The sequence below is a fragment of the Lissotriton helveticus genome, chromosome 4_2 (genome assembly GCF_964261635.1).
Source record: "Lissotriton helveticus chromosome 4_2, aLisHel1.1, whole genome shotgun sequence".
NCBI classification, from domain to species: Eukaryota; Metazoa; Chordata; class Amphibia; order Caudata; family Salamandridae; genus Lissotriton; species Lissotriton helveticus.
This window is the reverse complement of record NC_136064.1, coordinates 88,680,680-88,969,037: the sequence shown is the minus strand read 5'-3', so window position 1 is coordinate 88,969,037 and position 288,358 is coordinate 88,680,680. Positions and strand designations below refer to the sequence as shown.

Below are 288,358 nucleotides of genomic sequence, written 5' to 3'. Positions count from 1 at the left end.
ATTTCTGTAACTTGTCTTTTAGGGTTTTCTTGTTATTTGAGCTTCTATAAGCCTTATGGTTCTTGTTTCCTCTTCATATTATGTACAAGGTATTGCTGTACTTAGGGAAATTTTTCTTCCATTGATTATTCCTGACCGATTATTTCATTCTTTAGCTTTCTGCAGTTTTATTATATAGAGTTTTTCTCGCTCTGCTGTGCAGTAATACCTTTATGTTATAATTCACAATCTGGATCCATTTATTTTAAGGGTGACATGTGGATCTCTATTCACTTTCCCGAAAGAATAGTTATTTGTGTTGATATTTTCTTATCACAAACTCGATGATATAGTTGTTTGGACACCCTCGTGTAATCTCCTGGGCAAAATAACTACAGCAGCTGTTTTCTCTTTGGCAGGTACCTGCTTGTCTCGTTGAAGTCACAGGCTATTGGCGATTGACAACATCATTTTATTTCTTGAAAAAAAATCCTCACTTGTGAGAAAGTCTATGGATCTATTGTGTGGGTGTTAGTATGCAGAGGTACATCATCCGAATTGGTGGTGCAGTCTGACCTTTTCTAACCTTCCTCTTCCTGGTGTGTGAGTGCAGGCAGTCATTGAGGTTGATTGACAGATGTATGCTGTATGCCCCCTTCTGCCATCTGAAAGGCTCCAAATGACAGCTTGCCATCTCTCAGTCCTGCATGACATGAGGAACACACACGCAGTTGTTGGCCAGGTACAGTGAACCATTTCTCAACTTTTATTTTCTTCCCCCAAATAAGACTTACCACACACAAACATTGAATCCAAGTCCGCATTGCACCTCGTCCACTTGTGCTTTACTTCACCATCTGGAAAGATCATGCATAAGCTTTGACCAATCAAATTCATTTTGTTCCCAGAACATAATGCTGAGTAAATAAACACTCACCGGACTTTCGCGTAGCGCCGCCCTGCCACTTCTGGGTCCATACTTTATCTACATTTGGGTTCGCCGGTGTACATATTTTCTATCACCCCTTTTTTTCCAGCGCCTCTCAATCTGAGACAGTTGTGATGCTTGGCATTTAATATTAACAATGGATTCAGAACACATTGACCTACATGCATAGTTTTAAGGCTCCCAGCTTAAGGAACCCATTTCTGTAAAAAAAAAAAATAATAATAATGATGATAATGATAATAATATATATATATATATATATTTTTTTTCCCCTGGGAATTGAGCAGGCGCCTCAATATCACAGGTGAGGTTTATATAATTAATTGCGACCTTTTTGTCAATACCCTAACACAGCCGCCGTTTTTTCACTCCTGCTCAATGTCACCAAAAAAACATCTTGTGAGAATTCACAGAGCACCGGGCATAGCGACCTGCTCAATATCACAGAAATACACCGAGCACGACTCATAGTTAGTTTTTATGAAATGTATCATTATACACTATAATTCTTTTACGTTTACCTCGTGTACTAAAGGCAAAATTCTGTTCTAGATATATTCCCCGATGAAGGCTTGGACAAAAGCCGAAATGCATTGGAATGAAAGAAATATTTGTGAAGGAAAGAAGCATGTTTACTAATGAAAATAAAACAGATAAAGAAAAAAGTATCGAGCTAATTGTGTAACCAACATTACCAAAACTGGAAACCCTAGAACAGGGACAAAGGCATTGACTAGAGGGCGTCGCCCCAGTTCAGGGGAACACAGCCAGTATTGTTTCTAAGTGTATGACGGAATACACACTCTGGAGGACGCTACAACCAACACATAGGTAGTGCAAGTGTAATCTGATATTGATCTGCATAGTTATAACACGTGAGGTCAAATTCATTCATCACTGCCAGGAACTACTTCATGTAGATGTTGAAAAGCATGGGTGAGATGATAGAACCTTGAGGGCCCCCTGCTTTTGTGAAGTACGGTTTGGATGAGCAAGGGGGTAGAATGGATGACATTTGTGCTGTTGTGAAGGTAGGATGTGATCCAATTGACAGCAGATCCCTCTATGTCAGCTTCGTAGAGTCTTTGTATTAGTGTCATGGTCAACTGTGTCAATGCCAGCTGAGATGTGCAAAAGAAGTAGTATAGCAACCCCGTTCCGGTCAACTGTGCTTTTAACACCTTCGCTGCGGTGGCTATTCCACCGCAGCACTAAGGGGGAGGGGGGGGGGGCGCACGGCGCTCACACGCTGGTGACGGAACCGCTCCGTCACCAGCCTCGGGTGAGCTGTGCTGATGACGGAGCGGTTACGTCATGGCCCCGCCCGCTCAATTGAACGCGCCGCGCAGGCGCGTCAGGCAGACCATGACGGAACTGCTCCGTCATCAGCACAGCGCCACCACGGCTGATGACGGTGCGGTTCCATCATCAGCATCGAAGAGGTTAAAGTCATCCCAGATGGTGATGAGGGCAAATTCTGTGCCTCTTCCTGGGCGGAATCAAGTTTGATTGTCTGAAAATATGGTGTTATCAATGAATTGTGACATCTGGGCAAATGATGCTCTTTCTATCAGTTTGCTCAGGAAAGGTTCATTTGTAATTAGTCTGTAGTTGTCGGAGTAATGTGGGTCCGGGTAAGTTATCTTTAATAATGGGCTCATGTATGCCTGACTTTTAGGTGTTCTTCAAAGATTCCAGTAGTTCGAGAATTATTGATGATCCTTCTCACTGGTGTGACAGCAGAAGTATTTAAAAGAATGTTCTTGAAGATTAGTGGTGGGCAAGGGTCAGAAGAACCGCTGGCTGCCCTGCTTGCTTATACTAGATTCATAAATTCACTATGAAGGAATGCAGAGGCTGTGTTAGCCTAATTTTAGAGGGGATATTTGGAAATGGGTTGGTGCTGGTGGTTTTCCTTTGTTTTAAATAAGAGTCCAATGTGTCTGCTTTGGTTATGTAATGATTTGTTAGTTTGTCAGTGAATTCTTGAGTAATGGGATGAGCTGCTTTTGTGCATTTAGGTTTACAAAATTCAGTGATAATTTTATAAAATTCTTTATTCCTCCATTTAGCATTTTGAATTCTGTCCGAATAGTACCTTTTTTTAGCTTGATTGTAGACTTGTATATTCTGATATGTTTGCATGGGCGAAGTTTGTTTTGATTGCAGTTTGTTTTGAGCCAGGTGCGTTGCACTTTAATTTGTTTTATCTTTTTTAGTTCTGTATGTCTCCAAGGCGCTAGTTTTCTTTTGTCCTGTTTTGTTGTTCTTAGTGGTATTAGAGTATCAAAAGCTTACTGTAGCCACTCACATACATTTGTTAACTGAATTTATTGTGTCCAGATCTGTGTTGGATGTTAGTTGTGTTTCCAAGTATTTAAAATTTAGTTTGTTCCACGGTCGATAGGTAATGTAAGGTGGTCATAGGTGTGTTGATTTGTGGTATTTAATGTCGGAAAGCTACTAAATGGTGGTCTGACCATGTGACTGGAGTGATCGTTCGAAAGGTAACTAGTTGAGGATTTCCAAAAATGACATCAAGGATGTGTCCAGTGATGTGTGGGGGTTTGTGTACGATCTGATGTAGGTTCAGTGTGGCTAGGCCAGTAATGGAACATTTTGTGTTTGTCAAACCAAATGTTTAAATCACCAAGAATGCATTGGTTGGAGCGCAGTGTTATAAGGTTTTAAACTGTCTAGAAACGTGTCTGGGAATGTTTCATTGCTAGGTGGCGGTCTGTAAAGGAGGAGGAAGTTGGTGTAGAGTTGCATCTGGTGATAAATCTGACAACCTTGTATGGAAATGTCAGCTTTGGTGAGATGTATTGTTTGATTGAATATAATAGTTAACCAACCTCCTCTTTTGCCTATACGATTTTGTGTGATAGTTTAATAGCCTGGGGCAACGGCTTCATGCAACACTGGAGCCATGTCATCTCCCAACCATGAATCTGTTCTGCAGAGTAAGTCAGGTTGTGTCAGTGAGTAGGTCGTAGATGCTGTGCTTGTTTTTAAAGAGTGATCAAGCATTTACTAGTAAGGGGTTTAGAGATCGTGATTTGGTGGTGTGGCTTTGTAGACTATAAGAGCAGTATTTTTTTTTTAATTTGTAGCAGGTGCATTAGTGCTGGTTAGTGAAGCTGTTCTGTATCGTATTCCTCATCCAGCATGCTTAGAAGGCATTTTGATGGGTTTGCGTGTGTAGGTGGTGGAGATGGTGGTTTGGAGTGAGCTGGAGAGCTGTGTTGTTTTTGTAGAGTAGCCTTGTTGTGTAATACACATGGAGATGCGAAGGTGCGTCCATTTAGGGTGGAAGGTGTATGGGTTAGAGGTGGTGGTGCAGCATGTGAGTCATGATTAAAGGCTCTAAATTGTGCAATGGATGATGGATGGGCGAATGAGAGTTGTATCGGAGTATTTGTGGTAGGTGTTGGTGAAGATTGAGAATTTGGGAGTAAAAGTGGTTTAGGGTGTGCATTATTTGTGTAGTCGTAAGGGTGGGTGTATGTTTCGGATTTGTTACAGAATGTCTTGTGGGTTTTCCAGTGGAAAACCCATAGATGTTATGTTATGTTATGCCTTTCGGTGGATCTCGTCCTCCCCGAAGGACCGGTCACAGATGGTACGGCTAGGTGGCTATGTGTCTAGAGAAAGAGTACTCCTGTGTGGGGTTCCCAAGGGATCTGTTCTGTCCCCACTTTTATCTTCAGTCTTTGGTGGCGGCACAAGCACAGCTGGACTGCCAACTGTTTAATTATGCAGATGACACCCAGCTCATCCTGCAGATTGATAACTCTAAGCAAGCGCAGTTGAACACACAGCATATCCTTTGGTTTACGATGAACTGGATGACTGCTATCTCGCTCCAAGTAAACCCAGAGAAGACCGAGGTCTTGGCAATCACCACCAATGGTAATACTTGGATAGATGATTTTTGGCCCCAGGAGTTAGGTGTTATCCCGACATCTGTGCCTGTTGTTAAGAGCCTGGGTATTAAGTTGGATAAGAAGTAGTCAATGTTAGGGCAGGCGACAAAACTGGTGGGAAGCTGTGTGAGCCTAATTAGGCAGCTTCAGGAACGGGTGCCTCTTCTATCTTTGTCAATTATGCAAATAGTAGTGGCAGCACTGACTGTGCCGCGGCTGGACTATGGCAATGCGTTAAACATTGGACACGCTGCTGGGTAAGCTCCAAGTAGTTATGAACGACACTGCAAGATTAATATATAATCTACAGAGACGGACGCATGCTTCGCCGTTGTGGCAACAATTTCACTGGCTTCCAGTAAAGCAGAGGGCCAGGTTCAAGGTGCATTGCGCATTGCACCCAGCCGGCCCTAGGCCCAGACTCTATGCCCAAACTCCCCAGCGATCGCTATAGCTACACCCATGGAAACCTCCTCTCACTCAACCCCATGAAAAACGCAAACTGCACCTATACCTATAAAGGGGAGAAAACCTTTTCCAACTGCGATATTTTCCACCCAGCCCACACCACGGTAGGACGTCATGCCCTGCAACTTGGCCTCCTGAACTGTAGGTCCCTCCCAAAACACTCCCTAGAGATAAACCTCCTTATACAGGATCATACGATTGACATTCTGTTCCTCACGGAAACATGGCTAACCCCCAACTCAGAATCCAACATAGTCAATGCCCTTCCCCAAGGCTACCTAATCCACACTCAGAACAGACCCCTCGGCAGAGGAGGTGGCCTGGCAATAATATATAGGGAGCACTTCGCTTGCAGAGCAAACAACGGAACCATCGTTGACTGCGAGAGCTGCCACTTCGCCTTACAAATCTCACCCACAGTCTCCCTATCCCGCTTACTCATATACCGCCCACCGGGTGCCCCGACTAAGTTCTCCAGCGCCTTTATTGAAACCGTTACCTCAATAGCATCGTCATCCCCCCAACTTCATAATTTAGGGAGATCTCAATCTCCACTTTCGAGACCCCCAGGACCTGACAGCGTCCGATCTCCTACTTGACCTCACCTCATATGATCTAAGACTAGTGAACTCAGAGGCTACGCATGACAAAGGTCACCTTTTTGACCCCATTTTTACCAACATCAACGACCTCAAAACCACTACCCCCCTCCCACTCCTGCGGACAGACCACTCCCTGGTCCCTATCGTTTGGTATTCCTACGTCCCGCCACCTCAACGCCTCAAAACTCGGGTCACGGATAGACCCTGGTCCAAACTCTCGACTGAAGACTGGTCCGCCAGACTCACGCAGTCTCTCCCCCTCCCCACCCCCTAGCACTAGCACTAGATCCAGTAACCGCAGATCCGCTATTCAATACCTGGCTTACCCACTCACTCGAATCTCTCCTTCCAAAAAAAAACCACTCTGAAAGTAGCCAAAAGAGCGAACCCCGCCCCTTGGTACACTCCAGAGCTAAAACAACTACGAAAAGAATGTAAAAAATTGGAGCGCAACTGGAGGAAAGACGGAACCAAATCCAGAAAAGAAGCATTTCGCTCCTCCATGAGAACCTATAAAACCGCTTTGCGTAACGCCAATACTTCGATGAGAGAATAAAAAAGTCCTCTAGCTCTGCTAGAGAAACTTTTATCATTATGAAAGAACTGCTCAAAGTCCCCGGCCCTCCCCCAGCTCCTGACACCTCTGAGGACAAATGCCATAATCTGGCAAAATATTTCGATGAAAAAATCCACAACATCCTCGCTACACTGCCCCAAAGTCAAGCCAAGAGCTGACGCTAACGGTCTACTCAAGTCTGGAACAGACGCCAATCCTCAGCCGGCCAAACTAGGCACTCACCTAGACACATTTGGTCCGGTAACTGGAGAAGAGGTCCTCAATACGCTGGCCACGATAAAAAGTGGTTCTCCCAGCGATCCAGTTCCCATTCGCATCCTTAAAACGGTGGCATCCACAATCGCCAACCCCCTAACTGACCTCATTAATTCCTCTTTGTGTCAGGGAACGGTCCCGCCAGGCTGGAAGGCTGCCGTCGTGAAAGCCCTTCTCAAAAAACCACTACTGGATCCTTTGGACCTAGCCAACTACAGGCCAATCTCCCTTCTCCCCGGAATTAGCAAGATCACGGAAAAATGAGTTAACAAAAAACTCTCCCATTTCTTAGAGTCGAACAACCTTCTCCGGAACTCTCAGACTGGATTCCGCCCTGGACAGGGCACGGACACCGCCCTCCTGGCGGTGGTGGTGGAGGCTAGATGCATTCTGGATGCAGGAGGATCAGTGGCAGTGATCCTCCTGAACCTCAGTGCGGCCTTCGACACTGTCAACCACCAGGTCCTCATCCAACGACTTAATGACATCGGGGTGGTGGGAACTGCTCTATCATGGCTCACGTCATTCCTAAGCAACTGCACCTTCCAGGTCTGGGACAATAACACCCGCTCTACGGCAATTCCCCTCCAGTGCGGAGTACCGCAAGGCTCATCCATTAGCCCAACTTTATTTAATGTCTACATGTCCCCACTGGAGGAGGTGGTCGCCCCGTTTGCAGTAAAAATCATTAGCTACGCCGATGACACCCAATTGGTAGTCTCACTATCCCAACCTGACCAAGGACCGTCCAACCTTCACACTTGCCTCTCCGAAATCTCTATCTGGATGAATGAATCAGCCCTAAAACTTAATGGGTCCAAGACTGAGATCATGCTTCTTGGAAATAAAGGGCCCACCCTTCCCCCGAACCTCTGGCCCACATGCCTGGGAGAGCCCCCCGCTCCCAAACAAGAGATTAAGAGGCTAGGGATCTGGATAGAAAAGGACCTGTCCTTTAAAACTCAAGCTAAAAAGACAGCTGGGACCTGCTTCGGCCTTCTTAGATCAGTCCGAAAAATTCTGCCACTCCTCCCACAAACCTCCCGGAAGCTGCTCATCCAAGGACTGATCCTCTCCAGATTGGATCATAGCAACGCCATCTTCCTGGGAGCTCCCGAATCCTCCCTCAACAAACTACAACAAATTCAGAACGCCGCAGCCCGGCTTCTCACGAACACCCCGGCCAGAACATCTGCCAAACCAGCTCTGAAACTCCTGCACTGGCTCCCAATAAGAGAAAGGATAACATTTAAATCCCTTTGTCTGGCACATAAACTTCTACAGGACAAGGGCCCCCCCCCCATCCTTAAAAACCTAATCACGCCCTACAAAGCCTTAAGGCCTCTCCGTTCGGATCATGAACATCTTATCACAGTGCACGGAGTAAAAAGGCACGAACAGGAGGTCGGCGATTCTCTGTGAACACGGCTAGACTGTGGAACGCCCTACCTCTCAAACTCAGGAGCGAATCCTGTCATCTCCGCTTCAGAAAACTCTTGAAAACCCACCTCTTCCCTTGAGCCTTTTTTCCTGGTCAACCCCTTCTGTTTCGGCTGTCTTGGTTTAGCGCTGGGATGCTTCCGGGTTACTATGCGCTCTATAAAACCCACATTCATTCATTCATTCATAAGACCCTGTATGGGACGGTACCAGTTTACATTAAGGACCGTCTAAGGCAATATGTACTGGGACGCCGTCTTTGCTCTTTAGTGGCAACTTTGCTGACCTGTCCATGTTTTAACAACATCTACCATGGGCCTTCTCAGACCTAATGCCTCAGCTGTGGACGGACTCCTGGAAAGTCTGCGTAGAGAAAATGGTCTCCTATTTTGGAAGAGATTGAAAACCTTTTTGTATGAACAGGCCTTTGGTCGAGTCTGATCGAATGTATCTGTCAACATTTTGGTGTAAGGTGGCTAACCCTTTGACAAGCGCTAAGAGAACTAAGGTAATGCGGTGTTATATATGTGTTACTAACCGAACAGATTATGAAAATGTGTGTGAGAGTTTGTTGTGCTGGTTTGTTTGTTTTATGTTTTGTGGATTAGTTAGAGGAGATATTGATGTAGTAGTTTTCTGAGGGTTTGTATATATAGTACTGTTGGTGAGTGGAAGTTGAATAGTTAAGGGGTGGTAATGTGTTTTGGAAGAGTGTACGTGGTGTGTGATAGGGGATGGACAAGAGGTATGAGTGTTTATGTTTGATTTGATAGATGGAAGAGGCAATATAATTGGTTGTGTGTTTTTGGTAAAAAGGAGGACGGTGTTAGTGGAGGAGATGATGTAGAGCGGAGTATAGGTTTAGTTGCGACAGAAAGGTCTCCGTTAGGAGCAAGTTGAGGGTAGAGCTGTTTGGTAAAAACAGGCAGTGTGTCTGGACAGATTAAAGTTATATGTAGTGTGGCTTTGTGCTGTGTTGGTGATGTGTGAATTTGATATAGGTAAAGTCAGAGTGGTGTTCTGTGTGAAATTGAAGGTGACATTGTGTGGTAGTGGAGGAAGAAGGATGTACAAGTGTGGTTTGTGGGGGTTTTTAGTGGTTGCTGAGACATTGAAATGTGCATAGGGTTTGTTTGTAGTAAATGAGTAGAGTGCATTTGCGGCAAGTGTGTTAATATGTTTGATGGCTTAAGTTGCTTGATGGTGATTGGGAAAAAGGCCAGCATTCCTGGCCCCTGGCTGAATTGTCCCAAACAGGCAATTGCCCTGGTCCTCTCCACCCTTAGCTCAGAAGCCCTAACCTTAAATAGCACTAGGTCAGGTGACATTTGGCCAATGGGAGCCATAACCAATCAGAACCCTAGCACCCATAAGGAGACCAGTCCCTTTCAACCAATCACAACCCTATCTACCAATCAAAAACTAAACCCCAAGTCCAACAGATATCCTAGCCATTGGAGCCAAACAGAACCCCAGACCTATCAGCCAGTCAGAACTCTAACCCGAAGTCCAATAGAAACTCTAGATATAGGAACCAATCTGAGCACAGATGTAAAAACCATCAGGAAACTTATATAAGAGGAATGTGACCTAAAGCATAGCATGATGGCCAGGGAGGTGCTCCTGAAGTCAGAATCTCCTTGGAGGGTGACAGGCTCAATCCACATTCTGTAGTTCCTGTTCAACTCTGCAGGTAAGGCCCAGATCTAAAGTCACTAAAAATACTTTTTTTGCACACTTAAACAAATCACTCTTCTAGCCAGAAAAAAAAGAGTGCTACATACACATTCCATACACAGTTCAAACCCTAAAAGCAGATTAAGCAGTCTCTTAAACACACTGATTAGCCTCTGAGCTGTATTTCGCCTGTTTACCTTGTTAAAACAAAAGGGAGGTGGAGGTCGATTGCCGTCAGCAGCTCATAGAGTGTAGGGAAAGCTAGGAAGGCTATTTAAACAGTCACGGGCAGTTAAAACACAGCAATTTTAAAGTGCAAAGCATAGAAACTGAGAGGTAAATTTAAACAGTCACAGGTAGAGGAAAAAGCACTATAAAGCGTTTCAAGAATACACAGCACAAACTCAGGGTGCTTACTACCTTCTTTTGTCTTTTGCTCACAGGGCTGTTGGGGTACAGGGAGCTGGGGCTGCAGTATGGAGCTACTAAACTCTGCGCCATCCCTTCTGAGGTGCTATGGAGTCCACACAGAGCGTCATGGTGCCACCTAGCAGAACACTGCTACAAAAATCTCTGCATCCTGACTGGCACCTTAAGAGGTTTTCCTAGGTGTGGAATACACAGTTAGAAATAATAATCAGAAACCAGATATTGGTTAAGTTCCAAGAAAGGAATCTAAACCCGGGTCTTTGATAGAACCAGGACGCCCAATTTTAAAGTTCAACTACCATACCATAGCTCACTAATGCTTATGCCACGTCTTTCACATTTGTGTCTTTGTTGTCCCACCTTCTTTATACTGAAGGACTTTGTGTCTCAACTCTACGCCCTCTTATATCTCTTAACTTCAATTCCCTTTTATTAATTTCTTGACATTGAGGTATGTACCATGCTTGTATGTTTGGGAAGCCGATTTGTTGGCCTCTATGGCATGCAACTTTGTGGATACCGTCTAACCTCTGTACACCTAATCTCTTCTTCAGAAGTCTTTTATACTCTCGCCTCCGTATAAGACTCTTTCCGCACCGATCTCCTAAAGTGCATTTCTTCCACACTCCTTTTTGCCCTTCCCACTTTAAGGGGCCAAACTATTCAATTACAGAGTTATTAATAATCACAGTGAATATTGTATGCCTAGAATATGCAGTCGGGTGAGATGCGTCACTGAAGAAGAAAAAAACCAATATATATATATATATATATATATATATATATATATATATATATATATATATATATATATACACATATACACACACACACACACACACACACACACACAGAAAAATATTTAAAACTAAGATGTCACAGGCAGTGCGTTCGGATGAGAAGAGACAAAAACTAGTCACACGTACAGAAAACCCTGCAGCCAAAAGTGCAGAAAATGATTATGTGCTGGACTGTCCCATACATAAACAACTATTCTACTGGATACCTCTTAAATAAGTGAGAAAAGGAATAAGGACATTGCGTCCTGTGATCAAAGCAAAACTAAGCAGGGAACACAAGACAGAAAGATACAGACAAGGGCACTGGTTGATTGGGATTAGTAGGGAAATCCTTGGAACACCAATTTCTGGCCACGCTCTCTGGGCTGTCCACCATTCCCGGTCAACTCTGTAAAGAGCCTCGGAGTCACCATCAGCAATGATCTCTCTATTTATTTATTTATTTTTATTTATTTATTTTTGCTACTTCTAAAGCGCGAACGAATACCCGTAGGCGTCTCAGCGCTAAACAATTTGCATCACTTCAGCTCAGTGTTAGTTGCTCCAGGATGTTTAAGGGTGCTACTGATTAAAAAGCCATGTCTTCAGTCTCTTGCGAAATTGGAGGAGTGAGGGGCTTAGCCTGATGTGTTGTGGCAGTGTTCCATAATTTGGGTGCTGCAACTAAAAAGCGGCGGTCACCCCAGGATACTGTTTTCGAACGGGGAATCACTAGCTGGTTAAGCGTGGTGGAGCGAAGCTGTCTGGGAGGGTTGTAGGGAGTCAGCTGGTCTTTGAGAAAGAATGGTCCTTGATCGTTAAGTGCCTTGTACACTATACAGAGTGATTTAAACTTAATCCTGTTCCGGATTGTCAACCAATGGTATTGTTAATGGTGTCTGAAGTGGCTGAGAATTTGGGTGATTTCGAGAGCAGACGTGCGGCGGCATTCTGTATCGTCTGTATATTCTTCGTGACCCTAACCTGAGCATTTAAAAATAGACCGTTACAGTAATCGAGGGACGCTAGAACTAAAGAACTGACCAGTGTTTTAATAGCTGCCTCTGGCAGAAACTGGCTAATTTTCCTGATCATTCTTAATTTATGATGGGCAGTGGCTGCTACTTTATTCGCATGTTCCGCAAAATTGAGGCCCTCATCGAACGTAACTCCCAGGTCCTGACCTTAGATGCCGGGCTTGGGAGTACTCCAAAGGCTGGCGGCCCCCAGGATGCTGACCAACCTGGTGAGAGGGTTCCAAAAATACCTACCTCGGTTTTTTCCGAGTTAAGTTTAAGGCAACTAGTTGCCATCCACTCTCCTATTTCTTGCATTCCAGTTTGAAAGCGTTTTGCAACCTCATCCCCGTCGCCCTTGATAGCCAATACCAGTTGCGTATCGTCGGCGTAGGAGGGCCCAAATTAATCTATGAGGGCCCAAATTAAATCAGTGGCTTCGGCCTGCTTTTTCCACCTACGTCGTATTAGGAAAATTAGCAGATTTCTTTCTCATGACGCCCTAGTCCAAGTCACTCTGGGATTGGTCATATCCCGGATTGACTATGCAAACGCGCTGTACGCTGGAATACCTGCTTACCAATCTCACCAACTTCAACTTATTCAGAATGAAGCAGCTAGACTCATCCATGGCCAACCAAAGTCTAGTCATAACAAACCTCTCCTGAAGAGCCTCCATTGGCTCCCTGTGGCTCAGCGCAGCCTCTTTAAACTGGGTTGCTTGACTCACAAGGCCCTCTCCCTCCAAGGCCCGGCCTTTATTGCCTCTCATATTCACTGCTATGCTCCTTCTCGGGTCTTCATGTTCAAACCTCTTGTCTACATGCACCTTTAGACGTAAGAAACATGGTGGCCTGAGATTTTCCTCACAAGCCCCACTCCTTTGGAATTCACTCCCTCTAGACCTCCGTCTAATCTCTTCTTATCCCCAATTCAGGAGGGCGCTTAAGACCTGGCTCTTCTCTCAAGCATACAATTAACTTTCTTCACCACGCTGCTGTTTCTCAGTCCGTCCTTGGAAGCGCCAAGAAACCGTTGGTGTACGTGCGCTATATAAATAATTTTTATATCATATCATCATATCAATGAAGAAACTTGGGCCAGGACCCCATCTTCACTAGAACCTAGAAAGCAAGCTTCAAATATTCATATCCCTCACCCAACATCCCACCTTTCCCAGCCTCACAATCACACCCATACAAACTACACAAACACGCTCACACAATGTCCCCACAATTGATACCTCATACACACCCACTAATCGCCACATACCTTCAAACTAACACACTTCACTCTCTTCAACGCACATGCTTCAGTACCCCATGCTCCAAATATCTCAGACCTATTTGCCAATCACAACATTAATGAGCTTTTCATCACAAACATGGTTCAGTTAAATCATGCAACAACAACACTGTATCCCTCAGGACTGCCACCCCTGCTCCAATTCACAAGAGTTGAGGATGCACATCTTTAAAGAGCACTACATTATGATGCAGTACACTTCTGCTCCCAAAACCAAACTACCTCTTCAAGCACTGGTTAACTGTGTTCTTGACTTTGACACTGTACAGCAGTAGGCTGTCTTTTGGTAAGATGTGCTCTATTCAAATAGATACATGAAATGGAAGAAAGCGCAACCAGCACTTTATTTTTTTAAAAATGAAGCCCAAACGAAAGAAATAAATAAGAAGTAGATGTAATGTTAACATGTTGGTTTACATTGAAGTTCAAGTTGATCAGGTCTGTATGCCATATCTGTGGATGCCTGTCGTTGGAGTATCCATCACGCTCTCTTGTGGCCGGCCTGGGGATACTGATTCACACAGTCTGAATCCACAATGGCACAGCCCTCATCTAGCCTACCACACTCAAAGCGTAAACCATGGCACATTCCAGTAGCCACATAAGACTACGTGAGACAGCAGCTTGCCAAAACAGGCCTACTCCATAACCTGTTTGACAGTATCTGTCAGTACATCTTGTGGAAAACTAAACACCCCGGCCACGGTCGCTCCTGGAACAGATCAGCCCATGTTCTTTCTGTTGCCATATCCACGGCGGTGATCATCCTTCCAGTCATCCCATGCACGAGCTTTGAGGACAGCCTCATCATCGTCCTGTTTCTCCTCCTTTGCTTGCTCCTCTTCCTCCCTAGTGGATTCAACTAGAGGCAAGGAAAACAGCCAGAGGTTAAACACAGTCTCCAAGAAATGAGTCAGACTAATAGAAGTTGAGTACTGCAGATTGACTATACAATGAAAAAGAATTAAAGGGAATACTTAACGTCTTTATTGTGAAAATCTCAGAGCCAAAAGGCTTATAAACAAACACTTCCTTTTTACCCAAAGAATATTCTTTCCTACACAGAAAAGTTTTATTTACAATGCAGCTTGGAAAGCAGAATATAGAAAAGTGGCAATTGTGATGGCCTGTATCAGAATGGAGAATGAAAGGGACAGGAATGCACCCTGGGATCTTTCAGAAGGCACTACAAGCCACACACTCACACCACCCTCATAAATAAAGAGGTTGTAAAACAGAGAGGTAGGCTTCATAGCGACAAGCCAAGCTTTTGTAAACTAGTTAAAGGCCAAAACTGTCACAAGCATTCAAACTTTGAAGACAACTTTGTATCCTGAAAACCTGCCATTGCTCCTCATGCGCCCAATTCCAAGGGGGTTGACGTTATGATCATCTGGACAGTATAACAGTGCTTTCTTAATAAGGGGCCATTTTTGACACAGTGCTGGGAATTCCTTCGTTCAATACTGTATACTGATTGGCACCATTTGGTCATGTGAGATTAGTTCGGAGTTCAACGATTCTTACACTATATTTGTCAAACATAACCTCAGCATTTCTTGATCTTACTATCAAACCCACACGCAGAGCTACAGTTTCAAGTCAGAAAAAAGGGCAGCAAAACAATGAAGACTTTCTGGTGGTTCGTATTCCAGGTTGGGAAGAGGCCAGCTGGCACACTAAATTTGAATCAATTAGAAAGAACATAGCGTACGTTTTAAAACAAATTTGAGACTTGTTTATTCTGAAAAATCCAATAAAAATAGAAAGTAATGGGACAAAATAAACACTAAAGCAACATACAGCCTTTGCCAAAAAGTTAAAAGCATGGGCTTATTCCAAGAACTAGATCATCATTAACAAGTAACTGCCACAACACTTCAGACCCCAGCAGCAGAAAGATGACCGGACCCTACTAATAAAACTGCCAGTGTATCCATTGAGAAAACCAGAGAATGAAGTCCTCCAGGATATCCTCACTTCAAGATCACTCTAATCTACAAGCTGTAACTACAACACTAACACTTCACACCCTAACAGAACAAGTGGGTTCATCAATGTTCAATTAAGAACAGTCTAACCATTCACAATCTGAATAAAGACTCATAAAACAATTAACTGGTAATCACTGAAACCAGGTAAGGAGACCATGTACCCAGGGGTGCGTAGGAGTGAGATTTCATCAAATCACCAAGCCAGACTTCCATGTCGACAATACCTACAATTTCAACACAATGTACTTTATATCTGTAAATCTTCTTTTGTGGTGCTGAGTTTGCATTGAGATACTGCAGTTAATATAGGAATTCAATGTGTGAGAAGTTCCCAACTTCAGAGCCGATTAATGGCAACAAACAGCAGCAGCATCAAAGCCCACCATCTGCAATGTAGCAGTTGAAAAAGGTCGACATCGCATTGGGATAGTAGGTATTGTATACATGGAGTCTTTATTTAAGAGATGGTCATTGTGTACAGATATAGTCCTGCAGATGGCGTCATAGGTGTTTACCTTTTAGAGACCGAAATATCAGCAATTTACACACATCAACCCTTATAAAGTTGAACTATTTTTATTAAAATGTTTTGTATTCTTACTCTTAAGATTTTTGTTGTTGGGCTGAGTGGTAAGGTTCACTACATAGGACTTTTTATGAATTCAAATATATTAGATACTTATAAGTTTGATATGGTAGATTTTTGCATATATGTGACTTTTATTTATTTGTACTTCCAAGAGTTGCGACGTCCTGGATAAACGGTACTGCTGGACAGAAATTGAGTTTCCACACTACTGCAGGACCGGAGACTAGAGAAATGTGGCATACAAGGAAAGATTCATCATTCATAGGCACAAGAAGTGACATCTTTGAATATCCCATCATCAATCTGCATAGGAAGTGACATCACTTGACTTACCATTACCCATCAATCCTTCCCCCTCCTTTTTTTGTTTAAATATCTTTACTGGCATTTTCTTTATTTTTTTATTTTTTGACATGACTATCATTATAACTTAGTATAAAACATTCAGATGCGGGAGAGCAGAGATAGAGAACACATATGCAGAATGGCATTTTCCAGTGCAACAATAGAACAATGACAATAATGTGCTACCCTCAAATACAGTGTCCTGCATCATGCGAGCATATGTTCTAGAGTCACTGCGTGCTATTTCCCACATCGTGTATAACATGTTACAAGCATAATTTCCGTATCTTACTTATGACATATCCAGACTGGACAGTTATGGTAGGATCTTAGTGTTATACATCTTGTATATACAATGCTTACCAGTCGGAACTGGTCATCATTTTACCGCAAGAGAATAAAATACGATTCCCATGGCGACAGGACGCAGATAGTAATCACTGGTACGTATGGTCGAACGATATGATATTCTGCTGCACGCAAACAGAAGTATATAGCGACCTGCTCCCTCCGAGGAATCGTCCTAAAAATTACTGGGCGCGGTATCTGGAGAGGAGATCGGCACAGAGTGTGGATGGCCGAAGTGATACGCAGGCAACGGCTGAGCCGGGGGGGGACACAAGAGGGTCAGACGACCCACGACACAAGAGACTACAGTTAATTAACACTCAGATTACAGTTACTGCTGCTGTGCCTGGAGCCGTAGAGGGCGGGGGAACAACTTAAGTACGAATGGAAGGAAACATTGTTTGTGCACACGGTGACGTTGATGCTGGTCTTGAAGAACTTTATTATGACTCTTAAATTGCTGTGTAATTGCTACAGACTGCTAATGATCTCATTGCAATGCATGTGATTATTTCTTTTCTTTTTGTCCCTTATTTGTGAATTTTATTTGAAATACCAATAACATTTCTTTAAAAAAAATCACTAGTACGTACCAATAAGACATAATTCCTCCGCCCTCCTTGGACCTATTTAAAGATGGATGAAACTCTGACATGCCACTGGCCCACCAAAGGCAAGCCCTTCTGCTTACGTCCGCGTCTGGACCACGTCCTGTGCCAGGAACCCATGTCCTCTGGGTCCCATCCCGCCACCAATCCGCTGAGACTATGCACGCCCTCAACTCCGGCCACTGCTCCCTAAGCTGCTGCTTCGCCGCCCCACACAGACGGGCAATTTTCCTGCTCTTTTTGAGCGTATTTATGCACTTAACACCCAACACTCACTGCACCTGCATCGAAAGTAATAAAACCCCACTCTCTCACACTCACAGTTCTAAAACCACCCACACAACACAATATCATCAGGCAGGGCAGACTTCACAAGCCCAGAGGTAGAATCGCCACCATCCACAAGAACACCACAAGTTGCACCATCTCCACGGACATGTGATCCTCCAATCTCACACATCTGTTGTTAAAGTCCTACGTCACAGCCAACTTCACCCTGAGTGGCTTACTCATCTACTGACCACCTGGACTACGCTCCAACTTCACTGACATTATCACAGACTTAGTTGCACCACTCGCCCTTCACGCTAGCCATGACATCCTACTTGCACACCTTAACTTCCACCTGGAAGACCATGCCAACCCAAACTCAAAAGCACTTATCGAAGAACTTGGAAGCCTCTACCTCACCCAATGAGTAAACAGGACCTATCCATGTTCCTGGACACCACCTAGACCCAAATTTCACCACCTTCGGAAGCTGACTTTAAGAGGACCACCGCCAGACCGGACCGCAGAAAGTGGAGCAGCATCACTATAAAGGACTGGAACACTGCTATCAACACCCTCCCACCGAACACAGCAACAGCCTCTCCGAAGCCGCCATGGCCCCCCTCAAACTCAGCAATATAACAAGATCTAGACCCTATGCCAGTTCGTACACGCAGGAACTCGGACTGATGAAACACCACTGCAAACAATTGGAGCGCAAATGAGAATGAGCCAGGACAATGCAGACAGGAGCACTTTCAAATCCGCCTTGGGACGCTACCACCAAATGATCCGGAACAACATACGTACCACTCTGGCAGACCATATCACTTCCCGCACCAACAGAAGCAAAGAAATCTTTGACACTGTGAAAGATTTCAGATCACCAGTGGCTGCCTCCAACTCAATCACCCTCTTGCAGGACCTCGCCAAAAATCTCCCTCAATTCTAAAGGAACAAAATCACCTCCATTTACTTCAACTTCAATCCGCAACTGGACCTGACAGACCTTGCCAAACACCTCCCGATCTTACTCAAAGAACCAATGCTAATCACATGGCCCATCATCACCCCAAATGAAAACGCTGCCTTTTTGAAGTCCATCCATTCAGGGTCTCCATAGGATGGTTGCACCCAACACGCCTCTGCCAGAGGACTGCAACCAATCAAGACTATGCTCACAACCACTCTGAATGCCTCAACCTCTTCCATGGCCTTCCCAGATGTTAGGAAATATGCAAATATCCTCCATTAGTTAAGAAGTCCTGTATGGACCCTTCACGCTCACCAACTACAGACCTATCTTCTTGCTACCACTCAAGGCCAAGGTTTAGAGAAAGTCATCAGCAGACGCCTGAGCGAATACCTCAATGTCCTCCAACTCCTCGGCACCACTCAGTCTGAATTCAGAACCAATCATAGCATGGAAACTGCCCTCTTCGCCACCACAAATCATATTTGCAGGGCTGGATGGAGGAGACACTGCAGCCCTCATCCTCCCAAACCTCTGCAGTGTTTGACACGGTCTCTGACCCCATCCTCATGCAACACCTACAAAACCCCGGAATCCAAGGATAAGCACTCTGATGTATCTGCTCCTTCCGGACTGGAAGGACCCAGTCAGTTAGCCTGGCACCATACATCTCGGACACTTGCGGCCTCATCTACAGAGTTACGCAAGAATACTCCCTGAGCCAGACATTCCACAACGCATACATGATCATCCTGCCAAGAATGCAGATGATCCAGATTGGTTATTAGTACAGATTTAATTCTATATTTCGGGTTGAACCCTTCTTGACCCTAATCTTGAGGAGTCCATTCATCAAGATGATTGTCTAGCCAACCTGCTAAGTGTTTCACTATGACGTTCAGGGACATTGGGGAGTTGCGTAATAAGGCAATAATTTATTGACTAGAAAGAATTCCAATACAATTTTTTCAATATGGGAGTTAAAAAATTACCTTAGGGAGAACACAGACAACACCACACCAACACATGAGCTAATCAACATAGAAAGAGAGAAGAATAATCATGCATTAATGCATACGTTCAATATCCTGTCAAAAAAGATTCTCTCGAGATTATAATTGCAACCAGACAATCAGGTTCACCTACAAACCCAGCACCGCCAAAAATCTTGAAAGAAATCCTTTGCTCACCCTGTGCCGGGGAGGTAGCTAGATGCTTACTCAACAAGTCCATGGAACTAGGTTAATTCCCAATATTTGACCTCTCCTCAACAAGAAAAGATGTGACCCATCCAACCCAGCCAACTACAGACCCATACCGAATGAACCATTCTTATGAAGATTTGTGAAAGCAGTATTTACTCAGCGCTCTAACTTTTACAGAACATAATGACTTAAAGTCTGACCAACAGTCCGGCTCCAGATGAGACAGAGGCACAGACTCAGCCATCATATCCATCTGGGATGGACAAGAATGGAGTAGTTGCCTTGTTGCTTCCAGATTTATTAACTGCATCGGACACGGTCCACTACCACACTCCACTACAAAGAAAGACTTCACGATCTCCGAGTTCATGACAGTGCTCTAAAATGGATTGCTTTTTGCCTCACAGAAAAAATGTAATTTATCTACCACCTTTCACATCACCTCACACAACACTGTGGTGTTTGTCAGGGGTTAACATTACTAAACCTAATAAATCATTCAACCTAACCTGTACTTTGTAGGTGACACTCAAATAATTTAAAAACTTGATAGCCTCAAAGACAGCTAGAATTCAAACCTTGATGGCTGCTTTCTCTTCACAAACCCTTGGGTGATGAATAATGATCTGAAGCTCAATACCGTGACAGAGATACCAGACTACAGAAATATGGTGTACAGAACTTGAGGTCCCTCCAACAGAAACCTTGGGGTAACCACAGATTCAGACCTATCTTTGATACCCCTATGTTAACAACCACAGAGTGCCTTCTGCAAAATCAAAACACTAGGTTTTATATTCCCATACCTTGCATAACTGCAAGTCATCTTCACACTCATAATAACCAAACTTGACTATGACAACAGATTATACCTTGCCACACGACCATTTATCATATGCAAAATACAACTTATGAAAATGCAGCTGCAAGGCTTCTTCTCTGCCTTCACCCAAGAAAACACAGGACTCCAGTCCTGCAATCGCTCTACTGGCAAATAATAGCCAACAGGGCAATGTACAAGGCCCGGTGCAATGTGCAGGGAGCCTCCCAAGGAAAAAGGATCATTAGACCTACAAGTTAATTGTGAGCGATAAAAAAAAAAAAAAAGAGAACATTGCGCTGCAGTATCAACATACCACCTTACCATAAGAAGTCTGTAGAAGGCACTGTTTTCTCAGTAAAAGCCACTTAACTCTGGAACTCACTACGAGTCAGAATTATAAGCACCCAAGATCATACACAGCGCCGAAGGCAGTTGGAAACATGGCTATTTCCTAGATAACTGCACCACCTCACATCCCAACAACAGAGCCCAAAAAGACAGTTGCATTCTAGGCTTACACCCCACAGATTGGCATCAACTCAGCCAGCAAACTGATTTCGATATGCAGGTAGGTTAAGAAGGGCTTATTTATGGTTTGCCATGGCATCATATAGTTATGTATTTGCATATCTAACAGTGTTTTGGCCCATAACAATATGTAAATGTAAATGTATTTCGATTTATATAGCGCACGAATCACCCAGGGGTCTCAAGGCGCTTGCTTAGGGAACACGTCCTGGTATTCCCCTGTGAGATACCCCGGCAGGGTATTCACAAGGTGAAAGCCAGGCATCCCGCCGCAAGGGGCCGTAGTGGAGATTAAGCAAGCTATTGCCCAGAGTCGCAGAGTGTGACCCCGTGAGTCGAGTAGGCACCGGAGCGAGAATTGTCGAGTCCGTGGAATTTTTGAGCCCGAGACCCGCCGAGGCAGGGAATCGAACCCTGGTCCACGGCTGATCTCAGCTTCCGGGTCTGCCGCCTCTAACCACTGAGCCACACTTCTAAGACTAAGAGCATAATACGCTTCAGTCAGCAGAACATTGTAACATATCTATTAAATTCAAAGAACACAAATCTGCTATGAGGATTGTCTATCACCAGTACTGTACGGCCAAAAAAAAGGTCTCACTAAATGAACAGGCACAGAATAACTGAAGAGGTCTGTCAAACACTGCTGGACAATTCAGAGGACCATCACTGCAGATCTCAAACACCTATACACTGGGATAGCCTCGCTCCACCGCGCAATGACAGTCAGGTATGGGACAATGATAACTACCTTGCTGGTCATCATGAAAACTCATCCCACATAGGATCACAATAAAGATAACATCCTTCTAACCATGCACCCTACATGGTGCAGTGAGCTACCCTTGTAGACTAGAGCTTCAGCGCCTCACATAGGACTAGTAAGCGCTACATAAATGCTGTAATACAATACATATGAAATTCCAAGAAACCTTGCTTTTATTTCACTAGTTGAATTCTTTAAACCAAACAGGTGTCCTCATATTGTAACACATAGCAACAAGAGACTACATTAAATTGCACTCAAATATGTAACTGATGATGAATTTGAGGATAAAGGGATACTGTAATGGACGCATACTGCCTTTTGAATGGACTTTTAAAATGGTTTCTTGATGGCTTGGGCAGGCTTAAGACTCAATGTCAGTGATTAGCAGAGCTTCATGTTGGACTTCAGAGCAGACAGCAAGGTCTGCATTCCATATGAGAAGGCACAGTAAGGGGAGCAGCTACTCTCTATAGACCCCCCTCTACCCTCAGTTTTTGCAGCTCATATTTTTGTCAGTTTTCAGGCTCCGCCAAGTTTCATGTGCTCCCGAAGCCCTGCGCTCATGGATTTAGCAAACGTAATCTTGCCCTTCGATCTCCACATCATGATCTGCTTGCATACCTTGTGCTCGCAGTGTCAGAAGTCTCTGCATTCAGCTTCAGTCTCTGTACTTTAAGTGACTTAGCTTCGGTAATGCTCTTTCTGGGAGACACTCCACCGAACCACAGATTCCTCACCTTTTGATTACTCCTCCAGGTGTCAGACTGGATCCTGAAAACCTTCAGCAATACCTCTGCTTGCCAGCAGTTGACACAAATGGCTACATTCTGACGCCACAAGATGTGATGTGCCCAGGCCTCTATAGGTGCCATCAATACACACAGGCATCAGTTACTTTCTTGATGCTGCAGCACACCTAGAAGCGGAGCTAATCCATAATTGGGACCTTTATAAGTAAAGAGATCGGTTCACGTAACAGGTATTTGCAGTCAGTGAGGTATCTGCAGTTTGATGAGGCTCCTTCTGGAAGAGACTTTATCTAAGGTAAGTAACTAGTTCTTCTGATAGAGACTTCTAACCGAGGATTCCTCACCTTCTGAATAGATACTCAAGCAATACCTACTAGATGGTGGGTCCATGAACTGGATCAGACCGAAAGTTCCTAAAGGACCAAGCAGGCAAAGTGCCCTTCTAAGCAGACCTGGCTGTCCAGACAGTAATATTTTGTGAATGTATGGAGGGACGTCCACGTCGCTGCCTGTGGCCGACGTCCAGAACTTGCACCTCATGAGGCAACGCAGTGGTACCAGCCTTGGCTCTGGTAGAGCGAGCAGTCAAGACATCAGGGGGCTGCTATTTGGCCTCTATATAGCAGAACTTAAAGCAGCGAAAGAATCGGGTCCTTTTGTACTCTCCTTTGATCGTGTGAAGCCAATAAAGCGAAGATTGTACACGTGGTGGTCTCGGGTACAATCGATAGAGATCCCGAGTGCTCTTTCCAGATCCAACTGGTGAAGCCTTTCCTTCTCCTTAGAGGTTTTTAGGTGCAGCAAGCTAAATTGAAGATGAAGTCCTGCCCAACATGAAAGGGAGTCACTACCTTCAGATGGAGCATGCTTAAGTCCATAGAAGCAGATTGTCAGGGTGTAGATGGTGCTGTAAGGCGGACTGACAGAGAGCCTCTGTACTTTGCTCAGCCGCAGTGTCAAAGTTATGACAACAATTAATATTGTCTTGAAAGTAAGGAGCCAAAGAGAACTACTGCGCGGAGGCTCGAATGATACAAATACTTGGGGAAAATGAGGACTAAATTTAAGTCCCACTGGGGCAAAACAAACCGAGAAGAAGGAAACATATGTTGTAACCCTTTGAAGAAATGAATTACAAAATGTTATTTATATTTTATTTATTGTACTTGAAAAACACAAATTATGTTATGTAGCCTCACCTTTGTATGTACTGCGTGCTGGTTTTATGGATGCTTGCTGCCTCCGAATAAAGTTTTTGAATTGAGTGATTGCATCACAATATGTGATTCAAATAATGACAGCTGATCAGGCAGCCATAAAAAGGCAGAAAGACTTGACAAATTATTCTAACAGTGCCCCAAGCAAGGCCTTGCTGGGCAAGGGACAACAAAAACAATAGACCTTCAGATAATTTATTGTGGAATGGGTCAATCTGCTTTACAGCACACAAGGCCACAAACTTAGCCCAACGAAAGGTGTATACTGATTTGGCTGAGACTCTTTGCTTGCTGTGGTGGAGAGGGAGGGGAAGGTGGAAGTATGTAGAAAGGAATAGTACCCACATTTTTCCTCTCAAACGGAATCTTATGAGAGCTGTCGTCATCAGGAAGCTTGTGTTTGGTTGGCGGTTAAGCGTGAATATACCGTGTGTCAGGATTACTATAGAGTTTTTTCTGTTTCAGATTCAATTCAGTTGGTACAACTTCCATTTTTGGATCTGGTTGAGGTGCGGCCAGCTCTTTGGCTTTTGGTACCAAAGTATTCGGTGCCGAGCTGGAATATCCTTTCAGCGCTGAAAATTTGAGCCCCTGAGGAATGTTTCTTTGGTTTTGGTGTGTAAGGTTTCAGCTCTGAGCTTATTTTGTGCTTAGTACCCGAAGGTTTCGGCTCGGAAGTGGGTTTTGGTCAGCACGGTCCGGAGCCAGAAGGCTTGTCAGAGTGTTTCGGTACCAGGCCGGAAGGCGGAGCATTAGAAACCTCTTCTCGTGCTGAACTTGACCTGAAGGCAGAGGTGGTGCCGAAGAATTCGATTTTTTTAGGGACAGTGGGTGGGGGGAGAAGGGGTCTTCTGTACTCGCGTCCCATTGTCCCTGCAGCACATAGTCATCCTTGAGGACAATCTGCAACTCTGATTTGGAGTCAAACTCCGCTAAAGCCTATTCTTATTCAGCCACTGAGAGCTCCTCTTCCGAAGAAATACGGGGTGAAATATAACTCTGCCGCTACTTCTCTCGACGTCGAGCCCGACTATCGCAGAGAGTTTTCTTCGATCTGAAGGATGGGCATGCGTCTCAGTCTTGCGCTTTGGGGACAAGCACAAGTTACACACCTGATTTAAGATTTCTAGGAAAAGTGGGGATTCCACTTTGTGTTGGTGTGCACACACATACTTCGACCTGGTGGTCTTCTTCAGTTAATTATATTCAATGAATAATTCAAACGAAAAAGTCTTTATCCAAATAGATTCAAATCTTTTTATTTCATGATTTCCTTAATCTTCATAAATGCAAATTGATTCTTTGCAGATCCATATCACTTTTTAGTTCCACATAAACCCTATGCATTTCGGGTCATTTTCGACCCTTCCTCAGGGGTCGTAAATTTCATCTTGCGCCCCCATGAGACATTTCTTCAAAACTTCAAAAGTTAGAGTGGATTGCGCACGGACCGATTCTGAAACGGAGCACAGCAATACACATCCGAATCAGATGGCGGAATAAACCAATCTAACCATGGAGTTGATGCCCATGCGCACTATCACTGAAAGGAAGAGTCACCTTACCTCCGGAGTGGAAAGACTTCTTTGAAGAAAAACAACTTGCAAACATCCAGACCCAACACTAGATGGCAGGAGTATGCAAAGCATGTGATCTACAGCTCACATGCCTCGAACATATGATTTTCTATATCCACCATGTTTTTGTTTTCAAAACCACTCAATTCAAACTTTGAAAGACACACTTTGGTCTTACCATCTCCTCCTCGAGGGATCCCTTGGTCAGGCAGGGCACAATGCATCCGTTGCTGGTCGTACCATTCGTCCACAGTCATGGTAGGAAGGCTTGGATACCCGGCACCAAGGACCCTGTCAGGGAAGTACATGCAGTGAACAAAAAAAGATCTGCAAGAAACACTTAAGCAGCTCCGGTCCACCACAACATAGTCATGTATAAAGCTGGTACTCGCGTATGAGTTGAGTTAGGCCACATGAATTGTTTAACAGACATTGTTTAGGTTTTTTTCTAGATCATCCCCCACTTCCCACCAGCCCTGCTTCCCTCTGTTGCCTCACATCTCTGACAAATAATAATTCACTACATTATATTGCATACCTTTGAGAAACTAGATTACAGGCATAACAATGAAAGCATTCTGAGAGAGATTTACTAAAGCATTAGTCTTATAGGACCATTATTTGTAAATAAGATACCCAAGGTTTTTACGACAAGCTAGGGGCTGCAGTATAGATGCAGGAAGCACATCTGTAGCTGCAACAGATTAACTTACTCTGATAATTGATGAAGGTCTGGACTTTCATTCCAGTGTAGGTCCATACTCAAGCAGCTGATGCATTTACCTAGTTTTAGTTTCATGTTCAGAACCTTTCACTTAAAGTTACAAAGCTCTGAATATAAACATCACTAAACAACTGTTTTGATCACTACACAAAAAACTTGCATGGGGCCACCAAAGTTGGGGATTTGAGGTGGTGGTTTTGCAAGCTGAGAGGATATCAATTCAGTATCTATAAAGTAGAATTAGCCTAAGGCTCAAAGGCAAGACCAAAGTCTATTGGGAATGGTAGAGTTATTAGCCTCTCTCGTCTTTAGAATAAAGTCTATCTTTAACTGATAACAAGACTATAAGCCTGCTTTGTGTAGTCAACTTAGTGTTTGCACTCGAGCTATAAAGCTTGGATATTACCTTTTTTTAAACAAAATACAGCAATCTTATTAAATTCTAGTAAGCCGAATCTATAGTCCTACTGAAGGAATATCATCCAACAAATGCGGAAAAACATATGCACATATACTCAAAGCGAAAAAGTCATTTTCAAAAACATGCCGCAAATAGTTACAAAGGTCATTCAGCTTTGAAACAGGAACGTCTTAATCGCTTCAATGGTATGGGGGTTAAGACAGATATTCTACTTTCAATGTCCGCTTTTCCAGGGCATTACATTATGCTTTTCCACATGGAAACGCCAATTGAAACTGCAAAATACATTTTACAATAGTCTCAAAATGTAAGTACTTCTTCCTGGGTCCAAGGCTGCAGTCCAAGGCTGCAGTCATTATAACAGCCCATAGGATACTTTCTCATTAAGGCACTTTTAGCATGTGTAATATTCAAGGACCTCTGGATATTTCATTTTGGTTGGAGTCCAAAGTTGGCCTCTCACCACTCGTAATATTTCTGATGGCTAATTGATCTTCTCTAGTGTTCTCATCTTAGAAATCTCTCCTACTGTCAGACTATAAGTGGAAACATTTACTGAAGAGCCTCCAAGCAAGGCCGGAGTTCCTCCAACTAGTCACCCACTGACTAGATGGGTGACTAGTTGGGGGTGAGGGGTTTGTCACTAATGACGCCCGACAAATTCTGAAAGCTGTGTGACCCCAAGAATTAGTCATATGAATACATTAAAGACAGACTGTTTTACTGATTCGATGGCTTGCTAATGAGTAGACACAGCCTAAGCTCTCGCCATATCTGCCCTAGCACTGTGACAGCATCATGGAGTCAATTAATCTAAATGTATTTCATGTGAAACCCTGGCATTAAATCTCGCACTCTTGGGTGGACACCAGCACCCTCCTGTTTAACTTCGCTCCTTATATAGATTGAATCTAGAGTATGTGATTGCGGCATACTTTTTCATCGCATGTTACTAGGTGGCAGCTGATGCTACTGGCAATTTGTGTTTGCTAGAGCGGCTTTTCATATACAATGGGTGGGGATGAGGTTCACTCATGAGGCAAATGCATCGACTTGTGCGCAAGCGGGTTATGTGAAACTAATGCCTGTGGCACAGTGTGGCTAGGACAGAGATGGGAGAAGATATTGCAGAGGTCACTTACTTGGCCTGGGCTGCATCTCTGGTCAGGATAAAAGGCTTCATAGGTGGTCTTGTTCGCCTTGCACCACGGGATGACAAAGCCAACTGGAAAAAAGGAGATCATCAAGAGAGTCAGAGGTCTTGAGCATCACACATAAAGGAGCATGAGGGGAGAAAGGACCTTGAGAACAGGGCTTCAAGTAAGAATGGCAAGGTAAAACAAAATATCCTCATGATGGCAGAGACCATGGACGGAAGAGAGAAATATACAGAGCTTCGTGTAAATATGAACAGAAAAGAGGACAAGGAGATGAAACAAAATAAACCTTCCAATGGATGTTGATCTCCCTGCAGAAGGCGGGGAGCATTGAAGTGGGCCTGCGGCCGAGCAGCGAGTGGCGCCCGGATGTGCTAGTGCCAGTGGAGCTTGGAGGGAAGGTAAGGCAGTCCTGGTGTTGGGATCCCGCCCCCGGAGTGAGGGATACCATGGCCCTCTTGCCCCCGAGGAGTTGTCCCACTCCGGTCAGGGCGCGGACGCGCAGCGGGGAGGCCTGCACCTATGCAGCTTGCGGCACTTGCCTGGCCACAAGTGCAGGAGCTGGCGCGCTGCTGACTGGGCGTCGGGAGGCGGGACAAGGCCGGAGCCTCGCCTTCCTGCGCGTTGGTGCTGCGGGGTCTCCGCGTCTGACCTGGGCAGCCCCCTGGACTGATGGAGCGCCCCCGTAGGCGGCTGGTGGTAAGAACGGCTGGTCAGCGGCGGAAGGTCGCAGTCAGCTGCAGCGAGTGGATTCGATGCTGCTGTGGTTCAATAACCGCCAGCCCAGATTGATAGCGGCATGAATATTGCTGCAGCGGGGTGGAGCAGGAGGGCTTCCACTGGATGCGGCGACATGGCCCATTTTGAGGCACAATTTGTTTTTAATGAAGTAACACCTTTTTTTGAGTCGGTATGTAACTGGGCCAGGTATATAGACGACGTGTTCCTCATCTGGCTTGACAATGAAGACACGCTAGAAGAATATCTACAATGGATAAATTTATGTGATGAGAATATCAGATTCACAAGCCACACCAGTAGAGAAAGAGTAACCTACCTAGATGTGGAGATAAAACATCAAGACCAGTCACTAATAGTAGACCTGTTTATTAAGCCCACTTCAAAAAACACGCTGTTACACTATGACAGCTTTCATCCGACCATTCAAAAGAATAGTGTGCCATTTGGGGAATTCCTTAGGTTAAGGCGCAATTGTACTCAAATACAGGACTATGACACCAGAGCCATAACTATGAAAGAAAAATTCTTGTCCAGAGGGTATCCTAAAAAGCTAATAAGAGACTCATTCAAGAGAGCGCGCTTCTTTGATAGACAAGTATTGTTACAACCCAAAAGAGAGAAAAACAGCCCCCAGTTAGTATTTGTCACCAAACACTCCAGTATCAACGAAAGAATCAGACAAACAGTCAGTGCCAATTGGCACATACTAAATGCAAATATCCCCAAACAAGACAGATTACCCAGGCCCATCTTTGCGTACAAAAGGAATAAGACACTAAAAGATCATATAGTTAGATCAAGAATGGCCACCAAAAGTGAACCAAGACAACAATCACTTTCAAACCTAAAACCTGTAGTGGGTAACTACAAATGCTCGACCTGCAAATCCTGCGCTACAGCCATAGAAGGTACTAGTCTGACCTTCAACAAACAAACTATTGAACCGAAAGATCTTAATAATTGTAGAAGCACTAATGTAGTCTACCTTATCGTTTGCCCGTGTGGCAAGGGCTACGTAGGACAAACAGGAAGAGCTTTTAATGTCAGATTGACTGAGCACAGGTCAGCCATAAGAACAAGAAAAGAGACAGCCCCTATGGTTAGCCATTTTTTGGAAGAAGGACATACACCAGAGGATATAACATGGTATATCCTAGACAAAATACACCCAAGGGTAGGATATGATCAAGAGAAAATACGTAAAATGAGGGAAGTATATTGGATATATATCTTGGGGACAGCCATCAATGGACTCAATGCTGAAATCCCGTGGGATCAAGCTATTATATAATAACTGTGAAATGCATGCAAAACGATAACAAGTGGTAACAATGAGATGGGGAGCTAGTAGTAATTTTTGATAGTCTGTGACTCAATCATACTCAGATCTATAACATCAGATATTATCCATGAGTTGTTGTATGTAATAATTGATATGTTAAGTCTGTGCCTTAACTGTATTTAGATCTTACCCATCAGTCTTTGTTTGTAACAACTTACATGTTAATATTGCATGCAGATGGTAGCGGTTCAATTCAGAGAGTAACATATTGTCTTTGGTTTATTTCCATATAACAATACGAATGGGAATAGATTTCATAATTTTCCGTCACATAATTACACCCTGACTCTAATAAACCCCGGCATTCATGCTCTTAAGAGGTTAGAACAGCCCTAACACACTTTGGGGTAAATTGCCTGTTAGATTTAAACACAGTCCACGGACCACAGGAACTAGGATAAGATGGCGGAGCCACTAGCTAAACACGCCATACCTAAACAGGAAGGGGATGGAATGCCCTTTAGAGTATGTGCAAACCTACTACCTTGCATGTTAAGGGTTTTCACCAACTCTTCTCTAATCTTTCCCATACTGAGAAAGGTTGGAAATATGTTCATGACAATGGCAGTTGGAGGGAAAGTGAACTTGCAAACTCTCAGGTTTTCGCATAAGCAAACCAAGACATGCATATTTGCTTATGCTAAAATGCAGTTCACAAATATTTTATAGAAGTACTATTTCTTGGCCTGCTGCTGTACATTTTTGCAATTTCACAAAAAAAGTATATCTGCACTTAATGCAAGAACATATACCACAAGTGCACTTTTGAGACTTCCTTTAATAACGGAGCCCCTAATTGGATCTGGCGTTAACCATGACCTTTTGCATTCATTAAAATTCTGTCTCTCTCTCTCTTCACCGGCTCTCTATCAGCTGGCTTCACTGTGAGTGACAGCATTTGGCTCTTTCACAAGGAGCATATCAGAACACAAAGTAGTTTTGTTCAGTGCCAGGAACAACTGTGGCAATGCGTGCTTTTTGAGACCAAACAATTTTTGCTTTTGCCAATGTTTGTTATAATGCATTTTGGGAGCATTATACATAGCCTCATATTGCTAAACTTTAAAAACGTGTGTACACATTTTTATACTGGAACCACTGTCAGTAGTGCAGTCAGAGCTTACAACATTTACTTAGAGCGCTCACCCTAATAATAAAGGCTTTAAATTAATGAACCATGAATACAAGTTTGAACAGCATTAACATATGGGCAAAAATATGACCTTAACTGCAGACAGAGCCCTTCCCTGATCCTTATGTAGTATTGCAAACTGACAGCCAAAGGTTTTGTGCTGGAGGGGGTTGGGTCTACTTGTCCCAATGACAAAATACACATGAAAAAATGTTGCCCGTGACCCCAAACAATAGGTCCTGGGCATTCGGCTATAGGAATTCCCCATCCCTGCTCAAGGGAAATGCTATCACACTGGAAAGGGGCTAATCATGCTGGATCAGCTGGAGTTCTACATCATCACTCATATCAAACTGCAAAAAATGTTCTGTTTACCAAAGAGAACTCAGCACATCCATCTGGGAGCCCTCCAATCAGACAAAAACAAGAACTTGTAAATGGCATTTAAAGTGCCGGCGGCATCCGCTCTACCTTCTTTAGCTTTTCACAGTCGTGACTGGCTCAAACAGTAAAGGGCCATATGTACTAAACCTTTTTTGATTTCGCCAACAGCTGGATTCGCAGAATCGGGCCGCTTGCAGCCTCAAAAAAGATTTTTAAATGTACAAGACAAATTGCAATCTGGTAACCGGTTACCAAATCACAATTTGCGTTTTCAAATCGGTATTTGGAAGGGGCATGTTTTGGGCGTCCTTTCACAATACCATTCGGAGTGGTATGTATGAATATTTGGGACAAATTACGGTTGCAAAACATTCATTTTTTACAGACACCTCAGAGGAGGTGGTAGGCATTTGCAAAAGGAAAAGGGTCCCCCATAGGACCCTTTCCCCTTTGTGAATGTTGATTCAACCATTTTTAGATATGGCCTGTACACTATTTTGACTAGCTTAACATCTCAAAATGCCTGTTACATTTATCAAGTGAGCGATCAGCTTCAAATACCAAACTGCTCATATTACTTCCCAAAAAGGGAACTTCCGTGCCAGGAAATTGTATGTGTGAACTTCAATTGTAAAGACTTGGCGCAGACTTCTCCAGAGCAAGAGCGAAAATCTTAAACTCCTTGCTCCTTTACTGTAAGTGCCTTACATTTCAAACTTCTCACTTCACGGAGGTAAGATTGCAAAAAGGCCATCTGAATTCTACAAAATCTTCAGTTGATGCTCTGGTAGAACCTTTCAGTGAGTCACATCCACACAAGGTGACAACACCCACAGACCTAAAATTTCACACAACTGAACCCGGACCACCATGGACCCATGTGTCTGTTAGCCAGATCTCACCAGCATTGACACATGTATAACTAGAAGAGGTTTTAACTGAATTGTCCAACATAAAACAGCCATGTATGTGCACCAAAGATGCAATAGGAATACCTGCTGCATGCCTTCCCTGCCTTTGAGGATCTCCACCTCCTGCTTCAGGCTCTCGAGCTCATCCAGGGAGATGTTGATCCACCTCCGGAGATGCAGCAAATAGTACTCTCGAATCTGCTCTTCGTCAGCTGTGCCGCTCTCCGCCATCTCTCTCATGGATGCTAGTCTGCTCTCTGCCTCCTTCCTCTGGTTGAACCTAGGCAAAGAAAGGGTTTATCAAGTTAACACCCACTACAACTTTTCCTGTGGAAGAATCATCCATTGAGTTTTACCATTCATTGCAAATTCAGCTTTTTTTTAAAGTACCAAGACTAGGCCGCCCATCCAGGTCTGGTTTGGCCCACGATACACAAAAAAAATGCAATTTGACAAAACTGTTGATTGGCTGAAGCAAATGAGTTGAGATGGTAAAAAGCTATGAAGTGAAAACGAGATTAAAGACACTAATAATGCAAACATCTCGGGATTTTTGACTCACTAAATTGAGTTTAAAACCTCAAAACCCTTAGAGTTCTGGTTTGACTGCCACTCTGATAGTGAATGCTAATCTTTATAAAAATATGAAAAGCGGATAGTCAAAGATTAGGCATAAAAATCATTATCATTCTTGAGTTTAACAGCAAACAAACCCATTTCAAACTTAGAGTTAGCCTTTATTGACAAGGATTTTCTTGGATTTATGCCTAAAACTCTTGGGAACAATAATTAAATTAACAGTATTTTGAGGAGCAGCAAGTAATCGATGAAGACTGTCAGAGCTCTGATATAATGTTAAATTGCCTTAGTTTGTCAATTCACTGCAAGGCACCAACTGGGACAAATGGAATTTCATACAGGGCAAGTAGGTTTATAATCATGTTATTCCTTGGACAAATAGATATTCTATTAAATTCCACGCAGTATTCATGAGCAAAAGAAACAGTTGATGGACGGAATGCTGGACAATGCAAACATTCACCACTAGTCACAAGGATCTGGGTTTAATCCATCATTCTTTTTCTCACCACACCATCCCAGTTTGGACCTAGTCATATGCAAATCAGTCTTGACCCTGTTCCTTGTGGGAACAGTTCAGCCTGAACTGCCAAGCCAGGTCCTCCTTGAACCGGAAATAAGCATCCTGGGACGGGTTTTAGGGCATCACCGTTCATCAGCCAGGCTAGCTTGAATCCAGTGGTGTTGTGAGCCTGGGACGCACGTGTGGGCATTCCATTCCCACTTAAGGCGACATATGCAAAAGAAACAATTGATGGACGGAATGCTTGACAATACAAACATTCACCCCCAGTCACTAGGATCTGGGTTTAATCCATCATTCTTTAGCTCACCACACCAAGAAGTGGGTACCGGGCTCACTGTGCCACTGGAATCAAGCTATCCTGGCTGATGAGGGGTGAAACCTGAAACTGGTCCTAGGATGCTTGTTTCCGGTCCAGTTCGGACTGGACTGTTCCCATGAGGCACAGGGTCAAGACTGGTTTGCATATGGCCATGTCTAAACTGGGGTGGCATGGTGAGCAAAAGAATGATAGATTTAACCCAGATCTCTTGAATGGGGTTGAATGTCTTGATATGTTCTGGGTTTGTGGGCGTTTGCCAACTTTTCATGGTAGCTCTATCCTGAAATTCCCACTCTACAGCACTATAAAGAAGTTTCAAGTGTGAAATTGTATGTGTAAGGATTTGAGAGTAAATTCACTTTTAGGGAATGCAAAACACTAACTTGCAGCAATAACAAGTCACTTGGCAATCTAAACTCAATTTATGTGCACAGATGCCCTTCAGAATCGTGCACTTCAGAGGGTCTGTGTGGTTGTAATTGACAGTGAAACAGGCAGTGATGGATTAGAAGATCCCAGGTGAAGGCAATATCTATACAGATTTCAATTTCTCTGTGTCTTCGATGCCACACACTCCACCTACCTCTAATCTACCGGACACAAATATAAACCGCAGAAAAAAAGTACTACTCACCTTTCGATTTTGCTTTGTCTGTGTGTAGCCATGGCTACCATATTAGGGTGTAGGGAAGTGAGAACAGGGGTTCTTTCGCTTTCCTCTGCTGCTGGCTCGCTGGAGCTCTCCATCTTTGGCAGCTCAAACTTGGCAATGTTATACTCCTTGCAGCGCTTCAAGAAGTCCAAAAAGTAGACCTGGGCATTCTGCACATGCTCCAGGCGCTTACTGGGATTCACCTGCTTGAGAGTCAAGGCACCGAGCAATGCGGGCAGGAGGAGGTACTTCAGGTCTGCAGAGGCAAGTTCTTCCAACTCTTCGTTGCGGCTGAAAAGAAATCACACTGTAAGAGAAGTGCAAATAAGGTCCTTATGAACTGGCAGCCCTTGGTGGCCTGTTTTTTGAGTCCCATTAAAGCGGATAACCTCTGAAGGCGCCAAGTTACGTTAACAGCCTTAAATTATAGTACTGTGGCCTCTGCACATCGTTCAAGCATCTCTTCCTTGGAACTGTCCACCATAAACTTTAAATGCAAAGTTAATCGCACATTCACCAGAAAAGCATAACATTTTGAGTTTTCAACAAACTGTGGGTAGATGGTCAGCTTCACTGTGGTAGGAGGTGGGAGCAACAGTACTCTCTTTAGTGCAACATGAATATACAGACTTTCAAACCAACCGCTACCCCAGCACAATTTGTTTGTCGTGACTTTACTTGCGTTTTTATACCTCCTTGCTCCCAGTTCTCTCCAACATTTTCACCACCACGTTCATTAGCTTATGAAGATTTAAAAAAATGTCATCTACAAATTCGTCCCGCATCCGTAGCTTGGACAATGATCACCACCGGCCCAAACTTTAGCTCTCATGCTCAAGTTCAGCTCAGTTTTTAAATCAAAGCCTGTCTGGTTTGCTCAAGACTTCTTGGGCCATTCGGAAAGCTTCCCCGGGAATGCATTACGCCCGCTGCTTCCCACTGCCTTTTTGGTTTGTAACTCAAAGTTTCTTGCTTTCTATTGGCTAACTTCATTTGTTTCAGGTGGTTCAGCTTTGAGTTTGTCCCTTCAAATGCCCAAACCTTATTCTTCCGAGTACTCTCTTTCTGTAAACAGGCCTTTAAACTTGCTCTCATCTGTCACATTTGGTCTGCATTCAATGACAGAGGTCAAATGTCAGACTCATTCCTTCCAGGTAGCTTGGTGTTTACATTTCTTTCTCCTGGACTTCCGAGTGAGAGGATTTATGGAACAATCATGCTGCCTGCTTGGGGTAATTCTGAAGTGTGGTGGAAACAAATATTTTAATACCATAAAAAATGTAAAAAAAGACAATCAATAAACTTGGAGATGACATTTCCACACATTATAGTTTGTGAGCTGTATATACTTTTACAGGTAAAACTATGTCCGTGCAAATGTAATGTCATTTCAATTGAAGATGTGATGTCTAATGGCAGAGCACTGCCACACCATGCATACTCAAATTTACTCCAATCTACTCTGCACCACTCCACACCATTCCAGTCAGCGCCACTTCAGTCTACGCCTCACTACTCTGCAACACTAAGCCACTGCACTCAACCTCACTCTACACCACTGCACTCTACACCATTCCACACAACTTCACTCTATACCACTCAACTCTGTATTGTATGCCACTTCACTCTACTCTGTACCACTCCACTCTAGGTCATCCACTCTAATCTACTCTACACCACTGCACTCTACCCTGCACCAACCCACTCTACTGCGCACCATTCCACTTTCCACTGTGTACCGTCACTTCACTCTACTCTGAAAGAATCTACTCTGCGCCGCTCCACTCTAATCTACTCTAATCTACTCTAAATCACTCTACTCTACTGCACTCTATTCTAACACATGCACTCTACACCACTGCACTCTATACCACTTCACTCAAAACAATGCACTTTAGGCTAATCTACTCTGCACCAATATACTCTACACCACTGCACTCTATGACACTACTCTACACCACTCTACGACACTCCACTCTACATGACTTCACTCTACACCACTGCACTCTATCCTGCATCGCTCCACTCTGATCTACTCTGCACCACTGCACTCTACACCTCTCTACTCGATGCCACTGCGCTCTACGTCGCTTCCCTCTACTCTGAAACAATCTACTCTATGCCACTGTATTCTACTCTGGGCTATTGCACCTCTAGAAGCCAATTCACTCAAAACCAATTAACTACGCCACTATACACTACTCTGCAACACTTTACGACACTGCACTCTACTAGGCACCACTCTATGCCTACTTTACTATGCACCACTTCACTCTACACAATTCCAGTCCACTCTGCATCACTCGACTCCAAGCCACTGTACTGTATACCACTACTCTCTACATATTACTCTCTAAACAATTATCGACCCATCACCAATATCCCCACCCTGGCCAAACTGTTGGAGAAATGTGTCCAACTCCAACTAACAAAACACATTGATAAATTTGACCTCCTCAACCCTCATCAATCAGGTTTCAGAGCGAAACATAGCACGGAAACAGCTATGACACACATAATTGATGACGCCCTCCAAATTCTGGATCGTAATGAGTCCTGCCTCCTCATCCTTCTTGATCTCTCGTCAGCATTTGACACGGTCAAACATGAGAACTTGTTGGAGCTGCTAAGTACTAGAATGGGGCTATCGGGAACTGTTCTCAAATGGTTCTCGTCTTTCCTTCACAACCGGTCTCAGAGGTTCAAGATCGACAATGTACTATCTACACCGGTGCCTGCAGATCTTGGGGTTCCACAAGGATCCACCCTCTCTCCTACACTGTTCAACCTCGTTATGGAACCCCTCGCCACCTTGCTTCAAGCATCCAATGTTCAATTCCATATGTACGCTGATGACACGCAACTCTACCTAAAGTTACAGTCCCCGGAAGATATCAAACAGCTGAATTCCACGCTTATTAACACCCAATCCTGGCTGGCCGATAATCACCTCAAACTAAATGCTCTAAAAACTGAGTTCCTACTCATCTCACCTCCGGCGAAAATCTCCACCACCCAAACCTGGCTCAACAACCTAACAGCACTCAATGTCCAACCTACCATCGTGGACTCGGCGAAATCCCTAGGCATCACACTCGACGCCAAGCTCGACATGCAGCAGCACGTCAGCAAAGCCACAAAAGCAGCTAATTTCCAAATTAACACGCTGAGGAAAATTAAACCCTTCCTCCCTGCCAAAGACTTCCAAACTGCTGTACAAGCTCTAGTCATCCCTCGAATAGACTACGGAATTGCGACCCTCAGCGGTCTCCCGCTATCCACAACAGCACCCTTAAGAGCCTCCCTGAACGCTGCCGCGAGACTCATTACTGGCTCAAGAAAGCACTCGCACATATCCCCAGATCTAAAGTCTCTAAAATGGCTGCCTTTTGAAGCCAGAATACAGCTAAAAATTGCAACTATGACACACGCGGCCGTGCACCACAAGGCACCCTACTACCTCGCTCAAAAGCTGTCTATATCAGGTGGGTCGAGATCCAATAGGAGTACTAAAAATCTACTCCTGAAACCCCGTAGATTTCGGAAAGCGAAAACTTACAAACGCTCCTTCTCAGGAATGGCACCCAGGATCTGGAATGCGCTCCCTCCTGAAACACGGCTAATCACCTCCACTGCACTCTTCAAGAAAGAGGTGAAAACAATGCTTCTGGCCAATATTTCCTGATCGCTACAGATGTTGTGTCAGAGACTCTGCATTGCTTGTATCGCTGCTCTGCCTATCCTCGACTTGTTGGGGGCACTATTACGCTACTCTATTACTACCGACCAAGATATGATACACGTTAGTTTACTGATCCACCTGTACGTCATGGTAGTCGGATCAATGACCTGTGCTGCTATATACTACTCCCTTACCTGATCATATATGGAGTGGTTTTATGTTGTTTTTTTTCATCCATGTTATTACCATGTTACTTACCATGTTATTACCATGTTATTACCATGTTACCATGTTACCTACCTGATCATATATGGATTGGTGTTATGTCTGTTTTTATCATCCATGTTATTACCTTGTCACTGATTACTATATTGTTCCCATTATCTCTGTTTACTCTGTTGCCCCTTCCCTGTCTTTGTGAAGCGCTCTGATATCTGTAAGGATCTTGTTCGCGCTATATAAAACTTTGAATAAATAAATAAATAAATAACTCTACGCTACTGCAGTCTACGCCAATGCACTCACACTACTCCGCAAGACTGCATTCTCGGCCACTGAACTCTACGACACTCTACATCATTGCACTCTACATCATTGCGCTCTACATCATTGCGCTCTACATCATTGCGCTCTACATCACTTTATTCTACTCTGCACCACTGTACGACACTACTTTCCACAGCACTCCGCTGCATTACTCTGCCACTGCAGTCTACACCAATGAACTCTAAGACACTCTACTCTGCAACACTGTACTCTCCGCCACTGAACTTCATGCAACTCTGCACTCTATCCTGCACCACACTACTTCACCAAGCACCACTACTCTCTACTCTGAAGCTATCTGCTCTACACCACTCTAAACCACCCTGCGCTGCTCCACCCTGTGCCACTTCACCCCGTGCCCCTTCACTCAATCCTACACCACTCCACAAAACTCCACTCTGTGCCAATGCATTCAATTACACTCTACTCTGCAGCACTGTACTTTACTCCACCCTGCGCCACTACGATCTATGCTGCACCACTCTACGTTGCACCAATGCACTCTAAACCCCTTTACTCAAAACAGTTCTTTAAGCCACTGCACTCTATGCCAATCTACTCTGCACCACTGAACTTTAAGCCACTTCACTCCAGTCCACTCTACAACACACCACTCTATGCTGCTCAACTCCATAAAATTATATTCCACTCTATGACACCCTACACCATTCAACGCCCTCTAAACCACTCGATGCCACTTTCCTCCACTCTATTCTGACACACTAATCCACGTCACTCCAGTTTCCACGCCACTCCGAAACGCTATGCCATTCCACTACTCCACGACATTCTACTCCTCTCTACACCAGTCTAATCTAAAACACTATGCAACGCCCTCTGTCACGCCACTCTAGACACTACGCCACTCCACTTTACGACACTTGTGAGAAAGTGCCTCTACTGACAAGGATAGCCTCCCACTTTTTGATGGAAAAAATTAAATTGTGTTTTCAATTGCAAATGAACAGGGTCCCAGCCAACCAGGTCTCCTGTGACAGTGCTCCTTCCCTAAAACTGTACCAAGATTGGCACTTTAGACCCCCCTCCAAGTCCCTACCAAATGGTACCCACGGCATTGGGACTGAAGAGGGTCCCCTAGGAACCCCTCACTTAGGTCATGCAAACTGCCACTGCAGGATGTATGCCTTGGTGTAGACAAAAATGACAAACTCGACATGGCACAGTGCCTGTGTGCCATGCCCAGCAGCAAAGCCCAAGGAATAGGTAAGTCACCCCTCTAGCAGGCCGTATAAGTCCTAAGGCAGGGTGCACCGTATCTCAGGTGTGGGCATTCTACATATCCAAGTCTATTCTTAAATATTGAGAGTGCCAGTGACGTCAGAGTACATGGACTGGAAACTCGACAACTTGAGTTCCCCAGCACCATGATGGCTTCAATGTACACAGGAGTGTTTGGTAACAATGATGTCAGTGTGGGATTTATTGAAACATGTACATAGAGGACTCCTCAGAGGTGCCCCCTAGAAACCTACTATGTCTGGTGTGGTCTCCGACTGGCTTTAGGCAGCCTGCCACCATCAGACATGTTTCTGAACCCCTGAGATCCTGCTTCGAGGCCAGAAACAAAGCACATCCTGGGTGGAGGTGTCACCCCTTCCTCCCCCAGGATTAGCACAGTGCTCCAGAGACTAGCTTTAAAGGCCGGGCTTGCCACCTTTGTCATTGACTTCAGCCTCTGCTGCTAGCAGCAGATGGCAGACCCCAGTTAAAACCCCCCACTTTTGGCAGGAGAACTGGCGGGACAACCAAGGAAGAATAGGAAGTATGCCCCCCTTTGCCAACCCCACCCTTCAGGTACTGGAGGCGAAGCTAAGCACCTTTTTCAGTGCCCACCATTTTGAAGATGGTGGGACTTATACAATCAGGGCTAGGGCTATGCCCTCTTCCCACAGGAGTGTGTCATAACAGTGGGTGTAAACAGCCCAGGTAAAGAAACTACTGAATGGTTACTCCCCTGTAACATCCCTAAATCCAGTTTTAGGTGGCTCCCCAGACCCCAAAATCAGAATCCAGAGGACCTAAAAAAAGACAGACTCTACAGCATACCACCAGCAGAGAATAATGCAGACATCAAATGACTTGGCGCCAGCCCTACCGGACTGTCTGCAGCCCTCGATGATCACGAGCCAAAAGACGACCTGTCCTGCAGCCCAGTATCCTCCAAAGCCTGCTTCCGACAAAGATCAATATCTCCTGTGGACAGTGGACCTGTCCAGAAGAAACCAACTTTAAAGAAAAGTAACTCCGCTCTGAGGAACTGCAAAACTTGCCTCTCGACCCACCTTTGCACCAGACGCCCACAGCCTGAGTTGAAATGGTCCACCAATCCTGCAAAGGTTCCCCAGCTCTTCTGAGCCATAGTTCCCTGTGGGATTGACCCTGCCGGACTCATCCTCGATGTCTGCAGCTTGAATCCGAAGACCCAGGGGAGCTTGACCACCAGTGTCCCTACTCCCCTAGAATCAGAAGTTACCTGAGCAGCTGTGGGTTTTCTTCATGCAGCCTCCTAGCAAGCGCATGTACGTAAGACAGCCCCTATACTTAAGATGATCGACCCCTGACTCCACTTTACTCACCTGTGAGCAGCTCATCTTCAATCACCCCCAGTCTCCATTGGTTAACATTGGGCACCTGACCCTGAATTGGACCTCTGCGCCTGTACCGCTGGTGGTGCATTCCTGGTACCTTTTTGAACCTTGCCTGGTGTTGACCCGACACTGGATCTGTAAGTTGTGTACTTACCTGAAAAACTGCATTCTTGTCTTCCCTTATAGGTTAACATTGAACAGCCTGAAAATTGCAATGCGTACACTTTTTAAAGTGTAAAGAATTTTTCTTGCAAAACGTACTTACTTTTTGCGTACATCTTGGTCTTAAAATAAATCTTGAAATAAGCGTATTTTACCAAAATAGTTGTGGCTCTCCTTTTGAGTCGCGTGTCATTTATCAGTCACTGTGTGCATAACAAATGTCTTACACTCCTCTGTGTTAGGCCTAAGGCTGCTCGCGCACCAACCACAAAAAGAGCACTTTGGGTTTACATTGAGCCCTGTACACTACTGGGGGAAATCTCTGGACTCCGTGCACAATATAACCAATTAGTGGTATACCATATACAGAGCTAGCTTCCTATGACTACCCTCAACTCGGCAAACCCTCAACTCGGCAAAACCTCAACTCACATAAATCTTTATTCGGATAAGAAATATCCATGAGCCTTCCATTCTACGACACTCTACTCCTTCCACAACAGTATGAGACTCCACTCTATGCCCCTCTGCGAAACACCACAAACTCTATGCCACTCCATAGCACCCCACTCTATGACACTTCATGCCACTCTCCTTTACGCCACTAACTTTTAGCCATGCTGAACAGCTTCCAAGCTGGTGTATAACATGGATAAAACATATTGGCAAAGCCAATTAGCTATTGCAAAGGCTATATTGGCTTTGCCAATGCTTTTTATGTCTTACAGGGGAGAGGATGACTCTGCAAGAATACAGCTGGACTTGTTCTCACAAACAAAATCTTTCAACATACGAAACCCTCCTCTGTCATTCGGATGTACAGTTAACACCGGCCAATCAAAATTCTGATTTTTTCCTTCAGGCTGGAAATACAACTTTCCTAAAAGAGTGAGTGATCAGAACATACCTTTCAACTCACTGTCTTCTAGGAGGTCTTAGAAACTTTCACACCCTCCAAGCAAGTCAAATGCCTTCCAGTTTGACCATCTCACGCTCCTGGGGAACTACATAGTTAATTTCTTTGTACCTTTAAAAAACAAAATTGTGACCTTGTGTAATGTATGTAACTTGCACTCTAATGCCTTTGGGTCAACTCCGAAATTAACATTGGACAAACATCCAATTCCGATAATGGGAAAGCTCATAACTGCGACATAGTGCCCTGGCAACAAACATACAGTGACCAAGATTTTCAAAACAAAACCGTAGTGGAGCATCAAATAAGCTCCATTTCTAGCAAAGAATATGGGAGAATGGCCATTTTCATAATTTGTGTATTCTCAGTTCGAATATTCGTAGACTTTTATTATTTGTGTCCTACTGCGTGGAATTTGTAAAAAATAAAAAAATTAAAAAATAAATCTTGGATTTGACCAATTATTTCTGGAAGCCAGCTGTAAATCAATTTGCCAGTTGAAACTGCTTTTACTCTGCTACTGAGAATTACTCTTTTTTTTTTTGTCCTCATATATGCCACCAGTAAATGTTAGCTCTAAGCAGACGTCCTTCAGGCCACTAACACAAACCTTCCTTTGCCGCCCTTGTGTTTGTGGATAGCCATTGAAGATCGTCCAGAGGTAAGGTTAGTTCCAGTCCAACTCCCTTTCCCGATGTTACTTGCTATCAAGGGAGGACAAGACCACTTAACCTCTGGCATAATCATTGGACTTTTTGTTATTTTTCACACCAGGCTTTTAGTGCAGACCACACCTCAGCAGACTTAACCCCTCCACATAGTAAGTCAAGACTACTCACCGCCATGATGTTCCTAAGGCAGTCTGCAAATTTTGGGGGGAGGTCTGATTTCCATTCTTTGCAGATCTCTCTTCTCGCGATGACAATTACGTAGAAGATAAACTGATGTGCAGCTATCAACCACATACCTGCCTCCAAAAGATATCTAGTTCAGGGCACTCGGCAAACATGTGAATATCATATGCTGCTGATAACTTACACCTTGGACAGGAGTACTGTACTTCTGATATTTTTGAAAGTTTGGCGGGTGTCCAATAGGCCCTGTACATTGTGAATAGGTGGTTTCTTCTCAGTTTTGATGGTTTGATGACTTTCTGTGATATTATGAAAGAGTCTGACCAGATTTTTATTATATCGTCTGAGGTTTGTATTGGAAGGATATCCCATAATTTAGTTATCTCAGCCTCTAGATTTTCCTTATCCTTACTTCCCGTTATCATTTTGTACCATCCCGCCGTCTCGCCCTTCCATCCCTTCTGCCTGGTTATTAAGTCAAGTGGGAGGCTCTCCTCTTCCGTATTCCAATTTTGACTTCCCCACCATGCTGACAATTGGTAAAATTTAAACCTTGTGATGGTATCCTCTGTTAAGCGTGATAGTGTTTCCCAACTTAATAGGCTTGAGACATCACAGAGGTCCCCCCACTTTATAAGGCCAGCTTTCTTAAGAGGGAGAGCTAGTTGATCCAATAGGCATTCTGGAGTACCAGGGGAATGCCAAATTGGGGCCTGAGCGTGATAGTAGGGGATGCCTGTGATCTTCCGTATCCATCGCCAATTATCTAAGGCTGTTCTTAAAAGCTTTAATCGTATTTTTTTAAAGAATTTTTTGTCGCCAAATTTGAACAGGAAAAAATCTGCACCGTATGGGAGGTCTGCTAACATAGCTTGAAACAGTTTGCCGTGTGAAGTATCATCCAACTTATTGGCTAAAAGTCTAAAGTTCTTAAATTGGAAGGCGTAGCAGTAAGAGAGTAAGTCTGGAAGTGCCAGTCCACCCAGTTTCAATCCTCTTCTGAGCTTCTTCCAAGCTATTCTAGGGGATTTTGTAGCCCAGATAAAAGTACCAATTCTTCCTTGTAGATTAGAAATATATTTTTTATTGAAAATTAAAGGAATAGAGTTGAACAAAAAAGTAACTTTTGGGAGAATTATCATTTTTACTAAATTCACTCTGCCGTAAATGTTTAAAGGAAGATTGCTCCAACTAGTTAGGAGTTTTCTAATCTCTTTTACCACTGTTCCCCAGCTAGTCTTGGAAGTGTCGTCTAAATTTTGTGTGAGATATACCCCCAAGTATCTAATTTTAGATTTTGCTTCAGCAACGGGGGCAGGGTTATTCCAGCTCATTATTTCAGTCTTATCCCTATTGATGCTGTACCCTGATATTGATCCGAAATCTTCAGCCAGTCTAAATAGCCTTGGTATTGCTTCCTCTGGATTGGAGGTGTAAAGAAGTAAATCATCAGCGTACAGAGCTGTCTTCAGTTCGAGATTTCCTATTTTGAATGGTTTTATTTCAGGGTCCTGCCGTAGATAACATATAAAGGGTTCAATATAAATGTCAAAAAGAAGAGGGGATAAAGGGCAGCCCTGCCTTGTCCCGCTAGAAATACTCAACCAATCGGTAAGACTGTTATTAACCAGGATCTTGGCTCTTGGATTTCTATAGTGTTTCGATTCCCTTGATGAATACTTCTGGGAAGCCAAAATTGGTCATTGATTTCCAGAGGAAATGCCAATTCACCTGGTCAAAAGCTTTGGCCGCGTTTATAGCTACAATAGTAAGAGGTGCTTTTGTTTCAATAGCGATATCAATTGCACCAATCACCTGAAAAGTCAATTTGTTCAGTTGACGACCTGGTATGAACCCCCGTTGGTCTGGGTGAATTATTGACTTAATTATTTTTGCCAGCCTCGACGCCAGAATACCAGAATATACTTTCAGATCAGAATTTAAAAGTGAAATAGGCCTGTAAGACTCAATCCTTTCCGGGTCTTTATTTGGTTTGGCTATTAAGGAGATTGTAGCGTCAGACCAGGAGGGAGGTATTTGCTCGCCATGAATAAAGATTTTATTGAGAAGTTTCTGTAATGGGGCCAAGATCTCTTCCACATTATCCTTATAGACCTCTGTCGGAAGTCCATCGGGGCCCGAAGCCTTATTTCTTGCCATTTTTTTTAATTGTGATCTTATCTCGGCCTCCGTTATCTCAGTAGCTAGAAAGGCTTTATCCAGATCGTTTATCTGAGGGAGTTCGATTTGGGCCCACCAGTCCTCCTGTTCACTTTGTAACCCCTTATTCTTCTCCAGATATAATTATTCATAGAACAGTCTGGCTTCTTTTTTTATCTCACTATCAACTAATAGAGACAAACCAGTTCCACGCTGTATTAAAGATTTAATATTATTTCTGCTCTTCTCTGTCCTAGCCTTCCAGGCTAACAGGGACCCACATTTCTCACCGTATTCGAAATTGCGGAGTTTACTAACTTCCCATTTATCTAGGATTATTTTTTCAGCTCTTGTTTTAAAACCTGTTTGGAGATCTAAAATTTCTCTCTCTAAACTTAAGATATTGGGTTTATTTTCCAGGACCGCCAGTTGGAGCTGATGTTCTTTTAGTTTTATTAATTTAAGCTCGAGTGTCTCTATCTTTTTTAAGTTTCTGGTTTAACATCATTTGAGAACTATATATACCTCTTAAATAAGACTTAAATGTGTCCCATACTATATATTCTGAGGCACTGTTCTCGTTAAACCTGAAAAATTCACCTATACTTTCCTTTATTTTATTGCCAACCACAGTATCTAATAGGATCGTTCTATCGAGTGTCCAGCGAGTTTCTAATGTTTTATCTTTTAGTGTGATTTGTAGTTCTACCACAGAATGGTCTGACAGACCCACTGGAATATATGAGACTAAGGTAATTTCTAATTCTAATTTCTAATTTAAAACATTTGTAGAGCGCAACGTCCACCAAGCGGTTTCTTGGCGCTAACAAGGTCCGATTTACTGAGGATTACAGGGGTAAGCGAGTTTATAAAAGGAAGGCCTGTCTAAACAGGAACGTTTTAAGATCCTTTCGAAAAGAGGCATAGTGGGTGGAGAAACGTAGGTGATCAGGCAGAGAGTTCCACAAGGCAGGGGCCAAGGTGGAGAAATTGGCACCACCCCACTTTTTCCGCTTAAAACGGGGGGTTTGGAGGAAAGCTTTAGAGGAGGACCGGAGCTCTCTGGAGGGAACATAATCGCTAATCAGCGAAGAGATGAAGGCCGGGGCAGTGCCTTGCCGGGCCTGGAAGGTCATACAGGCGGTCTTAAAGAGGGAGCGCTCCCTGATAGGCAGCCAGTGGAGCTCCCTAAGAAGGGGGGAGGAGTGATGATAGCGTGGGAGACCGTAGATAAGCCGGGCCGCGTGGTTTTGCACCACCTGGAGCCTCCGTAAGCTGTATGCCGGAATGCCGTTATAAAGGGCATTGGCGTAATCCAGCCGTGAGATTACTAATGCGGCCATAATCAGTTTGAGAGCCTGGGGGGAAAAAAAACGGGAAACAGTGCGGATTGTTCGAAGGGTGAGGAAGCAAGAGGAGACTACGGAACTGATTTGGGAGTGAAGAGTGAGGTGACTGTTCATTTTCACTCCCAGTGTTTTTACTGTGGCTGAAGGAGTAGGGGCGGGACCAAGAGAGGGGGGCCAAAAGTGGGGGTTCCAGGGACTGGATGAACCACCAGTGAGAACCAACTCGGTCTTCTCCGGGTTCAATTTGAGGTGGTTGTGGTTCATCCAATCCCTGATGAAGGTCATAATGGACTGAAAGTTAGAAACAGAGAGAGAAGAAGAAGACAGATCGAAGATGAGCTGGAGGTCATCCGCATAATTAAATACAGTGACCTCCAGCTGCTGAAGAGCAAAAATAAGAGGGGAGATGTAAAGGTTAAAAAGTAAGGGGGAAAGGGAAGAACCCTGGGGGACACCACAAGTGACAGGGAGTGGGGTGGTCGTGAAGGCTCCCAACCGAACCGCCTGGGTACGGTCCCTCAGGAAGGAGGAAAGCCAAACCAGGGCTGTTCCCTGGATTCCGGCCGCCTTGACACGGGACAAAAGGATGTTATGGTCAACCGTGTCAAAAGCGGCGGAGAGGTCCAGGAGCACCAGCGCCTGGTATTGGTTGTGATCCATTCCCTTCCTGAGTTCATCAAGGACCGATACCACGACTGATTCGGTCGAGTGCCTGGGACGAAAGCCAGCCTGGCGGGGAGCCAGCCCCCCATTTGCCTCTACGTGGGCACTGAGTACCGCGGTGACGTGGCGCTCTAGTACCTTGGCTAAATAGGGCAGTAGGGAGATGGGGCGATAATTGGCTGAGATGGTTGGGTCCGCGCCAGGCTTCTTCAGTATGGGCACTATGGTGGCAGATTTGAGTGCGGGTGTCACGACTCCCTGGGCCAAAGAGTTGTTCAGGACAGTGACAGGGGGTTCAGGGCAGCAGGAATAAATTTGCTGCAGAATGCGTGCAGGGCAGACATCTGCAGGGGAGCCCGATTTAACCTTAGGGAGAATCTCCAAGAAGGCTTCCTGGGTAAGGGGGGGAATAGAGGTAAGACAACTTGGGACGGTCGGAGGGGGAAGATCGATAAAGGCAGATGAAGGGGGAGGGATATTAGCCTTGATGGTAATGATCTTGTCTAGGAAATATGAATTGAGTTGGGTACATAAACACTGGGATGGGGGAATTTGGGGTGAGGCTCTGTCAGAGAAGGCTAGATCGTTCACAATGTTGAAGATCTCCCTGGGCTTGTTTTCGGCTGACGTGATTTTGGCGGAAAAATAGGCGGTTTTGGCATCAAGGATTGCCGTTTTATATTTGGCAAGTGCAGAGAGGTAGAGGGTTTTTAATAAAGGACAATATTCCTTCCTCCAGTGTCTCTCTGCTTGACGAACGGTCAATTTAAGTTCTTTTAAGTTGCCATCAAACCATCTATTTGAATCCTTAGGCCGGCGGATGGAAATACGGCGCAAGGGGGCTTCAGAGTCACAGCCTCTGGCTATCCAGGCATTAATTGCCACGGCTTGAGAGTTTGACGAGAGGCCGACAAGGGTTGGAGGGAAATTCCGGAGCAGGGTGGTCAGAGCGGGGAGGTCAACTCTGTTCCAATTTCTAGCCCATGTGTTTTTGGGGCGTGGGATTTTCGGGGCTGGTTCAATTAAGATGAAGAAGGAAATGAGGTCATGATCCGACCAGGGGCAGGGAGAGACAGTCACCGGGGAAATTGAGAGGTTAAGGGACCATACCTGGTCGAGAATGTGGCCGTGAGAATGGGTGGGAACCGAAATATGCGGCACCAAGTTCAGGGAGAGCAGAGAATCTGTGAATTCCTTCGAAGTGGCGCACTCGGAAGGGTCGGAAGGCCAATAATTAAAATCACCGAGGACCAGGATTGAGGCGTAGTTGACCACCAGGGTGGCCAATAGGTCCTGGAACGCAGGAAGGAATAGGGGCGAAGGCTGGGGTGGGCGATATATCAAGAGGCAAGTGATGGGAGGAGAGAAATAAAGGGATCGGGCAACAAGGAATTCAGAGGAGGGGATAGAGGAAGATGGAAGGATCTGAAAATTTAAGTCCGCCCGAGCAATCAATGCCACACCACCGCCTGTCCTGCCCGCCGGGCGGTCAGTGCGTAGGGCAACATAGGTAGGGGGAAGGGTGGCCAGGAGGACGGGGAGGGACGAGTCACAAAACCAGGTCTCGGTCAAGAGCAATAGATCCGGCTTCTCAGAGTCGAGGAGGACGGATAGCTCATGGTGGTGTTTGACCGCCGATCTGGTATTGAGTAAGATAACAGATAACGGAGGAGTAGAGGGGGGGGGATCAGATAAGGAGGGGCAAAGCAACGGTGGGGCCGGCAATGGCGGCAGCAGTATAGGGGTAGAAGAGGGAGTGAGTTTTAGCGATACAATGCGCTTTCCGATGGATTCAGAGAGTGGCCAATGGCTCTGGAGAGAGGTCAGCTCCTCAGAGGAGTAGCACATAAAATTGGCATGGGGACGTGCCCCTAGCCCCGTCCGGCCGCGGACGGGCGCAGACGGGCTTGCCTTAGGCGCGCCCGCTGCGCACGTCCGCTGCGCGTCCTGGGGTTGCACATTGAAAAAGGAGATGGCTAGGGCGAGGAGGGGGCGTGGCCTCAAGGTGGGCGTGGCCGGCGCGAAGGACGCGCGAAGCGCGAAGGTAGGCTTTAGTAAAATACAGTTTATACACACAATTCCAATTTAAAACAACTGCTCCCGGCTGCTTTGCCTCAGGAGTAAGGACCAACTGGGCGCTAGTGAGTCAGCGCTTGAAATAGGGCGAGGAGGGGGCGTGGCCTCAAGGTGGGCGTGGCCGGCGCGAAGGACGCGCGAAGCGCGAAGGTAGGCTTTAGTAAAATACAGATTATACACACAATTCCAATTTAAAACAACTGCTCCCGGCTGCTTTGCCTCAGGAGTAAGGACCAACTGGGCGCTAGTGAGTCAGTGCTTGAAATAGGGCGAGGAGGGGGCGTGGCCTCAAGGTGGGCGTGGCCGGCGCGAAGGACGCGCGAAGCGCGAAGGTAGGCTTTAGTAAAATACAGATTATACACACAATTCCAATTTAAAACAACTGCTCCCGGCTGCTTTGCCTCAGGAGTAAGGACCAACTGGGCGCTAGTGAGTCAGCGCTTGAAATAGGGCGAGGAGGGGGCGTGGCCTCAAGGTGGGCGTGGCCGGCGCGAAGGACGCGCGAAGCGCGAAGGTAGGCTTTAGTAAAATACAGATTATACACACAATTCCAATTTAAAACAACTGCTCCCGGCTGCTTTGCCTCAGGAGTAAGGACCAACTGGGCGCTAGTGAGTCAGCGCTTGAAATAGGGCGAGGAGGGGGCGTGGCCTCAAGGTGGGCGTGGCCGGCGCGAAGGACGCGCGAAGCGCGAAGGTAGGCTTTAGTAAAATACAGATTATACACACAATTCCAATTTAAAACAACTGCTCCCGGCTGCTTTGCCTCAGGAGTAAGGTAGTGCTCAATAAAAGGATTGGTCAATCAAAAAAAAGTCAATTCTAGAAAATTGATGATATTTTTTACTAAAAAAGGAATACTCTCTTCGGTCACTGTATTTGGCTCTCCAAATGTCTCTCAATGTATAATCTTGCATAATGTTTTTTAGGACAAGAAGAGATTTTTTGGGGGGATTATATTTAGCTTTTGAAGTACGGTCCAATTGGGGATCTAATAGAAGGTTAAAATCACCTCCTAATATAACTGGAATTGTGTGCTGCGACATATATTTTTCTAAATTATGCAAAAAACAGACTTTGTCTTCGTTAGGGCCGTAGTATACCCCACACAGTAATTTGATACCCCCAATCAAAACAACAGCAGCCAACCATCTGCCCGATTGGTCTGTGCTCCAATCGCAAACCCTAATCCCCTCGTTGGCTCTCACTATTATTGCGACTCCTCTGGTCACACCAGTTTGTTTGGAACACAAGATATCCTGGACCCAATTATATCTGCCAAACAGATTTTTACATTCTTTTTCTCCCAGGTGAGTCTCCTGTAGAAAAAATATACACGCCCCAGAGTTCTTTAGAAACTCACACACCATCTGTGGTTTCTTGGGGTTCCCCAGGCCATTTAGATTCCAGGAGAGGATTTTACTACTACCACGAGCCATTATCTGGTTTGCTACCCCCTCCAAAAATTAATGGTGACCTGTACCTGAATTTAAACAAGTGTAATTTTACGTCATATGAGGACATTTTCAACTGTTTTTTCCCTATCCCTTCCCCACTGTGAGCCATCCCCTCCCTCCCCCCCGAGGAACCCCTCCCTCCTGATGGGCATCGGTACGCCTTTAGGAGGCCTACACCCTGTCGCACCTGCACCTGTTAAACGAACCGTGGTTTTCCAGCGTTATATATATTTTTTCTTTTTTTTAAACTTTATTTATATATTTTTTTTATATTTTCCCCCATCCTCTCCCCGTCTCCTTCCTAGTGAGTGTATATATATCTATGTGCACTCATTTTTTTTTTTTCACTTCACTTTTCCTCCCAAACCACTTTCCGTTTTTTTTTATTTTAACCTTTCCCCACTGCTTCTCTCCTCCTCCCTCCTCCCTCCACTCTCTCCTCTCCCTGTTATCATGCATATATAAAAGGAAAAGAAAGGCGATGGAAGTTAAATGACTATTCTTTTGTTTTCATTTTAACTAGCAATTCATCAACTTCCTCTGGAAAATGGCAGGAGAACATTTTAATATTCCACATAATTTTTAGGAGAGCCGGGAATTTCATCTGTACCTGGGCCCCCATTGAGCGCAATTCTGGCATTTTAGAACCCAGCTCCCATTGTCTTTGAGCGGTTTTACCTCCTATAGCTGATCGTATTTGATATGGATTTGCACGATAGTGCATTGAGGTACGTGCCAGACACCGACTAAGGATCAACTCTTTCACGCTGTATGTTTGAAAGTATACAAGAATCTTCCTGGGTGTCTTACGATCTGAATGCAACCTAAATGGGTCCCTATGCACCCGCTGGATCTCCGCCTCTAAATTGATGTCTGTTCTGTCTTTCAAGATGTCTTCACGGAGTAGTCTGCATACGAACCCCTTTATGTCTTCTACCTCTTCTCCTTCAGGAATTTTAAAGATCCGGAGGTTGTTGCGCCTAGTTTGTGTCTCCAATCTCTCCATATCCATTGTCAATGTGCGGTTCTGTGCTTTTAATGAATCTATGTCTCTCGAGTTTCCTTTAGAAATCTCCGTCATCGCTGAGACTTTACTTTCCAATGCGGCCGTTCTAATACTAACTCCCTCCAATTTGGCCTCAAGAAGGTTAAATCTGTCGTGCAGACCTCTCTGATTTCTCTCGGAAATCTCGAATTTCCCCATCAAGTCGTCTCTTAATGTATGAAGTAGAGAACCAAGCCTGTCTCCTTCATCTTTTTCCCTGGATAAATCAACTGGCCCATCTCTCTGGGGCATAGGAGCTTGTATGTTAGAGGTAGCAAGAGGTAAAAGATGTGCATTGGCATTGCTAGTTGAAGGGGTCGGACAGCAGTATTTAGAAATTGTGCCTTGTTCTGACGGTGGAAGGCTTAATTGTGGTGAATTAATAGGGGCACCCTGATCATCCCCCATATCTCTATCTTGCCCGGCGGAATTATCAGCCCTTGATTCTACTTCTGCTTCTTGACCTCCCAGGGTTAGATCTAATACGGCATACTTATTCATCAGGGGTAAGAGCAAGGAGGAGTGTTGCGGGGAAACAATAGTTTTATCCGAGCCATCAGGGTCTTTATCCCTCACCCCTTCGGGTTCCTCCGCGCCCTTGGGATCTGCTTGTACCGCTGCCTTTTCCTTAAAGTTAACTGCTGACTCCATGATTTTAAAGAAGCTCTTTAATGAGGGGGTACCTCTGAGTATCTGTGGTTGTTTAACCGCTTTGGTTAACTTAGTTTTCCCTCTTCCACCACCACCTCCAGTCCCAGTCTTCTTTTTCTGCTTGAGGGGGGAAAGAGGAGTTGGGCCGTTTCTGTCCGCTATGCCTGGGAGGTTCCAGACCCCTTGTTTTCTAAGTTCTGACTTTGATCTTAACTGATAGCGATTTTTTGGTTCAGCAACTTTTTCTTTAAGACTAGTAAGCTGCCTGTTGACCTGTTTTACTGGGCAGTCGTCATATGGGCCCCCTTCCGCTATGACAGCAATACTGCTGTTTCCTCTGCCTTTAGGCACACTCACTTTCTCTATCGATGCAGGGGGCTGTAGTAAGTCTCAATTTGTCTGCCCCCATGCAGACGCCCCACTCAAAAGTCACCTTACCGTCTTTCAATGTGTCGACCTCTCGCGCAGCAAACACTTTTTCCCGTTCTGCCGTAAAATAGAAGTGCCCACCTCGAGCGCAACCACAGCCTGGAGCAGCTAACCCTGAGACCTGCCGGTCTTGCTCTTTCTTTTTCGAAGCTGTCAGCGCCGCTTGCCTGCTTCCGCGTCTTACCGCATACAATCGCGTCGCTCTCACGTCCGCAGCCACAGCTGAATACTCTGCACAGCTGACCACGGTCGTCGCTGCAGTACCACCGCTCGAACATTTCCTGCAGGATCTTGGTGCTGGGTCCTATCGCCGGGGATCTCAAACCTCGAGAAACAAACAAGAATTCTTTTCTCGACAACGCACGTAAATTTCAGTGCGAAAATGACAGTGTATCCCTCACCGTATACTCCGATATGCCGTCCTTGGACATTTAGTGCCAGAGAACCGCGTTATAATCCATTTCGGTGCCCAGGGTGTAGAGCCTCGCAGCAGCCGCTAGCCTGCCGCCATGTTCCTCCCCCGTGAACTTGGACTGACAAGAGCGAAAGAATATGGGAGAACGGCCATTTTCATAATTTGTGTATTCTCAGTTCGAATATTCGTAGACTTTTATTATTTGTGTCCTACTGCGTGGAATTTGTAAAAAAAAAAAATCTTGGATTTGACCAATTATTTCTGGAAGCCAGCTGTAAATCAATTTGCCAGTTGAAACTGCTTTTACTCTGCTACTGGGAATTACTCAAACTTGCATAACTTCATTAATGTATGTTCGTAAGTATCCAAATTCCTGCCTAAGCAGATGAGATGTTGCCATTGCAATAATTGTGTTATAGTGAGGGGAGCTTGTACTGCTACTGCACTAACTGTACCAGTTTAGCGCGAGGGGAGCTTGCACTGCTGGTGTCTGCTTTATACCTGTTCTCTGTGTGCGTGTCAAGTGTGGCTTGCAATGTTATGAAACATCTGTTCTATTTGTACAAGGAAAGATGACACTATTGTGGTTCCTGTTCTGGCTATATCCCTCTGAAGCTTGGGGAAAAGAACTCCCTATTCAAAGTGAATCGGAAAGCCTTTGCCAGTACTTATTTACCTTCTACCTATGATAAGTGGATTCATGCCTTCAAAGATCGAGGTCTAAACTACACCAAAAAAATGAATATTTCTTTAAAATCTTGCCAAGATTTCATTACACCAAAGGTTCTTTTTAAATATTTGTTGGCTTTTGAGGGGAGGATGGACTACAACTAGTTTAATCTCAACTCCATGGATGGCAAACCGGGTGAGTAGCTACTAACTGCAGCTCGAGATTTGCTACCATGTACCTGCACTACTTTTAACCTCAAGAGTCACGTGTGGCAGGAACAGGCAGCAACAAGCATATGCAATGCAATCGGTCTCGCCTTTGGGACCTTATATATACTTAGCTATGCAGCACATAAGCCTGCGTGCTGAAACATTACTGTTCTTTAACATGGAGGGAATGGAAGCACCAAACTGCGTGACACGCCAGGTATGGGAACACATGGAGAGAAATATTGCCTTTTAGAAGGAAATGGTATAGTCTAAAGCTCTTGGTGGTCATATCACTGAAAATAAAAGATCTGAAAAAAATATTATTGTCTACAGGTGCTCGTGGAAGACAATTTCTATGGACTGGAATCCAGAGAATGCTAAAGTGATTCTGGTATTTTACTGACCTCTGCTGGTCCTTTTTTATCAAGGAAGGTAAATAGAGGCAGTTGCCAAGAAAAAAAGTCCCTAAGCAGAAGCAGACAAGTCCTAAGGCTGATCTCCAGATGCCACAAAGTACATAAACATATAAGTATATACTATGGTATATATAAGAGGTCTCGAATGCTTGACGTAAAAAACGGCTTCATTTGCACTGCTTAGCCAGCCCTCAGCAGCAATTATGATGCAATTGAGTGAGGGGCTAAAAGCACGGCAAGAGGTTGAACCTAGTAATGGGCAACTGAGCCAAGCACTGCAGCTACATAGGTAAAACGAAGATATGGTTGAATTTGCTTGGTAACTATTGGGGCTGGTCATAGACTTGTGTTTGGATAACACAGGAACTGCGTTTTCAGAATACCAGATTCTGGGTTGTTGAGTCCCTCATCTGCGGACCTGGAGCGAGGGGACCCCCGAGTTTACATCAGCAGTGGGCTCCCCCAAACACATTTCAGCACTGCGCCTAAACATGTGGGTGGCTCGAAAGTAGGTTTGCGCTGGAAGTCACTGGAAATGTGTGTGCGTGTCATTGTGTTTCGCTGCCTTGTGGGGCCACACAACAACCAGGTAAGGAGGTGAGCCTCTCTCACGTTGCTACTCATCTGCTGCTGCCCCACTCCACGGGAGTCGCATCGCAGCCAACATGCTGCCTGCACGGTTGGCCCAACACCATCTTCCTTCCCCAGTGGCTCACTCTATACGTGGCACCCAAGCCGCTCTTCACTTCAGACGCAGCGCACGCCTCCCCACTGCAGAGTCGACGTCTCAGCAAACACAAAGGTGACTTGACTGGTTTGCGCCAACCTGAGCCTCCATTAAACGTACAATGCCTGGTGACTTCAGTATCTGTCTAAACGCAGACGTCCCTAGTAGTTGTATGTGGGTACCACTGCTACGCTTCTGCACAGTTCTGCTGCCACCCATTTGCGGTAACTAACTGCAGGGGTAGAATTCCCAAATCCTCACATCCAGGCTCTGGCAGGACCCTACACAACTTTTGCAGTTTACAACCACGCTCTCCAGCGCTGCTGCCATAATTCAGCTTTTTGACATGTTCACTGTTCCCTCCTCCACAGCCGCACGATTGCAATCCTGTGTTGTAAGGTTTGAGAATTACTTGTGGTACAAAAGAAACTGAATCTTCTGCTAAACAGCCTCTGCCCTTCAACTTCGTTGGTGATGAAGTCTGCAGGATGTTTCACATCCTATCTGACAAAGGCCTAGACAATAACTTTGCTGCTGCACTTAATGAGCAATTCTGCTCTTAAACAAAAATCCATTGCCAGAAAACGAAACAGCCAGGAGAAGGGGGTATGTGTGTGGACATACGGTTGCCTAACAAAGGCATAAAGAAAGAGCGTCACATAAACCTGATTGCAGATGATATTGTGAGTTTTAAAATGAGCAAGGGAAATTAAACTGCTTTAATATTAGACCGATACACAACTTATGAAAATTGAAAAAAGGAGCTGTATCAGCTCCAGTATCAAGTGGATAGCATCTCAAGTGAACACACCAGTCACCCATTGACTACATTTCACTTGCTTACTGGACTCAGACAAGCATCCCCTTTATACTCAATGCAGCAAAACTGATCTCGATCAGGTTGGAGAAGTGTGGCTCACTGGTTAGAGGAGGCAGACCTGGAAGCAGAGGTCAGCCTGGGACCAGGGTTCAATTCCCGGCTCGGCGGGGTCTTGAGTCCTAAAAAAAAAAAAATGTCCATGGACTCGACAATTCTCGCTCCGGTGCCTACTCGATTCACGGGTTCACACTCTGCGACTCTGGGCAATAGCTTGCTTAATCTCCACAACGGCCCCTCGCGGTGGGATGCCTGGCTTTCACCTTGCGGATACCCTGCCAGGGTTATCTCACAGGGGAATACCAGGACGGGTTCCCTAAGCAAGCGCTTAGAGACCGCTTGGTGATTTGCGCTATATAAATTCCTGTACATTTACATTTACATTTACATTTACAGGTTACCACCATATGAAATTTCATAAATTACTTGAGGCAGTACAATATATAACCACCCTTTCCATATGGGTTGAGCTCAGACACTATCAACGTCTCAATGTCTGGATCTCCAGCGCAGCAGGAGTATTTCAGTAGTGCATAAGAGAAGTACTGAATGGGCTCCCTACAATGCTCAATGGGAGTAACGTCCCCCAGCAAATCACCACTGCAGAAGAACACAACCACACCATAAGAGGCCTCATGACTAGTGTCAAAGAAAGGCAGAGTGACCCTGCATAATAGCAAATTTGAGTTTTTGAAGCAAGGCACTAACTTCTTTGGATACCCGTTTGCCGCCGACAGGTTTGTTACGGACATGAAGAAAGTCAAAGAGATCAAGATGACAGCTGCCCCAAAAACATCAATGAAATCCAAACTTTAGAGGTATGGTCATGTACTGTGGAGGTTTCATTCCAAATTGGACAAACACAAATATGTTACAATGCCTCCTAAAATCTAAAACCCAGTGGACCTGGGAGCTCTAATAACAAGAGGCTTTCCAGAACATCAAAGAAGCTCTGTCGGCGAGAATGACGACGAGGTACAATGACCAAAGCATACTCACTGAACTTCTTGTCACCGTCAGTCCCACTGACACAGCTGCAAAAAAACAGGGCAGTGGGGGCCAGTAGTCTACGCAAGCACAGATTTGACTGTAAAGGAGCAGAGATACTCTCATATTGAAAAAAGGTGATTGCTACGCTATGGGGGTGTCAATACTTCCATGTTTATTGGTAAGGCAACCGGATCCGAGTAGAGATGCACTGCAAACACTCATCTCCCTATGCAGAGTAACTGTATTGAAATCACCACCTTGCATCCAAAAGCGAATACTATAACTTCAAGAGTATGCATTCAAGGTTGTGTATCGGCCAGGTCAAAGGAACTCAGCAGACTATTTGTCCATACACCCAAGAGACTTTACCAAAGATAAAGAGAATCGAGCTGAATGAACTGAGAGTATATGTTCATTTGATAATTGTCAAGGTAGGGCAGGGGCTGATAACCCATCAATGGATAGTAACGGCCTGCCAAGAAGATGAGTGTATAGGACTAGTTAGTCAAGCATGGATCTAGGTCCTCATGACCATATTTCTTTACTGTATACCAAATGCCCAGACATGGCTGTGAGTTCTCTACCAGGTGAGAGATGAGCCGTCCCTGGCCAAGGACGGGCTACTCCTCAGAGACAGGCAACTGGTCCTATTAAATATTCCAATTCCACACGTCCTAGACTTGGCACATGGAGACCAATGAATTGTAAAAATAAAGATGTGACTAGACAAAAAGAGTGTGATTCCTCAAAACGGACTGTAAAGTAGATTGGGCTATTACCTCAGGTCTGTCGTTCCAAATAATTGAACACCTTAAGCCCACGCTCCCATCTTTTCAGAAGAGTCACTGAATACTCATGATCAATATAAGGAGAAGGAAATCTTTTGATCCATCCAGTTTCCTTGTGTTAACATTTAATTATCAAGAGGGGGGTGGATCACTTGTCCTGCTGAACCCGGATTAATCGGTATTCGGTGCGTCCCTTGGTAAAAGAACCCTCATGCCCTCGAGTTGATCAACGTAAACAAGCGGTATATCTTGTTTCTCCGCTTTTGGCACTCGGGTGTCTGCATAATCATCGGGTTTTTTTTAGGTATGCAGCCTCCACCCGGAGGTTTTTAGATCCAAGGTTGTGCAGTAGTGTCCAGTGATAGTGGAAGTGGTGATGTTTAAAATAACACAGAGTCCAGAATTTGAACTTTATTGATCTGGGGTCTGGGTTAGCAAAGTTGAAAACTTTTTGGTATGCGTAATGGGAATATTAGGATTCTCTACGCTACCGGTCTTCGTGTTAATAAAATGGTCGACATGTTTCAGCCCTTTCGTCAATCGATCAGTGGGCTTTCTTCAGGACCAGGGTGAGTTAGTGTGAAGAAGATAAATTTATCCCTTCATTTCAAAATTACACATTTCGTGCCTATAGAAAAAGATATTGCCTTGGAGTTAAAGGACGTCTTATTTTGTGTGAATACATTCTAAATGTGAATGGTTTAAAACATTATATACAACATTTGATACTAGTTCGCCCACGTTACCACTTCAGGCAACCACATACTCTTATCTAGCTATTTCAGGTTGGGTTATTCTACTTATTCATTCTATCAGTTTCCTGTTAAATCACATTGGACTGAAGTTCTTGTTCATTTTGCAATTATATTACTCTCAATGTAAATGAGCTCAAAGTATAATTTGTAAGACTACCACTAAACATGAGGGAATTTTAAAACCTCTTCTCTTCACACTTTAGTAGCTATGTTCAACATCTCTTTTGCCACATCTATTTTTCACTCTCTAAAGCGATTTTATTTCTCATCCAGCTGTACAAAAAATGGTCACAACTAGTAATCGTTCAACTTAATATTAAATACACTCTCGTGGGGTTGGGCCATATTATTGAGCGTTCTGCTGCGTATACTCGTTAAAGCAGTTTTGACAGTTCTAGGTATTCCCATCATGGCACCTACCTTCCCACGTTTTATTACGTGCTTCCTCGGGTCCCCATTGAGTCTTATGACGGCCTTTCTCTACATTTCAAGAAGAGAAGGGGTTGTTTAGGGCCAAGTTAGGGGTTGGTACGTTACTTATCTTATTTGGTGCGTCCTCGCCGATGTTTACCTCGTGGTCCGTCTTACGCTACTTGTGCTGACTCTGCCGTTGGAAACCCGGTGTGGTTTCCCGGCCTGACGGCACCTATTTCATTCTCCCAATCTTCATGATAAATGAAGACAGACTTTGTGTTACTGTGATCCAAGGGATGTTGTACGAGGAAAGACTTACCTACTCAATAAATTACGTTTTGATGAAAAATTACGTTTGGGACCATTGTTTATCGGATGATCTTTGTGTTTAATTAATTTGGCAAACACTTAATATTTTGTATTTCGTCATTTGAGTGAGCTCATAGTTATGGAGTAATATAGTGTCTATCGGTGCATACTTGCCCAAGGGACATTATCGTTCAATCCTTGTACATCATAATGCGGAACGCATCCTATTCGAAAAAGAGCAAAGATGGGTACACCGTTTGGGCACAGATGTACAAGGATTGAACGATAATGTCCCTTGGGCAAGTATGCACCGATAGACACTATATTACTCCATAACTATGAGCTCACTCAAATGACCACATAAACATATGAATATCCCCTCGTCAAGATAATGATTATCTAAGCACAGTTTTTAAGGACACATTGCCCTCCCTACTCTTGTGATTAATTTTTTAATTTGTAAAATTCTAACCATTAATTCCCAACTCATAACACATCAATTAATCATACAATCGTATAATTTGACAGGAAAACAATGGTTTAAACTTACGACCGAAATACAAAATATTAAGTGTTTGCCAAATTAATTAAACACAAAGATCATCCGATAAACAATGGTCCCAAACGTAATTTTTCATCAAAACGTAATTTATTGAGTAGGTAAGTCTTTCCTCGTACAACATCCCTTGGATCACAGTAACACGAAGTCTGTCTTCATTTATCATGAAGATTGGGAGAATGAAATAGGTGCCGTCAGGCCGGGAAACCACACCGGGTTTCCAACGGCAGAGTCAGCACAAGTAGCGTAAGACGGACCACGAGGTAAACATCGGCGAGGACGCACCAAATAAGATAAGTAACGTACCAACCCCTAACTTGGCCCTAAACAACCCCTTCTCTTCTTGAAATGTAGAGAAAGGCCGTCATAAGACTCAATGGGGACCCGAGGAAGCACGTAATAAAACGTGGGAAGGTAGGTGCCATGATGGGAATACCTAGAACTGTCAAAACTGCTTTAACGAGTATACGCAGCAGAACGCTCAATAATATGGCCCAACCCCACGAGAGTGTATTTAATATTAAGTTGAACGATTACTAGTTGTGACCATTTTTTGTACAGCTGGATGAGAAATAAAATCGCTTTAGAGAGTGAAAAATAGATGTGGCAAAAGAGATGTTGAACATAGCTACTAAAGTGTGAAGAGAAGAGGTTTTAAAATTCCCTCATGTTTAGTGGTAGTCTTACAAATTATACTTTGAGCTCATTTACATTGAGAGTAATATAATTGCAAAATGAACAAGAACTTCAGTCCAATGTGATTTAACAGGAAACTGATAGAATGAATAAGTAGAATAACCCAACCTGAAATAGCTAGATAAGAGTATGTGGTTGCCTGAAGTGGTAACGTGGGCGAACTAGTATCAAATGTTGTATATAATGTTTTAAACCATTCACATTTAGAATGTATTCACACAAAATAAGACGTCCTTTAACTCCAAGGCAATATCTTTTTCTATAGGCACGAAATGTGTAATTTTGAAATGAAGGGATAAATTTATCTTCTTCACACTAACTCACCCTGGTCCTGAAGAAAGCCCACTGATCGATTGACGAAAGGGCTGAAACATGTCGACCATTTTATTAACACGAAGACCGGTAGCGTAGAGAATCCTAATATTCCCATTACGCATACCAAAAAGTTTTCAACTTTGCTAACCCAGACCCCAGATCAATAAAGTTCAAATTCTGGACTCTGTGTTATTTTAAACATCACCACTTCCACTATCACTGGACACTACTGCAAAACCTTGGATCTAAAAACCTCCGGGTGGAGGCTGCATACCTAAAAAAACCCGATGATTATGCAGACACCCGAGTGCCAAAAGCGGAGAAACAAGATATACCGCTTGTTTACGTTGATCAACTCGAGGGCATGAGGGTTCTTTTACCAAGGGACGCACCGAATACCGATTAATCCGGGTTCAGCAGGACAAGTGATCCACCCCCCTCTTGATAATTAAAAGAGTCACTGAATACTCCATGGATCAGAATCACGTGGATTTTGAGAGCTTGCCCATCTGGTTGCTGTAGACTAACTGTTCCACATCTACAGAGGCGGTAATACCTACAGTGAAGAAAATGTTCGCAACACACGTTTTGCCAAGAAATCTGCACCAACAATGACCGTAATCACTGTAATGAGTTCAGCCAATACCTCACATCACCAAACAAAATGAGGAGCACAATCGAAATGTTTACATGAGTCCAAAAAGATCTTTCATATCATGATGTTCATGACCCAATTGATAACGAAGCTCATGACAGCAAACAATCATATACTACACATCATCCTTCTTGATTCCTTTTCATCAATTTTTATTCATGATCCTCAAGTAAAAGCAAGATGACATATCCAGGCTGAACAGCCTACGCGTTTCGTCCCTATTAGTTTGGGACTTCTTCAGGGCAGCATTCTTTGTTTCTCGAGGCCTTATCCTGTAACACCATTTGTCTGTACAATATTCTTCATACACTCTTTCAGTCCTCATCCAATTCCTCTATTGGTTCAAGATCTGCTGTGCACGCCAATGACGCAACCAATTTTCTTCATAATATCTTGTTTCTTTCAACACTTTTTTATATTTATTGTGCTCCTCTTCTTATAAGCATGTTTTAGTGTTTCGGTCCTCTGTTATTCAGGCCTCACTATTCTCGGCCCTATCCCGCAAAGCTGTTGCTAGCAGAGAGCGTGAAGTCTCCTGGGTTTCCAGCGAATCCTGTTCCGGCAGAGTACGCATTCAAAAAAGAACGAATTATCTTTTTGGACTCTTGTAAACATTTCGGTTGTGCTCCTCATTTCGTTTGGTTATATGTATAGACTTGGGTTTCTGCGGTTGACCCAAAAGAGTGAGCATACCTAACACTAGGGACAAACGGTGTGCAGGCGAAAATATACCATAACGCTTTTGTGATAATACCTCAAATCAATGAATGTTAAGCTTAGAAAAAAAAAACACTTCACTTTGGCCTCAGGCTAGTGGTGAAGCTGAAAAATGTATGTGCATATTTAAAGCAATGAAAATCGAAGAAGAGAAGGACACCCTGGAGTGGGCTTCGTACAAGTTCATTATGGAGTTTCACACAAGGAAAGGAGAAGCAAACCAACCAGTTAATTGCCAAGGATTGGAACATAAAGATGAGCAATTACGTGCTGCAGCAACAAAATTACTGGTAGCAAGTGCAAGCAACTGTTTGACCCCACTCTGTGGACGGTCACTTAGGTAAAGAGGAACACTGTGTCAGTACACCAAGAGAACACTCATCACCTGCGATGTGTCTTCCGAGAAGGGTAGATGGTATCGCCTATGGTTGAAACTACCTCACCGCACCACTCCAGTGGTGACAATTGTGAGGTCATTGAAAGAAAACAGTGCAGGATTGCCCTCAGCTGGAGCCTTTTCAAGAAGTTGCAGACAGCGAGCTGCCTTTCTTATGTTCCACACCATCAAGGAGGCCATCGCTATAGATTCAGACCAATCTCCACTCCCTCTAGAAGCACCAAGACTTTGTAGTCTATCAGTCTGGTACCCGACAGTAAAAGAAAAGAACAATTTGTTTATGTAATGTTCCATGTTTGCCCTCGAGATAAAGTTAGGTTCGTTTTCAAGATTTGGAGGAATGTCGGGTCCATGAAATCACCCATCTGCTGACGTGGTGCGAGAACCCAGCATTTACTTCAGCAGTGGGCTTACCCCAACATGTCAGCATAGGGGATAAATGAAGGAGCAGGCAGCACAAAAGTAGTTGCATGTCAGATGCTGTGAACAACTAGAATGAGGTGTGCACGATACTGTGCACTGTCGCAATGAAGGTCTGATAAGAATTCCAGAAATATCCTCCATAACTGCAAGGGCGGAATCTCAGGACAACAATGCAAGACCTGGGCTTTTATATGAATATGGCCAATAATCTCTTCAAAGCAAATAACGGTTTGAGAAAATATCTCCTTAGTCCAAATTATCCCAGCGTAATGTAAGTAAGCTTAACTACACATATTTAAATTAAAAGGACGGTGCCACGTTGGTCTTGGACATCCATAGGAGGGTGTCATGGTGACAAGTGGACATCCATAGGAGGGTGTCATGGTGACAAGTGCATAATCAAGAGCAATGCTAGCCTACAATGGATAACTCAATTGTAAAGATAATAACAATAACATAAAATGTCCATCTACAATGGAGGAGTCCATGTTTTATCAGCAGTTTACACACAGAAGGTATCTAATACTTTCTAATACAGATATTACTTGAATTGAAAACAAAGAAAAAAAACTCAAGAAAATGGTTTAACTCGAGATTGGAATTATCGTAGCGTTCACAGCAGGGAGAAAACAATAGATCTCCTCTGCCTTCGAATTCTTCATGCCAGCAGCCCTGTGATCTGGAAATGGCTTGGTCTCTTCTGAACCCAGGTTGGGGAATGGGCATTAATATGATGCCTGGTGTGCATAAGCAATACAGGACCATTTATTATTACTAACCTTGCCCACATCATGGGTCAGACTAACGCACATCGCTAATCATTCCTGCACTGGACATTTTGGCACGGAATTTTTCAGAACTCCTCTAAGCTCAGCAGAAGTCGTTTTATGTCTAAAACCAAGTGGAAAACGTTATTTATCAGTACAACTCCTACAAGTGTCTGCAGCCCAGATAGATAATAAAGGGACATGGAAAGGTCAAAACTCTTGTCATGGTCACAACTCCGAATAGTATGCACTGTTTTACGAGGCTGATATTGTGGAGTACCTGTTCTGCAGATAACTTTAAACTCAAGGACAGTCTACTGCCAGTGAGCAGCACGGCTTCAGTGTCAAGTGAGAAAATCTGAACGAAAATAAAGTTGCACGTACTTCTAGAGCATCATGTTGTGCTAATGAGAATACTTTCTTTTATCTTATAATTGTAATGTTATTATAGGGATGTTTCTGTTTGCTTTTAATCAGAATTATGTTTTACATTCACACAGAAAATGCGTTGTGTGTGAAGCTTTCAGTGTCACACAAAACGTATGGGATATCACTCATAAGCACACAATCTTTAATAAGATCACACATCTGCAACCTGAAAACTTGACAGCTATGTATTGCATGGTCATGACTGCTCTTTATTCGCTATGAACTGTCAGTCAAAGTGTCACAAGTAAAAGGCATTGATATGCAAACATAAGAACCCTTAAAAAATGCAAATTACACTCAAATTCAAACCAAAAACTAGGTACTTGTGAAAACGGGAATCTCCACGAACAAAACAAAAACCATGAGATTACTCTGCAACTATAAATCACAGAGCAGTTCAGAAATATACGGAGGAGTAAAGTTAATTCAGAAACTGTGCCTTCCAACACCTTGTATAGCACTCAACTGAATTCATTAAATTAAGCCAATGGTGAACTAAATGTTGTATTTGATTAGCCAATAAGGGATGTTTTTAAAGTTGGAATAACATGATCAACGCCTTTCAGGGAACCTCCAAAAGGCACATTACAGCTCACATGGGTGCCATGGCAATGATGTGGTCAGATAGCAATACACTGAACCTCGGGCTGCAGGTCGGTAGGCTGCTACACTGTACTGCCCAATAATAACTCTCTCTGGCTCAGACTATGGAATAACAAGCCTCCACCTGCTTGTGAGCCGTGTTGGGCTCCGCAAACGGCAAAAAAAGGTACATTACCCTTCTCTCCCATTTCACGAGCACCCCCATCGAGCTTGTGGTGCTGTCCCTGCCCGGAGAAAAGCCCAGCCCAGCCCTACCTGAACAAATCGAGCTCGGAGGCCATGCGCGTCGCCTGCTCCAGCTTGGCCAGGCCCAGTTTCACCTGCTGCTGCAGCGGCTCGGAGCCCGCGGGCTCGTAGCTGCCTTCCACTGCCTCCAGCAGCCGCCAGCCCGACTGCAGCAGCTCGGCCAGCTTCGGGGCCTCCGACTCATCAGCCGAGCCCGGCGGGGGAGAGGACAGCTCCGCCGCCATGTTACAGCGGGCGGAAGGAGAAAGGCGAAAACGGTTTGAATGGGACCAGCGCAGCACCCGTACAGTGTTGCACCAAGGACGCCATATTAGTTAAGGTGATATCGTTCCGAAGGTAATCGACGTCAGTTGCGTCGTCTTAGTTAAGACCTCGCGAACGCGCCATCTTGGTTAAGGCCTGGCGAGCTTCCTGCGGTAGCAATATAACATTAGTCACTCACCGCGCGGCCATCTTCAAACATGACTCTATGTTGCTTTTCCAAAGTAAACGGTAATTTAGAAAATAGCGGTGGCGAGAGGCGAGCCACCGCCAGGCTTGGGACCAGGACACCGGCTCAAAAATATTTGGCATATGAATCAACCAATAAACATAATATTAATATACGAGAAATAGCATTAAAAATAAAAATAAATCTTTAACATGCGAAAGGGTGTCACCTCAATCCATCAGAATATGCACTGCATTAAGAAGTATTTAAAGTGTAGACGCATTTCTGCTCCGCCTAACCCCCGTAACAATGATATTAGAACATCTGTTTCTATATTCTGCAAAAGGCCTGGACCTGATTCTTAAGTAGAACTTCACATGAAATCATTCATCTGTATGCATTTTTAACATGGTCTTTCTGTTTTTTTCACTTTAATTATCACTCCGGAATTTATTAGGGCAGCTGTAGAACACATTTGAAAATGTTTTCCTCTAACATATTGTTATAAATAGAAAGTCCTTGAGCCAGGTGTATAAATAGGATAGCTTTATTTAAGTTGACTTCCAGATTAGGTTCTTAAGATGGAAATGTAAAACCCCACCAGCAGTGACCTCCCTGTCACTCAGCCTGCCTGCCATCAACTGTCAGTTCACACACAGGATAGGCATCCAACATTCCACGATCAGTCCTGTCAAGTATCACGCAATTGGTGTGACACTCACGCATTTCAGTGCGGTGATCCGCATCACCGCACTGAAATGCATTGTCACGCATTTTGCCACCTGCCAGTGCACACCACCAGCGGCGCCTGTGCCCCGGCTCTTTGCTGCTCCAGAGAGAACCAGCCTGCATTGCTGGGCTCAGCTCCTAAATAGTTAAACCATCTGCTCCTCTCAGCTCTGGTGGCTGAGTCAGAGCGGCGCTACAATGCATCAACAATCTCGGCGATATTGGCTGCGGCGCCAGCGTGGCGCGCATTTTACACAGTCGACACTACTGCCAATTGGGGGGGGGGCTGCCCTAGTCTCAGCAATGTGGATGGATGCTACTGCTGTCAGTCACGGGGGCTGGGATTAATCCGGATGTGCGTGAGGCAGGCAGGCGTCTATTTTAATTTAATTAGCCGATCCAGCAATGGGAACCGTCATCTGGCTGCTGAGGAGAGACAATGATTCCGGCGTCCGCTTTCGTGTTTCAGCAGTTCAGGGCGGCGCACCAATGAGCGTCTTTCTGCACCGGTGCTGTTGCTGAGCCTTAGGATTCCTGGCCCGCATTTACCACCACGGCCACGAGACAGACCTTCCTTATGTATTGTCGCATGTCTCCTCAAAGTAAGTTAATTATTACCTTGATAGCACTACCGTCTGCGTCACCTCCAAGGGACACGTGCATAATTTATCAGGGGTGTTGAGGGACGAGCGGTGACTAACGTCAATAAAAATACACATAAAAAAGCTCGTATTCGCTAATCAGGTCACCCGATGGTTAACTTAACCTGACCAGGCGCAGAGAGAGGTGAGCCAGGCGGCTGTGTAGCTGCTCTCTTAAGTGTGCCTACAGTGTGGAGCATGAAACCATTTCCCAGCGCGCTGGCGGTGTAATGCTTTAAATTCCAAAGTGCCTGCTGCACGACACACAACCCGCACTTTCAGCCACAGAAACTTGAGTTGATTTGCACATTTAATCTAGCAGGCACAGACTGCAGTGCTGCTCTAGGTACCGTACGAACCGTTTTACACAGACTTTAAATTCAACACAGTCGACCTCTCCAGGCAGTGACGTACATGATCGGTGATATGTATTCGAGACTGCCGCACGATGAAAGGAGCAGTGGTCAGAGTGAGCCTAATTTGAAACTGAAACAAAACCATACCTTCTTTCAGTGTACCACTGCTGTTTCTGCAGCCAGCACAAGCCACGTGTCTGCAGACCGAGTGCGGCTTTTTATTACACAAAATAATGAGCAGACTAAATGTCAAAAGTGTCAGTGAGACTGTGCCAGCCACGTGTTAACCTGCAAATTTACTTTTTATTGCTTAGTGCGCGATCAGCTGCCTGCTGCTCAGTGTTTTATGACTCGGTATCACTGATATCGGACACGACAATGAGGATGTTTGGTGTAAAATGTCCTAAATACTGTGTGACATTCGGCCTCCCATGCTGCGACACTGGCAATCGCAGCCGTCCGGTAGGAGGCCTGAAACTACCTGATGAAAGCAAAGTCCATATGCTCAGCTCATCAAGTGTTGAAGGGAGGGCAAATCTGAGCCCCACCTGACTAATTAAACATCTACCGGCTAGCGAAGGGGCCGAGGCACACCTGTCTGGTGCTGCCAGGGTCAGTGAGCGCAGTGACTGAACTCCGTTTGGCCAGCAGTCTAACTCCTCTGCCTCGGCCCACAGACCCTCTGCCTGGAGCAGCTCACCTGCTGCAAGAGTGACGCCAGTAAGAGCATGATTTGCGGCGACTTACAACTGTCCTGAGCTCCAAGACAGTAAGAGACAACCTCCAATAGTGTCCCTGCCACCCGCATCGAGGATGCCTGAGCAGCGTAGTAAACCACTCGTAAGTAGGGTTGCCACCTTCTCCAAAGAAATACCCGCCATTTGTTCAACTTGTAAGATTTGAGTCAAAAATGATATACAATGTTATACAAATTGGCCTTAAAAAGTGTATTCGTTTCTATAAATCCCCTTTCAGTCTGTTTACATTAATTAGCAGCCAGTGATCATTAAGTTGGCCGCTCCAGAACATTTCAAAGTACATTCGTCTTGTTTTTAATGTTCAACATATGTAATAATGAGGGAAAAATACCTGCTTTAGGTGCTTTTCACAATTTTTGCAAAGGCAATACAATACTCCTCATGCCAATAAAAAGGCAACCAGGTGTAACCCTATCGGTGAGTGGCCAGTTCAGGAGGACATACCTGTGAACTGCTGCAGTTGGTAAAGGCAATACACCTCAGCGGCCAGCCCAGCCCTGGTCAGACACAGGTGCTTACTGTAGGAGCTTGAATGTGCAGACTGAGAGAACTTGATACAGCATTTGAGCCGGGCCAGGACTGGCTGTCACTTCTTATTATTAAAGCCTTAAGCTATGAGGTGATAGTTGTGTTAGAAGGCGACTTTGAGGGTCACAAGGTACAGGAGGGGGGTACACTGTCTCTCCTAGTTCGTTCTGGGGCTTCTCAGCACAGTTTGTTCAGTTCATACAGAGGGAGGATGAGGCGCTTGATTCTGTTTAAGTCCACCCATGGGAGCTCCATCTGTTTTTGGTGGCTGTGAGGCTCATTAGCAGGCAGTATGGCCTCTCACATCCTGTTTGGTACAGTTGGGCCCCACAGTGCCCTTCAATTTGTGGTGCTGTGCAGCAGTTGTAAGATCTTAGAGTTTCTCATTGCTCAAATGGGTGTAATTTCTGATATTTATATGTTGCTGTCGTCTTGCGAGAAAGTGTCACTCACAGTCGTTGAAATGTCACTCATAATTACACTGAACTTATGAAAATGTCACACATAGCAATCTGAAACCTTGGCAGCTATGCACGATGTCACCAAACATTCCAGCAGTCACACAATGTGAGCCACAGGGAAATCCCAGCCAGGGAAAAGAGACATAGATCAAATTTAACACATATACTATTTAAAGTAGTATGTACTGATAAGGGGGAAACATGTCAGCTTTAGGTGGTTTTTAGGTCTCTGCCTGATCCAGCGCATACGTTGCTCTAGCCGAGACATCTAGTAGGTGCTCTGGGAAATGCTACTATGTGGCGATCAGCTTACTGTCACGCACACAAGCGTGCGTGTGACGTGCACAGCTGCCATCGTAAGCACGCGCGCCACGTTTCTTTTCACTTTCGCGGCGCCGTAAAGGCGTGTGCCGCGATCATAGCAAAATAACATAAATAGTTTTATTTTCCAAATAGTTTTATTTTCTATTTCTTTACTTTGTGCCACGTTTCTTTTCACTTTTGCGGCGCCGTAAAGGCGTGTGCCGCGATCATAGCAAAATAACATAAATAGTTTTATTTTCTATTTCTTTACTTTTGAGTAAAGTTAAAAAGACCAGAACACAGACATCGAAATTAAGGATAAACTACAGTCCTGCACACTCAAAATAGAAAAAGACAATGTGTAAGTAAAATGTTCTGGAGATGAAGAAACCATCCAACGTCGGAGTATATTCTGGAGTATTTGTTCTCCCTTTTAATAGGTCATCAGGTATAGGTTATACACAGCCAGCCGACACGTGTTTCATTGTAGAACAAGCATTTACAATGCAATGGTTTTGCCTTTGTTAAAGTTTGAGCTATTGGCATTGCTCTTGACAATATTTTTATTTATGTTTTTTTTAACATAAATAAATGGCATTGTCATTTACAATGCCACTAGCTTGATCTCTCGCAAATGACACCCACAAACACCCACAGAGAGCCCCCCCAATACACACTCAGAGGCCTCCCCACACACACACCCACACAGAGCCCCCCACACACACACCCACACAGAGCCCCCCCCACACACCCACAGAGCCTCCCTACACACTGCGAGCCCCCCCCACACACTGCGAGCCCCCCCACACACTGCGAGCCCCCCCACACACTGCAAGCCCCCCCACACACTGCAAGCCCCCCCACACACTGCAAGCCCCCAACACACTGCAAGCCCCCCAACACACTGCAAGCCCCCCAACACACTGCAAGCCCCCCAACACACTGCAAGCCCTCACACACTGCGAGCCCCCCCACACACTGCGAGCCCCCCCACACACTGCGAGCCCCCCCACACACTGCGAGCCCCCCAACACACTGCAAGCCCCCCCACACACTGCGAGCCCCCCCACACACTGCGAGCCCCCCCAACACACTGCAAGCCCCCAACACACTGCAAGCCCCCACACACACTGCAAGCCCCCACACACACTGCAAGCCCCCCCACACACTGCAAGCCCCCCCCACACACTGCAAGCCCCCCAACACACTGCAAGCCCCCAACACACTGCGAGCCCCCCAACACACTGCGAGCCCCCCCACACACTTCCAGAATTCCTGTATAATCGTGTCTATTCCTCTTAAATAAAATGCACTGAAACGAAACGCAGTTGTATGAAATACTGAATCGCATTTGTTCATGTCATCTGAGTGTCGTTTGAAGCATTGGATTACATGATGCTAAGAGACGTATTAAAGTTGTCATGTGCTAATCAATACATGCATTCACCCTTATAGCAGCACCTCACCCATCTCTGCCTTTATCTCCAGTTCAAGGATGCGACAACTTGACGCTTCTCAGGTCTCACAGGATCCATTCTATTTCGGACATACGAATAATGCAAAACACACCCAAGCAGTCCCAAAGCACCCAGCACAACTATCATATAGGTGCTGCGGCTAATTCCGCGGCTTCCCAGTTATCTAGGTCAATACTTAACACGGACTCTTCACAATACGCCATGTACCTCAATCCTAAAACAACCCACCACTCACGGCTGATCCACTTTCGCCACTTCTACATCAAAGCCCTTCCCATCCCGCGCTCTTTCCTGCTTTAATTCAGGCACACACAGAAGATATAGACGAGCACGGTGAGGATGAGGAAACAAAACACCCCATAAATCCTTACAATGAAAGCTGTGCATTCCCAGGTGGAGTGAAATACTTGTAACAGCGCAGGTGATTCATCCGGCACTGGGGCTCAAGTGATTGGTCCCGTGGGACTGATGCCAACTCTTCCTCGCTGCTCAGAGTGACTGTCAAGTGCTGTCCGCGGGGAGATGTGCTGCGGAGCGACCAGCCGCGTCCTTTTTGGTCGCCATGGAGACAGACTAACATGCAAGTCCTTCTTCTACTAATGTAGCCTCAAGCTCATATGCTCAGTGTTATTACAACAGCGCCACCATGTTTCACTGCTGCATTGATCGTGGTAGCCAGTTTCTCAATTTTACACAACTAAAGGAGAAAATAAAATGTCAATAAAAAAGCCTTATTCATCAACTACGTTGTTTTCTTTCTACGTGTTTACTTTGAGTACTATCTAAATGTTCTAACCCTTTGAAATATTGTGCTCATAAAAAAGTAGTATAGCTTCCATCCGCTTTAACACTTATTCAGATAGCTTGCTCCTAAAATAAGTATTACAGGAGAGGAGTTATGCAGTCTGTCTCCTTCCTTCCTTTCTTTTTCAGGGCAGAGTGACCAAGTTAAAATGGCCGCTTTTTGCAATCCAAGATACAGTTAATGCAGGGCATTAATTCCCGGTGTTAAAGTCAGGGAGGCAGCTTCAGTGTGCCCCTGACATTTCGAGTGATGCTTTTTATTTTGCCTCACCCGTGTACAAGCATCTATGGGGAAAGCACGCGGGCACACGGGTGTGAGACATGAGAAAACCTATGCGCGTGTGTTTTTAACTCACATCATTGTGGGGACAGGACATGTTTGCACAGCGTGGTGAATCTGATCCAGCCCTGGATAACATCACATAACAAGCGGGAGGGGGCGGGAAAGGGGGGTGGAGAGACGCAGAAGTGCCGGCAATGCCGGACCAGATTCGGGGGCGTTCCCGGCTTTCGGCTGACGTCGCGTGACGTCGGCAAAAGCCAAAGAATCTCGGGAACGCCCCCGAATCTGGTCCGGCATTGACGGACAGGCCCCTCGTCCAATGGCTAGGCTCCATTTATGGAGCCAGCCAATGAATGACGAGGGCCGACCCAAAGCCACACTACAGTTCTCATCAGGTTTTCGCCTGCGCGAAAAAGATGCGCAGAGCGCATCTTTTCGCCAGGCAAAACCTAAAAAGGCAATGTTCTACAACTCCTCAGGGCTTAGTGGCTGAGTCCAAAGTTAGGTAGGCCCAATTCCGGTGATAATTCCAACCCGGAAGGGTAAACGAATTCTTGGTGATCAAAGGTAGGTAGAAGGTCGAGTAAAAGCTATGATGTAGTGTAGCCAGGTGTCAGGAATGGAAAACCGCCTTGGTCCCGGTGAAGCACGGGTACGTGCATCTAATGGCTAGAATCGTAGTTCCGCTCTCTCTATCTGGCGTCCTAACCCCTCCCTGTCAGCACCATTCCTAATACTGGATACTTATCACTGATTGTAACGTTTATAGTACTCGAGCGCCAATACTTCCTGCCCACTAAAACCCGCCTCTTTCTTTAGCACATCGAAATTAAGGAGTTCGCATAAAATGTCATTCTTCTCTGTTCACGCCACAACAGGACACTAGGAAAGCACTTTGTGGTTAGTAAAGATGACTTAGCGGGAAAAACACAGAAACTAACTTTTGTAATGAGTTTGTTATATTTTTTATTTGTGTATTTTCAAGACGCAGGCTTATCGAGCAATTCTCGCTCTCTTCCCTCTATCTTCCTTACCCCTAACCCCCTTTCTTCATCTCTATTCCAAGCTTCCTGCGTCGCGCGGCCAATGCTCGCTTTACTTCATTTGGGTCCTAATCCCGCATTCTCTGCACTACGTCAGAACATTTTTTGCCTCTCTTTAAGGCTTCAACAGGCCGATCCAAAGTTAATGGTGTGCAGTTTTCTGTGCAGACTATTTGATTTCAGAAGACACCGCACTCCTGTGCCATTCTAAGGCATGGACTCGGCAGGCAGGAGAGTTACAAAGCACAGCACCCCTGCGAGCTAGGGTCAATTTGCATGTGAGAGCACCCAGGAGCAGTGAGGAAGGGGTCTTAATTGCTTCAATCAAATGAAATGGGGATGCCATCGCTCCCCTCCCTCCTCCCAGGCCTCAGGCTAAAGAGAACTTCCTCGCCTCTGACAGTTAGGAGACCCCTAAACAACGTATCCTCTCTCAAATGCTGCCCTGTGTCGGAAGTTAACAAATCACATCATTATTTGAACCTTTTACCTTTTACAGGTCAGATCAGAAATGTTTTCACTGTCGAATTATAGGAAGGTTCAATCACGTTGTGCCCTGGCAAAAACAACTCTTAAGTTCATTCGTCTCTTTAGAACAATTGTGAAGCTTTCGGGACAACTGCAGTTTCCCTAGACTGGGGTGAATTACGATTTATGTGTCTGATGATCAGGCTGTTGCTTTGTATTTTAAAACCACAGTTATGATTTCCTAAACTGCAGTCATTTGTAATTGCTATAAATAATAGGCTTAGTGCTACCTAACTTAGTGGTACTCACTTTATCAACCTTGAAAGCGCAGAAGGCTGAGTTGGCCTCGGCAAGATTCAGACTTGAGAACTGCCTGTCACCACAGATTCCGTCAGCTTTTAACTCAAGACATTTTGCCCTCTACGAACTCGGGTTGCACACATATAGAATGTTTAAAATTATGTGTGAGCGAAATTTGTGTAATTTGCTTTTGTGCAATTAAGTGAAATTGCAGCAAATGTTTGCAAAATTGAGAGTAATTATGCAAATCTATAATTTTATACCAAGTTGTAGCACAAAATGCGTACTTGAGTACATTTTTACATTTTATGATAAAGTGCAAAAAAACATCCGAGCAACAGCTGATCGCATTCTGTTGTTCCTTGGCAATCACAATAAACATTTACCACGAAGGGCGCATTCGCAGCAAATTTTTACCATGAATGATGCGTAATTAAGAACAGTGTAATTTCAGGCATAATGTGAAATTCACAAAATTGCCTGAATTACACCTCTGTGATTTTAAATTTCACGGAGGACTACTTAAAGTCAGCAAGCTCAGCAGCTTTAGGTCCACTGTTTTTCAAACGTCATCGATATACAAACAGCGCCCCCTCCTATATCTGTTTCCGTGATCAAATGCGCAGTCGAAAGATTTGATTATACGCGCTTTGGCTTAGATGTATCAAGATTCCATTTTGCGATTCCTAAATAGCGATTTTTAGCGAATCGCTATTTAGAATTCGCAAAATGGAATGTATGTAAAAAATCGCTATTTTTTAGCGATTCCTTAATCTTCGTTATTTGCGAATCCGCATTTTGCGAATTCGCAAATAAGGAATAATTTCCCATGCACATAGGAATGATTGGGAAGTAATTCTCAAATTGCGAATTCGCAATTTGCTAATCGCAATTTGAGAATTAATGCAAGGGTGCAGGGGTGTCTCAAAGACACCCTGCTGCACCCCTGAAATGTACATGTGTGTGCATATGGCGCACATACATGCCCTATGGGCATTGCGTCACATGCCACCCTCAAAAATGACAATTTGTGCATTTTTAAAAGAATTCGCAAATTAACATCAACTACAAGTTGGTGTTAATTTGCGATTTCTTAACCAAAATTCGCAATTTAAAAATGCTACATACATAGCATTTAAGGAATCGCAAAAATTGAGATTCCTTAAATGCTATAGCAAAATAAGGAATCGCTAATTTTTGCGATTCCTTAATTTGCGAAATTTTGTTGCATGCCAAAACATGCAAAAAGACCGTTTGCGATTCGCAAAAGGCTTGATACATCTAGGCCACAGTGTCTTTAAGAAATGAACAACTCACTCTCAAAGGAATTTTCTAAATATAAGATCAACCCCTCTCAAAGACTTGTACACTGCACCTGCAAAACATAATACAAAGCATGGTTCAAAAGCTAGCACCTCAGATAATCTGCATATGTAAAACACCATGCTTATATAATGCCAGCTTTGAGCAGCTTTGCTGACTCCTCAATGTGCCCCAGACTGTGCTGTACAATCCTATGTTGGAGACATGAGTCAGAATTCCTAAGTTTCTCACTTTCATGCATATGTAGCTCAGCCAGTTCAGATGTTGTTGCTATGCAATCAAGGACTTGTAATGTTTATACCATTAGGAAATTCGAATTTAAAGTCCCAGAATGCAGAGAATTTTATTTAACTGAGTGCCCGAGCGACTCCGGCATCAATCTGTGACACTTCAGATCCCTGCATATACATGCAATATGAATTCCACCAACTACTGATTGCAGTCTGTCAACCTAAAAAACAAGCATTGGCATAGCCAATAGGTCTCGCTTTTAGGACCTTATAAGTATTTAGTTATGCAGCACAATATTCTTGGTGCAACCACATCAACTGTTGCATGGCTAAACACTTATAAGGTCCCAAAGGCGAGACCTATTGGCTATGCCAATGCTTGTTCTAATGTTTGTTCCCGGCAGAGACACTAAAATACCGGTCATGCCAGTATAAAACTGGCCAACTGGCAACCCTACGCAGGGTCTGGCTCCTCAGACATCCCAGAAAACAGTGGGAGATAATGTGTGCATAGGAAATGATGGCAATGACATGACATTTATGTAATACAGAAATAAAATAGACAGTTCAGCAGATGAATGGTCTACAGAAAGACTCAATCGAAGTCATTGAAAGTTACAAATAACGGAACATAATCTAACCCACACTGGCAAGGGTTAGCCCTTCTCATGGGGCTTGTTTGGTTTTACCCACAACAATGTCATCATGCTAATAAATATCAGACTGTTGGGCTATGTCTGGCTGTTTCCTAGTTATAATTACTATGCAATTTGTGTGTTCGTGTTCACCCGCATTATAAGCTATAACACAGCAAATGGCGATCAGGCCATGCGCAGTGTGTGTGAGTGACCCTTGACCTTTGCTAGGTAGGTTGCTCCCCCCGCTGCAGCTCCACCAGCGCCTGTGCCCGCAACCAGGTCTGTGCTCTACCCATTCCTGGGTGCTGTTTTTTCCTCCCCCCCCCTGTGCCCACTGCTCATTTCCCGCCGCTGCTGCCCCTGCGGCCCGCCCCCCCCACGCCCATTGGCCGCCCCTGCCTCCCGCCTCCCAGCTGCTCCTCCCTCCCAGCTCCCCTTCAACTGGCGGCAGCTGCGCGGCCGCGTGCAGCGGGCCTGCCGCAGACGCGCCTAAGGCAAGCCCGTCTGCACTCGTTCACGCCTGGACCGCGCCCAGCGCCAGAACCCCGCGAACGCCACGACACCAGACTCCACTACGACGCCAGAAGCCTCCACGCACTCAACGCCGGCCGAAATCACACCTACTTCCAGGCCACCCCGAAACGGTCCCACGGACCCTTCTCCTGCTGCACATGCAGCTTCACCTGAGACAGAACCACCAAACCTCCAAGAGCTGGACCCAACCACCTCCGCTGCCTACTCCTCAACACCCGCTCCGCTCGCAAACACGCCGTCGAGCTCTGGGATCTGCTCGACACCTCCGCCCCAGACGTGGCCTTCCGGACCGAGACCTGGTGGAACGACTCCTCGGCGCCCGACATCGCCATAGCCATCCCGGACGGCTACAAGATCACCCGCAGGGATCGCGCCAATGGAACCGGAGGAGGTATAGCCATCGTCCACAAGTCCAACCTCAAGGTCGCCACCAACGCAGACAACACCCTCCACACCGCCAAACACCTGCACTTCCGGATTTACACCGAACCCAACACCACCCATCTACAGACACCCCGGGCTCAGTTCAGCGACTCCATCGCCGACCTCGCCAGCACCCACGCACTCGCCTCCACGGACTACATCCTCCTCGGAGACCTGAACTTCCACCTCGAGAACAACAACAACGCCAATTCCGCCACCCTGATCTACAACCTTGCCAACCTCTGCCTCAAACAACTCGTCAACGCACCCACCCACACTGCCGGCCACACGCTGGACCCTGTCTTCTCCACAGGCGCCCACGTCACCTTCGACCACACCACCGAACTCCACTGGACCGACCACCGCTGCATTCATTTCACCTTCAAGAAACCAACCACGCATGACCGCACCCAACAGCTGCCACCCGGCTGCTGGAGCAAAGTCACCGAAGACCGGCTGATCACCACCCTCGTCCAGAACCCACCCACCGACCCCACCAACCCAGACGCTGTAGCCCGCAACCTCAGACAGTGGATCGACGACTGCGCCAACACCCTTGCCCCGCTCAAGAAACCCTCCAACAGCCACGCCAGCAAGAGAGCCACCTGGTTCACTGTCGAGCTCCAGACCTCCAAACGGGCATGCCGGAAACTGGAGAAAATATGGCTCCATGAACGCACACCGGACAACCACGCAGCCCACAAGGACGCCACCCGCAGACATCACCACCTCATCAGATTAGCCAAGAGATCCTCCTTCAAAGACTGCTTGGACAACAAAGCACACAACAGCAAAGAGCTCTTCAGCATCGTAAAGGAACTCTCCAACCCCAGCACCAACGAAATCCCGCCCTCACAAGAACTGTGCGACTCACTAGCAATCTTCTTCCACCGCAAGATCGCTGACATCCACGACAGCTTCAACACCGCAACCGCCCCGACTATGCCAGACTCCACCTCCCCTGCGAACACCACCAGCGCCACTCGCCTGACCTCCTGACGATGAGACACGCAAGGTCATGAACTCTATCCACTCAGGATCTCCGTCAGACCCGTGCCCACACCACGCATTCAACAAAGCAGATGCAGCCATCGCACCCCAACTACGGAAGGTCATCAACATCTCCTTCGAAACAGCAACATTCCCGGAAAGCTGGAAGCAAGCCGAAATCAACGCCCTCCTCAAGAACCCCAAGGCTGACCCCTAGGACCTCAAGAACTTCAGGCCCATCTCCCTGCTCCCGTTCCCGGCAAAGGTCATCGAGAAAATCGTCAACAGGCGATTGGCCGCCACCTGGAAGATAACAACATCTTGGACCCATCCCAGTCCAGATTCAGACGAAACCACAGCATCGAGACAGCCCTCATTGCCGCCACAGACTACATCAGGCGCCAACTAGACAACGGCGAAACATCAGCCCTCATCCTCCTGGACCTGTCGGCCGCCTTCGACACAGTCTGCCATCGCACTCTAAAGACACGCCTCCTAGAAGCCGGAATCAAAGAGAAGGCCCTTGACTGGACCACGTCCTTCCTCTCCGGCAGAACCCAGAGCGTCCGCCTCTCACCCTTCCGATCCGAAGCCACCGACATCATCGGCGGCGTCCACCAGCGCTCATCCCTCAGCCCGACGCTGTTCAACATCTACATGGCCCCCTTTGCACAAGTGGCCCGCCAGCACGACCTCAACATCATCTCCTACGCCGACGACAACCAGCTCATCCTCTCCCTCACCAAGGACCCACACACCACCAAAACCAACCTCCACGAGGGAATGACGGCCGTCGCCGACTGGATGAAGAGCAACTGTCTGAAGCTGAACTCGAACAAGACGGAGGTACTCATCCTCGGACCCACCCCCTCAGCCTGAGAAGACTCCTGGTGGCCGACCACACTGGGAACAGCACCAACACCCACCGACCATGCACGCAACCTAGGATTCATCCTCAACTCCTCCCTCTCCATGGCTAAGCAGGTCAACGCCGTCTCCTCCTCCTGCTACAACACCCTCCGCATGCTCCGCAGGATCTACAAGTGGATCCCGACTGAAACAAGAAGAACGGTGACACAGGCCCTCATCAGCAGCAGACTGGACTACGGCAACACACTCTACGTAGGAATCCCAGCCAAACCCCTACGACGACTACAACGCATCCAAAACGCCTCCGCCCGACTGATCGTCAACGTCCCCCGCCGCAGCCACATCACCCCCCACACGAGAGACCTACACTGGCTCCCCGTCGACAAGAGGATCACCTTCAAGCTCCTCACCCACGCACACAAAGCACTCCACAACACCGGACCAGCCTACCTTAACAGCAGACTCAGCTTCTACACCCCCACCCACCAGCTCCGCCCTGCCAGCCTCGCCCTCGCCACTGTCCCCCGCATCCAACGTACGACCTCTGGTGGCAGATCCTTCTCCTACCTCGCCGCCAAGACCTGGAACACCCTCCCCAACCACATACGGCAGACCCAAGACCTACTCGCCTTCAGAAGACTCCTCAAGACCTGGCTCTGCGAGCAGTAGCAGAACCCGCTCCCCCAGCGCCTTGAGACCCTCATGGGTAAGTAGCGCGCTCTACAAGTACTCTGATTGATTGATTGATTGATCGTACCGAGGTGTCCACCATGTGGCGCGAGGTGCCCTGCAAAGTAGCTAGTGAATGATGCATGGTAGCAGGGTGTGGTGGCCCTGAGATGCGGGTGCAGATAATGTGAATCTCACCGCAAGGCATCAGTGGAGTGAGTAGTGCACTGTTTGCATAGCTATGCTTTAATATATTAGTGACTGTGTTAGCACTTTATTATCCGTATTCAGGCAGGTTGGGTCTATTTAAATTGTATTTAGTGCACTGATGATGTCACATGGAGCGAGAGCAGGTCAATTTGGCGCTGCAGTGGCCCTATCTGAGAAACAGGTGATAGCCAGCAATGTGCATGGTGAGGTCGGAGTGAAAGAGGCCACTGAGCACCAAGGTAAGAGAGCAGTGCACATGGGTGACCACCAGAGCAAATATGGATGCATACTAACCACAACAGAATAAGAACAGTGAGAGTGCAGTGCCCAATATCGACAGTCAGATGGAGCAGTAACAATTAGAGAGCTACTCCTTCGTAAATATTTAAGAATACAGGATTACTCTAACTCTACAGGGAAGGGAATAAAGGTCCTGTGTAGGCAGAGGGTGAGTCGCTGGTAATTCCAGAAGTGACACAGTTGTAGTTTAAACTCCTTTTGGACGGTAACATGAAAATCGATAGTGGTGCTTTCCATAGGGAAAGAACCGCACATACACTAGCTCTTTTGAGTTGGATAATAGTACTGGGTTTACAATGTAAAATGAATTCTTCAATTTGAGACGGAGTGCTGCATAGACCACTGTCACTCACTACCAAGAGTGACTACTGCCCGTCAAAGACTGGCAAATATATAACTGCAAGAGGGGTCAAGGAGAGCACAATCCTTAAGAACCAATAAAATTCAATGACTTATTAGTCACAGTACATAAGAACATCAGTCCAATTCCAAGTGTCATGGAGTCTTCGTGTTTAGACAGGATAACAGAGCAGAAAGTTCATATTTTAATTCTCTTTATTTGAGGTTGCGTCTTGAAATAAATGTAAAATCAACAAAACAGCCGACACGTGTTTCGTCATTACCATCAGTCAGAACCATGAGTTTCTCAAGGCTTAGCAAACAAAAGTGACCAAGCTGCGTCGAGGTCTTGTCTATATGGTAAAATATGACTTTAGAGGCAGGAACCGAACATGTGTACAGTTAGGATGAACGCCAGGACATTCGTTTCAAAGGGTAGTCGAAATCCGAAACAATTGTCTTGACAATATAAAGACTTCACCCTAACCGTTGTACCGTGCCACAATGTATATCTGGAATGATGATCATCCACGCAATACAATGTATTTGATGTCAAAATTAGAGTTTGGTATTTTAAACCCAAAATTGATAAGATTAGAACCCCGGCAACAAATAAGAAGGACAGCAGTATCAGGTGAAGAACCGGTGTTGAATCAACAGTTATGAATAAACAGGTCGCAAAGTGTCAGCGAACTGAAGCACTGCCCCAAAGTCTCTAGAAGCTGCAATTAAGCAGAAAGGTCCGCATAATAACGAGACCGAAAAAAATGGACAGTGGCAAATAATTTCAGCTGTCTCCGAGACAACAGTTGTATAGTGTCTGTATGCAGCGAGTGGCAAATTCGTCCAATGTTGGTTCTGCTACTCTAATATGAATGTCAATGTTATTCCATATGGGCGCATGTTTCTATATTCTGCTATTCTCCCCTATAAAATTGCGCTCCCTATGCAAGGCGTGTCGTTGTCGAAAGGACAGGTTTTGATCCTTTCATGCGCCACTTGTTATCAGTACACACAAGCCTTATGCCTCTTTTCTTTTTGAGTAGAGATCTCCCAAGGGTGACCCCCCTAGAAGTATCTTAAGTGGTGTGGATTGGGTAACCATGTTGTGCCAGCTAGAAAGCTAACCAGTCGAATTCTACATGTGGTCAAAACGCTCTCCCCTTTTTCCTACTGCAGTGCGTAGTTTGGGCATCTTGAGACGTTGGTTACGCTCTCCAAGTTTTCAGGAGTTGAGACGCTGCAATGAGCATTGCTGCTGGGATATGTTGTGGAAGCATTGAGATATGTGGTTAAGGTGCAGCATCATAATCATTTTCGTTACTTGTGCTCTGCCCCATAGCGAGGGAGGACCATTGGTCCATATCAAATTTTATCACCCTGATCAGGGGGTTCATATTGTCCTCAACCATTCGTGTGAGGGTTGTGTTAATATTGATTTGTGAAGGCTGTGTTAATATTGATTCCCAGGGATTTTAGGTTAGATGTGTTCCACTGAAAAGGACTTTTCTAAAGCTGCAACAGTAGTGAGGCGTGTGACTGGGAGTGCCTCACGCTTCCCCCAATCCATTCTGTGGCCGGAAAAGGAGGAGAAGTGAGATATTTCCATAATGGCTGTCAGGGAGTCTCTCAGGTTGGCTACGGTTATGAGGATGCAATCTGCATAGGACAGAGCTTTGTATTCACCCGCTGGTGTCTTTATCCTCTTACCAGCAATGGCGAACCTCAGGTCGAGCAGTTCGCCATCCTCCCCACCCAAGAATGGGTAGATTCAGTATTTTTCGTCTTTGACAATAAAATCAAAACCATTTATTCATCCTTCCCCCACTATGACACAGAATATCACCATCAAATTAGTAGCATGTCTATGGCACCCCCACCGTCGGAAATAAATGATGTGCCCCTGCTGTTGGAATTTGAACCCTTAAGCATCACTGAAGGGTCGGAAGGCCCAACTAAGAATAAATCAGGCTTCCCAGTTGACCCCCTTCCTCCCCGCTCAACGATTATGCTCCAACTTGCAAATATAATAACTGTAATCTTTAATATGTCATTTGAGCAAGCTAAAGTCCCAACAAGATGGAAACATGCCCGAGTCAAGCCTAGACTTAAAAAACCGTTGGCTGACCCTAATCTACCAGTTAACTATAGTCCCATCTCACTGTTACCTTACTTTGGGAAGGTGTTAGAGCATCTAGTTAACGAACCCCTCACTGCCCATCTTGAGAACCATGGTGTCCTGGACCCCTCACAATCGGGTTTCCGGGCCGCTCATTGCACGGAAAATGCGGTTCTTGAGATTACTGATAACATCAGGCTCACATTGGATAAAAGAAAATCAGCAATGTTGGTTCTCTTGGACCTATCCGCAGCCTTTGATACCATCTCCAGCAGTATCCTGAAACATCGACTGTGGGAGGTGGGAATCAGATGGAAGGCCCTAGATTGGTTTGAGAGCTATTTGGCTGACCGCTCTTCAACCGTTCTCGTAGACTCAATAGCCTCATGCAGTCGTCCAGTCACTGTAGGTGTCCCACAGGGCTCCATTCTTAGCCCCATGTTGTTTAATCTCTATATAACACCGCTAGCTGGTATCATCAGATCATATGGTTTTGAAACCGTGTCCTATGCCGACAACACTCAATTGCTTGTCACCTTTGGTCCTGATTACGTTGACACACAATCTCGTTTCAAAAACTGTATGGTCCAGGTAAACGATTGGATGGGTAGAAATAAATAACAACTAAATGGTAGCAAGACCGAGATCATCCTGTTTGGTAGAGCAGAGGAATTCTGGGCACAAGAGTGGTGGCCCCTGGAATTGGGCCCATGTCCTTCCCCCATGCTAGCAGTACGCAACCTGGGAGTTACCATCGACAGTTCATTGTGCATCAAAACCCATGTTAACCAGGTTCTTGGTGTCTGCTACGGGATCATGCGTAATCTTCGCAGAATCTTCAAGTGGCTACCCATTGAAGCTAGGAAACCTCTGGTGCAGGGTCTTGTTATCAGCCGACTTGATTATGGGAACGCCTTGCTGGTGGCACTCAATGAGGATCTGATTTCCAAGCTTCAGATTCTTCAAAATACTGCAGCTAAACTCATTCTCAATCTTCCCCCCAGATCCCCTTCAGCCCCAAACCTCAAAAATATCCATTGGCTCCCGGTGCAACAAAGAGGCCATTTTAAAATCTTATGTCTCAGACACAGGACAATGTATAACACCAGCCCAAAATATCTAGCAAAAAAACTTCAATGGTACATGCCGGTAAGATCTTTAAGGTCCGGTACCAAATCGTACCATGTTCAGGCTCGAATTTGAACTTCCCGTAATGGCGGACAATCATTTTCCTACTCGGCCCCTATGCTATGGAATAAACTACCATTACACCTCTCGTCCATAGTCGACCACCGATGCTTACGCAGAGAGCCAAAAACGTGGCTTTTCCCTCAGTAAGCTCGCTTTCATTGTTCTTGTTGCTGTCCGCATTACTGTTTGTTGTTGCCTAGCACCATGAGACGCCCCCAGTGAGATGTGCGCTTACAAGAACATTTGACATTGACAGTGTGACGAATAGCTATTGCTAGGGGTTCCAGCGCCAGAATGAGTCATAATAGGGACAGGACATCCATGACTGGTCCCATCTAATCTTGAATTCTGTGGCTATATGACTGTTGCAGGTGACTGTTACCGTTGGATCACTGTAAAACTATTTTATCTTTGTCTGAAATGTATCCCCTATCCTCATCCTCTCTACGATCTGATAAAGGTACTCCCATTTCACCCTATTAAAGGCTTTATCTGCGTCTAGTGAGACCGCCAACTTTTTGTGAATATCGCCCTTTGTTTGCCAAAGCATGTGTATAGGCAATCTCAAATGGGATGCCGAGATGTAGTGGGGCACAAAGCCTACTTGGTCTTTACCTACAAGGGATGGGATTACCAGTTTCAGCGTCTCAGCTAGCAGCCTCGCCAAGAGTTTAGTTCCAACATTGAGCAGTGACTGCTCAATGGAATGTTTACCAGGTTTTGGGAGGAGAGATATTCTGACTCTGTTATATTGTGTTCTGAGTCTCCCTAAATGAGTCACAAAACCTTGCACAGTCAGGGTGCTAAGAGGTCTTTGTTGAGCTCATGGAATTCTGGGGGATAGCCATACACTCTGGTGCTTTATTGTCAGTAGGGTTCCCTGTTTTTTCTACAGACAGAAAATCATTTATTTTCCTATCTATATTTTTAAATGGGGGATAAAAATGAAAATGTGATTTTTTTAGTGATTTTAACCCGTTTGCTGCTTCGAACGTTCAGCGCCAGTGCTGAACGTTCGTAGAAACGGGTGCGGCCGTGTCGGCCGTTGGACGTGTGCAGCACCAGGGAGGTAGCTCGCGTGACGTCCAACGGCCGACGGCAGCAGCGAAGGGGTTAAATGCTCAGTCATGATTTCCAGGCCAATGGCTGTGCAAAATGACAGGTAAGGGGTAAAAAAAAGGGATTTTAGTAAAGAGGCTTGAACAGCAGTAGATATGCACAACCTTGATACTGAACTGTTCATGTTTTCATATGAGTGCATTGATTTATCATCTGTGGGTGTTTATAATTCAAATCTATCAGGCGTTCAAGCAAGAGTGCACATTACCGGTTACATAAATGTGGTAAGAAACTAGTTTCAACTTCTTCTTTTTTCACAAAACCCAAAATAAAAATGGATAAATACAGATAACATTAGCAAAAATGAAATATGGATAAATACAGAGGAAATGTCCCAAAAATAAATACAATAAAACTGGGAGCCCTAATTATAAGGCACATCATCTGTAACTTTGCTCTCTTCCTGTATAGTAATGTCATAGTCTAGGCCCAGTGATTCATTGGGGGATAGTGTGGGGCTCAGCAGTGTTGCGGAAAAATCCGCTGTTGCTGACATTACTACATTCTGGGAAATAGAGGTCTCCTCAGTAGTCGCTAAATGAAATAAATCGCTAATCGATTGGACTATTTGTAAAGGATGTGTGAATATTTCCTGCCGTTCCTTTTGGATAGCTGGGTTACAATTAAGAGTCTCTTGCATAATTATGACTTTTAATAAATGTCTCTCAAGCAGCTATATAATCTTAATTACTAAGGCGATACTCTTCCACGTGTTACAGAAATACACCTTTTTTGGATGTATGACATTACCACGCATGCCTTTACAACGCAGTTTTTACAACGCATGCCTTTACAACGCATAGCGCTTTGGGGTGCTGGATAGTGAATAGTTTAATTTACTATTCCAACTCCAGTCCCCGTGGATAGTAGGGAAGGTGTTGGATAGTAAATTAAATCTATTCCCTATCCTAGAGCGCCCCCTCAGCGCAATGCGTTGTAATGGTTTGCGTTGTAAAAGTTGCGTCGTAAAGGCACTGCGTGGTAAAAGTAGCGTTGTAAAGGATGTTTCCCACCTTTTTTAGTTTTTAAGTGATTTTAGCATATTTGTACATGATGTTTGTTGCATGCTTTATATGACAAATATTGTCATGCCTCTGATAGTGTAGGGGTCTAGGAGTTAGGCCAATTCCTTGGCTCAGCTCTCCGTGTTAATATATTGGCTTGCCCACCTCTACCCAAAGTGCGGCAACAGTGACTTGATGTCACTGGTCCTGCAGACGGCTGACTTCACTGCTAGGCCATGGCCCAAGTAAGACATTATTAAGGAGGTGTCCCACCCCATACACCCCTTGAAGCTATGTTCCTGCTCCATGTATATGACCGGGGACAGTAAGCTCACACGGGGAGTCAATAAACAGCATTGGCAAGCCTGCCAAAAACCCTGGGGTATATTCATGTACACACATCCCAGAGAACCCATGAACACATCCTATGGAATCCATGCACCTCTACAAGGACCTGTATTCATGCAACGTTTACCACACTTTAGCCGGTCAAGGACATCCCTGGTGGCATCCTGGGACTGTCAGCAGACAACTCCTGGGATGTCTGCACAGCTGCAGGGAGAGCAGCTAAAAGCCCTAGAATATGTTCACACATTATGGGGATTTTGTTGGTGTTCCTCTTTGCTTTCAAATTTTTCCAAACCATTTTATGCCTTTGCTTATAAAAATGATTCACAACATCAATGAAAATAAAAAGTTTATTTCAAACCAGAGATCATCAAAAATGCAAAACTTCCAAGAAACTGAACATCCAGATACAGCTTGCGAATTGTAACGGTCATTACGTAAGGTTTAGAACACTTGCCATGAGCCAAGTTTAGAGGCTAAAAACAACTTAACATGAACTACAAACCTGTTGTATCACATCTCTGACACGTGCCAAAAGTGCCAGGTGGCACCAGTAATGAGGGATAGCCAGGATATTGTTAGGTTATGGGCTCGTCTGTGAGCTGCACCATGCATCTAGTTCCTGGTTTCTAAACTCATCTCCAGGTGTCACTAGCGCTGAGCTCTGGCATGCATACCTCTGGGCCCGGCATCCACCTCGATGCTGCACATGTCGTGCTCTCACTACTGGGCTCCTGTGCAGATGGCATGTGCCCAGAATTAATCCGCAGTACCAGCCGGTGAGCACAAATCCAAAGAGACATTGTATTAAGATGGGGGAAGATGGCTAATCTTGGGCAACTCTTGAAAGGATCTGGGTTGAGGAAGGATATGTGATGGAACAATATGTTCTACAGAGTCACCGGCCTTTCTATGCAACAAGCAACAAAGTGATGGATGCAATGGTTGGATTAATCTCAGCCACTGCCAGCTGCCTGCTCAGGCCCCATTCCAGGCCCCCCTTGCTGTCCACTGTTCAATCCAGGCAGAGACCAGCCACAGGCAAATCAGCCTTGGTGCTACCCCAGTAGGATCAGGCCAGGTCCCCTCTTGATGGGAAGAGTGGCACAGTGGGCAAAATAAACTGGACTGAAATGCAGTATGATTAACTACCAGAGGCTGAGATCAATTAAAGAATTCCACCCATCGCTTTTTTGTATTTCCAAACAAGGTTTTTCTTACTGTTGCGGCTCCTAACCGGGAAAGGAGATCAATAATTCCTAATTTATACTGTCTCTCATTCCAGGTCTTAAGAAAATTGCATCCTAGTCCATAAAATGCCAAGAGCACCCTTTCACTGACTAAGCAAAGGCAGAGCAATCGTCTGTAGGATTATTTCATACATAATCCATCATGCACATCATCGTTAGTGATGGGAACTCTTTTCATTGGTTTTCTCCAGTTAAGGGCCCTAATTATTCTGGGACTCTATTTTCCAGCTCCTTGAAGTGCTTGTGGAGCTGTCCCACCAACCGCATTTCCCAGTACAAGATGTCTTATATATCCCACTTCAACCTTAGCTGAGCAGATGAGTGATTCTGAACTGTAATACAACAAGAGATGTCTGGTCAAAAGAACTGATGTGTGCCGTATTGAAACTAAAGACATAGAGGGACCATATAGCCACAACAAGAAATGACACTGGGCTGAAAAATTCCCATCAGCCCACCCTTATGGCGGAATATCATCACGTGGGATACGAATGGTGGATCCAAGTCTCGCCCAACGCATCTAATGATGATGCAGAGATGGATTACCGAGATACATTTCTAGCCACAGTGTATTTCAAATGGTGCTGATGGTGTGCAGTGCTGGCGAAAATTAAGTGAAAAAAGATAAAGGGTAAAATTGGCTACTAGGGCAAAAAATGTGTTTAATAAGTATTGTCCTAGTGTCAAAATTAAAATAAACGCCTGATAGTTTGAGATTATAACTATACAATGGCGCAGTGCAGTGGGGTCAAGCCAGGCAATCACAAGACACTTGTCTAGGGATGAAATGTTAGCATATATTGTTTTGGTATTGAGTGACCCTTCAGTCTCATCTTTGATAAACAGAGTGCAAACCCCAATGCTGTGAGTAGCGGGGACTTATCCATCTGTTTTTCTTGTTTCCTCCGGAGAGTTGATCCTAACAGTGCAAAATACATTTCTGCTATTCCAGAAACAACTTTCATTCAGCCTATTCCTTTCTTCGTCCATATCTGCCAACATCTATTTGCACATCCTCGTCCCTGGTTCAGTGGCCTTGAAGCTAAAGTTCACCAACATGTGTCATGAAGTAAATATTCACCTGATATAACTATAGAACTGTAGGGAGAGTAAGTATCTCATCAACAAAACCCCTTACTGTCACACTTCAGCAAACCTACAATCAATAACTTACACTCAAAACACCAAACAACATGTGTCACAGACAGTAGCAGTGTTCCCGCGCTTCCTCCACTGTGGAGCGTGGAGACACTTTGATGGAGGATAGTTCTTGGGGCGGGAATAAAACTTCAGTGGGCTCATCCAAAGGCCACCTCAGGATATGAAGCTGGTTTACATCATATGTTCTTGAAGGAAGCTTGTGTCCATCTCTCATCAGGCATAAACTGGTCCATTGTCTAAGGATGTGTGCGCGAAGCAGAGAGGGGCCAAAGACTGGATACCACCCTACAAGGGAGCAGAAGAACCTGGGCACAAGGCTCTTCCTCACTCTGGATGGCTTCATGTAGACAAGCTGACCTTGCCGGTATCCCTTCCATCCCAAGAAGAGATGCCCTGAAGTATGTGCATCTTCCAAGAAAACTTCAAACGCGACTTCCTCCTGAGAATTCAAAGAGCAACCAGGCTCCCCAGAAGGTGTCGCCCAGCAGGTCCTGATGCTCCTGCAACGCAAAGAGAAATATGACACAACTGGTAGTAAAGAACCTTGGGGTCAACCTAGAGACATTCTCTGCCATGGAGGACTTTTCCTAAGAGCATATTCTGCTGCACCCCGCTTAGGGTAGATGCTGTAACAACCTGACTTCCAGCTAATGGCGTATAATGCAGACTGATGCAATGACAAGGTATGCCTGTGTATGCATTGTCTCAGTGACAACACTGTAGATGCTGAAAGAAGGTGATGATGCATGGAGGGGTGTGCTGTGTGAATCCTGGCAAATAAACACAGCAGCCATGTTTCCAGGTCCACGCGTGATGAGCTGCTTCACTTCAAGTTGTTTCTTTGCATTTTGGTACTTGAACTACTAGTTTTGTAATGGAATAACCAAGGCTACCAGTCCCAGAATTCAAAGAAACAAAACCTGGACTGGAGCAGCTAGTCACGCATGGACCTAGGAAACGTGGCTGGGCTGAAAAAAGAACTTACTGCATTAACATAAGTGGTGTGTGAGGACCTGCCTTATTTGACGATGATGATGGGACAACAAGAGCATTCTTACTTCATGCCTTGTCAGAAACCTTTATGGATTTACATTTTGTGCATTACCAACAAGTACATTCTATTTTACGCTTGATTTCAAATATACAGACTGATTTGCTGTCTATCACGTGTAGAAGTGTGTTTTTCAAATGTATGTTAAATAAGCCACATTTTGGTGCTAAACACCATCTTGGCCTAGATGGAAGTCATCTCTGGAACTCATCCAGTGCTCCCCTTGCACACATCCTCTCCTCATAAACTGCGCAGCACGTAGTCAAGCTGAAATGCAATTTCTTTTTTTGTGGAGTTTTATAAAGCGCAAACTAGACCCGAAGGTATCACGGAACTTTACATGAGCACCAGTTACGTTACAAGAGGCACATTACTTTTTTGGGTTAGGCACGAGGAGCTCAAGTGATTTGCGCAAAATCACAGGCTGTTGAGCATCCCTGCCGAGACTTGAACCCAGTTCCCCAGCTCCAAGGTCGACCACATTTATTTCCTCTGTTAATATTTGATGAACCTTCCCCAGTGAAGCTGTAACTTGCACCATGTTGCAATGCCTTCTGCCTTTTCAGCAACACCTATTCATTCACATAACACATTATTGTTACTGTATTTTGTTCTGTTCAACCATCTCCGGGTGATGATAGCCTGATTTTGCTGCTCATTGAGACTTGGAATATTTTCAGATTTTTACACACTTTGTATAACTCTGCATTTGAGAGCCTTCATGGCATTCACTCTGTACCACTTATTTTTTTAGTTTTTTGATAAAACCCTCTAACTTTTCATTGATCTAGAACCAATCTCTCATCTCATTTAATCAATTAATTGTATTTCAGATTTTTGATAAATGGGAGGTGTCTTCACGTGAGGACACTGTGCCTCATGAAATTGAGGTTCAACACCGTCTCCAAACCAGTGAAATGTGGGAAATTTGGCTACAGCAGTCTCACTGAGGTCAACCTTATACACAGCTTCAGTTGTTACACTTTTCATTCCTTCTGGACAAACCAAACCTGCTCAAACATGAATCACCAAACCCCTTCAAATTAGTCAAAGTTCAACAATTTCTCAAACTTTAAGTCTAAGATTCGAGGTGAGGTCTCAGTGTGCAGTCACTTGTTCTGCTGAGCCTGTCTTTCCTTTTTTCTGATCAGGGAACTGTTAAGGCTTCTTGGGTTAACCCTTTCTGTTCGGGCTGAGTGCTGGTGACCGATGCATGCTATCAGATCATGTAGGCTTTACTGACAATAGGCTGACCTGGTAAACTTTGGGGCTCTTTTGTGAAGGCAGTGAGAATGTGTATACATTTTGGCTGTGGGCAGGGAGACACTATCTGGACAGTTATGGATGTGTGTTTTTCCTTCGCACAAGGGGTGCAACATGTATGTTTTGCACTCAGTGTTCGGTTCTAAAAGTGCTTTTACAACCTAACAGGTGAGCGACATTGTTAAACTGTATCATTTATTTGAGGTGTTATTAGTGGATTTCGCACGAGTCTCGTGTTGTCTCATTTAAAGCATCAACAGCGCATAGATCTCTGTTTTGCTTTGCATTCTGGGACTAGCACTCTGGCATTTGTAATGGAAAAAACTGCAAAGGTTATAATTCAAAGACTGAAACAAGCATTGGCATTGCCCGTAGGTCTGGCTTCAACGGAATGTTGCATGGCAATGTGAAGCATTACAAATAGACAGCTGTTTCTGAATATGTATTTGTGTGGAAGGAAGAACTGTAGAATAATATTGGTGTAGGTTAAATGATCAGGTGACGGTTGCACTGTCAAACCAGACCTAAAAATCCATGTAATGACAGCCCTCCTCCCATCTGCGCTGCTGTCAAAGTATAACACCATACATTATCTAGACATCTACAACACTTTATTAGCTTAACCGCATCGCTGCGGCGGCTATTCCGCCGCAGCGCTAAGGGGGCGGGGCGGCCGCATGCTGGTGACGGAACCGCTCCGTCATCAGCCGCGGTTGGGCTGTGCTGATGACAGAGCAGTTCTGTCATGGCCCCGCCCGCTCAATAGAACGCCCAGCCCAGGCGCGGAATCCGCGCCGTGCAGGCGCGGCGACCGGGCCATGACGGAACCGCTCCGTCATCAGCACAGCACCACCGCAGCTGATGACGGAGCGGTTCCGTCATCAGCATCGAAAGGGCTAATGTCATGCATAATGTCGCACACCTACAAAGCCCTACATGATCAAGGACCGCCCTACATCAACCATCGACTGAGCTTCCGTCGGCCCTCTAGACACCTGCGCTCCTCCCCACTCGCCTGCGCACACACCCCGCATCCGTCGCAGCTGCAGCGGGGGCCGCTCTTTCTCCTACAACGCTGTTAAAACCTGGAACGACCTGCCCCTCCACTTCCGAACAGCACCCTCGCTGGTGGACTTCAGAAAGAAACTAAAGACCTGGCTTTTCGACAGAGACATGGCACCCGCAGTGCCCCCGATACCCCTCGGAGGACCAGTGCTGTGCTATACAAATGCTGAATGATTGATTGATTGATTGATGTATGTGCTACTGAAAGTTCAAAATCTGGCAGCTTGATAAATAAACACAAAGATCACAGCTGCGTGGAGGTCAAGAAAGTTTTTGTAGGAGCACAAGGCTTCTACCCAACCAAAACATGTACTTCTGGGTCCCAACATGTGGGCGGGGCCAAAGCCCCTCTCTAGTGCTGCTCGCATAATTGTCTGGCGACAGCTGTGCGGTCAAGGCAGACCATAACGAGTACTAGAAAAACTACACGTGCATGTGTGAAGCTCGCAGACATTAGTGGCTTTGTAGCCAATATCACGAAGCACGCTGGTAATTCAAGACCGGGGGCCCGATGTAGGTCACCAAATACCGGTCGGTAACGGCCGAATTCGGCTTTTAGCGACCGGTATTTGGTGATTGAGATGTAGGGGCCAAATACCAATTCGGTAATTTTACCGATTCGGTAAATCCATATGTAGGTGACACTCCTAAGAGTGCCACAGGCCCTTAAGAGTCTGTATTTTACCACCCAATCCTATTGGGTGGTAAAATACCGAATTCAGGTGTGCATGCACATCTGTGCATGCACACCTGTGCAATGTGACACACAGACATGCCCTTAGGGCATGTATGTGTGCCACATGTCACACGAGCCTGTACTTGGGGTGCTAGAGGGTGTCAAAGTGACACCCCCTGCACCCTTGCAGGATTCAGTATTTACCGATTCGGTCGGTATTGCCCATTGATTCCTATGGGCCTTGAATCAGTATTTACCGATTCGGTAAATACCAAATGTTACCGATTCGGTTATTCAAAAAGAAAAATTACCTACATCTCGATCCTTCATATTTACCGATTCATAAATACCGAATAGGTAAAATTCGGTATTTATGAGTCGGTAAATTGAAGTTACCTACATCTGGCCCTAAATGTCTAATGAGCAAAACTACAAGCCCCACAGTGCAAAGTGGTGTTGCTCAAAAAGTCTGGAGTAACACTTCTGTGGCATGGTAGAAGCAGAGATGTTCAATCACTTAAATGCGTAATGTGAGACTTTTTTCTGACCTGAGACACCAATGACCTTCATTCAAGTGTGTGCCTCTCAAGGTCAGATGTTTACATTGTTGCCCTTTATTACAGCCTCCATTCACCCCAACCATAGCTGCTAAATGCCGAATGGCCTTTGTAGAGCAGAATAAAATGTTTGCTGTTTAAACCTGAATTCTTAGTAAAGTCAAATACGGAATTGCTTAAATGGGATCTCGGCCAATAGGCAAAGCCGTGGGTGTTTAGCACGTAGGATGACATCACTGAGCAGGCACCAAAACCTAACTTGCCATCCTTGCTGGAGAGCTGAGCCCAAATCCAGGCTCCAGAGAGGCTAGTATTTAAAGTATTGGCTCCAGTCAGTGGCTGCTTGTGGTCCCATCTGGAGGGGGCCTGCCAGTCTGGACTGTTCCTATTGAAGCAAGGCAGAGGCTGATTTGTAAATGGCTGGAACCCATCTGGAGTGGCACAGAAACCACAAAATGATGGATTGGAATGACGAAAGTAATTATCCAAGGCAGAGATTAATTGAAGCATTCCCCTCATCAATGTTTTAGTTTTTTGTCTTATCTCAAGTTAGACACATGAAAATTAGAAATCTTTTGTTCACTTCACTATCTTTGGTATATAACAGCAAAGTAGTACCTGTTTGGGGTCACAACTCAATCGCCGTTATCGATAGAGACTCTGCATTTTCTTCCCTTTTCATTGAATATCATTTGTGTGGTAAATTAAGAAAGATATTTCCTTTCCAAAATATAAACAAACCTAAGACTGACCGGATAAATGTATTCATTAAGGTTGAAACATGAGGTTGCAAAGATGTATTGTTGACGTGCTGAAACATCACCTACAAATGCATTCCACCTGTTGTTCACCATTGGCTCTGCCTTTTGTCACTCATATTTGCTTGCTTCCTATTTGCTGGCTTTATTTGGTTTAGGCTGCCCAGCTTGTGTTAGTCCCTCTCTTGAGGCTTAGTCTGTTTACCACCGATCTGATTGGCTCTTTCTGTTCTTCCACGACTGCTCACTTTTTGGGAACTCTTTTATTTTGCTTGTTCCTGAAGCACTTCATGAGTGGATACTTTTCAGCTGTCTCTCCTTACATGTATCTCCAACCACCCACTGCTCTCTGATATCCTCTGTATCCTCACTATGCTTCTCCCCATTTGTGTCTTTTATTAACATAAAATGGGGCATTGTTTCTCAGAGCGATTAGCTATTGTAATTACTTCAAGCTGATCATTAATCTTGGCTTGTCTAAAGCAAATTGGGGATTGTGCAGCCTCTTTTACCAGCGGCTGGTTTGTTTTTTGCCTCAGTTTTTAAGAAACATTTTAGAATTGTTGTGCTTGAAAGTGTGTGTTTAGTTCAGCTACCTGCTCAAACCATGACTAATATTTTAGATGCCTCTTTTGAGAGGGCATGTTTCTCATACGCCAGGAGATGCCATTTGTACAACAGCTAAGATCTGTAGGTCATTTGGCCTGCGCAGACAGCACTGTGTTATCTTTATAGCATGTCAAACAAGCATTTGCAATGCAATAAGTCTCACATTTGCGAGAGAGTTCAAGCTGCTGGCATTGTAAATGACAATGGCTTTTATGGATCTGTTTTGATAACTAACACATAAATAAAAGGCATTGTCATTTACAATGCCGATAGCTCAAACTCTTGTAAATGAGAGACCTACTCAAAGATACGCCCGCCATTGTCCCCGATGCTCGGAAAGAGAAAGCACGCATGGCGTGCTGAAGGAAACATGTTGTGTCTGCAGTAGGAGAAACTCATTAAAGAAAATAGTGCTTACAGACTAAATAAGACATACCGTGTAACAACAGAAATAAAACAGCCAGTCCTCATGGGAGATTTCAAATGAAGACAAGTCGGTACTAAGGAGGGATTAACACGCATATTAACAAATCAGAAGCCAACATTTACGAAGGACAATGACACAAGCCAATGACAAATATGGGTGGAGAGTGGGCCGGGCTTCAAGTCCACAATCGAATACAGCATGCCTGGCAGAGAAGCGCATGGACCTAAATACGAGCCCTGGCACATTTGCTGCGTGCCGAGTGGCCTGAACAGACAGCAAAATATATAAACTGTCCAAATGTTACTTAGGTCTGCTTTTAAAGTTCCTAAAGCTGGTACTGAAATATGTTGCTCTAACACAACAGAAAGCACTTTCTATTTCTTTGTGAAATCTGTTGATACGTTGCAGTGATTAACAGTTCGATTTAGTTTCCTTTTGAGGGTTTCTGTTGGATGCTTCTATACTGTTGGACCAATCCCTCCTTTGATCACTTGTACTATGCTCCCCACTATGTCCACAACTTTAACGTAAGTTGGATAACTCAGTTACTTTTATTTTGTTATTTTGCAACTGAATATGCAAGTGTTGCCCTTCTGCATCTAATACAATAGTTGTGTAAATTCATATTGTTTTATTTCATACTGCTAGCTTCTTTCCCAACGCACACAACGTTGCATGTGAGCTTTTTTGTAAAAAAAAAAACAGAAATACAATATTCTATAATTTCTAGATGGCTTTGGCCCAATCATGTAAGAGAGACCGTGTACTAGTGTTTGGTTGGGAACGATCATGGTGTTCCTAATAAACCCCACATCAATTTATTTGTTAGGAACCCTATATAAAATTATACATATCGTAGGCAGCTGGCAATGGGCCCTGAAGTAAACATCAGTGCAAGGGGCACATTGTTCTCTTGTCGCGGAGCCTGTTTTATATTGCTTTGGCACAGCATTTTTCTGGCACAGATTTGCAGCCTTGACAATATTTTGTAGTAATGGTCACAAAAGTCTATAAATTCAAAATAATGTTTTTGCAGGATTTATTTGGCCGATAAATGCATACTGGGTTAATAGCCTTCAGTTTTGTTTTATCAGAGAGCTTTATTTAGCAATTGTTCTTTAGAAATTGCTTCATCTTTTGATATGTATTTCATTTTGTCAATTGAACTTTATATATATTGCTCTCCACCTAAACTTGAAATTCTTGATATATACACACACACACACATTATATATATATATTTATCTAAACCCCTCAACCACATCTATAGTAACGACTGCTGCTACACCATCTACGGAGCAACATCTTGGCATTGATGCGAGCCAATGCGTCTACCCATCTCCCAGCCCGTTTCCCACTCTCTCGAGAAGCCGTCTGAGAGCATTAACCGCCCTCCATGATCACAAACCACTATCAGCATCTACCAGAGCTCACACATCACTCATAAAGTCAGAAATAGGACCACATCCTCCACAGCGTTCCTCTCCTCTCCGTCATTTAGTAACTTGCGTTCCTCCACTATTTCGCGATTCAGCTACTGGTCTATTCTCACTGATAACCAGCCCTCTCATACAAACATTAAACTCACTCATAGCCAGTGTTTGATGCTGTTCCTTAAGGCGCCTCCTTCTGGGAGGGACCGGGTCACATTGAGCACTCACAGGGCAGACCCAGCCTGGTGACCATTCCCTGAGTCCTACCACTGCATGAACCAGCACACACCGCACCTACCACTGCATGAACCAGCACACACTGCACCTACCACTGCATGAACCAGCACACACTGCACCTACCACTGCATGAACCAGCACACACTGTACCTACCAATTCATGTACCAGCACACACAGCACCTACCACTGCATAAGACAACACACACTGCACCTACTTCTGCACCTACCAATGCATGACCCAGCACACACTGCACCTACCTCTGCATGAACCAGCACACACTGCACCTACCACTGCATGAACCAGCACACACTGCACCTACCACTGCATGAACCAGCACACACAGCACCTACCACTGCATGAACCAGCACACACAGCACCTACCACTGCATGAACCAGCACACACTGCACCTACCAATTCATGAACCAGCACACACTGCACCTACCAACACACACTGCACCTACCACAGCATGAACCAGCACACACTGCACCTACCACTGCATGAACCAGCACACACTGCACCAACCACTGCATGAACCAGCACACACTGCACCTACCTCTGCATGAACCAGCACACACTGCACCAACCACTGCATGAACCAGCACACACTGCACCTACCACTGCATGAACCAGCACACACTGCACCTACCAATTCATGAACCAGCACACACTGCACCTACCCGCACACACTGCACCTAGGTCTGCTTGAACCAGCACACACTGCACCAACCACTGCATGAACCAGCACACACTGCACCTACCACTGCATGAACCAGCACACACTGCACCTACTAATTCATGAACCAGCACACACTGCACCTACCAGCACACACTGCACCTATTTCTGCTTGAACCAGCACACACTGCACCTACCTCTGCATGAACCAGCACACACTGCACCTACAACTGCATGAACCAGCACACACTGCACCTACCACTGCATGAACCAGCACACACTGCACCTACCACTGCATGAACCAGCACACACTGCACCTAACACTGCATGAACCAGCACACACTGCACCTACCAATTCATGAACCAGCACACACTGCACCTACCACTGCATGAACCAGAACACACTGCACCTACCACTGCATGAACCAGCACACACTGCACCTACCACTGCATGAACCAGCACACACTGCACCTACCACTGCATGAACCAGCACACACTGTACCTACCAATTCATGTACCAGCACACACAGCACCTACCACTGCATAAGACAACACACACTGCACCTACTTCTGCACCTACCAATGCATGACCCAGCACACACTGCACCTACCTCTGCATGAACCAGCACACACTGCACCTACCACTGCATGAACCAGCACACACTGCACCTACCACTGCATGAACCAGCACACACAGCACCTACCACTGCATGAACCAGCACACACAGCACCTACCACTGCATGAACCAGCACACACTGCACCTACCAATTCATGAACCAGCACACACTGCACCTACCAGCACACACTGCACCTACCACAGCATGAACCAGCACACACTGCACCTACCACTGCATGAACCAGCACACACTGCACCAACCACTGCATGAACCAGCACACACTGCACCTACCTCTGCATGAACCAGCACACACTGCACCAACCACTGCATGAACCAGCACACAGTGCACCTACCACTGCATGAACCAGCACACACTGCACCTACCAATTCATGAACCAGCACACACTGCACCTACCCGCACACACTGCACCTAGGTCTGCTTGAACCAGCACACACTGCACCAACCACTGCATGAACCAGCACACACTGCACCTACCACTGCATGAACCAGCACACACTGCACCTACTAATTCATGAACCAGCACACACTGCACCTACCAGCACACACTGCACCTATTTCTGCTTGAACCAGCACACACTGCACCTACCTCTGCATGAACCAGCACACACTGCACCTACCACTGCATGAACCAGCACACACTGCACCTACCACTGCATGAACCAGCACACACTGCACCTACCACTGCATGAACCAGCACACACTGCACCTAACACTGCATGAACCAGCACACACTGCACCTACCAATTCATGAACCAGCACACACTGCACCTACCACTGCATGAACCAGAACACACTGCACCTACCACTGCATGAACCAGCACACACTGCACCAACCACTGCATGAACCAGCACACACTGCACCTACCTCTGCATGAACCAGCACACACTGCACCAACCACTGCATGAACCAGCACACACTGCACCTACCACTGCATGAACCAGCACACACTGCACCTACCAATTCATAAACCAGCACACAGTGCACCTACCAGCACACACTGCACCTATCTCTGCTTGAACCAGCACACACTGCACCTACCACTGCATGAACCAGCACACACTGCACCTACCACTGCATGAACCAGCACACACTGCACCTACCACTGCATGAACCAGCACACACTGCACCTACCTCTGCATGAACCAGCACACACTGCACCTACCACTGCATGAACCAGCAGACACTGCACCTGCCTCAGCATGAACCAGCACACTTTGTACCAACCCGTTTACCTACCACTGCATGAACCAGCACACACTGCACCTGCCTCGGTATGAAGCAGCACACACTGTACCTACCCGTTCACCTACCACTGCATGAACCAGCACACACTGCACCTACTTCTGCACCTACCAATGCATGAACCAGCACACACCGTACCTACCAGTTCACCTACAACTGCATGAACCAGCACACACTGCACCTACCTCTGCACCTACCAATGCATGATCCAGCACACACTGCACCTGCCTCGGTATGAAGCAGCACACACTGTACCTACCGGTTCACCTACCACTGCATGAACCAGCACACACTGCACCTACTTCTGCACCTACCAATGCATGAACAAGCACACACCGTACCTACCAGTTCACCTACAACTGCATGAACCAGCACACACTGCACCTACCACTGCATGAACCAGCACACACTGCACCTACCTCTGCATGAACCAGCACACACTGCACCTACCACTGCATGAACCAGCACACACTGCACCTACCACTGCATGAACCCGCAAATACTGCATCTACCACTGCATGAACCAGCACACACTGCACCTACCTCTGCATGAACCAGCACACACTGCACCTACCACTGCATGAACCAGCACAAACTGCACCTACCACTGCATGAACCAGCACACACTGCACCTACCTCTGCATGAACCAGCACACACTGCACCTACCTCTGCTTGAACCAGCACACACTGCACCAACCACTGCATGAACCAGCACACACTGCACCTACCACTGCATGAACCAGCACACACTGCACCTACTAATTCATGAACCAGCACACACTGCACCTACCAGCACACACTGCACCTATTTCTGCTTGAACCAGCACACACTGCACCTACCTCTGCATGAACCAGCACACACTGCACCTACAACTGCATGAACCAGCACACACTGCACCTACCACTGCATGAACCAGCACACACTGCACCTACCACTGCATGAACCAGCACACACTGCACCTAACACTGCATGAACCAGCACACACTGCACCTACCAATTCATGAACCAGCACACACTGCACCTACCACTGCATGAACCAGAACACACTGCACCTACCACTGCATGAACCAGCACACACTGCACCTACCACTGCATGAACCAGCACACACTGCACCTACCACTGCATGAACCAGCACACACTGTACCTACCAATTCATGTACCAGCACACACAGCACCTACCACTGCATAAGACAACACACACTGCACCTACTTCTGCACCTACCAATGCATGACCCAGCACACACTGCACCTACCTCTGCATGAACCAGCACACACTGCACCTACCACTGCATGAACCAGCACACACTGCACCTACCACTGCATGAACCAGCACACACAGCACCTACCACTGCATGAACCAGCACACACAGCACCTACCACTGCATGAACCAGCACACACTGCACCTACCAATTCATGAACCAGCACACACTGCACCTACCAGCACACACTGCACCTACCACAGCATGAACCAGCACACACTGCACCTACCACTGCATGAACCAGCACACACTGCACCAACCACTGCATGAACCAGCACACACTGCACCTACCTCTGCATGAACCAGCACACACTGCACCAACCACTGCATGAACCAGCACACACTGCACCTACCACTGCATGAACCAGCACACACTGCACCTACCAATTCATGAACCAGCACACACTGCACCTACCCGCACACACTGCACCTAGGTCTGCTTGAACCAGCACACACTGCACCAACCACTGCATGAACCAGCACACACTGCACCTACCACTGCATGAACCAGCACACACTGCACCTACTAATTCATGAACCAGCACACACTGCACCTACCAGCACACACTGCACCTATTTCTGCTTGAACCAGCACACACTGCACCTACCTCTGCATGAACCAGCACACACTGCACCTACCACTGCATGAACCAGCACACACTGCACCTACCACTGCATGAACCAGCACACACTGCACCTACCACTGCATGAACCAGCACACACTGCACCTAACACTGCATGAACCAGCACACACTGCACCTACCAATTCATGAACCAGCACACACTGCACCTACCACTGCATGAACCAGAACACACTGCACCTACCACTGCATGAACCAGCACACACTGCACCAACCACTGCATGAACCAGCACACACTGCACCTACCTCTGCATGAACCAGCACACACTGCACCAACCACTGCATGAACCAGCACACACTGCATCTACCACTGCATGAACCAGCACACACTGCACCTACCAATTCATAAACCAGCACACAGTGCACCTACCAGCACACACTGCACCTATCTCTGCTTGAACCAGCACACACTGCACCTACCACTGCATGAACCAGCACACACTGCACCTACCACTGCATGAACCAGCACACACTGCACCTACCACTGCATGAACCAGCACACACTGCACCTACCTCTGCATGAACCAGCACACACTGCACCTACCACTGCATGAACCAGCAGACACTGCACCTGCCTCAGCATGAACCAGCACACTTTGTACCAACCCGTTTACCTACCACTGCATGAACCAGCACACACTGCACCTGCCTCGGTATGAAGCAGCACACACTGTACCTACCCGTTCACCTACCACTGCATGAACCAGCACACACTGCACCTACTTCTGCACCTACCAATGCATGAACCAGCACACACCGTACCTACCAGTTCACCTACAACTGCATGAACCAGCACACACTGCACCTACCTCTGCACCTACCAATGCATGATCCAGCACACACTGCACCTGCCTCGGTATGAAGCAGCACACACTGTACCTACCGGTTCACCTACCACTGCATGAACCAGCACACACTGCACCTACTTCTGCACCTACCAATGCATGAACAAGCACACACCGTACCTACCAGTTCACCTACAACTGCATGAACCAGCACACACTGCACCTACCACTGCATGAACCAGCACACACTGCACCTACCTCTGCATGAACCAGCACACACTGCACCTACCACTGCATGAACCAGCACACACTGCACCTACCACTGCATGAACCCGCAAATACTGCATCTACCACTGCATGAACCAGCACACACTGCACCTACCTCTGCATGAACCAGCACACACTGCACCTACCACTGCATGAACCAGCACAAACTGCACCTACCACTGCATGAACCAGCACACACTGCACCTACCTCTGCATGAACCAGCACACACTGCACCTACCTCTGCAAGAACCAGCACACATTGCACCTACCACTGCATGAACCAGCACACACAGCACCTACCACTGCATGAACCAGCACACACAGCACCTACCTCTGCATGAACCAGCACACACTGCACCTACCACTGCATGAACCAGCACACACAGCACCTACCTCTGCATGAACCAGCACACACTGCACCTACCTCTGCATGAACCAGCACACATTGCACCTACCTCTGCATGAACCAGCACACACTGCACCTACCACTGCATGAACCAGCACGCACTGCACCTACCTCTGCATGAACCAGCACACACTGCACCTACCTCTGCATGAACCAGCACACACTGCACCTACCACTGCATGAACCAGCAAATACTGCACCTACCTCTGTATGCTCCAGAGGCTGGTCCTCTTCAGTAAGAGCTGGCACTGGTAAGCTCTGGAACTGTTCGTCAGCTGGCAGTGACGAGCTGGAAGAGCCGGGAGAGGATATAACGTTAGAGCACAGGGCCTTCTCATAGGTCTGTGAGCCTGACCGTGCGCTAGGGCGCTCCCTGAAGCACAGAAGCGCTCTTAACTCACATTTCCCTATTATCAGGAAGCTTTTTTATTTTAATCACATTTCACATTAGAGATCAGGCATCTGTTCATTGTGATCTATTTTTAGCTAATATCTAGACCTCTGTCGTCTGTTAGGGAAACTGAGACCCCTCTATCCTCTATCTCTAGTCACTGCCTCCTTTTAAAGTGGACTCTTCAGTAGTGCCACTTGGTAAACCAGAACCTTAGTGACTACCTCCAGGTACACCAGAACCCTAGAGACTGCCTCCTAGCATACAACAAACTTAGTGGCTGCCTCTTTATATACCAAAACCCTTGTGACTGCCTCTTGGTATACCAGAACCCTAGAGACTGCCTCTAAGTATACAACAACCTTGGTGACTTTCTTTCGGTATACCAGAACCCTAGTGATTGCCACTTGGTATACATCAACCTTAGTCACTGCCTCCTGGTGCACCTGAACCTTAGTCACTGCCTCCTGGTGCACATGAACCTCAGTCACTGCCTCTTGGTACACATGAACCTCAGTCGCTGCCTCTTGGTGTACATGTACCTTAGTCACTGCCTCCTGGTGCACATGAACCTCAGTCACTGCCTCCTGGTACACATGAACCTCATTCGCTGCCTCCTGGTGAACATGAACCTCTGTCATTTCCTCTTGGTACACATGAACCTTAGTCAATACCTCCTGGTGCACATGAAGCAAGGTCGCTGCCTCCTGCTGCACATGAACCTTAGTCACTGCCTCCTGGTGCACGTGAACTTCAGTCGCTGCCTCCTGGTGCACATGAACCTTAGTCACTGCCTCCTGATGCACATGAACTTCAGTCGCTGCCTCCTGGTGCACATGAACCATAGCCCCTGTCTCCTGTAACACATGAGCCTTAGTCACTGCCTGCTGGTGCACATAAACGTAGTGACTGCCTCCTGGTGCACATTAACCTTAGCCCCTGTCTCCTGCTACACATGAACCTTAGTCACTGCCTCCTGGTGCACATGAACCTTAGTCACTGCCTCCTGGTGCACATGAACCTTAGCCCCTGTCTCCTGCTACACATGAACCTTAGTCACTGCCTCCTGGTACACATGAACCTTAGTCACTGCCTCCTGGTGCACATGAACCTTAGTCACTGCCTCCTGGTGCACATGAACCTTTGTCACTGCCTCCTGGTGCACATGAACCTTAGTCGCTGCCTCCTGGTGCACATGAACCTTAGTCACTGCCTCCTGGTGCACATGTACCTTAGTCACTGCCTCCTGGTGCACATGAACCTCAGTCGCTGCCTCCTGGTGCACATGAACCTTAGTCACTGCCTCCTGGTGCACATGAACCTTAGTCACTGCCTCCTGGTGCACATGAACCTCAGTCGCTGCCTCCTGGTGCACATGAACCTTAGTCACTGCCTCCTGGTGCACATGAACCTTAGTCACTGCCTCCTGGTGCACATGGACCTTAGTCACTGCCTCCTGGTGCACATGAACCTTAGTCACTGCCTCCTGGTGCACATGAACCTTAGTCCCTGCCTCCTGGTGCACATGAACCTTAGCCCCTGTCTCCTGGTACACATGAGCCTTAGTCACTGCCTCCTGGTGCACATGAACCTTATTCACTGCCTCCTGGTGCACATGAACCTTAGTCACTGCCTCTTGGTGCACATGAACCTTAGTCACGGCCTCCTGGTGCACATGAACCTTAGTCACTGCCTCCTGGTGTACATGTACCTTAGTCAATACCTCCTGGTGCACATGAACCTTAGTCACTGCCTCCTAGTGCACATGAACCTCAGTCGCTGCCTCCTGGTGCACATGAAGCATAGCCCCTGTCTCCTGTAACACATGAGCCTTAGTCACTGCCTCCTGGTGCACATGAACTTCAGTCGCTGCCTCCTGGTGCACATGAACCATAGCCCCTGTCTCCTGTAACACATGAGCCTTAGTCACTGCCTCCTGGTGCACATGAACCTTAGTCTCTGCCTCCTGGTGCACATGTACCTTAGTCACTGCCTCCTGGTGCACACGAACCTAAGTCACTGCCTCCTGGTGCACATGAACCTTAGTCCCTGTCTCCTGGTACACATGAACCCTAGTCACTGCCTCCGGGTACACATGAACCTTAGTCACGGCCTCCTGGTGCACATGAACCTTAGTCACTGCCTCTTGGTGCACATGAACCTTAGTCCCTGTCTCCTGGTACACATGAACCTTAGTCAATACCTCCGGGTACACATGAACCTCAGTCACTGCCTCCTGGTGCACATGACCCTCAGTCACTGCCTCCTGGTGCACATGAACCTCAGTCACTGCCTCCTGGTGCACATGAACCTTAGTCACTGCCTCCTGGTGCACATGAACCTCAGTCACTGCCTCCTGGTGCACATGAACCTCAGTCACTGCCTCCTGGTGCACATGAACCTCAGCCCCTGTCTCCTGGTGCACATGAACCTTAGTCACGGCCTCCTGGTGCACATGAACCGTAGTCACTGCCTCTTGGTACACATGAACCTCTGTCACTGCCTTGTGGTACACATGAACCTTAGTCAATACCTCTTGGTACACATGAACCTTAGTCACTGCCTCCTGGTACAAATGAACCTTAGCCCCTGTCTCCTAGTACACATGAACCTTCGCCCCTGTCTCCTGGTACACATGAACCTTAGTCACTGTCACTTAGTCTCCTGGTACACAAGAACCTTAGTCGCTGTCTCTTGGTACACATGAACCTTAGTCGCTGTCTCTTGATACACATTAATCGTAGTCACTGACTCCAGATATACATAACCCTTAGCCCCTGTCTCCTGGTACATATGAACCCTAGTCGCTGCCTCTTGGTACACATGAACCTTTGTCAATACCTCCTGGTACACATGAACCTTAGTCACAGCCTCCTGGTGCACATGAACCTTAGCCCCTGTCTCCTGGTGCACATGAACCTTAGTCACGGCCTCCTAGTGCACATGAACCTTAGCCCCTGTCTCCTGGTGCACACAAACTTTAGTCACGGCCTCCTGGTGCACATGAACCTTAGCCCCTGTCTCCTGGTGCACATGAACTGTAGTCACTGCCTCTTGGTACACATGAACCTCTGTCACTGCCTTGTGGTACACATGAACCGTAGTCAATACCTCCTGGAACACATGAACCTTAGTCACGGCCTCTTGGTGCACATGAACCTTAGTCACTGCCTCCTGGTACACATGAACCTTAGTCACGGCCTCCTGGTGCACATGAACCTTAATCACTGCCTCCTGGTACAAATGAACCTTAGCCCCTGTCTCCTGGTACACATGAACCTTCGCCCCTGTCTCCTGGTACACATTAATCGTAGTCACTGACTCCAGATATACATAACCCTTAGCCCCTGTCTCCTGGTACATATGAACCTTAGTCGCTGCCTTTTGGTACACATGAACCTTAGTCACTGCCTCTTGGTACACATGAACCTTAGTCACGGATCACTGACAAAATATAAAGTGTCAAAATATTATGTTTCCAAAATATTGGGTCATGTTAGACCTGGCACCTTGGTGTGGGTCTCTCTTCCACTTTTTGTTGCTGTGTTTTGTTGGTGTTAGCTGCTCAGAGCACTGTGCCACTGCCAATCAGTGCCACAGTGCAAGTGCTCCCTGTATAAAATGTATGTATTGATTGGATTCCATGATTGGCTTATTTGGTTTACTATCAGTACAGTGCACCAGGAGTGCCCAGGGCTTGTAAATCCAAATGCTGCTAGTGGGCTTGCAGCGCTGGTTGCGCCACCCACAGAAGCAGCCTTGTAAAATGTGTCTAAGGCCTGGTACTGTCATGCTGACTGGGGAAGTGCACCCACTTGCCAGTCCCTAAATCATCCCTTAACTTCATAATAGTCACCCCTACGGTAGGCCAAAGGGCAGGGTGCATTGTAAGTATAAGGTAGGACAAGCCCTGATGTGGGTGGCATGTCCTAATAGTGAATTACAGCCATTTTAGTTTTTCACTATTGCAAGGCTACCTGTTCTCATAGGCCAGAATGGGCTGTTAGAATTGTTACATTCTATAATCCTATCAGACTCAGGGAACATGGTAGATATTCGAGTTTAGTATGCCTGAACACAGAATAATAAAATACATCTTTTAGTAAAGTTTATTTTAAGATTCTGTGTTTGCAAATACCACTTTTAGAAAGTTGGTATTTGCTTGCCTAACCATTTCAGCCCGCCTCTGCTAGGATGTGTATCTGCTGTCTGGTTTCTGTGAGTGACAGGGCTGGGAGATTCCAGAGGGCAGGGCTAGGTAGCCTGGTGGTGAATAGAGAGATTTACATCCAGATGGGTGGGAGGAGTGCACCTGGACTCTGAATAGGACTGTGCCTTTCCACCACAATGCTGGCTCCACCCCCTGTGGAGTATCTGATGTATCTAGCCTACTCCCTGAATGAAAAGTCAGAGTCATGTCAACAAGTGCTCAAGAACTGGTTTTGGCTGGGCACAGGCCCCTCTACCCCAGAGGAACAAAGGATTTAGGGGTATAAGTATTGGGACCCTGCTTCCAAGAAATTAGATCCTGCTTTGACAAGAAGAAACCTCTGCCCGAGGAGAAGGAACTGGGAAAGCTGTAAGGAGGAGTACTGTCCCTGACCTGGGGGATTGGCCTGCAGTGGTTGCCTTGTTGCGGAAGGAGAGGAGAAAGACTTCAAAGACTTTACTTACAAAATTGTGCTTAAAGATCTCCAAGGGCTTGTGGGTGAGCTTGACCCCTGAACGAAATCCCAGGACCAGTGGACTTCACCTGCCTTAAAGAGAGCTGCTGGAAACGCTGATTTCCCCATAGCGCTGAAGCAGGGAGCTGTGTGTGCCACAAAGAATCGACTCGTACTCTGGGAAGCCCCGTGCCCGGCTGTCCGCCTCAAGCAACGCCACTCTGTGCCCCAACGAGCCGTAGCTCGCACCGTGAAAGGAGGACCCCGCACCGCACACTGTTTCGCCCCCCTTCGAGCCGCACTACTCCAACGCGCTCCCTGCCGCTGACAACTGCAAGCGCATAGAGCAGCTGGGTACGCGTCGCACACCTGCATTGTACTGCCGCCTCGCACCGTACTGAACGACGGAAAGGCGCCAGCTCTCAAGGTACGGCTCGTACGCCGCAACGAACATCGATCGCACCCCACAAAGCACCGTCTCCTCGAACAACGCGACTCTGGGCCCCAACGAGCCATAGCTCGCACCCTGAAAGAAGGACATCGCCGTGTGCAACGCTTTTGGTTGTCACCGCATCTTCCGTGACGAACTCTTCAATCCAAGGTACTGTGTACGGCTCGCACTCCGTGTTTGAGCGCATTGGACAGAAGCGTCCGCTGTGCTTGTTAGACTCTTTGGGTTTATTTCATCACCGTAAGGGCCAAACAAAGGAATACGAATCGCACAGGCTTTAACAATACGCATTTAAACAAGAACTCTTTATCCCTGACAAGTTTTGTGGAAATTTTTGGTCGTTATTTGGTCTTGTGCTAAGTCTCTATATAAAAATAATTTTTTTTTACATAAATCTAGTGTGGTGTCCATTTGTGGTGTGTCACTTGATTACTGTATGAGTTCACAAATGCTTAACCTACAACGCCTCTGAAATAAGTGTTGTCTGCTCGCTCCAAGCTACCTAGAGGGTGAGCAGGGGTTATTTTATGAGGGTAACTCCCTTGTCCTGACTAGAGGAGAGGGTCCCTGCTTGTCACAAGTAACTACCTGTGCCAACCAGAGACCCCCAAATCTAACAGAACATAAATATCAATGTCAAAAATATCGACATTCCATCTTCATAATGGTAAGTTCTAAAATATCGAAAGAAAAAATATCGTTGTTAAAAATATCAAAGTACAAAATATAGTTTTTTTGTATAAAAAATAATGTGAAATAAATTAAATACAAGTAACTTAGCCCCTTCCGTGCGGGGGTAATTCCCCCGCTGTGCTGGGGGCGGGGGGCGCGCACAGCGCCCCGGTGCTCATGATGAGCTCAGCTCGTCATGAGGCACGGCGCTCGTGTGCTCATGACGAGCTGAGCTCGTCATGACCACACCCGTTCCCGTGGAACGTTGAGCACAGCAGGGGAATTATCCCCGCATGTGAGCGTTCCACGGCTCAGAGCACCGTGCCTCATGACGAGCTCAGCTCGTCATGAGCATGGAAGAGGTAAAAATAAAATAGAATTAGAAAATGTTAAAAATTATAAGTAATAAATGTAATGTAAAAATAAATTAAACATTCATATATAAAATGTAGTATATATATTTAGTTAATAATAATTAATAAATAATTATTTTAATAATGTGTACAATGTTGGAAATATATAAAAAAATATAAATACATATATATATATATGTGTATATATATATATATGTATACATACACCTGTAACATTAAATATATATTATAAATTAAAATATTAATACATTTTTAAAACTACATTTGACTACATTAAGTGCAACAGAAGGGAAAGTGTTGGATGGTGGAGGTGAATAAACTACTATTCCCACTCCAGCGAGTGCAACAGTAGGGAAAGTGTTGGATAGCGAAGAGGAATAATTTATTATTTCCACTCCAGCGAGTGCAACAGTAGGGAAATTGTTGGATAGTGGAGGGGAATAATTTACAATTCCCACTCCAATTAATGCAACAGTAGGGAAAGTGTTGGATAGCGGAGGGGAATAATTTACTATTCCCACTCCAATGAGTGCAACAGTAGGGAAAGTGTTGGATAGCGAAGGGAAGAAAATACTATTCCCACTCCAGCAAGTGCAACAGTAGGGAAAGTGTTGGATAGATGAGACATAAAAATTACTATTCCCACTCCATCGAGTGTAACAGTAGGGAATGTGTTGGATAGTGTAGGAGTAAAAATTTATATTCCCACTACGGGGAGTGCAACAGTAGGGAAAGTGTTGGATAGGAGAGGGGAATAATTTACTATTACTCCAGCAAGTGCAACAGTAGAGAAAATGTTAGATAGCGGAGGGAAACAAATTACTAATCCCACTCCAGCAAGTGCAACAGTAGGGAAAGAGTTGGATAGCGTAGGGGATAAAATTACTATTCCCACTCCAGGGAGTTCAATAGTAGGGAAAGTGTTGGATAGCGGAGGGGTTAAAAGGAAAATGCTACTTACCAGTATGCATCTGTTCTTGGCATGTAGAGCTGCAGAGTTGTACACACCCACCCTCCTCCCCGGATACCTCTATCTGATCCAGTATTATCTTAACCCCTTCCAGGCTCATGACGAGCTCACCTCGTCATGCAGTACACTGCTCCTGTGCTCATGACAAGCTGAGCTCGTCATGAACAATGGGAATCATGGATCTGCAGCACATCAGAGGAATCGCCTTACCACTGATGTGGTTAAGTAGATACATCACGCATGGACACTTCTCTATTTCTCACTACTCCATCTAACCCTACTGGCAAAACAATCTAACGATGGAGCCGAAACCCAAGCGCACAGTACACCGAAGGAGGAGTCACCGGTCTTGTGACTACAAGACTTCTTGGAAGACAAAAAGAACATGTAATCATCCAAGCTCAACACCAGATGGCGATCTATGCTAAGTGTACAACTTTCCATTCGAGGCATATGAGCTGCAGATTGTACACTTAGCAGTATCCTCCTTAGCGGTGGCTGCCTCTATCTGTTGCAGTAGTTTGAAAAAGTGTTTTTAATACAGCCTGGCCCACACTAGCTTGTTGTTTTGATTGCACATCTACACAATAGTGTTTTGTGAAGGTGTGTGGCCCAAGTTGCTGCTTTGCATATGTCATCTAGAGGAATGTTTCCTAAGAATGCCATAGATGCCCCTAGTTTGTGTGTGGAATGAGCTCTAGGGGGAATGGTTAATGTGTGTTTAGCTTTAAGGTAGCATATTTGTATACATTTTACAATCCACCTTGCAATTCCTGTTTTAGATATAGGATTGCCTTTATGAGGTGGGGAGAAAGCTACGAAAAGTTGTTTGGTTTTCCAAAATAGTTTTGTTCTTTCTAAGTAATAGAGCAATGCTCTTTTGACATCAAGAGTGTGTGGCGCTCTTTCTGCCACTGAGTCTGGTTGAGGAAAGAACACTGGTAGCTCAACTGTCTGGTTTAGATGGAAGGCAGACACTAATGTAGGTAGAAAAGTAGAATTTGTAAGAATGGTTCTTGTATGGTTAATGCCTGGAATTTGCTCACTCTTCTGAGAGATGTGATAGAGACTAAAAATGCTACTTTCCAAGTAAGGTATTGTAATTCACATTTGTGTAGAGGTTCAAATTAAGGGCCCATTAATCTGGTAAGGACTATATTGAGATTCCACACTGGGGAGGATAGAGCTCTCAGTGAAATTATCCATTTAAGTCCTTCCATAAAAGCTTTTATTGGTGGAACTTTGAAAAGCGACAGATGTTGTTGGTTCCGCAAATAGACTGCTATGGCAGCGGATGTACGACGTTACAACGCACACTTTTACAACGCATACCTTTACAACGCATTTTTTACAACGTAACATCCATTACAACGCATTCCATTACAACGCATGCCATTACAACGAAATTTTAAAAACTACATTTACAACGCATTCCATTACAACGCCTAATACCTTTACAACGCATACCATTACAACGCATTACATTACATTGCATGTTTGGAAAGTATTGGATAGTGTAGGGGTAAAAATTACTATTCTAACTCCAGGGGGTGCAACAGTAGGGTAAGTGTTGGATAGTGTAGAGGTAAACATTACTATTCTAACTCCAGGGGGTGCAACAGTAGGGTAAGTGTTGGATCGTGTAGGGGTAACAATTACTATTCTAACTCCAGGGGGTGCAACAGTAGGGTAAGTGTTGGATGGTAATGTTATGCGTTGTAATGGTATGCGTTGTAATGACTGAGTTGTAATGACATGCGTTGTAATGGTGTGCGTTGTAGTGTCATGCGTTGTAGCGGTTGAGTTGTAATTGCATGCGTTGTAATGGATGTTGCGTTGTAAAAGTTTTGTTGTAATGGTAGTGCGTTGTAAAAGTTGCGTTGTAAAGGTTGTTTCCCATGGCAGCTAGGTGCAATCTTATTGATGTATACGCTAGATTACAATGTTGTAGATGCAAAAGGTAACAAATTATGTTTTGAGTGGAAACATCTAGTGGGTCATTATTGTTAGAGCAATAAATGACGAACCTTTTCCATTTTGCAGCGTAGCACGCTCTTGTTGTAGGGCGCCTAGCTTCTTTGATAACGTTCATACATTCTTGTGGAAGATTGAGGTATCCAAACTCTAGGATTTCAGGAGCCAGATCGCCAGGTTGCACTGATTTGTATTAGGATGTCTTATCTCTCCATGGTTTTGAGTGAGAAACTTGAAAGAGAGGTGCAACTTTTGATGTGGCACTACTGAAAGTTGCAACAGAGTTGTGAACCATGGTTGTCTTGCCCATGTTGGAGCAACTAGGATCATTGTCAGGGAGTGCTGTTGGAGCTTCCTCACTAACAAAGGAATGAGTGGGAGAGGCGGAAAAGCGTAAGCAAATTTTCCTGACCAGTTCATCCGTAGCGCATTGCCTTTGGACAATGGGTGTGGATACCTGGATGCAAAGTATTGGCATTTTGTGTTTTTGTGTGTGGCGAACAGATCTATGTTTGGCTGTCCCCGCATGTGAAAGAATGGAAGAAGAACTTGAGGATGAAGTTCCCATTCGTGGATTTGTTGTGTCTGACGACTGAGCAGATCTGCTATTTGATTGTGTACTCCTGGTAGATGTTCTGCTAGGAGATATATGTTTCGCGGAATGGCCCACCTCCAGATGCTCTGTGCTAGACGGGATAACTGGAGAGAGTGTGTCCCCCCCTGTTTTGTATGTAATACATTGCCGTCATGTTGTCTGTGCGTATTAAGACAACTTTGTTGAGGAGTTGCGGTTGAAACGATTCTAGCGCTAGAGAGATTGCTAACAATTCCAGATAGTTGATGTGGAATTGTTTTTGCTGAGCGGTCCATAACCCTTGAGTGGCATGGTTTTTGAGAAGTGCTCCCCATCCGGTGAGCGACACATCTGTTGTTAGTACTAGCTGTGGAAGTGGCTCGAGGAACGACCGCCCTTTGGCAAGGTTTTTTGTGTTCCACCACTGCAGAGATCGCTGGGTGCGGTCTACCAACACCAGATCTGGTAGTTGACCTTGAGCGTGGTTCCACTAATGTGCTAGACATTCTTGTAATGAGCGCATTTGTAGTTTTGCATGAGGGACAAGAAAAATGCATGATGCCATCATTCCTATTAGTTGCATGAACACTCTTGCTGGTAGAGTGTGTTGCGGTTGAAATCTTTGAACTAGTGTTTGTATAGCATTTATCCTGATGAGATTGGGATAAGCTTTGGCTGTGAGAGTGTTTACTGTAGCCCCTAGATATTGTTGCATTGTAGATGGTTGGAGATGGGATTTGACTAGGTTTACTGTGAATCCTAGACTGTGAAGCAACTGTATTGTCTGAAGCGTGTGTTGCACACAGCTGTTTTGGGAGTTTGCTTTTATGAGCCAATCATCTAGGTAGGGGACATGAATTTGTTCTCTTCTGAGATGGGCTGCAACGACTGCGAGGCATTTGGTAAAGACCCTGGGTGCTGTGGTGACTCCGAACAGAAGCACCTTGAACTGGTAGTGTGGACCATCTACCACAAAACTGAGATACTTCCTGTGAGAGGGATGTATCAGAATGTGGAAGTAGGCGTCTTTTAGATCTATAGTGTAGAGAAAGTCGCCTTGCTGCAGTAATGAAAGCACTTGTTGCAGAGTGACCATGTGGAAGTGGTCTGAATGAATGTGACAGTTTAGCGGTCTGAGGTCCAGTATTGGTCTTAGAGAGCCGTCCTTCTTTGGGATAAGGAAGTACAGGGAGTAAACCCCTGTCCCTTGATGAACTAGGGGAACTGGCTTTATTGCATCTTTTTGTAACATTGGCAAGACTTCTTGTTTGAGTAGCGTTAGATGGTCTAATGACATTGGGCGCTGTCTTGGAGGAATGTTGGGGGGTGTAGAAGTGAGTTCCAGGCAATAACCATACTGGATAATTTGTCTTACCCACCTGGCTGTTGTGATGGAATTCCAGACAGGTAGGAACTGTGAGATGTGTCCCTCGACAGGATTGGGATGATCGGGGGGAAGCATAGGGAAGTCACTGTTTATTATTATTTGGGGTGTTGCGGGTGTTGTTACCTCTGCCTCTACCCTTGTTGTTGTTACCTCGGTAATCTCCTCTATTGTATCCCCTAGAAAAGGAGCCTTGGTTGGGGCTCTTATAGGAGGATGTAGGGTGTTCTGATGTGTTAGTTTTGGACCCTGCCCTGTAAAAGGAACGACAAAAGAAACCTCTGGCAGATGGTGATTGTAGGGCCCCCATAGACTTTGCTGTTTCTGTATCTTTTTTATTTTTTCTAAAGATGCATCAACTGCAGCTCCAAAAAGGTGCTGTTGATCAAATGGTTGGTTTAGGATTGCATTTTGCACCTCTTGCTTAAAACCAGACACTCTAAGCCATGCGTGTCTACGTAGTAGCACACTAGTATTTATAGCACGTGACGCAGTGTCTGCTGCATCTAGTGCACATTTTATTCAGGTATTAGTTATTAGTTTCCCTTCTTGTACAAGGTCATTAGCTTTGTCCTTATACTCTGGTGGAAGATGTTGAATGAGCTTCTCGAGCTCGTCATAGTGAGCCCTGTCATATCTTGCTATCAGTGCTTGTGTGTTTGCAATTTTCCATGAACTAGCAGCCTGAGATGCCATACATTTACCTGACACGTCTGACAACTAAGATTCTTTGTCAGGAGGTGGTGTGTCACATGAACCCTGGGAGTTTGCCCTTTTACCTGCATTGGCTACTACTAATGAATCTAAGGGAAGTTGGCCCTTAATGTAGATAGGGTCGCTAGGAGCTGCTTTGTATTTTTTATCTACTCTGGGGTTAAGAACCCTAGCTCTGACTGGGTCTTTAAACACCTCAGGAGCATGTCTGATAAGGCCTTGTAGCATAGGTAAGACATCAAAAAATGACTATTCCCCCCTCTCTGTGGTGGCCTTCGGTCCTTAACCCTCCTCCTACTCCGGTGCACACTGCCCGTAACTTGGGATTCCAGTTTGATGACACGCTCTCCTGCGGCCCGCAAATTAACAAAGTCACGGCTGCCTGCTTTGGTAAGATAAAAATGATGAAAAAATGTTTTCCATTCTTGCCAATGGATGCGCGCAGAACAGTCACTCAGGCGTTAATAACGTCCCATTTGGACTATGCCAACAGTCTCTATGCTGGGGCCCCTTTGTACCTAATTGAACGCCTTCAAGCAGTTCAAAACGCGGCAGCCAGACTGATTGGTAACATCCCTTTTCGACATTCGATCTCTATGTTTCGCAAAAAGCACCATTGGCTTCCCATAGCCTCTCGGATTAAGTTTAAAATACTTACTCTTGTTTTCCGTGCTCTCAACGGTACTGGCCCAGATTACCTGAGAAAGAGAGTTACATTATCTCATTCTGTGAGAGATTTACGTTCCAACAGCCTACGCCTTTTGGTGGTGCCACGCTTCTGCCGCGCTCGAATGGGCGGCAGAGCTTTTGCTGTCCTTGCTGCGAAACACTGGAACGGCCTCCCCCTGGACCTTAGATTTGCCTCATCTGAAGTACAATTTCGTAACCGCCTGAAAACTTGGCTATTCTCCTCATCTTAGATTTTCTCCTTATCTCTGCTGACAGTTTTTTAGCGCCGGGACACCTCCGACGGAGGTAGCTGCGCGCTTTATAAGAGCCATAAATAAATAAATAAATAAATAAAATGAGTAGATTTGTGCGGTTGTGCAAACGTTTCTAACAAAAAATCTTCTTCTACAGGGCCTTACATCCTCATCTAAATCTCCATGTCCCTGTGAATCATCACTATCCTGTAAATCTGGATAGTGTGGTGGTGAAATTAGTAAGTTAGGGTTAACAGGTGGTGGAGGTGAAGGTGGAGGAGAAGTGTTAGTAGATATATGAATTTTCTTTGGAGGAACTGGAATTTGGGGTAAATATTCTGGTGTCCTCTTTGCAGGTAGCTTGGTGACTATATGACCAGTCTTTGGGTGGATAAATATAGTAGTCTCCTTTGGATCTGGAGAAAAAAGTTCTTCTGACTCCACAGACTTGCTTGGTGTCAAAGAGTTGTCCTTAGGAACTGATTTTGGGTGTTTTGGGGCATTGTCCGGTACACCAGCTTTACTCGGTTCCGAAGTTTTCGGTGCCTTCTGTTTTGATGGTACCAAAGTCTTTTCTATGTGTTTCGATGCCGAATGTTTTTCAGTTCGTTTCGGTACCGAAGTCTTATCAGGTTTTTTCGGTGCCGATGGTTTATCCGGCTATTTTGGTGTCGATGCCTGATCAAGTTGCTTCGGCGCCGACTTTTTATCAGAGTCTTTCGGTGCAGAGGATGGTTTTTCGGTGCCGAGTGGTTGGCTCGAGTCTGTCCTTCGGTGCCGAGCCCGAGGGCGGGGCGTTCGAAGACTTGGTACAGTGCAAACCTGAGCCTGAAGGCGAAGGTGTTACCGGTGCCATTGTTTTGGGCTGGGTCGGGCTGGGGTTTCAGTACTCACGTCCCTTTGAGCAGGAGTGATGTCCTCATCGTCATCGGCATTGGAGACGTCTGCTTCGGAGTCCATGATTTCTTCTGGCTCCGGAAGGTTATCGGGACCTGGATTGAAGATGTCCGGGATGGAGCCTGAGCCTCGTTGCATGTCTTGGCGTCGAGCTTGACGATCCCGGATAGTCTTTTTCTATTAAAATGAAAGGGAGGCTTCACAATTGTCCTCTTGATGCTCTGGAGAGAGGCACACATTCCATACAGGAGGGAGGTCCGAGTGTGGAAATTTAGCACCACACTGTGGACATTTTTTAAAAGATGTCCGTTCCATCGACGTTCGTCTGTATCAGCTCGGATAGGCCCAACAGCCCGCGTCGAGGTTCGCAGGCGTCGAAGAGAGATGGAGGCTTTCAAGGTGCGCATCGAAGGCACACGATCGTAACAATACCGTCGGTGAATGTAACTGCGTGTCCAAGGGGTCTGGAAACGGTTCCGAACCGAAGCGCAGCAAGTTTCATCCGAACCCGATGGCGGAAAAAAACAATCTAACGATGGAGCCGAAGCCCATGCGCACTGTACACCGAAGGAGGAGTCACCGGTCTCGTGACTACAAGACTTCTTCGAAGACAAAAACAACATGTAATCATCCGAGCCCAACACCAGATGGCGATCTATGCTAAGTGTACAATCTGCAGCTCATATGCCTCAAACACTACTATTCCCACTCCAGCGAATGCAACAGTAGGGAAAGTATTGGATAGCGTAAGGGTAAAAATTACTATTCCCACTCCTACAAGTGCAACAGTAGGGAAAGTGTTGGATAGCGGAGGGGAATAATTTACTATTCCCACTCCAATAAATGCAACAGTAGGGAAAGTGTTGGATAGCGGAGGAGAATAATTTAGTATTCCCACTCCAGGGAGTTCAACAGTAGGGAAAGTGTTGGATAGCGGAGGGAAACAATTTTCCATTCCCACTTTCACAACTGCAACAGTAGAGAAAGTGTACGGGTAAAAATTACTATTCCCACTGCATCAAGTTCAACAGTAGGGAAAGCGTTGGATAGTGGAGGGGAATAATTTGCTATTCCCACTCCAGGAAGTGCAACAGTAGGGAAAGTGTTGGATAGCGGAGGGATAACAATTACTATTCCCACTCCAGCGAGTGCAACAGTACGGAAAGTGTTGGATAGCAGAGGGGAATAAATTACTATTCCCACTCCAATGAGTGCAACAGTAGGCAAAGTGCTGGATAGCGGAGGGGATGAAACCAAAGATTACAGCTATTGAACCTAAATCCCCAAACAAAATAAAAACAAAACAATTACCAAAAATATTTATCAATTAATACATTAATATTAATGATCAACTAATGATTAATTTATTTGAACTAAATTACTTTCCACCCTCTACCCCAATAAACACCAAAATAGACACCTAAAAATACTTACACAATTTCCATAACTAATTTTACATTAATATATTAATACAAATTAACAACAAATCATTAATTTAATAAAAACTATTCCCAACATTTACAACTGAAAACCCCACAACTCACACATCAAAAGTATTCCACAATTAGCATATTTAATTAATTAGCATTAATTAAAAAAATAATTAATCAACTATAAATAATTTACCTCCCACCATATTCCCCTATAACTGACACCACCAATGTTGTAAAACATGACACAATTAACATAATTAATTAACAATTAATTAATTAATTAATTACAATTAACAGGCAAAATAAATATATTTAATTTAAATTACTTCCCACCTTACTCCCCAACCCACAACACACTCCTAAAAAATTACATGATTAACATAATTACCAATTAATTAATAATAATTAACAACCAATTAATAAATAACTAATAATAAATTAATTAATTACCACAATTAACAATAAAAAAGATCAAATACGTAAGTAATAATTAATAATAATTATCTATTAATTAATTATAATTAAATCGCTTCCTACCCTACTCCATTATCAACCTACAACCCGCTCCTAAAAAAGACACAATTAATATAATTACCAATTAATTAGTAATAATTAACAACCAATACATAAATAATTAATAATAAATGAATTACCACAATTAACAATATTAAGTACATAAATATTAATTAATAAAAATATGAATTAATTAATCATAATTAAATTACTTCCCACCTTACTCCTCTTTCAACCCACAACCAGCTCCTAAAAAAATGACACAATTAATATAATTACCAATTAATTCATAATAATTAACAACGAATAAATAAATAATTAATAATTAATTACCACAATTAACAATATAAATATCAAATACATCAAATACATCAATATTAATTAATAAAAAACATATTATTTAATAAATTATAATTAAATTACTTCCCACCCTCCTCTATAAACCCACAACCGGCCATGGAACTAAAACGCTAAATTTTATTAAAATAAAATTAATAACATCTAAAAATTATTAATATGTTTATTATAATTAAATTACTTCCCACCCTATTCCCACATAAACCCTAACCCGCAATACTTAGACAAAACCACAAGTTACTTACCTTTGGTAATGATATATAAGGAAGAAACATTAGTTAGTTATAGAGTCCTAACCTTAGAGTTACCCCAGGCGTCAGACTGGATCCGGAAAGATTTTTCATCAGCAGTAATGAATATGCTACTTACCAGTATGCATCTGTTCTTGGCATGTAGGGCTGCTAACATTCATATCTATAGCATAGATCGCCGCCTAGTGTTGGGTCCGGATGATTGCACATTGTTGTCCTGGAAGAGTCTTCGAAGTATCACGAGATAGGTGGCTCCTCCCCTGGACTACAGTGCGCATGGGCATCGACTCCATCCCCAGATTGTTTTTAGCCATTGTGGCAAAGATGGAGTGTGATCGTGTAAGTGATGTCCATGCTAATGATTGAATGCAAAAATGTCTTCAGCCGCTACAGGCGCCGGGGAGGAGGGTGGGCGAAATGAATGTTAGCAGCCCTACATGCCAAGAACAGATGCATACTGGTAAGTAGCATATTCAGTTCGAGGCATGTGTGCTGCTAAATTCATATCTATAGCATAGAATACATAGCAGTCCCTCCATTAACGGCGGCTGCCCGTGCCGGCTGCAGAAGTCTGAAAAAGTGTTTTAAGAACAGCCTGTCCTACAGTTGCCTGCTGTTTTGAATGCACATCCACACAGTAATGTTTGGTAAACGTATGTGGTGTAGACCATGTGGCTGCCCTACAGATGTCTTCCAAAGGAATGTTACCTAGGAATGCCATGGAGGCCCCCAACTTGCGGGTGGAATGGGCTCTGGGGGGGACCGTTAAGGTGCGCTTAGCTTTCTGATAGCAAATCTGAATACACTTAACGATCCACCTGGCTATTCCTGCCTTGGAAGTGGGGTTGCCTTTGTGCTGTGCAGAGAAGGCAACAAAGAGTTGCTGTGTCTTTCTAAAAGGTTGTGTTCTGTCAATATAGTACATTAATGCCCTTTTGACATCCAGAGTATGGAGCATTCTTTCCGCTACCGTGTCTGGGTTTGGAAAGAATGCGGGCAGTTCAATGGTTTGATTGACATGGAACTGTGACACCACCTTAGGGAGAAACTTGGGGTTAGTGCGGAGCACCACCCTGTTGGAATGAATTTGTATAAATGGCTCTTGGATTGTGAGCGCTTGTAGCTCACTAACGCGTCTTAAGGACGTGATGGCAATGAGAAAAGCGACTTTCCATGTGAGGAATTGGATCTCACAGGAATGTAGAGGCTCAAAGGGTGGGCCCATCAACCTGGTGAGGACCACGTTGAGATTCCACGCCGGAGCTGGTGGGGTCCTGGGAGGGATGACCCGTTTCAGCCCTTCCAGGAAGGCTTTAATGGCAGGCACCCTAAAAACAGAGAGATGCTGCCTGTTTTGAAGATAAGCTGCTATGGCGGATAAGTTTATCCGAATGGAAGCGTATGCTAGATTGCATTTGTAAAGATGTAACAAATAGCAGATGATGTTAGTAATGGATGCATCTAGCGGGTTGATATTGTGTTCTGTACAGTAGATGACAAACCGCTTCCACTTTGCTGCATAGCAAGCTCTGGTAGTGGGCTTTCGTGCCTCCCGGATTATGTCCATGCATTCAGGAGGCAAATTAAGGTAGCCAAACTCTAAGACCTCAGGAGCCAGATCGCCAGATTGAGTTGTTGCGGACCTGGATGCTGAATGTCGCCATGGTTCTGCGTCAAGAGCGTGGGTGTGAGGCGCAGCCTTTGATGCGGCACCACGGAGAGTTCTAGAAACGTGATGTACCATGGTTGGCGTGCCCACGTTGGAGCAACCAGGATGAGCGTCATCGAGTGTTGCTTTAGCTTTCTTGCCACCAGCGGAATGAGAGGTGCTGGGGGAAAAGCGTACGCAAATCTGCTTGACCAGTTCATCCATATCGCATTGCCCTGCGACTGTGGGTGAGGAAACCTGGCGGCAAAGCTTTGGCATTTTGCGGTTTCCGTTGTGGCAAAGAGGTCTATCTCTGGATGACCCCACTGCTGGAAGTACGGGCGGAGAACTGATGGATGTATCTCCCACTCGTGCATTTGGTGGCTGTATCTGCTGAGCAGATCTGCCATCTGATTGTCCTTGCCCGGGAGGTGTTCCGCCATGAGGAAGATGTTCCTCTGAATGGCCCACTTCCACATGCCCTGAGCCAGATGAGACAGCTGTGTAGAGTGAGTACCTCCCTGCTTTTGTATGTAGTACATGGCCGTCATGTTGTCCGTCCGGATCAACACGAACCTGTTGCACAGATGTACTTTGAAGGACTTGAGTGCCATGAAGATTGCCATCAGTTCCAGGTAGTTGATGTGCATCTTCTTCTGTTGCGTTGTCCATAGTCCCTGCACCGTGTAGTGGAGCACATGAGCTCCCCATCCCTGGAGAGATGCGTCCGTCGTCAGGGTAATCTGTGGCACAGGCTCTTGGAATGGTCGGCCCTTGCAAAGGTTGTGTGGAGTCCACCAATGCAGAGAGCTGTATGCCCGACCGGTTACCAACACTAGGTCTTTCAACTGGCCATGAGCCTGAGTCCACTGACGTGCCAGGCATTCCTGGAGCGTACGCATATGCAACCTGGCGTGCGGGACTATAAAGATGCAGGAGGCCATCATGCCTATCAACTGCATGAACACTCTCGCTGGGAGGGAGTGTTGCGGTCTGAACCGTTGGATTAGCGACTGGATGTTGTCGATCCGTGCTTGGTTCGGCTGAGCTGTGGCTGTCAGAGTATTTATTGTCGCGCCCAAATACTGCCGCACATGGGCTGGCAGGAGGTGCGACTTGGGATAGTTCAGTGAAAACCCCAGACCATGAAGAAGGTGGATGGTGTGAGACATGTCTGCGGCGCACTGTCGCTCCGACTTGGCTTGAACGAGCCAGTCGTCTAGGTAAGGGTAGACATGTATGTTTTGTCTCCTTAGGTGCGCTGCTACTGTTGCCAGACATTTGGTGAACACTCTGGGGGCAGTGGTCACTCCGAAGGGGAGAACTTTGAACTGGTAATGCCTGTTTTGTATGGTGAACCTGAGATACTTTCTGTGTGAAGGATGGAGTGGTATGTGGAAGTAAGCATCCTTGAGGTCCAAGGTTGCGAGGAAGTCTCCCTGGTTTAGTAATGGAAGAACCTGTTGCAGTGTTAACATGTGGAAGTGTTCTGAAAGAATGTACTGGTTCAGAGGCCTGAGGTCCAGAATCGGTCTGAGTGAACCGTCCTTCTTTGGGATTAAGAAGTACAGGGAATACACCCCTGTGCCTTCTTCCTCCACCGGCACGAGCTCTATTGCGCCTTTTTGCAGCATTACCAGAACTTCCTGCTGCAATAAGTGCAAGTGCTCGGCTGACATAGGACGTTGTCTTGGGGGAATGTTGGGTGGAGTGGATGTTAACTCCAAACAATAGCCGTACTGGATAAGTTGCCGTACCCACCTGTCTGTGGTGATGGACTGCCAGACAGGGAGGAACTGTTGGAGTCTCCCCCCGACAGGTGTTGGATGGTCGGGGGGCAGTGACAGGAAGTCACTGTTTGTTGGAGGCAGAGGAATTGGAGCTGTTGTTGCCTCTACCTCTGCCTTTGGCACTGTTTCCCTGGTACCCTCCTCTACCTTGCTTGGGGTACGAGGATTGCGCCCCACCCTTGTTGTAAGGCGTTTGCTGTGCCAAGTGTCCTCTGGTAACACCTCTATTGCCTGAGCGACGAAAAGTGTTGCCACGGAATTGCTGAGACTGGAGAGCACCCATGGATTTGGCCGTCTCTGTATCTTTCTTGATTTTCTCGAGGGTGGTGTCCACCTCTGGGCCAAATAACCGGTCTGGATTAACAGGCTGGTTAAGGATAGCTGTCTGGATCTCTGGCTTGAACCCTGAGATGCGGAGCCATGCTTGACGCCTCAGCATAACACTAGTGTTTATCGCCCTCGCCGCTGTGTCCGCAACGTCGAGCGCACATTTTATCGCAGCGTTGGAGATGAGCTTGCCCTCCTGTATAAGCATCTCAGATCCCTCTTTAAACTGGTCTGTAAGGTGTTGCAGCAGTTGTTCTAGGGTGTCGTAGTGCGCCCTATCGTATCTGGCCAGCAGAGCCTGTGTGTTTGATATGCGCCAGATGTTGGCTGCCTGAGCTGCCACCCTTTTCCCCGATGCCTCCAGCACTTTGGACTCTTTATCCGGGGGAGGAGCTTCACCCGTCGTTTGAGAGTTTGCCCTCTTGCGGGCATTGGATACCACCAAAGAGTCTAAGGGCAACTGGCCCCGGATGTAGGTTGGGTCGCCAGGTGCGGGCCTGTATTTTTTCTCTATCCTGGGGTTCACCACCCTAGCCCTGGTGGGTTCCTTGAAAATGTCCGTGGCATGTTTAAGGACCCCCTTCAGCATAGGAAGAGTTTTCACAGTTTTTTCTGCTGCAGAGAAAGTGTCAAATAAAAAGTCATCTTCCACAGGGTCAGCATGCATTTCTACTTTATGATTTGTAGCTGCCCTCTCAATTAAAGCATTAAACGCCGCAGAGACTTCTGTGGGAGACGTTTTTACACCATAAACTTGAGTGTCCTGGAGAACCTGCTGGTCTCCGTGATCACCAGTGGCCATCCAGGAGTCCTGCTGCTCATCAGTGTCTGTGTGTGCAGGAAAGTTATACTCCTCATCTTGTTCACCGTCATCTCCTTCTGAGCAAGTGGGTGAAGGTGTTGCCCCTCTCCTAGGTTGTGGAGGAAGGTGTTCAACCAGTACTGGAGTATCAGGTGCTGGCCTCTTCCGCTTGAGAGGAATTACAAACGACTCCATAGGCTGTGAAGTAATTTTCCTCTTGTACAACGTGAGTTTCCCCGTGTCGGCGTCGATAAAGTGCGCTGACTGCTCCTCCAGTAGAGGTTGTCGAGGACCGAGACTTGCGCCGGAAACTGTGGAGTCCTTGGTCACCAAGCGTGGTGCAAAGGCCTTCGGCGCCACCTTAGGCGGAAGAGTGTAGAGGATCGGCTTCGAAGTCTTTGTCGTTGTCTGGGGTGCTGAAGGCGTGGTCGGCTCCGACGCCTTGTCCCGTATCCGCTTGAGGGAATCCGAGACCTGTTTGGTAAACGAAGCGGAGGGTTTCGTCGACCCGAGTGATGACCTCTGTCCACCTCCATGGGAAGAGACGAGCGTCGATGCTGGCTGTTTGGCCGTCGTAGGCGCAGACGTGTCTTCGACCACTGCGCTACTGTCACCGACCCCAGCCGCAGGCGCAGACGCCGACTTCTTCGGATCGACTGCCTTTGTCTTTTGCGTCGGGACTCCAGACTGTCGCTCGGTGCCCGCCGCCGACTTTGACTTCGACTCGGCCACCTTGCTCGACACCCGCTCGAGCACACCCTTCGAGCTTGGTTCCTTGGTCACTTTCGACACCTTGGCTGGGTCGCTAGCTTTAGAAGGTTTGGAGGTGTCCGAAGACGACGGCGTCGATGGCGGAGCAGGCGTCGTCGGTGTCGATGGCGTGTCGGCCATCTTTGTCGTCGTCGATACCGATGTTGTGAGTTTCGGTTTCGTTTTCTGTAATGGCGGCTCCCCTGAGGTGTCGGCCATCTTTGTCATCGTCGATACCGATTGGGTGAGTTTCGGTTTTGATTTCTGTAATGGCGGCTCCGCTGAGGTGTCCATAGCCGGGCCGGAAGGCGGGGCCGTGGATCGAGGTGTAAGGTCGTGGGTAAGGCCGCGTGGCTATCCCGTGACCTGGGCCATTGTTAGAGTTCGAACGGGGCATAGCTCATCCTCCGAGCTATCTTCCACGGCCCCATATACTTCTTCGTAGTCCCCTACCTCATCGACGTTTTCTTCCAGGTCCAGAGCCACAACATCTGTCTCGGATTCGGGCTGGGCCTCCGCCGATGAGGGTGAAACTTGCAGTTGAAGCACCTGTACTTCAGCCTCGGGGTCTTCGAAGATGTCGTCCGGCGCCGGAGCCGACCTCCGTGCTTAGAGGCGCGCCACGCGCCGAAGCTTGAGAGTCTTCTTTGACCTGAATTTCGAACAGGCCATACAGTTGGTCTCGTTATGGCCCGGCGACAGGCATTTGTTACACACAGGGTGTACGTCGATGTGTGGGTACTTCGAGCCACACACGGGGCACTTCTTGAATGGACTTCGTTCCATGCCGTCGAAGTCTTGCTGCGTCCACAGGGCCTCGATGACCGAAGAGTCACCCGACTCCTCAGATATCTGACTCGACGAGCTGGAGTGTACACGAGACCGAACGCGAACAATACCGACGGGATAAGCGGAGGCCTTTTGGCCTTGAAAAGAGTATTTTTTATTGATTCCGAACAGGAGACGTCGAAATCACATCCGAACCCAATGGCGGAAAAAAACAATCTGGGGATGGAGTCGATGCCCATGCGCACTGTAGTCCAGGGGAGGAGCCACCTGTCTCGTGATACTTCGAAGACTCTTCCAGGACAACAATGTGCAATCATCCGGACCCAACACTAGGCGGCGATCTATGCTATAGATATGAATTTAGCAGCCCACATGCCTCGAACCACTGCGCATTGGAAGGTGGCGTCGGTCGGCTCCGCGTTCGTTGCCGCCGTCGTGGTCGACGGGATGACATTGCGGCAGCTACTTAGATGCCGCCCTCGCTCGCTGACGTCAGTTCTGTACAGAACTTTCCATGCCAGAAACTCAGAGCCATGCAAGATACTGACCATTGGTGCACAAAACTAGGACCCTGAAAGGATGTCCTTAACCCTAGAAATCATTTTGCAGAACAGGGAGGATGGGTTGGGCGGTAAGGAATCTATAACTAACTAATGTTTCTTACAGATATAATGTTACTGAAGGTAAATAGCTTATGCATCTGAAAGAAACACGTTAGTTATAGATTCCTTCCCTTAGAATATATACCCCAGCAATACCAATCCTGGAGGTGGGTCTGCGAAACAAGATCACACCAGAAAGTCCTGGAGAACAGAACAGCCAAAGAAGCAGTCTCTCCGGACTTGGCTGTCCAGGCAACATCTACATGGCACCGCTCGCCCACGTCGCCCGAATGCATGACCTCAACATCATCTTCTATGCCAACGACACCCAGCTGATCCTCTCCCTCACCAAGGACCCCCTCACCGATTAAACCGCTAAAACCAACCTCCACGAAGGAACAAAGCCATCAACGAGTGGATGAAGAACAGCCGACTGAAGCTAAACTCAGACAAGACGGAAGTCCTCATCCTCGGCTCCACACCCTCGCCTGGGACGACTCCTGGGGGCCAACCGCACTGGGAGCAGCTCCAACACCCACCGACCACGCACGCAACCTAGGGTTCATCCTTGACTCTACTCTGTCCATGACAATGCAGGTCAATGCCGTCTTGTCCTCCTGCTTCAAGACCCTCCGCATGCTCCGCAAGATCTACAGGTGGATCCCCACCAAAACAAGAACGGTCACCCAGGCCCTCGTCAGCAGCAGGCTGGTCTACAGAAAAACCCTCTATGCAGGAGCCTCGGCCAAACTCCTAAAACGACTACAACGCATTCAAAACGCTTCTGCACGCCTGATCCTCGACATCCCTCACCACAGCCACATCACACCCCACCTGAGAGACCTGCACTGTCAACAAGAGGATCACCTTCACGCTCCTCACCCACGCACACAAGGCACTCAGCTTCTACACACCCAACCGCCGGCTCTGCTGACCTCACCTTCACCACAGTCCCCCGCATCCGAAGAGCGACTTCCGGCAGTAGATCGTTCTCCCACCTCGCCACCAAGACCTGGAACATCTTCCCCATCCTCCTACGGCAGACCCAGGACCTGCTGACCTTCAGAAGACTCCTCAAGACCTGGCTATTCGAGCAGTAGCAGCATACCCCCTCCCCCACCCCCTTGAGACCCTCACGGGTAAGTAGCGCGCTTTACAAATGTTCTGATCGATTGATTGATATTGTTTTGTGAACGTGTGCGGCGATGCCCACATAGCCGCCTGACAGATGTCATTTAGAGGCACTCCTCTTCCCAAGGCAGTAGTGGCTGCCGTTGCCCTGGTGGAGTGAGCGCATAGCCCAACTGGAGGCTCCTTTTTAGCCAGAGAGTAACAAGTCTTAATACACAACACAACCCATCAAGAAATGGTGCGTTTGTGTACGGCCCGACCCTTCTTTGCACCCACGCAGTCAACAAAAAGCTGATCATCCACCCGGAATTGTTTTGTGTGATCCAAATAGAAGGAGAGCGCATGTTTTGGGTCCAGACGGTGGAGCCTCTCTTCCTCCTTTGAAGGAGGCGGAGGCAGAAAGAAGGTCGGCAAAGGAATGGTCTGCCCGATGTGGAAGGCAGTGACCACCTTAGGAAGAAAGGATGGACAGGTCCTGAGAATCACCTTGTCCGGATGAACAGACATGAAAGGAGGTTTGGAAGAAAGAGCAAGGAGCTCACTCGTCTAGCAGAAGTGATGGCTACCAGGAAAGCAGTTTTAAGAGTTAAGAGGCATAAAGGACAGTTATGAAGCAGCTCAAAGGGAGCGCACATTAAATAAGTCAGAACAAGATTCAAGTCCCACTGAGGCATAACGAATGGAATTGGAGGGAAAAGATGTAAGCCTTTCAAGAAACGGTTAATTACTGGGGACTTGAAAAGAGAAGGCTGATCTGGCAGCCAAAGGAAAGCAGGGATGGCAGAAAGGTAGCCCTTGATAGTGCCCAGAGCAGAGCCATGATGAGCTAAAGAGAGAAGGAACAAGAGGACTTCAGAAAGAGGGGCAGAAAGAGGATCCAGAGCCTTTGCTGTGCACCATGCCACAAATTTGTTCAAACTGCAGGCGTATACCGTCTTTATGGAGGGATGCCTGGCTGCCAAGATTACGTCACAAACTTCAGGAGGCAGGTCGAAAGACGTCAACAGCCATCGCTTAATTTCCACGCAAGGAGGTGGAGACTGGACAGGTTCGGGTGGAGGACCATCTCCTTCTGCTGCGACAGAAGATCCTCCCAAAGAGGCAGGTGGATCAGAGGATCGATGGCAATGTTGAGCAGCTTGGATACCAGACTCTTCATGTCCAATCCGGAGCCACAAGAATGACTTGGGCCCGGTCACGCCTGATCTTCTTCAGCACTCTGGGCAGAAGTGGTATAGGCGGAAAGGCATACACCGGACCGCAACTCCACTCACGATGAAAAGCGTTGCAGAGCAAATGCCGCATTGGAAATCCCAACATGGAGCATTGCTGACATTGCGCGTTTTCTTCGGTGGCGAATAGATCTAACCAAGGCTATCCCTACTGTTGAAAGAGACCTTGCAACACCTCCGAGTGAAGACGCCATTCGTGATCCATGTGGCTGAGTTCGTCTGCCCTGGCGTTCAGAGAAACTGCCAGAAGGGAGGCATCCGTCGCCACCGTGTGGACTGATTGGGGAAGGGATAGGGATCTGCCATTGACCCAATCCTGGTTCGTAAGCCACCGCTGCAGTTGTCGAGCAGTGCTCTCCGAGATCTGGATGCAATCGGACAGATTCCCCTGATGCTGCGCGCACTGGAACTTCAGGTCCTACTGCAGAGCCCGCATATGCCACCTGGCATGATCGATCAGCAGGATGCAGGAGGCCATGAGGCCTAGCAGCCTCAGGGTCATTCTGACCGAAACCCAGGACAGAGGCTGAAAGATCGAAATCATAGCCCAAATATCCCCGACTTGCTGTTCTGGAGGATAGACTCGAAACTGCGTCATGTCCAGAACCACTCTGGTGAAGAGAAGCTTCTGAGAGGCAATCAGGTGCAACTTCGGCACATTGATGGAGAACCCCAGCATATGCAGGAGGTTGGCTGTAGTCTAGAAGTGGGAGACAACTGCCTGGGGCGAGCCCGCCTTCAACAGCCAGTCATCGAGATAGGGGAAGACTGAAACCCCTGATCTGCGCAGATGAGCTGCGACCACCGCCATCACTTTTGTGAACCCCCGAGGGGCGCTGGTAAGGCCAAAGGGGAGCACAGTGAACTGAAAGTGCTTGTGGCCTACCGCAAACCACAGGTAACACCGGTGGGCCAGCAGGACAGAGATGTGAAAATAAGCGTCCTGCAAGTCCAACGCTTCCATCCACTCTTGCGGGTCAAGGGCAGACAAGACCTGAGCAAGCGTCAATATCTTGAACTTCTCCTGGAGCGATTGACATCCCTGAGGTCCAAGATAGGACGCAGGCCCTTGTCCTTCTTGGGAACCAGAAAGTAATGGGAGTTTCAAACACAACCTACTTCTGGGACAGGAACGTGCTTGATGGCTCCCTTGGCCAAGAGAGCCGTAACTTCCTGTTGGAGAAGGGCCAGATAATCCTCCGACATGCTGTGGTATCGCAGTGGCATGGCTGGACAGGTAGTCTCGTAGCACCTTCGACTATTTGCAAAACCCACCAGTCTGAAGTGATGGTGCGTCAGTGGGGGCAGTGATGGCGAATCCTGCCACCCACTGGTGTTTGATGGGCCTAAAAGGTCAGCCTAGGAGGGTTTGGAGGCTTGTGTAGAGGGGGGTTGGTGGACAGGCCTGCCCGCTGGCCCCCTGAACCACAAGTTGGTTCCCAAATCCCTGGCCGTGCGAAGGTTGGGTAACTTACTGCGGCCCTAGGTGGAATGTAGCGGGGCACACCTTCTGTAGCCACGAAAGCAGCAAAAAGCAGACTGTGCCGGCCGGGAAGAGAAGCCCAAGGACTTGGCCGTAGCCCATGAGTCCTTGAAGGGCTCTAGGGCGTTGTCTGCTTTGTCACCATAAAGGCGATAGCCATAAAAGGGCATGTCCATCAAGGTGTTCTGGACATCCCCTGAAAAGCCAGTGGACCTCATCTAGGCATAGCGGTGAACCGCTACCGACGTTGAAATGGTCCTGCCCAGAGAGTCTGCGGTGTCCAGCCCACAACGGATCGTAAACTTGGCTGCATCTCTCCCTGCGGCGACAGCCTGGGAGAGCACTGCCCGGGCTTCCTCCGGACACTGAGGCAGCACTTGCACCACTGTATCCCACACTGGGTGGGAATAATGGCCCAAGAGACATGCAGTGTTTATGAACTCCAGTCCTAAGCTGGCAGAAGAGAACATGTTCTTCCCAAGATGGTCCAGCTTCTTGGATTCCCTTTCCCGTGAAGCGGTAGGGAAGGTGCTTTTGGAGGTGGAGGCTTGGACTACCAAGCTCTCTGGTGTGGGGTGTTGGGAGAAGAAAGTGGGGTCGCCCGGAGTCGGGCAGTGGCGTTGGGAAATCATCCTGTCCACGGGAGCCCCCGTGTTGGGCCTGGACCAAGTGCCCAAAAGGAAATCGGTGAGGGCCTCATTAAACAGAAGCAGTGGCTCTGAAGAGCTCGCCACCGGTTGAAGCACCTCAGTCCGGAGGTTAGCCCTGACCGCCACTGTAGGAAGCTCAAGGTTGAGAGCCTCGACCGCCCTATGCAACACCACAGCATATGACGCTCCCTCCTCTGTATCCACGGTAGGAGGAGACAACATGTCAAGGCCGGTTGAAGTGTAAAGACCACTGACATCCCCTAGTTCCTCTCTGCAGTCCTGCTCTGCACCTAGCTTGTCAGTTAAAGGGTCACCTGACCCCTCCCCATCCTCCTCGTCTTCCTCTGGGTGCCACTGTTGTTGGAAAGGGACCCTAGAAGTGAACAGGGGCATGAAAATCCCACCTGGCACCGGATCCGGCGTCGGGCGACGCCGGTCAAACTCCGTGTCCATGTTGGGAAGGAAGCTGGGGTCGACGCCAGCCAGGGGGGCGGCCAGCATCGGGCACGGTAATGATGCCATCGGAAGTGGCGCTGGTGGAGGTGTAATAAAGTCAATCGATCTGGATCCAGGGGGACCTAGGCCCCACAACCGATTCCGTGGGCCCGAAGGCGCGCCGGCTGTGTCGGTCAGCCCGAAGATGGCATGCATCGCTTCCTAGAATGTACGAAGCTGGGCGGGGGTCGCTCTGGGTCCCAGAAAGGAAGGGAAGCTCGGAGTAGATCCTTCAGGCTTCGCGCACATAGCCGCAGGAGTGTCCCCACCCGCGCGCCTCGTCGAGTTGGCCGAATGACAAGAAGGCGAAGAGCGACAATGCTTCTTCAACTTCTTCTTATGCTTTGACTTACCCGACTCCGAGTGCGAAGACTTCGATTACTTCGAGTCGGAATGATGGTGGCTCCGCGACTGGTCCCGCGACCTCCCTCTCGACCGGGACCTCAAACGGCACAGAGCCGACTGTCGTCGTTCAAGCAGCTTTCGGGACCGCTCCCGCAAAGCCTTCGGCGTCAACAACTGACAGTCAGAGCACGACTTGGGGTTGACTTGGGGTCGTGGTCGCGCTCCAGGCAAAAGAGGCACACGCGATGCGGATCAGTCACCGACGTCAATCGAGTACAGGAACTGCAGGCCTTAAAACCCGGTATCCCTCATGCACCTGTTCGGAGTCGGAGACTCAAAACAAGACGTCAACAAAAGTCGAGAAAAACGTAGTCAAAAAATGACTGAGGTACCACTCTTCCTGGATCTGCACTGGTTGGCGTGGAAAAAGACGTTGGCGCGCAAGGGCAGCGTCTAAGTAGCTGCTGGGACGTCATCCTGGCAACCACAATGCCGATGACGAACGCAGAGCTGACCGACGCCACCTTCCGACGCGCAGAGGTACTGCTGACAAAAAATCCGGATCCAGTCTGATGCCTGGGGGTAATTCTAAGGTATGGAATCTATAACTAAGGTGTTTCTTTCAGATAAATAGAACACATACATTTAAAGTACATACTAAAATACATAACACTAACAAAAAAATGATATTTTTAACAACTATATTTTTGCAAATGATATTAATGACTTCAATATTTTTCAAAACAATATTAATGACTTCGATATTGTTAAAAACGATATTACTTACCTTGTACTCGATATTCCTGACCACGATATTCTGACAGTCGATAATTTTGTATCACAATGTTTTGCACTTGATATTAGTACAAGTTGACATTAAAAACTCGATATTTTGACTGTTTACCCTTAGTCACTGCCTCGTGGTACACATGAACTGTAGTCACTGCCACCTGGTACACATGAACCATAGTCACTGCCACCTGGTACACATGAACCGTAGTCACTGCCACCTGGTACACAAGAACCGTAGTCACTAACTTGTGGTATATATGAACCTTAGTCTCAGACTCTTGGTACACATAAACATCAGTCGCTGCCTCTTGGTTCACATGAACCTCAGTCAATGCCTCCAGGTGTACATGTACCTTAGTCACTGCCTCCTGGTACACATGAACCATAGTCACTGCCTCCTGGTACACATGAACCATAGTCACTGCCTCCTGGTACACATGGACCTCTGTCACTGCCTCCTGGTATACATGAACCTTAGTCACTGCCTCCTGGTGCACATAAACTATAGTCACTGCCTCTTAGTACACATGAACCATAGTCACTGCCTCCTGGTACACATGAACCGTAGTCATTGCCTCCTGGCACACATGAACCATAGTCACTGCCTCCTGGTACACATGAACCTCAGTCAATGCCTAATGGTGCACATGAACCTTAGTCAATGCCTACTGGTGCACATGAACCTTAGTCAATGCCTACTGGTACACATGAACCTCAGTCACAGCCTTTTGGTACACATAAACCATAGTTACTGCCTCTTAGTACACATGAACCATAGTCACTGCCTCCTGGTGCACATGAACCTCAGTCGCTGCATATATTGTATCTTGGATCGGTGGTATGCCCTATGTGAAGTGTTAACACCACTGCTGCATGGGGAAGGAAGCAATTAATTTTGTTATTTTATTCCCTCACACACCCTAGTGGTGTCATGCTTCATCATCGAGACACCCTGACGCCTAGAAGTCAGGGTGGGCTCAACCATATTTCAGGGAGCGCTTAGTAAGATCGTTTTTGGCCAGGGGGATAAAGATTAAAAATCAATGTCAGACCCCAGTATCCCTTTATTGTTGGGTCTGGCAATTATATTAAAAACAATCATTTTTAAGGTCTCTCTGGAGATTATGGTCCTAGGACCCTATTGCCAACATGTTTCTGTCTCTTGCTGCCCCATAAAGGGTGCTTGGACTTTCTTCAGGGCGTGACCCCCTGGAAATGAGAAAAGTACGGGAATTTCCCTATACTGTTGCGCGATTAGGGCAGGTAGCTGCTCCTTATATAAAAGTGACCTTTGTCGCAACAGTTCACTCCATCCCAATTTGGGAGAGGATCCACTTCAAGTAGGACCTCTTGTGAATGGGGTAGCCCGGTAGTCAAACTGCCATCAAGGTTCCTGCCCCGTGTCTACACCTGGTAAGTAGAGGATCCCGCCGCTTGCCAGACCCAAGAATAAAGGGATACTGGGGTCTGACATTGAGAGAATAAAATAACAAAAGGAATTGCTTCCTTCCCCACGCAGCAGTGGTGTTAACACTTCACATAGGGCATACCACCGATCCAAGATACATAGACTGTTCTGGTTAGCCAATTAATCCTTCTGTGGCAAACTAGGTCATACAGGGAGTACTTTTTGTGATACAGTATATACCCAAGGGAGGGTGTACTCCCTCCTGAGTTCCTCTCGCCCCCCCACCAAGCAAGGGAGTTCATCCCTCGCATGGTTTGTGATTCATGTACACAAACCTTAGTCTCTGCCTCTTGGTACACATGAACCTTAGCCACTGCCTCCTGGTGCACATGAACCTTAGCCACTGCCTCCTGGTACGCATGAACCGAAGTTGCTGCCTCTTGGTACACATGAACCGTAGTCACTGACTCCTGGTACGCATGAACCGAAGTTGCTGCCTCTTGGTACACATGAACCGTAGTCACTGACTCCTGGTACGCATGAACCGAAGTTGCTGCCTCCTGTTACATATGAACCTTAGTCACTGACTCCTGGTGTACAGATGAACTTTAGTCACAGCCTCCTGGTATACATGAACCTTAGAATGTCCTCAGCCCCCTAAACAGACACTGGCGACTGACCATCCGAACAACCATAGTTCCTGACTAATTTCCATAAAATACAGTGAATTCCAAGAATCCTTTTTATCATAGCAAAGTCAACCTATGAGCCCCAGAATCTACTGATGACAAGGAATCCATTTTGTCCATTCTGCCTCACTTTTTCCAAGGCTCATCGGATGCGGTGTCTGCATAAGCTACCTTTGTCTGATATGTACCCGGGACTGACTCAATATCAGGGGTTACTATTAACCTATCATGTGTCCTTTAGACATATCGTGAAATCCACGTAAGCTCGTTCATTCTGGCTTCTACCCCCTTTGTACTGGGCCTTAGAATGAACCCACAAATACCCTTTACGTCTAACCACCGCCTCCTGTGAACTAGAAAATGAAGGGGGCTACAAATCTCCCACAAACCTCTTTCCCTTCATACAACAAGTAGATTTAGTTAACAAAGTGTCTGATACCTAATATAATTCACATGTGGAACAACACAAACATATTACATGCACTGCCAGTGCCTGTCACCCAGTACGCCTCACTCGTTGAATGAAGGGTGAAATGTGGCAAATGTCCACATTATGGGCATTGCGTCATCTACCGAATACATACAGTTTCAGTCACGTCTGATAACGTAAAACAATATGAAGTCCGTGAGACTTTCCCTTTCCAGTTGATATTTTGCTCTCTAACTCAGGGTGAAAAGTAGGGGTGTGTGAAATTCGCGTAATTCGCTTATGCGTAATTAGGTGACATTTTGGAGAAGTATGCAAAATGATGCGTAATTCAGCAAAACGCAGATCGTCATTTAACGTTCTACTCTAGCGCGAAATCTGTCCTTTCATCAATTTTTGAAGCGAGGACACATTTCGCACAAGAAAACAGTGCGAAAAACACAATTACCACTAATAACAACCGCTCCCATTCTGGTTGTTTACTTTGTTCCTGCACTATAGCTTTGCAGTAAATACTGCATAAATACGCAATGTGACGTAATGGCGTAATTTCAGGAATTTTGCTAAACAGGCACAATGCGAAATCCCTAAAATGTTTCAAATTATGCCAGCGTAATTTACCTTTTACCCATGCCTAGTGAAGAGTAACCACCAGATGCCAATTACCCTGATGCAGTTTGTTCTTGGCAGCGTTTCCAAGAGGGCGCTCTTTCCATGTCCCCTGGGAGTTAGAATTATATTTAATGCTATTAAACGGCTCCTTGTGTTAGAACCAACAGCTAGATGTCACAAAGCGCCAGGCCAGGATGCTATATTTTGGAAACCAGAGCATGCACCACCTTTAACCCCTTGACCGCGGCGGTAATTCTGCCGCGTGCTAGGGGGGAGGGGGGGAGTGGGGTCGTGCGGCGCTGCCATGCTGGTGACAGAACCACTCCGTCACCAGCCACGGGCGCGCTGTGCTTGTGACGGAGTGGTTCCGTCACGGCCCGCCCGCTCAGCGCAGGCGCGGAATTAACGCGGCGCAGGCGCGGCGGCCGGGCCGTGACGGAACCACACCGTCATTAGCACAGCGCGTCCGTGTCTGGTGACGGAGTGGTTCCGTCACCAGCACGGAACGGGTTAAGGGAGACTCAGACCCTCTCTTCACAGCTGAACACTTTTCTCAACCCAGACACACAAGGAGAGCTCCAATCATTTTCACACCCATTATTTTGTGATGCTGTTATAAAGAACCCAGATCACACATGGAAGAACTCCCAGAAGCCCTGTTAACACTTCGCGCTGGATCTTGGGATCTGCATGATAACATTTGACCTGGCCTCACTTTACCTCGGAAGTAGATAGGATCCTGTCTGGCAGCTTCCTGTCTCGTGCTCTGACAGCTGACTCTTGCTGTCTGTACTACCATCGGCTGAGCCGCATCTGGCTGCACCTGGACGAAGAAAACTTTTGTTAAAAGCTAATTGGATTACGAAAAAAATAAAAGTATTAATAAAAAAGAAATACCAAACAAAGACATTAAGCATAAAAATGTAGAGCAGCGTTACAGCCAGTGGCGCGGTCTGCATGAGACTTGTTGACATGTCTGAGATCTTTGAGTGGTCACTACGCAGGATGTGACGTCATTTGAGTATATAAGGCACTAACTGCCTAACTTATGTTAGTTCCTGGTATGTTTTTGGTCGAGCCTGGGCAGCACATGCGCTGCTCTTCGAGTACAGCCTTGAAGCTCCGCCCACTCTCCACTCAAGTCAAGTCAAGTCAAAAGTTTGCTTTATTCGGTTAAAACTTTAAAACCATCAAAGCACAGCATAATATTACATCATACAATTATACATGATTACAAACTAACATATCAGACTGCGAAATACATTTTGATGCAATTATTGTACAATAAAAATGGCTATAGAAATATAAAAACAATTTGTTACCCAATGTTAGGCATATCTTAAAAAGTTATCCCAGATTATATAAAAATGACTCTTCAAAAAAAGAGCTTACCTAAGAAATATTACAATAACTGCAGTTTATTTCTACACCTGATGGCCCCTGTAATGTAACTCGCCACTTCAAAACACACCAGAGCGGACCCAAGCATTTGTAGATACGCCATGGCCGGTCTGACTTGCTCAAAATTACAAGCCCTTAATAACGGCAAGATACATTTCTTGCGGGGCAGAACATAAAACTTACAGAAAAAAATCACGTGGAGCATATTTTGCTCAGAATAATTATCGCATGGGCAAGGCCCTAAAGTTCCCTTTTTTGTGAAGCCTTTTGGGAAGGATAACAACCAAGGCAATATGTTGTGTTTGAATCTTAACAACACAAACACATGGAATGGTTTACTTATGTAAGTCAAGTACGGCTGGATATCTCTCCCTATACTTAACATTACAAAGTTTCTAACTGATGGTTTTAACAATTCCTCTTCTTCCCTTTGTAGCTTTAGTCTATTTAAGAATTGGGACTCTATGGGCTGAATGGCCATTTTACTTAGCGGTCTGGGGTTCGTGAACAGGTCAGGACAGCCCATAAGATCCGTTTGCGATTTAATATTACGGATCCAAGGTATAGCAAGGCCCCTATCTAGGGATAGACAATCTTGAATGATTATTTGATTTAAATTTGGCGGTTGTTGTGCCCATATTCTCAGCCACCCTAACAGCGGGGCCACAGCGATTTTATCACAGATGTAGCCCACCCCCAGATCTTCATGAACGTTAAAAGAAGGTACAGATTGAGGGAGCGACAACGCTTTTCTACAAAATACATTTTCCGTACGTTGGATCTCCTTCACATCAGTCTACCCCCACACCTCACTCCCATACAATACCATGGGTACACATTTAGCATTATAGATTTTCATTAGAGCCGGTAGAGGCTTGCATCCCAAACGTTTTGCAAACCCTAACAGGGCACTTGAGGCTCTAGCTAGTGTATTCTTTTTCAATGTGCGTTGCATAACCCGTGACCTTCTGTCATCAAAGACAATCCCCAAGTACGGGAAGGTCGGTACTTTACTAAGTACCTCCCCTTTGCAGAAGAATGATGCCTTTTTGGCCCGCCCTCCACCAATTGACATGGCATGTGATTTTTTAAAATTAGTCATCAGATCCAAGGAGTCCATAAATTTGATAAAACAATCTAATAGGGATTGTAACCCTCTTGCCGTTCTCGCTATTAGGACAGTGCCATCGGCATACACAATGACAATGCCGTAATCTTTTTTGGCCAACTGTCGGAATGTCCTTACATGCCCCGATTAGTGTGTCCCCTAGATTATTAATATAAAGGGTAAACAACAAGGGTGCAAGTATGCACCCTTGTCTTACCCCTCGCTTTACTGGCCATGCATCGGTCAAGCTCCCATTCTCATCATAGCGGACTGCAGCACTGGTATTCTCATGCATATCAGCAAGAAAGGAAATCAACACCGGGTCCAGCCCCAAGTGTAGCAGGGAAGTCCACAGTTTTTGTCGGTTCACGAGGTCAAATGCAGTAGACGAATCCATGAATGCTAAATGTATGTCCCCCTGCTTTGCCACTGTGTACTTCCCTATGACCAGATGTAAATTGAGGCACTGGCCCACAGTGCCTCTTCCCTTTCTAAACCCGTACTGCAAGTCCGAGACAATAGAGTTATCTTCTAACCAATCTGTCAACCGCTGTAATACCACTTTCCCCATTATTTTTGCGGCCGAGTCCAAGAGCGAGATCGGCCGATAACATGCCGGATCCTCTCTTGAGCCTTTCTTAAATATTGGGACAATGACAGCTTTGCCCCACGATGCTGGAGGGCCGATTTTGGCAACCACGTTAAATACAGAAGTTAACACTTTTGCCCAGTAACCGGGATCGGCACTATACAAGTCTGCCGGGACCCCATCCGGGCCTGGAGCTTTCCCCTTAGCAGTGGACTCAATGGCCTCCAGGACTTCCCCCTCTGTAAAGCTGATTTTAACAGCCTGCATGGATACACCTTGTACAATAGAAGATGACTGATTTATTTCCACTGAAGTGTTCCACCCACTTTTCAGGGGCAATGAGACAATCCCTGATTGTATTATCTGTCTCATTGAACAGGGGGCTGTTAATCACTTTCCAAAATTGAGTGCTGCTTTTCAGGACACTCACCTTGGACAGTTCCTCCCATGCCAGGTCTTTTAATTCATGTTTCCTCAATTTAATAGTTTTTTTTATATGTTCTTTTAGCCTCAGCAATCCTCTGTGCGTCCCTACTAGATTCTTTTAATACTTCTAGAAGGACCATATGACTATCAGTACAAGCTTGGTTGAACCAACTTTTCCATTTTTTAGGCCTAGGTTTGCTTTTTCTAGTTAAGTTTACTGCTATATAATCTGTGATACGGCTAAAAGCACCAAGGATTGTCTTAGGGTCAATAGACATGTCCAAACATATACTAAAGTCCTCGTTATTATTCCTGAGCACATATTTCTGAAAGTCTGCAGGGTTGATCACCTCCCACCTTAATCTCCGCCCCTGGGATACATTATCTATTTTTGAATAAAAAATCAGGGCCGATACTTCTTTGCCTCTGAGCGCCCTAATTTTTATAACCATAGCGAGCGGGTTATGATCGCTAAGGCCGTTATATGAAACACAGAATGATTCTATTGTATCTTTCAAAAGACATGACACTAAAATATAATCTATTGTAGAACAATTGCCCTGTCCAATGAAAGTAGGGACAGTAGAAAAAGTGTCTCCTTGTAATGGAGCACACAGATGGTGTTCAGCTAGGAAACTCTCAAGAAACGTCCCACTTTTGGTGTGTTCGAAATGAATACTCCCCCTCGATTCATCATCGGCATCTATATGCTGCAGACATTTTAGGTGACAAACATGGGTATTAAAATCTCCCAAAACTAGAAGATAATAAAAGGCATCATTATTTGCCTCATAATCATCCAGGAACACCGACAGAGCCCTTAGGTGGTCCAATTCATCGACCCTAGTAAAAGAATTATAAAAATTAACCACTAAGATTTTGGGAAAATTATCCGCCTTAAGTCTCACCGCTAAAATGTTTGGCGAGCATGTCCCAACTAGCACTGCTTTGTACAGAAGTTTAAGACTAAATAATAACAAAAGACCCCATCTGGCTCTCCCTGCTGGAGCTGGTATGGCAAATTTGCTAAATGATTGAAAACCATCCAGCAAATAAGATTCTCTAGCCTCCCAGGTTTCCTGTAGGGCAATAATATGATATAGTGAAAGAAAAGCCTCCCAGTTCGGATCCCCTATTTTTGATCGTAGTCCCGCAATATTCCAGGATAGGATCATCATTTTATTCTCTGGAAAAAAAGCTCTTGTCTGGATACACTTATTAGCCTCTAAAGCCCTGGGGGTCAACAGTGGTGAGTTAATAAGACCGGGTTCCTCTTCCGGCCTCACAAACTGGGCCTCTGTGTCCAAAGACAAACCTTCTATCACAGGGAGTAACACGGACCTATCTCTCATTACAACTATATCACTAGGTATACTAATTGAAGGTTTTTCACCAATTATAGTGACCCTATCTCTCACTAAGGTGCGTACACTGTAAATCAAATCCGATAAGCGGACACACTCTACGGTCGTCCTCTAGACTAACTATTCCAAATTCTATAGTTGTCATGGCACAGTGTCAATCATTTGTGTTCAGTGAACTTAAGGCCTCATATCTATTGCTCAAAGCAACAACTCCCGTAGAACCAGTTAACTCAGTAGTAAAATGGCTACCTTCCCCGTGTACTCTGTTATTATAAGGTGGGTAGAAAAACCCCAGTGGGGGTACATTCACGTAATCAGGCTGAATCCTAACTGATCCCGCCTGATTCAGAATGAGCTCAACTAATCTCAGGCAACCAAAGCTTATGACGACACAGTCGCCCTTAAGCGTCTTCCTAGTTCTTCCCACCCATGATACCCGTCTAATCATTTTAAAGTTATTGTACAAGTGTCACCTAGAACTCTTTTAACACTCAGAAAGTGAAGGGCCTTGTTCTTAAGGGTGGTCCAGTGTTCCTCTCTACCATCCTGGGGTTTCGGGACATTTTCCAAAATTATCGAATATGGGCAAGCTTCAGGTGGAAGGTGCAACGATGGTTCTTGCACACAGGCCCGCACTAGAGGACTTAGTCTCCCCGTTGGACCCGTCGGTCCTGGTTTTGGACCTTGGTTAGTTCCCACTCCTACCCCTGTATGGATGGTTGCCGATGCTATGGCTTGGGGTACTGGGGTCATCATTGAGTCTACCAGGTCAGATACTCTAGTTGTGAGTGCGCTTAGGGAATGGCCATCCGATTGGATCACCCCAGTTTTTGGTATTTCTCGGGTCGTGATGTATTTCTCAATGGTATTTAATCTACCATCAATTTGTTCCAATTTATCCATGACTGGAGTGATAAATACCCTCAGACGATCTTCCATGGTTCTCATAAATTCACACATTTTAGCCTCCCGGGTGTATTCTATATTTTGGCCAACAGATTCTGTGGCTCCCTTAGGTCTCCCATCCCCCACTTGTTTTGTACTATTTTCATCCGGTATACCTTGCCCAAAGTTAGATTTTATATTTTTATAATTCCTGGACTGTTTTGCTTGTTGTCGACTTCCTTTAGGGGCATCGATGGCCTTTCTTTTCCCTGTTAACACATTACTGTTGATTACAGAGGTGGACCGTAACTGCCTGGTACATGTAACTAAGGGGGTAGGCGAAACATTAGTTATATTGGAAGAATCAGAGGAAATAGATAGGCTTGCGTCCAATACAGACCCATTCGGGGCCCCAAGTATTCTCCGAGACGCTGAAGGAGCAACAGTGTTTATAGACGCCTCTGTAGTTATTATCGGACAAAGTCTTTGACAGGATGGATCTAGAGACATCCTTCTTTCCACCAGTTCTATTTCTTTAGACACCTCAGTTTCTGCTCGTTTCAGGAAAGCGTCCAGCGTCCCCACCCCCCCACCGCACACTTTAGTAATGGATTTGGCCATAATAAGGATAATGAGGATATGTACGATAGGCACAGTAATCCAATCAGTTGTCCGCGAAATATATAAAATCTGTACCTTACTTCTCAGATGTAAGAGAGCGGGTCCTGCCCAGCCTCCTTTGGCCTCTGAGGACCCGCCCTTTGCCCGGGCTTAGGCCGGCGCGTCACGCGCGCGTCCTCGCGGGACGAGGGATCTAACGCGGCTTTATGCTCCTCCTGGCACGGTCAGTCGTGAGGTCAGCGTTGCCCCGTGGTATGCTGGGGGTTGTAGGTAGGAGTAAGCAGGTGGACCGGCGGAGCGAAGCCCGGCCGGTCGTTCCCAGTGCAGGGGGGGGCGGAGCCAAGCCCAGCCATGAGGGAAGTAGCAGCGTGCACAGCAACCAACAGGTAAAGCCCAAAATATACTCATATTTTTCATTGGCTTGTGTCATTGACCTTAGTAAATGCTGGCTTCCGATTCGTTAATAGGCTTGTTAGTCCCTCCGTAGTACCACCTTGTCTTCATTTGTAACTTCCCATGAGGACTGGCACTTTTACTTTTGTTGTTACACAGTATTTCTTACTTAGTTAGTAAGCACTATTTTCTTTAATGAGTTTCTCCTACTGCAGGCACAACATTCTTTCCTGCAACATTCAGGGCTCCATGCAGGCTTTCACTTTACAAGCAGCCTGGGACATTGTCATTTACAACGCCAATAGCTTAAACTCTCGCAATTCTGAGATTTATTGCATGACACAGGATCAACAGAGACAAAACCAGCACAGGGCATGTTTGCAGACCTTGGACCGTATTCACTGCAGCACTAATTCACCAAGGCAGGATAAAGGGTGGTGAAGATTCTGCAGAAAGATAATGTATCTACCAGAAATCTGTTATTGAAGTGACGTAACTTTATCTTCTGATGTGAATACCTCATCTAATGAAAGAGTCCCCCAAAGCAACGTCTTCCGGCAGGTGGATTGAATAATGCAAATTAAGCAGTGTAGTCCTGTAACACAGCCCTGGAAAAGTACCAGTCAGTGTGTGTTGAGGCTGTGAGGCAGTAATGCTTAGCAAAAGGTTGCAAAGATGACCATGTGAAAACGAATGCCAGCTAGAGGGTCTTGAAAACGAATGCCAGCTAGAGGGTCTTGAGAATGAATGCCAGCAGGAGGGTCTTGAGAACGAATGCCAGCTAGAGGGTCTTAAGAACGAATGCCAGCTAGAGGGTCTTGAGAACGAATGCCAGCTAGAGGGTCTTGAGAACGAATGCCAGCTAGAGGGTCTTGAAAACGAATGCCAGCTAGAGGGTCTTGAAAACGAATGCCAGCTAGAGGGTCTTAAGAACGAATGCCAGCTAGAGGGTCTTAAGAACGAATGCCAGCTAGAGGGTCTTGAGAACGAATGCCAGCTAGAGGGTCTTAAGAACGAATGCCAGCTAGAGGGTTGTTAGAAGCGGCTGTCTCTAGTTGGCAGAGGTATACACTTCTGACAAATAGGGACACACCTTTTCTAGTCAGGGCAAGGGTATCACACACTTAGATAACCCCTGCTCACCCCCTTGGCAGCTTGGCAGAGCAGACAGGCTTATCTCAGAGGCAGTGCGTTAAGCATTTATGACCACATACAGTAATATAGTGAATACACTACAAATGGACACGACACAGTAGTATTATAAAAATAGGGATTTTTATATAAGGCTTAGCACAAGACCACATAACGACAAAAATATACCACCATCTTAATAAATACTCTTGGAAGGAAAAATAATAGTTCAAGCGTAGTTTCTTCTTAGCACAAAGTCTTTAGTATCAAAAGCAACTCTTCTTCTTTAAAACACAGTTCTTGGCAACAATGTAACCCACACGGGAGTCACACGATGTCGAGGCAAAGTTAATCCAAAGGTTCGGCGTTGACCGCGAGGAGCGCTACGTCGAGCCCGGAGTCGCACAGACCCCCACAACACAGTACCTTGGAAAAGTGAAGCACTCGATGATCAGCGGCGTCGAGATGTCCGGCGTCGCGTCTTCGGCGTCGATCGGGCCTCGGAGTCGGGGCGATCTGCAGCGGCGTCGACAGATGTCAGGCAGGAGCAGCGCTCACGAGGCGAAGCAGGATACGGCGTCGGCGTCGGCGTCGATGTCGATGTTGCAAGAGTGAGCAGCGCTCACGGCGTCGAGAGGGCTCGAGGTCGATGCGATCAGCGGCGGCGTCGACACAGGGTCACTTGGAGCTGGAGCCGAACTCGCTACTCACTGGCGTCGCTACTGGCGTCGATCGGGCCCGGCGGCCGGCGTCGAAGGTGCGGGACACTGGAGCTGTTACTCACGATGTCGAGCTGGATTCGGCGGCGTCCGTCGGCGGCGAGATTGCTGGATTCTTTCAGAGGTGCTGGATTCACAAGTTCCAGCAAACAGCACTTTAAGCAGATGAAGTCCTTTAGCCCTGTGACTTCAACAGGAGGCTGGCACTCTTCCAGCCCTTGGAGATTTTCTTAGCAAAGTTTGAGAGTACACACACAGTTCCTCTCTCCTGGTTCCTTGGCAAAAATAAAGAAGCAATGCAGGATTCCCCCCAGCAAACAGCACACTGGCAGAAGGGGTAGGCAAGTCTTTGGATCAGCAGGCTTCTTGTCCTTGGTTTCAGGGTTCCTTGTCAGAAGTGAACTTAGGTCTTGGTTCAGGGGTCCTTCTCTTATACCCCTTTTTGGCTTTGATCCCTTTGTCCATGCAGGGGAATTTCCCCCCATCTTGGGTTTGTTGTGGGTGTTGCCAGGCCGAAGTACCTGGCCTATTCACCGTGCAGGGCAGAGTCTTCAGCCGCCCAGCAGGAGCGGAGCCAGCATTGTCACTGGCAGGGGCAGGGCCATCAGTCGCCCGGCAGGAGGTGGGCCAGGAAAGTCACTGGCAGGCACAGAGTCATCAGTCGCCTGGCAGGGGGGCGGAGCCAGCATTGTATCAGGCAGGGCAGGCTATCAGGAGCTACTCTTCCCCTACTCTCAATGCAAATGCCCCACTCATCCCACACTGACTCATTCAGACTTCTGGAGCCACCCAGCTCCTGTCACACGCACACCAGAACCAGCAGAGACCGTAGACAGTTAGACAAGAAAATAGCTACTTTCTAAAAGTGCTATTTTCAAACACAGAGTCCAAAAACCATCCACCCAAACGGATGCGTTATTAAACCCTGAGTTCAGGGATACCAAACTCGACATTGCACCATGCTCCCCGAGCCCGCTAGGATTATAGCATTAATAATCCTGGCAGCCCATTCTAACTGATGGAGAGCAGGTAACCTTACAATAGTGAAAAACGAATATGGCTGTAATTCACTATTAGGACATGCCAACCTTGTCAGGCTTGTCCTATCTTATGCTTACAATGCACCCTGCCCTTGGGCCTACCATAGGGGTGACTAACATGAAGTTAAGGGAAGGTTTAGGGACTGGCAAGTAGGTGTACTTGCGCAGTCTGCGTGACAGTACCAGACTGCACGTAGGTCTAGCAATGGCAGACCTTTAGACATACTTTTACTAGGCCGCTCTTGTGGGTGGCACAACACGTGCTGCAAGCCCACTAGCAGCATTTGTATTTACAAGCCCTGGCACTCCTGGTGCACGCTACTAGGGACTGACAGTAAACCAAATAAGCCAAACATGGAATTCAATCAATACAGCAATTTCACATAGGGAGCACTTGCACTGTGGCACTGATCAGCAGTGGCACAGTGCCCAAAGCAATATACCAGCAAAAACATCGTAAACAGAGGAGGCAAACAGAAAAAAATGGAGGAGAGACTCATGCCAATGATGCCAGGTCTAACAAGGGTCTTGAGAACGAATGCCAGCTAGAGGGTCTTGAGAACGAATACCAGCTAGAGGGTCTTGAGAACGAATGCCAGCTAGAGGGTCTTGAGAACGAATGCCAGCTAGAGGGTCTTGAGAAGGAAGGCCAGCTAGAGGGTCTTGAGAACGAATGCCAGCAAGAGGATCTTGAGAACGAAGGTCGGCTAGAGGGTCTTGTGTACGAAGGCCAGCAAGAGGGTCTTGAGAACGAAGGTCAGCTAGAGGGTCTTGAGAACGAATGCCAGCTAGAGGGTCTTGAGAACGAATGCCAGCTAGAGGGTCTTGAGAAAGAAGGTCAGCTAGAGGGTCTTGAGAACGAATGCCAGCTAGAGGGTCTTTAGAACGAAGGCCAGCTAGAGGGTCTTTAGAACGAATGCCATGCCAGCTAGAGGGTCTTTAGAACGAATGCCAGCTAGAGGGTCTTGAGAAGGAAGGCCAGCTAGAGGGTCTTGAGAACGAATACGAGCAAGAGGGTCTTGAGAACGAATGCCAGCTAGAGGGTCTTGAGAACGAATACGAGCTAGAGGGTCTTTAGAACGAAGGCCAGCTAGAGGGTCTTTAGAACGAATGCCATGCCAGCTAGAGGGTCTTTAGAACGAATGCCAGCTAGAGGGTCTTGAGAAGGAAGGCCAGCTAGAGGGTCTTGAGAACGAATGCCAGCTAGAGGGTCTTGAGAACGAATGCCAGCTAGAGGGTCTTGAGAACGAATACCAGCTAGAGGGTCTTGAGAACGAATACCAGCTAGAGGGTCTTGAGAACGAATACGAGCAAGAGGGTCTTGAGAACGAATGCCAGCTAGAGGGTCTTGAGAACGAATACGAGCAAGAGGGTCTTGAGAACGAATGCCAGCTAGAGGGTCTTGAGAACGAATACCAGCTAGAGGGTCTTGAGAACGAATGCCAGCTAGAGGGTCTTGAGAACGAATGCCAGCTAGAGGGTCTTGAGAACGAATACCAGCTAGAGGGTCTTGAGAACGAATGCCAGCTAGAGGGTCTTGAGAACGAATACGAGCAAGAGGGTCTTGAGAACGAATGCCAGCTAGAGGGTCTTGAGAACGAATACCAGCTAGAGGGTCTTGAGAACGAATGCCAGCTAGAGGGTCTTGAGAACGAATACGAGCAAGAGGGTCTTGAGAACGAATGCCAGCTAGAGGGTCTTGAGAACGAATACCAGCTAGAGGGTCTTGAGAACGAATGCCAGCTAGAGGGTCTTGACAACGAATGCCAGCTAGAGGGTCTTGAGAACGAATACCAGCTAGAGGGTCTTGAGAACGAATGCCAGCTAGAGGGTCTTGAGAACGAATACGAGCAAGAGGGTCTTGAGAACGAATGCCAGCTAGAGGGTCTTGAGAACGAATACCAGCTAGAGGGTCTTGACAACGAATGCCAACTAGAGGGTATTGAGAACGAATACCAGCTAGAGGGTCTTGAGAACGAAAACGATCGAGAGGGTCTTGAGAAAGCCCGCCAGCTAGAGGGTCTTGAGAACGAAGGTCAGCTAGAGGGTCTTGAGAACGAATACGAGCAAGAGGGTCTTGAGAACACCCGCCAGCTAGAGGGTCTTTCTTACCCAGGCAATTCAGATCACAATGCAAAGGATAACCCAACGTATGTTTGGTCGCCATCTTGATATCCTTGAGTTCAGTTGATTATCTACTCGGTCCTGCCAAGAGTGGTCAATGTAGAATGACAGCACATCATGGGGTCCGGTCTATGCACCCACTCTGTCCTCGTGGTGGGATGCGGAGCAGGAAAAAAACGGAAAGACCAAAGGGCTGGCCCATGCTAAAAGCAAATACCAATTCTGGTCGATAAGATAGGACGGTGTAAAGTGCGAATCAATCTGGGTAGAATACTGTGAATGGTGGTCAAACCAAGAGAGACTGACGTCCTCTGACCCTACAAGATAAAGTGTCAGCCACCAAAAGTCTTCAGGTTAAAAAGTCAAACAAGGCAACTATACATCAAATCAAATGGGGATGCCACGCGGAAAGTCAACACAAAGTCAAAATTCCACATGGGAACCATAAATTGAGCTGGAGAGAACAATTATAGTAAATTCTTTATGAAATGTGCTACGAGTGGAGAGTTAAACAGAGCTTGTTAGGGAGACATATGAAGGTAGACAGGGCAGCCGAATAACCTTTTAGAGTAGCCACTGCTAAGCCCTGGTGGGCAAGAGACAGTGTGAGTCGCAGAGCACCAGAAAATCATGTCAGAATGGGTTCAGATCTTCTGACTAGCACCATTATTCAAACTTGTTCCGGGGAATCGAGTAAGTAGATTTTGTGGCAGGTTTTCAGGCAGCCAAGATGAAGCCCACAGCTTCAGACAGCAAGCGAAATACCTCTAGCTGGCTCTGTTCAATCTCCATGCGGGTAGCCACAGTCTTTAAAGATTGTGGTGGAGGGCTTCACCATCCTGCTGCAACAGCAGGTTCACCTTGAGCAGGAGAGCAATACCAACAGATCTTTGCACCAAATCTTCCTCACCCAAACTGGTGTGAGCAGGATCAACTGTGCTCGAACTTTCCGCAACTTCCGCAGGTCACTCAACAGAGCCAAAGTCAGTGGCAGAACATACGGGCGGTACCCTGACCAGCCGAACCTGAAGGTATCCCCGGGTATTCATTCAGAGGACAGTACATGGCCCAAATCCAAAGACAGTTCCTGCTCTATTCTGGGTCATGGCAAGAGATCCACGCATGGACACCCCACTCCAGAAAACTTTGAGGATGAGCCAGCTTTCTGTCATGATCATCTCCCAACTGGTGGAAAACATTTGTGACACCCTCCCCCCCTACTGGAAGCTGGTGGATAGACAAAAGGGCCAGTAATGATGATCAAGACACAGTCATTTATTTTTAAGACATTTTATAAAGGATAATTGATGGCAGAATGTCATTTATTTTTATAACATTCTTTCACAGGAGCAATACATCACGTGCTGTGACATCACAGCTTAATGTTCCTAAATAAGGTATACGTGTAGAGAAAAGACTAATGAGGAGAATGCTGCTCTTTCTTTGTCATTTGTTTATGCCTTCCTTTTAGGTTCCTAAACGAGGACTCCCACAAGAGTATATGAGGACAGGACAGCTCCAAAGAGTGTGGATCAGTAAATCAATTTTTCTAATGTATGTGAATGTATTTTTCCCCCAGTGTGAGTGGCTCCACACTATAGTATAGGCCCCCACCTTATGTGTAGGATCTTACGTGGTCCTGAAGAAATCTGAGGAATTGAGGGGCATATTATCAAGAACTGCGATAAAATTATCGCCGCTTTATTGGCAGGAAACTGCCGCTAAAACGTCGATAATGGGCTTGATAATATGTCCTTGTGAATTCCCATAGCAGCCCAGGTTAACACCACAACCTGGGCTTCTATTGGAATTCACAAGGGCATATTATCAAGCCCATTATCGCCGCTTTAGCGCAGTTTCCTGCCGATAAAGCGGCGATAATTTTATTGCAGTTCTTGATAATATGGCCCCTACGTTTTTCATATGAAACATGGTGACCAGGAGACACACCAGTACCATTATTGCTAGTTTGGATTTCCCTTGTTTTAATCATGCCATATGGAACCCATAATAAAGAATGTTTATAGGGTATCCTTTAGGGATTTTGTGTGCAGTTAGGTTCTAATAACCACTCAGTCAGCACAGGTAATATCAAAGGACTCTCTCCCATCGTGAGAACGAGCCCACCTGGAGTTGATTCTCTCTCCAGACGCGGGTCCGAAGATGAAGCTCGTCTCATGATCAGCATGTGGGTGAGGGCCCTTCTAGACATTAGGGTATCCTTGTACTACAAGCCGGGAAGACTTTTGGAGAGATTTTTGCTTCTCTTCTTTGGGCTGACTCTCTCTTTATGGTTGGCATATATTTGTTGGGAGTCTGAGGTATGTTCCCTTTGCTTAATTTTCCCTCCAGAGTCAGCGGAAGAGGGATGGATTGTATCTGCTGCTGTTAGTGATGCCATCGAAACGGATGTATGATGTTACCACGCGATCAAAATGATCGCGGTACATCACAACGCAGCTTTTACCACGACTTGCGCTGTAGGGTGCTGGACTTAGGAATAGTATGATTTATTATTCCAACAGTAGAGAAGGTTTTGGAATAGTAAATCTACTATTCCTTAGTCTAGATGCCCTCCAGTGCAAGTCGTGGTAACGACTTGTGTTGTAAAATCTGCGTTGTGATGGTACTGCTGTGTTTTGACCGCGTTGTAAAGGTTGTTTACCATCTAAACCCACCCCTGCCCCAAAAGAAGATTACATTTGTTGGGGCATTTGGATCAGCAGCGATGGACTTCACGGCCTAGACTTTTGTGCCTGGATGTGGCCCTGAAATTTCCCGAACTAATGGAGAAACTGACTTACTGGGGTGATCATGCCCAGCAAGTGAGCTGTAGCACTTTCTGTTTATGAAGAGTTCCAAGGAAGAGTCTGTCTTCTCACCAGATAGCCCTTTGGCATTTTTGGGCATGGTCATGAGTGTGACTTGGCCATCTTTAATGAAGCCTTTGGTACACATTCGAGTGCAGCAGCGAACAGTGACAGCTGAGCCCATGAATCAAGCCACCCTGTCTGCAGAATGTAAGCCACACTTCAAAATGGCCATTCAGAGGTGGCCATCCAACTTAAGGCTATATGTCTGGGAAGCGGTGTAAGGGCAGCTAATGGTTATCAGTCAAGTCGTACGGACTGTTTCTTAATGGATTTAAAATTATGGCAAGTGCTTAATTTTTTTGTTTTTGTTTAAATATCGTTACTGATCTTTTATTATTTTATCTTTTCTCATATCACATAACAGTTCAGGAGTATCTGAGACATTATCTAGACATTTAAGAAACAGGTCAATTAAAACACTGTGCATATCAACAATGTATTACAGAAATGGAACAACAATTCACAGTGATGCATACATGTTTCTCCAGAAGATATTTACGCCTGTATTGTTTATTTATCCTTCTGATCCCCTCCTGATCCTCAGTCTTCTCTGGCGGAGCCCTATACGCATACATGACCGCTTCCCGGTGGAGCTGCTCCACCCGCTATAGGGTTGATTGGCCCTGGCACACCTCTATGGCCATCCCCTACCCAGCCGGATCACAACATTTGTCTTGTTTTCTTCCCCGCTGCTGTCTCCTTCCTGCTGCCCCTGGTCTCTCCTATCCTGACTCCCGTGTTCGCTAATTTACTCCTGTTTTGTTTATTTATTCATAATGTAACTTCTGTGAAACTTTTGTAACTTGTTACTCGCTCCGTCCTTATGTAAAGCGCTCTGATACCTCCGGGTCTAGCTAGCGCTATATAAAACTCAAGTAAATAAATAAATAAAATTTGTTTGGAAACATTCAAACCATCATTGAGTAGATCTTTCTGTGATCAGGAAGATTGTGGATGGCCAGTTTTGCAAATTCCTAAAGTGCATAGACATACTGAGCCATAAGACACATAGTTTTAACTGTGCTTGGGGAAGGACCAAGCACAGTTTTTTTTGTTGCTTTTTCTTGTCATGACAAGAAGTAACCGATGAAAACGTAAAATAATCATTATTTTTTCCTACTCATTTTCCAATTTGTTTTTCAAGGGTTAGTTTTTGGGTGAAAACCTTGAGATAGTTTACACACATGACCCCCTGCTAATTCAGAAGTGCATCTTCTTTTCAGAACTCAATAGCTTTCCTGGATTACCCATAGGTTTCACACCTTTTTCCATCACAAATTAGAAGTAGGTTGAAGGCACAAAAATCAGGAAAATGGGCTTCCTCTTAGAAAAATATTGATACAGCTCTGCATGCCGCTGAAAGCTAGGAAGATGGTGATTTTAGCAGAGCAAACCATTTGTAGATTTCATTGTAGGAAAGAAAATCAGACTCTTTCTCACTGAGCACTTTTTCCCCAAAATGTAGCTATATTTTGCCCACTTTCTAAGTACCCTCATGGGAAATCCACACACTGGGTACCCAAATAGCCAATAAAGGCCTCAGCAGTGGGGTGAAAAAGCCTCAGCAGTTAAGCGGTTGATTTAAGATAAGAAGATTTTGGTGCAATGATACTGGCCAAATCAGTAATCTTGGTATCCCACATTCCATACAAAATCTAGTGCCCTCCCATATGCTGCTGTTCGCATTTAACTGAACTAATACAAGAATGAAAATATATTTATGTACATTACGTACAACAAGACTTGTTAAAAGCATTTTTAACAATGATGTCGGCTTTGTTTTGTATACACAATTCACAAATTTATAGCAGCGTGCATGTGTAGGGCGACCAGACGTCCCGGATTTCCCCGGACAGTCCCGGTTTTCAGAGGACTGTCCTGGTCTACCAACACTTTTCTTAATTTTAGGTAAATGTTCCGGTTTTTGGGACAAATGGCAGATCATTCTGCAAAGCAGCATTTAAAGTTGTGCGATCCCTTAGTTCTCAGGCACCTCTGAAGACTGAAATGTTTTAGGTAATGTATCTGTTTCTGTCAGGCAGCACAGGAGGTGGACAGCAGTATACTCCCAGCAGAGGGAAGACAGGGTGGGTAGGATATATATATATATATATATATATATATATATATATATACACACACACAGTTAGAAGGTGTGTTTGTGTGTGTGTGTGTGCACGTGTGTATTTACAAAGCTATCTAAACAAATGTGACAGGCAGCTATAGAGGTAAGACTAGAGGCTTTTGTCCTACTTTTATGTCTGGCATGTCCCGGTTTTTGATCCTCAAAATTTGGCCGCCCTATCCATGTGACATATTTGTCATTTTAACAGCCATGACTGCATTTGTCAGAGCTTAATACTGGGGAACAAGGTTCAAATCCCGGCGTCGGCTCAACATCCTGTGACTCTGGGCAAATCCCTTAATTTCCTTGTGTCCAAAAAACATAATATGGCTTTGTGTAATTTAACTGGTGTTCATGTAAAGCGCCTTTGGTCGAGTTCACTTTGTTTTAACACCCCTCCAGCTAATGACACGGGTGGACTGTGGTGCCCAGTACAGGAGCATGGGAGCATTTAGACCAGGGATCATGTGTGTGCAGCAGTGGTGAAAGGAGGTGCAAATACTGAAGATGCTCCTCCTTCTGACTGTCTGGCTCCTTTTCGCCTCTAGTTCTTCGTCTGCTGGGTTGGCTCCCTGGTTTTCTTTGGACTTGGCCCTCGTAACTTTTGGACTGGAACTCGTGTGCGCCTGGCTATTTTGGGACCCTGTTGTCGCTCTTGCCCTGGGTGCATCTTGGCATGTTGAGATGGTTTCCATCGATGTCCACGACCCGGGTCCGCCATTTTGTTGATTCTTGCCTAGACAACAACGCACACAACACCAGCTCTTCAGCATCATGAAAGAACTCTCCAACCCCAGCTCCAACACCAACAACATTCCACCATCACAAGACCAGTGCGACTCCCTGGCCACCTTCTTTCACCGCAAGATCACTGACATCAACGACAGCTTCAACTGCGACACCCCCGCACCCACCACCAAGACCCCCATCCCCTCGACCTCCACCCACACCAGTCGCCTGACCACCTGGTCCAACGTCAGCGACGAAGACACCATCAAAACCATGAACTCCATCCACTCCGGAACCCCATCCGACCCGTGCCCTCATCACATTTTCAACATAGCCAGCACAACCATCGCACCCCACCTCCGGAAAACAATCAACATCTCATTCGAGACAGCATCCTTCCCGGAAAGCTGGAAACACGCCGAGATCAACGCCCTTCTGAAGAAACCCAAGTAAATGTAAATGTGTAATGTAAATGTGCTGGACTTGTAAAGCGCACAGCTGCCCGTAAGCGTCCCGGCGCTTGCGTAGGGAACCCGTCCTGGTATTTCCCTGTGAGAAACCCCCGGCAGGGTGTCCACAAGGTGAAAGCCAGGCATCCCGCCGCGAGGGGCCATAGTGGAGATTAAGCAAGCTATTGCCCAGAGTCGCAGAGTGTGACCCCGTGAGTTGAGTAGGCACCAGAGCGAGAATTGTCGAGTCCGTGGAATTTTGAGCCCGAGACCCGCCGAGGCGGGGAATCGAACCCTGGTCCACGGTCAATCTCAGCTTCCGGGTCTGCCGCCTCTACCCACTGAGCCACGCTTCTCCACAGGCGGACCCCAAGGACCTCAAGAACTTCCGGCCCATCTCCCTGCTCCCGTTCCCGGCAAAAGTGATAGAGAAGATTGTCAACAAACAGCTAACCCGCTACCTCGAAGACAACAACATCCTGGACCCTTCCCAATCCAGCTTCCGCAGCAACCACAGCACCGAGACCGCCCTCATCGCCGCCATCGACGACATCAGGATCCTGATGGACAAAGGAGAAACAGCCGCCCTCATCCTCCTGGACCCTTCAGCTGCATTCGACACGGTCTGCCACCGCACCCTATCAGCGCGCCTCCATGACGCCGGAATTCAAGAGAAGGCCCTGGCCTGGACCACATCCTTCCTCTCTGGCAGAACCCAGAGCGTCCGCCTCCCACCCTTCCGCTCAAAAACCACCCAGATCATCTACAGCGTCCCACAGGGATTCTCCCTCAGCCCAACGCTGTTCAACATCTACATGGCACCTCTCGCCCACGTCGCACGACAGCACAACCTCAACATCATCTCCTACGCCGACGGCACCCAGCTGATCATATCCCTCACCGAAGACCCCCACACTGCCAAAGCCAACCTCCACAGAGGAATGAAGGCCGTCGCCGACTGGATGAAGGACAGCAGACTGAAGCTGAATTCAGACAAGACGGAGGTCCTCATCCTCGGGCCCACCCTATCAGCCTGGGACGACTCCTGGTGGCCCACATCGCTAGGCACAGCCCCAGAACCCACCGACCATGTATGCAACCCGGGGTTCATCCTCGACTCCACCCTCTCCATGACCAAGCAAGTCAACGCCGTCTCCGCGTCCTGCTTCAACACCCTCCGGATGCTCCGCAGGATCTTCAAATGGATCCCTCCCGACACGAGAAAAACCGTCACCCAGGCCCTCATCACCAGCAGACTCGACTACGGGAACGCACTCTACTCACGAACAACAACCAAGCTCCTGAGACGACTACAACGAATCCAGAACGCCTCGGCACGACTGATCCTTGACGTCCCCCGACGCAGCCACATCACACCCTACATGAGAGGCCTTCACTGGCTCCCTGTCAACAAAAGAATCACCTTCAAACTCCTCACCCACGCACACAAGGCGCTACACAACACCGGACCAACATACCTCAACAACCGACTCAGCTTCCACACCCCCACCCGCAACCTCCGCTCTGCCACCCTCGCCCTCGCCACAGTTCCTCGTATCTGGAAAACCAACGCCGGCGGCAGATCCTTCTCCTACCTCTATGTCTGAGAGGATGCGTACATCAGGCCACCTTTTATCATATTCTTTGGAGCTGCCCAAGGATACGTATCCTCTGGGAGGGAGCCTCAGAACATATGCAGACGGCCTTGGGTAAGGAGGTAGTGTTGACGCCACAACTGGGACTGCTCAATATATGGGAGGCGACGGATCTTACAGACATCTAACAGCAATTCACTACACTGGGATACACGTCGGTTAAGAGAGAACTGGCAAGAGGATGGGGGGGGATCAAAACCGCCGCCCATCACTGGATGGGCAAGAGTTAGACAGGTGCATGGTGGCAGAAACCAAAGTTTTTATGGCTAGGGGGTGCCCGAAAAAGTGGCATTGGAAGTGGTCAATGTGGAATAAGTACCGTGGAAATATTAGTGTGTCCACTATGGTGGAATTGGAGACGTGTAGACGTACTAACTGTACTGACAATACGTGATGTAACTTCTATATTAATGTTTTGCCGAAACTGATATCTTGCCTGATTTGCTAATGTCTTCAAATTGTATTTATATGGCTATGAATAAACCAATAAACAGATTAATAAAAAAAAAACTGTGTGTAGGAGCTGTACCAGCCAATGTGTAGGAGACGCTAACCTGTGAGTAGGAGCTGTACCAGCCGATGTGTAGGAGAAAATAACCTGTAAGTAGGAGCTGTACCAGCCGATGTGTAGGAGACGTGAACCTGTGAGTAGGAGCTTGTTTGACCAGGACAAGCTAGGCGTGCTTCAGTATGTGCTTGTGTGTAGGTGTGTGGTAGGTGTGTATTCTTACGTGCATCTGTAGGTTTTAGGCTGGCCATTGAGTAGGAGTTTGAATGGTGAGAGCTCCAAATTCCTCCCAGCAGAGACATCGCAAGATTGGTTTGGGGCTCACCTGAAGACGTTTCCTCCCAGATGCGTTGCTGCTGGTCTTCAAACCATGTTCTAGCTGTGTCTGGAGTCACGCCTAGCCCTCTGCACCACCACGGAGAGTTACAATGATGGCTTGGTTCCACAGGTGTCCAATGAGAGCACCTACAGATGTTGTCCAGGTTACGGCTGGTGTCACAGTGGAAACACCTCCACGAGGGCGAAGGGTGGCAGTCAGCATTAGTAACCTCAATCTCAGGTAGGCACATGGAGCCCGCTAGACTCCTGGAACGCCATCCATCAATGCACCAAAGCCTAGAAAAAGCAGAGAAACTTGAAGTAGAGGTGAGTATAGCACAGATACTTTGAAGAACATGAAACAAGAAGAAGACTCACAAAGACACCCAGAAGAGCATGAGGAAAGGAATGAAGGCCAAGGAGACATCTTGAACAACATGAAGTGGAAACGAGAAGAGGCTAGCGGTGACTCCTGGAACAAGAAGAATGAATAGAGACACACAGAATGATATGAAGAAGGTATAAATACTATAGGGACACCTAGACAAACATGAAGCAAGGAAGGTCACACACCATGAAGCTCCTAAGGCATCATGAATGGTGATTAAGGTACAACTAGAGAAGGAGGAAATTGCATGAGATTGAAAACATCCCTCAGAGGTACGTGGAACAATATGGCGAGAAAGGAGGTCAGCAGAAATGCCAGAGGGCCAAGAAAAAACGGATGCCAATTAAGACATATTAAGGGACACAGAGAAGGAATAAGACAACATGAAACATCTTGACATAAAACTGGAGTGAGGGTTTCTGAGGTTCCCAAAAAACAATGAGTGTCAAGAGACACCTGGAGTGTCATGAAGGGGGATAGGGTTCCCTTTCCATCATGCAAGCTTCCTCGCAGTTCTACTCTTTACACACTGAGAATCCACAGGGGTTTGTTTTTCCTCAGCAGTGGAACCTATGTGGCTCACGTCTCCTCAGCTCTCATGTCATGAGAAGCCAACGAGGACCCCTTCACGTCAGCTAACCTCTCCTGAGGAACCTCTGATGGTTTCCTCACTTCTGCACTATCCATTCCTGATAAGTTGTGGTCCATCCAACTATGAAAACGTCTTGCAAGTCTATTAAACATAATTTCTTACCACTGAGAACGATGGGTAATTTCAATTGTAGTAGGTGTGTAGTATGACTGATTAACTTCTTTGTGGAAAACTCAAATGTCTTCTGCACTGTTAGAAATTGGGTCTCTAGTAGCAGGCGATACACACTCTGTCCAAGTAGGGACCCACACTGTAGTCAGGGTAAGATGGGTAAACAGCTAAGATAACTCCTGCTCACACACTCGGTAGCTTGGCACGAGCAATCAGGCTTATCTCAGAGGGTAATGTGTAAAGTATTTGTACACACATACACAGTAACACAGAGAAAACACTACAAAGGGACTCCACAACAGTTTTGAAAAATAGCCAATATTTATCTGAGTTAAATAAGACCAAAACAGTAAACATCCAACATACACAAGTAAATATATCAATTTTGCAAGAATAAACTTAAAAATATAGCTCCTCAAGGCATTGTGCACAAAACAAATCCAACAGTTCAGTGATATGGCGTCGGACAGATCCACATAACAGCACCTTTGGAAGTGAAAAGACCTCGGGGACCTTGCGATGAAATTAGAAGATGAGGTATCGCCGGAGTCAGTGGGCGTCTACTTCACGAAAGTCGGGCAGAAGTCGACACGCGCTGGGGAACGAGCTTCACAATATCGGGGTCAGTATTGCTGGCGTTATTGGATCCGGGGCTGCGATGTTATCGTGGTCAATGCGTCTTGCTCTTCATGAGCGGTGACCACAGCTTGGGTGCAGGCAGCAGCGCTGTGTCGGTCCTGAGCGCGGTCATCGGTAGACCTGGGACTGCGATGTGAGACAGGATGATGCGTCGTGCTCTTCATGAGTGGTTCCCTCAGCCACGGTGCAGGCAGCCATGTCGGTGACAAGGTCGGAGTCGATGGCGCTGTTGTTGCTACACCAGGGCCTGCGATCTTGTCGAGGTGATGTGTTGTGCTCTTCACGAGCGGGCTCTCTGCTTTGGTGCAGGCATTAGCGTTGATGACAGCATGAATTGATGTCATCGGTGAGGCCGGGCCTGTGATGTCATCGCAGTCAATGAGTCATGTTCCTCACAAGCAGTGACCACGGCTTTGGTGCAGGCAGTGGCATCGGAGACTGCGTCAAGTCAACCACTCAGTATCAAGCGCCCTGGACTTGTTTTGGCACCACTTGGCAACGCATGCTGGTAACAAGATGTAGATGAAGTCTTTCATATCCCCGAGACTTCCAACAGGAGACAAGCTCAACGCAAGCTCATGGAGAAACTTGGAAAGCAGGATGTAGAAAGCAAAATCCAGTTATTTCACTGCCCAAAACACAGCAAAGCACACAACAAAGTGGTAGTCCTTCCTGTCAGCAACACAACTCTTCTTTCTAGCAGAATGTCCTCAGTCCAGGGGTGTTTGCTGATGTCTGTGTCAGAGGTCCAATACTTATTACCCCTTTCTGCCTTTGAAGTAGGCAAACTTCAAAGGAAAGTCTTTGTAGTGCACAAGACCTTGCCTTTCAAATACCCACTACAGGGCGTGGAGACAGCTTTGTGTGAGGACAAGCCTAACCCTATTTGGGTGCCAGTGACAACTCCTCCCACCATTCTAGCTAAGGAAGGCATATCAGCCAGGTGAAGGCCCATCAGGAAATGCAAGGCACACCTCAGCTCCCATTGTGTGATTGTCTAAAGTGAATGCACAAGAGCCCAACTGTCATCCTAACCCAGACGAGGATTCTACAGACTGGCAGAGGCACAGAATGGTTAAGCAAGAAAACGTCCACTTTCTAAAAGAGGCATTTTCAAACTCGCAATTTAAAAACAAACTTCACCAAAAGATGTATTATTAGCCCCTTCGATGCGCCCAACGGCTGGAGCGAGCACTACCTCCGTAGTGCTGCGCACGTCCGTTGGCTGCCGTGGCACTGCCCACTCAATAAAACCACTGCACCGCGGCGGAATTGCCGCCGCGGTTAAGCGGCTAAATTGTGAGTTCAGAGACCCCAAACTCCAAACCTCCATCTGCTGCCAATGGGAAATTACACTTAAGGATAAATGCTACTTACCAGTATGCATCTGTTCTTGGCATTGTCATATAGATATGCTTTGCCTACACACTGTGTTAAGTTAGCATGAGCTTATTAGGAGTTTAAACGCCATTTTACCTTTCTGCTGCTTCTGTACACGGCACATACTTGTTATTTTAGCTTTGAGTCTAGTAGAATGTTTTACTTCACACGAGAATAATATGTTGTTGCTCTGATATCAGCTTTGCTTGGTGAGCTGTGTCTGTACTGTGAGTGCCGAGGCCTTCAAGGATATCTCAACACAGTGGTTGTTGTGAGGTCTGATCTTCGCACGTTCTAGACATAACATACATGCAGCTGCGGCCAAATTCGGGCTTTAGGCGCATTTTATATTGCACTGCACAGAGCATACACACACACTTGATGATGCTTCACATGCAGAGAGCTGGTGGAAGATGATGTGATCCCTTACCACTAGGATCTGAGGTATGGGGCCGCCCTGCTAAAACCCAAAGAGACCTTCTTAGATATAATATAATATACTAGCAAGGGAGGGTGAGAATTAGGTGTCTTTTAGCCTTCTTCCCATTAGCATTTTAACATGCTTTCACCCTTTGTATTCTATGGATTAGTAACTATGCTGATTACTTTGTTTCTTATAGTATGTTTGCTTGTATTAGCTAAGATACTGCGCTTGAGAACACTGCATTAGAAAATTAACATTTAAAATGTGCACGCGTCCTCATTTACTCCTTGTTCTGGATTGATATGATTGTATAACGAAAGAGTGTTCATGTGTTCCACGTTACCTGAGGTGTTATAAGTACATGTTCTGGTTTGTCTAAACATTGGGAGTGTGTAAGAACCAATGAGACACTGTTGCCAGTCTGGTAGGGGATTTTGGGTACTAAGGTGAGTTTTGGCACACCCAAATTCACTGAGGTTCCACGTCTCTATGCACAGTTGTGTGTGAGAACGGAATCCCTGCGACATGGCGCCCAACCGTTGGTGGTCTTATTACATGACACTTGAGTAGTGCAACATTCAGTCCTTAACCCCTTCACTATTGTTTCCGGTTAACGGTGGTGTCGGACTAACCAACCTATATTTACATAGGTCTTTTCAAGCTTGATTCTTTCAAAACGGTTTCCTTCAATTACTACCCAGTTGTGCTACAGAGTTTACTTTGTACCTCTTTCTTTCTGTGTCACTATGGCCGCGGTGGACATTCCGCAACATAGTCGCATTGCTGAGCGTAATCATTTGCAGACGTATAATGTCCCCGTTGATGGCATGGCCGTGATAATGGTGGTGAGTGCAGAGGTGGCTTACCCGTACGAAATTTTTTACTCGTGGGTGACCTTCCTGGCTGTGAACGCAAATACTACTGTGTTCGACACGTATACTCCCACTGCTGTGCCGCAGGAATATGCTTCGTATAGGGCACAGGAAGTTCCTGTTGATGCTTGGCAGCACCGAGTTTGGTTTGATGGTGACCTACCCCACTCTTTGACAGCTCCGAGGTTAGGTCCTTTGTCCATTCCAGGCGTGACTTGGCCTGTTTTGGCTGGATTTACACCTCATCCTCAACACGGGGTGTGTTCCGTTGTTGAGTTAAGACGACTGAATGTAGTCGAAATCAGCGTAATTAGGTCATTAGTGCAATACATAACCCGTAATCTCCCGGGCGGGGCCCCAGGTGGTGCGGCGCTTCCTGCCGGACAGGGCGGAATGAAGCTTAGTCCTGTAATGGTCAACGCTGTGATGGGCAGGCGCCCCCAGGATAAGGACGATTTTCCTTTCTGGCTAACCGAAAAGTTTGACCAGCTGGAAGCAGTACTTCCTAACACGACTCCTGGTGAAAAACACAGGATTCTGACAATTAGCTTGCCAAAAGACTTGACCCCAGAAATTGAGGACTGTGAGACATGGGGAAAGACCTTTGCGGCAGTATATGCGAGGTGCTACGGCACTCCGTCTATGACTGTCCTTCCGACGGTCCTTAAACGTGTTCAAGATGAGCATGGACCGGAGGCTGCTGTTGAATTGGGTATGCGGCTATGTGGCTCCTTTGATGTGGTTTCCGATCTCATACTTGCGAATGTCAAGGGAGAGGCGGTTAACTTTCAGGTGTCCAATGCTTTGCAGGCGGTTCCTGATGTCGACAAACCCCAACAGTTAGCAAAAATTATTGTGGTGGCTTATAAAACCGTGGGCCGCAATAGCGTGGGTCTCAAGCCATTTTCTACTAGAGAGAAAAAACAACCCCAAGGGCAGAAGTCTGAAACTGACGAACAGCCCAAGACCAAAAAACAAAATTGGCCGAAAAAACTAAAACAGGGTAAACAACAACAGAAACAGGAGTCTCGTCCTGCATCTCCATTGCCTGCGCCCACAGAACGTATTTATGACTTGCGCGATCGCGCAACGATAAAATCACCTTATCGTTTTCAGGTTTCTGATCAACGCTCTCCTCGTTCTTTTCAGGACTCATCAGCCTCATCGGCCAGTGGTGGAGGTGGCGGCAGAGGTCGGGGTGGCTAGCAAGGACGCGACCAGCCCCGCCAGAAAGACGGTAAAGGCAAGCAGGACGATTCTACACCGAAAAGACCCCAGCTTCAGAAAAAGAAAGTCGCCGCTTTAACAGCTGACACTAGAGTAGCTCCCCCTGATAGAATTTATGAAATAGTCCTGTTTATTGAAGGTGACATACAACGTACCATAAAAGGGGTATTTTGGGAAAATCTTACGACTACCTATGACATTTTGTTAGCAGAGGCTGACTGGCCCCCACCTTTTGTGCTCGCGGCTCCGAGAGGGGAGGAGGTAATCCTCCCTAGTTTCGCGCACACTGTCTCGAAGGAGCATGCGCTGAATTTTGCAGATGAGTGGGCTAAAGCCCTTGCGCCGGCTCTGTACTGTACACACTGTGGTTGGGATAAATTTGCCCCACACCACGAGATTCCTTTGCGGTCTATGCCACAGCCTCAACCTCAATAGCCCATTAGACGCGAAGCTAAGGCTTCCATTGCGGGAATCCTTGAGCAATTGGAATATCAAGGAGTGATTGAAACATGTGTGTCACTGATAAATAACCCTCTTTTCGCTGTGACCAAGCCTGACGGATCATATCGTTTGGTATTGGATTACCGGCATTTAAACTCGCATTGCCGTACCTGTGCAGTACAGAATACTCACGGCTCTGCCTTAGTGGATAGTCTTGTGCGTAAGTGGTTTAAAACCACGCTTGACATATCCAACGGTTTTTATGCCCACCATTTGGATGGTCTAAGTTCCCAATGGACCAGTTTTACATGCGGCGGCGAACAGTAACAGTTCAGATGTTTACCAATGGGCTATAAGAATAGTCCTGGAGTATTTGCTGCCCGCATAGTCTATCTCTTAGAGAGAGTGGACCCAGATGCGTGTTCGTACGTGGATGACATTTATCTCACTGATGACGAACTTTGGGCGCATCTGTGTCGAGTTAACCGCATAATTTGTAGCTTTGCGGACTTCGGTTACAAATTCAACAAAATCGCACATTGCAGAGTACATAGTGTTGTTCCTGGGCTACGAGTTCAACAATGAAGGCCGAGGATTGGCTCCTCACTTCTTGGAGAAATGCGCACAACTGCGCGCTCCGACAACTCTGAAAAAATTACAGTCTTTGCTGGGATTTTTTAATTTTGGGAGGACATACATTCCTGAATATGCCCAGCGTATCAAGCCTTTGTATGCTTTGATACAACCTACTTATACCAAATCATGCTGGCTGCCAGAACACTCAGCTATTTTGCAATCTTTGCAGGCTGATCTGCTCGAATCTAAATTTTTACTGACTCGTGATACCCACACCAACCTGGTGATAAGAATCATCCCTGTGGCGGTGGGCTTCACTTACCTTACTTTTAACGAAGGAGACACAGTGCCTATTGCTTACAAGTCACACTTGTACACTTCGGCGGAAATGCGATTTTCCTCTGTGGAGAAAGTTTTAATGGCAGTGCAGATGGCGATTCTTAAGGAGCGTGCTCTGTCACAGGGAAAACGCATGTTGGTTGTTACCCCGTTTCCTGCATCAGAAGCAGTTACGAAAGCCAGTGTACCTAATTCTAAAGCTTTGCACCCTCGGTGGATACAATGGACAGCATCATTGACATCTCCGGATGTCACCTTTATTTTTGATGCCTCCTTACAGTCGCAGGAGTTTTTGCAATATGAATTCGTTCATCCTGCACCCTTGGCTATGTGGCCTTTGGAGGATTTCCATTGCATCATATACACTGATGGTTCAGCGCAAGTTGCGCATGGATCTAAGCACGCATACGTTTCCGCTTGCGCCATTGTGGTAGGTGCCATGGTGAACGATGAGTTCAAGTCCAGAGTCGTGCGCACGCAGACTCTAGGAGACTGCACTGCACAATTGGCAGAGCTTCGTGCTCTGATGCTTGCATTGGAGTACGCTGATCCTAGTGTGACGACTCTTATTGTAAGTGATTCTTACTACTGTGTCCAGTCTTACAATGAGAAATTGTTCTTTTGGATTCAGAATGATTTTCGTGATTCCAAGGGTAGCACAATAAAACATAAAATTATCTGGGTCTGAGTGGCTGAGCTTAAGGAGCAATTGCCACTCGTGTTTGTAATTCATACTCTTGGTCCTCAGCACGTGGGAGTCCACGCTGTTGGCATATTTAGTTGCAGCAGTTACACGGTCCAAAAGTAAGATTGATGATGATATCTTGGCAGCTGTCGCTGCGACTGAGAAGGGAGGTAAATATCCTAAGGGGTTCCCTTCGAAGTATTCATACCACTTAAGTCCCGATAAGGTTCCTTATGTGAAAATACCTGACGTTGGGGAGAGATTGATTCCCAACGTGGATCGTAGACATACATTGCTCACAGCGGCCCATGAAGGAGTTGCGTCTGCGCATGCAGGCGTTTCAGCCACTGTGGCTCAGTTACAACAGCGTTTTTGGTGGCGGGGACTGTACAAACAGACGCGTGATTATGTCCTTCAATGTGACATTTGCCAGCAGATTAAGCCTTCAACTGCTGCGCGTCCGCCCCAGACGCAGTTGTTAATTTCTAACAAACCACTTGGGTGTGTTTATTTAGATCACTGCGGTCTTTTTTCTTCTGATACTGCGTATACGTTTATCTTAGTAGCAGTTGATTCATGCACACGCTTTGTGTGGGTATGGCCTCACCGCAGCGCTGATTCATGGACTGTCATAAGGGATTTGAGTGTCTTTGTAGGGATTTTTGCCTGTGGTAACTTCCATTCGGATCAGGGTCCTGCTTTCGCCTTTAAGGCGTATAAGGATGCCATGGCTTCGTTGTGGGTCCAAGTCAAGTTTTTGTCTCCATACAGGCCTGAGGGTAATAGTGTTGTGGAGCGAATGAACCGTGACTTAAAGCGATCATTGACAGCTCGAGTTATAGGCACTGGCAGGAACTGGCTGGCCCACCTCAATGGCGTGCAGCGTTTGCTTAATAATCTCCCTAGAAGGTCTCTGGGTGGGCGGACCCCATACGAAATGCTCTTTGGTATCAAGATGTATGTACCGGACCTTGACGGTCTAGACTCGGCGGCTGTTGCTGCCTCCTTTGACGTAGATGAACATTGCAATGTTTTACAGACTCTACATGAAATGAGAAATAGTCTTGCAAAGGAACATTTGCCCTCCATCTCGGATAATGCGTTGCAGATCCCGGTAGTTGGCTGGCTACCCCAAGTTGGAGAATTGGTTCGGGAGAAGATCGAAAATAAGAAAGAATTTGGTCCCTCCTATCGAGCTCCAGTTCCAGTGCTTGGTGTGAAGGGCACAAGAACAGTCATTTTACCACCACTTCCAGGTCATAAGGAAAACAGGTATATCTCCATTGACAATGTCAAGATACACAGAGTGGCCGATTCTTCTTAGTATGACACCGGCAGTCTCATGTCCTTCGATTGTGAGTAATTCTGTGTTGGCCACGGCTTCGAATCCTTAGCCTGAGGTTGCCCTTGAGATGCCTGCAATTTCTAGTCCTTTATTGAGTACATTGCCTGGTACTCAACTAGATCAAACTGACTACACTGACCCTACTGACTTATCAATGCCTGATTTACAAACTCACTTGGCCACAGAATCCAGATTTTCATTTGACACTGTTTCACACACATCAAGAGAGCCTTCACGGATTGCTGTTTATGCAGGATTATTTACAAAACATTTTTTAATTCCCCCTTGGACATATATTTGGCTGGTGCTTTTTTCGATTTACCTTTTTATGTCAATTGCTTTTGTGTTTTATTTTTTCCGTATCGTCAATGGACACTATGTCGAAGAGAGAACATGCATTCGACATCTCAATGGAACATTGGCACCCCATTCCTCCTCGCATACTGCACACAGATTGAAGAGAGACTTGGCTTTTGTTAACATCACTGCTTGGCCTGTCCTGGATGGGATTGTATGGGATGCTGTTAAATTTCAAACCATTGGCCCCACTGAGGTTATAAATGTCCCTAATGTGCTTAGAGTTAACATGGGGGATGTAGTTAAACAAAACATACGTTCTGATGATTGGGATGTTCAGGCCGTAGAAGCATTGTTTTCTGATTTGAAATATTATGCTGCCTTTGATGCTGAGGATTTGTATTTAGAATCTGCAAATTAGGGTGATTTATTTTGTTACCAATATTTTGGCAATCACTACCTACATAAAACTAATACCAGGAGGAGCACTGTAAATTATACACAATGGAAACATTGTCCGGCTCCTATACAAGGCAGTTCTGTTTCGAATTTTGAAAAAGTACACTTATTTTACTGATTTTAATCAGTCCAATCCCTTTTTTTTAACATTTATTTATTGATAACACAAGCAACAGACAATAATAATAAAAAAAAATATACAGACAAAAATACATTTGATCCGTGAATAATGCAACCCGAACATCTGGGTAATTAGTACAGAGAGCAATTCTAAAAAGCAACAAGTAAGCAGAACAAATTCATATGTCAACTAAAAGACAAACAAAAAGAAAAAGAAAAAGAAAGTAAAAGCAAACCCCCAGTCAAATCAATTCATATCAGAGCAGGAAAAAAGACATCCCCAGATTCTGTCTATTTTCTTGAGTGCTTTATCGCCCCTTTTCCTAGCTAAAGATAATTCCATATCATGTATCTCTTTCACCAGAAACCACCATTCGTTCACATGAGGTGGTTGGTCCGATATCCATGCCCTTGCAATAACGAGTCTTGCACATGATAACAAAATAAAAACAAGATCCCTAAATGGAGCAGTAATAGGTTGCATACCTAGAAGAATCATTTCAGGTAGTAGTGGTGTGTCAATTAATTGTTTCTGTTTCAAAATGTTTTCTAAACTATCCCAAAATGAGAACAAAGCAGGGCATGAAACAATCATATGTTCTAGGTCAGCAGCCTGTAAATGACACTTTGGGCATTTCGTGCGATCATTAAGAGCATTGTTAGAAGACCACTTACAGATTTGTAGCGGAGTATAATAAAGCTGGCATACGGTCTTATAGGCTTGGAGTTTTAAACTGGATGAGTGAACTAGAGTATCAATATTATTTAAAAATGAAGAAATGTTATTCGAGGAGAAGCCGGTCGTAAATATTAAGGCCCATTTCTGCGCCAGTTTAGGGCAGTCCTCTATCTTATATTGACTGAAACATTTATACCCTAGGCTAATCATAGCTTTGCTCTTCCCTTCTCCCCCATACATACAAATCCAAAAATCTGAATCTGAAATCTCTTTAAGCTTTAGTTTCCCAATAAGGAAATCACGGATTTGTATGTATTTGAAGTACGCATGCTCAGGTAATTTATATAGTAGCCTAAGTGTTTCAAACTCTAACAAGCCTGATGAGCCATATAAATCGCCCAATTTCATTATGCCTAGATTGGCCCAAATCCTGCACCCTGAATCACTAAAAATGCCTGGTAAACCCGGGTTGTTCCAAAGAGTTCAATTAGGGTGAAAAATCGACGTTTTATTCAAAGCAAGTATTATATTCCATATACAAATCATGTCTTTGGCGGTCTTGAACCTGACTCTTTTAAAATAGTTCGGGTCATTGGTTCTAGCAAGGAATTGTAAGGAATTGGATCCAAGCATAAATTGGTGAAAATAATAGGGATTGCTGGAGTTAAAGAGACTCTGTAGACGCCCCAAAAAGGAGGCGAGGAAATAAGTTCTAAAATCTGGGAAATTAAGACCGCCCTTGCTGAACGGTAACTTTAAAGTAGAGAGTGCTCTGCGGTTTTTTTTAAACCCCATATGAAACTGCGTAGAATACCATCAAGTTTTCTAAAAAAATAATTTATTAATTTTCATGGGAATACACCTAAATAAATACAAGAATTTTGGCAGAATGTTCATTTTAATAAGGTTTATTCGCCCAATAAGATTTAGGGGAACCTTATGCCATTTTTTAAGAAGAACACTAGTATCCTTTAATAAAGCATCATAATTCAATGCCATAATGCCCCTGATGTCGGATGTAATTTTAATACCTAAATAGGTAGCTGTATGGCATATGCCCGAGACTGGAATCCGTGGTTTATGATTAACTATGATTTGTGTCTTGTTTAGATTTAATTTGTAGCCTGAGACTGCACCAAAAGCATCAGCTTCTTTAATGATTCCGACCATGGCTTCTGTCACATCAGTTGTATATATCGCAAAGTCGTCAGCATATGCTGTAATTTTAAGTGAGTTAGCACCAAAGTTAAATGATTTTATACGTTCCTGAGATTGTATAGCATTGATAAATGGCTCCATAGCAAAAGCAAATAAAAGGGGTGATAGCGGGCACCCTTGACGAGTTCCTCTTAAAATTGGGAGCCTAGAAGACAGCAAATTATCATACCCTATTGTAGCATTTGGACAGTCATAAAGTGCTTGTATTCTCATTAGGAATTGTGTTTTAAAACCAATTTCTTTAAGAGTAGCCCAGGGATATTCCCACCCCACTCGGTCAAATGCTTTTTCAGCGTCGAGTAGTACCATGCCGAGTGGGGAGGAATTAGTTGCTGCAACATCGAACGCAGTGATGGCCATATTAACGTGCAAAGTTGTGTCTCTGCCTACAACGAAACCGTGTTGGTGTTGGCTAACTAACTTGGGCATAAGGGGAGACAGTCTTGTAGCAATTAATTCAGCGTATGCTTTAGCATCTGCATTAATCAGAGAAATGGGCCGGTAGGACCCACACTCTGCATGTGCTTTATTCTTTTTTAAGAAAAAAGTAATTTTAGCGGTATTTCAAGAAATCGGAGCCCTACCAGTTACCCCTATATGATTAATAACGGAGCAAAGTAGAGGAAGAAGCTCATCGCTACAACTTTTATATATTTCAATCGGGAGTGTATCGTCCCCAGCGGCTTTCCCGGAAGGAAGAGAAAAGATGGCTAATTTTAATTCCGCAAGGCTAAAATCTTTTTCCAATTCTTCCATCGCTTCTGCATCTCTTTCTAATAACCAATTATTTCTAATGTATCTTTGCACAGATTCAATCGGGGGAAGGGACTCGGGAGTGTAAAGTTTAGTATAGTATTTAACAAATTGTTGTAGAATCTGCTCGGGTTGAGTATGTTTAGTTCCGTCGGCCCCTCTTATGCTCTTAATTAAAGAGGAAGCTCTATCCTCTGCAACCTTATAGGCGAGGATTTTACCAATTCTATCACCGCTCTCATATTGTGATAGTTTATACTTGTGGAGTTTAGTATTAACTCTATCCCTAAGAATGTTTTTGGTCTCACAGCGTAAGGTAATTAGTTTAAGTTCCAGCTTTGCTTTATTTAAATTAGTAGTTAACCCTACACTCTCCTGCCTTATAATTTCAGCCAAATGTTCTTCTAAAGCCCTGATACTAGATGTAATGCCCCGTATCTCCTCCTTTCGATTAGCATTCTGCTAAATGATAAACTGCTGGGCAAAACCTCTAATACTTGCTTTGCAAGCGTCCCACACAGAAATAAGTTGGGCAGAGTCAATATTGAACTCCAAAAATTCTTTTATATGTTCCTTCAACTGATTAATAAATAAGGGATTGGATATCAAATGTCTGGGAAATGAAAATACCCTGGGTTCCTGTTTTTTAGATATAATATTAAAACCTAGCAGAATCGGATTATGATCCGAAGTTACTCTAGGACAGATCTCCATTTTACTACCTTCAAGTATATTATCCGTGGCCCAAGCCATATCGATGCGGGAGCACGTTTTATGTGGTATTGAATAATAAGTATATCCTGCCAGTGTAGGGTGGAGATTCCTCCAAGCGTCTTTTAAATTATGTACGCGTGCAAGTTTTAAGATGGCGGCTCTTGTTTTACGCATAAGTTGTGAGGGGATGCCCTTCGTAGTATCTTTTGCATAAATAATAAAACAATTGAAATCACCCATTAATATTAGCTTCCCCTCCCAATCTAGTAATTCAATATTAAGTCGGTCAAAAACTGCCGCATCATCATAATTTGATCCATACACTGCGCACAAGATATATTTGCAATTTGATAACATTATTTGTGCAATTACCCATCTACCGGCTTTTTCAGAAGCTACTCTAAGAACTTCTACCTTAAATAGTTTTTTCTTGAGTATAGCCACTCCCCGAATTGATGCATTTAAAGATGTACATATTATTAGTTCAAACCCCCCTTGTTCTAGCATTTTTCTATCTTGAAAACGAATATGGGTTTCATTTAAAAGTGCAAAATGAGGGTTGTACATTTTGAGTTCCTCGAAAACAAGTTGTCTTTTACTTTTATTGTTGAGACCTGAAACATTCCAGGCTAGGCAATTAACTTGATACATATCTTAATTCAAATATGTTCTGAATAACTACTTAAATCTTAAAAAAAAAAAAGAAAATGTCATGCTCAATCTGTACCTTATATCTTTTTTGCTTGGGTCATCGTTTTCCCCTTCCCCTAAGACCCCGCTCCCCTCCAAGCTTCTTCCCCTGACCCTATCCTCCAACCCCTAAACCCCCCCCTCCCCAGAGTACCTCCCAAGAAGCCTCCCCCTATCAACAGCTGCCGATGTATGGGCAGCCAACCAGCAAGGTCTCCACAAGGACCCCCTCCCTCCGTATTAAACTCATAAAAAGTGCGCTAGTGATCAAAAAATGTGTAGAAGAGAGAAAAAGAAATGAGCATCAAACATCTAGTTGTCCGATGCCATCTTAGAAAGCAATTGCTCAGCCTCTTTAACATCATTAAATAAGTAAGTATGCCCAGCTTTCATAACTTTAAGGCGTGCAGGTTCTTGAAGATACACCACCGCTCCCTGGGATTTAAAAGGGTCAATCAATTTACGCAGCCCCCAGCGTTTGTCCATTGTAACCTTACTAAGATCAGATTTCACGAAGAAGGTTACATTGTCCACAGTCACTGGATTATTTGGCCTAGCCTTGATAGAGACCGCTTGCCTTAGAAGAAAATTACCTAAGTAAATTAAAATAGGTCGCGGGAATTTACTCTCTTTGTTTCTGGTAAACATAGGTAATCTATGGGCTCGTTGTATTTGTGAGTCCCAATCCCAATCGGATAAGTCCGGGAACGCTTTTTGAAGCAGCTTGACCATGTACGCTCGGGCATCTGCGCCCTCTGACCCCTCGGGTACTCCGAAAAGTCTCAGGTTCTGTCGCCTTTGTCGATTTTCTAAATCTTCAACTTTATTCTGCAGAATCACAATATCTCTGTCATGTTGGTTGGTTGAGATCACAGTGGTAGCTAATGATTCCTCGACACCGACAACCCTCTGCTGCATTTCTACGATCTCTTCGGTAACGTTGTTCAATTTACCTGTGACCTCTGGCAAGCAGTTCTGCATTTTGCTGTTGTCTTCCTTTAGCTGAATAAAATGCTGCTGAACCTCTTGCCGGTGTTCCAGCAGTGTCGTCAAGGTTAAATCCAGTGAGGATCGTGCCGGGGGGGCAAGAGAGCATTGGTGAAATAAGGCTGGTGCAGCTTCCCCTCTAGTGATGGACAGGAGGAGAGAATCAGTATTTTCATACCCCATAATAATAGAACCAGTGGACACCAGGCCATTTCCTCCTACTCCCATTGGAGAAGTCTGAAGAGGTTCTGGGGAGATAGCGCTGCTGAAAGAAGTATTTTTAGAGTTCTTCATACCTTCTCCCTCTAAAGAACTATTACCGGATAAGCGCATGGCCATACTTTTAACTCCACCTTTTGCCTGTATCCACTTCCGCAATGGGCTCTGATCTTTGATAAACTTCTCACGGGCACTAGTGGAGGCCAATGTTGAAGATAATGTGTTAAGATTCATGTTTCTGCCTTTCTTAGCCTTAATCTTAGCCTTCCCCTTCCACTTTGTAAGGCCAGAGATTTTGCCGGTATCCATTGCAGTAGAGTCTCCCTCCGTTTCCTCTGCTTCCAGACCCCCTCCAGCCACCAAATCCACCAAATCCTCATACTCATCCTCGTTGGATTCTGCAGTTGATAAATCTGTCTTAGCCAAATCTTCACCTCCTCCAGTTATAGTGCTTGTAATTTCAAGATCCAAGATTGTGTCTTTGTGAGGTTGTATAGCTTGTGTAGCTTGTGTACCTACAGGGTTAAGTAAATCAACGGTGCTGAGGTTGTCTATATCTGTTCTCGGGTCCGGGCCAGTCAAATTCTCCTCATTACCCTCCACATCATTCCTATAACTTTAAGGTAAACTCTGCAATGTACATGCTTCTGTCATGCAAATATCCACTAAAGCTTCTCTTATAGTTGTATCAGCCTCTTCCTCTGCTTCAGTTATGTTGTTATTAACCCCCTGAGTAGTCTGATTGGCATATACTTTGTTGGCCGGGAAATCAGCTTTAGTGGAGTTAATTAAAGTTTTTTTACCCCCGGTGGCCTGTGCAGTCGGATTAGCCAGTACTTTGTTGCCCGGGATGTCGAATTTAGTAGGATTAATTGATGTGTTTTAATCCCCGGAAACCAACAAAAGAGGAGGGTGGATAATTGGTTGCTTACCGCCTTGCTTGTCCTTGCTGCTGGGGGAGCTGCCACCCATTGTCACAGTTTTTATCACCGCTGGAACTGCTGATGATTTTACAGGTGTTGCAGCCCACTCCTCAGCTTCCTCGCGCACAGGAGCATCTTTTGAAGTTTTATTCTGGCGTGGCACGCTTTTAGCAGCATTTTTAGGTGCCATCGGGCCCGTTATTTTCGTGCCTCTTCTTGCTCCTTGTTCTCGCCACCACGGGTTCGGTCCCAGCTCTGCTCCCGCCGGTCACACCCAGCAAATCAAAAATCCGGAATCAACTGACCGAGCAACCCCCAGCCAACACTCCGCCTCCGTTTCGTCTCCGCTCTGCTCCGCCTCAACAGCCGAGCCGCAGCCTCCGAGCCGCAGTGTTGCCGAGCACAGGAATCACAGGAGTCACGGAGCGGCCAAAGCAAGTATTATTCTTTGTTTTTAATTTATAAATTTATGACTTTTCCTCCCGACCGACGCCTCTCAGGAAATACCGGCAAACGTATTCGTCTTTGCAGGATGACCGCCCGCTGCCTCGCGGTCTCTAGGTCTCTCGGTCAACTCCTAATCCGCCGCTTCTTCCTCAAAGGCAAGAGGCAATCGAGAGCACCCAGAAGCAAAATCTCTGAAGTGCTATGCGTGCATCGCCGAAAACCCCCGTATTTTCTCTCGTTAGCTGGGTAGAATCATCAGTTCACCAGTGCATCAGAGTTTCACTGAGTTTTTCACGGAGCTCAGGAAGTCCTCGTTAGAGTGTCCTCACTGTGGCGGCTTCAGTCCACCATCTTGCTTCCCCCCGCCATCAGTCCAATCCCAAAGCATTTTATTTTAAAATGACTGAAAAGTCCATGTCCAAAGTTAGACTTACCAATACAAAATTATTGTACTCAAAGTCCTTTCTAGACCAGCTAGCTGTTGGAGGCTACGAGTTGTGGAAGGAAATGGTTGACCTTAAATCTGTTTGGGGTTCTAAAAGTTGGCAGGTACAAGGCACTGAGGCTTTGCACTGTGCATGTCTCATCCCGAATCATATGTTGTTTTTAAATTCTACAATTTCGCAGACAACATGCTTTGGATTGGCTACCTCTAAAAAATTGAATGCTCCTTCTTTCCCTGATTTAGAAGAATATTCAGGTTGGGGTAATACTACTAAATTTTAGATCAGAGAATTGCAAACTCTGTTGCTGAATTCTTCCTTTAACATATCCAGTTTGGATCCCAATGACTGGTTGCTATGGCACAGAAGTGCTGACTCGTGCCAACATCGTTTTCTTGGTTTGGCTGAAGGCTTTACACAGGTCAGGGTCGATCCCCATTTTGAGAGTGAACATTCTGTAACTACCTATTCAGTAGGCAAATTATGTCAGAATTGGCTCAAACATTCTACATTGGCGTCAGTTAAACTGCATTTATCTAAGCTGACTGACGATGTTGATCTGAATGATTTCATAAAAGGCCCGGCTAAAGGTTGATCTAAAAGATGGATATATGCTGTTTATAACGAATTCTGGAAGACATCCCATATTGAGACGGCTACCCGCCTTAGGGCTATAGATCAGGCTAATTTAGAAAAAGTGCTTGCAGTGGTAGATAATAGCATTAACACGATTTCTTCCCGCATTTACACATTGGATAATATTGTGTCATCTGTTGTTGATATTGTGCAAGATGAAATGTCGGTATTAAACCATGGTCAAAATCAATTGCGTTCCGTTATGCAGTTTGCTTGGACCCTGCAGACGCTCAAGGCCGGTAAAGTGCCATGGCATAACATGAATACCTCTTCTCTATTTGCCCCGTTTAATTTGAATGATAAGCAACATTAACTTTCAATGAAGGATGCATCTTTTTCCATGTTACGCATTGAACGATTAGAGCCCTTACCATTTTCTGTGGCAGAGGCCACTACTGCAACGTGGCTTATCCACGGATTACTCTATCGTTTGCTCTATTCGAGTTTAAAAATGGTATGAAGTATTTTGCCATTGGTAGATACGAGCCTGTTGGTAGCTCCTATCTCCATGTAGCCTGGTCGCTTCCTTTTACATATAGATGCCTTAGGGAGGGCAAGGAAGTTTATCTGAAAGGTGAAGAATGCTGAATATGCTACTTACCAGTATGCATCTGTTCTTGGCATGTAGGGCTGCTAACATTCATATCTATTGCATAGATCGCCGCCTAGTGTTGGGTCCGGATGATTGCACATTGTTGTCCTGGAAGAGTCTTCGAAGTATCACGAGATAGGTGGCTCCTCCCCTGGACTACAATGCGCATGGGCATCGACTCCATCCCCAGATTGTTTTTAGCCATTGTGTTAGAGATGGAGTGAAATAGCGTAAATGATGTCCATGCTAATGATTGAATGCAAGAAAATATCTGCAGCCGCTACGGGCACCGGGGAGGAGGGCGGGCGATATGAATGTTAGCAGCCCTACATGCCAAGAACAGATGCATACTGGTAAGTAGCATATTCAGTTCGAGGCATGTGGGCTGCTAAATTCATATCTATTACATAGAATACACAGCAGTCCCTCCATTAACGGCGGTTGCCCGTGCCAGCTGCAGAAGTCTGAAAAAGAGTTTTGAGAACAGCCTGCCCTACAGCTGCCTGCTGTTTGGAATGCACATCTACACAGTAATGTTTGGTAAACGTGTGTGGTGTAGACCAAGTGGCTGCTCTACAAATGTCTTCCAAAGGAATGTTTCCCAATAAAGCCATGGAGGCTCCCAACTTGCGTGTGGAGTGTGCTCTTGGGGGGATCGTCAAAGTACGTTTAGCTTTTTGATAACAAATCTGAATACATTTAACGATCCACCGGGCTATCCCTGCTTTGGAAATAGGGTTGCCTTTGTGCTGGGCTGAGAAGGCAACAAAAAGTTGCTGTGTCTTTCTAAAGGGTTGTGTTCTGTCAATGTAGTACATTAATGCTCTTTTTACGTCCAGTGTATGGAGCATTCTCTCCGCTACTGTTTGTGGGTTTTGAAAGAATGCGGGCAGTTCAATAGTCTGATTGACATGAAACTGTGACACCACCTTCGGAAGGAACTTGGGGTTAGTGCGGAGCACTACCCTGTTTGAATGAATTTGTATAAATGGCTCTTGTATTGTGAGCGCCTGCAGCTCACTAACACGCCTGAGAGATGCAATAGCAATGAAAAAAGCCACTTTCCATGTTAAGAATTGAATCTCACAGGAATGTAGAGGCTCAAAGGGTGGGCCCATCAGCCTAGTGAGAACCACATTGAGATTCCACACAGGAGCTGGTGGTGTTCTGGGAGGAATGACTCGTTTCAGTCCCTCCAGGAAGGCTTTAATGGCAGGCACCCTGAAAACAGAGAGATGCTGCCTGTTTTGGAGATAAGCCGCTATGGCGGATAAGTGTATCCGAATGGAAGCGTAAGCTAGATTGCATTTGTAAAGATGTAACAAATAGCAGATGATGTTAGGAATTGATGCATCTAGCGGGGTAATGCGATGTTCTGCACAGTAAATGACAAAACGCTTCCATTTTGCAGCATAGCAAGCTCTGGTCGTGGGCTTCCTTGCTTCCCTGATAATGTCCATGCATTCAGGAGGCAGGTTGAGGTAGCCAAACTCTAAGACCTCAGGAGCCAGATCGCCAGATTGAGCTGTTGCGGATCTGGATGCTGAATGTCGCCATGGTTCTGCGTCAAGAGCCTGGGTGTGAGATGCAACCTTTGATGTGGTACTACGGAAAGTTCTAGAAACGTGGTGTACCATGGTTGGCGTGCCCACGTTGGAGCAACCAGGATGAGCGTCATCGAGTGTTGCTTTAGCTTTCTTGCCACCAGCGGAATGAGAGGCGCTGGGGGAAAAGCGTACGCAAATCTGCCTGACCAGTTCATCCATATCGCATTCCCTTGCGATTGTGGGTGAGGGAACCTGGCGGCAAAGCTTTGGCATTTTGCGTTTTCCCTTGTGGCAAACAGGTCTATCTCTGGATGACCCCACTGCTGGAAGTACGGGCGGAGTACTGATGGATGTAACTCCCACTCGTGCATCTGGTGGCTGTACCTGCTGAGCAGATCCGCCATCTGGTTGTCCTTGCCCGGGAGGTGTTCCGCCATGAGGAAGATGTTCCTCTGAATGGCCCACTTCCACATGCTCTGAGCCAGATGAGACAGCTGTGGAGAGTGCGTACCCCCCTGCTTCTGGATGTAGTACATGGCTGTCATGTTGTCCGTCCGGATCAACACGACCTTGTTGCACAGATGTACTTTGAAGGATTTGAGCGCCATGAAGATTGCCATCAGTTCCAGGTAGTTGATGTGCATCTTCTGTTGCTGCGTCGACCACAGTCCCTGCACCGTGTAGTGGAGCACATGAGCTCCCCATCCCTGGAGAGAGGCGTCCGTCGTCATGATGACTTGCGGCACAGGCTCGTGGAACGGTCGGCCCTTGCAAAGGTTGTGTGGAGTCCACCAATGCAGAGAGTTGTATGCCCGACCGGTCACCAACACTAGGTCTGTTAGCCGTCCTTGAGCCTGTGTCCACTGATTCGCCAAGCATTCTTGGAGCGGACGCATATGCAACCTTGCGTGCGGGACTATGAAGATGCAGGAGGCCATCATGCCTATCAACTGCATAAACACTCTCGCAGGTAGTGAGTGTTGCGGTCTGAACCTCTGGATGAGCGACTGAATATTGTCGATCCTCACCGGGTTTGGCTGAGCCATAGCAGTCAGGGTATTTATTGTCACGCCCAGATACTGCCGCACATGGGCTGGCTGAAGGTGCGACTTTGGGTAGTTCAGTGAGAACCCCAGACTGTGAAGGAGGTGAATGGTGTGGGACATGTCTGCGGCGCACTGCTGGGCTGACTTTGCTTGAACGAGCCAGTCGTCTAGGTAAGGGTAGACATGTATGTTCTGTCTCCTGAGGTGCGCCGCAACTGTCGCCAGACACTTCGTGAACACTCTGGGGGCAGTGGTCACTCCGAAGGGTAGAACCTTGAACTGGTAATGCCTGTTTTGTATGGTGAACCTGAGGTACTTTCTGTGGGATGGGTGGAGTGGCATGTGAAAATAAGCATCCTTGAGGTCCAAGGTTGCTAGAAAGTCCCCTTGGTTCAACAATGGAAGAATTTGCTGCAGGGTCAGCATATGAAAATGTTCCGAGAGGATGTACAGGTTGAGGGGGCGTAGATCCAGAATGGGTCTGAGTGAACCGTCCTTTTTTGGGATGAGGAAGTAGAGGGAATAAACCCCTGTCCCCTCCTCTTCCACTGGCACGGGCTCTATTGCGCCTTTTTGCAGCATCACAAGAACCTCTTGCTGCAATAAGTGCAAGTGCTCTGCTGACATAGGACGTTGTCTTGGGGGTATATTGGGTGGAGTGGACGTTAACTCTAGACAATAACCGAACTGGATAAGTTTCCTTACCCACCTGTCTGTGGTGATGGACGTCCGGACTGGCAGGAACTGCTGGAGTCTCCCCCCGACAGGTGTTGGATGGTCGGGGGGCAGTGACAGAGAGTCACTGTTTGTTGGCAGCAGAGGAACGGGAACTGTTGTTGCCCCTGCCTCTGCCCTTGGCATTGTTTCCTCTGTAACCCCCTCTACCCTGTTTTGGGTACGAGGATTGTGCGCCACCTCTAGTGAATTGCGTCTGCTGTGCCAAGTGTCCTCTGTTAACACCACGTGTACTGGAGCGACGAAAAGTGCTCCCTCTGAATTGCTGAGACTGAAGTGCCCCCATGGATTTAGCTGTCTCATTGTCTTTCTTGATCTTCTCGAGGGTGGTGTCCACGTCTGGGCCAAACAGTCTGTCTGGATTAACGGGCTGGTTGAGGATAGTTGTCTGTATGTCAGGCTTGAACCCTGAGATGCGGAGCCATGCTTGGCGTCTCAACATCACACTGGTGTTGACCGCTCTAGCCGCCGTATCTGCCACATCAAGCGCACATTTGATTGCAGCGTTGGAAATAAGCTTGCCCTCCTGTATCAACATCTCAGCTGCCTCCTTAAACTCGTCTGGAAGGTGTTGTAGGAGTTGCTCTAGGGTGTCGTAATGCGCCCTATCATATCGTGCTAACAGGGCCTGTGTGTTAGATATGCGCCAGATATTGGCTGCCTGTGCAGCCACCCTTTTCCCCGATGCCTCCAGCACTTTTGACTCTTTGTCTGGGGGAGGAGCTTCACCCGTCGTCTGCGAGTTCGCCCTCTTGCGGGCATTGGAGACCACCAAAGAGTCAAGAGGCAGCTGGCCCCGTATATATGCCGGGTCCCCAGGTGCCGGTCTGTATTTTTTTCTATTCTCGGGTTCACCACCCGTGCTCTTGCGGGTTCCTTGAAGATGTCCGTGGCATGCTTTAGAACCCCTTAAAGCATTGGGAGCGTTTTCACAGTATTCTCTGCTGCCGAGAAAGTGTCAAACAAAAAGTCCTCTTCCACAGGGTCGGCATGCATGTCCACCTTATGGTTTGCAGCCGCCCTTTCAATCAATTTACAACAAGGGGTGGTGATGGACAGAGTCTCTGAATTAAGCAGAATACTCTCACCCAGTCAAGAGATCAGGGCTAGATCCAACACCGTTTTTTAGCTCATTGCACCATCCCAGTTTCAGAACCTGGCTGTATGCAAATTAGTCTGTCCCTGGCCCAGTGCATCATGGGAACAGGGCAGACCAGACTACAAAAGCCAATTCTTACACTGGGAAGGAAACAAGCTTCCGGGGACCGGTTTCTGGCATTTCAGCCGTCTTCGGCCCGGCTTGCTTGAATCCTGATGGTGCAATGAGCAAGGGACTCACATCTGAGTATACCCTTCCACGCTTAGGGTGGACAAAATAATTTACAACAAGGGGTGGTGATGGACAGGGTCTCTGAATTAAGCAGAATACTCTCACCCAGTCAAGAGATCAGGGCTAGATCCAACACCGTTTTTTAGCTCATTGCACCATCCCAGTTTCAGAACCTGGCTGTATGCAAATTAGTTTGTCCCTGGCCCAGTGCATCATGGGAACAGGGCAGACCAGACTACAAAAGCCAATTCTTACACTGGGAAGGAAACAAGCTTCCGGGGACCGGTTTCTGGCATTTCAGCCGTCTTCGGCCCGGCTTGCTTGAATCCTGATGGTGCAATGAGCAAGGGACTCACATCTGAGTATACCCTTCCACGCTTAGGGTGGACAAAATAATTTACAACAAGGGGTGGTGATGGACAGAGTCTCTGAATGAAGCAGAATACTCTCACCCAGTCAAGAGATCAGGGCTAGATCCAACACCGTTTTTTAGCTCATTGCACCATCCCAGTTTCAGAACCTGGCTGTATGCAAATTAGTCTGTCCCTGGCCCAGTGCATCATGGGAACAGGGCAGACCAGACTACAAAAGCCAATTCTTACACTGGGAAGGAAACAAGCTTCCGGGGACCGGTTTCTGGCATTTCAGCCGTCTTCGGCCCGGCTTGCTTGAATCCTGATGGTGCAATGAGCAAGGGACTCACATCTGAGTATACCCTTCCACGCTTAGGGTGGACAAAATAATTTACAACAAGGGGTGGTGATGGACAGAGTCTCTGAATTAAGCAGAATACTCTCACCCAGTCAAGAGATCAGGGCTAGATCCAACACCGTTTTTTAGCTCATTGCACCATCCCAGTTTCAGAACCTGGCTGTATGCAAATTAGTCTGTCCCTGGCCCAGTGCATCATGGGAACAGGGCAGACCAGACTACAAAAGCCAATTCTTACACTGGGAAGGAAACAAGCTCCCGGGGACCGGTTTCTGGCATTTCAGCCGTCTTCGGCCCGGCTTGCTTGAATCCTGATGGTGCAATGAGCAAGGGACTCACATCTGAGTATACCCTTCCACGCTTAGGGTGGACAAAATAATTTACAACAAGGGGTGGTGATGGACAGAGTCTCTGAATTAAGCAGAATACTCTCACCCAGTCAAGAGATCAGGGCTAGATCCAACACCGTTTTTTAGCTCATTGGACCATCCCAGTTTCAGAACCTGGCTGTATGCAAATTAGTCTGTCTCTGGCCCAGTGCATCATGGGAACAGGGCAGACCAGACTACAAAAGCCAATTCTTACACTGGGAAGGAAACAAGCTTCCGGGGACCGGTTTCTGGCATTTCAGCCGTCTTCGGCCCGGCTTGCTTGAATCCTGATGGTGCAATGAGCAAGGGACTCACATCTGAGTATACCCTTCCACGCTTAGGGTGGACAAAATAATTTACAACAAGGGGTGGTGATGGACAGAGTCTCTGAATTAAGCAGAATACTCTCACCCAGTCAAGAGATCAGGGCTAGATCCAACACCGTTTTTTAGCTCATTGCACCATCCCAGTTTCAGAACCTGGCTGTATGTAAATTAGTCTGTCCCTGGCCCAGTGCATCATGGGAACAGGGCAGACCAGACTACAAAAGCCAATTCTTACACTGGGAAGGAAACAAGCTTCCGGGGACCGGTTTCTGGCATTTCAGCCGTCTTCGGCCCGGCTTGCTTGAATCCTGATGGTGCAATGAGCAAGGGACTCACATCTGAGTATACCCTTCCACGCTTAGGGTGGACAAAATAATTTACAACAAGGGGTGGTGATGGACAGAGTCTCTGAATTAAGCAGAATACTCTCACCCAGTCAAGAGATCAGGGCTAGATCCAACACCGTTTTTTAGCTCATTGCACCATCCCAGTTTCAGAACCTGGCTGTATGCAAATTAGTCTGTCCCTGGCCCAGTGCATCATGGGAACAGGGCAGACCAGACTACAAAAGCCAATTCTTACACTGGGAAGGAAACAAGCTTCCGGGGACCGGTTTCTGGCATTTCAGCCGTCTTCGGCCCGGCTTGCTTGAATCCTGATGGTGCAATGAGCAAGGGACTCACATCTGAGTATACCCTTCCACGCTTAGGGTGGACAAAATAATTTACAACAAGGGGTGGTGATGGACAGAGTCTCTGAATGAAGCAGAATACTCTCACCCAGTCAAGAGATCAGGGCTAGATCCAACACCGTTTTTTAGCTCATTGCACCATCCCAGTTTCAGAACCTGGCTGTATGCAAATTAGTCTGTCCCTGGCCCAGTGCATCATGGGAACAGGGCAGACCAGACTACAAAAGCCAATTCTTACACTGGGAAGGAAACAAGCTTCCGGGGACCGGTTTCTGGCATTTCAGCCGTCTTCGGCCCGGCTTGCTTGAATCCTGATGGTGCAATCAAGGCATTAAATGCCGCCGAGTCTTCAGTTGGAGATGTTCTTACACCATAAACCTGTGGGTCATGTACCACCTGTCGGTCCCCCTGGTCACCAGCGTCCACCCATGAGTCCTGTTGCTCATCAGGGTCATTGTTATCAGGGAAGTTGTACTCCTCAACCTGTACACCTTCATCTCCCTCTGAGGCATTGGGTGAAGGTGACGGACTCCTCCTATGTTGTGGATGAATAGGTTCCACAAGGTCAGGAATGTCTTGTGCTGGCCTTTTCTTCTTTAGAGGTATCACAAACGATTCCAATGGCTGGGAAGTAATTTTTCGCTTGTAGAGCGTCAATTTTCCCGTGTCGGCGTCGATATACTGCGAAGACTGCTCTTCTGATGCATGTTGTCGACCAGAACGTCCACTTAGCAGTGAATGCTCCGAACCTCCCGAATCTTTTGGCACCGACCGAGGTGCAAAGGCCTTCGGCGCCACCTTCGGCGGCAGAGTGTAGAGGATTGGCATTGAAGTCTTCTTCGGTGCCTCCATCGATTGTGGACCCGACGGCTTTGGAGCCGTGGACGTCAAACTCTTCTCCCGTATTCGTTTGAGGGAGTCCGAGACTTGTTTAGTGAAAGAAGCGGAGGGCTTAGTCGGCCCCACCGACGACCTCGGTCCGCCACCATGGGAAGACCCCTGCGTCGACGATGTTTCTTTGGTCGCCGGAGACGCAGACGAATCCTCGACCGCTGTGGTCCGGGCTTCCGCCACGGCCTTAGGCGTCGACGCCGATGGCTTCGGATCGGCAGGCGTCTTTTTCTGCGTCGGGGCTCCAGACCTCGGCTTGGGGCCCTTCGCCGACTGCGCTTCGACCTGGCGTTTGCCTGTTGGCGTGGTAGTCGTGCCTGAAGGCGGTGCGACAGTCTTCTTCGACTTCGATTCAGCCACCGTGCTCGACACGTGCTCGACAACCTCCTTCGAGCTTGGCTCCTTGACCACCTTCGGTAGTTTAGTAGGCTCGAAAGCCTTCTTCGGCTTCGGAGCCACTGAAGTCGACGGCGTCGATGGCGTAGCAGACGTCTTCAGTTTCGATGGCGCGTCGGCCATCTTTGTTGTTTTCGAATCCGAAGGTTTCAGTTTCGGTTTCGATTTGCTCAATGGAGGCTCCGCTGGTGTGTCCGTAGCCGGGCCAGAAGGCGGGGCCGAGGATCGCGGTGTAGGGTCGTGGGTAAGGCCGTGTGGCGATCCCATGACCCGAGCCAGAGTTAGTGTACGTTCGGGGCATAGCTCTTCCTCCGAGCTATCTTCCGCGGCCCCATAAACTTCCTCGACGTCCCCTACCTCCTCGACGGTTTCCTCTAGGTCCTCGGCCTCTACGGGATCTTCAGAATCGGCCTCGACCTCCGTCGATGGTGGTGAAATCTGCAGAGGATGGCTTCGGCCTTCCGCTTCGGGGTCGTCGAAGATGTCGACAGGTGCCGGAGCCGCCCGCCGGGCCTCAAGGCGCGCCGCGCGCCGAAGCTTGAGCGTCTTCTTCGACCTGAACTTAGAACAGGCCATACAGTTGTCCTCGTTGTGGTCCGGCGAGAGGCACTTGTTGCATACAGGATGCACGTCGATGTGTGGGTACTTGGAACCGCACACAGGGCAGAACTTGAACGGGCTCCGTTCCATCGTCGTATCGTCGGGGTCTTGCTGCGACGACAGGGCCTCGATGGTCGAAGAGTTCCTAGACTCGCCCGAAATCCGACTCGAAGAGTTGGAAGAAACACGGGACCGAACGCGAACAATACCGACGAGGTAACGAAGGCCTTTTGGCCTTAAAGAAGTTGTTTTATCGATTCCGAACAGGAGATGTCGAAATCACATCCAAACCCAATGGCGGAAAAAAACAATCTGGGGATGGTGTCGATGCCCATGCGCACTGTAGTCCAGGGGAGGAGCCACCTATCTCGTGATACTTCGAAGACTCTTCCAGGACAACAATGTGCAATCATCCGGACCCAACACTAGGCGGCGATCTATGCAATAGATATGAATTTAGCAGCCCACATGCCTCGAACACTGAAACACCGGATCACTCATTAATGTGTAGACATATCCAATTACACAGCTCCTGTAATCAAGAAGAGCCTAATTTAGCCTGTGTTTTGAAAGGTACCCCCGTGCCTGCTATCGTTCCCACATTCACATTACTGGCAAATGGGAGTTATTTACTATTGAACAATGAGGATTGCTGTGGGTTAATAAAAGGCATTGCTTTTGTCGTTACCGTCAGTGAGCGTGTGGTTTGCTGTAAAAATGTGGTGTATCCACCCACGCATGGGAAGCTGGATCGAGCCGATCTGGCCGAGGATTCCGACCTTGAAAGCAGAGTTCAATAAGATGAGTCGCATAAGAGCTCTATTGTCCCAAAAAGAAGTTGCCCTCACATCTGCTCCTGAAACATTTGTCCTTCACGTAGCTAACACCCGCACAGAGGTGCATGCTTTATTAAATACTGACCTACCATTGCATTTCGGTGAATTAATTCACACAATCTTTAATGCATCCTCCACAAAGGGGCTGGCGCACTTTTTTAAAGTAGTTAGCAGCGGTCTCGTGACTTCATTTCAAAATATATTTGGGGTCATTCCTGTTTTCTTCCATTCGATCTTTTTCAGCCAATAATTTACAACAAGGGGTGGTGATGGACAGAGTCTCTGAATTAAGCAGAATACTCTCACCCAGTCAAGAGATCAGGGCTAGATCCAACACCGTTTTTTAGCTCATTGGACCATCCCAGTTTCAGAACCTGGCTGTATGCAAATTAGTCTGTCTCTGGCCCAGTGCATCATGGGAACAGGGCAGACCAGACTACAAAAGCCAATTCTTACACTGGGAAGGAAACAAGCTTCCGGGGACCGGTTTCTGGCATTTCAGCCGTCTTCGGCCCGGCTTGCTTGAATCCTGATGGTGCAATGAGCAAGGGACTCACATCTGAGTATACCCTTCCACGCTTAGGGTGGACAAAATAATTTACAACAAGGGGTGGTGATGGACAGAGTCTCTGAATTAAGCAGAATACTCTCACCCAGTCAAGAGATCAGGGCTAGATCCAACACCGTTTTTTAGCTCATTGCACCATCCCAGTTTCAGAACCTGGCTGTATGTAAATTAGTCTGTCCCTGGCCCAGTGCATCATGGGAACAGGGCAGACCAGACTACAAAAGCCAATTCTTACACTGGGAAGGAAACAAGCTTCCGGGGACCGGTTTCTGGCATTTCAGCCGTCTTCGGCCCGGCTTGCTTGAATCCTGATGGTGCAATCAAGGCATTAAATGCCGCCGAGTCTTCAGTTGGAGATGTTCTTACACCATAAACCTGTGGGTCATGTACCACCTGTCGGTCCCCCTGGTCACCAGCGTCCACCCATGAGTCCTGTTGCTCATCAGGGTCATTGTTATCAGGGAAGTTGTACTCCTCAACCTGTACACCTTCATCTCCCTCTGAGGCATTGGGTGAAGGTGACGGACTCCTCCTATGTTGTGGATGAATAGGTTCCACAAGGTCAGGAATGTCTTGTGCTGGCCTTTTCTTCTTTAGAGGTATCACAAACGATTCCAATGGCTGGGAAGTAATTTTTCGCTTGTAGAGCGTCAATTTTCCCGTGTCGGCGTCGATATACTGCGCAGACTGCTCTTCTGATGCATGTTGTCGACCAGAACGTCCACTTAGCAGTGAATGCTCCGAACCTCCCGAATCTTTTGGCACCGACCGAGGTGCAAAGGCCTTCGGCGCCACCTTCGGCGGCAGAGTGTAGAGGATTGGCATTGAAGTCTTCTTCGGTGCCTCCATCGATTGTGGACCCGACGGCTTTGGAGCCGTGGACGTCAAACTCTTCTCCCGTATTCGTTTGAGGGAGTCCGAGACTTGTTTAGTGAAAGAAGCGGAGGGCTTAGTCGGCCCCACCGACGACCTCGGTCCGCCACCATGGGAAGACCCCTGCGTCGACGATGTTTCTTTGGTCGCCGGAGACGCAGACGAATCCTCGACCGCTGTGGTCCGGGCTTCCGCCACGGCCTTAGGCGTCGACGCCGATGGCTTCGGATCGGCAGGCGTCTTTTTCTGCGTCGGGGCTCCAGACCTCGGCTTGGGGCCCTTCGCCGACTGCGCTTCGACCTGGCGTTTGCCTGTTGGCGTGGTAGTCGTGCCTGAAGGCGGTGCGACAGTCTTCTTCGACTTCGATTCAGCCACCGTGCTCGACACGTGCTCGACAACCTTCTTCGAGCTTGGCTCCTTGACCACCTTCGGTACTTTAGTCGGCTCGAAAGCCTTCTTCGGCTTCGGAGCCACTGAAGTCGACGGCGTCGATGGCGTAGCAGACGTCTTCAGTTTCGATGGCGCGTCGGCCATCTTTGTTGTTTTCGAATCCGAAGGTTTCAGTTTCGGTTTCGATTTGCTCAATGGAGGCTCCGCTGGTGTGTCCGTAGCCGGGCCAGAAGGCGGGGCCGAGGATCGCGGTGTAGGGTCGTGGGTAAGGCCGTGTGGCAATCCCATGACCCGAGCCAGAGTTAGTGTACGTTCGGGGCATAGCTCTTCCTCCGAGCTATCTTCCGCGGCCCCATAAACTTCCTCGACGTCCCCTACCTCCTCGACGGTTTCCTCTAGGTCCTGGGCCTCTACGGGATCTTCAGAATCGGCCTCGACCTCCGTCGATGGTGGTGAAATCTGCAGAGGATGGCTTCGGCCTTCCGCTTCGGGGTCGTCGAAGATGTCGACAGGTGCCGGAGCCGCCCGCCGGGCCTCAAGGCGCGCCGCGCGCCGAAGCTTGAGCGTCTTCTTCGACCTGAACTTAGAACAGGCCATACAGTTGTCCTCGTTGTGGTCCGGCGAGAGGCACTTGTTGCATACAGGATGCACGTCGATGTGTGGGTACTTGGAACCGCACACAGGGCAGAACTTGAACGGGCTCCGTTCCATCGTCGTATCGTCGGGGTCTTGCTGCGACGACAGGGCCTCGATGGTCGAAGAGTTCCTAGACTCGCCCGAAATCCGACTCGAAGAGTTGGAAGAAACACGGGACCGAACGCGAACAATACCGACGAGGTAACGAAGGCCTTTTGGCCTTAAAGAAGTTGTTTTATCGATTCCGAACAGGAGATGTCGAAATCACATCCGAACCCAATGGCGGAAAAAAACAATCTGGGGATGGTGTCGATGCCCATGCGCACTGTAGTCCAGGGGAGGAGCCACCTATCTCGTGATACTTCGAAGACTCTTCCAGGACAACAATGTGCAATCATCCGGACCCAACACTAGGCGGCGATCTATGCAATAGATATGAATTTAGCAGCCCACATGCCTCGAACACTGAAACACCGGATCACTCATTAATGTGTAGACATATCCAATTACACAGCTCCTGTAATCAAGAAGAGCCTAATTTAGCCTGTGTTTTGAAAGGTACCCCCGTGCCTGCTATCGTTCCCACATTCACATTACTGGCAAATGGGAGTTATTTACTATTGAACAATGAGGATTGCTGTGGGTTAATAAAAGGCATTGCTTATGTCGTTACCGTCAGTGAGCGTGTGGTTTGCTGTAAAAATGTGGTGTATCCACCCACGCATGGGAAGCTGGATCGAGCCGATCTGGCCGAGGATTCCGACCTTGAAAGCAGAGTTCAATAAGATGAGTCGCATAAGAGCTCTATTGTCCCAAAAAGAAGTTGCCCTCACATCTGCTCGTGAAACATTTGTCCTTCACGTAGCTAACACCCGCACAGAGGTGCATGCTTTATTAAATACTGACCTACTATTGCATTTCGGTGAATTAATTCACACAATCTTTAATGCATCCTCCACAAAGGGGCTGGCGCACTTTTTAAAGGTAGTTAGCAGCGGTCTCGTAACTTCATTTCAAAATATATTTGGGGTCATTCCTGTTTTCTTCCATTCGATCTTTTTCAGCCTATTTGGTGGATTTCCCGTTTTGCTGGCGCTGGCTGCAGGCGTTCTTTTGCTATTTTGTTTCATTCGAAAAGGATGCACATCCTGTGTTCCAAGACGATCTGTCGCGGCTGGCACTGTTTCGCAACAGGATGCTTGAATACTATGGAGCGTTGCCGCTCGCCACCTTAAGTGGAGCTTATGGATTATAGTTTCGATTTTCCTATTTTACATGTGTCCAGCCTGTCTTTCATTGCCTGAGTTGCGATTTCGACTGGGCCCTGGATCTGTGTCTCTGCAATGTGGTGTCTCTTGATGTGGATCATAATCAGCTCATGAGCCCCTTAGTTGCTCATGAATTGCTTTGTTCTGACGGAGGGATTATGGCCTTTGCAGCGATGCATGGAATACTGGGTCGTTGGAATGTGTTCGCAGCGGCGCAAAAATTCTTGGCACACAGCTTTATCGAGAACCCACCGAGTTGTCCTCTGATGGTGCTAGAGGCTCTGGTAATTGAAGAGCATGTATGTTCTTTCCCGCTATTGAATTGGAAGGCTGAATTATTTTCGGATGAGAACAGTGACTTCCTTTTGGAAGCTGTTGCTGCTTATTTTGCATATTCAATGCTAGGCTGAGGTCTGTCGATACCTTTAATTGACATTGAATACTTTTTAATATTTTTTTGGGGGACTATGAAAAAAAAATGTTTTACGCCCCAGGCCTATTGACTTTGTTTAAGGCGAACACTAACCTGTCATGATTATGAGATTTTGGTTGACAAATTGTTTTATTTTTTCACTTACTCAAATTTAAACTTACTATCGTTCTTAAACTCTGCATTTAAAAAATGTGCCCCATATCTTATCTTATCTTATCCGTGCTCGGATCAAGGGAGGGTGTCATATAGATATGCTTTGCCTACACACTGTGTTAAGTTAGCATGAGCTTATTAGGAGTTTAAACGCCATTTTACCTTTCTGCTGGTTCTGCACACGGCACATACTTGTTATTTTAGCTTTGAGCCTAGTAGAATGTTTTACTTCACACGAGAATATGTTGTTGCTCTGATATCAGCTTTGCTTGGTGAGCTGTGTCTGTACTGTGAGTGCCGAGGCCTTCAAGGATATCTCAACACAGTGGTTGTTGTGAGGTCTGATCTTCGCACGTTCTAGACATAACATACATGCAGCTGCGGCCAAATTCTGGCTTTAGGCGCGTTTTATATTGCACTGCACAGAGCATACAAACACACTTGATGATGCTTTGCATGCAGAGAGCTGGTGGAAGATGATGTGATCCCTTACCACTAGGATCTGAGGTATGGGGCCGCCCTGCTAAAACCCAAAGAGACCTTCTTAGATATAATATAATATACTAGCAAGGGAGGGTGAGAATTAGGTGTCTTTTAGCCTTCTTCCCTCTAGCATTTTAACATGCTTTCACCCTTTGTATTCTATGGATTAGTAACTATGCTGATTACTTTGTTTCTTATAATACGTTTGCTTGTATTAGCTAAGATACTGCGCTGGAGAACACAGCATTAGAAAATAAACATTTCAAATGTGCATGCGTCCTCATTTACTCCTTGTTCTGGATTGATATGATTGTATAACGAAAGAGTGTTCATGTGTTCCACGTTACCTAAGGTATTCTAAGTCCATGTTCTGGTTTGTCTAAACATTGGGAGTGTGTAAGAACCAATGAGACACTGTTGCTAGTCTGGTAGGGGATTTTGGATACTAAGGTGAGTTTTGGCACACCCTAATTCACTGAGGTTCCAAGTCTCTATGCACAGTTGTGTGTGAGAACGGAATCCCTGCGACAGCATGTAGAGCTGCAGAGTTAAACACTGTTGCATAGATCGCCATCTAGTGTTGGGCCCGGATGTTTGCACTTGTTTTTGTCCTGAAAAGTTATTTGGAAGTCACGAGGTAGGTGACTCCTCCTTTAGATCACATTGCGAATGGGCATCGGCTCCATCCTCAGACTGTTTTTCGCCAGTAGGGAAATGATGGAGCTTTGTGAGAAAAAGGAAGGATGTCAATGTAAGTTGTATCTAATTAAGATAATACTGGAACAGATAAAGGTAGCCCGGGAGGCGGGTGGGCGTGTGTAACTCTGCAGCTCTACATGCCAAGAACAGATGTATACTGGTAAGTAGCATTTTCCGTTCGAGGTATATGAGCTGCAGATTACACACTGTTGCATAGATTATATAGCAGTACCATGTCTTAGTGGTGACCACCAGTATCTGTTGCAGTAGTTTGAAATAGTGTTTTGAGTACAGCCTGGCCCACAGTAGCTTGTCGTTTAGTCTGCACATCTACACAATAGTGTTTTGTGAATGCATGCGGTTTAGACCATGTAGCTGCTTTGCAGATGTCATCTAAGAGAATGTTCCCTAAAAATGCCATTGAAGCCCTTATCTTTCTTGTAGAGTGGGCTTTAGGAGGAACAGATAACGTACTTTTAAGCTTTGTGGTAGCATATTTGTATACATTTGACAATCCACCTAGCTATCTCAGATTTTGATATAGGGTTGCCTTTGTGTGGGGGTGAAAAAGACACGAAAAGTTGTTTGGTCTTACAAAAGGGTTGGGTTCTCTCAATGTAGTATAGCAATGGTATTTTGACATCTAAGGTATGAAGAGCTCTTTCTGCGACAGTGTGTGGCTGTGAGAAAAATACGGCAGTTCCACAGATTGATTGAGGTGGAAGGGAGAAATGACTTTAGGAAGGAATTTAGTATTAGTTCGGAGAACAACCTTATTATGATGCATCTGCAGGAAAGGTTCCTGACTGGTTAGTGCTTGTAGTTCACTAACTCTTTGTAGAGAAGTAATAGCTACTAGGAAAGCAACTTTCCATGTTAAGAATTGTAGCTCACATTTATGTAAAGGTTCAAAGGGAGGTCCATTTAGCCGTGTAAGAACAATGTTTAGATTCCACACAGGTGAAGGTGGTGCTCTGGGAGGAATTATTCTTTTGAGGTCTTCCATAAAGGCTTTTATAGCAGGTACTTTGAAAAGTGATAGGTGCTGTCTTTTTTGTAGATATGCTGCCATGGCAGCAAGATTCAGTCTAATAGACGTGTAGACTAAGTTACATCTTTGAAGGTGTAGTAAGTAGCCTATGATGTGTTGGATAGACAAATCTAGGGGATTGATGTTGTTGTTGTGACAATATATTACAAAACGTTTCCACTTGGCTGCATAGCATGCACTAGTGGTTGGACGTGTAGCTTTTTTAATGATGTTCATGCAGTCAGGAGGAAGGTTAAGGTAACAGAATTCTAGGACCTCAGGAGCCAGATCGCAAGGTTGAGCTGAGCTGGGTCCGGGTGTTTGATCTCTCCATGGTTCTGGGTTAAGAGGCGTGGAGATAGGCATAGCTTTTGGTGCGGTACTACAGAAAGTTCCAGCAATGTGGTGTACTAGGTTGTCTGGCCCAAGTTGGAGCAACTAGAATGAGGGTTAGGGAATGTTGCTGTAGTTTGCGCACTACTAGTAGAATGAGTGGGAGAGGCGGAAAAGCGTATGCAAATTTGCCTGACCAGTTCATCCATATTGCATTGCCTTTGGATAGTGGGTGTGGATATCTGGTGGCGAAGCTTGGGCATTTGGCGTTTTCGTGGGTGGCAAAGAGGTCTAGCTGAGGTTGTCCCCACATTTGAAAGAACGGTTGAAGAAATTGTGGATGAAGTTCCCACTCGTGGATCTGTTGTGTTTGACGGCTCAACAGATCTGCCATGGTGTTTTGTAGTCCTGGAACATGTTGGGCTAAGAGGAAAATGATCTGAGGTATAGCCCACCTCCATATGTTCTGTGCTAGCTGAGAGAGTTGCAGAGAGTGTGTGCTGCCTTGTTTTTGTATGAAGTACATGGCTATCATGTTGTCCGTGCAGACTAATACAGTCTTGCCTGATATTTGCTTTTGGAATGCTTTTAAGGCTAGGAATATGACTAGTAACTCCAGGTGGTTGATGTGGAGTAACTTTTGTTGTGGTGTCCACCTGCCCTGCATGGTGTGTTGCAGTAGGTGAGCTCCCCAGCCGGACAGCGATGCGTCCTCTGTTAAGACTATCTGAGGAACTGGCTCCAGGAACGTTCGCCCTTTGGAAAGGTTTTAGGTGTTCCACCACTGCAGAGAGCGATGAGTACGACCGTCCCCCAACACTAGATCTGTCAACTGACCTTGAGCCTGGTTCCATTGGCGTGCTAAGCACTCTTGAAGGGGATGCATCAGGAGTCTTACATGAGGCACTATGAATATGCAAGAGGCCATCATCCCTATGAGTAGCTTGAAAACTCGAGCTGGAAGGGAGTGTTCTGGTTGAAATTTTGTGAGAAGAGCTTGCATGTTTGCTATTCTGACAGGAGAGGGATAAGCTAGCGCTTTTGGGGTGTTTATTGTGGCACCAAGGTATTGTTGTATGTGGGACGGTTGCAGATGGGACTTGGTGTGGTTTATTGTGAACCCCAAGTCGTGGAGTAGTTGGATAGTGGCGTGAGTGTGTTGTACACACTGGCTGTAGCAGCTGGCTTTTATCAGCCAGTCTTCGAGATATGGGAAGACGTGAATGTGCTGTCTTCTTAAGTGTGCTGCCACTACTGCCAGGCACTTGGTAAACACTTGTGGGTGTTGTTGTGGCTCTGAATGGGAGTACTTTGAATTGATAGTGCTGACCGTCTATTACAAACCTGAGATACTTCCTGTGAGCGGTATGAATGGGAATGTGGAAGTAGACGTCCTTGATATCTAGGGTAGCCAGGAAGTCGTTTTGTGAAAGAAGAGGAAGGACCTGCTGGAGTGTGACCACGTGGAAATGGTCTGACTGTACGTATATGTTTAGTGGTCTGTGGTCTGGAGAGCCGTCCTTCATTGGGATAAGAAAGTACAGGGAGTAAACTCCCTTGTTTTGTTGGTGCAGGGGAACTGGTTCTTTTTTTTTTTTTTTCACCTGGTATAAAGTTACAAGAACATTCGATATTATTTCAAAGTAAGCAGATTCATGATATACATACATAGTTTGTTCTCATCTCATAAAATAACAGTACCCAACATAAATCGAAACTAAATGCCAGTACAATTCAATTCTAATTTCCCCCAGATTTTCTCATATTTCTGCAATGATTTGACCCCTCTGAGTTCTGCTAACGCACATTCCATAGTTTTGATTTCGTTAACCAGATACCACCATTCCAAGGCGTTGGGTGGGTTTGGGCTGACCCAAGCTCTAGCTAGAGTCAATTTGGCACAGGAAAGTAAAATAGATAGCAATACAGAGTGTGGTTGATTAGTAGTATATAGGCCTAATATTACCATAGGGGCTGTTATTGGAGTGCTGGAAACCTTTTTTATAACTAATATTTTCCCCACTTCTTCCCAGAACTTCCCAAGTTTTGGGCATGTGAACAGCATATGTATAAGATCTGCTGCATACGCATCGCATTTTGGGCATTTGGTTTTCTCTCCCAGATTGTTATTGGGGGCCCATTTAGAGATCCTTTCTGGTGTGTAGTATAGCATATATATGGTTCTATATTGCTGTAAACGTAAACTAGAAGATCTTACATGATAATAAATGTTAGTGTACGAGTTGCTTATTTGTTTTCCTGTTACGTTGATTCCCAGTTTTACATTCCATTTATTAGCTATTATTTCATTATCGTCCGTTCTTAAGTCTGTAAAGATCTTGTATGTCAAACTAATTAATGATTTCTCCTTTTTTGAATTTAAGATATCCCAGATGCCCCCGCTCGATAAGACTTTAATGCCGTTCTTCCGTACTAAAAAGTCGTATATTTGCCTATATTTAAACTCGTGTGTGTCGGACAGTCCATATATTTGTTTTAAAGTACGGAAGTCCATTATACCTTGAGAAGTATATAAGTCGCCTAGTACCTTGATACCTTTCGATTGCCACCTTCGGGATTCCCCATCGCTAAATATGTTAGGTAGTCCAGGATTATCCCATAAAGTTAATTGGGTATGATATATGTTGCTTTTACAGTAGATAAGTATCTCTTTCCAGATCTTTGCTAAATCCCGTGCAGTCTTAAATTTAACCCTTTTATAGAAGTTGGGGTCGGTGATACGAAGTAAGAATTGTTTGGAATCTCCTTTTAAGAGTAAATGGTGGTAAAAAAGCAGATTCTCTGAGTCTAATACAGATCTGATACGCCTTATAAATGAGGCCCAAAAGTAGAGTTTCAGATCAGGGAAATTGAGACCGCCTGATCCGATTTGGTTTTTTAACATCTTTAATGATCTCCTGGCTTTCTTATATCCCCAAACAAAGTTACAAAAAGCGCTATCTAGTTGTTTGAAAAAAAGCTTATTTTGTGCCAACGGGATTGATCTAAATAAATATAAATATTTGGGTATGATTTTCATTTTTATTAAATTTATTCTGCCAATTAAGTTTAATGGAAGTCGGTGCCATTTTTTTAAATTCGCATTGGTGGTTTTCATAAGTTTATTGTAGTTGATCTTGTTTAGCTCTTTAATATTTGAGGTGATTTGTACTCCTAAATAAGTCGCAGTCTTACAAATTTCAGGCATTGGTTGGGGAGGGACAAAGTTAGCTATTATTTTGGTTTTGTGAGTGTTTAATTTATAACCAGATACATTGCCAAATTTGGATGCCTCTAAAATAATTACTTTCAGGGAGTCGGTAGCCTCAGTCGCATAAATGGCAATGTCATCCGCGTATGCGGTTATTTTTAGGCTCTGCCCACTGGTTTTAAAGGGAGTTATTTCTGATTGATTATCCAATGCCTTTAAAAACGGTTCTAATGATAAGGCGAATAATAAAGGGGATAAGGGGCACCCTTGACGTGTGCCTCTCCTGATTGCAAAATAGTTTGACGTAAGACCGCAATAACTAATGTATGCGGTTGGATTGTCATAGAGGGCGCGGATCCCATTTAGAAAGTTTCCGCTGAACCCCATATGTCCCATTATGTGCCATAGATAGTCCCATCCCACCCGATCGAATGCTTTTTCAGCATCAAGCATTATCATTGCTAAGGGAGTAGACTCTACCTCAGCTATGTCGAAAGCTGTTATTGCGGTATTTACATGGGCAGATGTGTCCCTCCCCACCACAAACCCGTGTTGTTGTGTACTTACTATTTTAGGCAATAACGGTGCGAGTCTTCTGGAAAAGCATTTTGCAAATATCTTAGCGTCGGCATTGATTAGGGAGATGGGTCTATATGAACCCATCTCCTCTTTGGGTTTACCCTTTTTGTGAAAGAATACAATTTTCGCCTTGTTCCAAGAGTGCGGAGCGGACCCTGTTCTACTTATATGATTTACTACTTCTAGAAGAAGGGGTGTTAATTCTTCCATACATGATTTATACAGTTCCAAAGGGATGGTGTCTTCCCCAGCCGCTTTACCTAGTGGTAACGTTTTTATAGCTTCGTTCAATTCTTCTCTAGTAGTTTCTAAAGCCAAGGTTTCTGCTTCAGAGATGGTTATTTTGTTCGTAGGATTCTCTTTTAGGTAATTATCAATTGTATTGCCATTAGGTGTGTTTTCCGGCGTATATTGGAGTAGTTGGATAGTGGCGTGAGTGTGTTGTACACACTGGCTGTAGCAGCTGGCTTTTATCAGCCAGTCTTCGAGATATGGGAAGACGTGAATGTGCTGTCTTCTTAAGTGTGCTGCCACTACTGCCAGGCACTTGGTAAACACTCGTGGGTGTTGTTGTGGCTCTGAATGGGAGTACTTTGAATTGATAGTGCTGACCGTCTATTACAAACCTGAGATACTTCCTGTGAGCGGTATGAATGGGAATGTGGAAGTAGACGTCCTTGATATCTAGGGTAGCCAGGAAGTCGTTTTGTGAAAGAAGAGGAAGGACCTTCTGGAGTGTGACCACGTGGAAATGGTCTGACTGTACGTATATGTTTAGTGGTCTGTGGTCTGGAGAGCCGTCCTTCATTGGGATAAGAAAGTACAGGGAGTAAACTCCCTTGTTTTGTTGGTGCAGGGGAACTGGTTCTATTGCACTTTTTTGTAAGACGGATATTACCTCCTGCTTTAGCAGTAACAGATGCTCTTGTGACATTGGACGCTGTTTGGGTGATATGTTTGGGGGATAGATGTTAGTTCGAGACAGTAACCTGATTGAATTATTTGTCGCACCCGCCTGTCTGATGTGATATTGATCCAGGCAGGAAGGAATTGTTGCAGTCTTCCCCCGACTGGAGTGGAATGGTGTGGGGGAAGTGGAGGGAAGTCATTGGGTAGGGGTGGAGGCAGAGCGGGAGTTGTTCGTTTTGCCTCTGCCTTTCTTATTGTTACCCCTGTAACCACCTCTTTGGTAGCCCCTAGTGAAGGTGGATTGGCTAGGGGTTTTGTAAGAAGTGGAGGGGCTATCTGAGGCGTAGCCTCTGGTGGTGTTTCTGTAGGGTGAGTGACGAAAGGAGCGTCTGAAAGCTTGCGACTGCAAGGCTTCCATAGATTTAGCTGTGTCAGTATCCTTTTCATTTTCTCAAGGGATAAGTCAACATTAGGGCCAAATAGGTGTTGCTCATCGAATGGTTGATTGAGGATGGAACTCTGGACTTCAGGTTTGAAACCTGAAATACGTAGCCAGGCACGCCTACGCAAAAGGACACTGGTGTTAATTGCCCTTGAAGCAGTATCTGCCGCATCTAGGGCACAACGGATGGAGGTATTGGTGATGGTTTTACCTTCCTGTATGAGTTCATTGGCCCTATTTTTATATTTGTCTGGGAGATGCTGCATTATGGATTCCAGCTCATCATAATGTGCCCTGTCGTACCTTGCTAACAGCGCTTGAGTATTGGCGGTGCGCCATATGTTTGCTGACTGTGACGACGTTCGTTTGCCAGAGGCGGAGTTTAGACTCCTTATCTGGTGCGGGTCCTCACCTGATGTTTGGGAATTGGCCCTTTTTCGCGCATTGGAGACTACAAGGGAGTCTAGTGGTGCGGAGCCTCTAATGTAGACTGGATTTGTAGGGGCAGCCTTATACTTTTTCTCGATCCGGGGGTTGAGGACTCGAGCCCTGACTGGATCTTTAAATATGTCTGGTGCATGCTTAATGACCCCCTTAAGCATGGGTAGAATTGAAGTGGACCTTTGTGTGGTGTCAAAATTGACCATAAGAAAATCTTCCTCCACGGGGTCTGTGTGTAGGTTAACCCCATGGTATTGGGCAGCCCTATGGACAAGTTGGTTAAAGCCCATAGTGTCCTCTGGGGGGGAGGCCTGGAGGGGTATATATCATCCTGGGGAACATTAGGGACGTCTGGGGTGCTATAATCCTCCCAGGGGTTAGGGGAGTCAGGAGGACTAGGGTTCCCTAGTGGTTCATCCGCACCTCCCCCTGTATCATCAGAGGTGTTATCCGCATCATCATCATCTTCTATTAGAGTTGGGGATTGTGTAGGAGAGTTATGTGGTGGGGAGGAGGTGGAGGTGGAGGAGGAGGAGGAGGAGGAGGAGGAGGAGGAGGAGGAGAAGGGATCCTTAATGGAGAGGTTGCAAAGTCTCTCTTTTTAGGATGAGGAGACGGTGCAGGCGCATCTAATGGTCGTTTCTTGGAGCTAAGAGCCAATTGACCGGTTTTAGGATCTTTCACAAGAGTTTTTTGGGTAGGATCTGGTCGAAATAGTTCTTCTGTATAAGGCAGATCCTAAGGTGTTGAGGTCTTTGGTTCTGGAGGCTTTTTCGGCACTGACCCGGTAGCCGTTTGGCTTCAAACAATGACCTTTTGCAGCGTCTTTGGCAGGCGGACCGTGTTGTTTTTTCGGTTCCGAGACCTTTTTCGGCTCCGAGGCATGGAATCGGGCCCTTTGGTGGCAGTTTTTTGGTCGACTCCAAGTGTGTTTTCGGTGTTGAGGAGCCAGTGCCAGTCTTCGGCGCCGAGTGCTTGGATGTCAAAGCAGCGGTCGGCGTGAATGAGGAAGTGGATGGCTTCTTTTTCAGTGCCGGTAGGTGTGTGTCGGCACCGGGGGTAGGCTGAGTCGAGCCTGAGTCGCCTGAAGGCTTAGTAGGTTTCTTTACTGAGCCCGAAGGCGGGGCATGGGAAACAGTCTCTCGGTGTGCACCAGGGCCCGAAGGCGAAGGTGTGACTGAAGCCTTTTTCGAGGGTGTCGAGGAAGGGTCGGGGTCGACGTGTGCACTTACGACCCACTGTGCCGGAATGATATTCTCGACATCTGAGTCCTCGGTTTCGGAGTCGCTGATGCCTTCTTCGGCCCGCTCCCGTCTTGGCACGTCGACACCCTCTTGAAAGATGTCGTCGGGGATCGAAGATGACGAGCGAGCCATGGTCCTTCAAGCTTGTCGGTCCCGAATTGTCTTTTGGGAGCAGAAGGAGTCGCAAGCTGAACAGTCCCTGGACTTGTGCTCCGGTGAGAGGCAAAGGTTGCACACCTCATGGAGATCGGTGTGGGGAAACTTCGACCCACATTGAGAACACTTCTTGAATGGCGTTCTTTCCATGAGCCAGAAGATAGGGCCCAGGTAGGCCCAAAGGCCTTAGTTGACGACAGAAACTGAAGGCTTGGAAGTTGTTGATACTCGCATTGATAGGGAAACCCGTTCGAGAGAATACCGTCAAAGCGGGTGAAAGATTGCGCGCCGAAAGTAGAATCGGTTCCAAACCGGAGTGCAGGAAACACATCTGAGCACGATGGCGGAAAAAAACAATCTGAGGAGGGAGCCGATGCCCATGCGCAATGTGATCCAAAGGAGGAGTCACCTATCTCGTGACTTCCAAAGAACTTTTCAGGACAAAAACAAGTGCAAACATCCAGGCCCAACACTAGATGGCGATCTATGCAACAGTGAGTAATCTGCAGCTCATATGCCTCGAACAAGATATTTCAAGGAAATCCCCATGTTACTCTTTGGGAGCGATAGTCCTTGCAATAGTGAAAAAAGAAATGATCAGTGTTTCACAATTAGGGCATGTAAAACACAACAGCACACCATTTAAATACACTGCACCCAGCCCATGGGGCTGCCTTGGGCCTGCCTTAGGGGTAACCTACATGTAGTAAGATGGAAGGTTTGGGCCTGGCACGTGGGTGCACTTGCCAGGTCAAAATGGCAGTTTACAGCAGCAAAAACAGACACTAGAGTGGCAGGTCTGAGACATGCTTACAGGGCTACCCATTTGGGTGGCACAATCAGTGCTACAGGCCCATTGGTAGCATTTGATTTCCAGTCTCTGGGCACACCTGGTGCACTTTACTAGGGACTTACTGGTAAATCAAATATGGCAATCACAAATAAACCAATCACCAATATAGTTTAAACAGAGGGCAGGTGCACTTTAGCACTGGTTAGCAGTGGTAAAGTTCCGAGAGTCCTAGAACCAACAAAAAAAGGTCAGACAAAATAGGAGGAAAAGGCAAAAAGTTTGAGGATAGTCCTGAAAAAGGGCCAGGTCTCACATGCACTTTAAACCAACTCCCTGTGAACTTCTTGAACGAGTGAAACAGCATGATAATACCCACTGCTCTGAAGTCACACAATACTTTGAGCTGATCAAGAATGTGTACTCAATTAGTTTGGAATAATTTTGGTTCTTTTTTCAGTAAGTTTAACTTTTACACCAATTTTCCAGCACTTTTACCCATTTTCTCCATTATGTGACTGGACTTTTTTCATTACCCTCTTTCTCGTTTTAGCTAACACAGTTAGTTCTTATATCTTGTCTGCATTACTGCTCGACTAGTTGTAAAACTGCCACAATCATGCAATCTGCAGATCCTGCTGCTTGAGCCAAGCAATCGTGGCTGGGCCAAGGACTCCTTCAAGACCAGGTTGTCTCTGAGGGTCAGTTTGGAAACTCATTCAGGGCTCAAATCAAGACCATCAAATGTCCATGACAGCACCAATTGGCTCTGAATGAAGCTAAATGAGAGAATGTAGGGGTATAAATCCTTTCAAAAAGCAGATTCTGTAAAGCAGCCTGACCCATGAGGATTTTCTCCCACTCATCCACTACTTGCACCAGGTGAACAGCCTACAGCATAATAACACCACTCAAGATTTTTAGAAGTTTTCAGCTCATCGTTTATTACCTGCCTGTCAACTAAAGCTGGAGCATGTCTAGGGGTTACACTTACTCAGAGATTCCTTTACCTTTAATACGCCTTGAGGTAGGAGTTGACAATCTACGTGGAACGTCAAGTCAAGATTCAAAGGACTGCCGTGTGTCCTTACCTGTCTGGCGGTGTAGGCACAGTGGCGATATGAAGACAGTCCAGGTCCAGGATTGTGTGTCCCCAACTGGGGTCAGAGGTCACCATGCCCTTTTTTTCTGACTCTGAGCAAAGGGCTTCTTGGAAAACAACTGTGAGATAGATCATAGATGAAAAAACATGCATAGACGAAACATCATTAAACTTACAGGACCTGTGTCTAGTTTAGTGAACATACAAGGCTACAGCATTCATGTGCAATCATACTCTCTCCATCTACATGGTCATAGTTGCACAACAAAGGAAGTCACCTCTACTCTGAGACAACCCTGTGCCAATAAGTCCACTTGGAGGCACGGCTTTGCTTTCTCATGAGCAGCATGGTTAGACCAGTACTCATGATGTTTCGGCTAAGGTCTAGCTAGAGAAGCTTCTGCAGGGCAATATTTTGAGCTTCTACAAGGCAGTATTCAGGAGTGTTGATACTGAAAAGAGGTTGAGTAAATTTTGAACAATGAAACCACAGTCTTGTGGAGATGGGCCTTTGTGTGACAGCACTGGCAGCGTTTGTGCAGGAGTAAATTTTGTAAAAAATCTTGAAATCTGTAACCAAAGTCTTCAGGGGGAAGCCTGTCCAATACATGAAAGAACTTGGGTGAGTCAGTGTAAGGAGGTTTTTGTATTTACTTGTGCAGCTTTTTACTTTTAATCGCAGGTGAGATAGCTCAGCATATAAAGTGCTGCTCTTGACATTTGAGTTTAATCTGCGAAGCATAGGTTTACGTTAGGCAGGGCCAACTCAGACCTTTATGTCTCAAACGTTCATTGACTGCTATCATTTTGTTCTGTCATGTTATTACCTGATATTATTTAGTGATACAAAATGGCAAAACTGTGATGCATCTCAAAATAAAAAGATAATCTTGTTATGTTCGTACAGAAACTGAATTGCTTCAACGTGTGAATTGGAAAGGGACAGAGGACTCAGTCTAAGGGGTTGGAATGCAGTAAAATGCGTGAACAGAGTGGTATTAGGAGATTTTCTGACACATCAAGGGGAGACATGCAACATGGGTAGCACATGGTTCAAGAGTTTACGGGTGTGAGCTCTAAAGGGCTTCCCCGAAGACTCACACATTCAGCTGTAGGGGTATCAGAGGTTTCTGTTAGGTTTAGAAAGGATGAGAGTGTGGCATGAGCTTAGCATGCCTGATCAGGAGAAATGTTTGTAAATTAGGGTGATAACCTTCAAATTGATCCAGGTGTTCGACGGATACCAGTGAAGACTTCTCTGGTTGGCATTGATGGCAGCACTCCTCCTGGGGCCTATAGTTGGACAACCAGAGATTTCTGAACCTTCAGATGGCAGTCAAGCAAGTAAGGCAGCGTACTAAGACATTGGTATAGCCCAACTCTGCATAATTGTGTGATATCAGAAGTGACATGAAAATAGGCGCTCTTTTGTCACCCCAGTGATCAGCATTATCTTATGAAGTCCATAATGTTAGTAGACATCCATATTTTTAGTTGGCATGATCAAAGGATGCTGGGAGAGTTAAAGGAATCCAGGGTTTCTGAATTAGGGAGGATAAAGATTGTTGGAGAAGTAGGTAGATTCCCACACCCAAGTGGATCCTAGCAGCAGGATGTTCAGTATTTTACCTTTCAGGTTTAGCTTCCATCATGCCAGCTATGCCTCTGGGCATAAGGCGAGTAGCCATACGCTAACTCACAGGATATGTATAAGTGGCCGGTCTATAAATAGAATACAAGTTACAGGATAATTAAGAGCAGAGCTGTGTAAACGTAGGTTGTTAAGAGGTTAGAGGCAGATTTCCAGGGGGCACTATGGGTGTGAGATGAGCTTCAAGGACAGATGCCAGCTCAATTGTGTCATTAACACTGGAGATTGCCCTTGGGGCCGCAAGGACTGTCGAGCTCCTGCTGTTGTGTCAGTCAGACAAATACACTTTATTTGATTTGTTAAAAATCATAAAAGGAATAAAAGGAATAAAAACATTTACATACCAAAGGTTTAAAATACATTTTCTAGGTTCATTACAATTTACAAGTGCCTAAAAAACGTGTACAGTGTAATTCATAAAAAAAAGACAATCTGTGCAGTAATACACATAGATAAAAGTGCTTTATACATTCACAGTCACACTATGTGGCTTAATTCTGGATGCCACCACCAGAAAATTAGCCACACAGAATATAATGTGGGTACTACTCAAGGACTGGAGATAAACTAGAGCTGGCCTCACGTGAGTGAAGCCAGCATCCCTTAAAATAGGCAACAAATATTTTTTTCTTATGTCCGCGAAGTGCCCGCAAAACATGATAAAATGCATGGTGTCTTGAGGTGAAAAGTTATCACAGTTACAGGGTGGGCCCCCCTCTGGTTTGGCCCATGATTGGTATTACCCAAATAAAAGTGGATCAAGTTAAATCTGAACTTGGTCAGCAAAAATCTGTGAAATGGCCTGGAAACAATCTTAAGGTATGGCTCAAGTGAGGGGGAATACAATAACATGTACTGCGATCTAACTGTAGGTTTCTGAAATTCCCGTTCCTCCCGGGCCAGTCTGGCCCTTTCCATGAAGTGCATTTTGGTCAAATTAACATCCTCCTGATACTGGATGGTAACGAAAAGAGCTCCGGCCGTCCCAGCTGGCCAAAGGACTTTCTCAGAAATTCCAGCCAGGGCACTTTTTTAACATTATCTAATGACAAGACATCAGACAGGATTGCGTGATTCAACGTTAACTCCTCGTTGAGCCATGTCTTTAACCAGAATGTTAGCGGAGCCAAACTAAACTAATAGTCCAAACCTACCTCCGCATGGATTGAGAAAGTCGGAGTGGATTGGGGGACAGACAAAAGTGATCGCAAAAACCTGTTTTCCGCCCTCTGGATCAAATCATGATGTGCATAACCCCATAAGGGTGAACCATACATAGCAACTGAGATGCATTTAGAATTATAAATGTTTAAGAGAGCCTCCGTAAGCCTAGCCCCCAGCCTTTTTGCGAACCCCAAGAGGGCAGAGGTCGATCTAGCCACGGACAAGCTTTTTGCCTTAATTTGGGGGCCCCACGAACCATTCTCATCAAAGAGGACCCCCAGGTAAGGGAAGGTAGCTACGCTGGAGACCACCTCACCTTTGCACAAAAAGACTTTAGATTTACTCTTGTTTTTATGGTGACCAACCACCATCATGTGTGACTTTTTCGCATTTATTTTCAGGTCCAGCCTATCCATAAATGTCCCAAAAGCGTCCAGTAATCGCTGGAGGGCCATGCCAGTACGAGCTATTAGGACTGTGTTGTCCGCGTATAGGAGAACCGGTATCCTTGCTTCTCCTACACGCGGAACGTCCCCGTCCACTGCCTCCAAATGACTTCCAAGGCCATTTATATAAATAGTAAATAGGAGAGGGGCCAAAATGCAACCCTGGCGCACTCCTCGCTCTGATTTGAAGCGGCTCGTGCACCTTCCCTCTTTGGTGACTCTAACTGGGGAAAATAGCTCCTGGTGGAGGGATGCCATAAAGTTTACCAACGCCACATCATTCCCAATCTCCAATAACATGGCCCATAGTTTGGCCCTGTTCACCAGGTCGAAAGCCGAGGAGAGGTCCATAAAGGCCAGGAATAACGACCCCTCCTTGGCTACCGTGTATTTCGCAGTCAACAGGTGCAAATTAGAACATTGCTCCAAGGTGCCTCTCCTTGCTCTGAACCCATACTGGATATTTGATAGACCCCCACTTCTCTCGATACTGTCCCTTAACTTCGCCAGCAAGACTCTGCCTAGTATTTTAACCGCCGAGTCTAGGAGGGAGATGGGTCTATAACACCCTGGGTCTTCACGCTGGCCTTTTTTAAAAATAGGCACGATAATTGAAGTAGCCCAAGAAGAGGGGAAGTGATTGCCGTTAGCAGCAGAAAAAACATTTGTTAGTAGCCTAGCCCAAAACTTTGGTAGGTGTCTATAGAGATCCGTCGGGACACCATCCGGCCCAGGAGCCTTGTTCTTTGAGGTCTCCAAAATAGCTCTCTCTACTTCCTTTTGATCAAAAAGTAGGGGGGCGGACTCAGTTACTACCAAAGGAGAACCTTGGTGTCCCGATTCCGAATCTCCATACACCTCTCTAAAGTGACACAGCCATTTTTCATCAGGTATGACACAGTCCATGACCGTGTTATCTACCTCTGAGAAATCAGGCTGATTAATTATGGCCCAGAATTGACTACTGTCGCGTAAGACGTCAGTAGAAAGTAGGTTATCCCAGGCAGCCTTTTTTTATGTCATTTTTCCGACCCTTAATAGTTAGTTTGTACTCCTTCCTAAGGGAGGCAATGACAACCTTGTCTCTTGGGGACTGTTTTAGGGCTTGTATAAGCACTCTGTGTGCTTTCGAGCAGTTTGAGTCAAACCATCTATGCTGATTTTTACCTCCGTTCCCTGATTTGGCCATTAGATCTTTAGAGATTTGTGCACATACAGATTCAAAGGCCCCCATAATTTCGTGGGTAGCAGCGTTTGGATCCTGACAGATCATCATATTACCCCTAATTTTAGGAAGTAGTTCTTCCATAAAATATTCTGGGACTACATTTGACCATTTCAGCCTTCTCCCTTGATCCACAGGGCGTAATGCTGACCTTGGTTGAGCAGGGCAGAACTTATGAACCATAAAATCGCCCCATGACACCTCAAGCAGCACGGGATTGTGATCACTGTATGGGGAAACGATTGCTCTATAAGAAATAACCCTATATAAAATGCCTGGGGACAGGAAAATATAATCTATTATTGAACCTGGGTTGGAGCCCTTATAGGTAATTGTTCTGCCCTCTCCCTCAGACTTAGTCGATTCAAATAAGTTAAAATTTGCCAACAATGATTCCAGGGCCCCTCCGGACTTGGTGTGCTCGAAATGGGGGGCCTCCGAGCCAGGTGGGGCCTCATGCTCTTCAATGCGGCACAAATCGCTGCAGGGATGAATATTAAAATCACCCAATAGGATAAGCTCAGGGTTAGTGAAATTATTTTGACTGACAGTGAGTAAAAAGTTTTCCAAGGTGGCAATGTGGTCATGACCATTGTCCCTTGTCCATGAATTATAGAAGTTAATAAAAATAATTTTGCGGGTAGGAGATACCGCCCATTCCACAACTAAAAGGTTCGAGGAAGCAACTTTGACCAATTTAAAGACCCCCTTAAGTTTTCAAAAAAAAGAGACGGATAAGGCCTCCCTTTGCTCTGCCGGCGGAACTGGGAATAGCCGGGATGCAAAAGCTATTGTAGCCGTCCATCCAGAAACTGGGAGATATATCCCAGGATTCCTGGAATGCTATAATGTCATGACTGCTGACAAAATTAACCCATGCATCGTCTGTCCTTTTAGCTCTAGTTCCATCTACGTTCCAGCTGATGATTTTACAAGCAGCTACCCCGTTTGTGGTGGGCACCCTAGCTAAGGAGGGTGACGACAGTACTGATAGCCAATCAATTTCCTCAATATATGAGAGAGGGGAGAAACAGTTACTCAAGACCGGCCCGCCACCCTCCTCAGGTCTATGTACTAGTTGAGAATAGGGTGCAACCTCGACTGCTGTCTCCCTTCTTAAGCATCCTGAGCGTGTGTGCCCGCCTGATCTTTCCCCATTTGAAACTGGGGTCATCCCTCGCCTTATCATAGGTAAGTAGAGCTCACCATGATTCTTAAATGGGGGTGGGTAGAAAAAGTCCAAAGGAACCGGTATCATTTGGGCCGATTCCGATATTTCCGAGCCATCCCAAAACAACCTCTCGGCCAGGTCAAAGCTATCAAAATTTATGATCTTCGCATGCTTCCCAATCCAGCCCACCCGCCTAGCCATGATGATCCTGTTGGAGATGTTTGCCCCACCACTACAAGCGTCAGCACACCATGATCTAGCCTTTACTATTAAATCTGAGGTGGGTTCGCACTCTCCCTCTTTAAGTGGGGGCATACCGGTGAAAATTGCAACTAAAGGGGCAGCTTCCGGAGGTAAATCTTTTTTTACTTGACAACCCCCCACCCCTTTATTAAGGGCTAAGCCAGAGGATTCGACCGGCCTACCGGACCTACCAGGGTTAGGACGGTTTGCCTCCGAACTAATAGGGGCTGTATGTGGGACCCCCAGCATGACATTTACTACCGCCACCCCGCTGCTTGGTAACACAGTGACAGATGATCTAGCATCCTTTTGTATGCCATTCCCTGACATAGCTGTACCTACTCCTTGTTGTTCTAAGGAAACAGAGCGATCATTAACAAGTCTGTCAATAAGGGCGCATTTCTTTAATAAGCCCGCAAGGCAAGTGTTCATGGTGTCCACAATATCTTTTGCAATTCCCAATAGCAAGGGCTCAATTCTCGCAACAAATAGGGCCTCAAGTTGTTCGCCCAGCAGATCGTTGGCCCTCGGAGTTGCAGTTGCAATGTCCTTAGCTTTTCCGCGATTTTTCCTGTTCTTTTTTGAAGAGTGAGCGGTCAACTGGATCTTCGTTAGCGGGGGTGACACTTGAGTAGATCCCGAAGGAGAACCAGTAGTGGATTGCGCCACAGGTGTAGGTTTTATAATAGTCACCACTGGCTCTAGTGGAATATGAACCACAGGGACAGTATCCTGAATATCCTGGGAGTTGGAGGTGGTTATAAAGGGAGGGGGTACCAATCCCAACTCTTGCTTGGCAGTCTCAATTTCCTTAGTAAGGACCCCCACAGCTGATGAGAGGTAAGATATAATGGACTCTGAGTGTCTAGGCACCTTAGCCTTCTTCCCCCCTCCTCTACATTAGTTGGTTTCTTGCGCTTACCCATGATTCAGTCGATGTCAGAGGGTTGGCCCAGCCCTGCCTCCTCCTGCCCCGGACGGCCACAGATGGCCCGCCCTTTGCCCGGGCTTAGCCCGGCACCGCCCGCGCACGTCCGCGATGCGGAGGGAGCTGCCGCTGTTTAAGCGCCTCCGGGCGCGCTGAGGCGGAAGTGGGCGGTGCTAGTCGCAGTGCAGGCTGGGAGCTGTAGTCTCCCCCCACAGCGGCCGTGCGGTGTCACGAGCAACGGCGGCGGGGGAAACACACAGCGTCAGGGCCCCAGGAGCAAGTGTGGCAGCAAGGTATGTAGTTGGTCTGCTTTGCCCCTCACAGAATTTCCGATGTCCCCGCTCCGCCGAGGGAGCTGCTGCTGTTTAAGCGCCTCCGGGCGCGCTGAGGCGGAAGTGGGCGGTGCTGGTCACTGTGCAGGCTGGGAGCTGTAGTCTCCCCCCACAGCGGCCATGCGGTGTCACGAGCAACGGCGGTGGGGGGAACACACAGCGTCAGGGCCCCAGGAGCAAGTGTGGCAGCAAGGTATGTAGTTGGTCTGCTTTGCCCCTCACAGAATTTCCGATGTCCCCCAAACAATGTTTTAAACCTTTTAGTAAGGGTTGGAGCGTTCTTGCAGGCTAATTAGCATATTTGAGCACTGTACTCACGCAATCTCGAACAGTTCGAAATGCAAGCGATGGTGTCCCTCTCCACGGCAGGACTGCCGTGCAAAATATTATCCAACAAAGTGCCCCTCACAGAATTTCCGATGTCCCCCTGCTGTTGTGTCAAAAATTATTACGTGAAATATACAACGCAGGTACAGGAGTTTGGCCATGGTAAGCTCTCCTTCTCTTACCTTCCGGAGATCAAGGCAGCTCCATCCATGTGTGGGTCTGTAACTCATCTTGTACGGATGGGGTATTGGAGATGCAGTCAGCCAACCCTAACTTTTTCAATCCCCAGGGGTGATGAAGTGGTAGTTGGAGAGCACTTGTGTTAGCCACTGGAGCGGGATGGTGTCCGTAGAGTAGAATATGGAAGCTTTACGATGGTGGGATTCGCAGGTGTTTCGAGAGGGTCTTCCTAACTAGAATAACCCTTTGGAAAATCAGAGCTAACTTACTGAAGAGCTCATTCACATGAGTGTAGAACAGAGGTCTACACCTGAGGGCTGGACCCCTTGGTAATGCATGACTTTATTTTAGGGCACTAGGCTCTGCCCAAGAGGAGCATCTAATACGCCCCTGGGGAATGTAGACAGAAATCATGTTGAAAACAGTGCTGGGATTTTAGTGAAAGAAAAAGAGTAGCCATGAGCCACTCTAATGGCCCATCAGGAAGGTCTTCTGTCAGTCAAGTCCAGGTTAGGAGAAGATGCCAAAGGCGAGGGCCCTCGATGACCCACAAAGCCTCTCTCCCCTGATTTCTGATAAAGGCATACACTTGGGACACTTTTTAGGAAGACGGGTCTGTTATAACAGCACGCTGGCAATTATGTCCACGCGTTTTTAGAAGGAATACTGAACATGACTGCAATGTTTCAATGGTTTAATATGTTCAGGGTTTCCAAGCAGTCCAATTTCTTTTGACACACCTTAAGTCAATCCTGATATTTTAGTCAACAGTACTTTGCATTTTGGGACTTGTAGTATCACATTCAGCACTGTAAGGGTGGGCTCAAAAATTCCAGGAAGTGAAATGCTTTCAGCTAAAAGACCATGATTTGCTGTAGGTATTTCACATGGCATGAGGCAGTTCCCTACTAGGTATAATGTTCCAATATAATAGGTAAGAGTGAACATCCATTTTTTGTTAACATTTCTATGCACATTTGGGCTCATTTGCCTACAATATTATTTTCAAATTCACATACTGGATAAATTTTAAAGAAAAAAGCAACATAGAGCACTGTTTTGACAAACCTTTTCATACACCCCTCTACTGTGAGATCTCATTTGAAATGTGTTGCTTGCTTGCTGTGTGTTTTCTCCGATACATTGAGGCCATCGTTACAAGTTGGGTGGAACAGGGCAGAGTACTTATAACACCTGGTAAACTCCATTACCCGCAGGGTTAGAAGTACAACAGTGAATGTATTACTAAGCTTCTACTGAGGGCTGTGAGCCCTCAAACCCATACAATTGTTTGCTTTTAGTTTTTAACATTTAACAGTCATCTGAGAATGGTGCCTTAGTTGGGAGTAGCTGTCCAACCCCACTCTTCATATGTTTGTCAGATCTGCTCTCTGACAAACAAAACAACAAACAGCGCTGCATGTGTCCAGAGAAAATAGCCAGCGGGTAATGATGCTCGGGACATTGCTTTTTTCTTTTTCAAAGACAACATTGGGGATTTGACTTTGGAAAACAGTGAAACATCATAAGTGGGTCCCTTCTACTGAACACAAAGATGCACTTTCAAGTAACCACATCCCTCTAGGTCACTATGGACACTGTTACAGGTTCTGGACTTTTGTGTGACTGCCAGATGCATTCTGGGTATTGTAGTCTTGTTTTGCTGCCACTGAATTAATTAAACTAATAGGTCTGAAATGAAGGATTTGTATGTGAATAGTTCTGTGTCTGTAATGACCTGCAGTGAGATGGTCACCCTAGTGGACAGAGAATACAAAATATGTCTGTCAGGCTGCAGCTGAGCCACTGGAGGCAGAGGCTTTGCTGCCCCAGTTGCGTGACATCCAGTCCATCATTCTCAAATGACCCCCATCACATGCAGGGCAATGACTCACCTCTCAGCCTGGCAGAAGGTCCTGAAGAGCTGGCACTTCCCACCGAAGGGGGTCCTGCAGGCCCAAGAGGGGCAGCTCTGCATGCCGCCTGGTGATCTGCTGACCGCCCCAGGATCTTTGGCCACTGGCGACGTCTGTAATTGGCGAACCAGTTATACACCTGATTGTGCTGCAGGCGCAACTCCAGAGCCAGGTGCGTCTGCAAGAACAAAGAGCCAGGAGATTATGTGCCCTTACTGTGTGTGTGCCATCTGCTCTCACTGCATGTGAGTCATCGGTGCCCTCACAGCGTCACACCCATCTTTGCCTCTCAATGCATGCGCCAGCTGTGCCCCCACTGGATGTCAGCTGTGCCTTTAGTGCTCTCCCTGCATGACAACCCCTTGTGGCCTTACTCCAGAAGGCTCCTGGTGAGTGGATGACACACAACCACAGAAAGCTCAACACATGTAGCCAAGGACCCTCAAAAGCAACACCTTTCAAATCTTTGGCCATAGCAAATTATCAAACAACATCATCAAAGTAAGGAACCTTTGGGTGAGCATGGACACTGACTTCTCCCTTATCCCCCAAGCAAAAAAGGTCATCAAATACCCCTTCTTTACTACCAAGACCTTATGTTGAATGTTTCCCCAGCATTTTCTCCCCCTCAGGGGTTAGACCTGTCACCTTGGTTCTCTCTTGCTTAGACTGCACCAATAGACTCTAGACAGGCACAGTCGTTTTTATATCCATAGATGTCAGCTAATGAGGATGGGCCTACCAGGCTGCTTCTTCACCTCAACATCCATGATCCCATCACCCCTGCCATTCAAACACTTCAGTCACTTCCTGGTTTCCATCAGCATGACATGTCTCCTTCAAAGCATCTGTCATCAGCATCAGGCTGAACTGATTCCCCTACAATTCAAATCATCTCCTATTACACAAGGTCTCTGACCCACACCGGCCCGCTTCTAACCATGGTTAGGTTCCAAAAGTAGTGAGTAGTGGGCTCTGCAATACATTCTTAGATCTCCTGTCCACCCACCTCATAGTTCCCATTCCTCATTTAGAGGGTGGAGATTTTCCTGCTGGCAGAGCTTCCGGTCACTCCACCATCAGGAAATGTCTCTCACCAGCAGATATGAAATTGGAGCAGTCACCCTATGTAGGGTGGCCATATCAGTCCATCGGAAGGCCAATGGTGTGGTTAACCGTTTTGCAGCCACTTTGGAAACGGCTGGGCAAGTAGCTAAGCTCATTCACCAGTCGCTATCTGAAGTCTTGTGACAGGCACTATGTGACTACGGAGATACTCTTCATAGTACCACAGCCGTGTACGCTGATGAATAACCATTCCACACCACAAGAGATATTCGAAGTCCTGCATATCGCAAGAAGTTCGACTCAAAGACGCTCTGGCCAAGAGTAAGATCAAGCAGTATGGAGACAAGTGGCGGTCAGCCCAGGTCTCCCACTTACAGCAAGGTGACTTAGTACTTGGCAAGTCAAGAAGTCATCAGAAGTAAGATTCAAACTTTGACGCTCAAGCTTTATTTAAAAAAATTTTTTTATATAGAGCGAATATGACCCTCGTGGGTCTCAGAGTGCCTTACAAATGGTTCTTGTCGAGAGTTATTCCCAGTGATCTCCCTCAATCATTAACTTGGGGCAAGCAGTTGAAGGTGGTTAGTTGCCTCATCCATTCATTAATGATGGGTGTCTGTTTGGGTGGGGCGATTAGGAGGGATTCAGTTTTGAGTGTGTTTAGTTTGAGGTGGAGCCTAATGTAGTTATTGACATGAAGATAAGATGAGGAGAAAGGGCAAGTTTCTTTACGTAGCTTCAGGCGACAAAGATGTTTGCAGAATGGAGAACATTTGCGAGGAATGACCCCAACAATGGGGGGTGACCTCATTATAAATGCCATAGAGACTGGGTTCCATGTGCTCTGACTGACTAAAAGCAACTTTCTTCCGAAGTGGCTTCCTGCTTGCTTGAGTGGTGGACTAAACTGGCGTCAGAATGGAAGGGCGAATAATTAGCAAAGCTGTTCTAGAGGGCGCGATGGTGTGCGAAAGAGGATGGGTGGTATTCTTTGAAAGGTTGGTCAGTGAGGAGGACGCAGCAATAGATAGAGGGAAGACTTCTCGACCGTTCTCCTGGCACAAATATATGGAGTACTGTGGACAGTTTATCAGCAATAGCCTGGCACGCATGGATTAGGCAGGATAACAGTTTATCAGCAATAGCTGAAGTTGACACCTAGCTTCTGGACGTGAGTCCTGGCCCACGTGGACGGGGTAGCAATAACAGTTTATCCGCAATAGTTTTAGGTGAGCCCCGCTTCTCGAAAGTTCTCAAGGTGCAGGTGGATGGGTAGCGCTGACAGTTTATCTGCTGACAGTTTATCAGCAATAACTGAAGGTAAGACTTTGCTTCTCAATGGTTCTCCTGGTCCACAGGGACAGGGTAGAACTGACAGGTTAGCAGTAATAGCTGGAGGTGAGGCCTCGCTTCTCGGCGGGTCTCTTGGCGCATGTTAATGAGGTAGCGTTGACATTGTATCGACAATGGCTGGAGGTGAGGCCTCACTTCTCGGCGGGTCTCTTGGCGCATGTTAATGAGGTAGCGTTGACATTGTATCGACAATGGCTGGAGGTGAGGCCTCACTTCTCGGCGGGTCTCTTGGCGCATGTTAATGAGGTAGCGTTGACATTGTATCGACAATGGCTGGAGGTGAGGCCTCACTTCTCGGCGGGTCTCTTGGCGCATGTTAATGAGGTAGCGTTGACATTGTATCGACAATGGCTGGAGGTGAGGCCTCACTTCTCGGCGGGTCTCTTGGCGCATGTTAATGAGTTAGCGCTGACATTGTATCGGTAATAGCTGGAGGTGAGGCCTCGCTTCTCGGCGGGTCTCTTGGCGCATGTTAATGAGTTAGCGCTGACATTGTATCAGCCATAGCTGGAGGTGAGGCCTCGCTTCTCGGCGGGTCTCCTGGCGCATATTAATGAGGTAGTGCTGACATTGTATCAGTAATAGCTTGAGGTGAGGCCTCGCTTCTCGGCGGGTCTCTTTGCACACGTGTATGAGATAGTCCTGACATTGTATCTGCAATAGCTGGAGGTGAGGCCTCGCTTCTTAGCGGGTCTCTTTGCACACATGTATGAGATAGTCCTGACATTGTATCTGCAATAGCTGGAGGTGAGGCCTCGCTTCTCAGCAGGTCTCTTGGCGTATGTTAATGAGTTAGCGCTGACATTGTATCAGCCATAGCTGGAGGTGAGGCCTCACTTCTCGCCGGGTCTCTTGGCGCATGTTAATGACATAGCGCTGACATTGTATCAGCCATAGCTGGAGGTGAGGCCTCGCTTCTCGGCGGGTCTCTTGGCGCATGTTAATGAGTTAGCGCTGACATTGTATCAGCAATAGCTGGAGGTGAGGCCTCGCTTCTCGGCGGGTCTCTTGGCACATGTGAATGAGGTAATGCAGACATTGTATGGGCAATAGCTGGAGGTGAGGCCTCGCTTCTCGGCAGGTCTCTTGGCGCATGTTAATGAGTTAGCGCTGACATTGTATCAGCCATAGCTGGAGGTGAGGCCTCGCTTCTCGGCGGGTCTCTTGGCGCATGTTAATGAGTTAGCGCTGACATTGTATCAGCAATAGTTGGAGGTGAGGCCTCGCTTTTCGGCAGGTCTCTTGGCACATGTGAATGAGGTAATGCAGACATTGTATGGGCAATAGCTGGAGGTGAGGCCTCGCTTCTCGGCGGGTCTCTTGGCGCACGTTAATGAGGTAGAGCTGACATTGTATCGGCAATAGCTGGAGGTGAGGCCTCACTTCTCGCCGGGTCTCTTGGCGCATGTTAATGAGGTAGCGCTGACATTGTATCAGCAATAGCTGGAGGTGAGGCCTCACTTCTCGCCGGGTCTCTTGGCGCATGTTAATGAGGTAGCGCTGACATTGTATCAGCCATAGCTGGAGGTGAGGCCTCGCTTCTCGGCGGGTCTCTTGGCACACGTGAATGAGGTAGCGCTGACATTGTATCGGCAATAACTGGAGGTGAGGCCTCGCTTCTCGGCGGGTCTCTTGGCGCATGTTAATGAGGTAGCGCTGACATTGTATCAGCCATAGCTGGATGTGAGGCCTCGCTTTTCGGCGGGTCTCTTGGCGCATGTGAATGAGGTAGCGCTGACATTGTATCAGCAATAGCTGGAGGTGAGGCCTCGCTCCTCTGCGAGTCTCTTGGTACATGTGAATGAGGTAATGCAGACATTGTATGGGCAATGGCTGGAGGTGAGGCCTCGTTCCTCGGCGGGTCTCATGGCGCATGTTAATGAGGTAGCGCTGACATTGTATCAGCAATAGCTGGAGGTGAGGCCTCACTTCTCAGCGGGTCTCTTGGCGCACGTTAATGAGGTAGCGCTGACATTGTATCGGCAATAGCTGGAGGTGAGGCCTCGCTTCTCGGCGAGTCTCTTGGCGCACGTTAATGAGGTAGCGCTGACATTGTATCGGCAATAGCTGGAGGTGAGGCCTCGCTTCTCGGCGGGTCTCTTGGCGCACGTTAATGAGGTAGCGCTGACATTGTATCGCAATAGCTGGAGGTGAGGCCTCGCTTCTCGGCGGGTCTCTTGGCGCACGTTAATGAGGTAGTGCTGACATTGTATCGGCAATAGCTGGAGGTGAGGCCTCGCTTCTCGGCGGGTCTCTTGGCGCACGTTAATGAGGTAGCGCTGACATTGTATCGCAATAGCTGGAGGTGAGGCCTCGCTTCTCGGCGAGTCTCTTGGCGCATGTTAATGAGGTAGCGCTGACATTGTATCGGTAATAGCTGGAGGCGAGGCCTCGCTTCTCTGCGGGTCTCTTGGCGCACGTTAATGAGGTAGCGCTGACATTGTATCGCAATAGCTGGAGGTGAGGCCTCGCTTCTCAGCGAGTCTTGGCGCATGTTAATGAGGTAGCGCTGACATTGTATCGGTAATAGCTGGAGGCGAGGCCTCGCTTCTCTGCGGGTCTCTTGGCGCATGTTAATGAGGTAGCGTTGACATTGTATCGACAATGGCTGGAGGTGAGGCCTCACTTCTCGGTGGGTCTCTTGGCGCATGTTAATGAGTTAGCGCTGACATTGTATCAGCAATAGTTGGAGGTGAGTCCTCGCTTCTCGGCGGGTCTCTTGGCGCATGTTAATGAGTTAGCGCTGACATTGTATCAGCAATAGTTGGAGGTGAGTCCTCGCTTCTCGGCGGGTCTCTTGGCGCATGTTAATGAGTTAGCGCTGACATTGTATCAGCAATAGCTGGAGGTGAGGCCTCGCTTCTCGGCGGGTCTCTTGGCACACTTGAATGAGGTAGCACTGACATTGTATCGGTAATGGCTGGAGGTGAGGCCTCGCTTCTCGGCGGGTCTCTTGGCGCACGTTAATGAGGTAGCGTTGACATTGTATCGACAATGGCTGGAGGTGAGGCCTCGCTTCTCGGCAGGTCTCTTGGCGCACATTAATGAGGTAGCGCTGACATTGTATCGGTAATAGCTGGAGGTGAGGCCTCGCTTCTCGGAGGGTCTCTTGGCATACTTGAATGAGGTAACACTGACATTGTATCGGCAATAACTGGAGGTGAGGCCTCGCTTCTCGGCGGGTCTCTTGGCACACGTGAATGAGGTAGCGCTGACATTGTATCAGCAATAGCTGGAGGTGAGGCCTCGCTTCTCGGCGGGTCTCTTGGCGCACGTGAATGAGGTAGCACTGACATTGTATCGGCAATAACTGGAGGTGAGGCCTCGCTTCTCGGCGGGTCTCTTGGTACATGTTAATGAGGTAGCGCTGACATTGTATCGGCAATAACTGGAGGTGAGGCCTCGCTTCTCGGCGGGTCTCTTGGCACACGTGAATGAGGTAGCGCTGACATTGTATCAGCAATAGCTGGAGGTGAGGCCTCGCTTCTCGGCGGGTCTCTTGGCGCACGTGAATGAGGTAGCACTGACATTGTATTGGCAATAACTGGAGGTGAGGCCTCGCTTCTCGGCGGGTCTCTTGGTACATGTTAATGAGGTAGCGCTGACATTGTATCGGCAATAACTGGAGGTGAGGCCTCGCTTCTCGGCGGGTCTCTTGGCACACGTGAATGAGGTAGCGCTGACATTGTATCAGCAATAGCTGGAGGTGAGGCCTCGCTTCTCGGCGGGTCTCTTGGCGCACGTGAATGAGGTAGCACTGACATTGTATCGGCAATAACTGGAGGTGAGGCCTCGCTTCTCGGCGGGTCTCTTGGTACATGTTAATGAGGTAGCGCTGACATTGTATCAGCCATAGCTGGAGGTGAGGCCTCGCTTCTCGGCCGGTCTCTTGGCGCACGTTAATGAGGTAGTGCTGACATTGTATCAGCAATAGCTGGAGATGAGGCCTCTCTTCTCGGCGGGTCTCTTGGCACACGTGAATGAGGTAACGCTGACATTGTATCAGCAATAGCTGGAGGTGAGGCCTCACTTCTCGCCGGGTCTCTTGGCGCATGTTAATGACATAGCGCTGACATTGTATCAGCAATAGTTGGAGGTGAGGCCTCGCTTCTCGGCTGGTCTCTTGGCGCACTTTAATGAGGTAGCGCTGACATTGTATCAGCAATAGCTGGAGGTGAGGCCTCGCTTCTCGGCGGGTCTCTTGGCACACGTGAATGAGGTAACGCTGACATTGTATCAGCAATAGCTGGAGGTGAGGCCTCACTTCTCGCCGGGTCTCTTGGCGCATGTTAATGAGATAGCGCTGACATTGTATCAGCAATAGTTGGAGGTGAGGCCTAGCTTCTCGGCTGGTCTCTTGGCACACATGAATGAGGTAGCGCTGACATTGTATCAGCAATAGCTGGAGGTGAGGCCTCGCTTCTCGGCGGGTCTCTTGGCGCATGTTAATGAGATAGCGCGGACATTGTATCAGCAATAGTTGGAGGTGAGGCCTAGCTTCTCGGCTGGTCTCTTGGCACACATGAATGAGGTAGCGCTGACATTGTATCAGCAATAGCTGGAGGTGAGGCCTCGCCTTTCGGCGGGTCTCTTGGCACATGTGAATGAGGTAGCGCAGACATTGTATCGGCAATAGCTGAAGGTGAGGCCTCGCTACTCGGCGGGTCTCTGGCACACGTGAATGAGGTAGAGCTGACATTGTATCAGCAATAGCTGGAGGTGAGGGCTCGCTTCTCGGCGGGTCTCTGGCACACGTGAATGAGGTAGCCCTGACATTGTATCGACAATGGCTGGAGGTGAGGCCTCGCTTCTCGGCGGGTCTCTTGGTGCAGGTTAACGAGGTAGCGCTGACATTGTATCGGTAATAGCTGGAGGTGAGGCCTCGCTTCTCGGCGGGTCACTTGGCACACGTGAATGAGGTAGCACTGACATTGTATCGGTAATAGCTGGAGGTGAGGCCTCACTTCTCGGCGGGTCTCTTGGGACACGTGAATGCGGTAGCGCTGACATTGTATCAGCAATAGCTGGAGGTGAGGCCTCGCTTCTCGGCGGGTCTCTTGGCACACGTGAATGCGGTAGCGCTGACATTGTATCAAAAATAGCTGGAGGTGAGGCCTCGCTTCTCGGCGGGTCTCTTGGTACATGTGAATGAGGTAGTGCTGACATTGTATAAGCAATAGCTGAAGGAGAGGCCTCGCTTCTCAGCGGGTCTCCTGGCGCATGTTAATGAGGTAGCACTGACATTGTTTCAGCAATAGCTGGAGGTTGGGCCTCGCTTCTCAGCGGGTCTCTTGGCACACGTGAATGAGGTAGCACTGACAATGTATCAGCAATAGCTGAAGGTGAGGCCTCGCTTTTCGCTGGGTCACTTGGCACACGTGGGTGGGGTAGCGCAGAGAGTTTATCAGTATGTAACAATGGAGAAGACGAGCCTAGAGTCGGAGGTTTGAACCAAATGAGATACAGCGCTACTCTTTCAGGGTGGCCGCTGCAGTGGAGGTAGTCGACACTGAACCATTTGGGGGCAGCATAGGAAAAGAGGGACAACGGCAGTGTTCCACGTCTTTCTGGCACTTGTTGCAGCAAACTATCACAGGGCAACCTGCGACAAGTACTTACATTTAATAATTGATAACGACCTCACATTGAGGCCCACAATTAAACCTTTTTTGCAATAGATGACAATACATAACAACAAATACTTGAATTACAATTTACACAACTTAAAATATTACATTAATGCACATTTGTAAAAACACAAAAACATTTCAAATTAATTTGTAGCCAACAGCAGGCCATGGAGGAGCACTTATAAGTTCCAGCGCTTTCTTTGCTGAACTTACGCCCAACCTCAACATCACTGGTCTCAACTGGATTCTCCAAAACATTTTCAGATATGCAAACACAAACGCAACAGCCACTGGAGTCTAAATGGCTGCACCTCAAGAGATCACAAATACACTTCTCTCCAGCCAACCTATGCAATTTAAGTATGACAGACCAGCAACACAGACCCCTCTAAGCAAACTGAAAAAAAATCATATCATATATTTGCTTCAGGATGAATGGAGAACTTTCCGCTCTGCTGTATTCAAGTAGGATCACCTTCTGAATGGAATGCATTCAAGACAGGACCAAATCAAAGGCAGCATAAACTTTAGATGATGTTGTTCAGAAAGACTTATATGTATTAAAACACAGAAGCTTTTAGCTTGTCCCTCCCAGACACCAGTGACATGTTTGCCTGTGCTGACTTTCTGCCCCTCCCACCCCCAGGTTCTTTACTGGAGTAATGGGAGTGGGTTGAAGGCAGGGCAAGAGACAAGTGTTTGTGTGTACATAGGTATGAGGTGCTTGCAGCCAGTAATGAGCCCAAGGGTTCCAGGTGGTTGATGGGAGTGTGGGGGAGTCTGGCCTACTTTGGAAGCACCAGTAGTGACAAGCAGTTGACCAGTCTGTAGGACAAACCAGATCTGGCTGTCAAAAGGGTAAAGCACAGAAGCAAAAGCCAAGGGACACCCCAGCTACAGATGAGAACACAACCTGGCAGTGGGGGTCGCTGTTATTCTATGAAGGACTAGGTATTAGAGGTATAATTGATATCAAGTCAGCACAGCTAGGAGGTTCTAGACCCCTCCCAGGTTAACCTCTGACAAAAGAAATGAAATAAAAGAATATATTTTTATAATTGTTGGAATAATTTGTCTAGTGGTGTAATAATCTGGTTTGGGTGCTCACTGCATGTATGTGGATTAAATCCATTGTAGAATAACTTGGGTCTTGAGGGACATTACTGACTTGTCTTTATAACCTTTGAGTATTTTCATCACTTTTCAAATCTAGTGCTGGCTGAGGGTTTTCTAAAGCCAAGCTGATCTTTAAGTGTCATTGATGTCTTTGAGACAAAATATTCGGTGTCTACCCGTTAACTTGTGTGCATGATGGATACTAGTGGGCAATGCGCTGTGGGGGGCCGCCTCTGTAAACCCTGATCCCTCCAGGAATAGGCACCCTCTGTCCCTAGGGGTAACTCCTCATGCTGATGCCCTGTCCTCACCCTCTGCTCCTTGGTAGGGTGCACGGTCACCTGAGCCGCAAACTCCATCAGTCTCTGACGCGCCGAAGGTGGGAAATTTCGGCATGGCATGCCGTAAGGGCACAGCGCCGCAGGTGGAGGGTGCCTGGAAGAAACAAGATGGACACCTGAGGGTATGTGCATTAGGCATAGCCTGGAGACATCTGCATTAAGGTATACATAGAAAGCACCAATGTGGAGGGTATCAATAGGCATTTATGTATTATTTCAAAGTTCACTAAAATATCTCTACAATATCACCAAATATCAGGAAAATTGGGAAAGGGCTCTAAAACCCCATGTAATTTACAGAGAGTACGGTGTGATGTCACTTCAGTAAGTACAGTAATTTTCAAGACCTGGGTTCAGATTTACAGGATGGTGGGCATCCCGCCAAGGTGCCGGTGGAAACGCAGTCCCGCGCCTAATTGTACAGTTCCCAAAGTGAGGCAGGTCCCAGCTGCACGGCTGGATCTGCAGCGGGTGAACAAGTGGCTGAAAAGCATTGACCTCAGCTCTTAGGGCACAGCCCCTGATGGCTCCGGCCATCCCATACAGCAGACCCAGCGGCCTGAGCCATTGGCCCATCTCATTCGCTTGCCATCGTCTCATAGCGCTGCCTTTATCCCCTACTCCATGTCTCCTTTCTCGTCTGATTTTCTGTTGAACATGAACTTTCGCTCTGAACTAAAACTCAGCTCTCAGGTTGGTATTTTGTGTAAGAAGATGATGGATGCCCCTTCAGAAGGTGAATGGCCATTGAATGACCAGTGAAGAAGCCAGCACTGACAAAACCAATGAATCTGGCTTTTGTATGGTGTAGAGGCATTCAACACACATGCAAGCGTGCACTAATGCATGCAGTCATGCAACCGAAGCCACTTCGATGAAAATAATAATGGTCTACTTCCCCTACATATATAGAATGTGTACACCTTGGTAATCCTTTAAACCAATCTATGCAGTAGATTGCTGGCTATAATTTATCCTCACAAATGCCACCAGATATTGTTTTTGTTAAAAACATATGTGCACAAACAAAGGTGAGAGGAGCTGTAAAGCACCGCAGCCGGAGCCCCACCACTTGGGGGTTGGACAATCCAGGGCCCACATAGTTCCTCGCACTCCAAGTCTCCATATGGACCAGAGAGTCCCCCATTCCCCAAAGGCACCCAACTTAACCTTCACATTGTGAACATAAACGGACTTGCTATGAACGAAAACAGGTAAAGTTCCAAGTTTCTTCAGATGGAGTGGCAGTAGCCCCCACTTTGATCCACAGTGATTTCCAAGGCCCCTTTTCCCCACCACTGAAAGCCCCACTCTTTCTCTGGGATTACATACAAGGAACTTCAGGGAAGGTCATGGGAGGTCTCAATTGTGCCTTCCGCGCCCTGGCCCATTAGTCTGTGCCTTCACCATCTTTGCCTTGCATGCCACCTAGGGCCAGATGTACGACGATTACATTTTGTGAGTTGCAAATTACGTCACTTTGCGACTTGTAATTTGCGAGTCCCAAAATGTAAAGTACAACAGTGTCTCAGATACTGTTTGCGATTCCCAATGGGGACGCAAATTGCATGACTCATGAATATTAATGAAGCGGACGCAATTTGCGACCACATTCGGAATGGCCAGCACTTCCAGGAATGGTGGCCTACTGTGGTCACCAGACCACCATGTCTATGACTGCTTTTTCGATAAAGCAGGTCTGTTTTTTTAACATAAAGGAAAACGGGCTGCATTTAAAAACAAAATTGAAACTTTTTGTTTCGTTTTTAAGGGCAGGTATTGGTCCCTGGGACCACTGCCTGCTCCTAAAAAATATTTATGCACACACTCACAAAGGAGAAGGGGTCCCATGGGGGCCCCTTCCCGTTTGCAAGTGGTTTACCACCTACTTGAAGTAGGTAGTAAACTGCGAGTGTTTTGCGACTGCAAATGCGGTCGCAAAACAACAGTACAATGCATGGTGACTCGCTATTAGGACGGGACGACCCTTCCTAATAGCAGGAGTCTCAAATTCTCAAATGCTATTTTGCGAGTTAGTGACTGGCAAAATAGCATTTGTACATGCCTGGAACCTTTTTTCGGTCGCAAACGGGATGATCTCCCGTTTGCGGACGCAAAAATGGGTTGTACATCTGCCCCTTAGTCTCTTAAGTTTCTGTAGGGCCGTGACCTAAGCTTTCTCTTTCTCTCAAGCTGTGGTTAACCGCTTATGCCTGGGTCCACTTATACCAGGGCCCGCTTGTGCCCGTGTCCTCTTATGCCTGTGTCGCCAAACCAGCTACCATCCTGATCTCAGATTGTTGTTAGGTGGTTTGCTCCGTCATTAACTTTCTCACCTTCTCCTGTAATCCCAAGTACTGTATGTACTTCAGGCAGGGTTTTCATAAAATGTTTCTGAATGCCCTGTGTGAAGATAAAGCTGAAACAGATGACCCCATTGGTGTGGTAAACCCTTTTCTGTGAGGTGTACCTTCATTGGTTGGAATTATCTTCCCTGCTTAAATATGGAAGCTGCCAGGTCATCGTACAGTTGAAGGTTGTACCACACAAAAGCCAGAGTCCATGGAATGCACAGCTTCCTTTTCTCCTCTGTCTCCTTGAAGAAATGCACACATGTGAGAATATCTGGCAATGCATCAGTCATAAGCCCTGCCCCAGACACTCTATGTGTGCAACCATATCAAATCAACAGCTCACCATCCGGCAGTGAATAATGGTGAGTCTCTAAACATACACCTTTATATCCAGGTCTTCTGCACTACAAGGTGATCCCTGATTTCTAATGTTATTCTGCCAGAACCTATTCTCGAATTCTTTATAATTCAGTACCAGTTCCTCGTAAGTCAGGACTGCTTTCCATAGGATGCTGTTCCTCTGGGCACTTGCTCATTTTCATTTCAAGATCTGCTGCTAAGTCACCTAGCTCCCCCACATCTGTCTGTTGATCTTGGGGACATGGTTGGAAACAAGCATCCTGGTCTGTGCTTGGGATGAATGCTTGATTTGTTCAACATTCCGTCCATCGTTTGTCCTTTGTGCATTTGTCACCCTAAGTGGGAAGGGTCTGCCCAGACGTGGGTCCTGTGCTTGCTATGCCACTGGATTTCAAGCTAGCCTGGTTGATGAGGGGTGAAAACCCAAAACTGGTCATAGGATGCTTATTTCCAGTGCAGGGAGGACTGGGCCTGGCATTTTGGGCCAAACTGTTCTCATGGGGAACAGGGTCAAGACTGATTTGCATATGGTTAAATTCAAACTAGAATGGCATGGTGAGCAAAATAACAACGGATTTAACCCTGATCTGGGACTGGAGATGAATGTTTGATTTGTTCTGCATTCCGTCCATCACCTGTTATTTTTGCAAATGTTGCCCCAAGTGGAAAAGGTATGCCCAGACGTGGGTCCCATGCTCCATATGCCACCGGATTCAAGCTAGCCTAGCTGATATGGGGTGGTGCCCTGAAAGTGTTACCAGGATGCATGTTTCCAGAGCAGGGAGGACCTTGCTTCGCAGTACATGCTAATCTGTTCCCATGGAGAACAGGGTCGAGACTGATTTGCATATGGTTGGATCCAACCTGGAAAGGCATGGTGGCAAAAAATCGAGCAATTTGAACCCATATCTGTGACTGTGAATAAATGTTTGATTTGGTCATCCTTTTGTCCATCTTTTTGCAATTGTCATTTTAAGTGGGAAGGTTGTGCCCAGACATGGGTCCTATGCTCCTTAAGCCACCGGATTTAAGCAAGCCAGGCCGATGATGGGTGAGACCCCGAAACTGCCCCAAGAATGCTCTTTTCCAGTCGGGGAGGTCCAAGCAGTTCGAGCTGGACTGTTCGGGTCAAGACTGATTTGCTTATGGCTGGGACCAAACTGGAATGGAGTGGCAAGCAAAAAATAAAAGGATTTAACTCAGATCTGTGACTGGGGATGAATGTTTATTTTGTTCAGCATTTCTGTCCATCATCTGTTGTTTGTGCACTTCTCTGTAGAGAATAACTGTATAATTTCCATTGAAAGCAGTGCTTACGGTTTGGGGGCAGTCCTGTCCCAGAGGTCAGGAAATAACGAGTAGGTGGTGGTTTGTGCATCAAAAACTCTAAGTGAGACTGAAAGGCGGTATTCCGTCATCAAGTGATGGTGGCTTGCATAAGTCTGGGCAACACATCATTTTAAACATTCTGTCTGGGGATTACATTTATATTGCATACCAATCATAAACCTTTAATGCAGATTTTGTCACCAGAGGAATGGCTGATTTCCACAGCATGACATGCAGGACTTAGCTCTAAGCTTTAGAAGCACAGCTTTGGTAGATCCTGTGTACCAGGAAGCAGGAATCAACCTGCGGACTGCCTATTCCGGTTAGGCTGCCTGAGTAATGAGAAGGGTGGATCAGATGACTGCAAATTGGAAACGTTTGCGTGCATTGGTTATGTTTGTGCCATACAAGTGGGTTAGGTGTCGGAGGAAAACTGGCTGCCCTAAAATACTAGGGACAATACCGCTCAGTAACGGTGAAATTCATTAAATTTCACCGTAACCGACCAGTGTTTAGGCATTTGAGATATAGGGAGGATTCAGTATTAAGGAAACGGTAAATACTGATTCCTTAATACCGATTCCTTAAATGCAATTAGGTAGCACTTAAAACAGTGCACCTCAGCCTTAAGGAATCGCTATTTACTACCAACTCCTAGTTGGTGGTAAATAGCGATTTCCTTTCAAAAAGCACTTTTTTGCTTTTTGAAGTGTGCCATGTGGCACACATCCATGCCCTTAGGGCATGCATGTGTGCCAGATGTGCACACATGCACATTTCAGGGGTGCCAGGGGGTGTCCTTTGGACACCCTGGCACCCTTGAAATACCTCCCGCGATTACCGAATCGGTAATACTGATTCGGTAATACCGAATTGCTCCACATTTTTCCTATGGGCCTCCAAGCCCATAGGAAGGAATGGGTAGGTGATTCCTTATTACCGAATCGGTAATAAGGAATATTACCGATTCGGTATTTCTTACCGAATTATTCCCTACATATGAAATACCGATTCCTAAATACCGAATCGGTAACATTCGGTATTTAGGAATCGGTATTTCCAAGTTACCTACATATGGCCCAAAGTACTTGGGGCTAGATGTAGGTAAATGTGAAATACCGATTCCTTAATACCGAATTTCACCGATTCGGTATTAAGGAATCGGTATTTCTGAAGTACATAAAGATTCGGTAAAAATTACTGCATCGGTAATATTCGGTAAAAAATAGCGAAACGGAAGGTTTCAGTAAAAAAAAATACCGAAACCCCAATACCGATTCGTAAATACCGAATCCAATACCGAATCGGTAATTTAAAAATTCTGAATTTGTTGTATCAGCCAATCCTGTGCAACCCAATTACCTCCCAAACAGGAAGTGGCCACACCCAGGCAGCTGCACTGAACCTGGAGCTGACTGTGAGGCAGGTAGCTGAGCAGAGGAGCCAGGAGCAACACACCCTCTCTTTGCAAAAAAAAAAACAACAACTAGGAGAATGGCAAACCAGGAAAGAGAGAAGGAGGGAGCTGAAACAAAACAAAAACAAAAGTTTAGTGAAAAGGAGCTGGAGGTCCTCATAGGAGAAGTCACCAAGGACCACGAGAAGCTGTTTGGCAAGCAGTCCCTCCATGTGCCAGAATCGCAGAAGAGACAGATCTGGCTTGCGATTCAGAGCAAGATAAATGCCTTTAGGGTCACCCAGCGCTCCATTGAGGTCATAAAGAAAAGGTGGTATGACCTGAGGAAGACTGCGAAGGCGAGGATGGAGGAGAGGCAGGCTACCAAAACTTGTGGAGGGAGGAGCAGAGCACCTGCACCAATAGCCCTGGAGCTCATGGTGGAGTCCACCCTCCAGCCGGAGAGTTAGTGGGATCGGTGACGCAGACAGCTCTGCCAGAGCTGCCTGCAAACAAGGTAAGCTTCATGCACAGTATGCTGTGCACCCCCTTCCCCAACCCCAATCCCCAGAGAGGCATAGGTACTCCCACTCCAGTCCATGTTTCACTCATAACCTGCAATGCATTATGGGAGATGTAGTCATAAGTAACACATGTTCAGAACAGTCAGTCTAGCAAACCCAAAGGGATGTGACAGCAGAGGACAGTCACTGTGATTGACAGGCATAATGTTTAATGTTTAATGCAATGCAAATGCTGCCAGATAAGTGAGTATATCTACATTCTGTCTTTCAGGCGAGACATCTCACAATGCAGCAGAGGGGAGCAGAGGGAAGGCACCCAGGCCAGAGGGGAGACAACAGGAGGAGGAGCAGTCGCCTGCAGTGCACACAACCCCACCTCCACCAGCACCACCAACGTCTCAGTCCCCACCATCCCCACAGCTCCAGACAACGCCACCATCACCAACAAAACCATCACCACTGTCACAATCAACACCACCGCCACAGTCAGGAGACAAGCCGTGGCCACCCTCCCGCAGATGGAGGTGTAGGAGGAAGAGAGCACAGGGGGCCAAGAGTCCACAGCGGTTGAGGATGCTAACAGGGAAAGATCAGAGTCCCCATCAGAGCACCCCCACACATGCTCAAGGCGCCACAGGGCAAGGGCAACCAGTCCTCCAATCCCGGGCCAAGGTGACAGTGTGCTCGCTGGGCTGGAAGGCAACATGCTGAATGGAGAGCAATGCGGTTAGTGCAGCGGGAGATATCACACATGAATGCGCACATGCATCGCATCGAAAAGGGGATCAGTGCGATTAATAACACCATGTCTGAGGGCATGAGTGATGTGGCGTCGGCTGTGAGGCAGCTCGGCACCAAGTTTGAGGAGGACCGCCGGTCTAGGCGCAGGGAGAGGCAGAGACTTGATGCATACACCCTCGTCCTCAGAGTCAGTTAGTTCCACTGCTGTTCCTCTCTCTGTGGCAAGGTTATGCAGCATTACACATGTTGCTATTATTTTGCAGCAGGTGATGGGGCGGTACTGACATGCACCTCCACTTTTGTGGAGGCAACGGAACCTGCTTTTTAGCAGTCCAAAGGTGCGCTCCACAACGTTGCGCGTGCTTTTATGTGCCACATTGTATCTCCTTTCTCTTGGGGTGGATGGGTTGAGGTATGGTGTTAGTATGAATGACCGGAGGGCATATGCACTGTCACCTAAATGGGAAAGAAAGTGGCATTATTTTGGGTCACCAATACGTTAATCCAAGGTATACATCAGGGTGTGTCACATTGATTTACCTAGTAGGTATCCTTCTCCGAATTCCTCAGCAGCCAGACGTGTACAGATCCCACTGTTCCTGAATATGTAGGAGTCGTGGGTACTCCCTGGGAATTTGGCCACAATGTCAGAAAATGATGAAGTTTGCATCACATATCACCTGCACGTTGATTGAGTGCGTTGATTTGAGGTTGCGGTATATGTATTCTGTAGCTGCAGGTGGGCAGTTGGTATGTGGTTCCCATCGATGCAGCCTATTACATGTGGAAACTGTGCTTTTTGGTAGAAATCCAGCTTGGTCTGCTGCAGCTCCGCCTGTGTGCTGGGGAAGCGTATGTAGTGATGCATTCTCTGCATCATAGCGTCCAGAAAGGAGTTGAAGAAACGGGACAGGCAGCTCTGTGACACACCACCTGCTGCGGTTATCACACTCTGGTAACTTCCTGATGCCAGGAGGTGCAGGCAACAGAGTACCTGTACATTGGTGGGTTTTGCGTGCACCCTTGGTGTCTGATGCTCCAGGTATGGTTGCAGGTCCTGTATCAGGTCAAGGATGGTGTGTGGGTGTAGCCTGTACCTGTCATGGATTTCTGGCTCAGTCATTTGGAACAGTGTGACACGCAGTCTGTACACACGCTCTTCCCGTCTCCAAATCCTCTGTCCTGCTGCTCGCAAACTTAGCCGCCTTGCTATGACGTAGAGGAACGCCATTGTGTTCACACTGTTGCATTTTGGGGCTGTTTTTATGCACTGCACCTGATTACCACCTGCTCTGCGTCAGTGGTAATTACCGATTCTTTAATACCAAATTTGGACAAATTCTGTATTACCGATTTTTGCTACATCGCATTACCGAATTTTTACCGATTCATTATTTACCGATTCGGTATTTTGAGGTTTCGGTGTTGACCTATCGGTAAATAAGGAATCAGTAACTCTTTTCCTTTCATTTACCGATTCGGTATTACCGATGGCATTCGGTAATACCTACATCGTACAGGGCTAAATACCGGACGGTAACGCTGAAATTTACAGAATTTCGGCTTTACCGACCGGTATTTAACCACCTACATCTAGCCCTTGGTCTTGTAAAAAAAAAAAACATTGTGAGGAATATCCTCCAAGCAAAAGCATGAAAAGTTCTCTTCATACTTTTTCCCAAGTTGCACTCCGATTAATTGTGGGGAATTTTGTCTTTCACAATGATAAATGTATTCCGCCAAGACATGTGAAAGTCTCTTATGAAAATCTGTGGTAAGGGGATTTTTGCATTTACTGAGAAGTCTTATCTAGTGGTTAGGAATGGATGCAGAGGTAGACAGTTTTGTCAGACACTGTGATGCCTGTGACTTATGCGACAAGAGCTGCAAACCTTCAACTCCACCAATGCAACCTGTTCCATGGCCGAATTTTGTTTGGCAAAAAGTAGATTTTGACAACGCAGGGCCAATTAAAGGTCTGCCTGTATGCATGTAGTATGTCCTTGACAACATAGATTATCATTCAAAGCTATAGAAGATCATGTTTACGGACACAGTAATGACATCTGTGGTTTTGGACTATCTCGTGGAAGTTCTCAGTAGAGAAGGATACCCAGAATGTATCACCACTGCCAATTCTCATTATTGGAAATGTTAGAAACCACAATGTTGGTCACATAAAAATGCTCCCTATGACCCACAATGTAATGGCCAGCTAGTAAACTTCAACAAGTATCTCTTACAAAATATAAGCTAGACATCATTCACACAAAATCGCACTGCTGTGCAAAGGAGTGTATGTGGTGCTAGGCAGGCAGTTTCTGCAGCAGTTCTGGGTAAAAGAGCAGGAGTTGTATATCTTTGTAGTTATGTCTCTGTGCTGCTCTCAAGCCGTACTGCAACACAGCACAGCAACTTTGGTCTATCCACAAACTTCTGTTGGAATGGTCAGAAGGCTTCAGCTTGTGCAAAAGATGGGTGCTCGGATGCTGAGACAAGTTTCCCACTGGAGATTTGAGTATGTTTCCAGGTGGTATCAAAATGTAGGGAGCATTTTATGAAATGATAAGCACATAGGGCCTGATTCACAAAGGTAAAGTTATACCAAAAGTCTAAGTTCACAACTTTCAATATTTACAAAGGTAAGTTACAAACAGTATATTTATGTCTGCACTTGGGCGGAGTTTCTGCACTCGGGTGGAATCACCACACTCGAGGCGGATCTCCGCCCGAGTGTGGGAATTCCACCCCGAGTGCAGAGGTTAAGATAGTACTCATAGCTGACTTTTGTGAATACCAAAAAGCAGTAAAGTTAGACTTTTGTTCTAAACTTAGACCAAAAGTCTGACTTTACCTTTGTGAATCAGGCCCACTAAGCTGTTCCTAAAGCACTGCGAGCATTACATTAGCAGAAAGTAGGATTCTTGTATGTCCCGCTTTGAGATGAGAGAGCATTTCCTGGAAAAACAAAAGCATGCTATTACATACAACTACAACACCAAATATACAACTCAACTTGTGTGCAGTGGGTCAGACATAACAATAACTGTGTGTTAGACTTGGGGGTCTCTGATTGGCACAGGTATGCACTTGTGACAAACAGGGACTCTCCCCTCTAGTCAGGGCAAGGGAAATACCCCTTAAGAATAACCCCTGTTCACCCTTTAGGTTGCGTGGCGCGAGCAGTCAAGGCTAATCTCAGGAGCGCTAAGTCAGTTAAGCATTTGCAATCTCACACAGCAAAAACACTGATCCCCCCACAAATAGACACCAGGCTGTAGATTATATCAAAATACGTGTACTTTATGTAAAAATATATGCAGGTAGGTAAAATTATCACAAGACCTTCTATAACGTTTTAAAATGGGGGGCCACAAGATCTCAAAATGGCAAGTGTTGCTTTAGGGTTCAGAAAAATACTTAGGCTGCTTCCATCTAGTTCTAATCACCTTAGAAACAGTTCCACCACACTCAGGGCACGATGTCAGGGCTCTGGGGCAATGTCCGTTAGGTCTGGGTGCTTTGTAGCGCTTCTGTCCGCCTCGTTCAGGCGGGGAGAACAGGCCCTGCCAATTCTCACGCGTCTCGCGGCGCGCCGCGTACGGCGCGGTCAATTCTACCACGGGGTACGAGTCGTACCACTCCTGTGGGACTCGTACTCCAAGGCGAACGGAAGGCTTCTACAGCGGTGTATGCGCCTCACGCCTGCGGCGGACAATGCTGGCAGGCAGGGGCGTACTGGACAAACCAAAGCGTACAGGGCCCAAGGGGAAATAAGAACGTTGCGGGCCCCGAGCCTGTGACAAAGAATGCGCTGAAAGGTCGGGGAGAGCGTACGGTTGCAAGGGAATGCGCCCAGCGGACGCGGCGTACTCCTGGCGTACACGTTGAGCGTTCTTCTTCGTTATACGCTTCAAGCGTACTCTTTGGGTGGCGTACTCCTCGGTGTACGCGTCAAGTGTTCTTCTTCGTTATATGCTTCAAGTGTACTCTTTGGCGTGCTCTCGGCGTACGCGTTGGCAAGATCAAGCACCCAGCGGATGCGGCATACGGGGGGAGAGCATAATTCTTTAAGGTTGGAGGCAAGGCGTAGGCGTACAACACAGGCACCTAGGCGGCGGGTACTCGGCCAGTACCGGCAGCGAATCCGGTGCGGACGTTTCTCTCTACGCGCCGTTCCTTCCGTCGGATTTACCAGGAATCACAAAGCGGGTGACCTCTCAGTATCCCGGAGTGGTGCGGCCGGTACGCTACAGGCGTACGGGCTGACTCAGCCTTGCACGGGACTCCGGGCTTCCAGCGGCGGGGGCGGCCAAGGCCAGTGACTCACATGAAGTAAAGGGAATGTTTAGAGACTGGCAAGTAGGTGTACTTGCGCAGTTAGCATGACAGTACCAGACTGCACGCAGGTTCTGCAATGGCAGACCTTAGACATATTTTACTAGGCCGCTTCTGTGGGTGGCACAACCAGTGCTGCAAGCGGCGACTGTAAGTACATCTGACTTGGGTTGGTTGAGAGTTTGATTGTAAATAGATCTGTATATGGAAAAGCTAATTGATAGTTTATACTAAGTTGGGCTGTTCTTGTGTTTATTTCAGAGCCCACATTTAAAGAAATCGAGCACCTTTGAGGTAGGATTAGGTTCCTTTCCTTTTACCTAGAAGTGTCACAGGAGTAGTCTTCTGACTAGACTGAATCATGCCTGTCTTTCCATTCACAGCTACGTGGTCCTGAAGAGAATTCCCTTGAACAAAGGGTTTTCGAAACGCGTAGACCGTTTTCATACAGCATTAGGAGTTTTGAAACAAAAACTGTTTTACAAAAAATGTGGTCACTTCCTATGCTGTTTAGTTTAATTATGGTTGTAAATAATTTTTGTAGTAACTGATGTAAATTGATTCTATGTTTTGTATAATGTGTATGTATGGTTGAATGATTGATCAGAATGCAAGAACTGTTGTCGTGAGTAAATGTGGAGTGAAGTAAGCAATGTTTTCAATTATGTGAATTTGTTCTAAATATGTATTGTTAAAACATGACATTAAAACAATTGATTTATTCTGGACTAAAAGAGTTGTCTTGAGACTTACTGTTTAGCTCAGTAGGTTGAGTGGTCATCCCAGGCCCTTGTAGAAATTAGGTGGCAATATTGGTGCTCGTTTTGGTTGTTTGTGTTAAGTGAGGCTTGTCCTTATTGCCCGTGAGCCCAGACCCAGTTTTGGTTACGGCAAGCCCACCAGCAGCATTTGTATTTACAATCCCTGGCACTCCTGGTGCACTGTACTGGGGACTGACAGTAAACCAAATAAGCCAATCATGGAAATCAGTCACATGTAGCACTTTACAGTAGGGAGAGCATATGCAATTTAGCACTTGTCAGCAGTGGTAAAGTGCCCAGAGTCATTAAACCAACACAAACAGGTCAGAGAGAATATTGGAGGAAGGCAAAAAGTTCAGGGATGACCCTGCCAAGAGGGCCAAGTCCAACACAGTGCAGATTTAAAAAACCACATTGACCACACAACACCACAGTACGGAAGATATGGATGGAAGGTGGCTACCAGTCAAGTTAACCCTTTAGTTGACACCAGTGTAAAGGTTTTTTTAATTCTCTGCAGTATTTAAGCCCCACAGCGCTACTCTGTAACTGTAGAAAAATAAAGCAGATGGTCTCCAGCCACATCCCAGCGCCAGTTTAGCCTGAAAAATGTAGTTGTGTTGTAAGGAAAAGTGAGTCTGAAACCATGTGTATCTCCAGTACATCACTATCACCACATTGAGGTTACTACATCGACAGAGTAACTATACTGATGACTCCTATATCGAAAACGGTAACGTCAGTAACAAGATTAAATGAAGCACACAGGTCAAAACATGTAAAAAAATGTAAATTAAATTAAAGGAAAGATATCTAAAATAAATTAATTAAATTAACTACAAAGCAAAAGGCCTCAGTAATTCACTGCCCCCTCCTTGAATAAGTACATTAAACAAATGGAAATATAATACATTTAATTAAAAAAAAAGAAGGGGAGGAAAGAGTTTGGGGGTTTCCCCATCCAAAGGTATTTTTTTCAATGTTTGATTTTTAGCAAAATTTAAATTCATTAAAATGTATTACGAATTAAGTATAACGGATATGTTAAGCCTAAGAAAACAACTGTATGCCATAAAGGAAGAAGGTGAGAAATAAATTAGAAATATGTTTAGTTTTAGAATGATCAGAAAATGAACTTAAATTAAAAATTAAACTAGGAATTGCACTAGGATAAGTGACAACAGATTTGAATTAATTAAAAATAATTTCAAAAACATTATGGTTAAAGCTAGTTTTAGTGTTAAGCACAGGAAAAAAAGTATTTAGAAATAATCATAATTAGGTACATATTTTAGGGTTATGTATATGGTAGGGACAACAAGAACTGTTGAAAAGAGTTACATGCAATAAAACATATGACAGTAAGTATTAGGATTAGGTTAAGGAAAATATTAAATTAAATATTTGATTTTTTTTTAGGGAATTATAATTATGGTTGAGAAAATTCTCTCATTAAATTTGAAAAAGGCATAATAACTAAAAAAATAAATAACAAAATGAATGTAGGGCCAATGTAGTAGAAAAAACACACAAGAACAACTTTACCTTGACAATGCAGTGGTTGCCAACGTTTTGCCATCAATGTAGCTGTTCGTCGATGTAGTGACACATAACCATAATCCTTGCCTCTTTGAAAGGGTAGGAAACACAGAGCAAATTATGTGTCTTATCACTACTCATGATTGTATCACTATCCAATTTCTGACCATACTACCTAATGGGGCGCTTTCCTTCTGATCATGCAGGTATCAATCTCAGAATCAAATGGGCGAATCTACACCATACTTTCCTCAAATGGTTGCAGATTTATTTATTTGTGGAATTCACAAAGGGTTGCTAGGTTACACCTGGAGACTTTACAACAGTGAATTTCATCATTAACATGACCAAATACATAAGAGTTTCACAGTCTTGATGCCTGGTTTGGTTTTGTTCACTACTTCTGGGCCTCAACGGCCTAGTCTTCACAGACTAAGGGCCCAATTACGATGTCATCAGGAAGGCCATCCAAGAGCCATCCGGAGTCAGACGTTGCAATTGACTTGTACTAGGATGCGGTTCTGCCAAACGACGCAGTACGATGCCCAAAACCCTTCACTTATCGATCCACTCGGTCGCTCCGAATCCAACTGGAGTTTCCTAATGAGAAGACTCCAGAAACTCAGAATGGAGTTGTCCAGAGGCATTTCCCAGGCCGAATCCGAACGCCCAAGTATGATGCATACTTCCTAAGAGCTGAATCGTTTGCCACAACCAACACATCAGAGCGTCCGGAAGGGAGTATTTCAGCTCTGAATCGCGCCACAACACGATTCCTGCGACGGAGACTGCGCAGCCATGTATCCCATCACGCATGTCATCCCTGTACTCTACATCTACGAGTAATACTACAACCCCAACCGACGCGGTCGTCGCGGAAGGTAAGTCAGACATCTACCCCCACACAGTAACGCCACTACCCTGTGAAAGGCAACATAAAAGAAAGCAGGGGCACAACTACAGTTAATTTGGGGTGGGGTGAATACTTCCAGCAATGTAGAGGCAATTTTGGGGGGAGGGAGAGCTAATAGTTCCAGCAATTCAGACCCAAATGGGGGCTGGGTGGTTAATACTCCCGGAAATGTCCAGCCAAAATTGGGAGATGAAGGTCTAACACTCTCAGCAATGTAGAGAAAAAAATTGGGTTGGAGGCTAATACCCCAACAATGTATATGCAAATCTGGGTTTGGGGGGCTCTGGCCAGCAGGTTTTCTACCCTCCTTCGCACATCATAGTACCTATTCCTTATATGATCAATTGTGCGCAGGCAAGGTGCTTCAGTATTCACCTTGTTGACTATCCTCTCCCACATCCTATTTCTCTGGGAAAGGGGGGTCGGTTGGACCTGGTTCCCAAATAACTGTTGCTCTGTGAACCTTTGCTGCTTCGTTGGGGCCATGGTGGAGGAGAGTGTGAAGGTGAGGGCGACTGTAAAGGCGAGGGTGAGTGTGAATATAAAAAAAAAGTGTGTGTTTATAAAAACATTTTAAAAATAAATTCTGTGCAAGTTGTGTGGTGGGTGAAGTGTGTGAGGCAGAGAAGCAGAGACCAGGGAATGTGGGCAGACTCCTGAGACCTGACAGTAGTTGTGTTAGAGCAAAGGATCATGGGCATGTGTTTGGCCCTTCATATATAGGTGGATTGGTTGGTGTGGCTAATAGAATTTTTTTCTTTGGATTTGGCATTGTCTATGCTTGTTTATACTGTTTTTGACAATCTTCACTTGCCATTTGTAACACAAACAGACACGGTTCAGTAACCGCGTCAGCTGCATAGTCATCTGTTCGCGGGGTAAATCGATTCTGATTCCTAACAGAAATACCATTCTTAAGCGTTTGCAAACGAATCGGTCGCATCGGCTTTGTTTCCGTCTAAATTCAGTTTGACGTATTGCATCCCGAACGAATCGGTGGGATTTAACATGGATTGCATCGTGATCTGTTGTTCAGAGTGCTCGCGGTCGAGTCGTTCAGAAAGCATTCCGGAACCGATTCGGTAGGAATGGTTTCCTAACGACACCGTAATTGGCCCGTAAGTCTGCCAGAGATACGGGTGACCCCTTTCAGTAGCCACAATATTACTAATACAGAAAACAGCCGAGCAGACAGGACCTTCCAGAAGGAGCCCCAAGGAGGAAAAAAGCACAATGGGCAAAAATCTCCAAAAACAATCCATCAAGGCTCCAGAAGGCTGAGATGACTTGACCCCAGATGATGCCAAGCGGTGAGCTTGAGATAGGCTGGGCAGATAGAAGCGGGAGTTGCCATCTTGAGCAATGCCACAGAAAAGACAAGGCTGGGAGAGGAAGACGACAGAAGTGCAGAGGAATAAGGTAAAGTTAAACAGGAAAAGTAATCCAGGAGCAAGGAACCCGACAAACAACTACTCGAAGCGTTACGACTCAAAGGAATAAAAAAGAGTCACTTTCTTTTATATATCAGCACCTTATGTTACCTCTATATTGGTTTGAGGGAAATCTTTCAGTAGCTTGCAGGAGAGCAATTACTTGCAATTACCTCAACAAGGAATCCTGGGAAGATGAAGGCCAAATAGGCCACTGATATAGTACGCTTTGTATGCAAGGCGGCCCCCACATAGAAGAATGCCACAAAGGAGGACCACACCGGTGGATCACCGCCACCTGGTAGATCACAAGAAAAATGTGAACTGTAAATTGTGTAGCGGCATGACAAAGGTTACATTCGCTCATCTGAAAATCTGTTGAGTAAGTGCAAATGAATTAGCTAACATTGTTTTCTTTTTCCATGGATAAAAACTCTTTTTCCTTCCAAGCAACTCTTTCCCCTTTATTCCCCCAACGTTTTACTTCCCACTATTGAGGGTGATTTATTTCGGCTCTTGTCAGGAGTTATTTAACAACCTTTGCCTAGGCGCAAAAGGGTCAAAGTTGAGTTTCTGAATACTACAAATATGTACTTTGTCTCAGTGCACAAGTGCTCATGGCATTCTGCCCTGGAATTCCCACTCTGTAAACACTTCCAGTCCCTGGAACAGATTTACTCACACAAAAAAATCTTTTGGTTGAGTAAATCCTTTCACAAGTGTAAAACCAACCTGAGCTATTTCCGGAAGTGATTTTGCACTTGGAAAACTATGTGCTAACTGTAGTTTCCTCCACAGCCTGGGTACCTGCTAATGACAACACCACACATGGAGCTTAGCATAACATGTGTTTGTTCTTCTGCGAGTACACAAACTCAATATTCTAAACCTGCAGTCACTTCACTAAGCTCAAACGTGTATGTCACAGTACTAGGGAGCTCATCAGGAGCCAAAAGTGTTCCGTCATTGCTAACTCACAAGACACTAGATCTTACCGTCAGTTAAATAAATAATTTAAAATGTTTACAGATATATACAATTATAACTCTTCAGTGAGCCTTCGTGGCACTCTGAACACACATCCCAACCATGTTTTCGAAAACTGGGGACAGGCAGTCGAAGTGTTCATGATCCGCATTGGCGATGTGCGAGCAATAGCAGTCAGAGAGTCTCCAATTGTCCTCTCAGACCCAGTCTCTACCTTGGCATCAGTGCCTGGCGAGCGATGAGCCACATGTTGGAAATTAGAGGAATCTCGTGTGATAGACCTCCCAGGCCGTTAGGCAGTCACCATGTGTCCTTTTCTTTTTTTATTCATCATTTTCTGTCATTTTACGAACATTTGCGTAGCAATTTACCATTGTTACAACTCGAGTCAACAAACGTAACTTATACAGATATTTCTAGCACAGTCCCATATCACACATTTGATTAGGGTAGTGTCACCATGTGTCCTTTTCTGGTTACACAATGAAAGGGCTCAGCATCAAAGGGAGTATCAAATGTCCGTTTTCTAGGCTAATGGACAGGCACTAGATCTTCTCTGGTAAATGTAATGTCTTGTGCATGTCGGCACTTATGTGGGTATGCTTTCATTTTTCTTTTAAGATCCAAGTCCCTTATATGGGTTTCTTCCTCAGTACTTGATCTTCTGTTGGTCCATTGAGTTAACTTGGTTGTCATGGCTCCCCTGAACATCAAAGTTGCAGGACATTCACTTGTGGTCGAGCGAGGGGTCGAATGGTAAGGTTAAAGAGTAGAATTTAAGACAGTTTTTAAGGTCGAGCTTTTCTAATTCAGCATGCTGAACAGTTTTCTTGAGCGCGATATCATGTTTGAGCAATAATTCAAGTTATTTTTCAACAGCTTCCTGTTAATCAAATGCGGTTCATCTATGTCTCTGAACAAAAGGACGGACATCCTCATTGATGCGTTATTGTTCCTGCATAGTCTTAAGTTTTCCTAACCCATACAAACAAGGAAGGGAACTGATTTACTATTTTGTGATGAGCAACCATATTGTAGATCACTGATATCAGCTGTGCTGAAACTGAGCAAACAGGCACTTTAAGCTGTGTCTTGAACTACATGAATGGGTGCTTGTACTTTTGTTTTCTTGAGTTTCATTGCTGCTACAAATGAACCTTGAGTTTTAAGGGCGTCGATACAGCCCATGTATACAATTTAGATTTCGAGGGCTTAAGTCATGGCAATGGAGATAGTTTGTTGTATTTCTCCTCACTAATACCACCACTGGGTCTGGGCACCCAACAGCACAGCTTGCCACAAGCTACTTATAAACAGAACAGAGTGCACGTGCTGCTATCGTTTATCTTTTGCCTGAATTCTTTTGGCTGAAACATCTGACTTGAAACCAATGTTTTCTGTGCAAATAGTCACTTTTTATTTTAGTTTTCTTGAGTCATATTATTCAATTTTGACTTTTTTTTGGAAAATTATTTAAACCAACGTTTTCATTTTACGACCTTATGTACAACACAACAATATATTTACAAAATTATATGACGACTTTTGATCATTCAAACAACAAGCATACCTCTTTCATACAATGCACTATATACAACACTTATATGGCAAACAAACAACGAAGAAAATATATCACTTATTTTCAGTTGAAACAAATGAATTATTGCAACAAAGCCATATACAATTTATACAAAAAGATGATAATTTGTACAATTTTTTTGTCTCTCTAGATTTTTGGCTTTTCCAGTCAACGCGTTTCGAACTCTTGTGTCTATAGAGTTCTCATCAGGACCGTAGTCTGTTGAAGAGAAAGAATAATGATGGTTTTAGATCTATTCTTACTGTTATGCTGCCCTCACCTCCACTACAAGCCTCCTACTCTTACCTCTCAGTTTTCAAGAGACCATGGTGGGTTCAAATATTCCCGTCGAAAGAAATGGACCTGTAAAATATGTTGGGACACTTAGCCTTTCATCCATGTGTGCTTCTCCATCAAAATACCCATTCATTAACCATTCAGCTGTAACTTACTTATTTGGCGGACCTCTTTTTGTGTGCTGTACTGAATTTTCTATTGATTTGCTCCACTGAAACATAATAAACGGATGGGGACGAATTAGTGTCCTGTCTTGTTTGTTTGCAGGTACTTATTAATGAGTGCTCTGTCACTGAGCTTACCTTGTGGGGAGATCTTGCTCCGCGGACCGTTGGGTTCTGAGCCTTCGTCCTGCTGAGAAAATGCGGGGATTTACTGATGCGCTCTATTGTATAGCGACAATCTGTCTAGTTTAAAGTTATTGCGAGATGATTCTTACTTTAGTCAAACGAGGCGGGTGTATTGTTCTGTCTCACTCGTTCACAGCCGCGTCCTCAGTATGGCCGTTTCCGGGTCCGCAAAGGATCATGGGGTGTGTAGTTCCATCTTTCCTTTAATGTATGCTTGCGAGCGGGACGTAAATCACTATTGTGGCTCAAAGAGTGTCATTATAAATCCCAGTTAGTTTCTATTTATCACGCGAGGCGACGATGTATTAAAGGTCTTGTTTTATTTAAATGTTCCCCTCTTTCCTCTAATAAATGCTTGCGAGTGTGACCTAAATAACTATTATGGCTCAAGGGATGTCGTTTTGTATCCCAGTCCGTTTCTCTTTATTGCGCAAGGCGACGATGTATTGAAGATCTTATTTTATGACAGGCTTGAAACGTCCCAGTGGACGTATTTGTTGCATTCTGGTAGTTAGTGTTTTTTTTAATCGTGTTGTCTATGAAGCTGGTGAGCTGATGTTGTAATTTATAGAAAACAGCTGAGGGCTACGCGGCAGTTGATGTCCTGGGTCTGTTTCTTGGGTAGTCCAACAAAGACGGTTTGATTGAAAAAAAGTTTTTTATTTTTATTTTTTTTAAATTTTTTATTGAGGTGCGGTTCTTTATTTTGGGTGATCAGTGAATTATGGTCCTAGTGGTTCAGAAAAACGGATTAATGGCTTATTCTGATGGATCTCTCTTTTTATAAAAAAGACTTAAGGTACTCGTTCAGAGTTTGAATATCTCAGATAGTTCATTCAGTCCAGAGAATGCTGTGTCAAATTTTACAATTAGCATCGCTTCCATTCTGATGAGTTTTGCGTCCAGGTCACCCCCTCTTGCATCATTCTCCACTTTCGCTATTACAGTCCAAATGAGGTCATTTTCCTTGTGTTGCTTTTCCCGCCAGTGATTGACCAGAGGTGCTGTTGTGACATTATTCCTGATTCGGGATTTGTGTTGTTGTATTCTTACGCGTATTTCTTGGTTAGTTTTGCCGATGTAGACTAAGTCACATGGGCATCGAATGCCATATATCACATAACGTGATTTGCAATTCGAGAATCGCTCGTGTTTCCAAAAGATCTGATTATGGGAGAACACGGACCCTTCTTTCGTGGTGTCACAGCAGGAGCAGGTGCCACATCTGTGGTGACCCTGAATGGGCGGTAAATTCAGCATTGTCCGTAGGCTGGGATTTTGTTCCTGTGGTAGCGCTGCTCGTACTAGCTGATTAGCCAAACTGGAATTTTTTCTGAACGCAAAAAGTGGCTAATTTTTAAATGCTTCGTCTAAATTGCGTAACAGGTGCCAATTTTGTTTGACAATTTTTTTCAAAGCATTAGAGTTGGGGCAGAAAGTGGATACGAAGACCATCCTGTCATTTTCCTTTTTCGTTCTTCTTTCTAATAGGGTGTCTCTTGGAGTCCACCACGCTCTTTTCCTTGATTTATTGAGTAGTTTTTTTGGGTATCCACGTTGTTGTAGATTCGATGTCAAAATGCTCGCATGTCGTTGATATTCTTCTTTAGTTTGGCAGTTGCGTTTTATTCTTAAATATTGCCCATATGGGAGATTCTCCTTTAGGCTGCGTGGGTGATTACTTCGGAAATGCAATGCCTTGTTGCGGTCTGTAGGTTTTTTATACAGTGTAGTTATTAATCCACCTTCAGAGGGGTACACTTCAACGTCCAGGAATGGCATTTTATTTTGTGAACGTTCCATACTAAAGGTTATTGCTGGAAGTCTGTTGTTAATCCAGTCATGGAACTTGATCAATTCGCCTTCTGGACCTGACCACACGAAGAAAATATCGTCGATAAATCGACACCAATGTGATATCCATTGAATGTAAGGATTGTTGGTATAGACAAACATTTCTTCATACTTAGACATAAAAGTATGGCTAATTCAGGAGCAAATGGACAACCCATAGCCACTCCTCCTACTTGAAAGAAGAATTCTCCATTAAAAAAGAAATAATTCTTTTTTAGAGCGAATGAGGCCAGCTGGAGAATGAAATCTGTTGGTATCTTATGTGGTCTTGGTCTTTCATTGAGAAAAAGTTCTAGGACATTGATGCCTTCGTCTCTTGGGATCTGGGTGTATAGGGACGTGATATCCATGGTTACCATCCAATCGGAATTTTTGTTAAATGTGATCGTTGTTAGTTTATTTATAAAGTCTGTCGTGTCTTGTATGTAGGACTTGACTTGCTGAACTAGCGGTTTTAGAAAAAAATCCACAAACTTGGAGATAGGTTCAAGTAGGGATTCACACCCTGATACTATTGGTCTTCCCGGGGGATTTTTTTCGTTTTTATGAACTTTGGGAAGTACATAGAAGAGAGGTATTCTTGGGTGTTGTGTTTTTAGATATTCAGTTTCCTTTTTTCCAAGGAAGCCTTGCTCTGATCCTTCATCGATTATTTTGTGTAATTCATTTTTAAGATCTGGTGTTGGATCTTTATTAATTCTGCGATAGCATGATTCGTCATTTAGTTGTCTTTTGACTTCTGTAATGTAAAGTTCTTTGTCCCAAATGATTATTGAACCGCCCTTGTCCGCCTGTTTAATAATGACTGAAGAGTCCGATTTCAGATTTGTTAATGCTTGTGCCTCTCCTTTGGATAAGTTGTGTTTGATCCATTTTTTATTTTTTTCCATTTCAGTCACTGCAGATAAGATGGAACGTTCGAAAGTAATGACCTCTTTCGGGATTTTGTTAATTGGTGGGCAAAAGGATGATTTTTTTCGCAGTCCTGTAGTTTCCAATATGGGTTGATAAACATTCTCAGCAAAAAAGGTTTTTAACCTAACTTTACGACAGAATTCAATGACTTCTGTTTTGAGTTTCACAAAATCTGTGTTTTTAGTGGGGACAAATGAAAGTCCTTTTTCCAAAACCTTCTTCTCTTCCAATGTTAAAATCTTTTTCGATAGATTGAATATAGGTGAGGGGGCTAGTTCTTGTAGTTGTTTCGTCGTGTCGACATTTCCCATGGTTGTGGTGCAAATCTGGTTTTTCCGCGTGGTTTTGGTTGGCCTCTCCCTAAAAAACTTCCCTGTTGTTGTTGTTGAAAACCCTGGGCTTGTTGAAAGCCACCTCTTCTGTTGTTGTTCCTTTGGGGTGCTGGATTTTCCCCGTCACTTCCACTGCCAGATGATGACGTGTCCGAGAAAGTAATGAATTTATTAAAGGACCGGCCTTGGTAATCTTGCAAATATTTCCTTGAATCTGATCTTGTATAAAAATCTGGTTGGAGGAAAGGGTATACTTTGTCAAGGTTGAAATTCCTTTTGTCTTTCTCGAATTGTGATGTTTTTTGATTTATTGTGTAGTCCTTGAATTCCCCTATGTCCTTTTGTACTTTTTCTAATAATGATTTGGCATCAGTAATCAACTGGTTTGTAGAAATGGCTGTTTCCAGGGCCTCAATTTCTTCTAATTGTGTTTTGGAAAGTCTTTGGGCTGTTTCTATTGTTAGCACCATTAGATCACGACTACATTTCGTTTCTATGAAACTGTATCCTTTTTTATAAATTTGATCTTCCGTGAAAAAAAAAAATAATAATAAATTAAAACGTTGGTTTAAATAATTTTCCAAAAAAAAGTCAAAATTGAATAATATGACTCAAGAAAACTAAAATAAAAAGTGACTATTTGCACAGAAAACATTGGTTTCAAGTCAGATGTTTCAGCCAAAAGAATTCAGGCAAAAGATAAACGATAGCAGCACGTGCACTCTGTTCTGTTTATAAGTATTTCTCCTCAGGCATTATATTTGTCAACACCCCTCTGTCGATAATAAAAGGTATCGAGCAACCATTTACTTTTAGTGTAATCTTCAGACAATGTTTGCATGACTTTGCTGCTTTTTCATGTTGACTTTTCTTGGACCTTTATTTTTCTTCACAAGTGGCCAGTCCAACATGCGCACATTTTTCTGAGGTAAACATTAACATGGCACAACCATCATCTTCACTTTCACTTGACGTAGATATAGAAGAACGCTTTGATGATGATTTAGATGACAATCAACTTCATTTGGTATTGTAGCGTTCGGGCAGCAATTTTGCCTTTGGACCATGACGCACTTCTTTTATCCTTAACCTTGAAACCCTCACAACATGGTTCTCCTTCCCACAGCTTTTCCACACCTGTTCAGTGACAGGACATTTACCTTCATATGGAGAAAAAAAATCCACACTTGAAGCACAACTTCTTCTTCTGTGGAGACATCACCCTGTGTCCTTTTGTCTTATGCTTTGGTTTAGTTTTCATGATCATGACTATTTCTGGGGACCTCCAGCCTCCATGTTAGCAGACTGTTGATCCGCACGCTCTTCAGCTCTGGCAGCTATGAGAACTTGCTCCAGCCTGAGTTACTCTCAGCATTTATTATCTGTCAATACTTCTGAAATGTATAGGTTCCTCATCATTGAATTAATTGAACTTAGGGTGGTTGATCAGCGATTCCGGTCTCTCAACAAATTTGTTGATGGTTTTACCATCTTTCTGTTGTTCGTGACTGAAAATGTATCTTTCATAATCTTCATTCAGCATTGGATTGAACTTAAGATTCAAGGCTTCTTTGATTTGACAATGTGTGATTTTGTCAACTAGCTACATTTTTAATGACTTCTTTACACCATCACCAGGTTGATTCTTAAGGTATTTGATAATCTTATTAGTATCTGTTTCTTCTATCGCATTAATGAAAGCATCAAATGTCTCTATCCAGGCAGTCCAGTCCATCTGTCACCAATATTCAGCTTTCTGGCAGTATCGAAAGGTGGTGGTGGTTTCAGGAATGGGGTGGCATTGAAACCATTGGTGGAACTTACTGACGTGGAGATTAATGTTCTGTCCGATACTGCTATGGAGTGCTGGCTTGCACATAGAAAGAATGACGCCAGCAGACATTGAAGATCTGGAGATCGCGTGAAACAGATTTAGAATTCATGTGGTGGATGCTTGTGTTACAAACTGAGGCTCAGTCACAGATGTACACATGTAGCATGTGTAGTGTCATGTAATTTAGCAATGACGGAACCCTTTTGGCTTCTGATGGGCTCCGTGGAACTGCAGCAGCAAAGTGCAACTACGCATCTGTGCAGCAATTTCATAAAGCATCTCTGATTTCATCCAAAAGTACTGGCAATTTCAATATGGATATCAAAGTTTCCTGTCTTATATATAAGTTTGATTACATTATGAAAGAGACTACATTTTATTATGTGTTCCAGCGAGAGTAAAATGTATAACTTCTTAAGCTTGATACAGCCTCAGGGTCTTTTGGCCCTCCCCTCTCTGACTGTGCTGAGTGATATACAAATGTGTGAAATGTAACTGGGCTATGGATATACTGATCTTCAGCTCATGGAATAATGCAGCAGCTTGCAACAGAGGATTTGAGCAATGGCAGGCATGTCCAGGTGTAGCCCAGTAAGGTTTAGAGACTGGATCGAGAGATGTTCATGAGCGGTTGATACATGTACTTTCAAAGCCTGAAACAGCCCACGGTTTTCCAGGGGCATGATGGGTCCAGAGTCTTAAGCAGGGGAGCTCAATGTGTACATTTATGGTTTGTTGATGGTCCGTTTGTGCTGTAGAACCATCCTCAGCGTGTGTGCTTTGCCAGAATCTCCAACCAAGCTCAGGATTTCCATAAAGTGCAAGGAAACAAAACTGTCAAAAACTGATAGGTACAGACATTAAATGAGGTGGACCTTAGGACTATTGGACTCTCCCAGCAGCAACAAGGACCCCCAGGATCCAGCCGGCTGGGGCTTGGACTATTGAGAGTGAAAGACAAGTCAAACCCTCTCTGGGTTCCCTCAGGTTCTGGATCTCCAGCCCAGAGTCAACAGTTTCAGAAAGGACTTTACCGATTGTCAACAGTGTATCTGGGAAGGACAGACTCCCCTATCTGTCAACAGTTAGTAATAATACAATTGGGGACGTTCTACACAAGGTCTGGTCGTGCGCAAGCATTCACAGGTTTTGGGAGGGAGCACTCAGCACACTCTCTGAAACCAAGAATAGGCAGCTTCCTATGGACCCTAAACTTACCCTGTTACACATCATATCCAGTCTGGCCACAGGCAGATATAAACTGGCCCTGATCAAACTGGGTCTTGTGCCAGTGAAACAGGACATTGCTGAGGCCTGGAGAAGCAGAGAGCCAACAGTCCAGAGGCCTGGGCGATGCCGTTGGAGATGTGATATATAGAGAACGCGAATGCCTGCGTAAGAACTCCAGGGTGTGGGCAATGGATGGCACATAGAGGGATTGTGCAAGAACTGTGCACAGCTGGGAAGGGCATAGCAGGAGTTAGTGAAAGGCCATGTTGATGATCCAGGTGAATGTTGATGCACACAATATGGTCACACAGCAAGACGATCATGTTTGATTCTCCATGGTGGAACTACATTTCTGAGTCGTTCAAAAACAAGAGAACGTTTTTATAAAATTGTTATTAAAAACAAAACAGTGGGGCTGTTCCCAGCATGTTGTGGGTCTTTGGAAGCGGCTTCTGCATGCAGTGTGATGCAACAGCGGTGAATCAAGCTTGCAAAGGTCTGGACACAATTCAATGCTGTGTAGGCATTCAGAGTGCATTCCTAACTAAAGTGTAAGGAGAGACAGACCACAGTTTCTTTCCAGTGCAGATCCTGCTGTAGATCAAACACCATGCCAAAGTGACTTCAAGACTGAAAGGACTCAGAGTTTGGGGCTGCAAGGAGTTTCAGACTAAGTGAAGGTGTGATGGAGATGAGGCAGTGGTTTTAGGAATGAAGAAGGCAGACCTTTGAAATTGATCAAGTGACTATCACCACCCCAGAGATCTGAGTTTCCCTTCAGAGAACACCCAAGACAATCTGAAGACCGTCAAACCTTTGTGTATCCATCCCTAGACCCTCTGAATCTGGGTGGCTTCAGTACAGCCTTGCAACTCACAAAATGTTGACAACTTAAGAGCTGGGTGTTTGGTGGCCAGGGTCCCCTGCCATTAATGTGGCAGAGTAACCTGTCCGCTGCTCTATTTACAGACCGCCATGTGTCTGCTGGCAGCCTCCCCGCAGAAACCATACAGCGAACCTCCCATGGGCATGAGGCCATCGGTGTAAGCGCATCAGACTATCTGCCCTACTTAGAGCTGCTTCTGAGGTACTTTTTTACTATTGGGGGCAGCCAGGAAAAGCTTGGTGGTCCCAACTGGAAAAAAAGAAAATAATCCCCACACCCTTGGAGATAGTCATTATATTAATTATTATTATTTTTTTTTTTCAAAACCCAAAGTCCTGTTTTCAGAGTTTGTTTTTGTTAGTTTTCGAGTTTTTGCGGAGTGGCCAAATGAAAAATGGCGGCCGCTCAGCAAACGTCCAACACCTTCAGAGGACAGCTGTGGCGGCGGCTCCTTTGAAGGCATAGAGATCTGCACCAGGCAGGAGTGGATCCATCAAATATGGCAAGTGGTAATCTGCCACAACTGTGAAGGTTATCATCTTCATCCCTATGGCGGACCGTCCACCAGAATTCTAAATAAGGCCCCTAAGCAGCCACTCTAAGCAACATCTTGGTCTTATATACACACACCACACTGTCACAAACTGATGTTTGGGTGTGCTCTCTACTCAAATTGGCTTCACTGGATAGGGGTTTGTCTCCAACTTCCAAAACTATACCTTTAGGGAGGGAACTGACCACCTCAAATGGCAAGAAAGCATGGACATGGTTTAATTAGCAAACACAGGCCAGAGCATGAGCCTTCTTTATTTACTAAAAGTATTTGTCTGGGGCACACGTTGTTCATAGGTAGCAAAGCACTTACACATGGATTTATTTAATAGAAAAATAGAACATTTATTTAATAGAAAAAGAGAAAAGGAGTATTTACAAGCCATCGAAACACAACATATGTTTTAGAATTAGCACCAGTAAACTTAGCAGCAGAATTTAGTTTTTCAAAAAAGGCCTGTAGGCCGGAAGTGAGAAAGTTAACTTGTCACTCTTTAGTTTGATGGTCGTTGTTGGCTCACCTAAACATGTACTGAGGATCAGTTACTGATAGAAAACTGACAACAGAAACAAGGGACCCTAAAACACTATACATACCAACATGCAGATATACCTTAGGATAAAAGCAAATATTACTCTGCATACCACAATAATGTTCCCACTAGGTCAGCAAACACATTCCCCAAACCTCATTTTTCCCACAAAATTACCTTTTCCTGCAGCGAAACCTCTGCACCGAGGTCAAGAAGGTCACTTGGCGTTTGTCCATGAGGCGGTGGTAGTGGATGTCATTCCAGAGGTTCAGCAAGTCTTCCCTGAACTCCATATTACCACCACAGTGCTGTAGGAGAAGAGGAGGTTACCACAAGATCCACTGTATCTACTGTAGCCCTGATAGAAAAGAGGAGGTTACCACAAGATGCACAACAATCACACTGTATCTATAGAAGCTCTGATAGAATAGAGGAGGTTACCACAAGATGCTGTAACAAGCACACTGTATCTACGGTAGCACCTTATAGAAAAGAGGAGGTTACCACCAGATGCCACAACAACCACACTGTATCTACGGTAGCACTTATAGAAAAGAGGGGGTTACCACAAGATGCTGTAACAAGCACACTGTTTTTACTGTAACACCTGTTAGAGAAGAGGAGGTTACCACAAGATGCCGCAAAAAACAAACTGTTATCTATGGTAGCCCTGATAGAAAAGAGGGGGTTACCGCAAGACGCCGCATCAACCACACAGTATCTACGGGAGCCCTGATAGAAAAGAGGAGGTTGCCACAAGATGCCGCAACTATCTCACTGTATCTATGGTAGCCTTGATAGAAACGAGGAGGTTACCACAAGATGCCGCAACTATCCCACATCCCATTCTATCTACAGTAGCCCTGATAGAAAAGAGGAGGGTACCATAAGATGCTGCAACTACCACTTTATCTATGGTAGACCTGTTGAAAAAGAGGAGGTTACCACAAGATGCCACAACAACCACACTGTATCTATGGTAGCGCCTGATAGAAAAGTGGAGCTTACCTCAAGATACCGTAACAACCACACTGTATCTATAGAAGCCCTGAAAGAAAAGTGGAAGTTACCACAAGATGCTGCAACACCTTCACGGTATCTACAGTAGCACCTGATAGAAAAGAGGTTACCACAAGGTACTGCAACAACCAAACTGTACCTATAGAAGCCCTGAAAGAAAAGAGTGGGTTACCACAAGATGCTGCAACAACCAAAATGCAGCGGCGAGACATTCCACATTTTAAATCCCAGGACCCAAATTTTCCCTCACCTCAGTGCTCTTAACTGGTTACATGTGAGAAAGAGGATGAAATTCAAGGCTTTGGTGCTTACTTTCAAAGCCTTACATGGCATGGGTGCCAGTTAAATCAGGAAGAGACTGTCTCTGTTGGAAAAGAGGAGGATACCACAAGATGCTGCAACAACCACACAGTATCTACGGTAGCCCTGATAGAAAAGAGGAGGATCCCACATCCCACTGTATCTACAGTAGCCTTGATAGAAAACAGGAGGCTACCAAAAGATGCTGAAACAACCACATTGTATCTATGGTAGTCCTGATAGAAAAGAGGAGGTTGCCAAAAGATGCAGCAACTTTATCCACGGTAGACCTGATGGAAAAAAGGAGGATACCACAGGATGCAGCAACAACCATACTGTATCTACGATAACCCAGATAGGAAGAAGGAGTTACCACAAGATGCTGCAACAACCACACTGCATCTATGGTAGACCTAATAGAAAAGAGGAGGTTAACACAAGATGCCGCAACTACCACTTTATCTAGGGTAGACCTGACGGAAAAAAGGAGGATACCAGAAGATGCTGCACCAACCACACTGTATCTATAGTAGCCCTAACAGAAAAGAGGGGGTTACCACAAGATGCTGCAACAACCACGCTGTATCTACGATGGCCCAGATAGGAAAGAGGGGGTTACTACAAGTTGCATCATCGGCTGAAGCATGCAGGGCTAAAATATTATTGTACACAGACGACACCCAGCTGCTCTTCATCTGTGAAAAAGGTGCAAACTTTCAGGGGGAGAAGATTAGAACGTGCCTCTCTAGGGTGTTCAATTGGTTGGTGAGTAACAAATTAAAGTGTTACCCCGAGAAATCGGAGATTATCTTTTTTGGTGCTCCTCCCTCTGGAGAATAGAGACTCTGGTGGCCTGTGGACATTTCTCCACCACCCTCTGCTCAAAACACAGTCAAAGATCTGGGCATTTTTATTGACAGCTCTCTCTCTATGAAACATCAAATCCAAACGGTAGTAGGCACCTGTGTTGGTCTACTACGAAGAGGAGGTTACCACAAGATGCCGCAACTATCCCATATCCCACAGTATCTACAATAGCCCTGATAGAAAAGAGGAGGTTACCACAAGATGCCGCAACAACCACACTTTGTCTATGGTAGCCCTAATGGAAAAGAGAAGGTTATCACAAAATGCCACAACAACCACACTTTATCCACTGTAGACCTGATGGAAAATAGGAGGTTACCACAAGATGCCGCAACAACCACACTGTATCTATGGTAGCCCTGGTGGAAAAGAGGAAGATACCACAAGATGTCACAACAACCACACAGTATATACAGTAGCCGAGAAAGAAAAGAAAAGGTTACCACAAGATGCCGCAACAAAGACAGAGTATCTACAGTAGCCCTGATAGAAAAGAGGGGTTACCACAAGATGCCACAACTATCGCACTGTATCTACGGTAGCCCTGATAGAAAAGAGGAGGTTACCACAAGATGCCACAACAACCACACAGTATCTACGGTAGCCCTGATAGAAAAGAGGAGGTTACCACAAGATGCCGCAACTACCACTTTATCTACGGTAGACCTGATGGAAAAAATGAGGATACCAGAATATGCTGCAACAACCACACTGTACCTACGGTAGGCCTGATAGAAAAGAGGAGGTTACCACAAGATGCATCATTGGCTGAAGCAGGCGGGGCTAAAATATTATTGTGCACAGACGACACCCAGCTGCACTTCACCTGTGAGTAAGGTGCAAACTTTGAGGGGGAGAAGATTAGAACGTGCCTTTCTAGGGTGTTCAATTGGTTGGTGAGTAACCAATTAAAGTGTAACCCAGAGAAATCTTAGATTATCTTTTTTGGTGCTCCTCCCTCTGAAGAGTGGAGACTCTGATGGCCTGTGGACATTTCTCCGCCACCCTCTGCTCAAAACACAGTCACAGATCTGGGCATTTTTATTGACAGCTTTCTCTCGATGAAACATCAAATACACACTGTAGTAGGCACCTGTTTTGAACTACTCTGAATGCTGAGGAAATTCCTACCACTGCTATCATTAACCACTAGGAAAACTGTAGTCCAGGCCTTGGTTACTTCTAAACTGGATTACACAAATGTCTTATACCTGGGTGTGCCTGACTAAGTCCTTAACCATCTGCAGGTAGTGCAAAATGCAGCTGCGAGACTGGTCCTCATTTTAAATCCCAGAACTCACATGTCCCCTCACCTCAGTGCTCTTCACTGGCTACCAGTGAGAAAGAGGATCAAATTCAAGGCTTTGGTGCTTACTTTCAAAGTCTTACATGGCATGGGTGCCAGTTACATCAGGAAGAGAATATTCCATTATATGCAATCCAGAATTCTCAGGTCCTCATCCAGTCACCTGGCTTCTATACCACGGATTCGCCGGACTAGATCTGAAGGGAGATCCTTCATGATTCTGGGAAGCCAAACGTGGAACCATCTTCCTGCAACTCTCAGAGCCACAACTGATCTGGCTGTTTTTAGGATACAACTTACAACTTGCCTATTTTGCAATTAAATGGGTGCAGGGGTGAGTGGAGAGCTGCCTATTAGTGCCGGGACACTCTTGCTGAGTAGCCATGCGCTTTATAAATGCTTGTTGATTCATTCATTCATGCCGCAACAACCACATTGTATCTAAAATCGCCCTAATACAAAAGAAAAGGTTACCACAAGATGCCACAACAACCACATTGTATATACGGTAGCCATGACAGAAAAGAGGAGGTTACCACAAGATGCCGCAACTATCTCACATCCCACAGTATCTACAGTAGCCCTGATAGAAAAGAGGAGGTTACCACAAGATGCCGCAACTATCTCACATCCCACAGTATCTACAGTAGCCCTGATAGAAAAGAGGAGGTTACCACAAGATGCCACACCAACCACATTTATCAATGGTAGACCTGATGGAAAAGAGGAGGTTACCACAAGATGCTGCAATAACCACCCTGTATCTACAGTAGCCCTGATAGAAAAGACGGGGTTACCACAAGATGCCACAACTATCTCACTGTATCTACTGTAGCCCTGATAGAAAAGAGGAGGTTACCACAAGATGCCGCAACTATCCCACATCCCACTGTACATATGGTGACCATGATAGAAAAGAGGAGAATACCACCAGATGCCACAACAACCACACTGTAACTACGGTAGCCCTGATAGAAAAGAAGTGGTTACCAAAATATGCAGCAACTATCCCACTGTATCTACGGCAGCACTGATAGAAAAGAAGCGGTTACCAAAAGATGCAGCAACTATCCCACTGTACATACGGTAGTCCTGATAGAAAAGAGGAGGTTACCATAAGATGCTGCAACTACCACTTTATCTATGGTAGCCATGATGGAAAAATATGGATACCAAAAGATGCTGCAAAAACCACACTGTATCTATAGTAGCCCTGAAAGAAAAGAGGAGGTTACCACAAGATGCCACAACAACCACACTGCATCTACGGTAGCCCTCATGGAAAAAAGGAGGATACCACAGGATGCCACAACAACCACACTGTATCTATAGTAGCCCTAACTGCAGTTTTATTACAAATACCACAGGATCCCTCCAACGCCCACTGCAGTTCTATTATAAATACTGTGAGATCCCTGCACTGACTACTGCGGTTCTATTATAGATACTTCGTGATCCCTACACCGCCCACTGCAGTTCTATTTTAGATACCACCACGGGATCCCTAAACCAACCAATGCAGTTTTGTGGGTTATTAGTAGTGGCAAAAATGTGTCTGCCTCTGGCAATAAGGCCACTAACATGGTCTATGGCTCAATATAGGGCCAAATAAATTACTCCCATGTTCAACTGTAGGTAGCTTGGCTGCGATCAGGCAGGCTTCACTTAGGAGACAGTTATGCAAAGCATTTTACAATACCAATTCAGTGAATAATTAAGACACAACACACAACAAAAATCCCACACTAATTTATACAAATAGGAAATATTCTTATCTTTAAAATGACACTAAAACGACAAATATCCAATGTAGGAAACCGGAGATATGAATTTTTATGAATAAATTCTTTTTAGCACTTAGACACCTTATGGAGTTTTCTTCCAAAGTTGCTCCAAATGTCTCCAAACTTCTGAACCTTCTTCCTAGAGTTCCCATTGAGAGTCCAAAAGGTGAAAAACACAATCCAAGTATCTGGAAGTTCCAAGATGGTCCTGAATGTTTGAGACCACAATTCCCACAATGCACCTGGCTAAAACCCTTAAAAGTCCACAGGATGAACTCCATGCAGGGGACCCTTGGTGGAGTTGATGCAGGTAAGCTCTGTTAACATGTAACTTGCAGGGAGTCTACTCTTTAATCCTTTTGAAGCAGGGCACCTCTAGTGGGTTGTAGTTCCAGATTGTGCAGCAGTCACAGTCAGGCAGAATGCAGGGTCTGGTGGTGTTAATCAAGTTTCCAGCATGGCAATCCTTCTTCTCTTAGTTTCAAGCAGCAGGTCTGAGAGGCTCTGCTCCTCTCACATGTGTATTCAGTGTTCTCTGGGTTCAAGCAGGAGAGCACTCCTGTCCAAAGAGGAGCAGGGCAATACCCCAGAGCATGACCACTTCCTCCAAAGTTTGGCATAATCTTTCCCCAGTAAGCACTATTCCTCCATAATTTAGTAGGGCTGAACTTGCAGCAGAGGCGCAGGAACTAGTCAAACCAACCTCAAGTATGGCTCATTCCCATAGCTCTCCTCCCCATACCATCTGCAAATTCCTGCCTTAAGCCTGCCACCTGACTGGGTCGTGGGAGCAGGTGGGTAGATGGGCCTGGGATTCTTTGCCTGTCACATCCCCCTTTGAAGCTCCATGGTTTACGACCCCTCCTCCCTGCTCTGGCATTCCTGTGTAGCAGAACTCTCTCTAAGAGATAGCCTCTCCTTGGGTGAGCCACTTATCACTTCATCAAAGCAGCCTGGCTAATCCTCTTAACTCTGACCAATCAGGGGGAGAAAACAGGAAGTCCGAATTTTGTCTTACAGACAGGAGGAACACCTTATAACTTCTTTTCTGTATACTTTAGGGTATGAAAATTTAAACAGTAGCATGTTGTTGGGTTTACCAATACTATTCTCCTAAGTCCTTGAATGATATTTTCCGTACATTCCTAGCGATAGTTATTCATTAATAAACGTTTGCCATTTTAGCCTATGGGGCTGAGGATCTACAATGGAGAAAATGAAATATACAATTTCTCCAACACCAGGGCATATAAAACATCCTATGACACCCCATCCCAGGGACACCTAGGGGAGACTTAAGGGGTCCTGAATATGCAAAAATAGGGTAGATCCACACTCCACAGTGCTACTTGCACCAAAGTCGATTTTGGGACAAAATTTTATACAATGGGGAAGTGAAATATGCAATTTCTCTATCTCCAGGGCATATACAACCATTTTTTATAAGGGCCCTCCTTATAAGTACGTGAAGTCTCAAACCTGCGACACCTAGGGGAGACCGTGGGGATACCTATTATGCCAAAATATTGTAGTTTACCACTTTTTAAGTGCCCCTACCACCAAAGACGAGTTTGGGCACAATTTACATTTTTGAAAGCAGTGCTACAACAAAGGCCTCGTTAGACTGAGCCCAGGGACACTCGGTCACTTACCACCAGTACCAGTCAGCAAAACATGGGGTGCACTGTGGACACATGATGGCTCTGCAACAAGTTCTGTTAGAAATATCATGGTATCCCTACACTACTTGGACGTAAAAGAGAGAAGCCAAGCTAATAATACCACCGGACCCCTGTATCAAATCCTATCCCTCTGAGATGGGAGGATGTTACTGCAAAGTATACCACATAGCGCTGCAACCCCAACAACTCTAAAGACAAGCCCTGGTGACAAAATGCCACTATTCGATCTTCTGCAGCTCTAATAGAACAGAGGTTACCTCAAACCTCTTACTTTATATCTCATACATGGCTACACCTTGACTCGATTTCAAGGTATGCGAGAAGTGACCACAAAATATCTCCATGCCGTCAGTCTACTTACTGCAGGTTGGTAAACCAAGAAGCTACTCTAAAACTCCATCGCAACTGGCTCTGACCACCCAAGCCCTGAGAGAAGAAGGGTTACTACATCTTTCCCCACATTGTGCAATTTTCATAGAGCAGAAGTTAACAGGTTGCCGGCCCCATATCGGTGCCTCATGGACAGTAGAACCTGGATCATAGCTTGGCTGAGAGAAGCATGTTCAGCTCTTTCCAGAGTCCTCTTTCTGGGAATCCATGAATTGCTCGACCCTCTGTTTGTGCAGGACAAAGGATGCAAGATTTTGCAATCTTTGAAGTCCATGAGCTGGAAACTTATCTCCCCTGTGCTCAAGGTATGATTTCAATCCTGCACCGCTTCCAGAAGGCCCCTCACTATAACAAATGTTACCCTCTAAGGCTTGACAGTGGAAGCCACTGCTGTGAGACAGATCCAGCTAACAGTGGGAACTCTGAATATTCATTAATTGCAACTAGGACTTATCTTACTTATACAGCAGGAAAATATGAATCAGGAGTGATACCGCATCAGGCACGAGTCAGGAGGGCTGGTATCTTTGTCACCTTAATTCTTGATTTGGTGTAGATGGGTCTTTTGAAAGTTCCTCTCGCCAGTTAATGAAATAAAGGGAACTACAAGCTTTTGAGAAAGAACTATCACCCCATTCCTTGATTCCCCCCATCAGAAGTAAGTAACTCACTGTCACAACACGCTTGAGTTACATGTTTCAGTATACTTTTTATAGCTTTACAGTGTACTTTGTCAGAAAGGTTCTTGAGGCATCTGACCTGGCTTTGCCACCAATTTTAAAACTGTGGGCAGCTGTGACTTAGAGCCTGATGTATATGTTGGTGGTATCAACGTTGCAACTGCGACAGAGTATACATATCACTACCATAATGGTACGCCCACCAAATTTATATGTGGGCGGACCTTCGGTTTGGATATGGCGATGACTACTCCATCACCACTATAGCCAAAACTCTCCAACGACCCAACAGAGTATGGGCCGTCATAGCAATGGCTGTATGTCCGCCCACCCAATCGGGATGGGCAGACATACTGCCATTTTTTTGCTGTCCATCACCGCCAGGTACACCCTTACATTTTTTATTTAAAAAGAAAACCTGTTTCCGCTAGAGCCTGATTTATATTTTAAAGGGCTGCCTGTAAATTACTCCATCTCCATGGCAGAGGGGCTGCCCGTCAAACCTATAAATGACCACAGAGCAAGCGGTCATTTATAATGCATTGGCAGGAACTGTTGTCACAGTGGTTCCTGTCAATGTATATCGCTGTTTGGTCCCAACGCGTAATGAGGGCCAAGGCACACAATCTACAGAATGGCACTTGTGCACCACATCTGGCAACACACCAACACAAAGCCAGGATCCTGGCACAGTCTGATCCTTACAATTGACATAAAAAATGCAGACAACCAGAATTTGCTTAAAACGGCACGGATGCACACCCTGCAACCAGCAGCACGTCGCCAGGGCCATTCTCATGAAGACAGGATAAGTCAAGATGATGAAACAGGCAGACTCACAACGATGTCAACATGCACCAAGCCAACAAAAACATGTCACTTACTTGTAAACGTAGGACTACAGCTTTGATATATTTTCAATATTTGCTTGCTATTTTAATATTCTCCCAAATTAAACTGGAATTCTATATTAAACAAACACATGGAATAAACGTCACGCCATTAACAGAGCACTGCAATGGGGCTACTTTCTATGCTGAGTGGAACTTACCGCACCCAAAAATCAATGCTCTTGCCTTGACCACAACACAAAAACCTTTCTTAGTCAGATTATAAGTATTTATCTCCAATACAAGTCACCTCTAAGATAATGTAGGGGCGAGTAAATCTATAAAAGTTACCAATACTGTAGAACTACATTAACAGAGAAGTAACTTACCCTTCTCAAGCCTTGGATCTATGGGAGATTACCCTTATTTGAGTGGACTGCTAAACAGTACAGACCTGGGAGGTGGATAACAAGGTACATTTTCATTAAGATAGGTTATGGACTGCTTATCAATTGTGAAAGCCAGTTTTACCAACCTTATCCAGAGTTATATTTGCTGCACGACTTCCATGTCGCTGCTTTGCAGATCTTTGCCAAACAGTACGTTAGCTATGAAGGGAGAAATTATGCCTGAAAATACATGCCCGCTAGTTGTGTTTATGCATTATCATCATTCGACAAGTTCTGAAAATATATTTTTCAGGGTAAACTACATCTGAAAGAAATACAGATGATCGGGAACTTTCATGGCCTGTTCCACCCTCTGCGACAGCGGGTTAACGGTTATGCCTTTCTATCCATTCCACCCACAGATCATGCAAAACTGAACTACCCACCTGGGCCAGCTCACTGCCCAAAGCAAGTAATCTAGAGCAGAACAATGACGTCATATTTGTGTCCTTAAGCTGAGGCCAGTCAAGGACATCCTGAAGGTCTCATTCCCTCAGGGCATGGTAACAAGTTTTTGGTGAAGATGGAAAGCATCACAACCATAATCCATGGCTTTCAAAAAGGTGGTCCCTCACTCATAGACCCTTTTGAAGTGGTCCCAACAGTTGGGGTCATGGGTTTTCAAACATCAAATCTCCCTGGTGACCCAATACCTACCAGGGTTGAAAACAAGATATGAGATGAACTAAGCATCTTTGAAGTATCTAGGTGCAGTCCCACCTGGAAGCAAAACTCTGATTTCCAGTAAGGAAATGTGAAGCCATTGTCACAAGAAGTCTCAAACATCTTGTTTTCAATTATTGTTGAAAAATGTTAATTGGAACTACATGAACCAGGATTCATTGGCTCCATCGTATTAAATGTCAACATCGGTGAAAAGAATATATTGGCAGACGGAGGGTTGCACTGTCCACAATGATGTGCCCAAGACCCGACGGGGCTATGGCAGTGCCGGACTTCGAGTTGTACAAACTAGCGGCCCAGCTACAGTGGCTTAATCAAGCGGTAGCTCGGGAGTTTCGGGGTCCGGATGGTCCTGAGGGACGATGGATTCCGCGCCATATCTTGTCCTTCATAGTGCTTCAACAATGGATGCGTCTCGAACTGCTTACTAGCGAGGAGCGGACACTGAGGCTGTGCTGGAACCGGAGCCAGCGCAGAGCTGGGTCCGTCCGTCCGTATGCTCCAGAGATTCTGCTGGGCATGTGTACCGCCCTCCCACATGGCGTGGATCGGACGGCAATGGCCGAATGGGAGGACCTAGAAGTGCAGGTACTGGGAGACCTGTACGAAGACTGAGTCTTATTGCCATTTCATGCCTTGCAGGACAGATTTGGCCTCCCTCTGGGGGATTATTTATTGCATTCAGCCCTAGTTTCAGCAATGCAATGGTATTGGAAGGCAGGCTTGTCGGAACCGCAGACAACAATGGCATGCCAGTACGTGGTGGTGGCTGCGGGAACCGTTAAAGCCATGACGTGTCTTTACAGGTGCATGCTGTCTGAGGGGCTGGAACCACTACGGGAGCTGCAGGGGAAATAGAGGGCAGACCTAGGCAAGGAGATCCCTGAGAAGACATGGTCCCAGTTAATCAGAAGGGCTTGGAAAAGCACGAGGAACGCCCGATTTCAATTAATACAATTTTACACTCTGCATAGGGCATATTTAACGCCTGCTAAGATTAATCAATATTTTAGACCGGACTCTGCTCAATGCCTGCGATGCAGTCTGGAAGGGGCTAATTTTCAGCAGATGATGTGGGGGTGTCCACAATTGGGAAAATACTGGGAGGAAGTGGTGGGCTTGCTTTGTGGAATCACGGATCGTAATATGGAACCTGACCAGGGAACTTATTGCACTGGTTCCCACATACCTCTAAAACGAAGGTTACGAGCAAGTTTATAGATTTAGGGCTGGCATTAGCGAAGAGAGAGATCACTACGCAGTGGAATCGGTAGGAGGGCCCAAACTGGGGAGGTGGAAGGCAGAACTACTCAAATGGGCGCAGAGTGAAGGTGCACTCAGGCTTCGACAGGCTAGGCGGACTAATCACGAAAAATCACTGGAGGCAGCAAGGGCATGGGAAGCATTGGTTATTGCACTGCAGGCGCCTGAGGTGGATTCGGGGGACGGTTCACTTTTGGAAGTCCCAGTGAGTTCGCCGGGCTCCACAGGGGGGGTAAAGTAACACTGGATGTATTTCTGGAAAGTTTATTGCACTTTACTAATAATATGTTAACCTGTACTGTATGGATATTGCTGAGACAACTGTGACAGAGGGTTCAGAAGTCCTGATGTTTTAGCGCTGCACCTAGTTGAGGCACACCGGTGGTATGGGTGGAGGTAGGAGGTGGTATGGGTGGGGGTAGGAGGCGGTATGGGTGGGGGTAGGAGGCGGTATGGGTGGGGGTAGGAGGTGGTATGGGTGGGGGTAGGAGGCGGTATGGGTGGGGGTAGGAGGTGGTATGGGTGGGGGTAGGAGGCGGTATGGGTGGGGGTAGGAGGCGGTATGGGTGGGGGTAGGAGGCGGTATGGGTGGGGGTAGGAGGTGGTATGGGTGGGGGTAGGAGGCGGTATGGGTGGGGGTAGGAGGCGGTATGGGTGGGGGTAGGAGGTGGTATGGGTGGAGGTAGGAGGCGGTATGGGTGGGGGTAGGAGGTGGTATGGGTGGAGGTAGGAGGTGGTATGGGTGGAGGTAGGAGGTGGTATGGGTGGGGGAGGGAGGGAGATAGGGGAAGTCTGGCTTGAGTTTGAGTTTACAAGGTAATTTCGGTTCTAGTAATAGTATTGATTATTGACTGCTAGCCGGTGCTACACACCTAGTTAGACTAAAGGAAAGCACAACTAGGTAAGGGACGTAAGGAATTATGTGATAGCTATCAAGTTACTTCTGAAGTATCGAGGTGCTAGACTTGAGAGATGGGACAAGAGGAGCGGCAGGAATATGTAAAAGAAATGTACAGTGATGTACAAACTGCCAACTGTTAATTGGAAAACAATAAAAAAATATTTTTAAAAAAATCTGTGAAAAGAATATGTGTGACTGTGAAAGACAAGTGAGGAGATAACTCGTATATATTGTGTTCAATGACTGTGTTTGACAAGGACAATGTAAACTTGCAGACTATGCAGCCCTGAAGGCACTCACTGGTCAGGTTCAGCGAAGTTGAGGTCACTGATCACATGCATGCAGCCTTACAACTCTATGATTATCCTCTTATTTATCGCCTCTCAATCTTAAAACATTCTAGTTCTTTCATGGACTTCTTATGCTACTTTTATTTCTCTTTGAACTTTGCATTCTTCGCAGTCGTCCCTTACTTTCTTTGCCTTTACAAACACACACTCTCATTCACCCAGGCCCAACACAACTTGTGGAGAGCTTCCACCAGTACCAGGGAACATTGAAGGATTGTCAACCAAAGCCTTGCTCCCCAAAAATGGTTCCAGACATTTGCTGGAGAACAATCCACTGCTCTGCAGACAATTGTAAATATAACAGATTTAAAACATCAGCCTTGGCAGAGAATGGAAATCCCGGCAAAAAAATATATGTAAAATCCACAGACCTAACTCAAATGTATGCTAACGTTCTGCTTTTTTGTGGGTACCAGGACTGGGACATGGTCTTCTGAGTGAGCCACATCATTTATTTGATTTCATCTTTCCACTTGGTGGAAGCTACGTCTCACAGGTAGCAAATAGAGCAAATAAAGAGTGTTAAGCAAGGACACGCCCTCTGTTTTTCCTGGAGCCAATGCACACGGGGTTCCTCACCTCCAAGAGGCAGCTGGCCTCGCTGTAGTCCTTCCGCCGGATGTAGAACTGCACACACGCTCTGAGGATGTCAGTGTTCTCCAAGAGGAGGTTGCGCTGCTTGCACCTAAGTACACCCTCCACCATGGTCTCCAGCTGCTGAGGGTCAAGTCGAGGGTCACTGCTGAATGGTCCGCCCAGTTGCCCCAGTACTGCCCATATGGGCTCGCACTCCTGCCGCCCGTTATGCGGCGCCATGGAGCGTTCCGTACAGATGTCAGCCATGAGGTCCTTCTGGCAGAACAAGATGGCGGGATGCTGCGTTACAAGCTACCTTTCCAGAGACTGATGTCTGAAGGCGGTGGTGAAAGCTGGAGAAGTAGAAGCTCAGAAGCTGCACTACGGGAACAAGGTCTTGTAGACTTCGATGATCTGGTAAAATCTGGATGAACAGAAGGACAGAGGAAAAGGAAAGAAAGTTGAAGGGCTCGCTCCGACAGCTCCTGCAGCATTCACAAGGTTCCTAGTTTAAAGACATATGCAGCCTATGCCACACAAACAAACAACAAAGCGCCCACAATTAATACATCAAGAGCTCTCAATGAACACCCAAACAGCACATGAGAGTGCCTAGTGTATGCGGTAGATCAGTGGTTCTTCATCTTATGACCTCTGTGGACCCTCACTGAATCATTACTGGAACCCGGGAATCCCCCATCAAGTCATTCCTGGAAGCCGGGGACCCTGGCCTAAGCATTTTCAATAATTTGAGCCACAAAACAATACGCACAAGATACAGAAACAAACATTCATTAAACAAATACATAAATGAAGAAATATGTTCTTCAATTCACAAACAAATATACAATAAAAATGAAAATGTTAATGGGTAGGTTGGAGCTTTTATCAATTCAACTGAGGACACTCATTGTCCAGACTGTATTCTGTTTGATGCACGTGCTTTGCTCCCACAAATCAATCCGAAAATACTAACGTAATTCTTAGCCCCCAATTTCAAATTATTTTACATCTTTTAACTTGTTCTACTGTAGATTTTGCTTATTTATTTATATATACCTTATTGATCTATTAACAATATTTTATTTTCTAAGCAGGGGAACAGCCTTTAGATTGCATGCTTTACATTGCATGCCATTACAACGCGGTAGTTACAACGACCCTGTTGTTAAAATGCGAACAGACAGACATCACAGGGGGACATGTTGAGCAAGTAAAAAGTGTTAGGGTGATCAAGCCTAAAGGAGGCTAAAGCTGTAAAGATAAAAACTGTTTAATTGAGAGGGGAAACATCCTTTACAACGTGGTGTACATCCTTTACGACCCTGCCATTACAACGCAAGTCATTATTACGACTTGCGTTGGATGGCGCTCTTGGTTAAGGAATAGTTTGATTTTCTATTCCAACACCTTCCCTATTGTTACGTGGGCTGGAGTTGGAATAGAAAATTAAACTATTCCACAATCCAGCGCCCTCCAACGCAAGTATATAAATCCGCTCTAAAGGCGGCAAAAAACGCTTTTTATGCAGAGAACATTATCGCGACCTCTAATGCACCTAAAGAGATTTTTAGAATTGTTAAAACTCTTCTGAAGGCCGCCGACCCTCCCCCTGTCCCAGATGTAACTGGATCCCGCTGTGAAGAACTAGCAACCTTCTTTCACACCAAGATTCAAAAGATTCTTTCGGGCCTTCCCCTTAGTCCCATTGTTGAATCATCATTACATTGTGAAATTGCTGCTCAAAATAATGCTCCTAAGCTCTCATCTTTCACCCCCCTCACTGAGGAATTGCTGCTCCCTCTCCTTAAATCAATAAAAAGTGGTTCGCCACTTGATCCCGCTCCTATTAATATTCTGAAATCAGTTCTGCCTATCATCACTTCACCAATCATTAATCTGGTTAATTCCTCGATTGAAGCGGGTATAGTCCCACGGGACTGGAAGCTGGCCATGGTCAAACCGCTGATAAAAAAAACTAATCTTGACCCCGGAGACTTGTCCAACTACCGGCCTATATCCCTTCTCCCGGGTATTAGTAAACTGGCAGAAAGATTTGTAAACCGCCAATTGTCTTCATTTTTGGAAACCTTCAATCTTCTCCACCCATCCCAGACAGGCTTCCGCCCTGGTCAAGGGACGGAGACAGCGCTTGTAAAGGTGGTTGAGGAGTCTAGGAGGATTCTGGACGCAGGTGGCAATGTGGCCATTATCCTCCTAGACCTCAGTGCCGCCTTTGATACGGTGAATCACCGCATCCTTTTAACCCGTCTAAACAAACTCGGAGTCTCTGGAAAGGCCCTCGCTTGGTTGGAATCATTCTTGCAGGAAAGATATTTTAAGGTGTTTGAAGGGGACTACCACTCCTCACCCTTACCTTTGCAGTGTGGGGTTCCCCAGGGCTCCTCCCTCAGCCCCACGCTTTTTAATGTATATATGTCTCCCTTGGCTGAGATAGTGGCTCCCTATGGGATTGAATTGGTCAGCTATGCTGACGATGCACAGCTCGTGGTCTCTCTTAACCAAGCAGAACTGTCTCCAACGAGCTTGAGTGTCTGTTTGAAGGAAGTCGCTAATTGGATGAGCCAGTCCCAACTCAAGCTCAACGGTGAAAAAACCGAACTTATGCTTTTAGGCAGGCAGGCTTCATTTAATGCTTCCACACTATGGCCACCCTGCATGGGTCCGGGTCCAACTACAAAAAGTGAAATCAAGAGTTTGGGACTCTGGCTAGATGAGGCTCTCTCTTGTAAAGTCCAAGCTAGGAAAACAGCGGCCACTTGTTTTGGCCTGCTAAAATCTATACGGAAAATGTTGCCCCTGCTACCTGAGAAGGTCAAAATAATCTTAGTCCAAGCTTTGATTTTATCCCGGCTCGACTATGGAAATGCGATCTACCTGGGAGCCCCGACTTCGGTTATCTGAAAGCTCCAGGTGGTCCAGAATTCAGTAGCCAGGTTGTTGACTGGTACTAACCACCGTTCTTGAAAAACAATGGGAGAGATAGGGAAGTGCAGGAACACTCTCTTGATCCCCAGTTATATATCAATAAACAACAAAAGAGAGGTTAATGTCTCTTATAAGCCACTTGGATGGAGCCACCAGATTTAAGATAATCGCACCCTATTTGGGTTTGAAGGAAAGCCCTCACACACTGACCTAGTCAATGTCATGCTTCATCATCGGGCCCCACCGAAGAGACCTAGTGCCTCTTCGGTGTGCTACGACGCCAGAAGACTGCGGAGCTGGTATTGTGTAACGGGAGTGTTGTGAGGATAAATAAACTTAAACTTGAAAGTGTCTAAAGGGTATCTGAACAAAGTTTATTAGTGATCCCTAGGACACAAATACAATAGTTCTATGTGTCTGAATTGTAAAGCCAAGGTAATGGTTGGATTAATTCAGAATTAATATATCATTAGTATGTCAACATGTTTCAGCCTTAGTTTTGGTTTGATTTTACCTAGGCATTCGTCAGGACAATGATAAACCCCGGCGGTATGGACTCTCTAATCGTCCACCCTAACCTGGGGACGTGAAAGTGAAAAAATAAAAGGTGTTTAAAGTGCATAAAAATAGGAAGAGCGAATGCTCATTCCAAAAATCACTCCTAGTTTGGAGTGTCTCGGCACCTGTAGAACAAAAAGTACAAACAGACATATAAGACAAACAAACGATTATTTGTAGGGCTATGCCAAAGTACTTTTACGGTTCATGGTGTTCCAAATCAGTGGCAGCAAACGTGTTCCCAGAATAACTACTAGCGTTAAGCACCTTCCACATACCCTCTAGGGATGATACAACTAGTTCTGGGAAGTGTAGTGAAAATAGTGATTTAAAATAAGCCATCAGTGGCTTCAAGGGGTTAAAGTCACATGGTATGAGTGTTTCAGAGGATCAATAGACAAAGAGTCAGTGACCCCCACACGCAAGTATAATATAAAAACAAGTCTCACTTTAAAGATTGGCGCTATCTGCACCATGGGTCTCAGGAGGGGGGATGGAGTGTCCCTGGCACATCCTAAAGGTAAGAAAACATAGGCTAGAAACATACGGAATCGCGATTGACTTAGCTCGATAGTATGGAGTTGGTCCGATCCTCTCTGCAGCATTACTCACGTCCTCAGCACTCTCAGCCCGTTTGTACACCTAGTACTACCTCTACCGGACCCCGACGATGGAGAGCGGGGCCGGTGGATTTGTTTTTAAGGGGCTGTGAAACGCTGTTCGCGCTCTTCCGGGTGGGCGTGGCTCAACCCGACCGAGGCCAGGGTATTCTATCCCGTGGGCGTGGTCGGTGAAAATGAGTGAAAACGAGGCTTGGATGCACTCGTTGTTATTGCAACCTCTTGTTATTTCTTCAAAGAGAGGCTCGCTACTAGCGGGCCAATCCTTCACAACGAGGCTTGGTTGTCCTCGTTGCCACGGAAACCTTGTCTAATCTCTCCTGACCGAGGTTTACTTTTAGTGGGCCGATCCTTGATTTTTAGTCTTCGGTTTTTGGATTTTTTAAAAAGAAAGAGAGAAGAAACAAACACATAATAAAGGATGTGTATGGCGGCAAGACATGCTAGTATTTGTTGCCATGTAAGACATTCATGGTGTTTATTTTACATCGGGGCTTGCTGTTACGCCAGTATAACACCATTTGAATTGATTTGTGTGTTTGATTGAGATCTGCTCATATATAACCCTTTTATAAGAGCGCAGGGTAAATAACGCGCAATGTTTTACATGAATATGAATATTATCAGAACCAGGACATTAGGTTCTTGGTGTTTACAGCATTGGCGTTTGTTTTTAACTGGAGCGCTACTGATCGGACATACATGGTTGGTGACTTTTAGCAGACATTAGAATCGAAGGCTTTTAGTTGAGTACAGTGTTCCATGGCATATCATTATTGAGCCCAATAATGTTGGTTCCCAGACGGTACACCCACCGCTGTTCTTTCTTGAATTCCTTAGTCGTGAAATTTCTAAATATTTTGGGGTTCTGGCTAGCCTCAAATCCTTGAAGACTGCCTGCTCAAAGGCCGTGATGGCTGCTGGTACCGAGATTCGGATTCGCTTGGACAGGTTGGTCACTAGACTTACAGTCCGCTCGTTCCTAACCACCGTTCCTCAGCCAAGCCTGCATTAAGATCACTTCACTGGCTACCCATAAAGGAACGTATTTACTTCAAGGCCCTCTGTATGGCCCATAAAAATCTCCAGGGCAAAGGTCCTCCAATCCTTGCCAATCTCATTATACCCTACAAAATGCCTAGAAATCTGCGGTCCAATGATCTTAATCTGGCAGAAGTTCCCAGAATCAGTAAGTCTCGCTCCGGAGGTCGCCTTTTTTCTTATAATGCATCGAAGCTGTGGAACTCCCTGCCTCTCTCCCTTCGTCAAGAACCTAACCTCCTCACTTTTCGCAAGAAATTAAAGACATGGCTCTTCCCTTAAACTAAAAAAAATCATAATGGAAAAATTCTAGGAGCAAACTCAATTCTCCTGTCTCGTGTTGTTTCAAGCGCTGGGATGCTTCCGGGTAGCCATGCGCTATATAAGAATAGCTTTCATTTCATTCAATAGAAAATTAAACTATTCCACAATCCAGCGCCCTCCAACGCAAGTCGTTGTAACGACTTGCGTTGTGAAAACTGGGTTGTCTAGTACCGCGATCAAAATGATCGCGTTGTACTGACATACATCCAACATACGATGTCAAAGATGACACCTAAGGTATTAACTATGGACACAAGGAGAGGTAGGTGAGCTGATACCAGGTCAGGAACCACATGGCTTTTGTCCAAATATGGCTGAATGCTACATAAATGATCACTTTGTCTAGGCGGGCTCCACCTTTGTAAATAGTGGCACATCATCGGTCAACGTCAAGGGAGCAGGGTTTACATGGCTAACCGTCTCATCATTATATTCAGACATAAGTTATTTCCAGTTCCCATTATTGAATGGATCAACTTTGTTTTACTGGCACTTCAAATATAAAGACAAAAGATGGGCAGGTGCCTATAACGCGACGTTGGTGGGATGCGGTCGTACATATCATGGATAACATTCCTTTGTCTCCCCCAACCCACAAATACTTAATAAGAAAGTTGGGGCAAAAAAGGGATAGCTAAGGGTGGAACAGATGCCTCTAGTTTTATGAAACCACTCCCACTATGTGCCAATGTGTTAGCAATATATGAATGTCACAGTGCCTTCCCTACAGCAGTCTAACCACCCAGCAGTGTGCTTTAAATGGGCGGGTAATGTCCAGTACTCGGTACCTGCATTTCTTTAATTTCAGAGGGAGAGTACGCACATTCCTCATCACTGCTGCAATCCATTTAACAGGAGAGTATCTGCATTTCTCAGGAGGAAATGGGTACTCTGAATAGAGAGTACCTGCACTTCTGTATTTCCATTTAAAGCACTGCCTGGAAGTGTGCTTTGGGGTGGGGGGGAGGATTTGCAGCACTTTAAGAAATTTAGGGCAGGTGAGCTCCTTAAACTCTGTGAGAAGAAAAGATATCAGTGGAGACCCAATTCTGAAAAATCTCTGTAATTGTTGTCAATGCACATTGTTAATTTCTCTACGCCCAGCAAGTACTAAATACGATGCAGCCAGTTTCTATGCTCTGGGATCTGGTCTATATGTTGTCTAATATGTTTCTCCAATATGGGGTCAGTTTGGGACAGTGCCAGAGAGGGTGCAACAGCGGTCCTCCAACGCCCATCAGTTCTCCCGGGTACCAGCTGTATATACGAGTTGGGGTGTGGTACCACTACGAGCTATTTATGTCAAGGTTTCCCTGCGTGAGGCTTATCGCACTGTGGTGCGTGCTCTAAGGAACCATTTTCCTGTTTCTAGTCAGTGAGAGATTGTCCCAGCTCACTGTTTATTTGTGCGTTTTTATATAGCGCGGACTTTACCCAAAGGTGTCAGAGCGCTTCACAGTAGGAACAGAACTGATACATGAGAACATTACAAGTGAACAAATTACAAAAGCAAAAGTTACATTACATGAGGCAAAAGTGACAATCGTGAGTGAATAAAGTACAAGAGGTAGCAAACTGTGCAATACATGAGGAAAAAAAAGTGACATGTGTGCAGGTTACAAGAGCGTACAAAGTACAAGTGGAGGTATAATACTGCAATAAATGGAGGACACTCAAACACAAGAACAAACGTTACGTAGGCAATGGTGGCACTTGTGCAAGTATCTAAAGCAAACAAAATGTGAGAGGTAGCAAACAGTGTGTTACAAGAGAAAAGTGACGTGTGCATTTTATAAACGAGTACCAAACACAGGTAAAGGGTAGTTCTGCAATAAATGGCAGACACTCAAACCACAAGAACACACTGGGAAGGCACTTCCATAGGGAGGAAGAGGTGTGGCGCCGCGGCCAGGGCGACTGACGCTGGAATCTGGGGACCACGGTTCGATCCCCGGCTCCGGCGGCAGGTTTGCCCAGCACCATGTGACTCTGGGCAATAGCTCGCTTAATCTTCCCGACGGCCCCCCAGCGCCTAGAGACCCTTACGGGTGATTGTGCGCTTTACAAATGTGGACTTTACTTTACTGTTAGTCATGGAGAATAGAAATTTTCTAAACTAAAAAGGTCCTCCTTCAGATAATAGAGGGCATGAATTAACCCCTTCCATGCTTATGACAGAACGGTTCCGTCATGAGCGACGGTTGAGCTGTGCTCATGACAGAACCGTTCCGTCATCGTTCCATTGGCTCAATGGAACGTTCAGCACAGCGCAGGAATCTGCGCCGCGCTGAAGCGGTTAACTTTAGAAGTGTCTTTGGAGGAGGAGAACTTTGAGGTCAGTTTTGAAGGCCTGGGAGGAGGTGGTGGTCCGGAGCTGAGGGGGAAGTGAGTTCCAGATTCTCACCGCGTTGCCTCACTGTCCCATCTTCTCCGGCCTGAGAAGGGATCACCCCAGCTCACTGTCCCATCTCCTCTGGTCTGAGGAGACATCACCCCAGTTCACTGTTTTCATCCCCTCCGGCCTGAGTAAAGAGCACCCAAGCTCACTGCCCCATCTCCTTTAGCCTGAGGAGAAATCGTCTCAGCTCACTGTCCAATATGTTCCGGGCAGTGCCAGATTAAACCCTGTGGAGGCCCTAGACAGTCAAAATGTTGCAGCCCCACTCGCGAATTACTTCCTAATACGTTTTTAATTTTACCAACCAACAATTTTAATAAAACAATTTTATAACACAAAACTAAACATTAATAATTCTTCATGTTACTAAACAAAAACTTTTTTTTGAATTGTAATAAACCAACAAGACTTTAAATATTCACTTTCCTCAAGTTGTTTGTTGAGAAATCTTTCAGGATACATTGGAAGTCTAGTCTACCTTTTAAGCTTGATTGTCGTTTTCATTCAAAATCAAATTAATATTATTCTGATCCGTTGTCGCGGGGCCCCTAAAGCAGTGACTGTGGGGCCCATAGGCCGCCGGTGCCCACTTTGCCAAATTGGTGCTCGGCCTGAGGGCTTGATCACAGTCCGTCGTGTCAACAGCTCCCAGCTGACGTCATGGACAGTATGTCTTCTGACCTGACGTACACCTCCCAGCTGACGTCAATTACAGTATGTCCTCTGACGTACACCTCCCAGCTGACGTCATGTCCAGTATCTCCTGACGTACACCTCACAGCTGACGTCATGTCAGTATACTCTCTGACGTAGACCTCCCAGCTGACGTCATGTACAGTATGTCGTCTGACGTCACATCCCGCAGTCCTCCTCAGCAGTGGGTGCTCACAATAACTCACTGTTTTACGTCATCAGCTCGCGGTCCGCCATCAGTCACGATTCCACCTCATCTGATCCCGCTCAGACTCGAATTTACACTCATCGTCCATTCGTTTACAGACACCACTCTTGCTCGGATTGCATCAACTATGATTTTACAAATTACAACATTACCTGGACGTGATTTCACGCCCCCCACCTCCGACTTCACACCTCGAGGTCTGAACTAGACGTCATTTCATACCGAGTTTTAAAGTAACTATTAATGTGCACCTCATAATCTGGGTTGGTGTGCACCGCCCTCACCCCCGCCTTTGCACATTGGACCCTCCCTGCGGGGTGTTTGTCCCACACTCATCCATGCTTTGGGCCTCCTCACCTGCTGCCAGCCTCTCCTGCTCCAGCTCCGCCCCCCCTCAGCAGCACATGAACTCTCCCGAAGTCGAGGTTAGTTCGGTCTGTAACATCGGGAGGAGCGTACCATCTGCGGCGGAGAGGGGGGGTTTCCATGATATGCGCAGGGAAGAGAGCATGCAGGCCGGTCCACTTGTGTCTTCTTTGTAGGAAGGAGCTGTAGTGGGAGTTGATGGGGACCAAACTACAGGTGAGAAGGATTGCAGGGGTGGGGGGTGGAGGGGTGACCCCGCACTCCCCTCGGAAGCTCTGCCCTTTGGTCTCACCTTCCCACCAAGGCAGATGGATACAGTGTGTTAATTGAGCGCACCGGATGCACCGGGCTCTGGGGGGTGAGTGTCACCTCCGTGACCTCTGTAACTTCCTGTTATTGGCCCCCAGGCGCCGCCCTCAGACTTTAGCTATGACTGCTGTCCACCAAGCACCACTAACAAACCTAGCAGTGGGGCTCCCCTTCCCAATACTCCCTATATTCACCCAGCAGTATCAGCAAACCTAGCTACGTGAGACAAGTTCTTTCAATCCAATATTTATTTATTTCGGTTATTCACCATAAAAGAACACGCAGAAATATGTACATACAGTAAAAATGATTAAAAGAAAGTTAAAAGAGATAAAACATTTCATCAAAGATAAATCATATGTGGTTTAAAAAAGGATAAGAAAGTCAGTCAACGGTCAGTATCTTGGTTTAAATTCTTAAGGAAGTTTCTCCTGGCCCACCACATGGAATTCAAAAAACGTGAAACTACAAAAACTATGTGGGAGTCTGTGTTATATTTTAAAATTCTAAATGCTTCCATGCAACAGGTTGTACCCACATTTTTACACAACTGGACCAGGCATTTTTTTGTCTTATTAGATGATATCCCGGGCAAAAGAAGAACACATGTAGTTCAAACTCAACACACGTACTACAGGCTGGACACCCAGTTGGATTACCACCTAACCATTTACAAGTAAAAATACGCAGGGGGAGACAGCCATGGCGAAACTGCACATGCTTGATGCCGGGTGAATTTCATCTAGACATGCCTCCATCCTGGGGGTGTCATGGGCGGGTTCTGTATGAAGTTTTGCGGTTAGTCTCCCCAATAGCTGGAAGTTAAAAGTTTGCGTGATGTTCTCATACAGGCAGTGTCAGGGTTTTCCCGTAATTCTTTTAATCCTATTACTTTTAGGCTCTCCCTGATAATTGAAAGCCATGGCAACTTTCCTGTGCCGGGTAGTCTCAAAATTTCCTGTAGCTCGATCTATACTCTGACAGTTCCGGTGTTATCCACAGGCACTGACAGAAAAGTAGTGGCCTGCACCCAATATCCTCAGCGATGGATCTTACCCCTAGGTCCATTCGCAGTGGGACCAGAGGGGAGCTTTTCGGTATTCCGAATAGTTGTCTAAGGAAGTTGTTCTCGGTAACAACCACAGACCTACAAGGTCAACCCCATATAAGACAGAGCTCCTTGCCTGGCTTTTCTAAATCACCATAGCCGGACTCACTGGTTTGTGGAAGGTCTTTCTGAAAAATTTAGCCAAGCCACCTATAGTTTGTGTCAATTTGAGGTTAGACTTGTTTATCTGGGCCCCCAGGTCATGTTTTCTTTGAGAGTTAGGCCCAAATAATCAAATACAGTGACCTGCTCCAAAGGGATTCCCCTCATGTGCGGGTTAGAGCGTGTGGATTTGCTAGGGTTAAAGATCACACATTTTGTTTTGTTTATATTGATCACTAGTCCCCTAGTCCTACAAAACTCACAAAAGCCATCTGAGATTCTTTGTATACCCATTGGCGACTTAGAAAGGAGGAGAGTATCATCTGCAAACATCATGGCGGGAAAGTGCTTGTGCGTGATTTTGGGAGCATCTGTGTCCTTGCAGACTCTCAGTGCATCAATCAGGCCATTGATGTAAATGCAGAACAGGGTGGGGGCAAGCACACATCCCTGCCTGACCCCCCTATTTACAGGACTGCGTCAGTTCCCCATACTTCCCGTATCTAACTTGTGCAAAGTTTCCATTGTGTAGCCTTCTAAGTATATTTAAAAGGTGGGGGGGAAGTCCCAACTCACTTAAAACCCTCCACAAAGCATCTCTGGGTACCAAGTCAAAAGCAGTCTTTAGGTCAACAAAGACCAGGTGCAGGCTACCCCCTTCTAGATGGACTGTTTTCCAATAGAGAGGCTGGAGCCTGAACATCTGGTCTATTGTTGACATTTTCTCCCTAAAACCAGCCTGCAGGGGAGTCAGGATCTTGAACTCTTCACGCCAGGATTGGAGTTGTTCTAAGAGTATCCTAGCATAGACTTTCTGCAAGACATCGATCAAACTGATCGGTCTGTAGTTTGCCGGGGACAGGGGAGATCCCTTCTTATGCACAGGGATGATCTCAGCACTTAGCCATGTTGCGGGAAGATCCATTCCCTGCAAGATGGCATTAATGATCACCCAAAAGTAAGGGCCCCAGATCTTGGGTTCAGCCCGATAGAGGTCCCCTGGGATCTTGTCCAGGCCGGCAGCCTTGCCAGGTATTATTTTCTTTAGGGCTTTATGGACTTCCAACAGGGCTATCTCGGGAGTGACTGTCTCGGGCCCAGAGGTGTCATGATTGTTAGGGTCTGGCTTCTCTCTGCATCATCTTGTGAGGCATAGAGGGCTAAAAAGTGATCTCTCCAACAGTCAGCCGTGATATTTGGCTCAAGAGCCATTGGCCTTTGTTACTGCCAGTGGTGACAATGCTCCAGAATAACTTCATATCTTTGGATTCTAGAGCTGATTTTAGATTGTCCTACTGTTCTGTTTCCCATAAGTATTTAGCAGCTGCAATAGTAGATTTATAATAATATCTTGCTGCTTTTACTATGGTGTTGCACATTGTTTTTTAAAAAAATTTTTAACTCTTTATTCGTGACTGCGTCTAGTAGCATATTTTACAGTTATACATATTTCCATTCCGCAGTCTTTTCTCGTTTTCTCTCTTTAACTTTAGGCTTATTAACATGTAACCTTTCTCAATTTTACATTAAGTCCAAGGTGTCTCATTTTTATTACATCAGTGATCGTGTTGCATGTCCACAGCATGTGGAGGAGGTCGGCCTCATCCCTGTGACATCGGGGACAACTATGGGAGGATGCAGGGAACATCCTATGGAGTCTTTGGGGGGTGAGATATGCTCTGTGCAGCACCATAGCCTGTATGAATTTGAATTTGACGTTTCTGGACACCCTCCTGTGGTGTTCTAGGACAATCTTCCAGGCCCCGTCTGTCATAGCCTCTCCTGTGTCTAGAGTCCAGGTGTCCCTGAGTGTGGTAAGAGGTAGAGCCGCGTGTTCCCTAATGCCCACGTAGAGCCATCTCACTAAGTGTCCCCCAGAGCCCATACAATGAAGGAGATTTACTAGTTTATGTTGTTCTGGTTTGCTGCGCTGTGGGGCCCATGTGCGTCGCACATAGTGTGTCACTGTAGCATGTAGGAAGTACAATCGCAGTGGGGCTCCTGTTGACTGCGCGAAGGAGGCATGATCCAGTAGTGTGTCGTCCCCAAACAGGTCGCCCACTCTGTCCACTCCCGCCTCTGTCCAAGGTTGTAACCTGCGATGCGTCAGACGTCCCTGCGGTGTTGGGAGCCCTAACACGGGGATGTTATCTGCATAAGGTGTGGTCCCCGCCTTGTACGTCAACGCTTTTCGCCAGCACAGTACAGCACAGTACGTAGAAGGGGGTGACAGTCTCGAGGGATCTTGGCACCGGGCAACAGAAGGGAGTGCAGCTCTCCACGTGCCAATCGGTCCTGTGTGATGTCAATTTCGTGTAGGTTCTTACCCGCCACCCATCGTGACAACCATTGCAACTGGATTGCGTAGTAGTACCCCCGTAGGTCTGGTACCCCAAGGCCCCCCTATCTGGTGCTCAATTGTAGTTTCTTGGCCCCATATGAGAGTAATCAGGATCGTGTTCAGTGTAGCAAATATGTGGTGTGGGAGGAGAACCGGCAGGTTTACGAAATAATACAGTATACGGGGGAGCATGACCATCTTCGAAACTGCTATCCTACCCATGACAGATAATGGCAAGGATGTCCAAAAGTTCACGCTACTCCGGAGGCTATTAATGGACTTCCGCACATTACCTTCAATCTGGTCTTCCGGTCTTCTATAAACATTAATGCCCAGGTATTTAAATGTGGTCGGCGCTATTTGGATCCGGTAATCACCAAATTGTATGTGGGAGGGTCGTTGCCCTTCGCGGAAATAAAAGCCTAGGGATTTCGTCAGGTTAATGGACAGGCCAGATACGGTCTCAAAACGGTCAAAGATGGTTGCTAGGCTTGAGTGGTTCCCGTCCAAATCTCGAAGATACACTAAGATATCATCGGCGTAGATTGATATCAGATTATGCATTCCCCCAATGGAAATGCCAACCTCGCCCGCTCGGGTCCGGAGTGCAATCACCAGAGGCTCGAGTGTCAGTACCAACAACAGGGGCGATAATGGGCAGCCCTGTCGGGTGCCTCTGTAGATATCATAGCTATCTGAGATGTACCTACCTGTGCGTGCTCTAGCTGTCGGGTTCGTATACAACAGACAAATCCATTTGATTAGGGAGTCGGGGAAGCCGAAACGCCGTATGACCTCGAACATAAACTCCCATGTCAGGGAGTCGAATGCCTGCCGGAGATCCAAGGCGATACAACCGGCCTGAGGAAGGTCCATTGGCGTGGCTGACATGAGGGCGTGGAGCTTCCTTGTGTTCTGGGAAGTGCTCCTCCCTGGGAGGAAGCCGCATTGGTCCGGGTGTATTAGGGTAGGGCGGTGGGCCTGTATTCGCATAGCGATAGCTTTGCTAAGTATTTTATACTCTGTGGGGAGCATTGAGAGGGGTCTGTAGTTAGTCAAGTCAAGGGTATCCCTACCAGGTTTTGGTATGGATATAACTGAGGCTTGCATTGTCGTGGCAGGCAGGTGACCGACCTCGTAAGCAGTCTTATAAATATTCCCTAAAATGGGTACCAGCGTTGCGGAATAAGTCTGATAAAATTCTACAGGCAACCCGTCCATGCCGGGAGTTTTACCTCGGTTGAGGGAGCGAATGGCTATTTTGATTTCCTGCTGTGTAATGGGTCCATCCATCTCGGTCTGTTCGTCCCGGGTCAGGGTTGGGAACGGTAGGTCTCTTAGAAATTCTGTCATTTCGTCTCCACCACCCTCAGGGGAGGGGCGTATAGCCTCTCCAAATGGACCCTAAACGCAGCATTAATATCCGACTGAGTGGACATCTCTCTACCCGCTCCATCCCTAATTTTCGTAATCACTGGGACTTCGGGGCTGTTTCGTACTAGGCGAGCCAGCAGGGCCCCAGACCTGTCTGCTCCTGCCTGCTGGCGTCTCAAATAATCCTTGTGATCAATGACTCTCAGTGTTTCCAGGAGTTCCGCATGCTCTTTGATGCATAACTGTAAGTCCCCTTTACGCCTAGGATCTACTCCCACCGCCGTCTCTAAATCCTTCAGGCGGTCTTCAACCTCACAGAGTTTCCTGTGAATTTCCTGTCTGGCTCCCACCAGCTGGCCAATAGCGTCCCCCCTTATCACAGCCTTTATGGCGTCCCACACCGGCAGGTTCGAGGACGCAGAGTCCCAGTTCTCCCGGAAGTAGTTATTAAGTGTATCCGATAGGTGTTTGCGGAATGGGCCATCCTCTAATAGTAATGGGTTAAGTCTCCAGGCGGGTACTGGCGATGGCACCCTCCCCCAATGTAGGTCAAGTGTCAGTGGTCTGTGGTCCGAGAAGGTTTTAGCCAGGTAGTCTGAGGACGTACATTTGGGCAGCAGAGAGTTGGTACACAAGAATCTGTCTAGGCGAGTATGTAGGTCATGCACTGGGGAATGGTAAGAGTATTCCTTGTGTGTTGGATGCAGGGTGCGCCATATGTCTGTCAGTCCCCATCCCTGAAGCCAGGTTCTAAAGGAGTCAGCCATCTTGTGTACACCTGTCGTCTGGAGGGGGGGATGCGACCTATGTAGATCAACATCCAGAACCAAGTTCCAATCCCCACCCAAAACCCAGGGGATGTCCATCCAGTCAGCTAATGCCCGGCCTACGTTTGCAAGGAATCTATCTTGATCGAAGTTCGGGGCATAGATGCTGCCCAGGACCAGCAGTGTACCGTCTAGGGGGCCCTTCACCAATATATATCGTCCCTGGTTGTCTACCTTCCGCTCAATTTCCACAAAGGGAGTGCCGTGTCGCACCCATATGGTAGCCCCCCTGGAAAAGGCTGAGTACGTTGTAGAAAATATGGTTCCCCTCCATTTCTTTCGTAATGTGTGTGCCTCGGACAGTGTTAAGTGGGATTCCTGTAGGAATACTATTTGAGCCTGTTGGCGAAGTAAAAAAGCATGTATTCTATGTCGTTTTTGTATTGCTCCAAGCCCCGTACATTCCAGGTAGCCAGCCTATATTTTCCCTTCGTATCAGCTATACTTGGATGCAGGTGCCACAATAGACCATGCCTCGTGCTGTAATGCTTGTATTGTTAGTGCTAGCCAGGAGTCGTATTTCATCCCTCCCCAAACTCGAACTCTATAGGCACAGTGTAGGAACATTGCTGTGCCGAACAAGAAAATGCAAAACATAAACAAACGATCTTTGGTGCATACGCCTTTGGGGGGTCGACTAAGCATGTACCGTGTCCACAAAGTCACACTTTTCTGCGCTGTCGGCTCAACGGTGATGCCAGGGAAGTTTACTTTCAAAGTATCTATTACTGGTAGCCTCCAGGGGAGGGGTTTCCTGCCTTCGTATCATCGGCCACACCGCTCTGCGGGAATGTGGGTTGTGAGACCCACCAATCGTAACTACCATGTGTCGAACAAATCATATATAAACCGGACCTCAGCATCCAGATATCGTAACAAAGTCAGTTCTTTCCCCTCCAGGCCCCCCCTCCCCTCAACTCAGCATATCAATCATTATACAACAGATAAAGGATATCAGTAGGTCTTAGGGCTTCAGGCCCCATCCATTTGGGCAGTCACTCCTGGCCATTGTCCAGAAGTTCATCCGCTGCTCTCGGCGTCACAGTAGGGAACAATACCATACTGTGTTCTGAATCCGAGTGCATTGTACTGTCTACGGTGTCTGTGTTGATTATCTCTCACTCCTCTCGGAAGGAGCCCACCATTGCGACAGCGTCTTTCTGGCCTTCTTGCTGCTGGGATTTAGTGGGCTTACGTCGTTTCGATCTCGCAGTCTGCGTGTTGGAAGCTTCTCCTGTGTGTTCTGAGCCGTCCCTGGAGCCGCTGGCCGACGATCCTTGAGTCGGTCCCAGATTTTCCTCGATGTCCATTACCTCTAGCCATTCCTCCACATCAGTGGGGCTCTCGAAAAAGTGGGTTTTATTTTCATGTATCACCTTAAGGCGGGCTGGGAACAATAGGGCATAGCGGAGGTTGGCTTTTTGGAGTCTCTTTTTTATCTCGAAGTAGGAGGACCGTTGTTTTTGCACTCGGTTAGTGTAGCGAGATGTGCCGGTTTCCATATTCAATGAGGGACTTCTCCCGGGCCTTTTGAAGCAGCATGTCTCTGTCCCGGTAGTTGAGGATTTTAACAATCAGTTGTCGTGGCGGTTGTCCCGGTCTCGGCCGTCCAGTGGGGATCCGGTGAGCTCTCTCCACACAGAAGAGCGGCGACAGGCCTTCTGTGGTCACGTGATCTCGGAACCATTGTTCCATGAATTCCGTTGCGCGGACCCCCTCGCTCCGTTCCGGAAGCCCAATGACACGGATATTGTTGCGTCGGTTGCGGCCTTCCGCATCCTCCACGCGCTCCATTAGGGACTTCACTTGTTGTTGTATTTGTTGAATGGAGGTGGTATGTTCCGCCACCGTCAGGGTGAGGTCCGTCAGTGTCGCACCTTGGTCTTTAACTTTGCCCGCTAATTTGTCGTGGTCGGCTTTCAATAGCGAAAGATTAGTGGTAAGGGTTCCCATCTGCGCTTCCATTGCGATTCTGGAGTCCCTGATTTCTTGCAGTATCAGGTCCAGTTTGTCCATCTGTTGGTCCCCAGTAAGGGCTGGGTTAGTCATTGTCTTCCGGGCCAGTCTCTAGGGTGTGTCCTGCCGCAGGTCCGTCTTTTCCGTCCAGTGTTTTTGCCCCTTTCCGGACCATGGCTGCCTCCTTCGGGTATTATCAGTGTCCAGGAGCGGGACCCGGGGCAGGGCGCCCCCCAACAGCAATACCCTCTCCCCTCGGGTTTAACCCCAATCTCGTGTCCCCAAGTGTCGTCGGTGGATATATGTCCCGCCGAATAGGGTCTGCTCCGGTTACTTCCTAGCGGGCAGCTGCTGGCACCTATTGGCCTTTGTCCCGAGGAGTCATGTGGGGGGGCCACCTGCAGTGTGTCCTCAGCAGTCTCTCTCCCTCCCCCCTGCGTTGCCGCGCAACAGGGGTCTAGGCGGCCTTCTCTCGGTGCTGAGCGACTGCGGCAATCTGTAGTGCTTCTGGGCCCTCCACGCGGTCTTGCGCCGCCAATCTCAGTGGCCCGCAGTGACTTCTTCCCCAGGCTGTGTCAGGGGGGGAAAAGGGGGGGGGAGGGAAGGGGGGAGACGCAGGCCTGTCCCTTCCGCAGTACCCCCGTGCCCCCCTACCTTCCGATGCCTCTCCAGGCTGGCCCTCAGGGCCGCCGAGCCGATGCTGTAATCAGGCTGCCCCCGGCCGGGTCCCGTCTCAGCAGCCCAGCTAGTAAATGCAAGTGTACCTCCGGGCTATCCCAATCCGTCCACGGGTGCAGGAGCGGTCCAGTCCACATCAGTCTCCGTCGCTGTGGGAGGGAGTGCCACGAGTATTCCCCCCGAGGCAGTTGCAGGCCCTACCGGCGGCTGGCGCCCAGCGGTCCGGGTGCATCCTCCACTCGAGGTCCCGGCTTTTGGCACGGAGGTAGGCCTCAGGTTTCCGGCTCCCGGACGCTCGATAATCCCGGCCCCTAGGACCGCCAAAGTGTCGCCGAGTCTTCAGGGGGCCCTACTGAGCTATTGTCTCTCCTCTATGGCGTCACCCTGCCCCTTAGAAGCGTCCTGCAGGATCGTTTCTTCCCGGCGGTACCGGAGCTCTAGCAGACTCCGTCCGCCATCATGGCCTGCTAGCCACGCCCCCCACATTCTTTTAATGGCCTCTATTAGTGCCTTTTTAGCCACCGGCAATCCTCATTATACCAGGATTGCCTTGGCGTCCTCCCACGGCCCCTAGTACACATTGACCAAAACTTCTACTGCAACTTTATTGAATGTGGATTCATTTATAGTTTTGACCTGAGCTAGAGATGCAGCTAGGTCTCCAGATTTGACTAAATCTGATAGGGCCTCGATGTAGGGAATGACGTTAGTTAAAAGAAGGGCCATTTTCCTGTCTGATTTTTCCACCCAGGTCCACCTAACTTTTCTCCTTTTATTTGAGAGAGTCATACTGTAGTCACCATCAGAATGGTTTGCAGGTTTATTCCCAGTAGATGGCAGGTTAAGAGTAAGTAGTAAGGCATTGTGTACGCTATCATGCTGTGAGCAGATAATAAAATCTCTGGCAAGAGGCCATAGCCTAGTTTCTAAAACAATCTAATCTAGAATAGAGGAATAACCCACTTTATAAAAAATGTGATTCCCAGGGGAGTCTGAGCTAAAGCGGCCATTACAGGCTCGCAGAGAATACTTTAGGGTGAGCGCCTTTATTTGGAGTGCCAATGGTGTCCAGGCCCTTATTGGAGGAATATTAGTTTCGGGAATGGTCCACAGCTCGTCCCCCTCTGTGGCAGATGGACCCATTAGATCTTTCAGAGGTTCAAATTGGCAGTTGATATCACCACCCAGCACTACTGAGGCGTTATTCGGAAGGCTAGCTAACAGATTGTCTAGATGCTCTATGGTTGCCGACTCCTGACCGAACTTAACCGGCCTTGAGTATATATTAATTAAGGCGATTGTTAGCTCAAGTTTAAATGTCAGTACAAGGCACATTATATCTGGTGAGGTGGGCGGCACTAGGGTAATCCTACATCCTAGATGGCTCCCTACCCACGTGCAAAGCCCACCCGATGGTGTTCCTCGTACCTTGGTTACAGCCGGTGTATGGAATGAAGCAAAACCCTTGCGGTTCGAATTCACCACAGACCAGGTTTCCTGGAAGAGGCAGATGTCACACTTATCTACAAACGACCCCCAATCAGGGCAGTCCAGCTTTTTTTTGATACCTGCCACATTCCAGGACATAATCTTAAGTTTGTTCGCTGCACTCCCACCGGCTTTAGGATCCCCCTGCGCTAGAGTATTTGAGTAAACTGCAGTAACTAGCGTTGATGCAGTACCTGGGGTTGTTGCTAGAAGCTTGCTCGGGGAATCAGTTATTGGTGTGATGTCTACCCCTTCGTCCATGTAGCCATTTTTTTCCCTGTTTCCGCGTGAGTGGGTCGGGGATAGTGAGTGTGTGATGGTAACGAATTGTGTGACCTTAGTGGTGGTGGAGAATGTAAGGCTGGGAGAACTTGGTGGAATTTTGGGAAGTTCACGGAGGGCTATTTCCCCTGTGTCAGCAATTTCAGTAATCACAATAGGGGCAGTTTCTGGGGGGATAGGTAGCTTCTTCTTAAGATCTATAACCTTTTCCACTAGACGTTCCCTCGCGTGGTATGGCCTAGATGACCCCTTGACAAAGAGTCAATCAACCTCTTCTAAGGCCCCAAATCTATTTGCCAGAGGCAGATTAAAAACATAGGGTTGAATTTGAGGGGGACTCTGGCCTGTCGTTATCCAAGTTTGGCGCCATAAATTGTGTCTGGCCCTGTGATGGACCCTTACATCGTGGGGAAATATTGCGGCATAAGGGGGACCCTTTCCTGTCATTTTCCGAGACTGTTGCCATGTGTGGTGCAACAGTCTGAGACCATGCCTGTCCTTGTGGAAAGCTGTTGGAACATAAAAGTGGGTGAGTGGGGTCAGTCTAATAGCAGAACCCAAGAGTGGAAGGCGATTACTTCAATGCAAAAAAAAATTCACGATAATGGGGTTTCTAAAGTTTACTATAATACTGTCCCCTCTATCATCTTTGGGTCTGTTACCAACCCACTCTACGCGTCAATAGTATTTCATCAGCTTTGACAAAGTTGGTTTGGCTAGTTCTTGAAAAAAAATTTTAACATTTATTTTTCAGCTCAAATTGGGTTTCCCTCTGTCCTTCTTTGAGTGATGGAGCACCGGTAAGAACGATGACATATGGGTTTGAGGCTGGTGGAAGGTTTATAGATGGCCGATCCATCCCTTCCCTGCCTCTCAGTCTCGTCAACCCCCCATTTTCAGAAGGTAACCCAGAAGTACCCTCGTTTTCAGGAGCCCTCCCCCTTGGTTTATAGCCCTTCTCACACCGGTTACTTTGGCCCTCCTGTGTGGCGTTTAAGTCCCAGCTAGTAGTAATAGACTTCTCTCTGATCTCAGTTATTCCAGATTTGGCTGGGTCAATGTTAGCTTTTCCGGTCTCTCGTGCCGATGTAAGGGGCTTAGATACTGACCCAGCAGTACAGACGCATGTGGTGGTAAGTACATCCAAGCGGGTAGATACCTGGGCAGGTTCCTCTCTCAAAATCTCATGAATTTAGTCTCATAATGTTTCCAGCATGGGAGCTGCCCATGCTGGTGGTGTCAAGTCTGTAGGCTGAGATTCCCTCTCTGGTACAGTTGGGTCTGGCGGACCGTCGCTGGTCTTCTTTCGATTGACCCCGGCCCTAGTGTTCTTAGTGGGCTGCCTTGGGCAGGTAGGTTTTGCTGGACCCCTAGTGGCTCCCTTCCTTCTAGTAACCACTTTAGGGTTCGAGCTGGTGTCTAACCCTGGGGTAAGGGACAGCTTAGCTGTTTCAATGGGTTGATCAGAACCATATTGTGTATCAGATAAGTCAGTGATAATGCTACTCTGTGGGAAGTACGGGGTTAATGAAAGTCTGCTTTCAGTGAGTTCAATCTAATTTGCCACAACAACTATTGCCCTTTGGAGCATTCTGTTGATGGATGTCTGCGGTAAGGGGGGGGGGGGGGTACAAGCCGCAGTGGTGCATGACATAGAGCAATTGTTGTCTGTTTCCCCATGCCGACAGGATGGGCGAGTACAATAAGGGAAACACTTGAGTGTACCTGCTATTGGACTGCTGAGTGCCCCACCACGCTAAAGTGAGAAGTTAGAGAGAGGGGAGAGACCGTCAATCAAATTTGGGCAAGTGCGACTGCAAAAAGAAACAGTAGACTGGGGTCACTTACAGTTTGGTCTCAGGGTTACCCTTCGCTTGGCCCATAGGAGTCCGAGCCTCGGTGTGCCTTGGCTCTGGTTTGTTGCGGCCAAGACGGAGCAGGCTATCCAGAAAGCGGATGAAGGGGAAATAGGCAGATCCAAGGGAGAGGGCCAAGCCCAGCCTCAACCGGTCACGGACGGGCGCAGACGTGCCCGCCCTGGACCCCGGCACGCCCACGCGCGTCCTGCACTGCGGGAGCCCCTGGAAGTTTAAGTAGGTGCCTCCTGGCGCAGGTCAAATGTTGGCGGCTGTGTTGGACGCCACAAGGGATGCTGGGGAGTGTAGTCCTGCACTCCCCCAGCACCCGGTCCCGCACTCTGGCCCCCTTGTGGCTCCTCTTTTGCTCTTGGCCCCTCGTAGGGCAAACAGAACAGGAGCTGGGCTTCCGTTCTTTCAACTCAACCTACATACACTACTAACCAACCCATCCAGCTCTACCAACATATCCTACTGAGCAACCCATCCAGAACCACCAACACACCCTGCTGAGCAACACTTCCAGAATCACCAACATACCCAGCCACTAACCAACACTTCCAGCCCCACCAACATACTCTGTTGAGCAACCTATCCAGAGCCATCAACATACCCAGCCACTAACCAACCCTTCCAGCACCACCAACATACCCTGTTGAGCAACCTATCCAGAGCCACCAACATACCCATCCAGAACCACCAACGCACCTTGCTGAGCAACCCATCCAGAACCATCAACGCACCCTGCTGAGCAACCCACCCGGCACCACCAACACACCCTGCTGAGCAACCAATCCAGAACCACCAACACACCCTGCTGAGCAACCCATCCACAATCACCAACATACCCAGCCACTGACCAACCCTTCCAGCACTACCAACATACTCTGTCGAGCAACCGATCTAGAGCCACAACATACCCAGCCACTAACCAACCCATCCAGAACCACCAACGCACCCTGCTGAGCAACCCATCCAGCACCACCAACACATGCTACTGAGCAACCCATCCAGAACCACCAACACACCCTGCTGAGCAACCCATCCACAATCACCAACATACCCAGCCACTGACCAACCCTTCTAGCATCACCAACATACTCTGTCAAGCAACCTATCGAGAGCCACCAACATACCCAGCCACTAACCAACCCATCCAGCACCACCAACATACCCAGCCACTGACCAACCCATCCAGCACCACCAACATACTCTGTCGAGCAACCTATCCAGAGCCACCAACACACCCAGCCACTAACCAACCCATCCAGCACCACCAACATACCCAACCACTGACCAACCCATCCAGCGCTACCAAAATATCCTGCTGAGTAACCCATCCACAATCACCAACATATCCTGTTGAGCAACTCATCCAGCGCCACCGAAATACCCTGCCTAGCAAGCGATCCAGAGCCACCAACATACCCTGCTGATTTACCCATCCAGCACCACCAGCACACCCTGCTGAGCAGCCCACCCAGCACCACCAACATACCCTATTAAACAACCCAATCAGAACTACCAACACACTCTGCTGAGCAACCCATCCAGCACCACCAACATATCCTGCTGAGTAACCCATCCAGCACCACCAACTATCCTGCTGAGTAACCCATTCAGCACCACCAACACACCCTGCTTTGCAACCCATCCAGAACCACCAACATACCCTGTTGAGCAACACATCCAGAACCACCAGCATACCCTGCTGAGCAACACATCCAGAACCACCAACATATCCTGCTGTGGGTAGTCAGACAAAATATCGAAATTAAAATATTGATATACAATAATATCGATGTTTTAATATCGATGGTATAGTATATCGCTGTGCCATAATATCGACAGACAGAATATCGAGATTAAGGTATGTATGTTAGTAATATCGAAATTTTGTTGTTTAGTGTTATGTATTTTATTTTGTTGTTTATATGTTTGCTAAATATGTTTAGAAATGTATGTTTGAAAATTAGTAATTTTGTTAACATTTTGCGTTTTAGTATTAGAGCGGGTTGTGGGTTTATAGGGGAATAGGGTGGGAAGTAATTTAATAATAATTAATTCATTAATAAATATTTTTAAATGTTTTTTAATTAATAATTAATTGGTAATTAATTAAGACTAATTAGTTAATTACATTAATTAGATTTAATGTGCTAATATATATAATTTAGTGTTATTGTTAATTAATAATTAATTGGTAATTAATTAATATTAATTAGTTAATTAAATTAATTAGATTTAATGTGCTAAGATATTTAATTTATTGTTATTGTTAATTAATTAATTGGTAATTAATTAATATTAATTAGTTAATTACATTAATTAGATTTATTATGCTAATATATTTAATTTAGTGTTATTGTTAATTAATAATTAATTTGTAATTAAATAATATTAAGTAGTAAATTAAATTAATTAGAGTTTTCCCTACTGTTGCACCCTCTGGAGTGGGAATAGTTATTTTTACCCCTACGCTATCCAACGTTTTCCCAACTGTTGCACCCTCTGGAGTGGGAATAGTAATTTAAACCCCTACGCTATCCAACGCTTTCCCTACTGTTGCACCCTCTGGAGTGGGAATAGTAATTTTGACCCCCTACGCTATCCAACGCTTTCCCTACTGTTGCACTCTCTGGAGTGGGAATAGTAATTTTTACCCCTACGCTATCCAACCCTTTCCCTACTGTTGCACCCTCTGGAGTGGGAATAGTAATTTAAACCCCTACGCTATCCAACGCTTTCCCTACTGTTGTACTGTCTGGAGTGGGAATAGTAATTTAAACCCCTATGCTATCCAACGCTTTCCCTACTGTTGCACCCTCTGGAGTGGGAATAGTAATTTAAACCCCTACGCTATCCAACGCTTTCCCTACTGTTGCACTCTCTGGAGTGGGAATAGTAATTTAAACCCTTACGCTATCCAATGCTTTCCCTACTGTTGCACCCTCTGGAGTGGGAATAGTAATTTTTAGTTCTACGCTATCCAACGCTTTCCCTACTGTTGCACCGTCTGGAGTGGGAATAGTAATTTAAACCCCTACGCTATCCAACGCTTTCCCTACTGTTGCACTCTCTGGAGTGGGAATAGTAATTTAAACCCCTACGCTATCCAACCCTTTCCCTACTGTTGCACCCTCTGGAGTGAGAATAGTAATTTAAATCCCTACGCTATCCAACGCTTTCCCTACTGTTGCACCCTCTGGAGTGGAAATAGTAATTTAAACCCCTACGCTATCCGACGCTTTCCCTACTGTTGCACTCTCTGGAGTGGGAATAGTAATTTTTACCCTTACGCTATCCAACGCTTTCCCTACTGCTGCACCCTCTGGAGTGGGAATAGTAATTTTTACCCCTACGCTATCCAACGCTTTCCCTACTGTTGCATTCTCTGGAGTGGGAATAGAAATTTAAACCCTTACGCTATCCAACGCTTTTTCTACTGTTGTAATATGTGGAGTAAGTATATTTATAAATGGATGTACCATTTTAAATGTATTTTAAATGTATAGGTATTAGTTATAATATTTTAAATATGTTTTAATGTTTTTATTTAATATTTGTAACATTATATGTATTTTTAAATTAATTTTAAATTATTATTAATACATTTAAAAAAACGATATTTTTAATTTCGATATTTTTGTACAACGATATTATTTTTTCGATATTTTTGTACTTACCATTATGTAGATATAATTTCGATATTTTTGATTTCGATATTTTTGTGTCGATATTTTTGTATGTAGATATTCTGTCTGTCGATATTATGTCATAGATTCCTAACCAACCCATCCAGCACCAACAACACACCCTGCTGTACAACCCATTCAGAACCACCAACGCACCCTGCTGAACAACCCACCCAGAACCACCAACACACCCTACTAAGCAACCCATCTAGAACCACCAAAATACCCTGCTGAGAAATCCATCCGGAACCACCAACATACCCTGCTGAGCAACACATCCAGAACCACCAACATACCCTGCTGTGCAACCCATCCAGCACCACCAACATAGCCTGCGGAGCAACCCATCCAGCACCACCAACATACTCCATGGAGCAACCCATCCAACACCTTCAACATACCCTACTAAGCAACCCATCTAGAACTACCAACATACCCAGCCACTAATCAACACACCCAGCACCACCAACACACCCTGCAGAGCAAACCATTAAGCGGCACCAACATACCCTGCTGTGCAACCCATCCAGCACTGCCAACATACCAAGTCACTGACCAACCCATCCATTACCACCAACATACCCGGCCACTAACCAACCCATCCAGCCACACCAACATACCCAGCCACTAACTAATCCATCCAGCCACACCAACACACCCTGCGGAGCAACCCTGCTGAGCAACCCATCCAGCACCACCAACATACCTTGCCAAGCAACCCATCCAGCACCACCAACACCCCCTGCTGAACAGCCCAACCAGCACCACCCATATACCCTGCTGATCAACCCTTCCAGCACCACTAAGATACCCAGCCACTAAGCAACCCATCCAGCACCACCAACACACCCTGTGGATCAACCTATTCTATTTAGGAAACGCTATACTATGAACGTAGTCATGCATATGCGGTACCCGGAGCAGAGAGTAGGTTCATTGTGCTTGTTAGGACACACTGCGGATCAGTCCAGCGACCGGAGCGATCCGTTCTCAGAACTACAATTCCCGAAACACCCTCCACAAGAACTACGATACCCAGGAGGGCACCGCTGGGATGGACGCTGGCGCCGCCTTAAAACGAACAGCGGTGGCGGGACGCGGCGTCGGATATTTTGAGTTCCAGTTGCCGAACCCTTCCCCGAGACGTGCAGAGGGAGAGCACGAACGACTATTCCAGGATACCAACAGTACGCCTCCAGAACGGGTAAGCCGTGGGGTATCAGCCACTGTCCAAAGACCTCCCGTCCCCGCTCGAGTGTGCGTGAGCAACGGAACGCTCACCTTCATTGTTGTTAACCTCCACTCGAGGTTTACGGAGAGAGAACTGCTCGACCTTCCTTGTTTCCTTGTCACAGTCCCCGCTCGAGGGTTATCGAGCGGAAAGGAAGCCGAGGGCTTCTGTGAAGTCAGTTGCAGTCCCCGCTCGAGGGTATTCGAGCGTGAGAGACGCTAAGGCTGCCAATACTTTGACGCTGTCCCCGCTCGAGGGTTTATCGAGCGTGAGAGACGCTAAGGCTGCCAATACTTTGACGCTGTCCCCGCTCGAGGGTTTATCGAGCGTGAGAGACGCTAAGGCTGCCAATACTTTGACGCTGTCCCCGCTCGAGGGTTCATCGAGCGTGAGAGACGCTAAGGCTGCTAGTACTATTACCCCTGTCCCCGCTCGAGGGTTTCGAGTGTGAGGACACGGTTACATCAAGGAGCCCTCCTCCAACGCGTGCTTGCCCTCCGTTGGTGAGTGTCGGGACCGACACTCATGCGGAGGACGATCTGTGGAATTACATCACCAGATTCTATTGGGGAATGTCGGGACCGGCATTCGTGCAGAGGACGGTTGGAAAATAGACCTTCCCAGGGCTGTTGTTTCACCTTGATCGTTTGAGAGCTATTACGCGTGATTAGCTACTTATTGCTTAATAAAGCTGATTACGACAACCTACCTATCTGTCTTCTGTTGTGGGCGAAAAAGAGGGTGAAGCCGTAGCGCTGCCCCAATCCTGAGGAACAATGGGATTACATAATATCCGACCTAACATACCAACCATCCTCCCGGTTGGGTGCGGTATCATGGCCTCAATGGAAGACGTGCTGGCCACCTTGTTGGACGTACAGAACGAACTAGCCGCATCACGCCAAGAAACGGCTGACCTACGTGCTAGGATGGATACCCAGCAGAGGAATCAGTTTAACGCCGGAACTTCACATACAGGACAACCAGCGGCCGTAGTTGTGGAAATGCCGGTGGCTATTCCACTGGCCACACCGGAAAGGTACAGTGGGGATCCCAACACCGTCCAGGTCTTCATAACCCAGGTGGCCCTGCACTTCTCTTGCAAGCCAAAGTCGTTTCCCACGAACCAGGCCAGAGTGGCATTTATGATATCATACTTAGCAGGGAACGCCGCTCAATGGGCTGTGCCTTTGGTTAGCAGGGACGATCCGCTGTTGTATGATTGGGACTCATTCCAAGAGGAATTCGTTAAGGTGTTTGACCGGAGAGCGGACTCATACACAGCAGATAGAGAACTACTCGCACTCAAACAAGGCACTGCGGGGCTAGTCCACTACTTGAATGCTTTTCGGCGCCTTGTGGCAGAAACCAAGTGGCCCCCCGCAAAACAAACAGCGCTCTTCCACCAGGGATTGAGCGAAGACCTGAAGGACGTCATCGCACAGATCGACCCACAACCGGTTCAGTGCGAGGACTTGATTAGTCTGGCGCTTAGGTTGGATCATAGGTTGAGCGAACGTCGTGGGGGAGGACCTAAGAAGGACAAGGCACCGCTCGCAGCGGGTCAACCGGTTACCACAGACACTACGCCGGCGCACTGTGCTGAATCCATGGATATAGGAGCAGTAAGAGCCAGCCTTACCACCACCGAAAAGGAATCTCGTAGGAAGCAAGGGCTATGTTTATACTGTGGGAAGAAAGGACATTATGTCCGAGAGTGCCCCGCGAAACCGAGATCAGGACGGTCTCGCCCCAACCGCTTGTCAGCTTCATCAGCGGATAAAGGGGTGGAAAACTAGAGGACTCCCGCAACAGGGAAGGGGATTCCCGGAGTCATGGTTCCATCCCTTCAGCACAAATACATGCCACAACCAGTCCCAGACACATGTTCATACCCCTGCACCTGAAAGTGCGAAACGAGTGGGTTTCGGTCTCTGCTATGATAGACTCAGGAGCCACGGGGGTGTTCATGGATGAGAAAGAGGCTCACCGCCTAGGGGTGACACTTCTACGGTATGAGGTACCAGAAGAAGTCTTCGCTGTGGACGGGCAACGTTTATTATCTGGTCCCATCAGTCAACATACCGGGGAATTGGAGGTGGTATACGAACAAAGACACAAGGAGGTCTTAGACTTTAACGTCATCTGTGCTCCACAGTATGGTGTCATCCTAGGACTGCCATGGCTTAAGAAACACAACACCTCCATCGATTGGGAATCCCTAGTACTGAGTATGGACTCCTCGTATTGTGCCCGCTTCTGTGGTTGGTCAACAGGCCCTCCGGCCATGACCTTGAGTCCCGGACAAGAGGTGGCCACAGCAGCAGAAAAAGAAGTGAGCCTCCCCAACGCATACCAGGAATACAGGGACGTGTTTGATGACAAACAGGCGGAAACGCTCCCTCCGTATAGGATCTACGACTGTCAGATAGATCTGGTTCCTGGCGCTAGCATACCGGGTGGGAGGCTGTATGCCCTGTCTGAGCCCTAAAACATCCACCTGCGATCCTATCTGGATACCATGTTAAGTCTAGGGTTCATTCGGCCGTCCAAGTCACCTGCGGCCTCGCCACTGTTCTTTATCCCGAAAGCAAATGGAGAGCTCCGCGCTTGTGTGGACTTCAGGGCGCACAACGCCATCACGATAAAGAACCGGTATCCGCTACCTCTTATCAACGTGCTCCTGGAACAAGTCAAAAAGGCACGAATATACACCAAGCTCTATCTGAAGGGAGCGTACCACCTTGTCCGCATGCGCTGCGGAGACGAGTGGAAAACCGCCTTCAAAACGAGGTTCGGACTGTTCGAGTATAAAGTGATGCCGTTCGGGCTTTGTAACGCTCCTGCGGCGTTTCAGTTTTTCCTGAACGACGTGCTGCGTGACATCCTGGACGTCTACGTCGTCGTATACATAGACGACATCCTGGTCTACTCGGACTGTTTGGAAGACCACGAGAGGCACGTGGCTACGGTGCTAAGAATCCTGAGGGAAAACTCGCTCTACTGCAAGCTCAGCAAGTGCGACTTCCACGTCTCACCGGTGGAATTCCTGGGGGTTATGCTGAGCCCCGAAGGACAGACAATGGCGGAAAGGAAGGTCAAGGCGGTGGTGGACTGGCCAGCCCCTAAGAGCATTAGGGCGGTACAGAGCTTTCTTGGCTTTGCCAACTTTTATAGGAGGTTCATCGAGGAATTTTCTGGACTGGTAGCCCCCATCACGCATCTCCTGAGGAAATCGTCCGTTTTTCTATGGTCAACCAAGGCTGAGGGTGCGTTCGAGGCTTTGAAGCTCGCCTTTGTGTCGGCTCCTGTGCTTGCTCATCCAGACCCTGAGCAGCAGTACATTGTGGAGGCGGACGCATCAGACCTGGCGGTAGGGGCCATCCTCTCACAAAGGAACGGGGTGTCCGGGCTGCTTCACCCTGTGGCGTTCATGTCAAGGAAGCTGAACGCAGCCGAAATCAACTACCACGTCGCCGAAAAGGAGTTGTTGGCCATCATAGACGCTTTCACCGAATGGAGACACCTGCTGATGGGGGCCAGACAAGTTGTGCAGGTATACACAGACCACCGGAACCTCCAGTTCATGATGGCTGCCAGGCAACTATCACCGCGTCAACTACGATGGATGCTGTTCTTTTCTAGCTTCCATTTTACCATCACCTACAGGCCGGGCTCTAAAAACCGGAAAGCGGATGCTCTTTCGAGGCAGTCCACGGACGATGGCCCTACCTCACCG

At 46.3% G+C, this 288,358-nt stretch overlaps 2 protein-coding genes across 2 annotated transcripts; both read right to left on the bottom strand.

The window, feature by feature from the left end:
• Window positions 1-13,722: 13,722 nt before the first annotated feature.
• On the bottom strand, window positions 13,723-65,589 carry IGBP1 (immunoglobulin binding protein 1). Its single transcript, XM_078640167.1, has 6 exons — window positions 65,270-65,589; window positions 34,268-34,576; window positions 32,294-32,489; window positions 27,685-27,767; window positions 25,576-25,688; window positions 13,723-14,264 (listed from the first exon to the last, which is right to left on the bottom strand). Exons 1-6 carry the CDS (start codon window positions 65,482-65,484, stop codon window positions 14,125-14,127), a joined length of 1,056 nt encoding a protein of 351 aa, XP_078496293.1. The 5' UTR covers window positions 65,485-65,589; the 3' UTR covers window positions 13,723-14,124.
• A 20,892-nt stretch (window positions 65,590-86,481) lies between these two features.
• ANHX (anomalous homeobox) lies at window positions 86,482-245,436 on the bottom strand. Its single transcript, XM_078639995.1, has 8 exons — window positions 245,311-245,436; window positions 218,070-218,193; window positions 208,571-208,769; window positions 198,998-199,127; window positions 155,540-155,829; window positions 135,795-135,897; window positions 102,765-102,849; window positions 86,482-89,060 (listed from the first exon to the last, which is right to left on the bottom strand). The coding sequence occupies exons 1-8, from the start codon at window positions 245,424-245,426 to the stop codon at window positions 88,983-88,985; spliced, it is 1,125 nt and encodes a 374-aa protein (XP_078496121.1). The 5' UTR covers window positions 245,427-245,436; the 3' UTR covers window positions 86,482-88,982.
• Window positions 245,437-288,358: the final 42,922 nt, after the last annotated feature.

Bases quoted from the DNA above. Each gene is read 5' to 3' on its own strand.
- IGBP1 (XM_078640167.1), bottom strand. From the start codon at position 65,484: ATGGCGGCGGAGCTGTCCTCTCCCCCGCCGGGCTCGGCTGATGAGTCG. The intron at 32,490-34,267 runs GTGAGTAGTACT...TTCTTTGCCTAG, and splicing joins AGACAAAGCAAAATCGAAAG to GTTCAACCAGAGGAAGGAGG. The intron at 25,689-27,684 runs GTAAGTGACCTC...CTTCCCTGACAG, and splicing joins AGAGATGCAGCCCAGGCCAA to GGTCCTTGGTGCCGGGTATC.
- ANHX (XM_078639995.1), bottom strand. From the start codon at position 245,426: ATGGAGTTCAGGGAAGACTTGCTGAACCTCTGGAATGACATCCACTAC. The intron at 218,194-245,310 runs GTAATTTTGTGG...TGTTTCTTCCAG, and splicing joins AGGTTTCGCTGCAGGAAAAG to GCACCCTCCACCTGCGGCGC. The intron at 102,850-135,794 runs GTAAAGTGAGGC...CGGCTCTTCCAG, and splicing joins GGATCCTATCTACTTCCGAG to CTCGTCACTGCCAGCTGACG.